Genomic DNA, 253,661 nt, shown 5'->3' on the forward strand with positions numbered 1-253,661 from the left:
GATTAGGAGGATCAAAGTCCAAGGCCAGCCTAAACAAAAAACATAAGACAAAAGGGGGCTAGTGGCATGGCTCAAGTAGTAGAGTACCTGCCTAGAAAGTATGAGGCTTTGAGTTCAAACTTTAGTACTGTGAAAGAAGAAAGAAAAAGAGAGAAAAATGTAAGATCCAGAGACCTGGGACAAGAGCACAGTACGAAACAAAATAGCCCAGCATCTGCCACCCTGGCTCCAGACCCTGGGGAGGAGTCCCTTCTCTGGTGGGGTAACAGTACAAGAGAGCATCCCAGCAAACTCCCAAAGAGATGCTGGCAATCTACCAGAGAGCATTACAGTCCTCACAGGCTCACAGCACACATGGACAAGTAACCTGAAATCTACACATACCCCAGCTTTAGAAAAAGGATCTCACATCTCCTAGTGAACCCCAGGGTGCTGGAGCCAGGAACCAGCTTGAGAACTGAGCGTGGACAGTTCTAGGGGCCAGAAACCCTCACATGTTTCCATCTCTGCAGCTCCACAGACACTTGACTGCACTGGCTTAGGGGCAGCTACCTTGAGGACCTAACTTGGTAGAGCAGAGTGACTGTGACCTAAGCCCAGTGGGTGCCCTGTACTGTAATGGAAGAGAGGGCACTGCCCTTGAGAACCAGGAGGTCAGTTTACTTGCCCTCTAAGATCAGGGAATGGCTATCTATGTTCCATCTCACGGGTATGCCAGGACTGAAGGCAGGCTCCCACGTAATCCCTGCTATCTATCCCCTCTATCACTCATGTGTCTGTTACTTGCAGAGCAGGGAAGAGTCTTGCTGCTACACTGCCTACAGAGGTATGCTGAGGGAGACCTTGACCAACTGAGACTATGGCTGTCTACTGGCCCAGTATGCACTATAGCTGAAGGAGTGGGTTGGGGAGAGCCTCAGCTCCAGCCATCACCCCATCTCTGTGTGCATATGGCCAAAGAAGGCCCATTGTTAGCTTCAGTCCTACTTCTTGGCATGCATGGCCACCAGCAGAGACATTGACCTTTGTAGTTCCTCCCACCACTGCACCTTGTCTGACCACGCACTGCTATCAGGACTGGATGTGAGCACCACAGAGGGGCTGCTACAGCTCCTGCCACCACCTGTCCCATGCAGTGTCGGGGCCCACAGGACAAGTGGTCAGAGGACAAGTGCTTGAGGTCCCTCACAACTTTCGGGACAGAAGACCTTGCTAGTTGCACAGCTGGCATCAGTAGTCCCTGAAGAAACATCTATTACCCAGTAAAGGCCACCACACCCACTGCTGTTTGTATCACAAGTGCCTGAACTGCTAGAGTGTCCCCAATATTTCATGGCCATAGAGACTGTGGGTCTCTGACTTTACCATGGTATACATTGCCCAAAGTCATTAATCACAGCCAAAGAAGCTATGTGGAAACTACACTGTGGTGCCCAGCTGGAAACAAATATGACATTGTGTAACACATCATTCCCCCAAGACATGTCTTCAGGAGAAATTTGCTTACTAAAGAGGCCATCCCCATAAAAGTGGTAGAGATATATGATCCACCAAATAAAGAAATATCTTCACTTTAGGAATACCCAAACACAAGGAGAAAAAAGTTAATGGCATAGGAAACCTATTCAATGAAATAATTGAAATAATACCAGAAAACTTCCCTAATCTGTGGATCTCCATATATAAAAGTCTTACAGAACCCCAAATAGACATTGACTGTGGCATCATACAGTCAAACTGTCAAATGCAAAATAAAAAATTCTAAAATCTACAAAAGAAAAATGTCCGGAGAATACATTAAAGTGTATCCTCATTACACTAACAGCAGATTGCTTAATAGAAACACTATAGGCCAAGAGGGAATGGAATGGCATATTCCAAGTCCTGAAGCAAAATAACTGCCAACCAAGAATATGACACCCAGGAAGACTATCCCTCAGAAAAGGAGGAGAAATAAGGACCTTCCAAGAAAAGCAAAAACTAAGGGACTTCGTGACTACCAGACCAGCATTACAAAAGATGCTTAAGGGAGTCCTACTTCCATAAGTGAAAGATTGCCAGCATGAAAGCACATGAAAGTATAAATCCCACCAGAAGAGTATATGTACAAAAAAAAAAAAATCATGCACTATCAATTCAGTAAATCATCAAACCATAAAAGTAAATGAGATGAATATTCAAAACTAGAGAAAGTCACAAAATGACAGGAGAAAGTACTTACCTATTAATAACTCTGAATGTAAATGGACTAAATTTTCCAATTAAAAGATACAGACTGGCTAAATGGATTCTTTAAAAATATGCTGTCTACAAGAAACTCATCTCAACAGTGAAGACACACACAGACTGAAAGTGAAAGAAAATGATAGTCCAAGCAAGAGAAAATATAAAGAGAGCAGAAGTACACACACACACACACACACACACACATGACAAAATAAACTAAGACAAAAACTGTAAGAAGAAACAAAGCAGGTCATTATATAATGATCAAAGGATCAATTCAATAAGAAGTTTAATGATTGGCAATCTATATACACCTAATGTTAGAGCCCCCAATTTTATAAAACACACTATTAGACCTAAAAGAGAGATGGGCTCCAATACAATAGTGGGGCATTTCAACACCCCACTTTCATCAATGGACATGTCATTCAGACAAAAAAGTCAAAAATAGTTAAACTGTAGTATAGATCAAATGTACTTAAGATAAATATATAAAATATAGCACTCAACAACTACAGAACCAACCTCCTTTTCATCAGTGCATGGAACTTTCTAAGTAGAATAGACTATTAAGTCACTAAACAAATCTTTTTGTTTTTTAAGATGGGTTTCACTACTGTCCAGACCCACTTCAAACTTTTGATCCTCCTGCCTCAGCCTCCTAAGTAGCGAGATTATAGGTGTGTACCACCATACCTGGTTATAAAACAAGCCTTTTAAAAATTTAAGAAATTGAAATCAGAAATCTTTTCTGATCACAAATGACATGAAGCTGGAAGTCAACAATAAAAGAAAATTTAAAAATTAGAAAAATACATGGAGATGGGGCATGTTTTTGAACAAACAATGAGACATTGAAGAAGTTAAAAGGAAAAAATTTTAAATATCTCAAAACAAAAGAAAATGGAAACATACCAAAACTTATGGGATATGCAGGAAAAACAATCCTACCAGGGAAATTTATGGCAATAAGTACCTACATCAAAAATAGAAACATTTCAAACAAACTAATTATGCATATCGGGTTTAGAAAAGCAACAAGAAACAAAGCCCAAAATTAGAAAAATAAGTAACAGAAGAAATATATGAAATAGTGACTGAAGAAATACAAAGATAAAACAAAGAATTGGCTTTTGATAAGATAAAATTGACAAGCTTGTAACTAGACTAACCAAGAAGAAAAGAGAAGACCCAAATAAATCAGTGTTTTGTGTGTTTGTTTTTTTGGGGGAGTTGTTTTTGTTTTGTTGTTTTTGATGGTGGCACTGATGTTTGAACTCAGGGCTTCCCGCTTGCTAGTTAGGTGCTGTACCATTTAAGCCACGCCATCAGCCCAATAAATCAGAGTCGAAAAAGGAGACATTACAACTAAATACAACAGAAGTACAAAGGCTCATTAGGGATTATAATGAAAAACAATATGCTGAAAAATTGAAAAACTTAGAAGAAATGGACAAATTTCTGGGCATATATGAACTATTAAAATTGAACCCTGACAACATGAAAAGTTTGAATAGACCAATAACAAGTAATGAGATTGAATCAGTAACAAAATTCCCCAACAACAGAAAGTCCAGGACCAATGACTTCATTGTTGATTTTATGAAACTTTTAAAGAACAAATGCCAGTTTTCTTAAAATATTTGAAAGAACTACAAGGGAGAAAAACCAAACTCATCCTATGAGGCCAGCATTACCCTGTTACCAAAACCAGAGATGGACACCACAAAAAATAGGTCAGTGTCATGATAAACAGAGGCACAAATTCTCAATAAAACACTAGCAGGTCAATTTACACAGCACATTGTGATCAAGTTGATTTCATCCCCGGCATGCAAGGATGGTTGAATACATGCAAATCAATAAACATACCTCATCCACAGAAAGAAGGATTAAAATCATGATCATCTCAATAGATGCAGAAAAAGCATTTGATAAAATTCAATGTGCCTTCATGATAAATTAGGTAGAGAAGGATCATACCTCAACACAATAAAGGCTGTATGTGACATACTCACAGGCTACATCATACTGAATTGAGCAAAGCTGAAAAGGAACAAGACAAGGGTTCCACTCTCACTTCACTTCAATATAGTACTAGCAGTTCTAGCCAGAACAATTAGAGAAAGAAAGAAAAGGCATACAAATAGAAAGGACAAAAGTCAAAGTATATCTGTTTGCAAATGACATGATTCTATACGTAGGAACTAAAGACTCTACCAAAAGGATATTAGAACCAATAAACAAATATAGTACAGTATCAGGATACAGAATAAACATACAAAAAATTAGTAGCTTTTCTATATACTAATAAGGAATTTGTAGCCAGGCATGGTGGTACATCCCTGTAATCCCAGGTAGGTCAGAGTCAGAGACTTAAGCAGCCCAGGCAAAAAGGGTAGGATTAGGGGCTTGACACAGAGGGTAGAGAAATTGCCTACCATGTGCAGGCGGGAAAAAAATGAATCAGTTTTTCTGTATAGCAATAAGGAATTTGTAGCCAGGCATGGTGGCTCTGTAATCCCAGCACTTGGGATCTTGAATTTGAGGCTAGCATGAGTTACCTAACAAGAATGTCTCAGGAGAAGAAAGTTTACAGAGGAAGCACACCAAAAACCATTTCTGATAGGATGGTCTATTATGAAAATTTCAGATCAGGATTTTTTTTCATATTTCCCTTGGATTATGAAAAATAGGAAATCATGGGGTGATTCAGGCAGTTGACAGAAGTGGTAAAAGCCACAAGGAGGCATCATGGGGGTCCAGACGGTAAGGGGGTGCTAATAAGGAGATGAGTCACATGCATGCAAAAGTGACAGTGTGAAGTCACACACAAAAGCCCAGTGTGACCAAGAGTTCCACATCTCCCTCTACTTCTACAGTTGATAACACATAATTGTTGGTTTTTTCTCAGGTAAAATACACACTTTGTCCACGTCTACAATTTATTATATCTGCTGCCTTAGGAAAATAGTGGCTCAAAGAAACAGAAATCTCCTCTGCCTAGTTTAGAAGTAAAGGGTGATTTCCTGTATCATATTCACTTCATGGAGCCAAAAGACAGAAAATGCAGATTTCACAAGGAATTAGAGCCAGGACCTCTGGTGCTCTCCATGCCCTCATCCCCACCCCCAATCTCTATTATCGCAGGAGTTCTTGTGTCTGCTTTTATTTCTGCACCTGTTTCTTAGGCAATTTTTGTTGCTTTTTCTTACTTTGTATCAATTGCATGTTCAAATAGCAAAGAGGATCTAACAATTACTTTCAAACTTTAATTCTAAATTCTTTCAGACTGGGGTCAACTAGGCAGGGTCTTTAACAATCCAATTGACTGAGGCCAGCCAGGGCCGGTCCTGGGGCTCAAACTGTAGGAGACCCCATTTAGCAGAATGTTCTCACAGGCAAGGGATTAGGGATTAGTGAAGGAGCTAGGGCTTAATCCCCTAGATGTGTAGACAGCAGATAAAAATGGTTTTTGTTCTTGTTTTTAGAAGTACTGGGATTTGAACTCAGGGCCTCATGTTTTTTAGGCAGACAGGCTACTGCTTTAGCCATGCCTCCAGCCCTTTTTGCTCTGGTGATTTTAGAGATAGGGTCCTGCTTTTTGCCCTGACCAGCCTGGATCTGGATCCTATTTTATACTGCCTGCCATAGCCTACCCCAAAAAAAAAAAGACTTTAAGTAGATATTCCTCATTTTTCTGAAAGTGTAATGCCTATTTTATTTTTTGGCAGCACTGGGGGTTGAATTCAGGGGCTCACACTTGGTAGGCAAGCAGTCTACCACTTGTCACTCTGCCAGCATTTCTTGCACTGATTATTTTTGAACTAGGGTATCACTTTATGCCTGGGCTGGCCTGGACCACGGTCCTGCTAATGTGTGTTTCCTAACATACCCAAGATGACAAGTACTGTGCCACTGTGCCCAGCCATTTGTTGAGATGGGGTCTTGTGAAGTTTTTGCCCAGGCTGGCCTCAAATTACAATCCTCATAAACTCTGTCTCCCAAGTAGCTAGGATTACAGGTATGAGCCATGGTGCCCAATACACCTATTTTTAATGACGTCTAGTGACAGATGTCGTCACCTACGATATACCATTGTTTCTCATGTTACCCCTTCTGTGTCTCTGCTTGCCTTTCCCCTTTCCTGCAATTCCCACCTATTCTTCAGACATCACATATAAAACTTCATCAGTGTCCTCCAAGTCACAATGAGTATGATAAACTCTACCCACCATATTCTACTGAAGCAATACATTCCAGTAGCAACTTATTTAAAATATTGCAAATGAAGACAAAGTTCCAGGTCTTTTGAAACAATACAAGAAGATTTAAAATTTGTATTAGCACCATGTATAAGTCAAAGAAATTCTATAGAGCCTTTTTGAGATATCTTCCATTACCCTTGAAGTCTGATGTCAGAGCCCCTACTTTGTGCTCATGTAAGCACCCTGGGCATTCCCAGGTGAAGCAGGCACCTCTCCTATTACCCACTTACATCCAACCTCACGTAAATGCTAAGATCTTTCAAGGCAAGAGTTAGTATCTCATTCACCATAATATTACTTCCCAGGTCCCAACTCAATGCCTGGAACAAAATTGGTGCCCAGTTCATTTGGAAGACTGTCCAATTGTGTTTTGAGTTTGTTGTCCTATAATGGCACTCATAGGGGAATATGGATGCTAACTTTATGCAAATCTAATGGTGTTCTTCTCAGTCTTCTTTTCTTCTTTATTGATGGGTCAAAGTCTTCAAAATATTTTAGCAAAGAATTCAGGAAGTGTCCTAAATAATTTGAGGAAAAATCATCTTTCAGTATGATAAAAATCAAGTGCTATATTCCAGCAGTTGAAAGAGGACATTTCCTTCTCAGGCCCATAAATCACAATTTAGTAACTAACGATAAACACTACAAACTCATGACACTTACTCAGAATGGTTTGTATAGACAGTGTAATAAGTTAGCCACTTTTTTTCAAAGCAAAATGATGAAATTCTAGTGTGTGTGTGTGTGTGTGTGTGTGTGTGTGTGTGCAGCTTTGTCAGTGTACAAAACAATTGTACACTTTTATATACAATAAATTAAACAAGTTTTTGCTATTCAACAAAATACAACATTCTCATTTTTTCTGGTAAAAGCAAGAACTTAAAAGCTTGTTCATGTTCTGATTGCTTGTAACGGGACAGGCCTCTGCCACCAAGGTTATGCCTGGGCATAATTTCAATGTCTTTTTATAATACATTTTCACCTACCTGCTTGAACCTAATGATACAAAGCCCTCTCACTCTGTATCTGTTCTTCTGCTCATTAGACATGCCATTTGAAATGGAGGTAATATCCAGGGCTGTTCCAAAAAGAATCCATTAAAATTTTCTCCTAAAATGAAAAAAAAATCTTTGTATATTCCTGAATTCAAAGATGATACAGTCAAGTTTTAAAAATCAAAAACCACACACTAAAAAGAAAGTAAAGATCACCCCAAATCCTACCACCTTGCAGTAACTACTGCTAACATTTTAGTGAACTCTCTTCTAGATGTAATTTTGTACTTGCAAATGTACACATATAAATATTCACACAAATTTATGTAAACAGCAGCATACACGTGTGTGTGTGTGTGTGCGCGTGCGTGTGTGTGTGGTTTTCACCATAACTTTTGTATGAGAAATAATCTTTTTTTTTCTCCAGTACTGGGGACTGAATTCTGGGCCTTGCACACTTGCTAGGCAAACATCTACCACTTGAGCCACGTCCCAGTGCTTTAGCTTTTCATTTGTTTTTCTTGAGCTGACTTTGCCTGGCTGGCATTGGGCTGCAATCCTCCTACCTTCATCTCCTAAGTAGCTGGGACCATAGGTGTACACCACCACGCTTCACTTGTTTTTGAGAGAGGCTCTCATTAACTTTTTCCAGGCTGACCCCAAACTGTAATTCTCTGATGAATTCATGTAAGGTCTAAATTAATACCTATGAACTTCTTTCCATGAAAAGAATAAACTTGTAGTTTGTTCAAGCCATTGTTATTGTGGATTTTCTTCTCATACTCGGCCAGGCCTAATCCTCATTGAGAAGAGGAGTTAGTTGGATGGTGGAGATGGGGTGTGGATGGTGAAGTGCTCTAGACCATCCATCTTGAACCTAGAGAAGACACAGGGTGCATGCCACTCTGGAAAAGATGGGGAAAGCCAAAAGACATAGAGTTTAGGTCTATAGTTGGTTTCCTAGGGGAGAAAAGGGCAACTTTTATATTTAAAGGTGATATAGGTGACTAAGGACATGGTTCAAGTGGTAGAGCACCTGCCTAACAAGGATGAAGCCCTGAGTTCAAACTCCAGTACTGCCCAAAAAATAAATAAAGGCAATATATCCAGCTGGGGAAAGAAAGAAGAGGGAGGGCCTTGTGAGGGTGTGGACAGCACCATGCAGCACTAACACCTCATTAATGCAGCAGTTTTATGTTTGTTGGCATCCAATGCTCCAGCTCCACAGGATTCCACTTTGCAACAGTCTCTAACTGGCTGAACTTTGAGCCTGAAATAAGAGTCACCCTGAATAATAAAGAGAACTGGACAATGGGCATGTGATGGTAGGGAGATGACCATGACCTTCTGCCTTCTGACATTATTGCTCCTAAGAAGTGCAGTGGGTGTCTGAAAAAGAGGATTTTTTGGGGGGGCGGGTACTGGGGCTTGAACTCTAAGCCTCAAGCTTGCTAGGCAGGCCCTCTAGAAAAGAGTCTCTTTAGAAGAGAAGCCATGATGTTTTTGCCCAAAGAAACAGTACGATCAGGACCAAGGCACAGAACCTACACACTGGACAGTTTTCTGCAGATTTTAATATTTGTCTCCTACTTAGGAACAGTCATTCACAATGAGACTTACAACCAAGAGGACTCACCAAAAAAGGGTAGTGTACATTAAAAAAACATCTTTGAGGGCTAGACTCAGTGGCTCATGCATGTATTCCCAGCTACTTGGGAAGCAGAAATCAGGAGGATCACGGTTCAAGGCCATCTCAGGCAAAAAGTTAGCAAAGCCCTATCTCAAAGAACAAGTGGGCATGGTGGTACACACCTGTAAATCCCAGCTACATGGGAGGCATGGTAGGAAGACTGTAGTCCAGGTCAGTCCCGGGCAAAAAGGGCAAAACTCTGAAAAATAACTAAAGCAAAAGGACTAGGAGGTGGGGTGGGGGTGGGAAATGGCTCAAGCTGTAGAGCACCTGCTAGCAAGTGTGAGGCCTTGAGTCCAACACCAGTGCCACCCAAAAAAATCTTTAAAGATTTACTTTGAAGAGACTTCTTAAGCTTCTTCCCAAATTCTGTGAGTACAAAGTTGGTGAAAAATAACTAATGGGTTTTTTTATTCTGTTCACTCCCCCAGTTCAGCATGTCTTTTTTGCCCCACCTACCAGGATGATCACTTCATTGGCTCAGAAATCATCCACAGAAACCTCTAAGTGAGCTAGGAATGCTCTGTGTGTTTTTGCTTCGGCTACTCATCTCCTGGCTATGACACCACAAACCTCAGCCTCACCACGACTAATTGCCCAAGGGACTGAACCCAAGCAGGAGGCTCCAATGAGAGCAGCCTAACTACTCATTGTGGCTGGCATCTACCTACTTCCTGGCCATACACCACTGATCACTGATGATCTCAAACTTGTGTCACTTCTCTCACTACTATTTCTAATGCTTTCAGTGTACCATACAACTGATACTCCGTATCATGTGGACTATCTTTTCCTCCATCTTACCTTGTCCTCAATAAGCTCACCATCTCTGGAGTCTACTTCAAACATCCAGGTCTTTGATCATCTATCTTCCCTCTTCTCCACTTCTAAATTTCCTTTTTCCATCCATTGATTCTACTGCTTTTTTTTTTTACTCTCCATCACTAATCCTCACAACTATTTCATATCTCTTACATGTTTATCAGTTTATAGTCCATGATCCATCACCAGAAAACATGAAATGCCATGAAAATACAACTTGCTCGCCCCTTCCCAGGCCTGATTGAACTCAATTTTCAAGTATACCTGAACAAGTGGAAATGGCTAGAGAAAAAACAAACAACTATTCTGACTGGCTCATTTTGGTTTTTGTTTTGTTTTGTTTTGTTTATTCATATGTGCATACAATGTTTGGGTCATTTCTCCTCCCTTCCCCCCCACCCCTTCCCTTTCCCCCGCCCCCTCCCTCCCCCCATCCCCTCCCTCTCCCCCCTCACCCCCTCAGTTCCAGGCAGAAACTGTTCTGCTCTTATCTCTAATTTTGTTGAAGAGAGCATATAAACAATAATAAGAAAGACAAAGAATTTTTGCTAGTTGAGATAAGGATAGTTATACAGAGAGCTTCCTAGCATTGCTTCCATGTACATATGTGTTACATCCTAAGTTGATTCTTCTTTAACTGACCTTTTCTCTAGTTCCTGGTCCCCTTCTCCTATTGGTCTCTGTCACTTTAAAGTTTCTGCATTAGTTCCTTTGCATTGAGGATATCAAATGCAATCTTGTTTTTTGGGTTTCTTACCTATCCTCATACCTCACTTGTGTGCTCTCGCTTTATCATGTGACCAAAGTCCAATCCCCTTGCTGTATTTGCCCTTGATCTAATGTCCGCATGTGAGGGAGAACATAGGATTATTGGTCTTCTGAGCCTGGCTAACCTCGCTCAGGATGATGTTCTCCAGTTCTATCCATTTACTTGCGAATGATAATATTTCATTCTTCTTCATGTCTGAGTAGAATTCCATTGTGTATAAATACCACATTTTCTTAATCCATTCATGAGTAGTGGGGCATCTTGGCTGTTTCCATAACTTGGCTATTGTAAATAGCACTGCAATAAACATGGGTGTGCAGGTGCCTCTGGAGTAACCTGAGTCACATTCCTTTGGGTATATCCCCAAGAGTGGTATTGCTGGATCATATGGCAGATCTATGTTTAGATTTTTAAGAAGCCTCCAAATTTTTTTTCCAGAGTGTTTGTACTAGTTTACATTCCCACCAGCAGTGTACAAGGGTTCCTTTTTCCCCACATCCTCGCCAATACCTGTTGTTAGAGGTGTTTCTAATGATGGCAGGTATAGGCAAGGACTTTCCTTGCTTTTGGAACACTGTTCCAAAGTGTTTCCTGCTCTTTCCTGTACCAACTTTACAGTTTGGGGTCTGATATTAAGATTCTTGATCCACTTTGAGTTGATACTAGTACAGGGTGATAAACATGGATCTAGTTTCAGGTTTTTGCAGATGGATAACCACTTTTCCCAACAACTTTTGTTGAAGAGGCTACCTTTTCTCCATGGTATATTTTTAGTGCCTTTCTCAAAAATAAGTTGGGTATAGTTGTGTGGAGTCATAACCAGATCCTCTATTCTGTTCCACTGGTCTTCATGTCTGTTTCTGTGTGAACGATTCACTTTAAATTTACAAACACATATCAAGCAGACCTTCAACATTGTGTAAGTGTTCCATTGCATTTAGAAAGATTGATTTCTCATTATCCAAGACAATGCTTCCATATATTAATATATTCAAAGCTCCAATTTCTGTTATTTACTGTCAATATATGATCCCTTTTGATTTCTTAGAATTAACTACCTTATTCAACCATCAATACATCATTAACTCTACTCTACCTACTCCCTCCCTACCATATCTCACCGTAACGTATAAGCAGTAAACTATCCGTGCTCACTAGACTAACACCTTTGTAAACTGGATCCTGTCCTTTTCGCAATTCTCAAAGGTGTTCTATTGAGATTATTACTAGCTATTCTTTTCCAACTGTTCCCAACAGTATTTCTTTATCCATGATTCCTCAAAAGTCCCTGGTAGGGGCTAGAGATGTGGCTCAAGTGGTAGAGTGACCACCTAGCATATGTGAGGCCCTGAGTTCAAACCCCAGTACCAAAAGTCCCTGGCAGAAGTTGAGCAATTTCTCCACTCCCCCAGGGGTGCTGGGGTTTGAACTCAGGGCATCACACTTGCTAAGCAGGTGCTCTACCTCTTGAGCCATGTGCCCAGCCCTTTTGCTTTTAGTTATTTTTCAAGCTAAGGTCTTGTATTTTTGCCTGGGGTGAGCCTCAGACTGACATCTTACTACCGACAACCTCCTGTATAGCTGGGATCACAGGCATACAACACCACACCCTGCTTATTGAGATGGGGCTGCCCTCAAACTGCATTCCTCCCCATCTTGGATTTCTGAGGAGGTGGGATTATAGTCACAAGCCATCATGCTTGGCCTGAAATTGAGCAATTTCATTCACAAATTCCTTTACTATGAAACTTATTTTGTCTTGGACAGGACAGGAATAGATATCTTAGAATATCTTCATATATTTTAGGATCTCATACAATTCTACTCCCCTCATTACAAATACCTCTTTTTTTATACTGCAAAATGTAATTTTAATGTTTTATTAGTGTGTGTTAATTGTCCAAAATAGTGGGTTTCAGCATGACATTGTCACACATGTATATAAGGTACTTTGATAGTATTTATCTCCCCATTACCCACACTTATTCCTTCCCCACTACCACTGGTCCCCTTCCTGTTTCCCAATAGCCCCCTTCTTATTTTTATTTTATATTCCACATGGGAGAATACATGTTTTTTCCGAGTCTGGTTTATTTTGCTTAACATAATGATCTCTAGTACAGCATGATTTCATTCTTCTTTATGGATAATAGTCCATTATATACATGCCACGTTTTCTTGACCCATTCATCTATTGATGGGTATCTAGGCTGAATCCATGACTGGGCTATTAAAGACCTCTGTCTGATCTGTTTCTCTCTCTCTTTCGTCTCTTTCATTCCTGGGGTTTGAACTCAGGACCTCATGCTTGTTTAGCAAGCACTCTACTACTTGAACCATGGCCCCAACCCTTTTTATTTTAGTTATTTTTGGATAGGGTCTCATGTTTTTGCCTTGTCTAGCATGGGTTGTCATCTTCCCATTTACACTTCCCATACAGCTGGGATGCCAGGCATGTGCCATCATAACCAGCTTATCATTGAGATGGGATCTTTTTCCCATGCTAGCCTTGAACCACAATTCTCCCAGTCTCTGCCTCCTGAGTAATTAGGATTACAGGCATGAGCCACCATGCCTAGACCTTTCTTTTTGACTGAAAAGACAGAAGCAACTTAAAACCAGAGACTTTTTCTCATCTGCAAATATAATATAATCTACAGTGGATCTATTTCTCCTTCTTCAGGTAACTGAATATTTAAAAAAGTCCTTTTGCCTGTCCTTGGCATATTTGCAAGTCTGAGTTCATTTTTCTCATATTTGTTGATATACTTCTTCCAAGCCTGAGCCACATTCATATATTTTCCTGTCTTGTCATCATTTTTACAAGTTCTTTTAACACCTGAGCTTGATGAAGAGCTCTGTGTTTAACAGCACAGACTCCATTCCTCTCACTTTCCTTTGAAAGCATTTGGACATTCAGATTCTGAGTTTATTATTTCTTTTGATTCATCCTTCCCTCCAAGGTCTCATGCCATATAATTCTGTCTTTTTTTTTTTAAATCTGTCTCTTCCTTGAATTTTGTGAAGTATATTTCTTACAGTCTTGTAATCCATTTGACAATGTGCATTTTTTTCTCTTCCTTACTATTAGAACTCTAACTCTGGTCAGTATCCCAAGATTTCCATCACTGACTTTTGCCAGCAACTCCTCTCTTTTGTAATTAAATAAAGTTGTGGTTCCCTTAGTTCTTGCTCCTGTCTTTTGGAATATTAAATTATCAACAAGGTAATATTTTAGCTGGGCATGGGGTGCACACTTATAATTCTACCATTTAGGAGGCCAAAGCTGGAGGATTGTGAGTTTGAGACCAGCCTGGGCTACATAATGAGATCCTGACTCATAAAAACTTTTTTGAACACTTGAATATTTGATCATCTAATATGAACCAAGCATTACCAATGTTAAAGTTTTCAGAGAACTTTGTGGCATAAATTTCATATGAATAAATGGAGATTCAATGAGATGAAATGTCTTTAAATAATACTAGTTCACTATTTATTCAATTATCTTGTACTATACAGGTGATCTACTAGAAGATGAGATTCAAAGTCTTTATTTCAACAAGATCTCAACACTATAGGAATAGTGGAACACTGCAGAACATAAGTTCACCAGAGCTAATGTACTGACAGTTGTAGATGGTGGTGGTCCCCAAAATATTAGGATACATTAATCATATGAATGTTAGCTGATAACAGAGGCTTCCTATAATTTTAATAATTATAAGGAACACAGAGTAAAGGCACATTGGTAGAGGAACACAGAGATCAAAGGGAAAGCACCAGAAAGGTTCACTGTAAAGACCAAGTCAAGAGCCTGTTAGATACTCAGATGAATAGCTTGTGAGAACATGCTATTACTTATGTGTTCAATGTACAATTAATTGTAGCACTGTATTCATGAGTGTAGTCAAATATTTATAGAAGAAAACAATTTTTGAATCCACACACTCAGTGTGTGTAGGTGGTAGAGAAAACTCTCACTTAAGAATTTCCTTGATGCTTGATGATGCAGTAAAAATTATTCATTTAATGCAATCTTGACATTCCCTTACACATCTTTTTAATACTCTATACAGTGAAATAGAAAGGACACATGAAGCATTTTTGCTCCTATCCAAGTCTGATCATCTCAAGGAGTGCACTTACATGGTTCTGCAAGTGTGCTAAGCTAGCTGCATTTCTCTCAGGGAACACATTTTTACTGAGAGTGATGGAAGGATAAATTGGTTATTCAAAATTCAGTATCTGGATACATTTCCTTGAAAGCGAGCAAAGCAAGCTTATAATTTCAAGAACTAGTTACACGTGTTGTCAGTGACCAAATTTACGTTTTCAAGATTAAATTTTTGAAAACCTGTATTTGCCACAGTAACCTTGACAGCTGCCCAATATTTAAAGAATTTGGGTTAAACTGGTGGTAATATTTATGAATGTGATTTTAAATATCCTCCAATGGTATATATCAGCAATTAGACGATCACAGCAAATCATTTTCAAATGACTAATGAATGATGTTACAAAATCATACATGGAGAAAAGTTCCATTCAAAGTTCAAGATAGGACTGGTGGAATGGCTCAAGGGAGGGGTGCCTGCCTAGCAAGCACAAGGCACCGAGTTCAAACCTCCATACCACCAAAACCAAAAGAGAAACAAAGTTCAAGATAGACCAGTAGATATTAATGTAAGAAGCACAAACGATTCTGTGGTGTGGCTACAGACTTCACGCTACGATCGGCCTTTAAGAAATTACTACTTGTTGGATTTGGTCTAGTATCATGAAGAATATACACAATTAACTGAAAAAGATATTAAAATAGTCTTCCCTTTTCCATGTATTTGCCTGTATGAAGCCAGGTTTTTTTGGGGTTTTTTTTTCATGTACTTGAACCAAAACAGTACATGAAAACAGAGTGAATACAGAAACAGATGGGATCATTTGACTAGTCTCTGTTAAGCCAACTATTAGAGAGATTTCTTTACAGCTTTTCTTAAAAATTTTTTTTTGGGGGAAAATATGATTATTTTTCACAAAATATATTATTGTGTTAACATCTACAAGGCTTGTTTTTGCTATTTTAAGATAAATATTTTTTAAATTTCTCAGTTTTAACTACCAATATGGTTAATATTGATAGCTATAATATACATCTCTTTGATATAGAGCAAAAATCTCTTTGAGACCTTCAGTAACTTGTAAGAGAGCAAAGTGGTCCTGAGACCAAGAAGTCTGAGAACCATTTTTATATATTGCATATAGTTAGCCTACAAACAGATCTAGCTTTGTCAACCTAATGTTATTCAATCCATCCCCCCTAAATAAAATCACATTTTTGTGGTATCTTTTTAAAATTTTTAAAGAATATCATATTGTTGTATTGGGGGGGGGTCTACTGTGACATTTACAGAAGTGCTTATAATATATCTTAGCTAAATTTACCCCTTCCATCATTCTCCTTTATCCCCCGCCTTCCCAGGGGCATCTTAAACAATGGTTTGAAGTATAAATCCCACCTCTCTTGGGTCCTGCTTCCAAGAAGACAAAAACAAGTGGGGGGAGGAGAAGAAAAGAAAATGAGGAGGAAAAGAAGGAGAAGAAGAAGAGGAAACAATAATTGTGCCAAAATGTTCAGCCTATTTACTGCAGGAACTCTTCCCAATGTGTGCCAAAGACAAGGTCCCTGGATGTACTTCCTATACAAGAATGAATATAAAATTTTTAAACCTGCTGAAGTCGCCATAAGAAGGGGACTAAGATAGAAAGGAGAAAAACAGAAGAGATGAACCAATTTGGGTTATAATACATATATACATGGAAATGTCACAATGAAACTCCCTGTATATCTAAAAACGTCTTTTTTCAAAAATGGAGACCAGGAAGGTAAAACAGGTCCTACCTGAAGGTTGGCACCAGAGGGGGCAGAGGTAAGGAAAGGGTGCAGGAGGTGAATATGGTGGAAACATGCACTCATGTATGAAAATGGAAAAACAAGACTGTCGAAAGTATTCCAGGAATGAGGGCAGAGGGATAAAGGAGAATGATGGAGGGGGTGAGTTCAACTGTGATATATTGTAAGCACTTTTGTAAATGTCACAATGTACTCTCAGAACAACAATAATGAGAAAAAGATGTTCTCATTCAAAATATAATAGATGTCATAGTCATCAGGGACATTTCTAAAGCAAGTGAGTGATGCCTGTGTGCTTCCCAAGCTGTATGTGGTGCTACATTACTGCAGAGAGCTGTGCCATTCACAGCAATGTAACTCAGAAATCACCCCAGTAAAGCTTGGGAGGACCCAACCTCCACTCCAATGTAGAGTTACACACACCTCCACCAAAGCTTATGAAATGAAATGGAGCTGGCTGGGTTTTTGTTTTTGTTTTTGGTGGAACTGGGGGTTGAACTCAGGGCTTCCCATTTGCAAAGCAGGTGCTTTACTGCTTGAGCTACACCTCTAGTTGGAAATGGAAACCATACCTTAAAAACTCTAAATCTTACTCATTTTTTCAGTAGCTAGAGAAAAAGACACATTACCTACAGATAAAAAAGATAAAGATGACAGATTTTTTTCATTACAAAGAATTCAAGCAAGAAGATATTGAAGTGCCATTTGTGAAGTTCTAAAGGAAAACACTGCTAGCCTAGAATTCTTCACCAATGAACATGTATTAAAAAACCAAGGTGAAAAAAGGACTTTTCAGACATAAACTAGCCAAAATATTGCCTCACTATAAAAAGTGTAACAGGAATTTTTTTAATACCCAGGAGGAAAATGGCAGAAATTCAAAAATTACATCTAATTAAAAAAATAAAGCACACTAGAAATGCTAATTACACAGACAAACATATAAGTTCTCCTTTGTTTTTATCAAATTACCACAAACTTAGTGCTCTAAACAACAGAAATTTATTATCTTGCAGTTCTGTAGATGAGAAACTTAGCACAGGTGTCAATGGACTAAGAGTAAGATTTCAGCAGGGCTGCTGGCATTTGCTTTAGGGCAGTCTCCAGGAGAGACTATTTCTTTTCCAACTTCTAGAGGTCACCTCTCTTCCTTGGTTTGAGCCCCCATCTTCCATTTAACATGCCAGAAACACTGAATTTCTCTAATGCTTCCCTAGTCACATGTCCCTCTGATTAAACCTGGGAACGATTCTTTGATAATAAGGACTCATGTGATTAGATTGGACGCATTTGGACAGTCCACAATACGTCTCCATCTCAATATTCTTGACCTTAATCATGTCTGCACAGCCATTTTACCATGTAAAGGAACATATTTATGAGTTCTGGGGATTGGGACACGGGATTGTTGGAAGGATGGTTACTGTGCTTACCAGGGGAGAATAAGCCTCGGATACAATCAATAAACTACAGTCAAAATTTATAGAACACACACCAATTTCAACAGAAAACATTATTTTCAAGTGCACATGAAACATTTAACAAAATAGATTGTTTAGAACTGTAGAATAATTCTCAATACATTTGAAAGGATTCACGTCACACAAAGCATACTTTCTGACCACAAAAAAAAAATTAGTAACAGGAAGATAGCTAAAAAATATTCCTAAATATTTAGAAACTAGGCACTTTTGAAAAGCTCATAAATCAAAGAAAAAACCCAAAAAGGGAATTAGAAGTATCTTGAATTGAGTCAAAATAAAAACATTTCAAAATTCAGGACTAGAGGTGTGGCTCAAGTAGTAGAGTTCCTGTTTTGCAAGTGCAAAACCAGAGTTCAAATTCTAATCCCACCAAAAAAAAAAGTGGGGGCTGGCAGAGTGGCTCAAGGCAAATAGTTCTGTAAGACCCCCAGTACTGAAAAAAAATTTTAAAAAGAAATAGTATTCACTCTATACAAATTCTACTAAGAAGAGAGAATGTTTACCAACTCAATCTATGTGGCCAAATTAGCCCTGATACCAGTATCAGACAAAGTCATCAAAGAGAACTACAGATTAATATCCCTTATAAATATAGATACAAGAGTTCATAACAAAATTATAATTAAACAACTACAGCAATCTACTAAAGGATTATACATCAAAAGTGGGTTATTTTAAAAACGCAATGTTGGCTAAACATCTTTGAATCAACCAATGTAATGTGCCATGTTAGCAGTCTAAAAAGAATATATGATTAAAGCAATATTTAAAGAATTTTACCTAATTTAACATCATGCCTGATAAAAATTCTGAGAAAACTTGGAATAGAAGTTCCCCAACCTGATAAAGAGAATCTATTAAAAAAATTACAGTTACCATATTTAATGGTGGAATACTAAATGTTTCCCCTCAAAAGCAACAAGACAAGGATGTGTACTCTTGGAACTTCTATACAAAGCTAAACTGGAGGCTCCTGCCAGTAAAACAAAGCAAAAGAAACAAAAGGCACCCAGACTGGAAAGGAATAATTTTATTTATAGACTACATATTCATTTACATAGGGAAAAAATCTATGCAAAGTACAAAAAGATAGTAGTGCTAGTAAAAGATAACAGAACTTGTCTTGAGTTTGACAAGGTTGAAATACAAATCAATTTACAAAATCAACTGCACTTCTAGATCAGTGAACAATCAGAAACTGAAATAAAAATACTCCATTTACAATGGCATAAAAATATGATTCTTAGGGAATCTCACAGATGTATTGTGTGAGATAAGAAAAGCCAGGTTTTTTCCTACTCAAACCACTCACTGCTCAACATACACCAAAGTTTGTGAGTGGAGGGCTTCCCCACCAATAACCAATTCTCCAGTGGACACCAACTGGGTGTCCTATAATTTAACTCAATTGTAACTCTAGTCAGTGTTAGTGTAGGACACAGTAGATTAAGAGCTCAGTCCTGTAAGACTGCCACCCACCATTTCAGATCCAGTTATGAGTCTCAGGTTATAACCTGTACTTCTGATCAACTGGCAAACTGGAAATTGGGGATTTCCTTGTACCACTACTTGGGATTTAATTGGCCAGAGTAGCTCACAGAACTCAGGCAAACACTTTATTTACTACTGCTGATAAGGATACAAATAAGCACCAGATGAAAGAGATACATAGGGAAGGTACATGAGAAGGGCACAGAGCTTCCATGCCCTCTCTGGGCATGCCAGCCTCTAGGAACGTCCCCATGTTCAGCAATTAGAAGCTCTCTGAACACTGTCATTTTGGGTTTTTATCCAAACTTCATGACATTGTCATGGTTGACTACATCATAGGCCATCAGTTATCAATGCTACTTTTAGCCCCTCTCCTCAGATCCTGAAGGCCAAGCATGAGACTGAAACTTCTAACCTCCTAATTACAGGTTGGTTCTCCTGGCAACTAGCCTCCATCCTGACATTATCTAGGAGCCTCCAAGAGTCACCTCATTGGAACAAAAATGCTCTATCTAACACTATGAGTTTCCAAGGAATTTAGGAGCTCTGTGTCAGATTCTCCTGCCACTTAGGCACTTATGAAGATCTCAGGAGCGCTGTGTCAAGAATGATGGCCAAACTGGGCACTGGTGGCTCACACCTACAATCCTAGCTACCTGAGAGGCAGAGATCAGAAGGATTGCAGTTTGAAGCCAAGCTGGGGAAATAGTTTGAAAGATCCTATCTCCTAAAATACCCAACCAAAACAGGGCTGGAGGAGTGGCTCCACTGGTAGAGTGCCTGCCTAGCTAGCAAGTGTGAGGCCCTGAGTTCAAACCACAAAAAAGAAAAAAAAAAAAAAAGATGGTCAAGACCTAAATACTGGTTCAGTACTCTTTTCTGAAAAGTGGCTATCATAAAACAACCAAGCCATAAAGCTCTGGAGTAGTAACTGGAACTCTCCACACCTACAGGTGGTAAAGATAGTAAAATGATATAATCACTTTGGAAAATCTACCCATCACATCACCCAGTCATGGCACTTGTTGGTATTTAACCAAGAGGAGTGAAAGCCCATGTCCAGACAAGGACAAATAATCATAGTTTGCTTTATTTATAATGGTCAAAACTTGAAACACCCCAAATGTCCACCAATAAATGAATAAATCATGGCATGTCAAAAAAAAGAACTACTATTCCAATGAAAAGGAATGAGCTACTATACACACAACATGAATGAATCCCAAAATAACTATTCTGAAAAAGCCAGAAAATAATGATAAAATACAGCATTTTCATTTACACCTGCAAGCTGGCATATAGTGATGTGAAGCACACAGGAATGGGGGGGGTTGTGGGAAGAAGAAGAAGAAATGGGGAAATAATAATAAAGGTGGGGACAATTTTGGGATGATGGCTCTGTTCTTGATCTTGATTGTAGTGATGGTTTCGCAGCTTTTACACATATGTTAAAATTGAGCCCATTGACATTAGATCAAGGGCAAACACAACAAGGGGATTGGACTATGAGCACATGATAAAAGCGAGAGCACACAAGGGAGGGGTGAGGATAGGTAAGACACCTAAAAAACTAGCTAGCATTTGTTGCCCTTAACGCAGAGAAACTAAAGCAGATACCTTAAAGCAACTGAGGCCAATAGGAAAAGGGGACCAGGAACTAGAGAAAAGGTTAGATCAAAAAGAATTAACCTAGAAGGTAACACCCACGCACAGGAAATCAATGTGAGTCAATGCCCTGTATAGCTATCCTTATCTCAACCAGCAAAACCCCTTGTTCCTTCCTATTATTGCTTATACTCTCTCTACAACAAAATTAGAGATAAGGGCAAAATAGTTTCTGCTGGGTATTGAGGGGGGGAGCGGGAGGGGGTGGAGTGGGTGGTAAGGGAGGGGGTGGGGGCAGGGGGGAGAAATGAACCAAGCCTTGTATGCACATATGAATAATAAAAGAAAAATGAAAAAAAAAAAAATTGAGCCCATTGTATTTTTAAACATGTGTTTCATTGTTTATCAGTTATACCTCAATTAATCCATTAAGAAAAAAATTAGAGAAATCTGAGAGAAAAGCATGTGTTAGAACAACATTGGAGGAAAGAGTGAAGAATGCACAATTTATAGGTGGTGAATCATAATCTGTGCTCAGATTTCTTCAAATTCATCTGTGTCATATGCTAGCTCCATTTCTTTCCTATATATTGTTTTGCAAATGGCTTTTCTCATTTGGTAACAAAACGGCATAGCAGGTCAGCTAAGCTTACCCTTGGCATGAAGTATAAAGAGATTCCTGATATCTTTACAATTACTACTATTTTGGAGGGAGATACTGGGGTTTGAACTCAGGGCTTCCTGCTTGCTAGGCAGGTACTCTACCATTTGAGCCAGTCCTCCACCCTGTTTTTGTGTTGGGTGTTTTCAAGATAGGATCTCAAGAACTATCTCCCTGGGCAGGCTTTGAACGGCAATCCTCCTGATCTCTGCCTCCTGTGTAGCTAGGATTACAGGTAGGAGCCACTTGCGCCTGCCTTTTTTATTTTTTTTTTAAGATGGGGTCTTACCATGTAGCCCAGGCTGGCTTGGAAGTCAGGAGCTTCCTGATTCCACCTCCTGAATGCTGAGATATAGGCGTTCACCAGGCCTGGCTGAACTTAGGCATTTTTAAAAATTTTAAAGTCAAGTTTTCTTCCTTCTTACGCTATGAACTTTGTTAATAAATACTTTTGTGAATCTATCAAGTTCAAGATGCTTATTTGAGCTGAAAAAGAGAGGTAGTGGACATACTCTATACCCTAGAAAGCTTACAGAGATGCCCATAAAGAAATCAAGATTAAAGAGCGAGATCCACATGCTCTGCTGGTGGGAAATATGGCAATCGAAGCCTTGACTATGTGCAAAGACTTTGTACTACTTTCCTATTGCTACTGTAACAAGTTACTGCAAACGTAGTGATAGAACAAAAAACACTCATTATCTTGCCACTCTGGAGATTTAGACGCAGGTCCAAAATCAGAGTGATGGGACAGAGTGAGGGCCGGTTCCTTCTGGAGGCTCTGTCTGGAGACAATCATTTCCTGGACTTTTCCAATCTCTGGAGGCAGATGGCATTCTTTGGCCCATGCTTCCTTCCTCTCATCATATCAACCTCTTGCTTCCACAGTCATGTCTTCTAATGTGGTCATCCCACCTCGTTCTTATGAGGACCTTGTGATTACATTGGGCCCACCTGGATAATCCACACCAATTCTCCCCATGTCAAGATCCTTAATTCTTTTTAACTATGTTAGCATACTCAAGGTTCTGGGGACTAGGATCAGGACATCTTTGAGTGACTGTTATTTAGCCCACTAAACTCTTAGGCCCAGAAGTTCTGCTACTAAGATTTTATTCCAGAGGAAATGTGCACAGGCATTCAACTGTATGGATATTCATGTTAAGGTCATGAGTCACTGATGTGATCCTGCAAGAAGGACAATTTCCAATATCCATTAAAACGCTAGAGTATTCACCCTTTGTCAGGACTGGTCCAATTATGGATCCTCAAATAACACTCAGTAGTGTCAGCAGTTCAAATATTAATTATTCATATTAGGATCTAATAAATTTTGGGATTTGGGTGGAAACAGTTTTTATGTGAAAGATGATATGTGTGTTACAGGGCTAGGGAAATGGAAACAGTAAAGGAAGTAGGTTGAAATTCCTCCTTCCCCCTCCATAGTTTTAGTCAATGGAATTCAGAATGATCACTGAACTTGTCGCTGAAAAGATGAATGATACTGGAGTTAAGAAAACTGCCTTTCTTGGGGATATACACAAAAGAATGTGACTCAGGTTACTCCAGAGGCACCTGCACACCCATGTTTATTGCAGCACTATTCACAATAGCCAAGTTATGGAAACAGCCAAGATGCCCCACTACTGACGAATGGATTAAGAAAATGTGGTATCTATACACAATGGAATTTCATGCAGCCATGAAGAAGAACGAAAATGTTATCATTCGCTGGTAAATGGATGGAACTGGAGAACATCATTCTGGCCCAAAAGACCAAAAATTATATGTTCTCCCTCATATGCGGACATTAGATCAAGGGTAAACACAAGGGGACAGGACTCTGATCACACGATAAAGTGAGAGCACACAAGGGAGGGGTGAGGATAGGTAAGACACCCAAAAAACTAGATAGCATTTGCCCTCAACGCAGAGAAACTAAAGCAGATACTTTAAAGCGACAGAGGCCGATAAGAGAAGGGTACCAGGAACTAGAGAAAAGGTTAGTTCGAGAAGAACTAATTTAGAAGGTAACACACATGCACAGGAAATCAATGTGAGTCAACTCCCTGTATAGCTATCCTTATCTCAACCAGCAAAAGCCCTTGTTCCTTCCTATTATGGCTTATACTCTCTCTTCAACAAAATTAGAAATAAGGACAAAATAGTTTCTGCCTGGTAGCGAGGGAGGGGGTGGGAGGGGAAGGGAGAGGGCTGGGGGAGGGGGGGAGAAATGACCCAAACATTGTATGCACATATGAATAAAAGAAGAAAAAAAAAAAAGAAACTGCCTTCATTGCCAGATGTGATCATTCAGGTCTATTAGCTAATGAATGATGCTCGAGATAATCAGCTCTAAATTCAGAGGAGACGGTTGTGAGAGTTCTCAGCATCATTTGGCCTGGAGGCCTTAGGCTCTGGATAGCTCTGAATTTAACAGTAAAGCCCATCCGTGAAATACGGGTATTTAAAGGTTACTACTAAGAATTTGGAGTTCTCAATAGTTATTCTAGGAATTCAGAGTCCTCTGAGTAAGACATAAACCATCAGGAAGGAATCTGTTATTTTTGTGCCTTTTTATTTACATTATTCTTTCCCCTTCCTTCTCTAATAATTTCCAAGGCATTTCCTTCATCATCTCTCAGTGGCTCACAGTTTTTGCCAAGTTCCAGGTCTCCTAGCAGGCTACCTTCACATTCCTTTAACTTTCTCAATTTCTGTACTTTTACTCCAGCTACCAGCTAGTTTGGTCATACCTGATAATTGCTATCATTTAAAACTGAAATCCAGCCAGGCACAGGTGGCTCACACCTGTAATTCCTAGCTACTCAGGAGGCAGAGATCAGGAAGATCTCGATTTGAAGCTAGCCGGGCAAATAGTTTGCAAGACCCTATTCTGAAAATACCAAACACAAAACAGGGCCAGTGGAGTGGTACAAGTAGTAAAGCACCTGGCTAGCTAGCGTGAGGCCCTCAGTTCAAACCCCAGTGCTACCAAAAAACAAAAACAAAAAAACCTGAAATTCCCCTCTGACCACAATCTGGAGTTCCTGCCCTCCTTGTTCTTCACTCCACTGAATCTACTCTTTGTCTACATTGCTAATTCTTGTTCCTCAGACCTCAGCAGCAAGAGATAAACAGCATGGCCAGCCAAAAGCAAAGGATCTTGATATTTACTGTCCTGTTCAGACCTGCCTTGACAAAATGCCTGATTTGGATTACATTTTTAAAGATACTAAGCTCTTTAAAGTAAAAACTTTGAAGATGTATGACCTGGAAACACTCAAAGCAAAGAGTGGTTTCTTTAAAAACGCATTTTCCCACCACTGTTTAGAATTTTTATATTTAGATATATTCAATGCTTACCCTAGTCCATTTTCAACTGCTTATTGAATCCTGAGTTGTTTCATTTTTCTTGTGGTACTGAGGATCAAAATCAGGGCGTTATGCCTGCTGGACAAGCAGTGGGCCATTGATCTTGCCCCAATCCCTCCAAGCTTGAATTTAAACTTTAATCTCTTGATTTGTGGGTTTCCTCAGTAGGGCACTATGCTGTATTTCCCCTAAGTTTTCTTCTTTCATTACCTTTTTTCCTAGAACCTTTTTGCTTTTATCATCTTAATTTGTCCCAGATTGTATATATTTTTTAATTCCATCTTTTTGTAGGTACCTTCTTTCCAGAGTCCTCTAAAGTTCACTTCCACTCTGGATGGACTGGATTACAGATTTGCTGTACAGATGTGATACTCAGACTTTAATTCCTTGTTTACCTGAGGTAGAGTCACTGTTTCTTAAATTTTCAGTCTTCTGGTTGTGTTTTATTCCTTGTGTGTGTGAGAGCAGAATTTTGTTAGAATTTATCTTCCAGTGACTTTCTAGGATGGAATGAGTGGGAAGTTTACTTTCTGAGGCCTGTCATGCTCCCTAATGCCTTTACTTTTGGTTGACATTTTGGATGGAAATGGGAATTGTAAACTGAAACTCATTTCAGTCATTTCTGTGAAGGGATGGCTCCATTGTCTTCCAGCAATCCTATGGCTGATGAAAATGCCACAGGAATCTGACTCTCCTCCTCTACAATGGCCTTTTGTTTTCACTGCAAGCTTTTGAAATCTTTCCTTGATTCTTGAGGTTCTGAAGTTTCATAATGACTTGGGATGTCCTTTCAATTGGGAAATTCCTCCTAGTTCTAGAAAAACATCTTGTACTGATTTTTGATGATATCACTTCTATCCTCTCTGGAACTCTTCCTTATTGGGCTGCTTGTAAAAAACAAAACAAAACAAAAACCTATTTCTCTTATGTTTTCCCTCATGTATCTCTCATTTCAGTATTTTGTTCTTTTTGCTGTTGCTGTTGTTGTTTGGTTAGGTTTTTTGAAGTACTGGGGTCTCATTTCAGTATTTTGTTCTTTTTGCTGTTGCTGTTGTTGTTTGGTTTGGTTTTTTGAAGTACTGGGGTTTGATCTTAGGAGCTTGCACTAGCTAAGCAGGCACTCTCACTTGAACCATACCCTAGCCCTTTTAAATTTTTTTTAATTTATTTTTGCTTTCAGTTATTTTTTTGGACAGGGTCTCACATTTTGCCAAGGCTTGGTCAGCAATCTTCCCACCTATTCCCCTTGTAGCTGGGATTACTGACTAGAACCACCACACCTGCCTTGTTGGTTGAGATGAGAGTCTCCCTAACTTTTTTTTTGCCAAGGCTGGCCTTGAACAGTGATCAGCTCAATCTCCACATTCTGAGTAGCTGAGTTTATAGGCATGAGCCCTTAGGCTCAGCCCCTTTTGTCCTGTTTTCGGTGAGGTTTATTCTGCTTTATCTTCTTAACCTTATTCTGAATTTTATCTTTAATGTCTAAGAGCTCTTTATTGTTTGCTGAACGTTTTTCACAGCATCAGGTTATTTTATTGATGCAATGTCTTCTTCCAAGTCTCTCTGTTGATGGCAGTAAGCATCGTTGCTTAAAGTACTTGTCTATACTCTGAATTTGTTGTTTTCTTTGGGGTCTGTTTTTCTATTTGTTTATCTTGTTAACACTTGTGTTGCAAATTTTCCTAAATTTCCCAGATTCCTTGTGTTATCAGCAATTGTTGTTCTCAGAAGATCTTGGTCTTTGTGCTCCAAATGGAAGAATCCAAGCAGAGCACGTGGATGGGGTGAGGTAGGATAGCTTTATTGAAGGAAGAGAGTCACCCATCCTGCCAGGTGTAGAACTAGTGCAGGTGGGAAAAGGGAAGAAGAAGGGGGCATGGTGGGTGCAGGTAGAGTCCGCCGGCAGAGAGAGAGAGCTTTTCTTTTTCAGGTGCCTTTAAAACCTACACTGCTCCATGGGAGGGCAGGCCCAGGAGGTTCCCACCCAATGATGAACTGAGTGGGGAGAGGCATGGACAGTTCCCAGCCAGGTGAGGGTGGTCTGGTCCATCCCCAGGCAACCTATATGAGTCCCAAACTTTCCTACTTCTAGCTTTCCTCACTTGGTTGCATGTTTATATTTCAGAATGACATATTGAACAAACAAACACACATGTACATACTTGGAAGTGCTGGTGGAGGGATCAGGGCCTATTGCCTGGATTAGCTCTTTTGTTGCAGGAGGTATAAATGTCAATGTGAAGACCTTGGCTATAGGGGATTGGATTTCTACAGAAAAGACCATGAAGATCTCTTTTTCTTCACGATAGGTGCTCAGCTACCTGAGTTTCTAGGGACAGGGGTTAGAGCTTTGACTTTCAGCTAAAGCCCATTGTCAGCTCCACATGACTCTCCTGTCTTCCTCAATTAAACCAGACATTGTGAGTCCTGAGCCTCTCCTAAACCTTCGGCAATGTGTGCCTTCCCAAGTATTTTAGGCTGAGGCCTGCTCAGCTGTCTCGTCCTCATTGCCCCATATTTCCCCATGACTCTTTGTCTTTCACACTGCTGATGGCCCAGCTTACGTTCTCACAGTAATTATGAGCTTATTCCTTCTGTATTATCTCACTGTCAATTAAGTGTGGTTCTGGGAGGGAGAGGGGATGCAGTTATGTGACCTTGTCTCCTCATGAAACAGGACATTTATTTGTCTCAATTCTTGCACTTTGGTTCTACTAAAGGAATACTACAATTTATGGGGGGGGCGGGGCTGGGGTTTGAACTCAAGGCTTCATGCTTGCAAAGCAGGTGCTTTACTGCTTGAACCACACCTTCAGTCCATTTTACTCTGATTATTTTGGAGATGGGGTCTAACGAAGTATTTGCCCAGGCTGGCCTTGAACTGTAATCTTCCAGATCTCAGCTTCCAAGCAGGAGTATAGGCCTAAGCCACTGGGGCCTGGCTAAGTTGCTTTGTTGAAAACATTTCAAGCACACATATTTTTAAATCCCTCCTTCCCTATAAATCATGCTCGCTTTAAAGCTTAACTCAGGTTAAAGTTTATTGCCCCAGTGAAAAGGATCAGGAGAAGCTTCAACAAAGCAACAGAGCAAGGAGATGATACTGACAAAGTATCATCATCAGACCCAAAATGGAGGCAGAACTTTTTTTTTGGCAGGGAGAAGAAAAACAGAGAAAAGAGCACAGATCCTGCCCTGGAGTAAGATAGTAGTGTTAAAAGGCTAGTGAAATGCCCAACTGGTCTTGAAGACAGGGAAATGCTTTGTGTCCCCTCCCATTTAGTACTCTTGGAGGTCGTCTTTATAGGGAGTGGCCACAGCAAAAGAAAAACAGTGGTGTGGCTCACTTAGGCAGATGGGATTGCAACCTGTTTCTGAATATTGCTTGGCTCCCATGAGGTATAAAACTAGTGCAGGTATTTGCACATACAGCCTACAATGACAGACCTGGGTACATTTCTACCAAGTTCTCAAAATATCTATTTTACTATGACACAGGAAAAAAATGGAGAATTGCAAAGAATAAAAAATAAAATTGATGGTGATTGAGGTAAGCTCCAATTTTGAATTGAGAAACATTAATGTTTGTAGGCCCAGAGAAGCCAAGAAACAGAAAGACAAGTACAGATACCTAAGTCATAAGTAAAGATTGTCCAGCACTAATAATCATTCTAGTTAGCTGTCATGGTTTCAGAGGGCCTCTAAGTCCAGGTAATCAGCCTTTTTTTTAGGTGGCACTGGGGTTTGAACTCAGAGCCTCACACTTGCTAGGCCAGTGATCTTACTTCTAAGCCACTCCACCAGGCTTACTAATCAGCTTTGCATTGCTATAATGAAATATCTGACTAACTTATAAAGAGAAAAGTTTCCTTTGACTCACAGTTTTGCAGGTTCAAAGACATGGCACCTGCATCAGTTCATTTCTGTTTATGGCAACTGATGATGGCTCATCTTGGCAGGACGCCAGCACTCACATCTTTAGCCAGGTAGCAGAGAAAGAGAAAATGGGCAGGGTCCCACAATTCCTTTTTACAGGCATTCCTTAAGGACCAAAGGACCTCCCTCCAGGTTCACCTCATAAAGATTCCATTACCTCAAAATAGCACCACTCTGTGGACCAAGTCTTCAATCATGGACCTGTGTAGGACACTCAGACTAATATCTAAACCTTAGCAAGTATATGGAATACCTAATCTCTGCATTTGACTCCTTTGGATCAGAATTGTGATACTTACTCTCTGTTATTTAGGGAATGATTATCAGACATGAGAGGAGTTTGGGAACCCACAACTTAGCTGCTAATATTAAGCAGCAAACTTTGAGAGCTTTGTAGATATTCCACTTCCTCATCTTCATTAGAAAGAACTGAAGTCATGACATAAAAGGGTCTCGGGAATTTACACTCCTAGATTTTAAGAGCAAAATTTAGAGGCTGAATGAACAGACAAAAGTTCTCTCTCTCTCATTTTTAAAAAATTTATTTATTTATTTATATTTTTAAAAATATTTTTCTTAACATATAATAGTTGTATGGGGGGGATACATCATGACATTTACACAAGTGCTTACAATATATCTTAAATTCACCCCCCTTCATCATTCTCCCTCATCGACCCTCCCCGCTTCTTAGAACAATTTCAACAAGTTTCATTCTTCTATTTTCATATATGAATACAGAACACACTCACCATATTCACCCTCATTCACCTTCTCTTTATGATCTCCTCTCTCCCACAGGTCCCCACCCCAGACTAACAACTATTAAAAATAGTTGTTAATACCAGCTCTTTAACTGCCAATTTTCCCCACTGAGAATGAATTCTATTATGTAATACAGTTATTAGCATTATCAGAGGCAATGTCTGGAGAAGCATAGCTGCAAAACATGGATGCTTTAATGAAATTCCCAGAAGTCTAGAAATCCTTAGAAAACATGTCAGTTCAAAGCCTCTGGATTTTAGGATTTGCTTTCCTGTCCTTCATTTTTTAAGTGTATATTGATAGTCCAAAGAGGGTTTTGCCTTGGTATTTTAGACATGCATATATCATACTTTAATCAGATTAACCTCACTATTACTTAGTCTTTATCTATTGGCCTGCTCCCCTATCAGTCAACAGTTTACAGTGAGTACATTTCGTTGTTATTCTATCTTTATACACAGATGTAATGTGTTTCGGTATTTTTCACTCTAACATTTTCTTGCCCTCTCCTGCCTCCTCATAGTCCCCTCAGACAGATCCACTAATATAATCATGTGCTCTCTCTCTCTCTCTCCATATATATAATACATATGAATATATATATATACTCACAATAGCTTCAAAAAATTAAAATACCTAGAAATAGATTTAATGAAAGAGGTGAAAGACTTACACAATAAAAATTACGAATCACTAAGGAAAGAAATCAATGAAGGCATTAGAAGATGCAAGGACATCCCATGCTCACAGTCAATACTGTGAAAATGTCTAAACTGCAGAAAGCAATCTGTATGCTCAATGCAATCCCTATCAAAACTCCAATGACATTCTTCACAGAGATAGAAAAGCCAATCCTAAAATTCATTTGGAACCACGAAAGACCTGAATAACCAAAGCAATCCTGAGCCATGCTGGAGGGATCACGATCCTGATTTCAAACTACACTGCAGAGCCATGGTAATAAAAACACCATGGTATGGGCACAAAAACAGACATGGGGACTAATGACATAGAACAGAAGACCCAGATACAAGCCCAGGCATCTAAAGCCATTTGATTTTTGACAAAGGATCCCAAAAATGCATTGGAGAAAAAAATAGTATCTTCAACAATTGATGCTGGGAAAACCAGATATCCACCTGCAGAAGACTCTAGATCCCAGTCTCTCACCTTGTACTAGTATCAATTCAAAGTGGATCAAAGAACTTTTTTTTTTATTTTAAAAAAAGACTCCATATTTATGGCTTAGTCCCATTTTGTTTCTTTCTTTATTGGATAATTCACCCCTTTAAATTTTACATGTTTCTTGCAAGAGGAAATGAGAATAGTATAAAGAAATTGGGTCTTTGAAAGTACCAATTTGGCATGAAAGTTTGTTTTTATACTAATGATCTTATATAATGCTAATGTTTTAATACTTTAATAATTTTAAATGAACAATAAAAACTTTTTGAAAGAAAGGAAATCAGTTATATGTTTATTCTACTAGGACAAATTGTTCTTATTTTTTCTTATTTCCTTCTGCATGTGGCACAAAACTTCAGGGCTGAGAGACACTTAAAATCAAGTGGTCCAATTTATTCATTTTCACATGAGAAAGCTATGGGGTTAGCCCAGGGTCATACCTTATTGTCTCCTTTGTGAGAAATTTTAATACTAAATTAATTAAAAATAGTTGCTAACACCAACTAATTGCCAATTTTCCCCCACTGAGAATGCAATTGCAAGGGGGGAAAATATTTCTATTATGTAATACAGTTATTAGCATTATCAGAGGCAATGTCTGGAGAAGCATAGCTGCAAAATATGGAATTCCCAGAAGTCTAGAAATCTTTAGAGAACATGTCAATTCAAAGCCTCTGGATTTTAGGATTTGGATTCAAAGTTCATACATTTGCTGTACATTGCTCCTGCTGATTGTTGATTCTGGAATGGATCCCCTTGATAAAAAGGCAAATTATAGGTCTTTAAGAGAGCACCTAATTGAGCCTTTTCTTTGCTGTAATTGAAAGAACTGAAATAGCATTGAGGGGGGAGTACTTTATAGAGACTATGGGTGGCTTTCAAAATAACTGTGTTAGACACAGTCTGGACTCACATTAGTGAGATTCTTAATGTGCTATAGCAAAAAAAAAAAGACCCAAAATGTGAAACAAAAGCTTGAGTTCTGACATTGGTCTGTCACTAATCAGGAAGGTGATCTGAGGCAAAACATTTTATTTTTCTGAGGTTACCATAGGTGACCTCAGAATTCTTATCCAGCTATAAAATCTTATGATTCTTTTCTCCATGAATGTGAAAGGCATCTTGTATTTCAGCCCCTGGGAAAGCCCCAGGTGTGAAGAGCTGTCTAATACCCTCCATTTGAGGGGTGAGGATAGGTAAGACACCTAAAAAACTAGCTAGCATTTGTTACCCTTAGTGCAGAGAAACTAAAGCAGATACCTTAAAAGCAACTGAGGCCAATAGGAAAAGGGGATCAGGAACTAGAGAAAAGGTTAGATAAAAAAGAATTAACCTAGAAGGTAACACACAGGCACAGGAAATTAATGTGAGTCAACTCCCTGTATAGCCATTCTTATCTCAACCAGCAAAAACACTTGTTCCTTCCTATTATTGCTTATACTCTCTCTTCAACAAAATTAGAGATAAGAGCAAAATAGTTTCTGCTGGGTATTGAGGTGGGGGGGAGAGGGAAAGGGCGGAGTGGGTGGTAAGGGAGGGGGTGGGGGCAGGGGGGAGAAATGACCCAAGCCTTGTATGCACATATGAATAACAAAACAATAATAAAAAAAGAAGTTATTGCCATTTGGAGATATTTAAAAAAAAAAAATACCCTCCATTTGTTCCCTTCTGAGGTCAGCCTTGGGCAGAAAACTGGCAATTCTGTGGCACCCCTTCCCTCTACCTCCTGCCTTCATACCCAACTGTAACAAAACCCACTGTCTCTTCACTTGTGTTTCCTCACTGTTTCTTCTCCATCCACACTACCAACACTTTAGTACCACTTGGTTTATCTCAACCACAGGAACATACAACTATTTTCCTGATGGTCCTCTTAGAGTACATTTTCCTGATGGTCCTCTTAGAGTACAATCTATTTCTATTGAGCTCCATTTTATTAAGACTCACACAAAGGGTGATCCTTGATTTCTCTTACTCTCACACTCCATGACCAATCTGTCAGCAAATCCTATTGGCTCTCTCTTTAAAATATGTTCCAACTATGACACTTATCATCATCTCCAGTGCTTTTACCCAAGCTGATGCCAGCAACAGCTTCCGACTGACCCTGTTTTTTTGTTGGCAATAATGGCACCGATAGGTTTCGGTTCTTACTGCACCCTTAAGCTTCTGTTTCCCAGGGTCAGGGTCCTGCCTCAAGTTTAGCTTGAATCCTCCTTCTGCCCCAACCTCCAATCAGCATGAACCATAAGATCCTAACCAATCAGATCATGCTGAGTCTCACTGAGGGTATTTAAACACCTGCCCTTCTGTCTCTCTCTCTCTCCCCTCTCTCTCCCCTCCCCCCTTTCTTTCTCCTGTCTCTCTCCTCTCTCTCTCTCTTGGCCAGATCACTCCTCTCTGGTGGTCACTTTGGGGCCTACACTTTTACCCTATCCCACTCAGTCTCTTCTCAAACAGCATTGAAAGTGACTGCATTGAAATATTAAATTAAATATATCACTCCTCTATGCAAAGTGAAATGCCTTACAATGCCCTACAAAGCCCAAGGCATGTCTGTCATTTTCCATTCTTCTCCCCCTCTGCTCCACCAACACAGCCACTCTTACCATTCCTCTAACCTGCCAGAAACAGGACTACTTGCAGTGACTTTGCATTTAATGTTCTTTCTGCTTGGAATGATCCAGTTTTCTCACTTTTCACTTGAAGTTCTATGTCACCTTCTTATGAGCCTTCTCTGGCCATCCTATACCTTTTCAAAAATAGTCAGGCCTGTGACTCAGCCCTGTAATCCTAGCTACTCAGGAGGCAAAGATCAGAAGGATCATGGTTTGAATCCAGCCCGAGGCAAATAGTTCATGAGGCCCTATCTCACAAAATACCAAACATAAAACAGAGCTGGTAGAGTGGCTGAAGTGGTAGAGAGCCTGTGAGGCTCTGATTCAAACCCCAGTACCGCCCCACTCCCCTTCCCCAAATTGTGGGCCCTTTTCTTTTAGGTTCGCCTCAGCACTCATTACTGTGGAACATAGTATTTTTTTTTTTTTTTTTAGTCTCTTGTGCCCGTGACAGTAGGGACTTGGTTATTGTCATATCCCAAGCACCTTGCATAGTGGGTGCTCAATAATAGTGTTAGTGAATTAATTGTGGGAGACCCGCAGCAAGGGAGTATTACTTTCTGTAAAGACAGAGACAGACAACAGATAAAATGTCTTCTTCATGGCAGAACAAAATTCGATCATCTTCCTAATCTTGTCTTATAAAAAACTCCATGCTTTTATTAATGTGACATATGTTTTTGCCTCTCTGTGAGCTTTAGAGTCAGGAAAGATTCTTCATTATTAAAGCCTTAATCACTTAGGGCTTGAATCTCATTTTCCAACTGTTACTCTGTGCACTTGACTAAGTTATAGAGAACAAAGTAGGGTCTGCTGTTCTAGCTGGAAAATTCCAGGTCCTAACTGTTGGTGTTCAAAAAAAAATCCTCAAAATTCTATAGACTGTAACATATAACATCAAGAGCAAGTATGTAGCTACGTAGCTACTGAACATACAAATGAAAGCGATGGTGAAATAAATACAGCAACATAAATCGTGCTCGCTTTTCCTTTATCAGAAAGATGCACTCGGTAATACACGGGAGAGGATCAATTTGCAGTTTAATTAGTACCGACGGGATTACTGAATGTCACCAGAAGAGGCCATTTAGATGATGTAGTGCGTCCTAGCCGGGGGTGGGTGGGGGAGTCATGGTCCTTCCGCTCTATTTGCCTTCGGCGTTATTAGGGACCTGCGCTAGTCACCAAAGGACACTCGGAGGGGGACGCCCTCACTCCACCATGTCGTCCCCGCCTTCCGTAAAGGGAAAAATCTGGGAAGGAAGTGGGCTGCCCAGCGTGAGGTCGGGCGGGCTTCGACCCCCGCTCCCCCGCTTCTCCGTGGAGACCCGGCCGGCGGGTTAGCAGCGAGGCGGCGCGCGGGTCCCGCCCGGGAGCGGGGCGGGGGGAGGGGCGGCGCTGGCGCTGCGTCGGGTTTCCCAGAATTCCCAGCGGCGCGGGGAAAGTTTACAGGACGTAGGTGGCGGCGGCGACTGTAGCGGATACTCCGCGGCCCGCGGCGGACCATGGCCCTGGCCGAGTGTCCTCAGCCTCTCCTGTCGGCCTCCCTGGGCAGCGTCGCGGAGCGGGCAGACTTCCGGGAAGGAACTGCCATGCGGCTGAGCGGCGGCCGGCGCGCTTAGCGCCTCGAACATGCGGCAGTCCCTGCGGGCGACCCCGGGCTGCGGAGAGGCGGCGGCAGCGGCGGCTCGGGAGCGAAGGAGGCGCCGGCGGAGGTGGTGGCCGCGGGGACGGCCGGCGCCTGGCGTGGAGCCCTAGAAGGGAGGCTTCTTGGCGCGGCCTCGGGCCTCGTCGAGAAGGATGCTGTCCCGAAAGAAAACCAAAAACGAAGTGTCCAAGCCGGCCGAGGTGCAGGGGAAGTACGTGAAGAAGGAGACGTCGCCTCTGCTGCGGAGTGAGTGTCGCGCGGCCGGGGACGCGCCACACCTGGCCCCGGCGATCGCGGGGAGCTTCCGCGGCTGCTGCTTACCCCCGGGTCTCGGGGAAGTTGATTTTTCTAGTGTCCCCAGTGGTGTTTATGCATTGAAAGTGGATCAAGAGTAGGAAAAGGATTAAATCCCCTTTCCTCCTCCCATCACCTCCAAACCACAGACTTCCTGGCCCCCGTGCCAGTGTGTTGGAGTGCGGGAAGAAAGACTCCAGGAGCGAGATGGCGGGTCCCCGGTGCTTAGTCCGGGATTCTGTTTCCCCTTCTTGTTACCCCGCGGCGTGCCCTGTGCTTTCCAGCCGCGCGGGTGTCCCTCGCCCAGGCCCTGAGTAATCCAAAGTGGGCACAGATCCCGGGTCTTGCGGCCCCGCAGGCGTGAGAGGTGCAAAGTGCCCGCCGCACCCGTGGCCGCCACCGCCACCCAAAGCCTCCTCTCCAGATCTCAGATGTCAGAGCCCAGGGACCAAAGTCTTTTGGATTGGGCTTCATTGAAGAGGTTCCCACAAGGCATGGCTCTCAAAATGATTCCCGTCATGTCATCTTTGGCCCCCTCCTTCCCCAGCTTTTCTCCTCCGTGCAGATACTCCACTCCGATTTTGGACCAGGATTTCTTGACTTTTTCACTCTTAAGTGTTAAGGATATTTGGAAAGTGAGGGGCTAATCTTTTGGTCCCCAGGGTTTGGCGGGTCCTTTGTGTAAGTTTCCTTCTTGGAAGCTGGTGGTAACTTTGTGACTTAACCATTGCTTCACATCGTAATTGGGAAGGCTGTTCCTAGAGGTTCCCAGTATTTGCCGACGATCGTACAGAAAGGGGTGGAGAGCATGTTTTCCCCTGATAGCCAGCCACATCATCAGCCTTCCAGACTTAGGGTAGTAGCTTTGCTTTCAACAGAATGTGTCAGATGGGTACACCAGTAACTTGAAACTTTATTTTCTAAACTTTTTAACAGCTTGGTTTGCTGTCATACATGGACTTATGTTCATAGGTGTTTTTAAGTGATAGTTTACTTTTTGCTGCAAATAAAGTGTACTAAACATTACTTGAAATGTGACATGGAATCTGTCACATCTTTAAGCAAATAACGATGTAGTATTCTGTTTTTGTCATTGTTGAGCAATATTTATTGCGGTATTTGTTTTAATCCTAGCTTCTGAAGTTCATGAGTGCCCTTTATATTATTTAATTAATGAAATGGGCTTCATATCCAGTTTTCTTCACGTTTTAACGGTATTTATTTGCATTCTCACCAAGAATGGCTAAGCTCTTTTCACACTGTGTTCAGTAACACTATATGCAGAAAGTCATTACTTTCTGTTTTGAATTATAATTATTTGTACTTAAAGGAGCCATAGTTTCAGGTTTGGTATTTTTGATGACATTCAACATTTGTATGCCTCTTTGAAATGAAATATTTTTATTTTAAATTTCACACCTAAATTTTTGGCTTTCCAATTTTGGTTATTGTACTAGCTAGTGCTAGGTTATTCTAACTGTAGAAAGGCTAGTTTTAAAATCTTTTTAAAGATGTATGTGTTTGGGAGAAGCAAGAAACTGTGTTTGTCTAAAGAAGGATTTTTTTATAGTCATAAATTATGCTGGTAACTGTATTGATTTGTAGGTTATTGTCTATTCTACACGTTTGTCCATGTAGTTCATAGGTGAGCTGTTGACATTTCATATTATCTACATTCATTATATTATCTACCTACTAAATTACATTTAATTCTGGCTGAACTTACACATAGCACATTCATGCAAATTGTAAATTCATTTGAGTGAGAAAATAGTCTTCCTCAATTGTAATATCCAAGTACTCTCTTAAATGAAAATTTTAAAATTTAATTTCCTTAAATCTATTGGTATCTTGATTTTGAGGTGGTAGACATAAACGACCAACTTTTAAAAAAGCATATTTAGTACTTACTGAAATGGTCATTTTACTCTGTTTTATTATAGATCTCATGCCTTCATTCATTCGGCACGGTCCAACAATTCCAAGACGAACTGATATTTGTCTTCCAGATTCAAGCTCTAATGCTTTTTCAGCTTCTGGAGATGGAGTGGTTTCAAGAAACCAGAGTTTTCTAAGAACTCCAATTCAAAGAACACCTCATGAAATAATGAGAAGAGAAAGCAACAGACTATCTGCACCTTCTTATCTTGTCCGGAGTCTAGCAGATGTCCCTCAGGAGTATGGTTCCTCTCAGTCATTTTTAACAGAAGTTAATTTTGCTGTTGAAAATGGAGACTCTGGTTCCCGATATTATTATTCAGATAATTTTTTTGATGGTCAGAGAAGGCGACCACTTGGAGAGCGTGTGCACGAAGATTACAGATATTATGAATACAATCATGATCTCTTCCAAAGAATGCCACAGAATCAGGGAAGGCATCCTTCAGGTAACTCACATTATAGATTAGTTTATATTGACATTTCAGTGAAAAAGATGCTTTTTTTCTGGATTTTCCTGGGAAGCCAACATATTGTGAAATTTTTTCTATTTTCCATTTGCCAATCTTGGTTGAGCCTTCTTATAAGGGGCTGGTTAACCTATACTGAATGACAGAACGCTTGTGTCTGTTATTGACTCATGTTATAGAACACGTGTATTTATCTCAAGGCCATCTAGCCTGAAACCGTGGAGAATTTAATGTCTCCACTTGGACTGAATGTAGACTTAGGTTTGTTAGAGTGGGAAGGTTGGGTCTTTAGAGAAACTGGACTTAAGTCTGGGAAAGGAAAAGAAGACAGGAAGACTTGGGTACGGTAGATATACCATGGGCACCTACATTACTTAGTGATTTTTTACTTTTCTCTGAACATAGCTTTTCATAGTGAATAATAGTTCCCAATCTGGTCAAAAAGACAGTATCAGATGGCTAATTTTGTGTTGAACATGTCTTTTTGTCATGTAAAAAAAAAATCATGTAATTAAGGGAAAAAACATCTGCTTTCTTTATCTCCTGCCTTGTAGATACTGCTACAAGGAGCAGAAGTGATTGGAGAAATGTTACAGTTCTACTTTATTCCTAAAGTATTGGATTATATTAGATAACTAATGTAAGCTGAAATTTAAACTTCCTTGTCTGATTATTTTTTTCCTCCCTAGTAACTTGTTTCCTTCCTAGTAACTTGTATTCATTTAGTATTAATCTTTTGTGTGTCTAGCATTTTCTTGACCCTCTTGGAGTGCCTTCTCTAGGAAATGAAACCAACATAAACACAATTAACATAGAATCATTAATGATGGTTATACTTTGAGGTACTAACTGTAAATGTCAGAGGGAATCAGAAGAGTGATTGGTGTAGGCTAAATACTTAAAGGAATGATTCATGGAGGAGATAAGACTTAAACTGGCCTTTGAGCTTGCACTTTGATTAACAGGGTAGAAGAAAGACATTTTAGGTAGAAAATAGGGAGTAGTTCGGTGAAAACAAGAGGAGGCAAGGTTTAAATGTAAGGGACTGTATAGGTCTGCCTAGTTTGAAGAAATAAGATGCAAGGTGAAATGGAGATCTGTGGTCCAACAAGAAGCTTAGACTTGACTAAAGCAGAAACCATTGTGCATTTCAAAAAGGCAAGTGATTTTATGAAAGTAGCAATCAAGGATTAGTTATATAGCAATATTTATGAGAGACTCCCTAGAGAAAAGATAATTGCAGGCACCAGTGATAAGTGGAGAGAAAAATGGAGATCTAGAATGCCTTTTAAAGGAAAAATGAAGTTTTAGGCTTAAAAAAAAGTAAATCACTAAATTTTGGAAACTGAAGAGTAGTGTAGAGGAGTAGCTTATTTTGTAAAAGCTGGCATCATAATCTCATTGGGACCTTGAGGAGGAAAGGTTTTCTGGGCATGTAGAAATAGTGCAGTGAGCTTAGATGACTGCCTTTTTTGGTTTTAAAGAACTCAGTTAAAGGATTAAGACTGTTGCCTACTTGAGAATTTATTTGTTATTTATAATATCATAGGTTCTAAGTGTCAAATAATTTGTTATCCAACTAAAAGAGCAAATTTAAAAAATAAAGTTCATTTATATATTTTTTTAGAATAATAACTGCTTATTATAGGATATTTCCAAAATGCTAATAAGTAAAGTACTTATCTACTAGAGGTTTTCTTAGAGTGTTAGTATTTTCTTCATCTTCATGCCACATTCTTTTTAAATAATGTTGTGATTATACTTTATAGTTTTGTGTCCTTGGTTTTTACTTGAATGAATTTCTGTTACACATTTTTTATGAGTAATTTTTTTTGTGCTGGGGTTTGAATTCAGAGCTTTGTGCTTGCTATGCAAACGCTCTACCACTTGAGCTATGCCCCCCAACCCTTTTTGCTTTAGTTATTTCTCAGATAGGGTCTTAATGCTTTTTGCTTAAGCCAGTCTTGGGCCTTGTTCCTCCTACTTCTTCATCCTGTGTAGCTGAAATTATGGGCTTGAACCACCATACCTGGCTTGTTCTTTGAGATAGGGTCTTACTAACTTTTGTTTTTTATTTGTGCTGTGGTTGGCCTTGAACCAGAGATCCTTCTATAGCCGCCTCCCAAGTAGCTGGGATTTCAGGTGTGAGCCAATTGCATTTGTCCCAAGTAATTTTAATAATTGCATGATTTTCCACTTTGGTTCATTGGTTAATATTTTAAACAAATTAATGAGGATCTGTTTTGGATGTTTGGAAAGGGGAGAAGTGAAGTCCAGATTCATGGGATTTGTCTACTAATGAGGTTTGAGACACAAGGGGGAAGGAAGAGTCATATAGTTAGCATGGTACTTGGCTACATGGGAGATGCTCAAAATAATAAATGAGTGACTGAATGAATGATCCAGAGGTTTCAAAATCTGAGACTTACTTGTTAGCTGAGGAGGAGTAGGAAAAACAGCTGTGTTTATTGTTAATACAGGTTACTTGTTCTTTGTGCTCACCTTTCCCATCTGTATATTGCTGACATCACTGATAGCTTATTCAGGTTGAGCATCCCTTATCTGAAAAGCTGAACTCTGAAACTGTTCCAATATCCAAAAGTTTGAGCACCAACATGATGCCACAAATGTCAAATTCATATTTGACTTCATATGATATATTGCAATCAAAATGCAGCCGCACTAAAATTAACTTCAGGCTATGTGTATAAGGTATATATAAAACATACATGAATTTCATGTTTAGACTTGAATCCCATGATATCACATTGTGTATATCCAAATATTCAAAAAAATCCGAAATACAAAACACTCTTCAAAATGCTTCCCAAGCATTTTGGGTAAGGAATATTCAGTCTATAAAACTTTTCTGCCTGAGCCTTCAGTATGTAAGTATGAAGAAAAAAATGCAAAAAATCTTGTTTTACAATTCTGGTTTGCAAAATATCATTGAGGAAACTTAACTGTAAACTAAATCTCTACCAATCTTCTTCTAAAAGCAATCTGACATGTTTTTTGTAAGCTTGAGACAGACTTTAAAATGACTTTCCAATTACAACATAGGAATAAATTACAAGTCAATTGGGTATTTTTTCAAATTAAATAATGTCATTTTAAAAAATAAAATTTTATCTTATGAAATAGCCAAGATCTACTTTTAATGTCAGGAGACATCTGTGTTCCATATCCTACTCCAGGCTCTTTTTATATCAGATTATACCAGGTTTACAGAAGGTTACAGTTATTTGAAGAATCTTTTTTTTTTTGGTGATGCTGGAGTTTGAACTCAGGGCCTCACACTCGCTAGGCACATGCTCTACCACTTGAGCTACTTCGCCAGCCCGATTTTATGTTGGTTTTTTTTTCAGAATAGGGTCTTGTGAACTATTTGCCTGGACTGGCTTCAAACTGTAATTGGTCCTCCTGATCTCTGCCTCCAGAGTAGCTAGGATTACAGTCGTGAGTCACTGCTGCCTGGCCTTGAAGAATCTTTTGTAATATAAAAAGATACACATTTATTACAACAGGGATGCGCTGCTTGAGATGCTTCTCTTAACGACATTAATTTATGTCAGGCAATATAGATTTAATGTTTTACCTTCTAGAAGAGAAAAATGTTTACTCTTCTAGGAGAAAAGATGCATGGAAAGATTAACAGTGACTTATTAACCACACAAAAACCTAATAACCCTTTTCCAAAAAAGAAAAAGCTGAATATGAAACAATAGCAGAAAGTTTCTTGAGAAGTCTTGAATCTTATATTTTCAGGATTTATTCTGGGTAGGGCTCAAGGAATTTGAGTGAATCGAAAGGAGCAAATGAGTTTGTGGGAGGGTAGGGGTGAACTATAGACAGATTTATTTTCACAAGCATTGAATTGTTGTTACTAATATAATAAGCATAAACAGTATGGAAAAATTGTTTTGTAATGATTTAATAACGTAGCAGATCTTGCCAATTAGTTATTAGACTGTCAGGAAATACCTTCTCTCAAAGAGTAAACTTCATTTTATTGTATTTAACAGAAGCACAAAACAACTTGTTTAATATCTTAAAGAGTTTTAGGGCCTAGGAAGTTCTAGGGTTTGCTATGAAATTTGACCTTTAGCATTCTTGCCAACTTGCCAGTCAGGCACTTACTGTATGTGCCAAAGGAAGAAATCCTGCTGCTAACAGGAAGTCTTTAGTTGGAATACTAAACGCAGATTGAATTCCTTTGTTTTGCACTTGAATACTTTAGTTCTATGCGATTTTAAATAACAAAAATATTTTTTATGGTTTTAAAGATTACTAAAGAAATCAAATTATAAAAATCAAACTGAAAAGTGTCGGACTTAAAAGAAAATTACTGGCTTTGCGTTTACTCCAGTAAATGTATAGCTATTTAGTTAACCAGAATCATCTTTTGAGGAGAGGTTGGTAATCTTTAGAGACACGACTTTATTTGTAATTATTGTGCGGAGGAAGAGAGAAGGCAGTGGCTGTGTTCAACACTTGGATCTCTTTACCACCATCCTGATCATAGCACAGGCCTGTGTTTGGTAGCTATTACTGTGGTCCTGTGGAGCTCCATTAGAGTCCAGATTCCTCTTTATTCTGTGGAGGCATATTATTTGGATTTAACAAAATTTGGAAACCAGAATTTTTGAGCTTTATTTACAAATTTAGATCTCATAAGTACTTGTCTGGGTGTATGAGGTTAAGTTCTTTGAAGGCATATCTAGTGAAAGCTTGGTAGAAACAAAATATACTTTATCTGTCTTTGGGAAATCATGTAATTAGCTTGTGAATGTTTTGTGTTAATGGAACATATATACACAGTTAATTTGTACAAATGGAAGTTGTTTGAGGATTATTTATGAATATCACTCAGAAAAAGTTTTTTTCTGAGATTAATTGAAATTATTAATGTCAGTTTTTTAATTTACTGATTTTTTAAGTTATAGCTCAGAAATTAAAGTTCTCATTTTTTCCATACTGAGTTCAGAATTGTTAGCTTGCTTTCTATTAGTGGCAGTCATATTTTCTTTGAAGAGTTAAAACTGATGTTTTTGTTGCTAATATTACATGATTGGTAATAAATTTGTCATTTCCTCTCATACTATCTGTGTGGCCTTGGGTAAAATAACCTGCTTGAACCTTTGTTTCTTTATCTGTGAATTGGTAGTGATAATAGTGCCTCATAGAGCCTTTTTTGCTGAAGTGCTGGAGAGGTGGTTTGTGCATTCTGTTGTATCAGTTCTGGAGACAAACCGTGACTGATTTCTCCTTCTGCGATGTTAAGATTGATCATGCAATCAGATGTCAGCCCAATTCATCTATTAAGAAGTTCTTGCTGAGTGAGTGAGCACTGTGGTTTAAGTCTGTAATCACAGCTACCCAGAAGGTGGAGATCAGGAGAATCTTGTTTTCAGACCATGGGAGGGCAGGTGTGTGTGTGCTAGAACTCATCTCAGCCAGTGGCTGGGTGTGGTATTGTGTATTTGTCATTCCAGGAAGCATAAATAAGGATTGCTTTCCAGGCTGGCCCAGGCATAAAACGAAATTCTGTCTCAAAAATAACCAGCAGAAAGAAGGCTGGTGGAGTGGCTCATGTGCCTAAGCAAGTGTAAGATCTTAAGTTCAACCCCCAGTACTGGGAAAAAAAGAAAAAAGTTCTCCATCAGCCTTTTATTTATTAGTTTTGGCAGCCACTAATCGGTCATTGACTAGATCCAGATTTCATTAGGTGTTGAAAATTATGATATTTGAATTCTGTCGTTTTTTTCTTTATTAGTTGCAATTATTTTATAAAGAACTTTCTGACAGGCACTGTTGGCTCATGCCTGTAGTCCTAGCTACTTAGGAGGCAGAGTTCAAAGCCAGCTGGGGCAAACAGTTCGAGAGACCCTATCTCAAAAATACCCAATACAAAAAAAGGGTGGTGGAGTGGCTCAAGTAGAACACCTGCCTAGCAAATGTGAAGCCCCAAGTATAAACCCCAGAACTGCAAAAACAAAACAAAACAATTATTTGGTTGCTGTTCATATAGGAAATGTGGGATAACAGTAGATTTTTCCCTCTATCTACTATTTTTTTCAGAATAATGAAGTGGTACCATAGCCACTTCCAAAGGTAAGTACTAAGTTTTATTTGGAATATCTTTATGGACTCAAGGATTTTTTTTTTTTAACTTAAAGCTTTATTTGGAACCCATTTTCTGTTTTAGGATCCAGTCTAGAGTACTGTATTTCATTTAATTGTCATGTCTCCATAGTGTTCTTTTCTCTAGGTCAGTTTCTCATTTTTTTCTTATTTTTTTTATGACCATGACAGTTTTGATGAGTGCATGTAAGGGATTTTATAGAATGTCCCTTGATTTGGATTTTGTCTTATCTATTTATTTCCTTTTTTCTCATGAACCAGGCTTGTTGGTTTTTGGAAAGAGCACTCATCTCTTATGTGAAGAGGGACATGATATTCATATGACATTGTTGATGTTAACTTTCATCACTTAGTTAAAGATTGGCAGGTTTTTCCACTGTAACATTACTATTTCCCTTTTCCGTACTCTACTCTTTGAAAGGGAGTCGCTCACTGTAACTCACTCTAAAGAGTGCAGGTGGGTTTAGCTCTACCTGTGGGCATGGGGAATATATGTTGGGATTCTTCAGTGAATCTCTACATATGTGGAATTTTTCACTGACAATGTTTTGTCTTGTCTCTCCCATTCTGTGGTTTCTGAGCAGTATCAACTCATAAATGGTTACTTAATACTTTGGGTTATAATCTAATATTAAGTCATTTATTTTATTCGTCAAATTGTTCAAACTGTGGATATTAGGAACTCTGTCAGGATGACTCTCCACTTTCCATCCTTTTTTTTTTTTTTTTTAATTTTTTTTTGAGTAGTTCCTTACTCTACTACTAAAAGATGTCACAGCTCTTCTTATATTTTCTCTGCCCCAAAGCTAGGATCCATCATTTTTCCAAGGTAAACTTGTAGATCTTAAAAATTTCGTTTTAATTAATTGGTATATAGTTCCATTTTTGATGTTTAAATTGTTCCTTCTTTGGACACTGGAACCCCTTTAAGACTGGTTCCCTTTGATTGCTTTTTACCTTTAAATGTGTCTAGATGGTTTGATGTCCCGGACTCCTTTTATACATTTGCTGGAATCAACCATTTATCCAAGGATCCTGGTTCCTTTTAATAGAGAAGTAGTATTTGAGGATCACATACATGTACTCATTGCTACCAGGTGGATCATTGCTTCCAGATTTTTACATTGGCTTAAATTTACATTGTAAATTTAAGATTTACAGGTTATTACTTTGTGCTTTTGAAAAAAAGTTGTTAAGGGGTGTTTGTGTAACACCCACAATCTTAATTGTAAAATATACATAAGATTTGCCATCTTCAGCATTTTTAAGTGTACAGTTGGGTAGCATTAAGTATATTCATGTTGTGCTACCACACTTTTTGCTGTTTTTTTTTTAAATACTGAATATCATGGTTTCTATTGACAGTTACAAAACTATTCATTTGGTTTGGCTATATTGAACAGCTGGTTTTAAAAATCGTATCAGTAGGGTTAACAGTATGATTACAGAGTAAAACAGAAGACTTCTTTTAACTGTTTTTAATCTCTAGCATATTTACAAGTCAGGATTTACAATTTATTGTGCTTAAAATTCACTTTTAGTAATTTTTCCTAAGTATGGTTAAGCCAGTTGATACACTCTTAGATTTATTTATTTGATTTTATTTTCATGCTTTAACTTTGATTGGTAGTTACATAGGACATTTAAAAGGTTCCAAAATCAAACTTTAAGACAAAGTACTATAAAACAAGCCATTTCATTATTTTTTGTTGAATCCTTGCATTGTACATTTTATGAAATGAGGAATAAATACCTATATATATATATACATACTCATTCTCCTTTTCTATTGTTTTAGTTCTCTGTTGCTGTGTAACATATTACTCCTATACTCAGTGGCATTAGCAATAAACATACTTCAGTTTATGTGGTTCAGGATGTTGAAAGCAGCTTAGCTGGGTGCTTCTGACTCAGTTCGACCATGAAGTTACAGTTCAGATGTCAACTGGGGTTGCATTTATCTGATGGCTTCACCAGGGCTGTAACATCCATTTTCTTAGAAGCACAATCCTGACATCACACACAGTTGGCTTCAGTTCTGGAGCTGGAGGCCTCAGATCCTCAATATGTAGCTTCTCCTGACATTGCAGCTGGCTTCCCTGAGAGAGCAAGTGAGCATGACTAAGACAGCAGCTACAGGATTTCTTACATCTACTATCAGAAATCACATACCATTCTTTATACCATAAACTATTGCTCACATAGACAAGGAGCGAATACCAGGAGGGCAGAGATTACTGGAGTCCAGGGCCACTTTATGGTCTGGCTATCATACACATATCACGTATCATTTATCCAGATTTTTTTCTGTCTCTTTTTGTATTTAATCTATTCTGAATATTACTCCAGAACAGCAGTATCATCCTCATTTTTTATAGCTGCATAGTACAATACTCTGATCTGTGCATGTAATAGCTTAATCATCTACTATCCCAGTAGTGGTCATTTGGCTTATTTCCAGTTTTTCATTACTCTAGATGATGCTGTAATGATCAGTCTTGTGTATTTACCACTTTTAGTATTTTGTATTTCAGTGAATACACATTTTAAAAACATATACAAATATTTCTTTTGCCATTCCTAAAGTTAAACATTTTGCTTTAGTTTATAGCCCAGTATAAGTTAAAAACTCTTCAGAGTCAGCTGAAACTTTTGACAAACAGACTTTTTGCCCTTGAATGGTAATCTTTCACACCTAAATGATAATCCAGTTTTTCTTATTTTGAAAATTTGATTGTATTCTAAATTTGACAGTTTGGACCATGTGGTTGATTTAGTCTTACACTGACTAACTTTTCATTTGAATGCTGTCTTTGTATATTTAAGGAACAGGGACATGAATTTATCTTAAAATTCTGTCTGGGACATAACCATTATGAGTAACTAGTTGTAAGAATTGGATACTGTCTTTGGACTGTGTTTGAACATGCATTTGAAGTGATAGGAACCTCTGTAGCTGCTGCCTAGTGGCTAACAAATGTATTTCTTTTCTTGATTGTAAGAAACATCTTAATCTGAGAACTGGTAAAACACAGGAGGGAGAGAGGCAAAGTAAGACCAAGGATCAAGGAGAACATTTTAATACAGTTTTTTGATACATTGCTTCTGGACTTTCAGGTCATCCATTTTAACCACTTAAACTCCACTTCCCACCCCAGTATACTGTACTCTTCAGTTCTTTTGCCAGTTCTCTATTAGGTGTTCAGTATTAATTTTATATTGGGTCAAGTTTGCAGCCCTGGGGATTGAACACAGGGCCTTGTGCTTGCTAAGCAAATGTTCTACCACTTGAGCCATGCCCCCCATGTTTGTTTGTTTTTGACATAGAGTCTTACTAACTTTGGCCACACTGGCTTCAAACTTGTGATTCTCCTCCCAAGTAGCTGAAATTACAGGTGTACACCACTATGCACACGTTGGGTCAAGTTTTTTTAAAGTGTTATTACAAATACATGATTATGAAAAACTGAGCCTTTGTAAAAATCATGTAAAAGGTTCTCCATATTCTTCTTGTTCCCCAGATTATTAATATGTGTATAGTAAGTAATTGTATGTTTTAAAGAAGTATGGTGTTATTTAATAGATCCTGGCCTGAAAATTTCTTTTTTTGTTTTTAATTTTTATTTTATTCATATGTGCATACATTGTTTGGGTCATTTCTCCCCCCTTCCCCCCACCCCTTCCCTTACCCCCCCACTCCCTTCCTTAACCCCTTTACCTCTTGCTACCAGACAGAAACTATTCTGCCCTTATCTCTAATTTTGTTGAAGAGAGAGTATAAGCAATAATAGGAAGGAACAAGGGTTTTTGCTAGTTGAGATAAGAATAGCTATACAGGGAGTTGCCTCTCATTGCTCTCCTATGCATGTGTGTTACCTCCTAGGTTAATTCTTCTTGATCTAACCTTTTGTCTAGTTCCTGGTCCCCTTCTCCTATTGGCCTCAGTTGCTTTAAAGTCTCCGCTTTAGTTTCTCTGTGTTGAGGGCAACAGATGCTATCTAGTTTTTTGGATGTCTTACCTATCCTCATACCTTCCTTGTGTGTTCTCACTTTGTCATGTGATCAAAGTCCAATTCCCTTGTTGTGTTTGCCCTTGATCTAATGTCTGCATATGAGGGAGAACATACGATTTTTGGTCTTTTGGGCCAGGCTAACCTCACTCAGAATGATGTTCTCCAGTTCCATCCATTTACCTGCAAATGATAACATTTCGTTCTTCTTCATGGCTGCATAAAATTCCATTGTGTATAAATTCCACGTTTTCTTAATCCATTCGTCAATAGTGGGGCTGAAAATTTCTTTATTCTCTTAATATATCCTACATTTCTTTTACCTATAGAATTATCTCAGATTTTTCTCTTTAAAAAAAATCATCCTTTTTAATGGCTGTGTGGAAATTCATTTTGTGGACTTCTCAAGCAGTTTTTAATCATTGTTCCAATGGATCATTAGATGGGTCCTAGGTTGAGTATCAGGCAGATGGTATAGATTTTTTTTGTTGTTGTGTTTGTGTTTAAAAGCAGGTGGCTATATTTGCTTGGTCTATTTCTAGGTTCTCTAGTCACTGATCTATGCATCTTTCCTCCGCTAGTAGCTTGCTGTCTTCATATTGTAACGTATTCATTGAACACTGACATGCACTCTGATCCAGTGACACACTGTTCTAGGGGATTGAGAATTTCCTATCCTGTGGACCTTTCTTTTGGAATAAGAAAAATGAGAATCCTTGTGGAATTTTTGTAGGATAAGAAAGTAGATAAATAAAAATTATATGATAAGTCTAAAGGTTAAGGTGATACAAAAAAAGGTAAAACAAAGTAAGTGCAGTTTGGGGAGTTGTAGATTGACATAGGTAATAAGAATGAGTTTCAAGGGAAGAATGTTCTAGGGAGGCTGAAAAACTGGGACCTGCCATGTTTGAGATCTTGATCAGGGTGAACTAGAGGTAGAAAAATAGCTTAGGTCAGAGAATAAATGAAGTTTGATCAACAATGAAGCCTCATATAGGAAGTTTTGCCATACAAGAAGTAATGATAACAATAAACATACAGAAAGTAACAGGGAGAAACTTACTGAACACAGACTGTGTAATAAATTTATGAACTCGTTGCTTTTTTTAAGCCACTGAGTTTAGAGGGGATTCATTATACATATACTGTTAATATTCTTGTGTGAGAATAACACTACACAGCCAGGTTGCTTTTATTTAAGTAAAATATAGTAAGCTTAACATTCTTAAAAGAAGCACAGTTCCTAACATACATAATAGATTCTTGTAATGCCAGATAGTCAATATTTGAACATTTCTGTGGATGCCAGAAAGTTCCCTTATGCTGTGTGTGATCAGTGTCTACCTGTACTCTAGCTCCTAGCAACCATGGTCTTCTGTCCTAGACATAGTTTTATCTTCTTGTGAAGGTAAAAACTTCACAAGAAGGTAAAACTATATGGAAGAAATTAATTGGAATCTAGAGCCACTTGAGACCATCTTTTTTCTTAATGTCTTTGAGATTCATACCAATAGTTAGTTCCTGTCTCCCCCAACCCCCAGTAGATTCTACTGTGTGGTTGTACTACACCTTATTTACCATTCTGCTGAAGGGCATGTGGGTTGTTTCCACTTTGGGACAGTTATGTTGTCATTGTAAACATCCATATACATTTTTTTATGTGAAGATGAATTTTCATTTCTCTATGGTAAATATTTAGGAATGGGATTGCTGTACTGTATGAGAAGCTTTAACTTTATAAAAAGGTCAAGTTTATTAAAAAACAACAACAACAACAAAACCCTGATAACCTGTTTTCTGGAATGACTGCAGCATTTTGCATTACCACCAGAGTATGAGCGTTGTCAGTTGCGCCTCAGAATTTACATTGTCAGGTGTTGTTGGCCATTCTTATGGATATATATTGTTATCTCATTGTGATTTTCATCTTCTTGATGGCTAATGTGATATTGAGCACTTTCATGTGTTCATTTATTATCTATACGTCTTCTCTGATGAAGTGCCTGTTACTTAAGATTGTGCTTTTTTCATGTTGAGTCTTGAGAGTTCTTTATGTATTCTGGATTAAAGTCCTTTATTTGACATGTGGTTTGAAAATATCTCCTGCCAGTTTATAGCTTTTCTTTTTCTCAATGTCTTTCACAGGGCAAATGTTTTTAACTTTGTTGAAGTCCAAATTTTCAGTATTTTTCTCTTAGGTATATTGAACTTTTAGCATGATTGCCTGCTTGGGAGACTGAGACAAGGAGGATCATGAGTTCAAGGCCAGTCTGAGATATATAGTGAGACCTTGTCTCAAAAACAAAGAAAAAAATCCTCATTGCCTACTTTAAGATCATAAAATTTTGTCCTATTTTTAGCTTCTATACCTTTTATAGTTTTACTTTTAGATATAGAATTATTTTGAGTTGCTTCATATAAGGTGAGAAATACAGGTTGTAAATTGATTTTTGCATGTGGATGTCCAATTTTTCCAGCATCATTTGTTGAAAATATTAAATTTTTTCACCTTTGTCAGAAATCAGTTGAATTTGAATATGTGAGTTTTTCTGGTTTTCTGTTCTGTGCCTTAGATCTATTTATCTATTCTGTTGTTAATACCACACTGCCCCGATTACTGTATCTTTATAGGAAGTCTTAAAACCAAAATCAATTTATTGTTTTTAAAAGATAAAACAATATATCTTTCCTCACTTTTCCTTTAGCAGTATACATGCTTAAGAAGCTTCACTGCCTAATAAATGTTTGTATGGCCTGGTGATGTGAGCTTCAAACAACCTACGTACCACACTAATCTCAGAGAACTAGACAGTTCTTTCCTCTTTTTGTAATTAAATGTAATACTGGCTAGTTTTATGAAAAATTTTATAATGACATGACAGATTTTAACAAAAGAGACAATTGAATAACAGTTCTATATCTTCTCTCTTTTTCCTCTGAGGTATTGGGAGAGTTGCTGCTACATCTTTAGGAAATTTAACTAACCATGGGTCTGAAGATTTACCCCTTCCTCCTGGCTGGTCTGTGGACTGGACAATGAGAGGGAGAAAATATTACATAGATCATAACACGAATACGACTCATTGGAGCCATCCTCTTGAACGAGAAGGACTTCCTCCTGGCTGGGAACGAGTTGAGTCATCAGAATTTGGAACTTACTATGTTGATCATACCAATAAAAAGGCTCAATACAGGCACCCCTGTGCTCCTAGGTAGAGTATCAACTTTATTTTCAACTGTTTGAGTTTGTCTTGTGTTAAAGTTTGGACTCATTGAAATTTTTGAATCCTTAAATTTCTCAAAATGTATGACACTTTTGTCTGGACTTATTTTTAGTAATAAATGACTTTAATAACCAAAAAGGTTTTTTTTTTTAAAGTATTTTGTATTGGATATAATTATATCTTGTGCCTGAAAAAAAAAAAAAGTATTTTGTTCTGGGTGATGGTGGCTCACATCTGTAACCCTTGCTACTTAGGAGGCAGAGATCAGGAGGATTGTGGTTTGAAGCCAGCCAGGGGAAATAGTTCCATGAGACGCTATCTCAAAAAAACCCTTCACAAAAATGGGCTCGTGGAGTAGCTCAAGATGTAGTCCCTGAGTTCAAGCCCCAGTACTGCAAAAAAGACAAGGATTTTGTCTTTTAATGACCTGTAAAACAAGATCATTGTAATTATGATCAGATTTTACTTTGATATGCTAGAATGTTTTTGTTGTAGATACCCAGAAATTTAAGTAAGGAAAACATCTGTCTCTTTATATTAACTTCCTATAATTCAGACCCACCTCCTCCTAAGTCAAAATACACTTTTGAATTATAGTATCTTGCTGTTATTATTCAAGTTTAGACATGATTTTATGTTCTGTTACTTATTGTACCAGAAAAGAAAGTGAAAATTGGACAAAAGATTCCAGATGTGTTTATGCAGCCAGCAATTCTTTGGGTTATTTTGATTTTCACTGGGCTTGCCAGTAGATTTGGTTTGTTGCCAGTTTTAGACTTGTGCTAGTATTGTAGCCAACTGTCACGTGTGGGTATTGAGTGCTTGAAATGTGGTTTATCCAATTGAGATGTGCTGGATTTCAAAGTACATATAAAACTAGTATTAACATAATGATGAAGTAACATATATGTCACATTAGCTATAGTGAGCTTTAAGAACTGAGCTATCAGATGAAAAATGTCATCAGCATGTTGATGTTGCCTAGTATCATGTGGAAATACACATTTTTGGTTACAGTGGATATTTAGAAATTTTTAGAATCATGAAAATACATTTTAGAATTATCACCTGTATCATTAAGCTTTATCATTGGTTTATATGTTTGTGTTTATTGTCCCAACTTTGAAAATCTGATTTTTCTAATGATTCCATTTAGTGGCACTCAGTTAATGCCTGTTGAATGACTGAGGTTGTTTTGCCTTCAAAAGAACCAAACCTGCAGTTATGGTTTATGGCAGAGATCTTATAAGTGGTCCTTATAACCAGATTTGAGAGTTTACTTTTCTATTTATCATCAACCTTACATGATCATAGAATTTTTATGGTTTATAAAGCACTTTCACAATTAATTTGCTTCTCTTAGCAAGTCTTGTGGGAGTTACACAAGGAGAATAAACACTGTCCTTCAGTTCACATGGTGGTAGCAGTAGCTATTTGATTGTGTGTATTATGCAGTCCTTATTCAGAACTCTGGACTTTCATTAGCTCATTTAATTCTCAGAACCACTATCTGTGATGAATGTATCATTCCAGTTTTATAAATAAGGAGCTCAGGCTTAGGGAAGTGAAGCAGTTTCACCCACATTCAGAACCTCCTATCTTTCCTACCCCTCAGTTGTGGAATCAGTGACTGTTTCTCTTTGAACCTCATTATGAAAGAAAAGTTGAAGATGCAGTTCAGTACCATTTGCTCATTATCTTTAAATTGTTAATCACAGTGCAATCTTTTTATTTTAATCACACATTAGAAAGCAGGGACCTTTTCTGATGCACACACAAATCTTTTATGTTTAGCAGACTCCTTTCAGTTTTGTCTTAAAGTCTGAAATAGATCGTTTTGGTCTACCAGGATTCAATCCTTAACCTGGAGGTGGCTCAATGCTTTCCTTAGCACTTTGCCATATAATAATCCCTCCCTATTTAGCTATTCTCTACCTCCTCTCAGCATACACTGCTGTGAGAACTAGGTAGAGCATGGTTTTTGTTTAAAGCCTCTGTGCTTTAAAATAGGTTTTAATCAACTGTAACTCCCATTCATTCTTAAGCTGGTATGGTATTTACTCCTGCAGTGCTTTATCACGTTTTCATCTGGAGAGAACTATCACCTTTCCAATAAAAATTTTACAGCTAATTACTAGTTATTGCAGAAATTCATACTTTTACCTCTGTGTAAAGGTTACAATTTGGTTTCAACATTTGACAATGTCCTTGAAAAGAATAAATACCAGCCAGAAGAAATGTCTTTAAAATATGAGAAGGTTTAACATGGGTTTATGTCTACCACTAACAACACACCAGTTTCCAAGAGAAGGTAAATTTTATTTCCATATAGTATTTTTAAAAAACCCAGACCTTTATCATAGAAAGTTGTCTTTTAGGTGTAGAAGGTGGTCAATTTGGGCAAGAAGGACATTGAGAGATGACTAAATGTTACTTGTATTTTATAGTTTCTTGCCTAGATTCAGGACTTTTTATCTTAATGTCAATTCTTTCTTTGTAGTGTACCTCGGTATGATCAGCCTCCTCCTGTCACCTATCAGCCACAGCAAACTGAAAGAAATCAGTCCCTTCTGGTCCCTGCAAATCCTTACCACACTACAGAAATTCCTGACTGGCTTCAGGTTTATGCTCGAGCCCCTGTGAAGTAAGTGAGCATATAGCATACATAGCTTTGAAGGGGATCTCTGAGCTATATAAGTAGTGCCATGTTTTTCTTGTAATAATATTGGACTTCTAAGTAATATTTTATTTGAAGAAAGGAGATCAGAGCTTTTGAAGTTTGAAAATCATTCATTAGAAATACTAGTTTTTCAGACTTTTCTTGAACTTTCACTTCTTTATGTGTATACCTCTGCTATTAGGGATATAAGAAACTAAGATTAAATTGTAAAGTAGTACAGTACTTGTCATAAAACGAAGAATCTAGGTAAGTGCCAGAAACTTGGGTGAAACAAAGCAGGACACTCTGGAAGATGAAGATTTCTTTTTGTTAGGAAATATGAGTTTATTTCAAATAAATAAAAACTTTAGCTACATGAATGGCAGAAGTTCTGGGAAATACTGCAGGTGTAATAACTGTTTCTTCGTGCAGGCTCTTTGAGTATTTCTTGTGGTATCTCTCCAATTTCTATTCACAAGTAATTGGAGTTTCCCATAAAAGAGAACACACATCTTTATACAAAGAAATCAGTAACTTGCAATTCTCAAGTAATTGAATAAATTTGAAATCCAGTGAAATATGTTTATCGTGTGGTTTTGAGTATTGCACTTCTCATATTCCTGGTACACACACCCAAGTTTGACTGGATGTAGTTCATACTTACTGCACAGTGTATGTTTGCTGTTTTCTTTTTTCAAAAACATTATGTATCTTTTACATTACATAGACAATTCTTTTGGAATAAAATGGTAAATGAGTGATGAAAAAAAGAAACCATTATGTAGGATATAATATAACTTTTTAAAATAGATTTACTAGAATTTGTCATCAAAGCTTTGTTAGGTCTGCTGTGTAATGATTTGAGAGCTGTGACTTCAGTTTAGGTACATGACTTGCTCTAGTTCAAGTTGTGTGTCTACTTTTAATGTACATTAGCAAAGAAAAACTACTATTCTAAAGCTTATTGGTCTATAGTTCTCTGCCTCTGTGAATTTTTAGACACTTTTACAAGAGACGAATAGCCTCTAGGTTTCAGGGGGTTTCTTTGTGTGATTGTGTGGTACTAGAGAGCAAGTCCAGGGCTTTACGCATACTAGGCCAGTGTTCTACCACCGAGTTACCACCTCAACCCAGTTTTTTTCATCTTTAAATGAGAAAATTAATTAGAGTGCTATCTCCAGATCTCTTTCATTTCAAAATATAAGGTACTACACTTTAGTAGTTGGTTGCATAGTTCGATCTGAGCATATGATCCACTTAACCATGAAGGAGGACTGGGAAGGCCATCCATGACTTCGGTAAATATAATCTTACATGAGTCCTTTGCCACACTGAAGCCTTCTACAGTCTACATATTCTCTCATCTTGAAAACACTTTTTTCTCCTTGAGTTCTATCTTTTTTTTAATACTAGTACTCATTCTTGGGAATACTTTGTCTACAAATGCTGGTCCCTCTTTATTCCTCCTCCCTTTAGTTTCCCTGTTTGCTAGAGTGAGTAATGTTCCTCAAGTAGATCAACACTAGTGACACAAGTGACTGCGCATTTTTATGTGGGCACACAAAAGCACAGTGTGGTCTAAAGTATTGTCAAGTTGCTAACAGTTAACTTTGTGTGAACTTAGGAATAGTACAGAATGTGTTTTTCAGAAATTAGGAACCACTATAGTTTGAAATTGGTGTTCCTGGTTGTCTAGCACATTAGACTAACTGATACTTAAAATAAATGGGTAATCTTTAACTTAAAATGAAGATTCTCCCTTCCCTAAATATAGGTGGTTAAGCTGGGTACATTTGCTTATTCCTGTAATTCTAGCTACTTCAGAGGTGGAGAGGATCTCATTTCAAAGCCAGTCCAAGCAAAAAGTTCCCAAGACCCCATCTCAACAAACTCTGTGTTGAAGCACATGCCTGTCATTCCAGGGGGAAGCAGAAATGGGATTGTGGGTCAGGCCAGCCTGAACATAAATCCAAAGCCCTATTCAAAAATTAATTAAAGCAAAAAGGGCTGGGGACTTGGTTCAAGTGGTAGGAAGTGCAAGGTGTTTAGAGCTGGGTGTGATGGGATGTACCTGTAGTTCCAGCTACTCAGAAGAATGAGGCAGGAGGATCACTTGAGCCCAGGTGTTTAAGAACGGCCTGGCAACATGGAGGAAGCCCTCTCAAAAAAAACAAAGATATTTAAATAGCAAGTGAATAAGAAATATCTTTAAGTAAAGCCTAGTGGTTTATTTATAAATGTATAATATGTATTATATAATATATAATAAAATTGATACATTTATAAAAGTAACTAGTTTATTGCTAGAAATCTATATTTATATGTGTTATGAAATTGTATTTTAAAACAGATATGACCACATTCTGAAGTGGGAGCTCTTCCAGCTGGCTGACCTGGATAAATACCAGGGACTACTGAAGTTGCTCTTCATGAAAGAACTGGAACAAATTGTTAAAATGTATGAAGCCTATAGACAGGCTCTGCTTACCGAGTTGGAAAACCGCAAGCAGAGACAGCAGTGGTATGCCCAGCAACATGGCAAGAATTTTTAAGTTAACTTTTAAAAATAAACTGCAGCTTTTTAAGAGCTTTAAAATATTTTCACAGATAAAGACTGCAAACAAGTACTTTGGGTCAATAAAGGCAGCTTACTTTTTGGAAATTAAAAATTCTTAAATTTTACATGTATTTTGTTATTAGAAATTCTTTTATTGGACAAAAAATGAGTTTATCATTTTAAAAACCAACATGGCATACATACACTTTCAAATGGTGTGTATTAGGAAACTGCTTTGAATATTGATAGAGAAAAATGTAGTAAGGAAGTGTCGTTGTAACCTGATGTTAAATAGGAAATGGATCCTTGGTACAACTTACAGCAGTGGTATGTTTCTTCATATATATCATATAAAATCTATGCAGTATTTAAAAAGTTGTCTACTGCTTTAGTGTGGAATGTTTTCTAGAATTGGATGGTTTAAATACCACTTTTACCATGGTGTAGTTCAGATTACAAAATGGAAACCTTTGTGATAAATTTCTGAATGGTGTATGTGGTTGTCCATGTCTCACCCCCCACCCCTAATGTAAGGAATCCCTTTTGAACCATGTTGAGAAAAATCTTTGAGAAATGAACTTGAACATAAGGCCTCTGCCTGTGAGGGAAGGTGTGTTGCTAACATCACTTCCTTTCAGCCAGGTCTCACTGCATGCAGCATGCCTCTGGTGAGGCAGTGCAGGCTTCCCAATAATAGCACACTGCCTTCTGACAGACTGGGTTAAGACGCCAAAAATGACAATCATGTATTCAGTGAGAAATCTTTTATATTGCCTTTTTATCTTAGGGAAGTGTTTGTCACAAAACTTTAAACCATGTATTTCCCTCCCATTTTTCCCTACTTGGTTAAGCCAGATTTATGATACTTCTAGCCTGTAAATCTCAAGAATTCTGTGAACTTCATAGCTCTTCAGTTATACTTACTGTGTTGTAAATATGTAAATATATTTTTAGTTTAGACATAGTCTTCCATAATACAAAGCACTCCCAGTTAGGTATAAGTGAGTCTGGATTATTGATAAAGTTTTAAGTGTTTGATTTTATATAACAAGCTTATTAAATATATTTTTGTGGAAATTAAATGTGTGGTGTTTGAGTCCATGTTTTAGACATAGACAACATTTGATTTTTCTGTTCAGAAGGCTCATAGGCCAAGAAAGCAATATAATGAAAGGGATATGAAAGTAGGGCTAGTGGAATTTTATAAGTGGGAAAGATAATTTAGTGAGCTTGTAATCAGACTTTCCTAAGATGAAAGCTAATATCTGTCATGCACTTACTACACACATTGTTCTATCTTAATTATTCTTTCCTGTTAGCCATTTCTGAGACAGTTAGAAATGTCTGCTTTGGACTTCCCAGATAAGAGGCATTACTTTTTTCATTACCACACCACCTAGGAGTTCTGCTTAATGAAACTCCACTAGACACTAGTCCTTAGAAATGCATTATTGAACCCTGCCGGGCATGGCAGGGCACTACAGAGGCAAGAGGATCACGAGTCTGAGCTAGCCTGAAACAGACTGAATTTCAGGCCAGAAAGACCCTGTCTCAAAAAAACCAAAAAAACAAAAAAGGACTGGAAGATACCTAAAGTGGTTAATTAGCATATGAAACTTAAACGTGTCATGGTGTCAACAATAAAGAAAATGCATCTTGAATTTTTTAAAAAGAGACAAATTCTATATCAACACCTTCCAGACAGCTTCAAATTCAGTAAGCATTTGTTTTAATGTTAGGAACCAGAGTAAACTTCAATAATTAAATGTTAAAAGAATAAACCTATGAAGAATACATTTCTTGTGTACGAAATGAAAAAATATACAATGCAGTGAAACTCAAATACATATACAAAGTGATTTTCTTGTGCATTTTTGATCAAGAAGTTTACATTCTATATTAAGCCATAATATAAAAGAAACACTATAGTTTTTGGTAAAGCAACTGAAAAGTTCTTAAATGTGTTTAAAAATAAGAGCTTGTGGTATGTGTAAGATTATACTGATTAAATCAAGCCTGCTGAGTTATGATGCTGTGCTGTAACAGATAGCTATGCGAAATAATTTTTTTCTGTAGAAATTAAGTGAGCATATCAAACATGGAGTAATATCACTACATGGCTTAATTTTAACCCAGTAGTAGAATTTAGCAAATTCAAGCAGAACACATGTACCGGCATCATAAATACACAGATATCTTAAATTATAACAGTATATTTAAAGACAAAAATCAGGAAACTGTACAAGTTAACAAAATGACATAACCATGCATTCAAACATCTGCTTATTAATCACTGAAATAAAAGAACTAAACCATTCTGCAGTCTTCAGAAGTGTTTGGTATTTTTCTCTGTTCTGATGGAAGCACTTTGAATGTTTGCATGGAAACAAAAAACTGAATATTTAACTGACAATGGTCATGCACCTGTAGTTTTTAAATTTGAATTAAAATTTCTTCTTTTCTGATTGTTCAGTAGGTTCTGCTTTTGGTGCAGGAAAAGCTTGATGATACAGATGTCTGTGGGTTGCTGCTGCACTGTACAGCTTGTATAAAGCCTAGAATGTAAGAATCAGGGTTATAAAACACTTCATTAGCACACAGATGAAAATATTCCCTTTTTGTTCAGTTAGTTTATGGTACTATATGAAACTCAGTGTGCTGAACTGGAATCTTTACATCATTGCTCCATATTAAGACATAAATTAATAGCTAATATCTTAAAATGCAGAAATATTTTCAGCTCTTCAGCATGTGTTACACTTGTGTGGATGACCTTCACGGTGACTGTTTTGTTCTCAGGCTGCATTTCCTTTTACCCTGCATACCTCTTGGAGCATAGCTTTCCCGTCACCATGTGCTAGGACTGTGTGGACAGACTGTGAATGTTACCTTTCAGATGAATAATAAAAGCTTGTGACTTCTGACTGCCAATGTGTTTTTAGGAAGGAGACCAGTTACATCCCCCATTCTTACCTAATGCACTTACTTGGTTTTCCAGCTAAGCACAGGGTTCCTCTCCCACTTCCACACTGGGTCCCTCATTTCACATGTTCTCTTGCCTTATTTCCATTACTTAGTTCAGATCTTAGAAAACCTTATTCAGAAAATCCACCTCAGAAAGTCTTTCCTCACTAAAATTAGTTCTAATTATTTATATTCTTTTGTGCGTGTTTTACTGCGTTTGAACTCAGAGCCTCACACTTGCTAGGCAGGTGCTCTACCACTTGACCCACACTCCTAGCCCTTTTTTGCCTTAGTTATTTTTCAGATGTGATTATACATTTTTCCCTGGGGCCAGCTGTGACCACAATCCTTCATTTATGCCTCCTGTGTAGCTGGGATGATAGGTTTGTGCCACCATGCCCAGCTTTTCAGTTGAGATGATATCTTGCAAACTTTGCCTGGGCTGGCTTCAAACCACAATCCTCCCAATCTCTGCCTCCCAAGTAGGTAGGATTACAGGCATCAGCCACCATGCCCAGCCTGGTATCATTTTAACAGTGTTTGAATCACAGGAATTTTTACATCCTGCATATTAACTGTCCATAAATACCTTTTTGTTTTTCCCCTCAGCTAGTGGGACTTTGCTCCTCTGACTTTCACATACTAGACACTCAGTTATGACTTAGTTGTTCTGGAGTCTGTAAAAAGTCTGAATATTTTTAAGAGCTGAGTAGTTTAAACCCCAGTCCCATTTAAAAAAAGAAAAAGATTAAGAACTGGGTAAAATCTTGATGTCCCTCAAATAGTACTGTATTCCCAGGAAATTTTCATTTGTGAGTCTGTAGCTGTTTTCTTACAATTTTCTTAATGCTGTAAGTACAGTGATACCGTTTTCAGTTCCATGAATGCATATTAGTGCAGCATGGTATTGTCTTCTGTTATATTCTAATTTTAATACATTTAGTCCTAGTTCTTTAAAAAAGTTAGATTTTTTTTTTCTTAAGGTCTGCTTTGCAAATTTGAAATCTGCTTTTACTTTTCTTTTTTTTTTTTTTTGGGCAATAGTAGGGGTTGAACTCTTGAACCACACCCCAGCCCTTCTTGTTTATTTATTTTTTCAGATAGGGTCTGTCTGGGCTGGCCTCAGACCACAGTCCTCTTACCTACATCTCTCATGAAGCTGGGATTACAGATCCCATCATGATGTGTACCATCATGCCAAGCTTGTTTGCTGAGATGGGGGTCAGGCTGGCCTCAGACCACTGTCCTCCCAAGCTCTGCCTCCCAAGTAGCAGGGGCAATAGTTGTAAGCCACTGTGCCCAGCCCTGGTTTTACTTTTTCAATGAATTTGTTTTACATAAAAGAATTCCTTTCTGACTTGTAAATATTCACCATATTATTGGTGTTTAATTAGAGGGAATAATGCAGTTACATACTCCAGGAGAAACTGAGGAAAGAATTATGGGCTATCTCTATATCGCTCAAGATTAGCTTTGTTCCCTGCAGACAATGACCTATGTGAGTCCACAGAGAATTTTGCTGAGTGTGAAAAGCTATTTCTTCCTGGAAGCTCAGCTTTCCCCCTCATGTATAGTTTTGTACATACCATATAGTGCTGTAGGGGAAATGGTGCCAATTTATAGGTCTGAGGTATGTCAAGGAAATTAAGAGTACACACTGGTGTGGAACCTGCTTAACGTGGTATGGGTAACTGTCACTCAAAGGCCAAAGTTAAAAACAGCTTGTAAAGGTTGTAGCTACATTTAAATACCCTCTGAAAGTACACTTACTCAAATTTCATAACCACTGGCTTCATGCTGAAGTAGAGCAGAAGGTACTAACAGAGCTTAAGAATTTTGAAATTTTCTATATATTCAGAAAGTAAATCAAATACTCTTTATGATCAACTATTTTTCCCACCTAATGTTTGGATATGTTAAAATTTATAATTAAGAATTTCAGTGCCAAATAGGACACCATTGGTTACTAAAGATTTTTAAATCTACATTAAGATATCCTTAATTCCTAGTCAGTTTATAAAATAATATATTTACAAATATATAGCTCTTAATTTTGAAAAATTTAACTTACCTCATTTGTACTTCCCTGTGGCAGAGGCAAGTTAAAAAGGAGAAAAGAAAAGTATATATCTTGTTTCATTAATAGCATTATGACATTCAACTTTGTTTACAGTGTTAAGAACAAAAAAAAAAAAAAGAACAAATACTCTTGCAGATTTTCCCATTTAGAGTACATCAGAATCAGAATCTTTGAAGAACCCAATTCTGAATTTCTGATAGGATTCTGCATTATTTTCCTCAACCTTTTGTGTGAAGGACTGTTGAGATAATGCGTGGCTCAGAGGCTCTAGTTTTTACTTCATTCATTTCCCATTGTGCTCACTTTAGTTATGTAAACCATATTCTTCAAAGGTACATACAAGTAAGCTCTTAACGCTGCGAAAACTGTTAGCTATTCTTGCTAACTATAGACCGCAACTACTCAGAAGTCTTAGATTCAAAATTTTATGGAGAATCTCAACTTTAATTTCCTAAATTTTCATGAAGTAACTGAAGACACCTTCAGAATAGTGAGTTAGAGAGCTGATTATTGTCCTAGGTATATTATAATTGTTTCTTCTGTCACTGACTATTTGGACAATATACCGTGGTGGGCCTGGCTCCTAGGGTAGAGCTAATTGGACCAGAAATGATCAGGCAACTGACCCATGAACAGCCAGTCCACAAGTTGACTACTGGTTCATGTTACAGCTTGGTGCAAAAGTCTAGCTCAAATAAAGAAAATTTGAAGTAGTTTGATACTGCTTTTGGAGGGAATAGTAAAAAAAGAGTAATAGGATGACTCAATGATAGTAGTTCATCTATGTTCCTCACAAAGCCAATGCTAGTAAAAGGTAGTGTTAAGTGTCTTAGCACATATAGAGTCACAATCAGCTAAATAACTGTTTTCTCATACTTATTTTAACAGCAGTAACATTTTTAGAATAAGGAAAAGTAGAAACACTATTTAATCCATGTTTCTTCTTTCAACATTTAAGCGTTAACTAGAAAACAGTTGTGTAGGACTTCACATGCTGTATCATTACTAGTTGTGTGTCTCTTGCTGTCCTGACAGATTGTAAAGTTTTGAAGACTGGGGCCCAAGTCATGTTCACCAATATTGTTCCAATATCCAATGCAGTGCTTATTACACAGATGACATCTAAATGTGTGCTGATTTAACAGAAGAAAATGAAAAGTTCCTACCTGGTCCCACAGCGCTGCAGCCACCTGGTCTATGACGGCGCCCAGCTCCCGGTACTCTCCCGAGTAGCGGATATATGCCCAGGTGCACAGGGTGATTAGAGTCAGTCCCATGATCATATTGCACAGGCTAGCTATGATGTCCAAACCAATGAATCCGGTCACCCCAGCGACCACATACGTGATAAAGATGACTACAAACAGTGTGGCTGGGGTGCGAGCTGCATGGAAGATATTCTTACTATCATTGTGCTTGATGTACTGGATGTAAAGTTCATCTATTTCACTCTCCAACTGCTGCAGGTAACGCCGGCTAAATTCTTCCCCACCCATTTTCTTCACCCCACGGAACAGCTTCACTGATTCTTCTTTGAGCTGCAGATGCTTGGTCTGCAGGTCATTAGGGGCTAGAAATGGTTTATCACCACCACAAATCTGTATCAGATAAAGAAGTTCTTGTTTATACAATGCAGTGTAAATTATCAACTGTATCCAAAATTTTCACTTAGCTAGTTGATTTTTTTTTTTTTTTGACACAAGGTCTCACCATGTAGAGCCCAGGTTGGCCTCCCAACTGGTGATCTTTCTCCCTCAGCCTCCCAAAAGCTGGGATTGTAGGTGTGCATCACCATGCTAGGACAGCTAGTTGAGTTTATTAGAAGAGGTTAACAGTCTTGTCACAGTAGGATGTTTAACTCAATCACAGCCTGGCTGCATTTCTATCACCTAGCAACATTGTGGCCATCATGTCTGTAGTGCAACCCCTCACTCACTACTTGAGTGTTTGGGTGATGTTTGTATATACAAATCTACTGCACTGCCAGTTGTTTAAAAGTATAGCACATACAATTATGTATAGCACATGATGACTGTTACTCATTTGCATATTTACCATGGTATGTTTTCATCATTATTTTAGAGTGCATTTCTACTTGTGGAAAAAGTTTATGCCATGTTGCACAGGCAGCAGCCTCATCCATCTTGTGTTTATCACATTTCTTGAATACGTTGAGAAGCCACGTTGAGTGACTGACCTACACCATTTAGGTCTATGTAAGTACACTCTGTTACTTAGTAATGATGGGTTTCTCAGTGACACAAGACTCATCGGCACAGGAGCCTGCATATGCTTTGTTAACTCACACCTACATGAAGTCCAAACAGTTCATTCACAGAATGAATCCAAATCCAAGAAAACTGCTTACAATCCAGCTCCTCTAGGAAATCTAGCTACACTGAAGTAATTTTGACCAACCAAACTTAATTTAAAACAACAAGCAGTGCTATAAAGCTTGTAAAGTGGAATTATGAGGTATATTTTTGGCATTTTCATTGACTTTTTTTGAATGGAGCCTCTTAAGTATTCTTTCCCAGAGACTAAATAGATGCATATTAAAATTCTTGTACTGGACTTTTTGAAACATTACAAGGGAATTCTTAGTTAACCTTGGTTTTCTGAGCTTCAGTTATATGGAGAATACTATCTGATTATCCTTTACTTATGTCATGCATACCATTCCATATACTATATTTCTCTTCCTTTTGAGACACAATCAATTTTGGATATAACTTTGATTCTATAACATTTTTACAGGAAAACAAAATCTATCATGTAACACACAAACAAAAATTAGGGAAACAAAACACAGAAATAATTGGTCCTTGAGGTTTGATTTCTTTTATTCCTGTAAGGTTTTCTCTTCAAGAGAAATAATGAATTACAGAACTCAAGGAGGCATGGTGGAGATTGTGCATATTATTTTGGACACTAGATCTTTTAATAGTGGGAATCTGGTCAAAATAATATGTGAATAATGATATAGGATAGAGACAAATACCTTTAAAATTACACATATATAATGTTCTTAAAATATTTTAGGAATACAAAAATATACATGTGATAAACACAGACTGAGAAAAAAGTAAGTCAAAGACATCTGTTTGGATGTGCACACTGTGATGGAGAAAATAAGGATGAATTCAATAAAGAAATACTGGCTTTATGTACAACGTCACTTATAATACTATTTGAGTCTTACCTCTTCCATCTTTTTGTTGTATGTGTCCTTGGCAGTTGCAACGGCTGCTAAATTGTTAGCTTCTGCTGTGGCCTTTGGACAAAGTACAAATTGTAATGTCAGATGGCGTTCTATTTATTAAAGTTCCACAGGCAGCTCATATTTCACAGCATCATGTGCAAGAAATGTGCAAGAAACCAAAGTCATCAAGTAATTTGAAACTGCTGAACTGTTTCCACTACATTTTTTAAATTAGTAAAATTAAAACTTCAAGATGCATAAAACCTAGATTTTTACTCAATAAACCATAATTCTTTTTTAAATAAATCATAATTTTAAAAATGAATTTTCACTTAGAACAGCTTCCCTCTCAAAAATATTTTTAGCCTCATTATGTGTGTGTGTATCTCTAAACTGGAACACATGGGAAGCACAATGCAGTCCACTTAAAATACAATACATTTAATATAAAGGTATGTCTGAGGACTGCTGCTGACCGAACCAAGTGTATCAATGAAGGCAAAAAGGAACTAAAGTATTTAAGTATGTAAGGAAGACTAATTTCTCCTTTTTAAAAACAGTGTTTGTGAGGACTCCCTTATTAAAACTTGGACCTGATTTTCCATTTCTTGTTACACATGTGAATTCCAAACATAGTATGACTCTTTTTTAAGCAAGTTCAGTACAAAGAGAATGAAAACCCTTTGATACAAAGTGTTTGTATCTCAACATAAATACAGCTGCTACATGTGTGTGTGCAAAATGTTTGAATGAACACATATATAGGTAAATTTACGAGGCAAATCATCTTCCAATAAATCATTCTAATATTTTAACTTAGCAATTTATGGTGGCCAGATCGGCACATATGTGAACACACACAGGAAAACTTTGCTTTAGTGACAAGTATGTTTTCTTTCTTGTTTGTTTTGATGGTACTGGGGTTTGAACTCAGGCCTTGTGCTTGCTATGTAGGTGCTCTACCACTTAAGCCACGCCCCAGCCCTTTTTGCTATAGTTATTTTTTGAATAGGGTCTTGTTTTTATGCCTAGGCCAACCTGCCCATGATCCACCAATTTAGTCTTCTGGTGTAGCTGAGATGACAGGTGGGTGGGGATATACAGCTATTTGTTGAGATGGGGTCTACTGAACTTTTTTTTGCCTGGGCTGACCTCAAACTGAGATCCTCCGACTCTGCCGCCCAACTAGCTAGGATGACAGGCATGAGCCACTACATCTGGCTTAGTGACAAGTATGTTCTAAAACATCGTACTTCCTGATTAATAAATTTACCTGTAACATTGACTTGGGATGTGGTAATTCTTCACCTTGATAGATCTTTATGTAAGCCTGAAAAAAAAAAAGAGACTCACAGTCAACAATTCCATTCAACATTTCTCTAATTACGTTAAGTTGTATTTTAAGGTCTCGACAGTTAAAAACTGTTTTCAGTAACTTCTAACTGTTGTCTCTCTCACACTTTGCCTTTTTTAGTTCATACAATTCCCTCTTCCTGAAGTGCTCTTTTTACACATCTCCATGCTAATCCTACCCTTCTCAAGAAAGGTTCAGTTCATTTCCTTAAAACTCTCAGATGTTGGCTTCTGCTTCAAGTTCTCTTTCTCAGTTACTCACAGGAATTTGTGCCCTGCTGATGTCATAAGCTTTACGGAACAGATTTGTGTAAGGATCATGAATCTCCAACTTTTAACACTCTAGTGTTAAAAAGTAAAAATTCAAATTTTAGATAAATAATATTTTTTTCTGAGAGTGGTGAAGGTAAGTAGATAACACAGAAGGTATATGACAGTATTTTAAATGATAAAATATGAATTTTAAAAACTGATATTTTAGTCTTGGAGCATCAATGCACAAATGAGGTTGAAATTCTCAGCTAAATACATGTGTTAGTAAAAAGTATTCAGTGTTAACTAAAGTTAACAGGTAAATGCAACTTTAAAATAATTCCACTGCAAATTGGCCTTTGGTACATAAAGTAAGAAATATGGAGGAATTTCTTCAGTAAGAAGGTACAGTTCCTAGGCCAGGTGTGGTGGCTCATGCCTGTAATCCCAGCATTTTGGAAGATGGAGATAAGAGGATCGCTGTCCAAGGCAGACCCAGGCAAAAGTGCAAGACCCTATCTGAAAAACAAGCTTAAGGCAAAAGGGTCTAAGAGTGTGGCTTAGGTGATAGGGTGCTTGTCTAGCAAATGCAAGGCACTGAGTTCAATACCCCCATTATTGCCAAAAGGAAGAAGAAGAAAGAAGAAAGAAGAAGAAAGAAGAGGAGGGAGTAGAATGAGGAGGAGGAGAAGAAGGAGGACGAGGAAGGAAAAAGAAGAAGAAATAGTCCATTTGAAGAAAATCTTAAGAATGAAGATAAAATTATAGGTCACAGACTCTGGAAAACACTCCACCCAAAAAATACTTTTCCAACTCTTAGACACATTTAGTATTTCAAAATGTATTTTCCTCAAGTTAAAATGGGACAGTAAAGTTACCTCTAAGGAGTTTCCTTTTAAAAGACTTTTTTTCAGAAAACATGCTTTGGTTGGGTGTTTCATTTTTAAGATCCTTTAAAAATTTTTAAATCTTACCCCCATATTAGAGACTGTAATTTTTGCGGTGGGAAGTGTATCCTGATACATGTTAGATCCAAGTACTCACAAATGCTCTAGAAATGAGAGTGATACCTTGAAGTACTCCACCAGACCTCGGCAGGTGATTTTATTCCCATTGATCTCCTTAATATCTAGGCTCTCAGGACTAAGCAGCCAAGGAATCAGCACTTTCAAGTTTTTGATGAATTCATCGTCTATTTCTACAAGTAAAAGCAAATCCGTCATTATTTTCAGAATGCTTTCTAGTCTTCTATGCCACAGAGTGAGCATCCTTTGATTTCCTCCATTTCTTCCCCAATGATAACGCCGTCACTCACTTTCCATAATTTAAACAACTCCTGAAACCTACTCTTTTCTGGGGGAGTGATTGATTCTCCTTTCCAAACATCTACTGCTATCTCTTATCTGTACGCCAATTACATATTTATTTTGTCCTCACCTATAAAGTAGCTTTCTTGATAATAAATATTAAACATCTATTTTACAGCCCATTCATATAAACATTTCATGCATTCTGATGTCTTTAGGTTTTGTTTGTCATTACACAGAGTCACAAAAATGGGAAGCCCACTGTAGTGGCATGTGCCTATAGTATCAGCTACAGTGGGAGGCAGAAGCAGGAAGATCCTTGAGCCCAGGAGTTCAGGACCAGCCACAGTGAGACCCTATCTCAAAAATAAAAGAGGAGACAGATATTTACTGCCTTACAATGCATTCCCTCTAGAAAATTTATCAAAAATTGCTTATGTTTAGTGTGCTTCCTTATGAGGAGAAAACAGATCTGGGTAACCAGTGGTAACAGGATTCCGGAGTTAAAAAGGATGATGATGATGATGCTTCCTCTAGTGGTGGAACTAACTCAGCAACATGAAATAACAGCAAGAAAACGCCAAAGAGGCCTTATAACAAATCAGAGGTAGTCTGAGATATTTATCAGTCATTAACAATAGCTTCAAGTTTAGGATTACAGATTAGTAAAATGACAGAAAATAGATTATGAGTGAAGTCTTCAGCACTGTGGTAATTTCTTAAGACACTATATAAAATATATGAGAAAATGTACATAATATGTACAAAAAGCAATATATATCTAATGACTTGGTTTCTAAGTAACTTTTGTGCAGTTTCTTCATGAAATAAAAAAAAATAGGTTTCAGCAGAATTACTGAGTTTTTAGGCTTTGGGGATGGTGATTTTCAAGGACTTATGGATAAAGATTCAAACTTTAGGATTGTGTTGGCATTTTCCCTGTTATAGCCCTGATGTACACTGGCATACCATTTTCCATCAGAATTTATATTTCCTTTACTTACTCTTTTATGACATGCATGGACATTCTGTGAACTTACTGTGTTTATGTTGGTATAAGTCTGAAGCTTAGTGGACATGACGTATGGGTATTTGGGAGTTTATTCAAATTTATTTAGCTATTTGTATTGTACCAACTTTCACTGATAATTTGCTTTGTACTGCATGTAGATTTATTCAAATGTTCTTATTATCATGGCTTGCTTTTTAGTCACCAGTATTTGCTAAAATGCAATATTGATAATTATATTTATATTACCACATTCCTGTTTTGTGCTTTATTGCCTGTTATGTATATGTATTTACTAATACTAGTAGTTTCTTTTTTGCTATGATTGTACATCTTTTCAGTTAGTAGATGATTAGTATATATTTAACATGTAAGAATTCTTCCTGGATTTGTGTATAAAAGTTTTATTCTCATGAAAAGACTTTAAAATAACTTTCAAAGCGTATGAATTTCTCCCCTAAAGTTTCCTTATAAAATTGAAATGGAGTAAGATATACTTGTTCATCTTGTGGACCAGCAAGAAAGGTAATTATTATTAAAGTAACCAGCATATAGCCACACATTTAGATTTTAAATGTGTTCTGAAGATTGTACTACCCATCTTTGTTCTCACAGGGACCAATGCTTAGGTATTGTAACTCTGGATTCAGAAGATAAAAACAACAGATTAATAATGTACATTAGTGGTGCCTCTTGCAAATAATTAGTTGCCCAAAGTGAATTCATCTGCAGACAAGTTCAAATCAATTTCCAGAGGTGTACTAATAACCTTTGGCCTGCAAGTGTTCTATAAATATGGGTGGGTGGATAATGATTCAGGATGATGTTATATTTTCTTCATTTCTTTGGTAATTCTTGTTTCAAGACTGAAAACTTGCTAGGAATTCAAGGGCTAGGCCAAAGTAGTAATTATCTGTTATAGTGACTGACATACTTTATAAATAACTCCACATAGCAGGTAGACCAGTGTAGCATTTGTGTAAATTAACCAAGGAAGATAATTTCTCAGGATTACCTGACTCTCACAAGTCATAAAAATATCTGCACAGCATTTAACTACTGTATCTGAATATAATAGAGCTGCTAAAGAAGGAACTCCACAACTTGTGATGTGGTTCCCTGGCTGTTCTACTGTAGACAATTCCTTGTTAATTAAAAGATTCTATTTGATGGAGTGGCTCAAGTGGCAGAGTCTCTGCCTAGCAAGTGTGAGGCCCTGAGTTCAAACCCCAGTACCACCAAAAAAGAAAAGACTGTATTTGCTATGTTGGGGTTGTTCAGTAGGCACTCCGTAAGTGCTGGCTGACAGTAACATGAATGAATGTGATTCAGCACTTTTGATCCTCTTGATTTCCAGCATGGGAAGCTCCTACTCAGTTGCAATTAAATGTAATTATAGTATTACAAGTTTTTAATAACACTGGACATTAGTAAGCTAATACTAATTTCAGTACTATGAGGGAGCATGGACAAATTATTACTTTTGATAATGAGCTAGAAAGTTATTTCTGTGTGTGAAACAGTGTGTAAGAACCTATCATTAAAGGGAGATTTTTGCACAATTGTTTGTATTCAAAGACATCTTTCCTAGAGACAACTACTCAGGAGTCAGTCCTCTGGAGATCAGCATGGCCATCTGAGAAGACATTCTGGGTAGAAATTACCCCAAATTATAAGATGCAGGGTGGGATGGAAAAATACCATAGATATAGACTTTCAAAATTGCCCAGAGAAACATTGAAGCAACGTGTACCATTTCTGTACACCAGACAGATTTAGCAACAATGCTATTAAGTATAAAAGTCTCATTAAAATGGAACGTCTCAGGTATCTGAAGCCAGCTTTCATTTTTCTTTCTCCCAGGTTAGTTACTTTGGCAAATTCAAAACTTGCAAGTAGCTGTAGTGAATTGTGCAGTCAATGTATTTGTAGACATGTTGGTAAAATTAGATGGAGAACAAATTATTTAAAAGTAGGATTCTGTGTTTGCATGATTTGCCCTAACCATTCTCCCTGAGCTCATTTATTGCAAAATGCATCAGTTAATTTAAGAACTGTAGCTGTACACTACAGTAATGAAGCAAGTCAAGAACACTGCTGCCCCAATAAAGAACTGTTGTTCAGGCCAGCTCCTCCTCTGCCTGTTTATGACTCCCAAGTCCAGAGAAGAAAGAAAGGCTTTATGGAAGTCCTCTCTTTATATAATTCGTTCAAAATGCATTGAAGCCATTAGATAATTGCATGATATCAAGAGGTCTGTGTATTCACTAGTGGATTAGAATTCATGAGTGACAGATTATAGGATCCTGGCATTCATGTGTTTATATGTGCTTATCTGTTCTGTTTTAAAAGGTAAGAATTTTAAATATGTAAAGAAACAATGTTGGTGATTGAGAAATTTGGGATTCTATTTTTGTTACTAACTGCTAGAATTAAATATAAAGGTATCTGAGAGTCAATGCCATGGATGCCAGGAAAAATACATTTGTTTTTTCATGTCTGTTTTTAAAAACTGGATACATGTTATGGTGTCCTTTTTAAAAAGTAATTTTAAGTCTCTTTGACAACAATTGTGCTGAAAAACTTGGAATGTCACTGTCTCCCTCCTGACACATTGCAAAAAGGCCATGGTAAATTAAGCAAATGCCTGAATTCAATGGTATACTGCTCACAATTTAAACAGTCAAGAGATGTCTTTGTACTACCTCAAAATAACTATAAAGCATGTATCTAAACACCGGTACCTATGTCTTAGAAAAGACTAACTTTTGTTTCTGCAGACCCCTACCTCCAACTCCACCCTTTTTTAAAACTAGTTGAGCTGCTTTATAATCATAAGACAGTTAACCTCTGTGAAAGAGATACTTATACACTATAAGAGAATACTTTTTGAAAAACACTCCAGTGTAGTTCTTTTGTTTTGCTGTATTTTAAAAAACTGGTCCTCATCCAGAGACAATTTCATTTTTTATGAAGTTTTTAATCATTTATAATTACATTCTTCAGTAGAGTTTTAAAGATCCTAAATTCAGTACTATGCAATGTTTCTTTCAATCCCTAACTATATAATTCAATAGATACAATATTCCAATAATATAGACCTGTATTTTTCCTCATTAATATAAATAAATAAAATCAATCATACAGACATGGAGAAGCATTTCTCAATACACAGAGGCAAGTGGTGAGGATTATGGTCTGCCAGGTGGACACAGGACTTGGTCTTTGCAAATCCAGGCTGTGTATATATTCAGAGCCATAGGATCCTGCAGTTGACTGAGGAAGAGTGAGTGCTCTTGCCAGCCCAGGATTCCCAATTTTCCTGGCATTTTCAAATCATCCTCACATCAATGGACTCACTAAACTAACAGCCATAAGCCCAGAAGACAAGAAGGCATTTTTATAATCAGATAAGTGATGCAAACATATTCATTAAAAGGCAGACAAACCTTTTAGTTTTCCATCAAAGTTTGGATTGGTAGCTACTTTTAAGCCAGGATGAGGTAGCAGAAAACAGGAAATGTTGGTGAAACAGGAATGGATGTGCTTTCTAACATTCTGTAGTTCTTCATGCTGGTTCCCTGAGACCTGTAGTAAATCATTCTGAAGTTTAAACTTACTTGCAATATAAATTCAACAAAGGAATTCTGTAGCATCTTATATTTGCTATGCCTCTCTGATCCATAATGATTAAACAATGACATGATGGGCAGATACTAAAGAAAGGAAAAAAGTCTTGGATACATTTGTCTAAGTATAGTAAGCACATGGCACAGTAATTAAAACAGTGTCTGCTCTGACACTAACTCAGATGGGACTTCCCATTTTTTAGTATAAATTAGTGGGACTAATTTAAATTTAAATTTTGATTCTAAGCACTCATAGAAGACACAAATAGAAAATAAGATACACCTACTTCTTTTCAGAAGATACTCAAGATAGCTTCCTGTCACCTGGTAGTTACACAGTTTGAATTCTAGAAAGGCATCTGAATAGTTGGGTGTTACAAGCCAAAATACCCTCCACTCTCTTTCAGACATGCATTTTACAGCATAGACTAGACAAAATGTCTAAAAGGTGAGTTTAGAGAGCCCAATAGTCACAGAATTTTTTTACTTCAATTTTCACCCTGATTTCTCAATAGATATTCTTTGTGATATCACCTCAATGTAAACAATTCACATTGAACTATCATGACACTGAAAGTATAAGGCCTAATGTCACATTCTGTGAATTCTTAGCAAAATGTTCGAAGTCTAACTTTGGGGCTTTCAAAAATAAGTTATTTCTTTATACCTCTTCTAAAAATATGAATCTAAATTTTGCACTGTCAGTCTTGAACTGATTTAATTCTTCAAAGTAAAAGTTTTATCTTTAGGATAAATAATTGTTTTATATATATAAATATATGTATGTATTTATATAAACATATAAATATATATATAAAAGAATCCTTTATCTGTACCAAAATTATTGATAGTATTTTAAATTGTGCCTCTGAAAGTAATTTGTTAAATATCAATCTCAGTTTGTTTATAGAGATACTATGAGGGGCTAATGAAATTGTGGCTACTGAGTATTCAGCAACTCACTCAACAAAAATCATTCTGGATCAGTACCCATGAAATTTCATGTACCTAGATATCTAACAAACCTTGAGGCGTTTTTCCAAGAATTTGGCACCACCATCAGCTCCATATGAAAATTCATATGGGAAACTCCAGTCTCGAACAAGAAATATCAGACTCTAAAAAAAACAGGAAGGAAAGAAGGATTGGTAAGGTTATTAAGGTGCCTCCCTCTGCTGTTTATCGAAACTGATTATAATATCATTGTATCATGATATCTGAGTATCACTGTTTTGTACAATATTGTTGTTTCTGAATGTGTTCTTTACTACATTGTGGAATTAAAAAGCAAACATAAGAGCTTTGAAAGTTTCTGAGCAGTCTCTCCCCTGGGATCATCCTACATTTCCAGTAAGTGTGAACAGAAAGCTGTGTACCAACTGCCAAGATGAACCACCTGCTGCAGAAATGAATCTGAAGCTGGCTGACTGGAGCTATGTAATTATAATCAGATTTGGGGGAGTATATTCCTATGGGTCTTTCTTTTTGACAGATATGGCTGATCTAAGATACAAGATCAGCTTTTCTTTCATAAATCATTTTAATATTTTACAGAAATGATACATATACATTCTTATCATAAAAATTCAAACTATATAGCAAAGTCCAGAGAAGAAATTTTGAAATGCAGCCCAACTCTCATTTGGATGCAACCATAATTAACACTTGGTGAACAGTATGTGCACAGTGGAGTAGGACTAGAGTTTTTTTTTAAAAAAGGGGAAAACATTTTATAAAGATGAGATTGTTTTGTGTGCTGCATTTTAAATAAAAATGATTACATTAAAATATACTTGAAATCAACTGACTAAAAGAAAATTGGGATGGTGTTTAAGATATTTCTGAGTTTCAAGTAAGTAATTTTTCACCAATAGAGGTTCTAATAGTTCTCATTTGAAGTTAAGAAAAAAAAAGATTTTGGAAAACATCAAGCTGGGAGTCATGTGTTTATTTTTTAAATCTTTGGTTGAAATAGTCTACACACAGAAAATTCCACAAATAATTACATGGCTTAACAAATTTTCCCAAACTGAACGCACAGTGTAACCAGCACCTAGCTCAAGAAACACAAGGTTCATCAATCCACAAGCTTTCTCCAGCTCATTACCCCTTGCTCATGGTAACTTCTCTCCTGACTTCTAAGAGCATGCATTAGTTTTTATTTCTTTTATTCAACATATTTGTGAGATTCTTCATATTAAGTGACTGCTTATCATTCATAGGCACCACTGCATAATATTCCATTATAATATTAATTAATCACAAAGTTACTGGTTAGTTTGTCTTTCCTTATTGGCTTGGAGTCATTTTTTAAAAATATATATTTGACCTTTAACTCCCTGCCATGAGAAAATTAGCATTCTTCCTCTGTCACTGTTTTCTTCCATCTGCTATTTATTTGTATGTCATAAATTTGTAATGACACCAATATAATGCATATAAATTTTAAAATACAAGAAACATTGAAAGGTATGACAAATGCATGTGTAAATTACAAGATAGAGTAGTTTATGCTTGTGCTATAATGCTATGTGTTCTATATTATTTGTACTTCCCTCAGTATAATACCATACTAGAATTTGATGGACTTCTTTCAGTTGCAAATGATGAAATCCAATTCCGATAAACTTAAGAGAATTTATTACTGGTTCCAAAAGTGGAGAGTACTCTCTCTCTCTGATCAGTACTTTCTATATCATGGTCAAAATGATCACTAAGATCCAGATGTACAGCCTACTAGCCTACCAAGACCAGGGCAAATCCTTCTTTTGGTGGGGCTGGGGTTTGAACTCCAGGCTTATGTGCTTGCAAAGCAGGCACTCGTAAAGCCAGCACTCTACCACTTGAGCCATATCTCCTGTCCATTTTGTTCTGGTTATTTTTGGAGATGTGACTTACAAACTGTTGGCCTGGGCTGACCTCAAACCTCTATCCTCCAAATCTCAACTTTCCAAGTAGCCAGGATTACAGGTGTGAGCAACAGGTACCAGCTTGACTCAGTTTTTTATGATAGTGATTTCATGAAATTTTCAGGGATTGGCCTATCTTTGGTCATATGATGACCAAGTCCTAAAATAATTCCTGTGGTCAGAGGATGAGAGAGTCTGAATTAAAGGGGTGGAGAGTATCTCCTTCACCTGAACTACAGATTTCCTATTGGGAAGAGGAGTTCTGCTTATAACTAGAAAAAGAGGAAGATTTGGAACTAGACACAAAATACAGATATCCACTCCAGTTACTACAGTATTATAGCTTATTAATTATAGATTATAACTCTCTCAAGGCAAAACTGAATCTCTTTCTTAAGATTCTCAGTTGATTTAAGGTATCTGCTTTAGCTTCTCTGCGTTAAGGGCAACAAATGCTAGCTAATTTTTTAGGTGTCTTACCTATCCTCACCCCTCCCTTGTGTGCTCTCGCTTTTATCATGCAATACAGGGATTTTAATTTAGGGGTCTGCAGATATCACACAACCCCATCCCTTCTCTGTTAGCCAAACAACCTAAACTCTGCTGGCACTCCCCATCTATCTCAAGGTTCCAGGCTCAGAGAGGTCCAGGATCTACTGGATATAGTCAGGGCTCTGGCTTAAAGGGACCAGAGTTCAGGTATACTGTGGCCATTATTTAAGTTTACTGTAGATTACATAGGCTTTTGTAGACTGGCCTATAAACATATGCGTCACGTAGAAATGCCACTGAGAAATGGGTAGCATTGACTTGAGTGAATTTTGAGACTATAATACTTTAGAAACAGGGGAATGTTTCTATTTCTTTGTGACCTATCTAATGAGAGGCTTTGAATTGGTTAAGTAGTAAACTTCTGAGCTGCTATAGTGAAAGGAAGCATTTATTGGTACAACACATATGGATCTTTCTTCTAGCCTAACTGGAATCTATGTTCAGCTGAGCACACACACACACACACACACACACACACACACACACACACATATCTGAAGCATGGCCTCAGATGTCACTTTTACTATTTAAAAGCTTCTTATTTCAATTTCAGATTTAGAAGCCCACACCTGTTTAAGTAATCAGTGTCGACTTACTCAGTCAAAACTTTCTTTTCATAGACATTTCATAATGCCAACAGTTTACTAACAAGAAGTGAGCTGTTAAAGTATTTTTCTGTTACTAGTTGGCATTTTTACCCAAAGGCAGTATCTTTCTATCATCTATTTTATCTGAGCACTGATTCTTTGGTTTTGGTTATCTGGCAATGTGTAAGAAGCAGCGACCCCTGCTGGTAAGAACTAAAGTTTCTTTCTAGAATTTACAATGGAGTCCCAATTTATATATGACAATGGTCCTGAAAATAACAAGTTCAGAGAAATGTCAAAGCAATAATCCAATTGCCACACAACATTTCAACTATAAGCCTAACAAATTATTTAAAAAGAAAAACCCTTAAACCTACTGATATCTTGCCTGCATGTCTTTCTGTGGCTCTGTTCTACAAATAAATATTAAGTATTAACATTCGTGATAAATAAAAATTCTCTGCATGTTTCAGAAAAAAAAAAGGGGGGTTGCGGAGTGGCTCAAGTGGTAGAGCACCTACCTAGCAAGCTTGCTAGGTATTATGAACCTAGCAAATATCTTCTAGGTATAGAAGATTGTAAACCAGGTCCGTTTTTATTCTACTTTGCCTCACCTCCTGCTCTCTTTCTTGGACCAGAGGGGAGAGATTCATGCTATGAAGTCCCCTTTCTTGCTTTATCTTATATTTTTCCCATGTCTCCACTCTTATTCTTCAACCCTACCTACCCTTATTTAGAGCATTTTAAATAATCATAATTAGTACCATACTATATCTCATACTTTTTCTGCTTAATTCAGTATGAATTTTAACACTCTATTCATATTACTCTATGCACTTTGGTTCATTGCCTTTGGATGTGCAGTATTCCACAATATTTTATATATCTGTTTTTCTAGTAATGGATACCTAGCTTGCCTTCAGCTTTCTATTACTGCTTAGAAATTATTGTTTACTATATGACAATGTTTGTTTATGTTTGATACATATTCATCAATTTATTTACTCACCACTTATTCTTGTATTGTTTAGAAATACCTATTTCTCTCAAATAATGCTTTTTTACTTAAAGTTTATTTCACTTAATGTTAATGTAAGCATTATTGTCATTGTTTTCCCTTCCTGAGCCTGTATCTTCCCTCAGATCTCAACAATTTTTTTACTGTCTTATTAATACTTTTATGTATCCAACAAAATTTTAATTTTCTCTGGAGGTTTTCTAATTGTTGTAAGAAAATTAACCCAATTTACTTAATTTTCTATTACAGGAAGCATAAGACATCTATTATCTTTTTTTTTTTTTTTGTGGTGGTACTGGAGTTTGAACTCATGACCTTACACTTGATAGGCAGGCATTCTACCACTTAAGCCACTCCACCAGCCCTGTTTTTTGTGTTGAGCATTGTTGATACAGGGTCATGCAAACTATTTGCCTGGGCTGGCTTTGAACCATGAACCTTCTGATCTCTGCCTCCTGAGTAGCTAGGATTATAGGCTTGAACCACCAGTGCCTGGCTCTTCCTCATTTCTTTAAAAATAATTAATATGTGCATATGGTAGCCAGGCTGAAAGACTGTCCCCAAGTGTTCACACCTTTGTTTAGTGCCCTTTCACATTATGCCAGGGTTGGTCTATATGACTGACCAACAAAATATATCAGAACTATTGGTGTTTTATTTCCAAGATTAGGAGTTCAAGGATCTCACTGACAGACTAAGCTTGGAAATGGGTCCTCCAGTTAAGTTTTCAGGGAATGTCTCCCTGGACAACCTCTTGAGTGCAACCTCATGAGCTGAAACCACACACACTAAATTCACTCCAGATTCCAGACTCTCAAAAACCCTGTGAGTTTGTGGCTTGAGGATGATTCATTATACAGTAATAGAAAACTAACACTGTTTAATTTTTAAAATTAGCCTCTACTTCTGCATTGTCTTGTAGCAATCACTTAGTTTCTCTGTGCTTGTATTGCTCTCAGGTAATGGTCCATCTTGGCTGGTGCAGGGAGAAGCTAAATTCTAGAGCTTAGCTTGGGCTTTCTCTGGTACACTTGAGCTGAAGATGTCATGCTTTAGATAGACAGATAGTGGTGTGTAAGTCTGTACTTCCTCCAGGTACTATTTTCAAAGGCTGTCTGACACAGTTATAACATCCTTGTTGGTATGTAAAGGATAGGATTAGAAGGGAATGCAAAAGGAAACCCACCCTACTCAATCCACGTTTGAATTGTCCTGATGTTATCCTGATTACCCCAGCAGGGCCTGATCTGGTTGCTGTTAGACTTAATGGCAATTGAACAAGGTAATGTGCAAAAAAGAAAGGGGCACCTCCAACCTGCTACCCTAACCTCCCCATATCTTCTGGTGCTCAGTCAGCTTTTCTTGTTTATAACGTACTTTTATTGTCCCAGGAGTCTTTTTTGTTTGTAAGTTTTATGTCTGACACATTTACCAATTTTCTTCTGACTTCTGTGACATCTCTAGGGATGAGTTCAGAAAAGAAAAGCTGATGCTCTTGCAGGAAAACAGAATATCTAATGCATTTTTTACTTCCCCATTTCTATTTTCTTTTCGCATTAAATAGCATTAACAGGTATTCAGAAATGCTTCTTGAATGAAATAAAGCAAGAAAGAAACATGACCATAACTAATTAATATCCTAGTTATAGCCTTTGAAAACTTAATAAGAACTTACCATCATTCTACCCTCACTCACCTGAAATGGCTTCAGAAATGTTTCCTCCATTGCCAGCCTGCCATACTCAGTGAACAGCTGGAATGAAAGTCACACCCACACACCCACACACACACGAGAGAGAGAGAGAGAGAGAGAGAGAGAGAGAGAGAGAGAGAGAGCGAGAGAGAGAGAGAGAGAGAGAGACAGAGAGAGAGAGAGAGACAGAGAGAGAAAGAGAGAGAAGAAGGAGGAGGAGGAGGAAGGGGGGGAGAGGAGAGAGAAAGAAAGAGAGAGAGAGAGAGAGAGAAAGGAGAGAGAGACAGAGAGAGAGAGAGAGAGAGAGAACTTTAGTATTTGCAAAGTTAGTTGAACTTCTTGACTTTACTCCTCCATTCATTTTCCCCCTACCTGTAACAGAATACTACATTATTTACAATAATAATTTTCAGGATCTAAATACTGGCTAGGTAATTCAAGCAATAGCTACAGTAATTAGATATTTAAAAAAGAAAGACATCAAGTATATTTTTAAATAACCTTCTATTTTAAAATTAATACCTCTTTCTTTTTCTTCTTTTCAGTAAGGAAGAAGGGAGGGAAGGAGATATATTTTAAATGGCCTTTCAAAGCTCAACTTGTACAAGATGAAAGCCATAACCACCCAGGATTCATTTACAAAAGTTGTAAATGAAATTTACAAAGGAAATTTAAAGGCACAATAGCCTGGATTATTACATAAGCATTTCGTTTAAAAAGCAGAAAATCAAATATACTGCCTTCTCTTGTGTTTTATTACTTCCAGTTAGGATCATGAAGCACCATGAGTTTTGTTTGCTAGAAATGTAAGATTTTGAAGAACACAGACCTGAGGAGGTGACTATGATGGGGTCTCTCATTATATGAGCTTCCCCATATGAACACAGGAAATGCAACCTCACACACGACTAACCTGCCACACAGCTCCTTAGAGCTGGGGAAGGATGCTGAACACAGGATTCCCATCCCCCATCCCTTTAGAAGAGCACCCCCAGCACCATACCGCCCTTCCTGGGGAGCAATGGGAATCTAGAAAGCAAAGGCCAATTACTCAGCACCTGATTAGAGCGATGAAATGACAGTCTGGGATGTGTCTAAAAGGCAGCTGGTCCAGAGATTAGACACTCATTAGAACTGTGTGCTAACATAATTTGAATTCACAATCACTTCTGAGGAAGGCTCAGGTACTATCATTTACAGGAAAATTTTTAAATGACTTAAAAAAGCAAAAATTTCTATAAGATATATAGAAAGAGAACAATCAGAGGAACAATGGTTTTGCTATCTATCAAAGAATAACATGAACTGAAAGAGTGCAGAGAATGTCACAGAGATGGAAAACATCTAATCTGTTACTTATTTGAGATGCAAGTTCTGCTTGGAGTGTGGAAGGAGCACTGAGCCCAGTCAGAATACCTTATTTTTATTCCCATGCTACCATTAATTAGCCATGTTAATTTCAGCAAGTCATTTATTTATTTCAGCCTCGTTTTTCTCATCTACAAAACATGAAGGACAAATTGGGTATCACTAAGGTCTCTTTCATATCTAAAGTACAATTTTAGGAGTTATCATCAGATAGCTTCTAATAGTTCTTATCTATAAAAAAATCTGGAAAAAATCTGGCATATAACGGACATACCAATGATGATTAAATGTCTGATCTTAAGACTTCAAAATCACACTTTGGAGAATCTTTAAACCAAGGTTCTTTTTCCACTTTGATTTGCCAAATATTTTCACATGTATAGGACTGGTAAGCAAGTAGCTTTATGGAAACAAGGGAATTTGAAAATTGAATTAGAAAGAATCCATACAAGACTGGAGCAAGAAACCTCAAATTAAGATAATCCTCATTTGGTTATGCTTTTTCAACCATTCTTCAAAGTTCTGCTATGCATGTTCAAAAGACTACCAGAAAAACAAAAAAGTGTGAATACTATTACCTGGAGGTGCTGAAGATCATCCTCCTGGACATTCTGGGATAAGTTATATACCTTGATTAGGAATAAAAGGCAAAATGGAAAGATAAACAGCATCATCCTAAGCACTTATTTTGTCATTCTCTATTTTTACAAATATTAATTATTACATAAATGAACTCTCTTACATACATATTTATATGATAATATTTCTAAGATCTTGAGAGAGGAATAAAGAAAGCTTGAGAGATAATAAACAATGAACAATGATAATAAAATTATTCCAGAAATACAAAAGCCACCTTCTCTGGAGTCAGAATGTTAAAATTAGTTTATGAACATAACTTAAAAATTAGTCAGTAATATAGTCACTCTTCAAAACATACCAAAATGGTACTAATCTAAATCTGAACAATCCTTCTGGAAAACTGGTTGTTTTTTATTTTGTTTGTTTGCAGTACAAGGGATACAACCCAGAGCATGCATATGTAGGGCAAGCACTCTTCCACTGAGATACATCCTTTTTAAACTAACTTTAATTTTTTTTTATTTTGGGACAGTATCTAAGTGGATCAGGCTGGCTTTGAACTTGTGATCCTCCTGCTTCAGCATCATGAGAAGCTGGAATATAGAACTGCATCACCATGCCCAAATGGAAAATTGTGTTTTGAAAAATTATTGACTTCTTCAAAACTTATTATTTTATTTATGTCTACAGAAAGTCCCACTACATGGAAGTTAGGTTCTGAAGATCATGCTTACATTCTTATACATCTGCATTATTAGTTCATGAACAGATTTTAAGATGACATTCTTTTTTTTCTTTGAAAGGGCCAAAATCAGTAGCTTCAAAGAAAAGTTAAGGATGTTCTATGCTAACGTACTGATACAAACAGTATACTTTATGTACTTATCTCAATAAATGATCATTTCTCAGATAATAAAATCATTCTAAGGATTTAGCAGATTTTTTTTCTATGAAAAGATCCAATGTATCTAGGTCAAATATATTTTTCCTTTTTTTTTGTGCTGGGGACCAAACTCAGGGCGTTGCACTTGCCAGGCAAGCGTTCTTCCACTGAGCTAAATCCCCAACCCCTAGGTCAAATATAAATAGTATATAATAAATATTTAAAAATCAAAGCCAATCTGGTCTTAATTGTCTTGTGTAAATGGTTTCTGCTGTCGATCATAAGGAAAATAGATATGAAGGTTGCATTTTGAAGGTTTATTAAAGAAGTAGATTTTTAAAACCATCAATCATAGGTTAAAATCATGACTTTTATTTTAAAGTCCTTTACTTAAAAATAGTTTATCCATCCTCCTTCTATTTACTCTCTCCTAGTTGTTTTAACCAGACCATGCCCTTGTTGCCAGCTCAGGCTCCATTCTCCCTATACATATAACCTCAACTGACCAATTAATCCCAGCTGATTTGCCTTTCCTGCCTTTTCAACTACCTTACATTTAAAAAACTGATCAGCTTTAGTTCTTCACCACCTTCTCTTTCTGCTCTCTCTGAATAGAAAATATCTAAAAACAGTCTTTGAAATCTTTTCTATTACCTGTTTGCTGTATTGTTATAGTAATATTCTCCAAGGACTTTCAGAACAATTTAGAAAATCTGTAACAACCCCCAAAACAACAGCTTTTAAAAGAGAAAGAAAAAAAGGAAGTTTTTATTTTCCATTATTATGATATAAAATTTTATTTAAGGACATTTACTTTTCTTTTTTATGATATATTAATATTTTAACAAGAATTTATGTCACTGTCCTAAATCTTCTAGAAATATTTTCTCATTTATTAATCATAGAATAAAATATTTAAGATGTTTAGTTTTCTAAATGTGTATTAAGTTTTTAAAACTCTGAACACATTATTTTTACAATTAAAAATATTTCCACTGACTGTGTAAGATGAAATTTTATACTCATAAATCTTATTTCACAAAACATACCTTACAATAGGTAGTCCAAATATCTACTATAAGATTTAATATCACTGAATTTATTTTAGGCTTTAAACTGGAAAAATATCAATAATAAAATCTTTTCTGACTAAAGTATTCAGTTTGAAAACTGATTAGACTACAGTAACAAAAATAATTCTATTCTTGTAGAAACCACAAGAATTGAACCAAATGACATATATATATATATTCTGCCATTTCTGTTGTTTGTCTCACTACATGTATATAGAAACACATATATTTATAAATTTTAAAGAAATATCCATCAAAGTGGATTTATTTTATTCCATACCTGTATTGAGCTGATCATTGTGCTAAGGGCAAATACTGTCGCTGAATCTCTCAAAGTTGACTGACTATCAAAGGTTCCCTGAGTATCCATCAATAACACTGCAACCTATAGGCAAATAGAGAACATTACTGGTATTGTATAGAACATTCAGGGGATTAGAGTTACCACAATGTTAACACCATAAGAACTAAAGAAAAGTATTATCAATGAATATTTAATAAGTAATTTCATATCCATGCCATGAATGTCACAGAAAATAAAAATATTAATTAGCTACTAATTACAATAATGATTTTCACTGGTAATCCAACAAAAAAAAATATGCACTGAAACAGTAAAAATGCTAGCTTGCTATCTGCTATTCTGTCTTCCTTATGACTCTGCTTGCTTTGATCACTAAAAAGGTAAGCAGGGATCATGCAATAGGATGCTACCCTTCCCCTTTATGCTTCATGGCAAATGACAAAATTAGTTTTCAAAAAAGCATTTTCAAGGTAACTGTTGCAAGCGAAAACTCAATTTTACTTAAAGAGTGAGTGTCCTACCTTTTTACCATCAAGTTTATTTATAAGGAAGACTTCACTCCATATCTGGATTCCCGTCGTCTCTCGTTCAGACCCACCTCTCCATGAAAATCCAGTCAATGGTTCATTGTAATCTCCAACCCAATCAACTGATTCCTATGAATTTAACAGAATCTATGATATGGAACTGGATATGGGTGTATAATTTTTTCCATTCATCTCTTCCACTTCTTATCTCTAACTCTAACCAAATGAAGCAATACATGCACATCTACTGCAAATAACTTTATTCATAAAAATACAGAAGAGCAACCATTCGCTAAGTCTTATGCCAAGTTCTGGGAATACAAAGATGAAAAGACATCATTCCTAACTAGAAGAAGTTCACAGCCTGAGAGGAAAATAGATACGCTAACACATTATTATGATGTAATATATGTGTCTCAAAATGGAAGTGTATATAAATGAAAGCACAGGAAATGGTATAACTAACTCTTCATCAGGTAAGATTTCATGAAAGGTGATATTTGAAGACTATTTAGGAATTTTCCAGGTTAGCAAACTTGGAGAAGGCATTCAAGGAAAGGAAGGAAGGAAAGAAAGAAAGAGTGAAGAAGGAGAGTATATAACATCAGAATTTACACAAATACTTTAGTGTGGGGGGTTGAGGAGATCAATTAACAGAGCAAAGCTAGACAGATGGCCAGATTCTGAAAAGTACCTAAGGTAGTTAAAATTTTATCCTATAGACAATGGGGAGTTAACAAGAAGCAGAGATGACTTATCAATACAGTTGTGAATAGAAAGATTATTCAAGAAGCACAGAAGGGCTAGTTAGTACAGAAAATAAATTATAGCTAGGATGAACAAAAGAGGGGTTATTATAAAAGTAAAAAAATGACTGAGGGCCTGAACTGGGGCTAGGACAGTAGGGAAGAAAAGAAAGTACAGATATAAGTGGGATTTGAGAAGCCAAAGTAAGAAAGAATAGAAGACTAGGTAAGATAAGTATCCCTTAGGTTCAGTAATTATGTCATTGGTGTCACTGGTTAATAGCAGTTACACTCATTTTAATATCTGGTACAAAGACTAAATTATTAGTCTTTGGAAGACCTATTAGATAATCTTCAATATAAAACCTCATATTAGCTAAATCATAAAACTTTACTAATGCAGAGGAATTTGGAAGTAGACCACTTAATAAAATAAGCAGTCTATGTAAACTAGTATAGAAGAAAATTTTATTTTGTGATACATTGTCTTATTCTATTAAGTAATTTTAGACCCTTATAAAGAGCTCAGTTTTGATTCTTCCATGAATTAGTTCCATTATCTGGTTTATTCAATCTTATTTTGTTCCTCTCCAGTAATTTTTTCATCTTTTCATAATTTCCACTCTATAGAAGAAGGTGTACCTTTCGTTTAATGCAAATATCATACTCATTCCTCTTTTCTAGAATGTCTTCTCTCTCTTTGCCGCTCTCTCTCTCTGGCGTTACTGGGGTTTAAACTCAGCCTCACACTTCCTGGGCCCTGCCACTTGACCCATGGCCCCTTCCTTTTTGCCTTCTAGGTATTCTTTGAATAAGGTCTCTCATTTATGCTGAGACCAGCCTGGACTGTAATTCTATTTATGCCTTTTGCATAGCTAGGGTGACAGGTGCACACCACTATGCTTGGATTTTTATTTATTGGTTGAGATAGGGTCTTGCTAACTCCACTGCCCTCCTCTCCCTTCCCAGCGATTTCCATCTCCCAAGTAGACAGGATTACAGGTGTGAGTCACCATGCCTGGCTTCTTCCCCCTTCTTGACCCAGAACTTTCACATTTTCAAAGCCTAGCCCATGTCCCAATATCTCTAGGAAGTTTTCCCTGATAACTCCTGACTATATAGACATGTTTCTTCTCTGAACTACACTGAGAAATAGAAAAATTAGCATTTTAAATTACTCTAAATAATTCACATATCTTAATTCTGCCTCCTCAGTCAAATTGTGTGATGCCTAAGTGCACAATCTATGTCTTCTTTGGTTTCCTCCATAGCACCTAGCACAATGCAGAGCATAGAGCTAGTAGTCGATAAATAGTAACTAACTGATGTAGAAATTTAAAATAGTCTAGTAAAATTTGCCTAAGCAAAGATCTTGGTAAAGGTCATGTGTTTTCTCTCACATGTGGAAGACAGACCCAAAAGATACATGTGTGTGTATCCACACACACACACACATGTATATGTATAACTGTAACAGTGGGACTGTTTGAGGGGATTAAGGAGAGGAAGTAGAGGAAAAGAGAATGATAATAATAAATAATGTTGACATACACTGCATCTGTGAAGGAAGTAGCATAACAAAACATGCTAAAGCTGTTTAGTAATAGGAGGGGGAAGGTTAGGTAAGTAATAGAGGGGGTTAATCTGATTAATCTGATTAAAGTACAATATACTCATGGGTGAAATGCCATGGTGAAACCCCTTTGAACATGAATACACACTTAAAAAATGAAAGACAGGAATGTAAAACAGGTCCTGTTAGGGGTAGATACTAGTGGGAGGGGGAGGGGGAATGGAGAGGGTGAATATGGTCAATGTACTTTAAATAAGTGCATGAAAATGGAGCAATGAATGAAACCTGCTAAGATTGTTTTAAGTAGGAGGGAGGAGGTTGAAGGAGAATTATGGAGGGGATGAATCTAACTAAGGTACATTATAAGCGTACATGGAAATATCACAATGAACCCTCCCCTGTACAACTAACATACGCTAATAAAATGTTTTTAAAAGTCTTGGGATACATACTTTAATGAATAAATTGTGATGATACGAATTAGCATGATGATAACATTATTGTATCATTAACTCAGGTCAACAATCTACCTAAGATTTTTATTAAAATTTTTGAAAGACAAGGAAAGCACCGATAAAACAGTTACTTTGGCAGATCTAAAATTCAGCTTGTTTCATTCATGCTTGTTAAGGGACCTCCTACTTACCTGGTTGTACATATATCGCAGCATGAAGTCCATCAGGAATGATTTCCCTTTTCTAAAGGCTCCAGCAACAGATACGGCAACTACTTCCTTGTCTCTGACAGCCTCAGAGAGAAGGATCCGATTCAGTGCAGTTTCATCTAACTCAAAGGAATGGTCATCTTTGACAATAAGGACTTGGACAGGTCCTGCCTTTTTCACTGGCTCTTCCTCTTCTGAGCTCCATTCACTTGTCTTTTCTGAAAATCCACCTGGTGAATAAGGCAACAATTGGTTCAGCTAATCATCTCCAAATACCCAGAAATAGGTATCTCTCAACTCTCAAATACATGACACACAGTGGAATTGGAAACGCTCATTATAATCACATATTTTATTGTCATTTATACCATATTCTAGAAAGACTTCAATTATCTTTCTGATCATGTGACTGAATTAAAAAGAATTTTCTTTTCAAGAATGCTGTCAGTACAAAGTTCGCTCTTTGCTAACTGAGAAAGACAATCAAAGCAAAGAGCTCTACTTTTGAATCAGATGAATAGCAAAGTATTAGTTCACACTTTCTCCATCCCTTTGAAATAAGCTTAGTTATTTACATAAAAGATTCTTGCAATGCTTCCTTCTTATTGATGGATATTAAATTGTACATAGTAAGTTTCTACCTTTACATAATAGGGGTGGGTGAGACAGGTAACTCTGAGCTTTGTGTTTTCTTTTTGTAGGTCTGGGGATTGAGTCTAGGACCTCTCCACATGGTAGGCAAATGCTCTACCACTGAGCTACATCCCTAGCCTTGAATTCTTAGTGTATGTTCAAGGCCCTTGTACACATGGACTTAATGAAGAGGAAAAAGACTTTTTTAAATTGTGACAAGTATATTGTAAAAAAAAAATCTGAATTGTGACTAAAATACCGAGATGGTTGATGGGAAGAAATATCATTATAATGCAGGCAAATACCATATTAAATGTACCTTTTTTTGGTAAAGAGACATTCAGAAATGCAGAAATAGTTAGTTATTATTAAAGAATGAATAGTAAAATACAATTAATTTGTGGAATATCTGTTTATGAATATATTAGTTTGTGTCTTAAAGTTAAGAAAGGTTTCCTATCTGAGACCTATCACTACTATCAACCTATACCTATATTTATGATAATCGACATTTACGTATACTATTTAGAAAAGCTGTAACTCAAGTGTCTCTCAATTATAAATGGATAAATGAAATGTGGTATATCCATACAATGAAATAGTATTCAAGAGTAAAAACAAATACGGTATCTCAATAGAAGCTACAACATGGATGACCCCTGAAAACACTATGTTAAGAAGCCAGCCATAAAGGACTACATATTGTATGACTCCATATATATTTAAATGTCCATAACAGGAAAATATATAGAGACAGAAAGTAGATTAGTGTGTGTGGTTGTCTAGGGCTGGGGTATAGGTGTGAACTGAGGGCTGGGAGTGGTGGCTAAGTGATGCAAGGTTTCTTTGGGGGACTAATGAAAATGTCTTAAAATTGTGATATGGGTACATAACTAAAGACATTAAAAGTCATTTAACTGTATACTTTAAGTGGGTAAATGGCATGGAATAAGAATTATGTTAGCAAACTTAAAAACTATTTAGAAAAATTTTAGTTTCTATAAAGATCAAAACTGAAAACAAGGACTAAAAATATTTAGAGAGCTCATACTATCTAACTTGCATTTCTTGAAAATTTATCAAGCTCACACACAGTACATATCCAGTAAATGTTTATTTACACAATTTTGTTTAAAAGATTTTATAAGGTAAAGGTATTATAAAGAACAAATGTTGTAAATCTGACATCATTCATTCATAATTACATACTACCTGGGTAATAAATATTATCTTATTAATCTAAAATAATAAAAAAATCTTTTGGAATACATACCTAGTTTTCTTAGTACCAGACCTCCGCCTTCTTAAATATATTTTGCTAAACTATACTTAGTTTCACTTTCCTAAACACTATTCAAATCCTAAAAAGAAGAAAGGGGAAGGAAATAGGTGAGAAGCAAGACAGATGGGAACTGGCATTTTACTATGGATGACCCGGATTATGAGGTTCACAAGGAGAGAGAACCAACTTGCTATGGTTTGAATATGCTTTGTTTCCTCTGAAACTCATATTCAAATTTGGTCCTCAATGCAATAATATTGAGTGGTTGTGAGACATTTAAGTGCTGATTCATCACTCTGTACAATTAGTATATGCTAAAAATAACAAAATAAAAAGAAGCTTTGTCCTTCTGAATGTATTAATGCCTTTCTGGAAGGACTGAGTTAACTACTGGGGGTGTGAACTAAGTTCTTGCTCTCTCAGGACTAGATGAGTCACTACAAGAGCAGATTGTTATAAAGCAAAGCTGCCCTAATGTACTCTCCCTTTAACAAAAGTTCCAGTGCCCTTCAGCTTTTCTGACATGTTATGATATACCAGGCCCCTGCCAGATGTGATCACGTGATCTTGGATTTCTAGCCTCAAGAACTATGAGCCAAAATAACCTCTACTCTTCATAAATTATTCAGATGAAGGCATAACTCTCATTTTACCTCTAAGCATACTAAATCTTGTATTCAAAAACAGGGGTTTGGGGACTTTTCCATTTTGTGCTGTATTCTACATCACTAGAAGCTGGTACTCAGTTACTGAATTTAGATATGTAGAAAGGGAATTTTTAAAAAATTTATACCATACAGAAAAATTGTTTTATATACTGGAAATACCGTTGAAGTACATTACTAATTTTTTATTTGTAAACTTTTATTTTAAAAAGTTATACTCCAACTTTTTAGTAAAAACTAAACCAAGAGAGATAAACTCTGAGTATATTACAGCCATTTTAAAGAAAATGCTGGAGTTAGTAGGTATAGGTAAGAACTTTCTCAACGAACCCCCAGCAGCACAGCAACTAAGAGATAGCATAGAAATATGGGACCTCATAAAACTAAAAAGCTTCTGTTCATCAAAAGAAATGGTCTCTAAACTGAAGAGAACACCCACAGAATGGGAGAAAAATATTTGCCAGCTACACATCAGACAAAGGACTGATAACCAGAATATACAGGGAACTTAAAAAACTAAATTCTCCTAAAACTAATGAACCAATAAAGAAATGGGCAAGTGAACTAAACAGAACTTTCTCAAAAGAAGAAATTCAAATGGCCAAAAATCACATGAAAAAATGCTCACCATCTCTAGCAATAAAGGAAATGCAAATTAAAACCACGCTAAGATTCCGCCTCACCCCTGTTAGAATAGCCATCATCAGCAACACCACCACCAACAGGTGTTGGCGAGGATGCGGGGAAAAAGGAACCCTCTTACACTGTTGGTGGGAATGTAAACTAGCACAACCACTCTGGAAATAATTTGGAGGCTACTTAAAAAGCTACACATTGATCTACCATTTGATCCACTCTTGGGGATATACCCAAAAGACTGTGACACAGGTTACTCCAGAGGCACCTGCACACTCATGTTTATTGCGGCACTATTCACAATAGCCAAGCTATGGAAACAGCCAAGATGCCCCACCACTGACGAATGGATTAAGAAAATGTGGTATCCATACACAATGGAATTTTATGCAGCCATGAAGAAGAACGAAATGTTATCATTCGCTGGTAAATAGATGGAATTGGAGAACATCATTCTGAGTGAGGTTAGTCTGGTCCAAAAGACCAAAAATCGTATGGTCTCCCTCATATGTGGACATTAGATCAAGGGCAAACACACAAGGGGATTGGACTTTGAGCACATGATAAAAGCGAGAGCACACAAGGGAGGGGTGAGGATAGGTAAGACACCTAAAAAATTAGTTAGCATTTGTTGCCCTTAACGCAGAGAAACTAAAGCAGATACCTTAAAAACAACTGAGGCCAATAGGAATAGGGGACCAGGAACTAGAGAAAAAGTTAGATCAAAAAGAATTAACCTAGAAGGTAATACCCATGCACAGGAAATTAATGTGAGTCAACTCTCTATATAGCTATCCTTATCTCAACCAGCAAAAACCCTTGTTCCTTCCTATTATTGCTTATAGTCTCTCCTCAACAAAATTAGAGATAAGGGCAAAATAGTTTCTGCTGGGTATTGAGGGGGGGGAGAGGGAAGGGGCAGAGTGGGTGGTAAGGGAGGGGGTGGGGGGCAGGGGGGAGAAATGACCCAAGCCTTGTATGCACATATGAATAATAAAACAATTAAAAAAAAGAAAATGCATAGCACTTAAGAAATTCTCCTGGCAGCTAAAATTAAAAGGAATTATTATTTCTTCTTGAACTATTACATCTCATTTTAACAGCAGAATTTGAAGAGGACAGATAGAACCTGTCTGAATGGGCAGCTGAAATGCCTTCCAAAGTAACAATAAGAAAGAATTTACACAGAAAGAGATAGACAGACACGGGGAAACACAATAAAATATTAACTCACAAAGATGAATCTTAAGTATTTTACAGCAAGAATAGAGCTATGAGTACACGAGATGACTAGATATAACAGAGGTCAAAACATTAGCATGCAGAGTCTTACATAATTCTGCTGATAATACTCTTGAGGGAAGGGCAGTTACATCAGAACCTTGAAGAAACAAGTAAATCACTTAACAGGATGTTTATTTATTTAAAAGCAAAAGAATATTATAAATCATCCATTTGGTGTCAGTTTCTATAAATGTACCTGTGTTTTCTTATGCCATCATGATGACAGCACTGTGTAGATGTGTATGTATTTTTCAATAGAAAAAATGAGAAACTAAAAAGGAAATATAAATGACTAATAGGAATAGGGGAGTTCAGTCTTCCTAGTAAAGATACATTAATTAAAAAGAGACACTGGAAACAATGAAAAATTTAAAAATATGCATACCTTTTAAACAATTCCATTTCCTATAATATATCCTAAGGAAACTATCAGAACTGTGCACATGTATTTATCCAAATAGAGGTTCATAACAGCACTATTTATATAGTGACAAATTAGATAAAATCTAAATGCTTAACAGTATTTAAATAATTATGTCACAGCTATATTATGCAAAAATATGCACCCATTTGAAGTCATGTTATAGAAAATGTCCTAATCTTAAGAAAATATGCTCACATATTTTAAGAAAACAAGAAGATGGAAAATATAATTCCCACTAAGAAAAACAAACAAATACATATATATTCATAGTCATTGAAAAAAGTCAGTTTCACAAGTACTTGATTTCTAAAGAGTTAGCTGGTCCTTTGATCATCTCTGAGTCAACTAGTCTGAAAATGGATGGTTACTCTGTCTTGAATACTGTCTGTGTCACGCTCAGGTCTACCCCTACCACTCTAAGCTCTTCTCTGCATTACAGACACTGAAACATTGCAGAGACTCTGCAAAGTACAGCACTGTAATTCTTACAATTTTCTTTTAAGAGTTCTGGTTTAGTTTTTGCCAAAGAAAAGCACTTAGGACATTTGGAAGCCAGAGGGAGGGAAAAATCATTATTGTTTTCCTAAAGAAAGAATAATACGTGAACATATAGCAGCCATTGCAGGACATACCAAAGTTACAGAACTACACCAATTCATGAACAATAGCTAGCCCTCAGCCAGATGGCCAGGTATTTGTAAGATATTTGTGGAAGGACTTTTGACAGGGGCACAGAGTATAAGGATATTTGGTCTCACTGCTGAGAAGGAGAACAAAATGACTCATTTTTGTAGGAAGCACTCAGCCTCTTGCCCAATCACCCCTATTCAATAGATCCACAAACTAAAAGAAGCAAAAGAAATATGGCATGTATGTTAGTATCATAACATCATAAATATCAGATAAAACAGACTTTGGTGGCAAAAGTATTACTTTTTGCCTTAAAAATAAAAGGCTGAGTTCATCAGGAACATGTGACAATTGTGTGCAGTTAATATAACTCAAAGGTCTATAAGCAAAACTTGACAAAACAGAAGGGAAATTGACAAATGAACCAGCATTTAAAAAACATATTTGAGTACTTTAAAATATTGACAAAATATCAGCATCTGACAGATCAAAAGGTCTAAAATCATCTAGAATACATAATCTACATTGAGTAAATCTGAGCTAATGGACATATATAACACATTTATAAAAATCAGAAAGCATAAAATGCCTGTTGAGCACCTGTACACTATTTATAAAAATTAAGAACATACCAGAACATAAGACAAATTTCAACACTGTTTTAGCACAGGTATTCTATAAACATGAACTTCCCAATACTGTAGCAAGTAGTTATATATGACTAGTTAACTTTTTAAAATTTTATTTTATTGTTTTTACATTTACTTGCATGTGTATATATTATTTGAACCACTTCCTCCCCCCACACATCTTAAATAAAATATTTGGTTCCTTATTTCATATGCTCAATGCCACATATGGCTAGCAGCTACTATAATGGAGATGTAGACAATGAACATTTACATTACCAAAGAAAGTTGTGCTGCTATACAGCATATATTCTGCAAAATAATAAAATTAATAACAAAGATTAATTTAGAAAAAAATCCAAGCTGGGTGTGGTGGTACATGACTGTAATCCCAGCTACTCAGGAGGCAGAGGCAAGAAGATAGCAAATTGAAAGCCAGCCTAGGCAAAGGTAGAAGGGTAACCATGTCTGAAAAACATAAAAAAAAGAGGGGGTGGTAGTTCAACTGGTAGAGCCTGCCTAGCATGTGCAAGACCCTGGGTTCAGTCCCCACCAGCATTGCAAACAACAACAACAACAAAAAACAAACAAACAAAAACATAGCTTCTTTATATTTATGGGTAAAATAACAAACCACCATGGATATTTAAAGTAATTAAAACTGAATGAGAATAAATATGTCAACATATATAGCCTACAGAAAAACTGATATTTAGAGAAAGACTATAGTCTTAAATGCATGTAGTAGAAAAAGAAAAACTGAAAACTTATGAGTGTAGTATCCAATTTTTTAAGTTAAAAAAATAAAAGCATAGAATAAACCTGAAGAAAATAATACAGATGCACAAGAAATTAAGTAAATAGAGAAGAAAAAGAGATTAAACAATAAAAGGAAGAGAGTAAACAATGTAAGAAAGACACAAAAATCTTGAAGTATAGAAAATAACAGGAAACCAAGAATAATCTTGCCAAGTTGATGAAATTCCAAGAAAGCTGTAAATTATTAAAACTGACTCTACAAGAAATAGAAAGTTTAAATCGCTTTATAACCAATTCAGAAACTGAATCAATAGTTTAATAGACTAGTTTTTCTCATTACCATGTACAAACTTATACAGAGAACAGAAAAATGAGGAAACATTCCCTACTCATTTTATAGGGTTAATATAATCTTGATACTTTGATACCAAAGTCAGATAAAGAAAGTGCAAAAACAAATGTACTTGTAAATCTGTTTGCAAAGATCTTAATCAAAATGTTAGTAAACCCAGCAATGTACTGAAAAAGGTAGCACAGCCTAACCAGCCTGAGTTTATTCTAGGAATGAAGATCACTTCAACACAGAAGGCCTATTAATGTAATTAAACGTATTATCAAAGTAAAGGAAAAAGATATGATTCCAATAAATGTAAAATTAAGTGTTAAAAATCAATAAATTCATTAAAATTCAATATCCAGTGATTTAAAAGAAACTATTATTAGGAATACAGGAGAATGGTCTTAACCTGATGAAGAAAAATAAAACACTGGGGACAATTCTGTAACAGCCCTCCAGTCTATTGAAGGCTTGCAACTTACAGGGAAAAGCTGGGCAGTAACTGCAGTTAATTTCAGCTCCTAATTCAGTAGCAGCTATCCATTCTCTGCCTCCAGCCTCATGACAAGCAGCCATGCGTGTGTTCCTAGAGCAGGGCACTTCCCGGTTAGGAGAATCAGCATGGGCGTAAGGACCCAAGTCTCTAAAATTTGAGGCTCTGTATTCTCACTGCCAATTGCTACTTTGATCATGGAGGTGCTACACAAGCAAGCAGCCATCGCTACAAGGCTTCCTTCCATGGTTTAAAACCCCTTCTACCCTCCCTCAAGTGCCTTCCAGGGGACTTAAAGGACCAACACCTCTCCCTGCTTCATCTCTCTCATTTTCCTGCTTTAGGAAATCAAATACTAAGGACTAGGCTATTCAAAAGCAGCCAAATATATAGAGGAAGTTAATCACTGCACATTCTTAGGGAAAGGCATAGGCTCAGAAAAGATCTGAGAAGTCCCTAAATTAACACCTCAGGCTGATCTACATATGGAGACACCATACAACAATTAAAACAAAAAGAAAAAAATAGCAAACTCCAGGGAAGGGAAGACAATGACATTAACAGAATGGTCACATTATTAGATTCAAATATCCAATTTTCACCAAATCCCAAAGCATACAAAAAACCAGGGAAGAATGGCCCATTTAAAGGAAAAATAAGTAAAACGTAAATTGTCCTAAAGAGAGATAAGATGGCAAACCTACTGAACAATGACTTTAAAACAATTGTCATATAGCACTCAAAGAACCAGCAGAAGATACATAAAAAGACAAGAAAATGAAGTAGGAATGAAGGAAACTTCGATGAAGAGATAGGAGACTAAGGTTGGTTGTGGTGGCTCACGCCTATAATCCTAGCTACTTGGGAGGTAAAGATTAGGAGGATCATGGCTCCAGGCCAGCTGGGGAAAAAAGTTCAAGAGATCCCCAACTCCATCAATGACTAGGCTTGGTGGAGTGAGCCTGACATCCTAGCTACACAGGAATGCACAAACAGGAGGAACATGGTCAAAGCCTGGGCATAAAGTGAGAGCCTACCTCAAAAATGACCAATGTAAAAGGGCTGGTGGGGTGGCTCAAGTGTTGCAGTGCCTGCCTAGGAAACACTACGCTCTCTGAAGATGGAAGAGGAGGAGGGAGAGGGGGAAGAAAGAAGAAAGAAAGAAAAAAATAAAAACCTGTCAATCAAGAATCCTAAATGTAGAACAATGTTGTACAAAAAGGAGAAATTAAGACATTCCTAGATAAACAAAAGCTGAGTTTGTCACATTACACCTTCCTATAAGAAATGTTAAAATAGTGCTGCATGTTGAAATGAAAGGGTACTACACAATAATTCAAAGCCACATGAAGAAATAAAGATCTCAGCAAAGATAAATACATGGGCAATTATAAAAAGCTAGTATTGCTTTAACAACAGTTTGGAACTTCAATTTTTGTTCTTCACATGTTTTAAGAGACTAGCATGCATGTGTGAGAACCTGAGTTCAATCCCCAGTACCACACACACATTAAAAAAAAAGACTAATACATTAAAAAGCAGTTATCAGTCTAAAGGCTAATATTATTGTAACTTTAGTTTGAAACTTCACATTTTGTTTTCAGAAACAAAATGCACTTTCAGAAACTATGATAGCTTATGATTTTGAACATACAATGTACTGTAAAGATGTGATTTTGTGATAATAACTGAAAGGGGTGAGACAGATGTAAAGAAGCAGAATTTTTGTGTATTAATGAAGTTAAACTGGTATAAATTCAAATTAGAATGTTATAACTTTAGGAGGCTGAATATAATTCCCTTGGTCACCACAAAGAAAATAGCTTTAAAATTTCCCCAAAGGAAGTAAGATAATTAAAATATTATACTACAAAAAACATCAACTAATCGCAAAATACAGTAATCCCGGAAATGAGGGACAAAAATAGCAGTAAGGAATGCAGAAAACAAATGACAAAATGAAGAAGTATGTCTTCCTCATCAGTAATTATTTTAAATGTAAGTAGTTCAAACTCTTGAGTCAAAAGTCAGAAATAGATAGAACGGATAAAAAAAAGTTCAACTTCATGCTGTCTTACTTCCTGCTGAGACTTACTTTAGACACAAAGACACAAACAAATTGAAAGCAAAAGAATGGAAAAAGATATTGCATGCAAATGGTAACCAAAAGAGAGTCTAATATACTATATCAGACAAAATATTATTAAGTCTAAAGGATCACAAGAGATAAAGGAGGACAAATTTAATAAAATGTTTTATATTAATAAAATGTTCTTGCTCAACACAGCAAGAATACAAAATACAAACATTTTTACACCTAATAGCAGAACATGAAAACACATGAGCAAAAATTGACAGAATTGAAAGAAAAAACAGACAATTCTACAGTAATGTTGGAGATCTGAATACTCTCTTCTCAATAATGGAAAGAACAAGACAAAAGATAAGCAGAGAAATAAAGGACTTGAACAACACATAACTAGAGCTAGCAAACATACTCAGACACTATACCCAACAACAATATAATTTACATTCTTCTCAAGAGCACATGAAATAGTCTCAGGATAGACCAAATATTAGGCCACAAATTAAATCCCAATACATTTTAAAAGACAGAAATACTACCAAGTATCTTCTTCAACCATAAAAGGATAAAATTAGAAACTGTTAACAGAAAAAAAACTACAAATTTACAAATTTGTGACAATTAAAACAATGCCCTTAAATAACCAATCGATCAAAGAAGAAATCACAAGGGAAATTAGAAAGTTAAATGCAAATCAAAGCCACAATGAGATACAAAGGGATCTCTAAGCAATATAGATCATCATACCCACTAGGACAGCTTAAACATGTCAGTATGAATGTTGAACAAGTGGAGAAAGAAAGGAAGGGAGCAAGGGAGAGAGGGAGGGTTGCCTGAAATACTGGAACCTGAGTGTGCTGTTGGTGAGAATGTAAAACAGTATAGCTGCTATGGCAAATAATATGGCAATTCCTCAAAAGCTAAAAACAGAATTCCCAAATTATCCAAAAATTCTACTGCTATACTCAAAAGAATTGAAAGTGAGATTTCAAAGAGATGTTTGTTCACCCATGTTCACAAAAACATTTACAATAGCTAAAATGTAGAAGCAACACAAGTGTCCATTGATGCATAAATGGATAAGCAAAATGTAATATATACATACAATGGAATGCTATTTGGCCTTTATAAGGAAGGAAATTCTGACACATGCCGTAACATGTGTAAGTCTTGTGGCCAATACACCAAGTGAATAAGCCAATCGCAAAAAGGCAAACACTGTGTCATTCTACTTAGAAAGTACCTAGAGTAGCCAAAATCATAGAGAAAGAAAATGGTGGTTACTAGAAGTTGAGGAGAAGAGGGATGGGGAGGTACTGTTTAATGGCACACAGTGGCAGCGCTGTACAGTGAAGAATCCCAGGTTGGACAGTGGTGGCAGATGCATGATAACATGAATGCACTTAATATCACTGAACTGGACACTTAAAATGGTTAAGATGGTAAATTTTGTGTTATGTAAATTTCACCACAACAGAAAAATTGAAAAAAAAATAAGTGCAAAAATTTAAAACCAGATTAAGAGAATAGTTTACAGCCTTGATATAGGAGATTTCTTAAAATATAGAAAGCACAAACCATAATGAAAAACACTGACTAAACTGACTATATTTAAACATGAGATGAGTTTATTAAAATATTACACAAAGACAGCAATGTATGTCACAAAATGGCAAAAATCAACAAAGCACTTATATCCAAAATATATAAGGAATTCCTAAAAGCAAAAATAAAAGACCTAATAAAATGGGCAAATGGTAAGGAGGCACAGAATAAGAAATATGAATGGCCAAAAAAATATATGAACATGTGCTCACTCCTCACTAGTAATCAGCAAAACCCCAATTGAAACAACGGTGAGGTATCATTTCATATATATTTCAACACCAAGTGTGGGTAAGGACATAGATTGAACAACATATGTTTTGGAAAAAAAATTCATCCTCTAGATTCCATTTATATTAGGTTTTAAAAATTAAGGCCAGGAGTGCTGGGCCAGACCTGTAATCCTGGCTGCTTAGGAGGTAGAGATAGGAGGGTAACAGTTTGAGGTCAGCCCTGGTAAAAAGTTAACAAGACCCTATCTCAAAACAGGCATGGTGGTATGTCTATAATTCCAGCTACTCAGGATGTAGACGTAGGAGATCATGGTCCTGCTGACCTGCCCCAATAAAAGTGTAAGACTCTATCTGGAAAACTAAAGTAAAAGGTGGGGTGTGGCTCAAGTGGAGAGTGCTCACCTAGCAAGTGTAAGGTGGTTAGTTTAAACCTCAGTACTGCCAAAAAAAGAAAGAAAGAAAGAAAGAAAGAAAGAGTGTCAAACTAAATGATATATTACTTATGGATATATACTTATTTGTAATAAAATTTTAAAAATGACCAAGAAATTTAGGAAAGCTTTTACCTTTGAAGGGAAAAAAGCAGGTTAAAGTTAAGGAGGGACCCACAGGAGTGATAAAATATTGATAAAGTTCTATTTCTTCATTTGGAGAGTGGAGACACAGGTGCCCATTATCACTCCTTTTTAAACTAAGCACACACGTTCTTTTGTATTTATGTATATTTCATAAGAACTTTTATTCAAAGAAAAGCTTTCAAACCCAAAATCTTTTTATGAGAGGAGTGTCTTACAGTGGATCATTTCCCAATGATCACAGGCTCTGGCTTACAGTCTAGTCTGTTCTAAAGATAATAAAAGCTGCAGAGTCTGAGAAAGGGGCAAAGGTGTAACCCAGCACTCATCAAGAGAAGGCACAAGCAGAGGCTAAGAGTGTGTGTGCGCATGTGTATGTGTGCGTGTGTGCATGCGTACATGTGCGTGTACATATATGAAAATGTATTTGCAAAAAGATGTAGGGAAGGCAGATTAAATGAAAAAATGGGGGAAGGAAATCTGTAATATGTCACACATATCATATGTGTAGGACCCAGTGAAATTTTATTTTGTTTTCGGAGGATGAAGTATGTAGAAAATAAGGCAGCAAAAAGGGACAAATAATCTCATTTTAAGAAAAATAGAGACTGGGGAAGTAACTCAGTGGTATAGTGCTTACCAAGCATATGAAAGGCCCTGGTTTGATCCCCAACACAGGAAGGAAGGAAGGAAGGAAGGAAGGAAGGGAGGAAAGAAAATAGAACTGGAGGCATGGCTCAAGTGGTAGAGCACCTGCTTTGCAAGCATGAAGCCCTGAGTTCAAATTCTAGTCCCACCAAAAAAAAAAATTTCCTCAAAAACAAAACCAGAAACCTAGAACTTCCCAACCTAAAATTTCCACAAAATACTTTTCAACAAATGGACATTTCCTGGCAAAGCTGACACTTTAATGTAATCATTTTTCTAAAGCATTATTGTGCTGTCAGTTTTTATTAAATTGTAGAACACTCAAAAATTCCCACATAATAGCTCTAGCTCCAAGTTTTTAAGCAACTTTAATTAACAGAAACAAACGAGCAGAAAAAAAAAAAAAAACTGTTCACTTCTGTTTTGTTTCTGGTTGTAGGTAACTCCAGCCCAGCACAGAAAGACTGCTTTCTGGGTACCATTTCTGATACTTATCTGTCGTCTTTATTTTCCACGTTAGCACATTCCTTTGCCTACTTTTCTAGTCCAAGGTGATCACATTTATAGAGAATTGATTTCTTACACACTTAATCTTAGATACACTTGTTGAGACACTTTTTGGCATGCTATTCTAGTTTCTTGTCCTCATCACCACATGAACTATGAAAGCAGCCAGTCCTGAATTTAAATCCTAGATATATAATTTATAGATTACCGTATCTCTGGCAAGCTCTTTATGCTTTCTGAATTTGAGCTTCCTTATTCATTAAAATAAGAGTAATCATGCCTGCCTTTGAAGAGTTGACTATTAAGTGCTTAAATACTCAGTTTTTATTTTGTTTTTTATTTTTGTTGTTGTTTGACACAGGATCTCTCTATGTAGCACAGGCTGGCCTCAAATTCACAATGTAGCCCAGGTGGGGCTTGAACTCAATGATCCTCTTGCCTCAGCTTTCCAAGTACTGGAATTACAGAACTGCACCACCACATCTGCCTAAAGCAGTTCATTTCTTTGAAATGAAGTGGGGACCTCTTGCAGCTGAAGTCAAACTTCTTAAGTGCAGATTTAGGTACAGGTGGTGGGATCCTCACTTCTATTCACAGACCTGCCTCTGAGAATGATCCTCAAACACCAATCCCAACTCTGGTGGACAGCATGTGCTTTTCTGCTTTCTAGCTCCCACGGGCTATGTAAGACCTAACAGGTAAAAAGAATACTTGCTTCATGGCCTGATGAGGTCTTTACCAAAATTTTAACACTTTTGTATAGATTTTGAAAATATTTTTGTTGTTCTTTTCCTGGGAATCACTGTATTTTCCAATTCTGGATTAGCTACCTTTACTCTTAGCCTTTTTATTTCTGACACATCTGAAAAGTATTTACTTAGCTAGACTCCAGTCCGTTCACTGTTTTTTTTTAAACCTTCATCAGACTGTTTTTCATCAGAGACCTCTGGTTCTATGAGGGCTTATATTCCCTATTATTCTCCACTCCAGACCACTGCTTTATAAAGAACATTCCAGAGTATCATGTTATAGAAAGCATATTAGAAAAAACCCTAGGTCCTAACCTTAATCCTCTGACTAAATACATGAATTTAACCAACTCATTTAACCTATATGAAATTTAGTTTTCTTTATATGCAAAATGGGGAATAATACATCTAAAACATGTAATTACTTAAGAGGCTAAAAACCAAAGGCAATAATGCAGATGAATTGCCTTGAAAATTGTAGTTCTGTGCAATGTAGAATATACTGTCCATTCAAAAAGGCAGTATAAAAGAGTGATGAAGATAAAAGAATCTAAAAACTATCCAATGAAATCCTGACTCTATCATTTACTAGCTCTACCTTTTAATGGTAAAATGAAAATTAAAGTACCTACTCCATATGATACAGGCTCAAAGATGTTAGCTTCTACTGCTATGATTAAACAAACACGTACTGTGTGTTAAGCACTGGACTAGGTACTGGTAATAAAAATGGAAGTAAGACAGACCTATATCTGTCTATACTTATTTAACATCTTTGTTAAAACCTCTATCTCCTACTCCAGATGCTATGTTTTTCTAAGTCATTTATGTTTATATACTTCACAACAAACAAAAACCTGAGTACTAAAGTATTTCCATAGAACACTGAGACTTATTCCAGTATTTCTTCTCTGTGAAAATTTCCAGCAAACACTCAGTAATTCTGGCATTCCTTCTCAAAATCTATCACTTGAGTTGAAATTGATGAGTTGAATTGATGACTTCCAAGTAAACTATTTGTAATATGATTCTATCAAATATAAATGAGTTAACATAGTGTTTCTCAAAGTAACATTCAAGACCATCTGCTTGTCAATCACCTACAATGCTAACTAAAAGGCAGGTTGCTAGACCCTGTTTCAGATCTACTGATTAAAAACCTCTGGCTGGAAGATGCAGAAATCTTCCTTTTTAATAAGTTCCCAAAGCAATTTTATGCAAATCCCATTTGAAAACCACATTCTCATGAGAAAAACAAACAACCAACCTTCCACTTCTTAAAGAAACCAAATACTGAAGAATAATGATGCAAAGTGTCATAATTATTTTTTTAGCTAGGCACAGTGTCTCATGCCTGTAATCCTAGCTACTTGGAGGCAGAGATCAGGATTGTGGTTCAACACCAGCTCAGGCAAAAAGCTCATGGGACCCCATCTCAATAAAAGCTGGGCATGGTGGTGTGCACTGTCATCCAGCTATGTGGGAAGCTCAAACAGGAGGCTTTCAGTCTAGACCTGTTGGGCATAAATGCAAGACCCTATTTGAAGAATACCTAAAGCAAAAAGGGTAGAAGTATGTACCACACCTGTCTGGCAAGCAAAAGGCCCTGAGTTCAAACCCTAATGCAGAAAAACAAGTTTGTTTAATCATCAGAATAAATTTTCACATGCTTAGCTCTTAATAGGGTAGAGCTGACACTTACAGAGAGCAAGACCAAAAAAGGAATTCCTATTCCAGAGGTCAAGGAAAAGGGTGGAAAGGGACACTCTGAAACCATTTATCCAGATTTCAAAAGAAGCAAAGAAAACTGTGTTACTGCAACAGTCACACCTACTAAAACTGGGGTTGGTAATCTCAGAAAACATAAGTGCTTTCTCTTAAACTCTGCCAACTAATGAAAGACCTGCTCCAACTCTCCACATCTAACCAAAGACTTTGGATAATCTGTCAAATGTAAACCTTGCCTACTGGGGGCCAAGATGATTGTGAACTGCTGTTAGAATAAAAGGCAGGGAGATATACCATCTTTTACTTACAAAAGTAAACTGAAATAATCAACTAAAGTCTACGTTTATGCCTTGTGGTTAAATGGACAATTATAGAAGAGATCTTGCTGAGACAGAAGAGAGCCAAGCAGCTCTGAACTCACAGTAGGTGTGAATCTTCAAAATAATAATTCAAAACTAATGAGTAAAATATTTCTCTTATCCCTCAAGCCACAATGGCTTGAGATCTGCACTGGTTTGGTAATATAATGTGGAGGGCTTTAGTTCCTAAAATACTGGTGGATTACGTGCTGTGACTGCCAGAAACCCACATCCCAAGGCGAAAAGGACGCCCAACCTTCCCACAATCATTTACCGTGGTCTGGAGCAGCAGCGCGGGCGGGGCCGCGATTTCTCCCGCAACGCCTCGCTGCCACTGTGCTCGCTCTTCTCCGCACGAACGCGAGCACCGCCCACCCACTCGCGTTTTGAATCCACTGGGCCTAGCCTCTCCTTTCCCCTCCCCTCGGCCTGGTGCTGAATCATGAGCCCAGTATCTCCAAAAGGTAAAATCAGAGAACAAAGCCACCCTTGGGCCGGTCTGAATGGAGTAGCAGGGTCGGGTGGGCAGAAGGCTGGAAACCCAACTTTGCCCTCTTCTCCCCAAATTCTCCCATCGAATCCCCAAATTAAAACAAGTACTGCAGCGCTCTGGAGCTCCCAAGAGGGTGTCCCTTCCTCCAGGTTGCTCGGGTCTGCAAGGCTCAGTCCAGGACCGGGGCGCCCCGCCTCATTGTTCCAGCGTCCCCGGCACACCCGCCCCGGAGCCAGCGCTGTGGCGAGCTCGCAGCTGCGGGGAACGGGGTTGGGGTTTCGCCTGCTCCAGATCGGGCCCCTCACTCCTCTCGGATCCGCACAACAGCCCCTGCCCACCCTCACCGCCATCCTCCCAGCCTATGGCTAAAGCGGAACCCAGAGTCCCTGGAGGCGCAGGGTGGGTGCTGTCCAAATGCTGGGAGGAGGCGGTGCGAGGTGGGGTGGGGATAGGAGTGGGAGAAGCTGGAGGCCGGGCCTGCACCAGGCGGCAGCCCAGGTCCCCACAGAGCGATTCTGTTGCACGGGTACCGCTTGGCCATGGGGACTCCGGCCCAGCAGGGAGCAGCTCAGCAGCCACCGACTCCCTTCCGTGGACGCTGGCGCCAAGCCGCCCTTGGCCTCCTTGTCTGCAGAAGCAGAAACCAAGATCCTGTGCCCGCTGCGGAAACTACCGCTTGCTACTTACCCCAACTGTTCCTGTCCCTGCGGCTCTTGGCCATGGCGGTCTAGGGACTGGTGGCAGCGAGGCGTCCTCACTGTCACTGCGCTCTGTCCTCTCCAGGGCCGCAGGTTGCTGGCAGCGGGAGGCTCCGTGCCCGCACAGGGCGCAGTTCGCTCAGACTCTAAGGATGTTGCTGTGGCGCTGGTGGGAAGGAGTGGGGAGGAAAGGGAGGAGAAGGCGGAGGAACCCAGCTCAGCATCACAAGCCTGAGTTCACAAACACCAGCGTCACACCCTCCTACCTCAGCCCACCCCCCACATGAAGTCAGTGACAGACGATGTGCTGCAACATTTCTGTGGAAACCGCACACAAACAAGCAGCACCCTCCGCACACTCTGCAAGAATTGAGCAGCAAAGATAATGACAGAAATACACAAGCCAATAAACAGCACTGCATTATTCTGGGTGTTCAAATATCCTTGTCTTAGGATAGTTACGTGTTAGTACAGACTTACTGGCAACATTTAGACAGCTAAAGTAGTTTAAATGATCTGTATTTATCCGCCAGGCATTTTGGATTTTTTTTTTTTTAGCAAAGTCATGTTAGTAAAGAAGGTATATTTTTGCATATGTATACTGAGCAGATGTGTATTTTAAAATTGGGTTAGCAAAATTTAGATCAAGATAAACTGGAGACTCATCATAATCTGTAACTAGCTCAATGTCTAGAGAGAAACATTTCCCCAGAGATTTGCAAAGATAGTCTGGAGTTAGACACAAAAAGCAAATACCTGAGGAAACACATACTACATGAGGAAACTCTCACTGCTGCTGCCAAATCTTACATGTTCCATATTTCAGCTGGCAGCTCTGGTGACTTCAGAGCTTGTAAGCACTGTAAACTAAGTTTGCATTATGGTTTCAAAGGAGGCTGTGTTAACAGAATTGCATTCCCCGAACACTAAATGAAACAACATAGGAAGCCAGAAATTATCTCACCTCTGTACCTTCAACCAAATTCACCAAAAAGAGTATAGTATATTCTAAAAAGAGAGAGAGAGAATTATATAATTCAGTATTTATTTCTAATTGAAAAATTTTAGTTTTAAAATTCTCTTTTCTTTGTAATTAATAGGTACTCTGGTTAGTACTCTGAGTTTATCACTTACAAAAAAATGCTTCAGTGAACAACTCTGTATATATGGTGTTTTTTTTGTACTACTGGCCAAGAACTTTTTATCTAATGTTCTTAACATTCTCTGATACTCTTATCTGAGTCAATAACTGTTATTTTTAGTTATGATTCTATACCTTCTTTTACATTTTACAGTTAGTAGCTGTCATTCTCTTTCTCACTTTTATTGTTTAATACCACTATGGGTTCATGAAACCTCAAAGAAAATGGCTGTGTTATTTTTCATTACCATCCTTATTCTTTTTAATACTCTAACCACCCTAAATTTAGCTAATACTATTCCCATAGCATCAGCTCTTGTATCCTTTTAATGTCTGCCTAATTTGTCTCTTGAGTATTTCCTTTTTTTCTTGCACAGAGAAATGTTTCAAGTTTCCCTTATATTTTCCCTGCATCAGAACTAGAATTAGCCATTTCTCCAAGAAGCTCTGGCTCCGGATGAGAAACAGTATTTAGAAACCAAGAACTACATACTGGGTGTGCTCACTGCTGCCCAAAGTGTTACTGTTTCCAGATTCTTTTAATGGACCTTGCTGGAACACATTTAACTCAATTAATTTAATTAGTTAGTTAGTTTTGAAGCAGGATATTACTATGTAGTTTAGGTTGGCCTCAAACTCAGGCTCTTCCTGCCCCTGCCTCTTGAGTGCTGGTATTACAGCTGTGTATTGCCACACCAGGCTTTTTTTTAAGTCATGAATTTTAGCAACTATGAGGAAATACTTTCAACTGAATGAAAATACAAATATGCAGGATTATTTATTGCAGAATTTTTTGTATTTGTAAAATACTGGCAACAAGCTATATGTCCATACATAGAAGAGTGGTTGAATATATTACAATACACCTACACAATGGAATACCATGTAGAAGATCTTTATGAACTGATAAGAGTAGTTTTAATTTATATTCTGTCATATGGGGAAAATCATAAGGTTAATAATATATCCTTCCTATAAGAAGAAAAAGACACAAAAACTGATGTTTCTGTTCATTTGTGCAAAATAAATGCAGCAAGAATAAACTAGAGCCAATGAGATTAGGTACCTGTGAGAGATAGATGGGAACAGGCTGGAAACAGTGGGATAATGGGACAATGGGAATAGGACAGTAGGGATTGGGGGCACTGACACTTCTCTAAATGTAATCTTTTTTGTATAACTCTGAGAACCCATGGTTATTGTCTCACATTCTCCAAAATAAACAAATAATTAAAATTAACCAGGATATGGGGAGAATTAAAAGTCAAACAGTTTACAATAAAAGTGAACTGAGCTGCATTATAGGTGAATAAATAACTACAGTGAAGGGCATAGAAGAACTAACCTGAGGGGCTTTAGAAAACAGCATTCTTATTGTGTAAGACTAAAAACAGCTGGGCTGTAATCCTAGCTTCTTAGGAGGCTGACATTGGGGGGATTGCAGTTCAAAGCCAGCTCAGGCAAACAGTTCACAAGACCCCATCTCAAAAATAACCAGAGCAAAATGGAATGGAGGTGTGGCTCAAGCAGTAGAGTGCCTGCCTTGTAAGCATGAAGCACTGAGTTCAAACCTGATCAAAAACCTAAAGACAAAAACTTACAAGACAAAAATAATACAATGATTATACTCTAGTTTGTTATTTTTTTGTCCCAGAATACATGGATTAGAAATTCTGAAATTATTTGGTATGCACTAAGATTGAACCGATATATGGTACATACTGAGAGCCAGCATTCTCACTGTTGAAAATAAAGTCGCAATAAAGAAAGGAGGAAAGGGGGAGAATAGAATGAAATCTGTGGTATTGATATTGGAATCTAAGGTATAATACAATAAAAATACAAATAACCCAATTCTTTAAGGGGACAAAAGATCTAAGGAGGCATTTCCCCACAGAAAACATACAAATGGTCCCTAAGGACATGAAAAGATGTTCAACATCTTTAATCAATAAGGAAATCAAAATCAAAATCATAGTAAGTTCCACTTCATGCCTACTAGTATGACTCAAATCAGAAAAACAACATCAGCCTGGTGAGCATGTGGTGAAATTTACATCCCCAGACACTGCTGGTGGGAATATAAAATGGTACAGCCACTTTGGAAAACAGTGGCAATTCCTCAAAAAGTTAAATGGAAGATTAGCAAATGATTAGCAATTCCCTTCCTATATACCCAAAAGAAATTACAACATATGTATCTACACAAAAACTTACACTGGGATGTTCATAACAGCATTTTTAATAGTCAAAAGGTAGAAACAACCCAAACACCAACTAATGAATGGATAAACAAAATGGTATATCCATATAATGGAGAATTATGTGGTCTCAAAAGGGAATGAAGTACCGATATATTTTCTAATGTGGATAGATTTTGAAAACATATAAAGTGAAAGCAAGCCACAAAGACTACAAATTCTATTGTTCCACTTGAAATTCCTACAAAAGGCTACTATGCAGAGACAGAAATTAACTTTGGCTAGGCGCTTGTGGAGAGGGGTGGGAGTTTAGGGAGAAGTTAGAGAATGACTGCCAATGAGGATGGGGTTTCTTTTTAGGGTGATAAAATGCTTTGAACTTGACTGTGAAATAAACCCTGTACAACTCTGTGAATATACTAAAACCCACTGAATTGTATAATTTAAATTGGTGGATTGTATGGTATGTGAATTACATCTTGTTAGGATTTTTAAAAGACAAAGATCAAGTTTAAGTAAAAAAGAAGAAAAGGAATTCCTCCATTTGTACTTTACTGCTCTAGATCCTCTCTTCCTACCTTCTCTAAAATATTACTCCATAAGTCATTCTCCCTCGTCATCCTCAATTAGTTTTTTCTTCTATTGGTTTCTTCATTATACTCATTTTACCTCATCATGAGGGGCTTCCTCAATCAGGAGTTTCTTCATAGTTGATCGCCAACTTGCTCCTTCTCTCCATAACTAGCAATGTTGGAAAAAAGTACTTATGTGAATTAGAATGCTTTTGAATCTATCTCAAATTGGCTTAAGCAAAACAGGATATTTACTCTCACATAACAATTTGTTGGAAGATAGGTTGGTTCTATGGTGGCTAATTCATCAGCTCAACATCATCATGGATTATATTGGTTAGGAACCAAATTTGGCTGCTGTTAAAAATACAATAGTTTAAATAAGAAAAATATTTCTTTCTCTCTCATGAAATAGTATAAGTCTTCCAAAGCTAATATGGTAGTTTTAAAACAAGGAAACCATTATACTTTCTTTCACCTTTTACTTGGGGCTTCCAATATATGATTCAAGATGACTGGTCTAGGCTGAGCATTGAAAGTTCACGCCTATAAATCTAGCTACTAGGAGGCAGAGATCAGGAGAATCACAGTTCGAAGCAATCCCAGGTAAACAGTTCACAAGACCCTATCTCAAAAAACCCATCACAAAAATAGGGCTGGTAGAGTGACTCAAGTCACTCAAGGCCCTGAGTTCAAAAAACCCCAGCACTGAAAAAAAATAATGACTACTCTAGCTGGACATTAACATTTTCATTCTAGCCAGATAGAGAAGGAAAAAATGAAGAAGAGAATATAACCATGTTCTCTCATGGTACAATCCAGAAGGTGCACATATCATCTTTACTCACTACCATATTCCACCTAGTTCACGAGTATACCATGTATGCAACTAAAATTTAGGAGTTCTAATACTAAAGAAAGAAGGAAGATGGGCATTGGAAAGTAACCAGAAGATTTTTCCACAAGGTTGCTGTCTGTCATCCTCAGTGTATTGGCTCCTTTCTAATACTGCTCCTTCTCATGGTTTCAAAATGGCATTTGCCATCTCCGTCATCAGAAGTTAGCAGCCATGCTTAGACATAGGAAAAGGCAAGGTTGCGTCTGTCCTGTGTACCTTGTTAAAAGTAAGGAGAGCCTTCTTGGAAGTACTCCAGCAGATTTTCCCTTGTGTTATTGTCTAGGCCAATCAAGATTTATCCCCCAAGATGAGGGAGTGTCTCAGTCTCCGCTAATGGATATGGCCACTGCAAAAAGGCCAAAAAAATTGCGGTTCTAACTGGTTGGTCACTCCAACCAGTATAATGATCCCCTTTCTCTTGGTTCAGTGGTCTGAAGACCCCAAAATGGCCAGGTAGTAGCTTCTGCTTCCTATTTAATAGAACTGTGACTTAGTTAATCTAGAGAAAGTATCCATCCCTTGAGTATCAGGCCTTTAAGCTCACCAAGTTTAATGTTGTAAGACAAAATTATAGAGAAAAAGTTTTAAGAACAAAAATTCTCTAAGAGAGTTCTTAGGAATAACAGAAGAGCCACTCCTACCTCTCTCCTTTGGTTCTCAGGCCCATGCATTCTGAATATGGGGTCAATGGCAACAAACAGTAGCTACTGGGTTAAGTCACACTACATATCCTCACAAGGGTTATCTATCTCTTGAAAGCACCAAGGAAATCCTGCAGCAGACCTTTCCTCCATTCTATCAAACTAGCCACTCCTGAGCGCCATGTTTGGCATAAGATCACTTAATTTCATGGTTGTGACTATGCTGCCACAGCTCTCATAGGAAAATCAGTGTCTTGTTCAAAGATAATGTTGTTCATAGTACATGGTGATGATACAAAGCATTCTATATGTCCTTGACCTGTAGTACTAGTAGGAGTTTTATAGGCAGTGAAGACAAACCTGTATATGGAAATATGTGTCTATTCCAGTGAAGACACATTGCTTTTCCCTCCATAATAGAAGGGATCTAGTACAATTAAATCGCCACCAGATGCTGACGGGTTTGTCTAGGGAACAGTACCATACTGGGGTCTCTGCAATGGCCTCTGCTATAAGCAGGTTAAACACTCCACAGTGTTAGTAACTGAATTATTCTTGACAAGTAGAAACCCTTGCTGTTGAGTCTACTCTGCCTAAATTCCTATTGTCACATATACCCACTGAGCAAGCACTAGTGTGCTTGGTATGAGTAGAGGCTGGCTGACTGACATCCATAGGCAGATTGTCATGTAGAACTGCTTATCAGGATAGATGCCCCCTAGTGGGGAATTATGTGGTTCACAGGTATTTTCACATTCTGGGCAATTTTGAGAATCCATTCAATCTCTCCCATTGACTTCCTTCTCTCAAACCTTCTTTCTAAGTCATGGACCAACCTACTAACTATTATACATAAATCAATATAGATTCATGCCTCAGGCCAACTCTCCTTCCTAACAAAGAGGGAAATTAATTGTACTATTCAAAGTTATGCCCACTGGGAGAATTTGTCTTCATCACTATCTTCCAGGACCATCCCATTATGGAATGGGGCCATAATTCAGTGGCTGGCTGCTTCAAATTGGTGCTAGAATATCATTCAAGCTATTAACAAACCAGGCCTGAATATTTTTTCTCTTTTAAATGGCCATGAGCTATACACAGGTTGGAAAAAAATTTAAAAGGTGGCAAAGAAATAAAGGCACCTGCAGTGGAAGGTTTTCATGTAATGTATTTTATGCTTTCCAGATTATCTCAAGCTACCACAATACATCCTCCTTCATTCACATGGAATTATACTGCTCTTGTTCAACTTATGATCCAGTATATTAGATAACATTTAGTTCCTAAAAAGCAGTTCATGGTCACATAGTCACTTAGTACCTCATGGTCTAGTGTTGAGTCTCAAGGCTAGGTAGAAAGCCAAGAGTGGCCTTTCAAGTGGAGAATTAGCTGTCAACATTTAAGGGCATGTTCAGGTTCCATAACCCTAGGTAGAATCCATAGCATTGTGATTCTCCTACTGGGCTTGCAAGAGACTCCATACAGTATCTTTATTTACAGTTGGGTCTGCTGAGTGCTAAAGCCCATGTCAGGGCAATCTGCACCATAGCACGGGTCATCAGTAGGGCATTATGTTCTTCCAAGTCTCAACCAAAGAGTAGCAAATGTACTATGTTGTCTTCAAAATTAAAACAGGACAACCAAGGATGGTGCATCCTTCTTTGCAATGGATAATGCAAGGTAGAACACTAAAACTCCACTGTGTTATTAGACATTTCACTAATACGGCAGTTCCCTGAACTGGGTTTATATCTCATCCTCTGGAAAAGGGTCTTTCATTTTTAAGTGATGGGTTCTCTCAGTACAGCCCAGGCTGTCCACAATTTCCTAGCTCAGGATTAGTGGAATTCTGGTGATGCCTTGAGACTGTAGGGATTACTGGTCAGCCTCAAGAAGATATGAGAATTTTACATTCCTCAATTCACAATCATCCCAGTAAAAGGTCACAGGCCCTTCTGGGAATGGCTTCAGGGAAGGCTCAATGTTTATATGTGACTGCAATGTAGTATCCTTCTTCAAAGAAACATGGTCTGTTTCCCCTTTAATTAAGAGATTCCAGGTTTAGTAACTGGTTTAAAACTAAGGATTGGATAATACGTCTTGAATTTCTACTATAGTGGCTTCAGGCAAGTTTCTGAGGTTTCCTATCAGTCCTAGAATTTTTCCTAATTACTTATGCCAAGTAGCACTTAAGTAGGCTGATGGTTTCATTCATTCTAACGACTTGGGGATCAACAGGCCACCATCCTATATCCTTGCAGGCAAAACACTTTGATTATCCTTTTTTCCTGAGGGTTATCATAGTAATTGTACTGAACATGTCATTGACAGTTATGTCACTTGGTCTGTCCCAGAATCTCAATATTTCACGGGGCGCCATCACCTCTAATCTATAGAGGACAGTAACCAAAGAGGTTTTCAAAGATATCTGTACCCCCCTCACTCCATACCTTTATGAAGGTAAATTCTGTGGGCCTTCCTGGAAGTGGTATGGATACAGCATGACTAGGCAGGATGCACATAATAAAGTATGTGTTGGTCAACTTTTCATTGCTGTAACAAAATACCTCACAAAAACAACTTAAAGTAGGGAAGAATTTATTTTGGATCATGGTTTCAGAGGTTACAGTCTATGGTTGGCTGGCTCCATTGTTTTTGTGTCCATGGTGAGGCAGGGCACCATTGTAGAAGAACATGGTAGAGCAGAGCAGCTCACTTCATGGTAGCCAGGAAGGAGAGAAACACAGAGGAGAAGTCCCAGCACAAGATATACCCTTCAGAAGCATGCCCTCAATGACCTGTTTCCTCCAACTCAGCTCCACTTGCCAGTTTCCACCATTTCCCAATAGATTAATCCATTGACTCGATCAGAGCCCTCATGAGCCAATCACATCCACCGGCTGGGGATCCAACACTTGAGCCTTTTGGGGGACACTCCAAACCATAACAAAGTCCAACATTCCCATCTGCCTAAACATGCATACTGTCCTCTACAGTGTATCGGGGAAATTCTGGCATCTCAGCATGTAGACTGTAAGTTGTTTTTGAGTGCGACCTCAGTTAACCCGCTTAGAAGCACTCCAGATGCTGAACTCAACACACCAATTCTGAATCCCATGAAAGTGCCTGACAAGATCCTGTAACATCTTCAGTGTGTAAGTTCTCTCCTCCAAGAGAGCCAAGAGAGAGTTCTATATCTGGGGTATGAATGCTGAAATTCTAACTCTCATTCAGAGTTTCAATCTTCATTCATATCTGCTCAAACGCCCCATCTTATATCACAGGGTTCCAGACCTTCTCCACTAGTGTCCTTGCCTTAGCATACTAGAATTAGATCTCACATTTAATTGACACTGCAACTCTGTAGTTTTTATAGTCAGGCCCTGGACTTGATCCTTAGCCATTTCTGGCTGGCAATGGGTTTCATCAAAGCTGCCAAAGAAACTTTCTGATTTTTTAATCAACACCTTAAGTATAGAACTCAAAGCTCTCTATTTTTCTGTGTGTCTGTGCGTGTGTGTGTGTGTGTGTGTGTTGTGTGTTCTCACAGAAGCAGTCAGAGCAGCCAAATGATACTACAATTTTAATAATTATCACTATAATAGCAGCTAAGTGCTAGAGATACTTTTGTTTTTCAGTACTGGGGATTGAACTCAGGGCATCGTGCATACTAGGCAAACGTGATTCTACCTGAACTATGTCTCCAACCCTTTTGTTTTTCATTTTGTTTCTGAGACAGGATCTAGCTTACTTTGCCTGGACTGGCCACAAACTCATAATCCTCCTGTCTCCACCTACCAAGTAGCTGTAAAAGTGCTAGAGATTAATCTTCCAAGGCTGTGCCCTCTATTCTACCTTAAGCCAAGATGATGGCTGAGTAACTGTAATAGCACTCCACACTACGGAATATTACTGTTCCATTTCTCTCTGCAAAGAGTTTATATACATAATCATCAGGTGTGTAATACCATCCCTGAAAGCCATATTAAGAGTCTCTTTCCTGAGATTACTTCCAATTCATATAACTGTATCAGTTGTGGTTCTGGGAAGAAAGAGATAGTACAGAAAGACAAATTAATGAGAAGACTATTTATAAAAATGAGGACAGGGTTAAGGGAATCAACAAGAGAGAGTGAGGCACCCTGAGACTAGAAACAGTGGGAAGTCATCATCCTCCCTATCTCTAAAAGGACAGCTTGTTGGAATCCTGTAAGAGGTTTATAGTTGTACGACATGGTCACAAACACCCATTATGGTCTCTTCTGCCCATTACACTAGTCTATGAGAGGTACAGGCAAACTTTAGCTAGCTCTTCTGACTGTTTTACCTATTATAATGTGAGGAAGTCAAGAAGGAACAGTATAAAATTATTTATAACTTGCTATCTTTTCTTAGGTATTGAATTTGCAGACACAGCCAGTGGGTAAGTTGCATGTAGAAATCCTTCTATCGATTCTCATAAAAACCTTAAAACTGCCTTGAGGATAAAGGTTAATAGAAACAGCTTCTTAACAGATCTAAAGATTTAGTTCAAGTTGTATTAAAAAAAGGACTTGCACTGCTTCTTTCCTTACCTCTTCCTAAAACTCATCATAATAACCTGATCCTCATTCTGAATAAGATCCATATTCTATTGCCACCAAGGATGAAATATAAGAATTATTCTGCTGGGTGGCAGTGACTCATGCTTGTAATCCTAGCTACATGGAAGGCTGAGATCTGGAGGATCATGATTCAAGGCCAGCTTAGGCAAATAGTTAGCGAGACCTCATCTCTAAAATAAACAGAGCAAAATGGACTGGAGCTATGGCTCAAGCAGTAGAGTACCTGTTTTGCTAGTGCAAAGTCCTGAGTTCAAACCCCTGTCTCACCAAAAAAACAACAAAAAAAAGAAGAATTGTTCTGTACTTCGAAAACATGGTTTTTCCCTCAACAGACAAGGGGTCTTAATCAATAACAGAAAGAATAGTTAATACCATCTACCTGAAAATTTAAACCATATTTATGGCAATGTTTTCCAACAATTAATTGGTTTATATTTAACAAATCTCTGGAGTAGTCAATTCAATCACATAAAGTTATACTATACAACTAGTTTATGTTGGAAGAGTCACCATCAAGAGGTCATATTGTTTAAATCTATGTGTTCCACAGGCTAAAATTATTGTCCTTATACTCCACACTGTCACACTTCATGATCTGAATCAGTATTTTTCTCATGGATAATAAATTTTGAAACTTAGTTATGCAGAAAAAAAAAACTATGACCTTAATAATTTTTGTTGTTTAGCCTTAGCTAAAATTAAGAGTGGAAACTACAGGCCCCAGATTATAATTAGCATTTTATTAAAGAACTTTCAAAGCAGGGAACAATAACACAAATCATAGAGCAAATCACTATAGTTTGTTATATGGAAAGAGTAAAAACTGGAAAATATTTATGTCAGATATTATGAAGTGCTAAAAATACACAACAATCAGTTTGGGATAAAAGACCTAGTAAGTCATATTTATTCTTATTCTATACCTTGTCATTATAAACTTGGGTAGCTTGTAAAAGTTTCTTACAATGGTTCAAACATGAAATTATGTGCTTAATTGTTTAAGATGTAAATTAAGTTAACTTACTGTATGTTTTTTATAAGGAAATTGAATTTCTTCACCAAACTACATCACTGATCTTGTTGAAATTTAACTCAGCCAGTACTTTAAAAAAAGTCTTTAAAATTCTTTTGGAGTTAGTCTAAAGCAAATGTTTTCCTTTTTGCATCATTTGTGGTACAAGTAAAATAATGATTATAGCAGACACATTTTTTAAACCACCACACAGAATCCTGACTTTTTCCATGCTATCTACTTCTGGGCTGATGGTCAAAGCAGATGGATCTGCCATTATTGGCAACATAAAATATCTGCACTCCAGGATTTTGTTGAAGCCTATGATCTCAAAAATTTTTTGTCAAATTCATTTTAAATGTTGTATTTCAAGAATAACATACTTAAAGAATTGTCAGAAGTTGTCCCAAACTGGGCATTCAGAATTTCCACTTTGTGACGGCTCACGAGGCAAATTTTTCTGAAGTATTAGCACCAGGAAAAGCTATGCCTCTTTCTTGATCAATTGGTTCATCTTTATCTCAAAAAACACTGCAAAATCCTCTGCTTTGGCCAGTCTGTTCCATTGTTCTGGCTTCCTGTTTTCCCTCTCCTTTAACTTCATGCTAGCTTCCTTGCTTACCTATTTTCATTGTGCATAAAAATAAGTATGTATTTTTTTTTGTGCATGCTGACTCAAACTCTCTGTGGAATAATACAAGTATAAATAAGAATAAATACATTTCAGACTAGAGGAAGGATCAATGCCTTCAGAACCAGAAGGGAGCGGGAAACCAAAATGAATCTGTGACAGTAAACAAGTACTAAGATACCAATAGAACATTTGAAGAGATTTTGAGTCATCGAAGCCAAAAGTATGTGCCCACCAAAACAAGTGCCAAGAAGCTCTGAAAGAAGGAACTGTTCTTCAACAATTTTTTTTCAATGCACCAAACACATAAGCTTTGTCCATGGAGCATGTAAGTCTAGGCTTACTTATGTTCCCAAAATAAGTGCTCTTTGTACATGGAGCACAAGAAAATACATATATTCCCTGTCTTGTTAAGGTGTGAATTTAATTTCTTCATTATGCAGTTGATTGTAATTACCAACAATAAGGAGTATACTTCCTATGAACAGAATTGAATTATATGTTCAACATCTGCAACTTGTTCTTTTGTGATTTTTCAATCACTAAATGTAGTGGCTGAGTGTAATACGGCTTTTTCTCTTGAAAATCTAGATTGGACGTTAGAAGTTAACTTTACCAGTATACATAAAGCTGGTAACTTCATTTCTACCTTCAGAACAAAACAGCTTGTCAAATAGGAACAAAATTACTTCCCTTAACTCCTGTTCAATACTCTGTGCACTGTTAAGTATTTTAAAACAACTCTTACTTGATGATCCTCTTTACAGTACTGTAAAATGCTTTATAAACACTCGAGAATGGGCCCTTTGCATTTATGTATGTATGCATGTGTTTATGTATTGATTTATGCATTATGTGTTTTGTACGTATTTATTTATTTTTAAGCTTCTACAGAACACCTGATCTCATTAAAGTTGCAATACCTTAGTCATCCCAGCAGGGTCAAAGGCCACTGAAACTTACTAGGAATTGGGAGTTTCAGAGATGTCTCAGAAAATCAAGGCAAAAGACAGGTTGCACAGGTGTGCAGCGTAACCTCAAACTGGTCCCGCTGGGCAGAGTTTGCAGAACAGGAAGGTGCAGTAGGCAGGGTGTGCCTGCCGCGGCTTAGTTAACCTGGCACGGCCCCATCACCTTCCCCGGCGCCCCACTGCCAAGTTCCCGTGGGTCCGCTGCTCTGCACGTACCTTTCCTCCCCAACCCTCCCCACCTTGAACTTGGAGAGGTGCGCGCCCCGCGCCCGCGCGCCCATCCTCCTTCCAGCTCCCTACCCGTCACCCTCCAGGTTTACCTGACGAGTGTGGTGGGTGGGGGCGGCTGGAGGAGGCCCGCGGACCTACGAATGTCCCTAAAGTCGCGGAGGGGCTAGGAGAGCTAGGCCCCGACAGCCAGGACGCGTGGCGAGGAGGGCGAGCGGGGCGCAGGGTGTCGTGCCCTCCTCTGGCCTCAGGGCGGCACTCTGGTCCCGCGGCCGACGCGCTCTGGCGGGCCGCCGGGCGCCGACCCACGCCGGCCGGGAACGTGTCTCCCTCCGGGTGACGCAGCCCGGGTGGGGAACGTGGTGCGGCGGCAGCGGCGGCGACCGTACGCGCCTCCGCCGTCTGTGAGAGGACGCACGGTGTAGCCGGCGGGCGGGCGAGAGACCCCGAGCGGCCGCGCGGCGCGGGGAAGCGGACGCAGCGCCGTCGAGGAAGTAGTCCCGGCCGCGGCGCTTCCCACCGAGCGGGGCCGCCCCCTCAGGTACCCGGGCGGCCCTGGGCCCGGCGGTCGTTCGCGGAGGCCGCGCCAGGCGTTCTCGGGCGTCCGGGGAGGGGAGGAGGGAGGGGGGAAGGGCCGCGGCGCTCGGGGTCGGAGCCCGCCACGCCGACCCGCCTTTGCGCGTCCCTCGTGCAGGCGGAGCCGCGGCCAGAGGCTCCATGTTGGGAAGAGGCGCTGCTCGCCCTCGTTAGCGGGAATCGGGGCGCCGCGTACCGAGCCGGCGGGGGCCGGGCTCTGAGTGAAGATGGAGGCCCCGCTGCGGCCTGCCGCGGACATCCTGAGGCGGAACCCGCAGCAGGACTACGAGCTCGTTCAGAGGGTCGGCAGCGGCACCTACGGGGACGTCTACAAGGTGAGGCCCGGGGAGGCGGAGGGTAGCTCCCGCCGCGACAGTCGCCACATTGTTGCAAACCGCGGCCCGACTTTGTTGTGGTTTTAAGACTTATTTATGGTGATGAAGCTTCGCGGGAGGATGTGCCAGAGAGCGCGTGGAAAAAAATGCTTCGTGGAAGGCAGGAGACAGGGAAGACTATTGACAGTCAAACATTTGCTTTTTTATTTTTTTCTCTTGTGTTGATGGACGGGGTTGACTTCTAAAAAGCCGCATGAAACCGTGTCTCGTCGAGTTTTGGCTGTAAGCAGTCTGATACCGAATCAGAATAACGTGTGTGTAAACATGACCCCATGTAGGAAGATGCTATTGCTTGGCAAAAGTTTGATCAGGGGATATTAACTTGCTGCTTCAGCAGTTCCTCTCTGTGGAATTTATAACATTCCGTAGACACGAGTGGATGGATAAGAGCCGCTGTCCTTTTTTTTTTGGGGGGGGGGTCTTGTGTTAAAACGAGTGATGGTGAGTTACTCTTAATTTAAGATTTAAAGAAACATTGTAGAGAAGCAATAGGAGGAGAGATTGAGATTATCCTCTGCCTTTTGTTCTCTGTGCCAGAAAGGGAGCATTAATACAACTCATTTCCTTGCTTTTTTGCATCAGCTTTATATTTTGGATCTTTAGAAACGGCCTTGTGTCAGAGTAATTAGCCTGGAAACTCCGGGGTATGTTGCGTTTTGCACAAGTGGTAATAATGAAATTTGCTTTTAATTTCCCCCCATCAATAGTAACAATTCAAGGTGGTAGTATGATAGCTCTAGTACTGTTTGACTGCTGAAGTGAACTCTACTGGATAGATAGGCTTTTCTGTTACTTCAAAAGACATTTGAATCTTTATACTAGGCACTGCCCTGACTACTTAGTTGTTGAATTGTGAGCAGGTTCCAGTTCTTACTTTTGACTTCAAAATGCATACTTATATCAGAATCCTCTTCTTTATATAAAGTTAGAGGTAGTTAGCTCTCAGTGTTTTCTGTGGATTAGCCATTTTGTGGAATGCTTCTCCAAAATTGAAATTCCTGTTTGCTTTCTCAGTCTTATTTTTTAGTCATCTTTGTCTATGATTCATTGTATATTAGACCACTCCAGTTCAATTCATGTTAATTATATAGTAGTGTAAATTCCATTCTTGCATACTTTTTCCTACTACATGAAAATTTAAAGAGATTGTTTTCCCCACAAAGATCCCAAGATCTCCACCTTTTTTCTTTATGGATGTGGCAACTACAGCAGCTATCGGGAGCAGGATTTTATTCTTGCCAGGCAAAGCAAAGATTTTATTAAAGGAGCAGTTCATGCCTCTTAACCCTGCTGCCTCCCTGTCCTGTGCTCCTCTTCTGTAACTCTTAAAGAGAAAATAAAAAACCAAATATTTATCACAGCCCACCTTCACCTTTCCTGCCACCTCCCTACTGTAACAATCATGCTCATACTTATATATGTAGTCACTGCACACCAGGCCTGCCTCTAATTCCTAATCATTCTTAAGACATTCTCTTCTCCCTGTCTTTTGTTTTTCTTTGTTCTAATGACCTGGGATCACTTCCCACCTCCCCATTTCCACCTGTCACTGTCATTTCTTTGAAAGCCTTACTCAAATTCTTCTCCAGCAAGCTCCAGCCCCTCACCTTTGTCTCTAACCTGTCCTTTACCTGGCACTCTGTCCTTTACCCAAACTGGCCGCCTTGCTGTTCCTTAAGGGCAGTGAGCATCTTCCCACTTTGGAGCCTTTGTTCTTGTATTTCCTCTGCTCAGAGTCTTCCCAGACAGCAACAGGGCTTGCTTCCTTCCTCCTTTCTTTTACAACCTATCTTTTTTCCCTTACTTTTTGGTTTTCCTTTATATTTAATTGCCATCTAGTATTTATTTTCTTTCTTTTTTCTTATCTATCTTGGTCCACTAAAATACTCTGTGAGAGTAGGGATTTCAGTCTATTGTCACTGCTTAGCACCTAGAATTACACCTGGTACAGAGTAAGAGTTTTCTAAAAAGTTGATGAATAAATGACTATCAGTGAGTCTATCATATATTTCTCTGAGCATTGACTTTTGACCTCACAACTGGTAAGTTAGTATTTAATACTCTGTGTAGTCCTGTAGTGCCTTTTATGATACCCTGCGTATGTAGAGGGTTTTTATTGTTGTCTTTGGCAGTGCTGAGGTTTAAATTCAGTGCTCTACCACTTGAACCCCATTCCCAGCCCTTTTTTGCTGTAGTTATTTTTCAGATAGGGTCTATCTTTTTTTCTCAGGCCATCCTGGGACCATCACTCTCCTACCTACCACTTTTAACATAGCTGGGATTACAGATACAAACCACTACACCTGGCTTGTTTGTTGAGATGGGGTCTTGGTAAACCTTTGGAGTACCTGGGATTACAGGTGTGAGATACCACTTTGGACTGCATCAGTCTACATATATATTTTTATCTCAAATTTCAATAATTTGAGTTTTCATATCATATCCATTATTGGTAATCTAAGTCCTATAAAAATTTGTCCATTTGTATGTACTACTAAATAAGCTCTAGGCAACTGGGGTGATTCATGATAAGCTGAAGATCCTAGGAAGTTTTAAAAGTATTTTCAGACTACAATACAATTAGTAAAATACAGTGAAGAGCTGGAAGAGTGGATCAAGTCATAGAGCACTTGCTTAGCAAGCACAAGACCCTGAGTTCAAATTCCATACTGCCCCCAAATAATACAGTGAAGAATAATGAAGCCATATTAATCCTTGTTCTGCTTATTATTCCTTCTTTTTCTAACATCTGAGATATATTATGAAGCAAAAACTTTAAAAGGACTGTAGCTTTGAGATCTTTCTGAGTTACATTTACACTCTTCAGAACCACAAGTCTCATCTGAAGCTCTCTGTCTTTGCACAGTCTTAAACTGGCTGTTCCCTGGTTAAAAGAAATGGTGGAGGGGAAAGAAACACAAAAGAGAAAAAGAGTAGTGGATGATGGATAGAGGACTAAATTTTAACTGAGCAAATTTTATTTGTAATTACTGTAAAATTTACAAATCTGTTAACAGAAAGGGGAACTCTGGAGGCACAGTATCTCTACTATCATCTGTCCACAGCAGATTTGTACACACAGATCAATTACAGTGTGATGATAACAGTTCACAACCACCAGTGTACACTATTTGGACAGTCTTAACCCAGTTTTGTACCAAAATTGTTTCCATCCTAAATTCTAGAGAAATTCTAAGAATTTCTCTTCTTTTTTTCTTTTAACCTTTCATGGCATATAAAGTTAGACAATCCCATGAATTATTTTTTAACTTTTATTGCTTTTTCTGATTGATAATGCAAGTGTGACATGTTTAGTTCCAGGAGGGCAGTAATGTCCCTGTGTAGTACTGGATTACATCAAACAATAGATGCTTAGTAAATGTTTGTTGACTGACCTTAGTGGTAGAAACTTGCCCAGAGATAAACACCATTAACAACTTAATATATTTTATTTTGGGCTTTTTTCCTAAAGGTTTTATTTAAATCAATATGTTTCCAGAAGAGCTTATATAGGTAGCAACTTTTTCTATTTAATTGGAATGACCATTTTTCCTACTCATTAAATTTCTTCAAAAATACTGTTTTTAAAGGATCCACTGAATGAGCCTTCATTTAGTTTATTATTCTGTTTCATATTCCTAATTTTAAAGTTTTTTTTTTTTTACAATTACAAATGACATTGTAATTTGTATAGAAATCCTTGCCATATAGTCTTACCACTTTTGTGGGTTCCTCTGGATGCTAGATGAGCTCAGCCTATGAATCCCTCCTTTACTTGTGCTCTCCCCTTGTCTCTCCCAAGCCAGTGGTCACAATTCTGGAGTGACTTTAGACACTTTGAAACATACCCCATTGTAAGAAACAAAACAATACATCACAACACTTTAGTAAGCATCCATTTATTTAAGAAATATGAATTGAGTGCTGACTGCATGTTAGGGTACGGAGATGCAGACATGAGAAAAAGAAAGTACACTATCAACAAGGAACATATAATTTAGTGTCAGAGAAAGAGACATGTAAACAGTCATAATTTTGTTAAGTGCCATAGTAAAGGGGAAGAAATGGTCAACTCTATCCTCACTAGGGATAAGGCAAGGGCAGAGAAGAAAGTGAACCAGGGAAAATTAACTGGATTTTTAAATGCAGGTTGCTTTCTAGGTGGGCAAGCTGAAAAAGATATTCCAGTCTATGGGAATAGTATGTGCAGGTACCCAGAGGCTAGAGAAACTGTGATGAGTTTTGAGAGCTATACATCTTCATTCCAGGTTCCATAAGCCTGGTGGAGATACCATAAATGGAGAACATAGGCTATGTCTTGGCAGGAAAGGACCACATGAAGGACCTTGTATGTCATGTCAAGGAATTTGGACTTTTTTGTGTGGACTGAAGAAGTACTTTAAGAGAAAAAGTCTCTTTGTGTAAGAGGATGGATTATACACAGTGGCTAGAGGTATAGAGACCAGCTGCTGAATAATCCAGATGAGAGTTGTAAACCTAAACTTAGATAGTGTCTGGGAGACGAAAGAAAGGGATGGATTTGAATCATTTAGAAGATAAGCAAAAACTCCTGGTGATTGGTGGGGAGCAGGTAATTGATGGCATTTATAATTTCTGGCTTGGGTGACTGATTCATGCCATCAGCAGAGTTAGGAAATACTGAATTTGTGAGGTCTGGATATTGTATTTGGCTTTGGACATAGGCATTGCATAAGTAGATGTGTCTGATGGGTAGTAGGACATGTAATTGCCCTTGAAAGCTATGGACTGGACATATAGCTTTAGGAATCATCACTTTACCGGCTAAAGTAAAGTAAACCTTTAACCTATAAAGGTTCACCTGTGAAATATAGGTCACATTACCCAGGAGATTTTTTAAGGAAAGGTAGTAATCTTAGAGGGGTGGCAGAAGAAAATAATATACTGAGGATGTCTAAGAAAGAGAGAGGTGTGAGGAAGTTCTTTCTATAGGAACCAAACGTTTTCAAACCTTTGTCTTCTTCATTTTTGTTCCCATTTGCTCTGACTGTAATAAGTGACATTAATTGATCTTCCACAGCTATAAACTGAGGTTCTGTGTCATTCTTTTTCCTTTAGAATAACGTGCCTTTTAAGACCTTACCATCCAACACTAGCCATAGTGAAGTTCTTCCAGTCCCCGATAGGCACTGTACTCTCTGTCCTTAAGGGTTTTACAGATACTGTTGCCATTTCCTTGAACACCCTTCCTTTCCATCTTCTCTTTAGGTTTCTGTTCAGCATTGCATTTTTAGGGAGGCCTTTTTTGTTCCATGGAATAGGTCCTATCTGCTGTATATTTTCATAGCTCTTACCATACTTACTCATCACTCATCATTTTGCTTGTCAGTCTTCCTGCTAGATTCAAACTACATGAGAACAAAGACCTTAAGTTTACCACTGAATCAGTTAGCCTAGCATACTGCTAGCACATAATATGTGCTCAATAAATCAGTCTTGGAGGACTGAACAACATAATGGCCATGAAAGGAAGGAGTTGAAAGAGTTTGTTAAGAGTTGAGGTATGAATGGTGAGAAAGTAGAGGAAAGTTGTAGACTGCTCCTTAAAGCAGCTTAACTATGCAGAGAAAAAGAAATGAGACAACAAATGTTTCTTCTGCTGTTTTTTTTTTCCTTTCACTGAAACTGAGTGATTACAGCATTCAGTTATCATTCCAAGTGACCAAGAGGAGTGCTGAGTTCAGAGATGGAATTCCAAAGAAAGAGTCAAGAAAAAGAATTTGGAGGAATTAGGAATTTAGAAAGGAAGTAAAAGGCAAAAGTTTAGGGTAAGATTGTTAGGGACCACTATAGGGGATAAATGTAAAATGTCCCTCTCTCTCTGTGAAGTAGAACCTTCATTGATTCTCAGTCCATCCCAGTTTTCCCCTATGAACATGGTTAGGGTGAGGTATACTGAACAGGGAGCAGGGATGAAGGACTGGGATGACGGGATACAAAAGGTACTTAACATCTGTAGCATTTTCAGAGGGCCTCTTATGTGACAAACACTGTCCTGGGGCACTGGAATACATCAAGTAAACAAAGTGTACAGAGATTACTGTCATCATGGAATTGACATTATGATAAAAAACATAGTAGATTAAGTGTGTAATATGTTAGAAGGAGATTAAAGATGAAGAAGGAAGAAAAGGTTGAACAGGTTTGGGGATGGGGATGGGGTCAGGAATGCCTAGGTAGAATGAGGGAGACAAGTTGGGGAATGAGTAAGGAGGATCAGCCTCATTGAGAAGGTTAGATTTGAGCAAAGACTTGAAAGAGGTGAGAAAGTTAGCCAAATACATATCTGAGTAATCAGAGGAAGTATGAAATTACTGTCATTATGAGTCACCTGAGCCTGGTTCTACAGTTAAATTGTAAGCTTAGAGGCAGGCATCAGGATAAAAAAAGAAGATTACTATCATTACATCTCTTTGGTAAAGGACCACACATTGTGATTTTTAATTAAATTAATTTTGTCAGTTGCATTTGGTTTACCCAGTCCTATGTCACTTTTAAAAGCATGATTTTGTAGGCTAAGAATATGTAGCTCTTTATACTTTATCAGCATTCTCTAATCTTTAACTTCTAATAAAGTCTGCAAGATATAATATAGTCCTAAATCTGAACTTGATGGATTCAATATTTATTTCTCTGACATTTGATATCAAAACATTACCTGCTTTCTTGTTTGTTTTTTTTAATACTTTAACTGTGTGTTCTTTCTGTGTCCTGGGAGTCTGACATTCTTAGACACTGTATTGGTTTCATATTGGAATGAGAGAATGGATAACTTGGAAATGTAGGTTGACAGTAGAATAAGAGATGAAGGATCAGCTTCAGAAATTCTTATATTGGCATAGTGTAGTGACTTGTGTCTGTAATCACAGCTACTCAGGAGGTGGAGATCAGGAGGATCATGGTTGGCAAGACCCCATCCCATCCAGGAAGCCAGGCATCATGGTGCATGCCTGTCTTCCCAGCTGTGTGGGAGGCTGTAGATAAGAGAATCACCATCTGAGGGCTGGGGCCAGGCAAAAACATGAGACCCTACCTGAACAATAGCTAGGGCAAAGAAAGGGCTGAGGGCGTGGCTCAAGTGGTGGAGTACCTGCCTGGTTAGCACAAGGCCCTGAGTTCAAACGCCAGGATCTCTAAAAGCAAAACATATTTTGCAACAGATATGTTGTGGTTTATTTGGATTTAGAAAAACTGCTTTGCTGAAATCTTTAAAAATACTTTTAGTTGTTTTAAAAGCGACATAGCCAAACTTAAATCTGTTTGATTTTTTTGTTGTTAATTTTTGGTAATATTATTAGTAACAACAAATAGTTCATATCAAATACCTGTAGGTAGTATGAGTTCCAAATTAATTTTCCTCCCCAGAACTGACTCATGAAAAACCCTTATTTTAAATGATGTTTTTAAAAAGCTACTGGATGTCTAATGAAAGTTATTCAAATAAAGGTTGTTTAAGTTTTATATAAGATTACTATGAAAATGTTATACTAGGATGAAGTGTTACTGTTACATCTTTTGACTATTTTTATAAGTCATCTGGTAAAGTCTTATTTAGTATTTTTTTTTCTTACAGTTCAGAAGTAAGCTTAAAAGAGAACAGGTTCTGATGGTATAGATGAAGCTTTAAACCATAGCTGGGAGCACATTGTTTTAAAACTCCTTTATTCTGTCACAGAAATGTGAAAATTATAAAAGAAGTCTTTAAAATGTTTTCAACTTGGTGAAGATAGATATAAAATAGTGCCGTCACTAGTGTAGGTGTACAAATTCTAGTTAGAAAATTGCCTGTGGTGCAGCTGCAGCCTTACACTTCTATTTCTTTTTTACATAGATTCAGCATTTCCAGTGTTTGATGAAGATAAACTGGATGGAATGCATGTTGACTTTGATTTTTTTTCAGTTTTGCTTTCAAAATTTTAAAAAGTTTAACTTCTAAACTTTAAATTGTGGTTTTAGATCAAGAACACAGGAAGAGAACATGAAACCTATTAACAAGTGATAGTTGTGTTTTCAGGACTTTGTTGTCAATTTGAAAGCTTAGTCCAGGATCAGATAAATTAGAGCGGCACTTTCCTTGGCAGTATTGTATTATTCTGATATTTCTGCACGTTAGAGTATTATTAGAAGGCTATTGCTTTCCAGTGATGTGAAGTACTAGATAAGTTAGGGTAGATGAAACTCTGAAAAGGGCAAGATGAAGCTAGGCCTAATCTCACGCTATCCTGTTAAATATCATAATCTCCCACTGAGATTTTGAGATGATGTAGAAAGCTGGCTGATAGCCAGATATGTCCTTGTAGGTGTTTGGGCCCATGAGTCATGCTGGCTCCTACCTTCCAACATTTTTATAAAAAATAAAATCAGATTAAAATGACGAAGAGTGAGTAATATTTGCATAGCCCTCTCATGATCAGTATATTCTTTGTTTCTCATATTAATCCTATGAGGTAGGTGGAACAGATGCTTTATCATCCCTATTTTACCCAAGAAGAAACCTATTATTGCCCTGGTTCTTACTGTTAGTAGGTGGCACTATGAGGACTTGAATCCATATCTTGTGACGTCATAGTTTCTGCTTTTTCCATTATCCCAAGCTGCCTTGAGACTCTATCTTTAAACTCTCAGTTTAACACTTACATTCACAGCCCTGAACACATGCCTAGCAATTATTACTCCACACAAATTATGGTCAGAGGAGATTTGGCAGCTTTATCCCTCTGCAGAGAGATGAGGGGCTTTATGGACTAATGTTTGGATGTGCATATAAACTTCAGGACTCAGCACCAATCCTCGGAGGCACTTCTTACTGGTTCTTCCCTGTTTATTTCTTTTACCCTCATGTTTCCCAATCTGGACCCTGGCTAGAATTTGATTTGCTTTTACTATTAACATGACTTTGCTGATAGCCATCCTGCAATGTAAATACCTAAAAGCAGAAACTGTCCCTTGTCTTGGTCCCTTCTTCCTGTGCCTTCTCTTGCCCTCTTTTTGTTGGAATTTTGAATTTATGATTATTGTTACTTAGACTAACTGAGGCTTATGGACTAGGTTCTGCACTGCTGTTATAAGCTAAACAAAAAGCTAATTATTTCTGGCAGACAGAATAACCTGCCTTCTGCAGCATTAGCTACTTACTTTTATTTTCCTCCAAAGAGAGCAGGCCAGCCAAAGGAGGATTGTGACTTTCAGCTTTTTCTTATGAACCAGTGTGTTACTTCTCACACTTATGCATCCTCAGCTTTAGATTCCCTATGCTTTCTCCCCACTTCATTCCACCTGTCATCAAAATAATTCAGGGTGAACATGATTTAATATATTTTTAAAAACATATAGTAGTGAATTATTAGCAACTTTTGCATTTTGAAGGTTTTAGCTCATAATTTTAGTATGTGGTAGAGATGTTTGGTTATTTTTCCAGAAATAATTTATTATTCTTTGTACAGTAATGTAGGTTCATGTGTGGGACTCACCTTATGTTTTGCCTTTCCTTCCTTGCCTGGGTATAGATGACTTTCTTTTTCCTACTGTTTTATTTTTAAAATACATTTTAGGTGATATATGCTCATTTTAGAAAACTGTGATATAAGACTCAATGAGAGATTATATCTCCTTTAGGGATATAGGCATAAATCATAGTATAGATATTATGTGCAGCCACATAAAAGATGAATTATGAAGGTATATTTGATAATATGCTTCTTAAGCATATATCACAACTTTTCATGTCAGTAAATGTACATATTTCAGGTTTTCTCTCTTTTTTTTTTGAGACAGGGTCTCACTACATAGCCCAGATTGGTCTCGAATTTGCAGTCTTCTTGTCTCATCCTCCCAAGGTTTGGGATTACAGGCATATACCAGCATGTCTGGCTAGTTTTTTTCTTTTTCTTTTTCTTTTTTTTTTTTTTGCGGCACCGGCGTTTGAACTATAGACCTCATGCTTGCTAGGCAGGCACTTACCACTTGAACCCCTGGGCTAGCTCTCTTTTTGTTATGAGTGTTTTCTAGATAGGGTCTCACAAACTGTTTGCTCAGGGCTGACTTTGAACCCCAATCCTCCTGATCTTTGCTTCCAGAGTGGCTAGGATTATGGGCGTGATCACCTGGTACCTGGCTTCTGGCTAGTTTTTAATCTAGTGATCGGTATCCTTGAGCAAATTCTTTTCATTCGTTATATTTCTAGAATTAAATTTTCTAAGTTGATTTAAAGAATTTTGAAAATTATTTCTCCAAAAAAGTTGAACCCATCAGCAGTGACTAAAAGTTCTCATCTCCCACCCCTCCCCCCACTTTAAATTTCCTTTCCTTTCGTTTAAGACCTCCAGATAATTAGCTCAATTTAAGTAATGCTCTGGAGGAATTCTTTTAATAACACCAGGCTGTGTTAGGAAAGGGTTGAGAAAAGTCTTCTCAGAGACAAATGGGTATTTTAACAGACTGGGCAGGAGGCTTGAGTATGACTTGGGATAAAAATCTTGTGCACAGACTTTGACTGAAAGCTCTGAATTTGCTTGGTAGAGAAACCCTGCACTATAGACTCCTTCCCTGGAAAAGGGAGCACCCATCCAGACCTATATGACTGTGTAGAAGTCAGCTTGGAAATAACCTGCTCCACAAAGATTAAGGAACTTGGATGTGGAGGTGGACAAGTTCCTGGAATGGGAGAACTAGAATAAGTGAGCTGAAAAGTAGGAGGAAATGATCAGCAAGTACAGACTGTGAAATCAAGACCTCATAGGTAGGAATGAGAATCAGAGAGTGGAGGATCTGAATGTTGAAGTTACCAAGAATGGTGGCTGAAGAAGGGGTAGAGAGGAAATTGTGAGCGAGGGGTTGGTGCCCCCAGCCCTGCTTGTTTTAAAAGAAGGAAGGGTGCCTAAGCGGTTAGTATCTAATAGCTATAGGAAAATGAGCAGCCATACATTCTGTCCTGAACTTCAAAGGATTCTTGTCTCTCACTGTTTCCTCTCCACTGTCTTTTGTTTCTTTAATGCCAAATAATGTTACTTCTTTGACTTATCCATGTTTTCTCCTGTCTTTACACTGTTTGATGGAATTATTCCATCAGTACCTCCTTCCCTGAAGTCTTCATGAGTATATATTTTAGATTTACTTTTTTCTGGAACCTTTTTCTGCACTCAACTTTGACAGGGCTGAGAACCCTCCTGTGTGTGTCACTTTTGAGAGCATTTCTCACACTATCATGTATTTACTATTCCCTTCTGTATTTACCCAAACAATCAGAGCTCCCAGAAGACAGGAACTGGTTTTGTTTCATTTTATCCAACAACACCACCAAACACATAATAAGTGTTCAGTAATATTTGTTGTATGAATAAACTAATTAAAAGTACTGTTTCCTATGCATCAGATAAAGATATTTTTATAGCCTGGAACATAATTGACTGTTTACTGCTTTTGTGACTGAACCAGCTACTTTGCACACCTTTTAGATGCTATGTAACTATTTTTGTACTATAGTTCCATTTCTTAAGGGATGCATTAATTCTGACCCTGAAGAGCAGTTACTGGCCACTAGAGATAGCTTGCTAAATATTGAGACTTCTAACTACTAAGTTAAAGAATATTTTTGGAAGAAGGGGGCATATATAAAATTGGATCCCCTAGTTAGCTTCATGAAAAGTGTTATAACCCTAAAATATGTAGGAAGAAAGTTACCTAGAAGTAGGATGATGGCCTAATGTGAAGAATAATAAATTGGAGTATAAATCTTTTATTTATCTTTATGGTGACCGTCTTTTAGATGGCTGTCTTTACTTGGTAGTGTCTCAGTTTTAAAAATTCTCTTCCACTTCATGGCTACTGTGATATATTGAATCTTATCTTCCAATTTGGTGTCAAAACTGTAGGTAAATTGTTTAGACTTGTCTTTTAATAAACTTTTTAATTACATAAATATTTTTACAGCAGGTGGGAGAAGTTCACAGGTCACAAAATTGGCAGCTGCATAATATCGAGATAGAAATAGCTTAATTAGGAAGATCTGTGTCTTAAATTTTTTCATGGTGCAAGTGAAAATCCATGGATAACTTTATATTCATTAAACATCAAAGACAGAAGGGTTTGAGTTAAAAATACGTCTAGAAGTACATTGATTTGGAAATATGAATTGGGAAATACATTGGCAAAACTTAATTTAACTAGAATGATTCCTTTGTGGATTTTATAATGACATCAATCCCATTTGTTACAAATTTATCTTTTCCTATTTAATAATTTTAGTTCTGATTGATAAGAGCTAATTAAGATTTTAATTGTACAATATTTTGTTGAATTTTGAAGTATTTAGTTTACCCTTAAGTGTGACCATTAATGTCTTCCAGTAATCCACTAAAATGAATAGGAATTGGTGATATATTTAGATCCTTTTTGTAGAGATGCGTGGTACTTGCGAAAGATCATCAAGTTCTTATATGTTAAAGTTAAAAAGCATATAACTTGTTGGAGAAAATGTTGGATTTCAAAAAACAGTATTTCAAAATCCAAAACTCCTTTGGATTATATTGTGAAATTATGTAGTTAAATTTCTGAAAGATCTCTTGAATCTGTAAAGTCTCTGTTTAGAAGATCTTTTTTTTTTTTTTTTTTCTGAATGCCTCTTTGCCTGTCATTATAAAAGAGCCTGGTACTGCTTTCTGTTTTAAAAATTCAGCTGGAAAATTACAGAGTGCAAACATTTGCCCATCAGTTCTTCATTTGGAGAAAGCGATGGAGACTGACATTTAAGTATTTATTCCTATCAGTGGGAATTATAGTTGGTATTCTTTACTTTTTTACTTCTGTACTATATATACTTTGGTTTCTACATGTGTAGCTGAATTTTAATAAGATACCATCTTTATTTTATATTCTATGATTGTTCACATCCTCCAATTATCTGGGGCTTTTTTTTTTTTTCCCTGAGCCCTCTGGAAAAAAAAACCAGGTGTCCTCCATCCTTGTGTCTTGTGTCTTCACTTTGATTCTATTAAGTTGAAACACAGTATATTTGTGTTGACTCAGAAATTTGTCGTAAAACATGTGTATTCTTTTAAAGTAATTTTGGATGTGTTTTCATTAATAGACTTAATTTTTAGTGCAGTTTTAGATTTACATAATAAGTGAGCAGATAATGTATAGTTAAGTTTATCCACCTCCAGCCTGCATACCATTGTGCCTTTGATTAACATCTTGACATTAGTATGGTGCATTTCTTGCAGTTATTGAACCAATATTAATATTATTTACTGTATACTTCATATTTGCATTAAGGTTCATTCTTTGTGTTGTGTGTGGATTTTGACAAATACATAATGACATATTATTATGCAGCTTCTTACAGAATAGTTTCAGTGCCATAAAAATCCTCTACACTTACCTATTCATTCTTCTCCCTAACTCCTTGGCAATCATTGATTTTTTTTTTCCCTCCCCTTTTCCTACTGTCTCTACCTCTTCCATGATGTCATGTAGGTAGAATCATATAGTACATAGCCTTTTTGGACTGCTTTCACTTTGCACTATGAATTTAAGGTTTCTCTGGTTTTTTGTGGCTTGGTGGATCATTTCTTTTTATCACTGAATGATAATATTCCAGTTACAGATCTACCACAGTTTATCCATTCATCTATTGAAGGACATCATGACTGCTTCCAGTTTTTAGAAATTATGAGTAGACTGCTCTAACATTTGTGTGCAGGTTTTTGTGAAGACATAAGGTTTGACCTCATTTGGGCACATGCCTAGGAGTAGGGGTTGCTGAATCAGATGGTAAGACTGTTTAGCTATGTAAGAGACTAACAAACTGTCAGCATTCTGTGTTCTGTACATACATCCTTTTCAAAATCAACCTAATTAAAAGTCTGAAAGATGTTCTCTAAACTGTCAAGAGTAGTTACCCCAGAGAGATGAGATTGGGAGAAAGGAGGACTATCATAGTTAAGATTTACATTATTTTCATTTTTACTCAAAATCTGATTTCTATAACTTTTTATCTAGGTTCTATTTAATTGATAGTAATAAAAATAACAATGAGTCAACGTAAGTAAAAAGTAAGCCAGGTCTGGTGGAGTGATTTAAGTGGTAGAGCACCTGCCTAGCAAACATGAGGCCCTGAGTTCAAACCTCAGTACCACAAAAAAAAAGGCCATTTTAAAGTCTAGCATTCCTTGTTATAACTTTAGTATTTTATTTATTTTAATATTTTATTCCTGTTTTTTAAGAGAGTAAAAATCTTCATATAATCATAATTGTGTATTCAACAAATTTGTAGAGCATCTAACAAGTAACACAGCCTTTCAAAGGATTATGCCTAGAGCTAAGAAGACGATACACTTAATCCATCCTTGAGATTCTAGGCAGGACTTCTGGAGGACAAGTGCAGGCTTACAACAGAGGAGTTTAAGAGAGGAGAAGGAGAATGTACCAGAATGAGGGCAGTGGTTTCTTGTTTTTTGTTTTTTGGAAGTACTGGAAGAGGGAAGTGTTTTTAAACTAGAGACTTAAGTTATTTGCTCCGATAGTTTTAAAACCAGAATTAGTTGCTCTACACTCTGAGAAATGTATTAGATCTTTTCATGGTGTTGGCACTTGTTTGATCATCTGTAATTGGGAAGCATGCACTTGTGCTTTCTTTTGGTTTCCAGTGACTGGCAGAATGCATTGCTCTATCGTCCATTTGCTTAGAAAATTGGAACAATAATTAGCCTGAAGATACTTTGTTGTTGGAAATGTATTAGCATAATTATTGTATGAATTAAACATTGTATTAATTACCTGACATTTTGAACCTGGAATGGTTGACTGTCACTCTTTGTGTGTGTATGTACTTTATATTCTAGTGGTGTCTGTAGCCTGTATACTTAAATCTCTCTTCCCAGCAAATGAACTGACATTAAGGCACAGAAGTGGCCAGTTTGTTACATTTGCTAGATTAGGATATAGGAGTGTTAAAAGAAGAATTGAGTCTTATTTTATCACAGTCCTTAAGGTGAATTTTAAACATGTTGGAAGGTTACTGGCTTTACATTTTAAATGTGTAATAGTTCATGTTCTCTTGTATTGACATCACCACAGGAGACTGGGGGTATAGTTTGCCTAGAGTGAGCAAGGCTCTGGGTTCCATTCCTGGCACCATAGGAGGGAAAATCATCAGAGGAACTGTTAATTTAATGTGAAAGATGATTAATATATTACTTCATCAATTTTTTTTCATAAAAGTGACCACAGAAATCCATTAGGTATTATACAGTTAATACTTTTATAAAGTACCTGTTACTTTTTGGAGGGGATGGGCAGTACTGGGGTTTAAATTCAGGGTTTCACTTGCTAGGAATGCTCTCTGCCACTTGAGCCACATCACTAGCCCTTTTGCTTTGGGTTACCTTTGAAGTAGGGTCTTGCATTTTTTCACTGGACCAACCTCAGGCTTTGATCGTCCTACCTGTGAACGCCCTCAAAGCTGGGATTATAGGCATGTACCATCACATCTGGATTGTTTATTGAGATGTGGGTCTCACTAACTTGTTGCCCAGGCTGGCTTCAAACCACGATTCTTTCAATCTTCACCTCCCAAGTAGGTGGGATTACGGGTATGAGGTGCTATGCCCAGCTTTTTCAAATTTAACTTTACTTTCTTGAGACAGAGTCTTGCTGTGTATCTAAGCTGATCTTGAACTCTTAATTCTCCTGCCTTATTCCTCGAGTGATGGGAATACAGTGTGCTACTACCTGATTCAAGTACATGTTAACATTTAAAGGAAAAAGGAAATTCTCATACCAGAAAAGAAGTAGTAAAGTTTCTTCATCAGAATATGGTTCTTAGCATACTAGGTATTATGGTGCATGCCTCTAATTTCAATTCCTTGGAAGGTGGAGAGTGGGAGGATCATGGTTCAAGGCCAGTCAAGGGCAAAAGTTAGCAAGACCCCATCTCAGCAAACAAGGCTGGGGTGGCAGCAATGCCTGTGTTCCCAGCTAAGTGAGGTGTAGATAGGAGGATCGCAGTCTTAGGCCAACCCCAGGCAAAAAGTGGGAGACCCTATCTGAAAAACAGCCAGAGCAAAGAGGACTGGGAGTGAGGCTCAAGTGGTAGAGCATCTGTCTAGTAAGTGTGAAGCCCTGAATTCAAAGCCCAGTACTACCACCACCACCAAAAACAAAACACCAAGAGAAATACAGTTGTGGGTTCCAAATCTTACTCTTGTCCTTGCCAGCTGGATGGCTTTGGACAAATCATTTGATTTTACTGAGCCAAATCTTTCTGTGATTAAATAAGTTGAATTAGATAATGCATATGAAGAATCCTGGAAACTATAAAGCATTCCAGATATAATTGCCACCATTATTATGGAATTTGTCTTCTAACACATTTTATAATCCACTGAATGAGATTCCTAGCAGGTCATGTATAACTGCCTGTTCTACAACCTCTGGCCATGTTTTGCAGTCTCACTGGCATGTGAATTGTTGAGCATGGATGGCCTAACCCTATACATATGTATCATTTTTATAATCCAGGAGAGAGTAAAATGCTCAAAGACCTTAAGAACTGGGACAAGACCTGATGATAACACACAATTCTGTTGTTCAATGGCAAGAAAGAGGAGAGTATAAGAATGATAGGAGACTCAGGTTGATCTTTGTTCCTATTTTTTATAAATGAGTTTATGGTTGGGGGAGTGGTGGTAATGGGCGGAGATAATTAAAATGAATATTCTCTGTTTTTGAGACCTCTCCTTATCCTGTTCACCACAGTAGATGAGGAAAATGTGAACTTGTTGCAACTTCCGCTGTAAAAGATTCTGGTCTTCCTTTCTGTTTGTACCTCCTTTGTGTTCTAGGAATTTAACTGAAGGAAATAATTAAGGCTACAGATAGATATAAAACTAAGTTGTATTTATCCCTCTATTTATAATTATGAAGTAATATTAAAGTCCTAGATGTCTAACAGTAGTGAATTGGTTAAACTATATATCCTGTCAGTAGAAAATGAGGCAGCATTGTAAATCATGTTGTAGAAATAGTAAGGGGCTTGTCCCCTCCCAACGCTGCACACACTTGGGCTCACTTTCACACAGGCACATGCACATGTTGGGGGCATATGTGCTGAAAGGCTGTTTATCTCTGGATACTTAGATGCAAATGATTTAGATTTTATTCCTTTGATGACCTATGATTAGGTTTTTGATATAAATTAAAGCCATGAGGTCTCTGGTTTTGTGTTTGTATGGAAATTTTATTTATTTACTCATTCATTAAAGTGGGGTCTTGCTATGTTGCCCAGGCTGGTCTCAAACTCATGGGCTGAAGTGACCCTCCCACCTCAGATCCCCAAGTAGCTGGGACTACAGGTTTGTGCCACCACGTTCAGTTAATTTATTTTTAATTGACAGATAATTGTTCATATTTATCAGATAATGTGATATTTTGATACATGTGTATGTTGTGTAATGTTCAAGTCAGGGTAAGCATATCTCAAATGTTTGTCATTTCTTTGTGAAAAGAATATCTAGCTTTCTGTGAAACATACAATACATAATTATCTATATTCACTCTATGATCCAATAAAACACCAGAGCTTAGCTTATTTCTTCTGTCTAGTATAAGTTTTTTCTTTTTTTAATTGAGAAAATTAACCCGAATATAAAAAAAAGACATGTAGGAAATATGCCCAATTTATGGAAAATAGCTGTTTTTGAGTGGTGGAACTTTTGTGTTTCATATATTTTTCTTCAGTGGGAAAGTGAGTATACTCATTTCATCAGAAATAAAAGTTTTTAATTTTGTTTTTTTAAAAGCAGGGTTGATAAATAATTAACATATTGCAAGTAGTAGTTATGTAATTAACAAACTTAATTTTTTTTCCATTTTTAGGCCAGAAATGTGCATACAGGAGAATTAGCTGCAGTAAAAATCATCAAGTTGGAGCCTGGTATGTTATGTTGTTTTGTTTTGTTTTGTTTTGTTTGTGGTGCTAGGGATCAAACCTAGCCTGGTATGCATTAAAATCCATAAGACAATTTTGAACAGTGTTCTTGTATACTAAATATAGGATTTAAAAATATATTCCATATTTACTTCCTTATTTCTGTTCTTCCAATAAGAAGTCTTTATTACATGTTCTGTCAGGACAGTAGAATTTTTTCAGTATAGTCCATTGGAAGTAGTCAAAGGCAAATATGCTATGAAGGACAGTTTTGTTACTAAATACAATTTGAAATGTACATGTTCAAAAATTGGAAACAATGTTAAAGTAAATTTCTTTTATGTTTATAGGGACTGTTTTAACTACTATTTTAGGTATTATGAAAATTTGATTAGAAAAGTAATGAACAATTTTTTAAAGGATATTCAGATAATATTCAACATAATGATAGTTTGTATGTTACCTGTTCCCTATCTGATTTAGTTTTAATAATTCTGATCTTAGCTTAGTGCTTATTTTATTAACACTTTTATATCAGAAAGCTTTAAAAACACACTGAGTAACTTGCCTTGAAAACAAAATTGTATAAAATCTGAAATAATTGGATGACTTTTTCTAATAAGAACAGTAGTAATTTTTGAATAGGTAGGTGAATATATGGGCATCTGTTCATTTGCTGGTTCATAAACTAAGACATTTTGAGTAATTGTCTTTCTCAGTTTGAGCAGTTAAAATGGTTGGTATTTCAAATACAAAGTTTGGACCATTATATGTATGATTCATGAAAGAGATGATATCACCAAGGTAGTATATACAGGAACACTTTAAAATCAAGCTTTCAAATATGACACAATACCCTTTTTTTCCTGAGACAAATTGTTATAATACTGCTTTAAATTCTTTTGCTAAGTATATAATATATCTTAAAATTCCACAAGTCTGACTTCTCAATGAACCATATATTAGAACTAACATAGGAAGGCAATTCAATAAGAAAAAAGCAAAACAAGGGCTGGGGGTATGGCTCAGGTGGTTGAGCACCTACCTATCAAGAACTAGGCCCTGAGTTCAAATCCAATTACTGCCCCCCAAAAAAGAAGGAAATATATATCATGTATGATGTTATTACTTAACATATGAGGATTAAATTCTTATATCATAGATTATGACCCTTTGAAAGGCTTTAATTTCTCACTTTCTTGTTTTGTAAGATCTACTGATTTCATATAAGCATTCATTCATATATATAGACTGAGTAATATTTAAACTCTTTCCCCCAAAAGAAAACTTACAAGTTCAGTAAATGTTGATTACTATTTGGCCATTTTATATTGTTTTGATTGCCTGTCTTCTACTTGCCCAATTCTGTAAGGTTGTTTGTGTGTGTGGTTGTTTGTTTAGATACTGCTTGCGCTTTGAAAACAGTGACTCTTATGTTTAACACTTCCCCACTTTGTCATCTGTCTTTACACTCTGCTAATGATATTTGTCTTGTCTGTGTGGAAGCATTTAGATAAATTTTCCTTTCTCTGTTCTCTTCTTTCCCATACTTAGCCTTTTCTACTAAATAATTATAAAAACATATTTTAAGCATAATTTCTTCATGTTGTTACCTCCTAATCCTAAATGTTTCCTCCATCAAGAATGGTTTGTTCTAGTGGCTCCAGTGGCGCAATCGGTTAGCGCACGGTGCTTAAACAAGAATGGTTTGTTTTAAGGAGTAAGGATTCTATTCTTTTTCAAATAACTAGACAGTTTCTCAAAGCCATTACTACAAATTCTGTCTTATCGGTGTGAAATAATCTTGGTTGTCATAAACTGAATTTCCATGGAAGTATGAGTTTTGTGTCCTGTTCTAATGATTATTTTTCCCCTCCCAATTCCTAGTTCAATATTATCCTGTCTATGATTAATGTAACTTTTCATTGCATATACTTTTCTGATGTTTCTGTCTTTTCCAGTAAAATATTAAATCATTTTTTATCAAGGAGAAAAAAAAAGATGCTTATGAGATTAATTTAGATGATTTTTTTTTTTAGATAGAATCTGTGTTGCCTGGAATGGCCCCAAACTCCTGGGTTCAAGCCAGTTTTCTTGCTCAGCCTCGTGGTAGATGGAACAGCAGTGGTGCACCACCATGCCTGGCCTAAAATGAGATCTTTTCAATCTCTGGCACTTTCTAGTTGATTACTGTTAAAATGTATGTAAATCATTGATTTTGCCAGGTATATTTTATCTCTGGCAGTCTTACAGAGTTCATAATGTTTCTGATAGTTTTCAAATCTTATTTTTTTAAATAACTGCAATCATACGTGTGTATTTCTAAAAATGATGATTTTGGTCCTAAGCTTTCAAATTTTAATACAGTGTTTCCAGTGTTTGCACATTAATCATTAAAAACTGAAGTACCGATCATCTTCTACTGTAGTGGTTCTGTTGTGTTTCTTCTGTTTGTGGCACTTCTTGCTTAATGTATTTCATGTTTTGTCAATTGACTCATAAAAGTTGAAGGTTATATCTTCATTTATTCATTAACAAATACTGATTGAGTACTTAAGATTTTCAGGCTCTGTTCTAGAGGGTAGGAATGGAGAAGAGAACAGCAAGGCACGAAGACTTTGTTCTCATGGGGCTTGAATTCCACTGGGTGAGACAGAGTAAAGGAATAACTGTAATGTGCTAGCCTCAGGTACTGGCCACTGGCCTCAGTCTCTCTCTCTTTGTGACTTGTATCCTTCATTCTTATTTATTTATTTATTTATTTATTTATTTATTTATTTTTGCAGTACTGGGGCTTGAACTCAGGGTCTTCACCTTGAGCCACTCTACCAGCCCTTTTGGGGATGGGTATTTTCAAGATAGGGTCTCGCGAACTGTTTGCCCAGGTTGGCTTCAGACTGTGATCCTCCTAATCTCTGCCTCCTAGGATAACAGGCATGAGCCACTTGTGCCGGGCTCGAACACAGTTTCTTAATTTAAAAATAATAAACACTTGAGTCGTTCAACCTTGCTCATAAAATACTATGCAGTTTGGCTGCCACTTTTCTGAGCTCATCTTCCAGCTCTGCCTTTGCTTTCTTTCTGTTTAAACAATTTGAGATTAAATTTAGGCTGAGAATAGAGAGCTAGTTTATTCTTTAATCTGCCTGAAGTGCTTTTGGTTTTTTTTTTTTGCTAAGAAGGCTCCTGGTCATTCACATCTCATTTTAAATGTCATGTCTGCAAACAGGCCAATTTAAAGTAGCTACCTAAACCTTGTTATTTGGGTTTTTGCATAAGACATGACTACTTGCTGCTTTTGTCTTTCTTTGACTCTCTGTATCCCTCCCCGCAGAAAGTAAGATCCATGACAGCAGTGCCCTTCTGTCTTCACTGCTTTATTTCAGCACCTGGGACAATATAGGCACATTTCAGATTTGTTTCTTTTGCCTCTGAATAAGAAGGACCATTTTGATTGTGCCAGACATTCTCCTCTCCATAGAAAACCTACAGACATTTATTTTCTCCCTTGAATATTGCTGGAGAGAACCGAAAAGCCTGCCTGGTGTGCTCCCCTCATAGGTGACGTTTGCTGTACCAGAAGCTGGCAGTTCTTTTCTTGTCTGTTATTTCAGCGGAATATATCTTGAGCTTGATTATTTTCTGCAGATCTTTGCCCCTGAAACACAGTGAGCCTTTTTCATCTGCAATTTTGGTTCTCTCTCTATTTCAAGAAAGTTTCTTTTATCATAATTTTTTCATTTCATTACTTTTAGAACACCAATTACTTACATTACTCTCCTTTATCAATACTTCCTGTTTTCTCTCCACTCATGTTTATCTGTAGATATGTTCTCTCTATATTAAGCGTGATTTCTTTTTTAAAGTTTATCTTCACGTCAGTGGCTTACTTATCTCCATTATCACTTCTACTGCTTGTTATTTTTAATGCTATTATTAGTCCTATACAAGTACAATTTTTCTCAGCTTCTTCTCTGTAACTCTACACTCATTCCTTTTATTATATTTTGTTTCCTTAACTTACCTGTATTCTCCGTTTTTCCTTTCGTTTCCCTAAAAGTTGATGAACTGTTGTCTAAAACTTTAAGTTCTTGTCTTCTGCATCTTGTATTTCTTCCTTTTTTTTTTCCCCATAGATTTTTTTTTTTTTTTCCTGTACTGGGGTTTGAACTCAGGCCTACACCTTGAGACACTCCACCAACCCTTTTTGTGATTTTTTTTTAAGATAGAGGGTCTGTCAGAATATTTGCCTGGAGCTTTGAATTGCAGTCCTTCTGATGTCTGCCTCCTGAGTAGCTAGGATTACAGGCGTGAGCCTCCAGCACCTGGCAATTCCCATAGAATTCTTAAGAGAGATTTTTTTTTTTTTTTAAAGCATTGTTAGGAAAGCCAAAGTAGATGGCATTTTTCACATTCTTTGGAACGGACTTTAAGAATGTTTAAGTTAAAAATACAGTGGTATGCTAATGAATTTTTTTTTAAACATTCAGTTCAGATGCCTGAAAAAGTTCTGGAGATAACTGTTTCAAAAGTGAATTCTTAACTGTATTTAGCAGCTTTTAAAAATAGCACTGAAGCCAGATAACACAAAGGTGTTTCCTTGTATTGATTTAACAGATAACTAGTTTAGAGTTGTATTTAGACCTGAAAAGATAATTACTTGCCAATATGACTTGGGAAAAGCCCTGTCTGGTGAAGCATAAACATGACTTTTTTTTTTAAGTAAATGAAATTCCAGCTATAAACTTAATAGTGCTTTCCCCTTAATAGTTACAGATCTACTGATTTGCCCTTGGCAGTTCATTTTCATATTATATTATTGTCAAAATTTTATTGAAATAGAATGCTTTTGAGCTCTTTCTAATAGTTATAAAATGCCTTACAGATAAGAAATAAAAATAGATTAATGCAGAGAACTGGGTTTTTTTTAACTAGCCACAAAAATGTAAAAGAAAATGAAATCAGTCTTTCTGAGTCCATATGTTCTTACTGTCCTTTTTATACACTGGCAAATTCAATTTTTCAGGAATGATTTAACTATCTCTATCTCATTCTTAAATACTTATTAAATATGGTTACCAACTTGGTAACATTAAACAGAATTTGACTTACCGGTGAGGGACATTGAAGTTATTATCAGTAATGCTACTGTTGTGTTTACATACATTTTCCATTCCTTTGATTAGGCCTTCAGAATGCCCTAGAAAAACAGGCAGATGTGATGATACATGATGCCACCATGATTTCCTGTCTCGAGTTTGAATTTTAGCTTAACATCTAACTGATTTTAAAGGTGCTTATTTAGCTCTGCAGGTGTGTAGCTACTGGTGGCTGGGAGCCAGAGCAGAAACAAAATTCCTGGATGGCTGACGTCAGAATCTCACTTTCTTATTTCCTCCCTCCTCTCATCCCCCTGACCTCTTTTATGGTGAAAGTACACAACATTATTTTAAACTTAGGCAAGTTACAGTTTCTTTAATGTTGTAAGGTTTGTTTACAAGGGTTGTAATTTAAGAAAATCAACACCCTGGGTGATTAGTGCAGTGTACTTCTGTTTGTTCACTTGCTTGTTTTTTTTGTAAATGCTAAATTGGAACTATTCATGAAATAGTCCACTATTTTTAAATAAAATAACAAGTTAAATGTATTTCCTTAACTTAGACAGTTTTCAAAGTAAGTAGGACTCTTCAAATATCTTTGAATAGATTTTTTAAAGTTTTCTTACACTACCAGGAAATCCTGTTTCCTGGAGCTATAAGCAGAGAAAATAGAGTATATGGGGAAAAGTCTAGAAGTATATAAAGATTTAACCAGCCATGAGTTTGCCTTGTGTGGCCACTTGGCCAAGACAAGTGTCAGCTATTCTAGTTAGGTGGTATGTTCTTGCTTTTCAGAAACTTTATTTAAAATGTAACAATCTTGGTTTATAAAGATAATCTGCAAAGTAAAATAATTGTACCCTATCTTCATTGTTTAGATGTTTCAAGTCTGAATTGGGGGAAAATGTTGAGGGCACAAATGTACATCAAGAATTTTATTTTATTGGTTTTAGATAATAGATACAGAAAACTAATAAAGGTTAAATGGATGTTTCGTGCCATTTAAAAAATAGGTAGAAATCACTTTTAATGTAAGATACTCCATTTCCCAGTTTGATTTTGGACACAAGATAAAACTGAAAAGAAGATACTTTTTTATTACTTCATAGTAAAAATTGATAATTTTGGATGTCAGTTTTTAAATTAGTGTTCAAGTTCAGATTCTAGATTAGTAAATTTAAAACTGACAGGTGTTTCTCTCTGAGTTTTCAGAATCTAAGATGGGTATCCCAAAGAAAATGTGTTATTAGAAATTCTTTCATTTTTAGATATATAACTTATATACATACCATAAATTATATAACCATATAGTTCACTCACCTAAAATATTCAATTTAATGTTTTTTTCTTAATTGCATCTTTTAAATTTTTAATTTTTTATTAGCATCCATTAATACTACACGGGGATTTCATTGTGGTAATTCCATAGACGCATACAGTGAACTTTGAAAAAAGGTCTTCTGTTATATTTCCATAAACCTTTTTCAAGCAGTATTTGGTAGGTTTTTTTATGTTATCTTCATATATACATTTATGTATATGCAATGTACTTTGATCCTCTTCACCCCCTAGTACCCTCTATTTCCCAACCTCCTTGCCTTGCCCGTCCCAGACAGTCCCCCTTTTACACTCATGGCCCATTATTATTATTTTAGGTCTAGATTCTGCCCACATATGAGTGAAAAAATGGGATACTTGTCTTTCTGAGCTGGGTTTATCTCAATTAACGTGATGATCTCCAGTTCCATTTTTTTCTTGTAAACAACATAATATCATTCTTCTTTATGGCTGAATAGAAATGGTATCTTACATTCATTTTGCTCAATGGGAAAAAAAATTTTTTTTTTTTGTCTTTAGTGGTACTAGGAATTGAACCCATGACCTCACATTTGTTAGGCAGTCTCTTCAACCACTTGACCTGTGCCCCTAGCCCTTTTAAGATGGGGGTCTCCTAGCTTTTTATCCTCTCCCCTTGGTATCTGGGATTACAGACATGTGCTATCATCCCCAGCTAATTCAAAACAATCAGATTCACAGGGTTGCCACCAGTGTGTCCTGTGTATGTGTGAAACTTAGCTGATGGAATAGTTAGCATTCAACTACTTAGCTTTCTTGAAATATTGCTGCTAATTTATTAGCTGTGTAGTGAGCTACTACTAAATCAGTTTTCCCTTAGATGTCTAGAACTCATTTCATTGACTTACAAATGCTCTTACTAGTGCAGAAAGCTTTTGTTATTGCTTGATATATTGCACAAGCTAATTTAAAGATCTAATTTTTGCATTGCAATTTTCCTATAAATGATATAAAAATTTTAGATTACTTTTATTTTTTATTTGATTTTTTAAAATTTAGATATGCACAAATAGGATTTTAGTTTCATGACTGTGGAGGAAATGAAGCAAACCATTTACATTTTCTACATTTTTATGAACATTTTGTATACAATCTTAGGAGCTACATATTCACTCAAATATATATTCACTTGAATAACATGCGAATAACATGCCCTAAGTTATTGTGAATAGCTTTGGAAATGAGAACACAGAATATAGTTTTCCCACAGGAAAGGCTCTCATCATAATCATTTGTTATGAAATATTGTTTCTGTTAATTTTTCAATAATTTTTAAATATAAAATTATTCTTAGTTTAAAAGCTTTATAAAAAACAGTTAGCAAGCTGAATCTGGGGCCATAATTTGCTGACTCCTAGTTTGTATGATGTTTATAGAAATAAGCCCTAACAAAAGAAAGTAATGTTTTGCTATTCAAGATAGAAATTTAATGCATAGGGTAAGAGAGATTCTAGAATTGGAGGTTTATTTATTTTTAAAATACATGTTTAATCATATGTTTTTAACTTGAACATCTAGCCATAGTAAAGTAATTAAATTGGACTATATTCACATAATTTTTTTTTGTTGTGCTGGGGATCCATTGTGGCATTTACAAAAGTTCCTATATCAAATGTATCATACTTGAATTCACCCCCTCACATAATTTTTGATAGTAAAAAACACATGCAGAATTTACTGTCTTGACCATTTTTTAAGTATGTAGGTCAGCTGTGAAGTATATTTACATTGCTATACAACAATTCCAGAATGTTTTCATGCTGCAAATTCAAAACTATATCCTTTAAACTACTTTTTAACACCTCCCTAAGGCCAATAGTAACTGCCACTCTACTTTCAGTATCTATGAATTACACTATTTTAGATACTTCATAAAAGTAGAATTTTACATTTATTATTTTCTGACTAGATTCTTCCACTTGGCATAATGTCTTTAAGAACCATCCATTTTGTAGCATGGAACAGGATTTTCTTCCTTCTTCAAGCTTGGTAGTGTCTGTTGTATTGTATTTACCACACTTTGTGTCCATCCATCTCTCAGTGGATATTTGGTTGCTTTTATCTCTTGGCTGTTGTGAACAGCTTTGCTATGAAATGGACATGCAGATTTCTCTGAAACCCCAGATGTCTGTTCTTGGGATGTATACCTAGAAGTGTGATTATTAGATCTCCACCTAAAAGTAGGACTGCTAGATCATATGATAGTTCTATTTTTAATTTTTAAAATATGTAAGGGACCACCATACTGTTTTCCATAGTAGCTACATCATTTTACAATCTTAACAACAGTGTACAGGGTTCCAGCTTCTCCATATCCCTGCCCAGTTTTATCATTCTCTTTTCTTTTTTTTTTTTTTTAATAGTAGGGGATCCTAATAGATGTAAGGTAATATCTCATTATAATTTTGATTTGCATTTCTCTGATTAGTGTTGTTGAGCATCTTTCACATTCTTATTGGCCATTTATATGTCATTTTTGGCAAAATGTCTATATAAATCCTTTGCTTATTTTTAGTATTTTTTTGTTTTGGCTTATTTGTTTTGGTTTTTGTTGTACTAGGGATTGAATTCTGGGTTCTGGGTCTCCTATCAGGCTCTCTGTCACTTGAGCCAGGCCCCCATTCCTCTTTGAATATTTTTTAAATCAAGTTACTTGATTTTTAGTTGTTGAGTTGTAGTTCTTTATTTTGGCACACTTATTGTAGATAACCAGCTGTTGCTGCACTGGCCTTGGTTAAGTATTCAAAACTAGAAAACTGGGAGCAAAGACCCACCCCTAATGTTACCCCGAATACTAAGGCTGCATCTTTATAGGACAACATGTTTGCCCAGTTTAGTTAAATCTATAGTTGTTTGTTTGCTTGTTTGTTTTGAGATGTTCTTGCTGACTCACTACATAGTGCAGACTAGCCTTTAGCTTATGGTCTTCAAGCTTCAGCCTCCTGAGTGCCAGGATTATAGGTATGTTCCACCATGACCAGCTTGCAGTATGCTGCTAGGCAGAAGATGACATAGGAAATTAGGGTCTTTGTAGAGTTTGTTCATCACAAAATATGGCCTTCAGGATCTTGCAGTACTCGCTAGCTACCCTTATTACCAAATCTGTCTCTGAATGTCAGTCTTGAAACAGTGTGGTGAAAGTTGTGCTCACTGCTATAGTGGTCACAACATGCTGAACTTGAACACTACAATGGTTTTTCAAACAAAGAAAATTAAAACACAAATCTCAGTGCCAATGTAGAACCCACTGTGCTATAACTAGTACATGCACTTCCTATTTCATCTTTACAGCTACCTCCTAGCACTGTGCTTTTAATTTAATTATTTTAATTGCAGCTGGTTCTACTGTCTACTGTCACAAATACAAAGCTACCATCCCTCTTAGCACTCAATAGATTCCCTTTCTGGCTGAAGTGGATCACTCTTTTTTTTCCTGGGAGTTTCAGGCTGAGTCTTCTAACCCATAAACTAACACACACCCCCTACATTGCTTAAAGAACCTGAGATTATAAGCACTTGGCCTTGGTAGTTCCAGCTGTCAACACCTATGTTTTGGTGCAACCAACAGCTGCCCTTATCACAAAGGAGGGAAGAAAAAATTAGCCAAACACTCCATCTCCTTTCCTGTATAAGGATATACTCAGTATCCAGGTTTTCAGTAGAACATCTGTAAGACCTTAGCCACAAGTATTTATAGCCTTTTATCCTAAGTTGACATTTTTTGCCTTGTTTTTTTTGGCGTGGTACTAGGGTTTGAACTAGGGCCTCACACTTGCTAGGCAGGTGCTATACCACTTCAGCCACTCCACCAACCTCAGAGTTTACCTTTTCAAGTGAATTTTTGGAGTCACACAGTACTAGTCTTTTAACTCTTGTTTTATAAAGTAATTAATAACTATTATGCAAATCTTTGCTCTAAATATTCATCCTTTTTAAACTTACTGAGAAAATCATTTTTGAAGTTGACATTTTTTGCCTTGAAGTGTGATATTCTGGGGGAGAGGGAGGGGGCGGAGTGGGTGGTAAGGGAGGGGGTGGGGGCAGGGGGGAGAAATGACCCAAGCCTTATATGCACATATGAATAATAAAACAATAAAAAAATAAAAAAAATAAAAAAGTTTAAAAAAAAGTGTGATATTCTTCCTCTCTTAGTTTGGACCAAGCAGCACATTAGAAAGAAAGTGTGTGTGTGTGTGTGTGTGTGTGTGTGTGTGTTTCTTTGCTTTATTTTAATTTACTCATCAACCACTAGTCTTAGTCACATTGGCCAAGAGAACTTGTAGTCCAGTGATTAATTGGTGACAAAAGTAGCTGACCAGAATAATTCACACCAAGCATGGTGATGCACACCTGTGGTCTTGGCTGTTTAAGAGACTGATACCAACTCTGGCAAAGTTAGCACATGAAAACCCTATTTGAAAAAATCAAACTAAAAGCAAAACAAGGATTAGGGTTAGAGCTCAAGTGGTAGAGCAATCCCCAGTACCAAAAGAAACAAAAAAAAGGCATATCTGTGATATAGGTAACTATGTTTGGCTTATCTACCTTTGAGGACAGACTACAAAAATACTCTTTTTTGTCAGTGTGTTTCGTGGTACAATTTCAGTTCACAGAGATTCTACTTCCTTTACATTAAACCTTAACACCATAGTGAAACAGATACATGAAGAAAATACTCAGAACTGGGGTTTAGTGACTACGTTGTGTGTATTGTAAAAGGCACAGTCCCAAGTATCTGCATTAGTGACTTGTGCTTGTGAATTCTTGCTTCCAGCTACAGCTGTGGAAAGCCGTTGCTCACTCTCACTAAGACCCCTCCTTTCCTGGTAGAAACCCCACATAGCTGCTGCTAGGGGCAAAGTCATGGTGGAGGAACTCAGAGCTAATTTCCCCAAGAAGTGGTTTCATACTGGTAGTACTAATTCATCCATATTACTGACTTTTTCAGTCAGTTTAAGGATTTAGGCACCATTGAGAAGCAGGTAGGCACCATATGTAAAGTTACTCCATGAGAAAATCTGTTCTAAATCCTAGACTTAACTGAAGAATTTTTCAGCACAGCTCAGATACAAGACTTCTGTGCACATTTAAAAGTGAGTAAGTAGGAATCCAAAGATGAGTCAGTCCATCATAGTCAATGTCTTGATCTTAGATGCAGACATAGTAGCTATAAGACCAATCTTGTAATCATCCATGACGGGGGGAAAAAAAGTTTCAACTATATAGCCAAACCAAGATTTTAAAATGTTGACAAATATACAAGACAACTGTAAGACTAATGATAGAACTTCTAAGAAGACACTAACAGTATCTAAAACAAAATTTAGAAATCCAAATAGACATCGTGAGGGTTGTTTGTATGTTACTCGTATGAAGCCTGCATTCCTTTTATGAGTTCTTTATAGATCCATTAGTCTCCATGAGATATATAACCAAATTGTTCATCTATTTGTGCACAAGAGCTGATTCGCTCTGTCACACCCTATGGGTAATAAGACTCCATAAAAAGAATTGTTGAGGTAGGTATTCATTAGAAATCACCAAATGAATTCCTTGCCTAGATGCCTACAAAATATACTTAAAATTATTTTGGCTGTTTTTTAAACTTTTTAAAAAGCATATATTAGTTGTAGAAGGGGATTTCATTGTCACATTTGCATACATGCTTATAGTGTATCTTAATTAAGGGGTATGAGAAAGAAACATACCCCTTTTCCCCTTGTTAGAACAACTTCAACAGGTTTCATTGTTCTATTTTTAATGCATGTTCATCCTCCTTCATTTTCTCCATTTACCCTCCCCCCTTCCATTAGTAACCTCCTCCAGACCTTTCCTATTCTTCTTTTTTTTTTTTAATGTGTGTGTTGATTGTTCAAGGGAGTTTCGAGTTAGTATTTCACACATGTATATATTGTTCTTCTCTGTTACGTACTCTGTCTCTATCACCCTGCACCATATGTAAAGTTACTCCATGAGAAAATCTGTTCTAAATCCTAGACTTAACTGAAGAATTTTTCAGCACAGCTCAGATACAAGACTTCTGTGCACATTTATAAGTGAGTAAGTGGGAATCCAAAGAACACCACATATCAACAAAGTTAGATGGCTTTTTAATTCATCTTTCCTTTATGAATCAGTGTTTGTTTTTATTTTATCTTTATTTATTTATTTATTTGAAGCAAGTTTTACTATATTGCCCAGGTTACCCTCAAACTTCTTGTCTCAAGCAGTGCTCCTGCCTCAACCTCCCAAGTGCTAGAACTACTGTTGGGTGCCACCAGGCCTGGCTTAAGGGCCTCTTGCCAAAACGAATAGGCTAGAATACAGCCAGTTTGTTGGACATTAGCATGTGTGAAGAATATGTATTAGCACTATAATGAAAAGGGCTCAGATGAAAAAATGAGATAAAAGGAGAAGCAATATTCTGGTGTTCATGGGTGAACAGAAGAAGCAGTACTTTTCCTCTCCACCTCAGTGGACAGACTTACCATATCCTTCAGGCCTTACTCAGTCTCTGCCTCTGCCAGTGGTGAGGAACATGACATTTTCCATTTCAGATCATGTCCATTGATCCCCTTTCATTGATAAACCATTAAAAAATAAGTGTCCAGTTGTATAAAGGTACCAACTGTATTTAAGTGCATTTATGTAATACATGTTTTCCAGTTTACAAATTAATGTTGAGTTACCTTTAAAGAGTTTGCTCAGACTTTTATTCAGTTACAAAATTGAATTCTCATTTGTCTTGCCTAATCCTGTGAAATTGTTAAAACCGAATCCAGTAGCTGAATTATCAGTTAATCTTTACATACAATGACTGTTAAAAGAGTTCCTTGATGACTATAAATAAATTTGGTGAATAATAGCTAATCTAAATATGTGTTTACACTACATCAGCAGTGGTTGATTTAAAAACAATCATGGTATAGCAAAGGTATTTAAAAGCTTTGTTTGGGCTCTTAACTGAAAGTTGGAGATAAAAAAGGGAAACATCTCTGGCTTAATATTTTTTTCATTTATTTATCTAAAGCCTAATTCCAGAGTTTTTCTTTCTTGACCCTGAATGGTTTTCTTTTCTTTCTTTCTTTCTTTTTTTTAGCATATGTAAATTGTACAAAATGATGAGTTCCACTGTAACATTTTCATACATACATGTGTTGGAATTGATAACCCTCTAGTGCCGAAAACAGACACACAAGAGACAGAAAATCTTGACAAGGCAATTTTCTTTTGATCAAAAGGGTGCATGCATGTGCTCACTCCTGCTAAGCAAACATGCAAGCACAAAATGGCCAACAGTGGCTCCTCCTTATATCCCTGATGCAGCTGTACCTGCCCCTCACCTGGAATTTGTCCAGGTCAGAGGCTCACAGTCTTTCCCGATTTGCTAAAAGGCTTGGGGGATGGGTTAGAGCATGCAGTTTGGTGGGCAGTAGAGTTGTACAAGAATCCGGAAGAAGCAGCAAGGACCGTTTAAACATGCAAGTCACCTAAGATGGTGACCTGAGGAATTTTTAAGTACAAATACTTTGATAGAAAAGATCATTTTTCTTACACATACATGTAAAGTACTTTGATCATTTTTAATGTCATTCTGCAGATGAGAGAAAAGATGCTATTTGTCTTTCTGAGTGATCTGTTTTGCTTGACATGATGAATTCAATTTCATCTGTTTTCTTGCAAACAGCACATCATTCATCTTTATGGCGCCATTCAGCATACATACCACATGTTCTTTATCCTCCATCCATTGGTGGGTTGAACTCAGGGCCTTCCGCTTGCCAGACAGGCACTCTTCCGCTTGAGCCGTACTGTCAAGTTGTTTAGCTTTATTTTTAGAATAGGGTCTTGTCTTTTTGCCCTGGCTGGCCTGGACCCCTATTTGTGTTTCCCACATAGCTGAGATGACAGGCATGCACCACCATGCCCAATTATTGGTCAAGATGGAATCTTGCTAACTTTTTACCTTGGCCTCAAACCACAGTCCTCCTGATCTCTACCTCCTCAGTCACTAGAATTACAGGTGTGAGCCACTATGCCCACCTTTTTGCTTTTTACTTTTTTTCAGATTTTTTTTCGAGATAGGGTCTCGAGAACTATTTGCCCGTGCTGGCTTCAAACTGAAATTCTCCTGATCTCTGCCTCTTGAGTAGCTAGGAATACAGGCATGAGCCACCGGACCTTTATTCTTGATAATAGCTATTCTGAATGCAGTGAGATGGAATCTCAAGTGTTTTGATTTTATTTCTCTGATGCCTAATGATACTGAACATTTTTTTATGTATTCATTAGCCATTTGTACTACTTCTTTGTGAACTGTCTGCTTAGTTTATTCACCTATTAATTGATTGGCTTATGGATTTTTTTTTGTTTTGTTTTGTTTGTTTTTTTTAATTTATTTTTTTTTTCGTGGCACTGAGGTTTGAACTCAGAGCCTTATACTTGCTATTCAGGCACTCTACCACTTGAGCTGTGCCCCCAGTCCTTTTTTGCCTTAGTGTTCTTTCAGATAGAGATTTGTATTTTTGCTTAGTCCCATCTTAGATCACAATTCTTTTACCTATGTCTCTTGTGTAGCTGGAATTACAAGTGTGAGCCACCATACCTGGCCCTAGGTGTTTAATTTTTTAAGTTCTTTATGTATTCTAGTTTCTGATCTCCTGTCAGATGAATATCTGGCAAATATTTAATTCCCATTTGATTGACTCTGTCTTCACATTATTGCTTCCTTTGCTGTGCAGAACCTTTTTAATTTGATGGAATTCAGGGAACCCTATTAAGAAAGTTGCTTCCTGTGTCTATATCTTCAGATGTTTTCCCATAGTAATTTCCAAGTTTCTGAATTTTGAATTGAGATCTTTGAATTGATTGATTTATAGGGTTTTAGACTTTCATATGTAGATACCCAGTTTTACCAACACCATTTGTTGAAGTGGTGTCTTTTCTCCTATGTATGATTTTTGCACCATTTTAAGAATTGAATGGATGACTATAGCTGCACAGGTTTATATCTGGGTCCTCTATTCCATTGGTCTACATTCTGTTTTTGTGTCAGTACAGTACTATTCCTTAATATAATTTGAAAACAGGTATTGTGATATCTGTAACATTACTCTTTGTCCAGTATTGCTTAGACCATTTGGGGTCTTTTGTGCATCTGTGTGAATGTTACCAGGTTCTTTTCTAGTTCTCTGTAATTAAATTGGGATTTTGAATGGGATTGCATTGAATCTGTAGATGATTTTGATAATATGGGCATCTTAATATTCTCTGATTCATAAACATGGCTCTTTCCGTTTTCGACTGTATTCTTCAGTTTCTTCATTGTTTTGTTGTTTTCATTGTAGAAGTCTTTGCTTAGGTTTATTTCTAGAATTTTATTTGTGGGGGTTTTTGTTGTTTTGATGCTCTTGTGAGTGGGATTTCTTTTGTCAGCATGTTATGTTATTGATGTACAGTAAAGCTACTGGGTTTTGTATATTAATTTTGTATCCTGCTAGTTTGCTGAAAGTATTTATCAGATCTAAGAGTTTTCTGGTGGAATCTTTAGGGTCTTTTAAGTATAGGATCATACCATCCGCAAATGGGGATAATTTGACTTCTTTCCTGTTTGTATACCTTTTATATCTTTTTTCTTGCCTTATTCAAGTACTATATTGAATGTAAGTGGAGAGAATGGACATCCTTGTCTCATTCCTGACTCTGCAGGAAATGCTTTCAGTTTTTCCTCATTCAGTATAATGTTGGGTATAGGTTGTCATATATATGTTTAAGTATTAGGTAAGTTCCTCTATTCTGGGTCTCTTCAGAGCTTTTATGATGAAAGGATGTTGAATTTTTTCAAAGACTTTTTCTGCATCTATTGAGGGAATCATGTCATTTTTGTCCTTGATTATACTTATGTGCTGTATTATGTTTATCAATTTGTGTGTATTGAACCATACTTGTATCCCTGGAATGAAACCAACTTGATCATGACATATGATCTTCTTAATGTCAACTTCAGTTTGCAAGTATTTTTATTGAGAATTTTTACATCTTTGTTCATTAAGGAAATTGGTATATAACTCTTTTTTTGTTGTGTCCTTATCTGGTTTTGGTATCAAGGTAATATTGGCAACCTAGAATAAGTTTGATAGCATTCTTTCTCTTTCTATTTTGTGGAATAATTTGAGGAACATTGGTAGTAGTTCTTCTTTGAAGGCCTGATAGAATTCAGCAGTGAATCTGTCTAATCCTGAGCTTTTCTTTGTTGGAAGACTTTTTATTGCTACTTCAACTTCATTGTTGGTAAATGATGTGTTTATGTTGTTTATATGCTCTTGGTTCAATTTTGGTAAGTTCTGTGTATATCCATTTTTTTCCTAGACTTTCCAATTTATTGGAATATAAGTTTTTCAAAACATTCCCTAATAATCCTCTGGATTTCAGTGGTGTCTGTGCTAATATCCCCTTTTTTGCCTCTAATTTTATTAATTTGAGTCTTTTTTCTCTTTTTTTTTGGTTAGTTTGGGCAAGGATTTGTCAGTATTGTTTATCTTTTCAAAGGACCAACACTTTTATTGATCCTTTGTATTGTTCATTTAGTCTGCATTTCATTAATTTCTGCCCTGCTATTGTTTCTTTCCACCTAAGAATTTGGGGCTTGACTTGGTTTTGGTTTTTTGAGAGCTAGAGGTACATTATTAGGTTATTATTTGAGATCGCTCTGATTTTTTTTAAATGTAGGCATTCAGAGCTATAAACTTTCTGTTAAAATTGCCTTTGCTGTATCCCAAAGTTTCTTATAAGCCATATTTTCATTTGATTTTAGGAATTTTTATAATTTCCCCTCTTGATTTCTTCAATGACCCAGTGATTGTTGAAAAGTATATTGTTCAATTTTCATGTGTTTATATGGTTTCTGATGTTTCTCCTGCTATTGATCGCTAGATTTATTCTGTTATGATCTGATAAGATACAGAAATTATTTCAGTTTTTTTCCTATTTGTTAAGACTTCCTAATGGCCTTTTAAACACAATCTATTTTAGATAAAGTTTCATGGACTGCTGATAAGATGTGTGTTCCACAGCTATTGGATAGAATATTCTTTAGATGTCAGTTATAAGTCCATTTGTTCTGTGGCAGTTTAACTCTGAAGATTTTTTGTTGATTTTTTTTTTCTCTAATGATATATTTATGAGAGTGAGTTATCAAAGTCACACACTGTTATTGTGGTTGTTACAGACATATCTGTCATTTCATGTCCAGTATTGTTTGTTTTATGAAATTGGGTGCACCTATGTGCAGTGCATATATATTTACAATCATTGTATCTTCTTGATGGATTGTTCCTTTTATTAATATACAGTAACCTTTTTAAATACCTTCTAACTAACTTTGATTCGAAGCCTGCTTGCTTTAGATTCCATTTGCTTGGAATATTGCTCCATCTTTTTACTTTGTGTGTGTGTGTGTGTGTGTGTGTGTGTGTGTGTGTGTGTGTGTGTGTGTGTGTATGTGTGTGTGTGTGTGAGACTTTGTCAGTGAAATAAGTTTCTTGCAAACAGAATAAAATTGGCCATGTTTTGTAATCCATTCAGCCAGTCTATATCTTTTAATTGGAGCGTTAATATCATTTACCTCAGGGTAATTATTGAAAGATATGTAGTGATTTTTCCTTTTCATCTTAAAGGTTTGCTCATTTACTGAGTTCATATATTTGATTCTTTCTTGGTTCTCATCTGCTTATTCTTCTAGTGAGTTTTATTCTTTCTTGAGCTCTGGTGATTTTATATATTTTTCTTCCTCTTTTGTGTGTAATATTTCTTTAAGTACCTTTTACAATGCTGACTTCATAGTCACGAATTGCTTTAGTTATGCTTATCATAAGGTATTCTTCAGTTTTAAAGGATAACTTTGCTGGGTATAGTAATCTTGGTTGATAGCATTTTATTGTTGTTACTGTTTTTTGTTTGCCTTTTTTTAGGACCTGAAATACATAAGTCCATGTCCTGTTGGCCTTTAGGGTTTCTGCTGAGAGGTCTCCTGTTATTCTGATAGGTAGCTTGGCACTTCTTTCTTGCAGCTTTCAGTATTCCTTGTTTTGTACTGTTAGCATTTTAACTATAACATGTGGAGAGGTTCTTTTCTGGCCATGTCTGTTTGGGTTCTAATGCCTCCTATAGTTGAATGTCCATTTATTTCACTCAGTTTTGGAAATTTTCTGTTATAATTTCATTGAACAAGTTTTCTGTGCCTTTAGTGTGTATTTTAGATCCCCTTCCACACCACAGATTGGTCTCTCAGTTGTGTCCCAGAGTTTTTGAATGTTGTGGTCATGTTGCTTTTTTTCTTTATTGCTATCTGAGCATAATAATTCCTCAAGTTTTTCTTCAATCCTTGATATTCTTTCTTCTGCCTGGTCTAGTCTATCAGTAATGCTTTCCTTTGAGTTTTTTATTTGATATATTGTTTCATATCCAAGATTTCTGTTTAGGCTTTTTTTTTTTTTTTAAGATTTTCCATCTGTTTGGTGAATTTTTCTTACAAGTTGCTGAATTTCTTGTCCAAGTCTTGAGTTAGCTTCTTTACTCATCTGTTTATTTTAATCTTCTTTGAAGTCACTGATCATTTTAAAAACTAGACTTTTCTATCCATTGGCATTTTATCCATTTCAATGTCTTTGGATTCTGTCATTGAACAGTAATAAACTTTTAGAGAAGTCATGTGACCTTGCTTTTTCGTGTTTTGTTTGTGTTGTGCTTCACACATCTGTTGGAATGAATATCTCTTCTGGTTTTATCTGAGGGTCTTACCTGCCTTCCCTGAAGGCCCTAGCAAGGAGAAAACAAACCACCATAACTGGAACAACACCAAAGCAATACAGATATAGAAAAGCAATGAAAACCAAGTAAGGACAACTACTGCACCACTAATGACCATAGAAATGAAGGGGCAAAAATACTGTAGAAATAAACATGAAGTTAAAAATCAAGTAAGGTAATAAAAGAATAAAATAAAGGAGAGAGCAGGGAAAGGGAAAAAGAAGAAGCAAAGTTAAGGAAAAGATAAAAAATGAAGAAATGTGAGAAAGAAAAAAGTAAGAGATAAAAAATTTGATTACAAAATAATGAAAAAATACATAAATATAATTAAGTAAAATAAGAGGAATAAATATCAAAAACATAAAATATTTTTAAGTAAAAACAGTACTAAAAATAATAGTAAAAAAACTTTAAAAAAGAAAGAGCCAGGCATGTTGGCTTACACCTGTAAGTCCTATCTACTCAGAAGGTGGAGACTGGGAAGACCAAAGTTCAAGGCTAGCCCAGGCAAAAAAATTGAGAAACTTCCCTCTCCACCAATAAAAAGCTGGGTATGTTGATTGAGCATCTGCCTAGGAAGCTCAAAGCACTTGAGTTCAAACCTCAGCACCATCAGAAAGAAAGAGGGAGGGAGGGAAGGAAATGAAATTAAAAGGCAAAGAATTGAGAAACCTTTTTTTCTGTATCATCTAACATTGGAATCTGCCAGGTCTGGAGGTGGTAGTGTGTCTTGGCTGAGATCTGTTATAATTCTAATCTCTCCCTGAACTCTGCGGTGCTTTATGCAGGCCAGTCAAAGGTCACCTGTCAGCTTTAAGGCTATCACTTTAGGAGTTTCCCTTCTTTGCTCCTAGCCCAAGGAGCTTTTGCAGTCTGTGGAGTGATTTTCACCCAGATACAGTTTATGTACCCAGGGGTAGCAAACATCCAAGATATGAGGGGTATCCCCTGAGTGTGTTGAAGACTGGGGTAAACAAACAGTACTTGAGATGGAAAACAGGTTACAGCAAGTCTGCCAACTTCACGCAGCAGCAAACCAAGTGCCTCTGATAGCTGTGAAGGCTTAATGATCCTGGCTGCAGGCTCAGAGCTCTCATTCTCCACAGTAATGCACAGGCTCTAAGGCTCACTCCTCACCACAGAGATAGAGTCCGCTGATCACTGTTGCCTCCACAGCCTGAGCTTGCAGCTTGTGCACTTTCTTAATGGGTCAGCACCTGACCCTCCCTGTCTCCTTAACTGGCTCTCGTGGCCATCTCCCACCCAGATATTGTGGCAGGGTGTCTGTCCCCAGGCTCCCTGAGTTGGAATTGTTCCTGGTTTTCAGATCCCCTGAGTAGCTGTTTTAGACCCTCTCTCAAGATGGAGCCTATGGTACACTCCAAAATATGGAGAGCAAGGCACAGGATTTCTTCTCCATTTCTAGCCTGACACACAGGAGGAGTCACTGTCAAACCAAGTCCCCTGCATTGGATTTACAGCTTGCGAGAACTATGGGTTTTTCCTGTTTCCAGTCTGTTGCCACCAGGGCTTCCTGCACTTTTATCATATGTGCTAAGTGCATTGTGTACAATACCTTTTTCTCGGAACATTCCTGAGGGAATTGCATAATCAGAAACGGGAATATAAGAATCTGTGAACAAAATGGCCAGCAACTTGATATTGCTGAAATATGGAAAATGTTTGAAAAAGTGGCAGATAACAAACTAAATAGTAGAATGAATCCAGATGCTATTTAACAGCTTAAACTAGTTTAGATGGTTAAATTGCTGAAATTCTAGTGAGTATCCAAGGAGGATTTGAATCCAGCTGTGTCTAAGCCAAAACTCAAGCTCTTAATGGCTATCTTATAATTACACTGCCTTTACATAATACACAGGTAGTCATTTTGTCTATTAATAAACTCCTTTTACTGAAATAAGCACAATTTTTATATAAAATAGTTTGATAGCAACAGTACTACTCTAGACACTGTTCTTGTAATTATCACAAACTTCCCAAAAATAAAATATTTTAATAAAATTTTTTCTAGTTATATAAGTTCATGATAGACCATTCGGAAAATATAGATTAAAAAAAGAGAATAAAGCAAAATTATTTTACCACCCAGACATAATTATTGCTTTTTTTTTTTTTGGTATTTTGAACTCAGGACCTCAGGCACTCTGTCACTTCAGCCACAACCCCAACCCTCTTCACTTTAGATAGGGTCTCATGCTTTTTACCTGGGCCAGCTTCAGGGCACAATTACTCTACTTGTGCCTTCTGCATAGCTGGAATTTCAGGAGTGTATTACCATGCCTGGCTTTTTCTTTTGAGATAGGTTCTTGCTAGTTTTTTGTCTGGGCTGGCCTCTAACTACAGTTTTCCTATTTATGCGTCCCAAACAGCTGGACGTACAGCCACAAGCCACCACTCCTGGCTACCATTTACTTATGAAATTTCTATTTACTTTTGAAATCAAATAATATGCTCAAAACCTCTTTTTCACCTAATAATATCATGAATATATTTTTATATCAAACACATTTAGAACTAGCTTAGAGTATCAGTAACTGTACCATAACTTATTTAAGCACTTTTATTATTAAATCATACTGTAGTAAAAGTCTGTTTCTATGCATAGCTCCTTAAAATTTTGGAGCTAATTTATGGATTCCAAGATTTGTGCATTTTTAAGTCTTCATGTTTTAATAGAAAGAGTATGCTATTTTATACTCATATCAAAGTATTGAGAATGCTCAATTCCTCATCTGTATGTAATATTTATTACAAAGTATTCCTTCCTTTTCATATACACATAGAAATTGTGTAAAACATGAAAACCAACATTTTGTTTTTCAGGTGATGATTTTTCTTTGATTCAACAAGAAATATTTATGGTGAAAGAATGTAAACACTGCAACATTGTTGCCTATTTTGGGAGCTATCTCAGGTAACAAACAAAAAACCCAAAGCATCCAATGTTTCTTTGCTACCATTCTTCTTCCCTTTATTGTAAGTGCTGTTATGTGTTCATTTTTAAAATTACATTGTCCCAAGTCCTAAAAATCTGTAGGGTTTTGTTATTGTCTCCCATGTAGGGTTGTCTTATTGTCCTCCTTATTGTTACTTTAATGAAACATGAATGATCATAAGCAAGTGTTTTAACTTACATAACTTTTAAATCATTTAAGAAGGAACATAACTGGTACTAATGCGCTTTCGTGTGTATTGAGTAAGGATTGCTGTGGCAGTTTCCTGTTGCATTCTGCAGCACATCCTCAACTTGGTGCATTAAAGAGTGAGAGCCTTAGAGTACTCGTTGCAGTAATTGAGAATTATCAACTAATATAATTTCCTTTCTCTTTCTTACTAGTCGGGAAAAACTGTGGATTTGTATGGAATACTGTGGTGGTGGATCACTTCAAGATATTTACCATGGTACTGTTAATTTCACTTTATATTTTAAAACCTTTGACTTTAATGATTGTTGTTTGATATTTCCAGTTAACTGGGGAAGTTAATAGGTAGATTTGTTCTTGTACATTTTTTTCTGTTACCCGAATATTACGTAAAAGAAATCCAAGAGGATTTTAATGGTGATAGTGGTTATTCAATTAAATTTGTCTGAGCTTGAACTGAGAAATCCATAAGTATTTGCACAATCTAAAGCCAGAAAAGCAATCTACTCCTTGATTTAATAATTTATACTAAAATATATCATTTTTTAAAATGAAATTGGAGTATTTTACTTAGCATTCAGTTAATTTAGTCAGTTTTCTGAGTTGAATTTGATTTTTCTTCATATTATTTAGAAATAGTTTTAGTTTTGGTTGTATAGTTTACCTTCCAGTTTGTTGTTTTGTTGGTAATGCACTGAGTGTATGGTTGGCAGAGAGCTGTCAGCTGACTGCAGGGAACCGCTGCCAGGTAGTGTTTGAGACTGAGCTACCCTGAAGACTTGAAAGTGAGTAACAATCACAATTTAGGGAGTTTTGGGACATCCAGCCAAAGTATCTGGGAGAGAGACTGCCACAGTGATGGTTGTGGACAGGGAGAGGGTCTGATATGTACCCACAGAGAAGTTTAAGCAAGTGGAAGCTCAGGCAGTGAAATGTCTGGTGGTCTGTAGCCCTGCCCTCTTTGGTGAGAGCAAGTACTACTACCTGAGGATCAGTGTCGAAACTGAGCATGGAGCCCACAGCTGGCACAGTGTTGTAGCTCCAGGAGCTGCCTGCTGACTACAGGAGGGTTTGCCACCATGTGTGGTTTGAGACTGAGCTATTCTGGGGACAGAATGCAGCCTAGGGAGTCTTGGGATACCAGGCCACAGTGCCTTTGAGGGACATGGCCACAAGAGGTAGTTGTGGAGAAACAGGTCTGGCATGAACCCTCAAAGAAATTTAAGTAGCAGCAAAGGACGTGGTGATCAATGCCCCTGCCTTCTCTGGTGAGAGTAAGTGCCATTACCAGAGGATCGCTGCAAAAATAGCACCAAGATCATGACTGGCAGAGTGTTCAGCATCCAGGAACTAGCTGCTAACTATGGGTGCTTGCTGATAGCCAGGTTGAGAGCTTGGAGCACAGGTCCTGGATATCATAAAATATGCCCAGTCTCCTCCCTCCCACAGGGTGATGAATTGCTGGATAGAGTCTGAAAGAACTGAAACCTGCAGGCAGAGCACCTGAGTCCCTCAGCACTCTACCACCTGTGTAGTGCTCTGTTCCCCCCGCCACACACTATTAGAAGCATTGTGGGGCACCCCTAAAGTTGTATGTGTGCTACCCCTGGGGGAGGACAAACTAGGGGCCTGTGCAGCAAGTAGGAACCTGCCTGGCCCATAGACTGAAGCTCTGTGGAAGCAGCACAGAAGAGTACACAGACCCTTGACCAGCCCTTACCCTCAAATGTATAACACTAACCCAGACACAAAGAACTGCATACAACAGAGAACTATAAGAGACTCCAGCCAGTTTTGCTCTGAGTGGTGATACAAATCAGGCCTGAGTACACAGGCAAAAGTTGAACTACTGAGCTATCCCCCAGTCCAGTGATAAACTGTGCCACAGCTCGGCCACTACACAGTTCTGCCTGAGCATTGAGAACACTTCAATTGCAAGACTACAGGTGATAAAAATTAAAACTTCCAATCAACAAGTTGGGCTCAGATGTAAAATTTCAACTGAGAAATAGAAGAAACAGAGGAACAAAAATGATACCTCTGAATGTCAGCAACCCCACAGTAACAATCACTAAGTACAGTGAAGAGAAAGAAAGCTGCAAGAACTTAATAGCATGATTATAAGAATGATCAACAAAATTAAAGAGCACATGTGTAAACACTTGAATGAATTCAGAGAGAATACAACAGCTGAATGAAATAAGAAAGACATTGCAGGATATAAAAGAGGACTTTAATAAATATAGAGAAATCCTGAAAACAAAAATCAAAGTGACATTCTGGAATTGAAAGGAGTAGCTATATTCATATCTGACAAAGCAGACTTCAAAACAAAATTAGAAGAGAAAAAGGAGATAACAATTTTAAACCTATACCCACCAAACATCAGTGTACCAACACTACTGGACATAAAAGTGCAAATAAACTCCAACACAGCAATAGTGGGAGACTTCAGTACCCTACTTACATAAATAGATAGGCCATACAGACCAAAAAATCAGTAAAGAAACTTCAGCATTGAGACCTTAGATCAAATGCACTTAACACAGCTACAAAATATTTCACCCAACAGCTACAGAATATATATTATTCTCAGCAGCTCATGGAATTTCCCTCAAAATAGATCATATTTTAGGACATAAAACAAATCTTGACAAATTTAAGAAAACAGAAATAATTTCCTGTATTTTATCATATCACAATGGAATAAAACTAGAAATCAACAGCAAAAAAGAAAAAAAAAATCACAGAAGCAGGCACAGTGGATCATGCCTCTAGCCCTAATTACTTGGGAGGCGGAGATTGGGATGATCATGGTTAGAGGCCATTCCAAAAAAAAAAAAAACGCTCATAAGACCCACCCATTTCAACCAATAAAAGCTGAAAGTGGTGGTGCACTTTCATCCCAGCTAATCGGGAAGTATAAATAGGAGGAACACTGTCTAAGCCAACCTGGGCATAAATGCAAGACCCTATTCAAAAAATATATAAAAGCAAAAAAGGCTGGAGGTGTGGTTCATGTGGTAGAGTGCCAAGGTCCTGAGCTCAACCCCAGTCCTGCCAAAACAAGAAATTCACAGAAAATATTCAACACATGGAGACTGAACTATACACTGCTAAATGATCAATGGCTAATTGAGGAAATAGGGGGGAAATAAAAATATTCCTAGAATCAAATTTAAATGAAAATACAACTTACCAGAACCTTTGGGACATAGCAAAGAGGAAAGTTTATACCTATCAGCACCTACATTAAAAAATCAGAGCAATCTCAAATAATAACCTAATTATGTACTTCAAGCTCTTAGAAATACAAGAAGCCAAACCCCAAATCAAGAGGGGGAAAGAAATAATAAAGATCAAGACAGAAATTAATGAAATAGGGACTAAAAAAACATACAAAAGATCAATGAAACCAAAAGTTGGTCCTTTGACAAGATAAACAAGATTGACAAACTCTTAGCCATGCTAACCAAAAGAAGGAGTGAGAAGGTACAAATTAATATTAGGGTTGAAAAAGGGGATATCACAAATACCAATAAAATTCAAAGGATCATTAGGGAATTCTTCAAAAATTTATATTCTAATAAACTGGAAAATCTAAAAAGAAGAAATGAATAAATTTCTAGATGCATATAATCTGCTTAAACTGATCCAAAACTATATCAGCACTTTAGCATCTATAATGAACAGAAGATTGAAGCAGTACTACAGTCTCTTAACAAAGAAAATTCCAGGATCAGATGGAGTCACTGCCAGATTCCTTAAGACATTTAAAGAAGAGCTAATACCAATACTTTCCAAACAATTCCTTAAAATAGAAAAGGAAGACACTCTTAACAACTCATTCTATAAAAATGGTATTACCCTGATACCCAAGCCAGATAAGCACACAAACATACACAAAAAAATATATACTGATTTCCTTGATGGACATAGATGTAAAATTCTCAAAAAATATTTGTAAACTATATTCGACAACACATGAAAAAGATTTTATACCATAATCAAGTTGGTTTCATGTCATGCAAGAATGGCTCAGCATACAGATCATTAAATGTAATTTAACAGATAAACACAATAAAGAACACACATAAACACAATAAACGACAAAAATTACATGAGTAACTCAATAGCTGCAGGAGACATCTTTGACAAAATTCAACATCCCTTCACGATGAAAGCCTGGAAGAAACAAAGAATAGAAGGAACTTACTTGCCTTAATATAATAAAGGCTATGTATGAGAAACCTATAGCCCACATTACACTGAATGGAGAAAAACTGATTCCATTTCCTCTAAAGACAAGAAAGAAACAAAGGTGTCCACTTTAGTCTTATTCAGTATAGTACTTGAATTCTTATCTATAACAGTAAGGCAAGAGAAAGAAATAAAAGTGATGCAAATAGGAAAGGAATAAGCCAAAATTACCCCTATTTGCAAATGATATGATCCTATACTTAAAAGATCCTGAAGACTCTACCAAAAATTTTTTGAATCTGATCAACATTTTCGGCAAAGTAGCAGGATACAAAATCAACATACAGAAAATCAGCGCCATTTTCTATATACCAACAACAAACAGAAAAAAATCAGGAAAACGATCCCATTTGCAGTAACATCAGAAAAAATTAAATACCTAGGGATAAATTTAACTAAGGATGTGAAAGACCACTACAATTATAAAACATTGAAAAGGGGGGGAGGGAGTTAAAAAATGTTAAAGGAAGAAAACACGAGTAGATGGGAAGGACTTCCATGGTCATGGGTTGAAAGAATTACTATTGTTAAAATGGCTATACTACCAAAAGCAATCTACATATACAGTACATTCCCCATCAAAATTCCAGTATCCCTAGCTACGTGGGAGGCAGAAATTGGGAGGATCACAGTTGAGAAGAGCCTTGGCAAGACCCCATCTCAACCAATAGCTGGACATGGTTGTGTTCAGCTGTCATTTCAACTGTCTAGGAAGCATAAATAGGATTACAGTCTAGGCTGGGCCAGGTAAAAAGTGAAACCCTATCCTAAAAATAAATAAAGCAATAAGGGTGTGTGTGTTGGGGGGCGGGCTATGACTCAAGTGGTGGAGCACATGCCTAGCAAGTGCAAGGTTCTGAGTTCAAACCCCACAAATACAAAAATCAACAAAAAAATTTATATAGATGATGAGCAGTCAAAGTAACACTGATCAAAAGCATTCAGTGCTAGAGGTATCCCAATACCTGACTTAAGATTATACACTGAGTCATAATAACAAAAACATCATGGTACTGGCACAAAAACAGACACTTAGACAAAATGAATAGATTAGAAAATCCAGAAACAAACCCACTCAACCATAGCCATCTGATTTTTGACAAAGGAGTCAAAAACACACACTGAAGAACAGTCTCTTCAATAAGTGGTACTGGGAAAACTGCTTTTCCACATGTAGAAAACTGAAACTAGATCCTTGCCTCTCAATGAACAAGCTGTGGAATCAATGTGATGCTCAGCAACCAATGATTGGATAAAGAAGATTATATATGTACATATACACATATATATACACACACATATATGTATGTATATATACACACACACACAAAATCAGGTATATTCAATAAAGAAGCAATAAAGAAGAGTGAAATTATGTCATTCACAGGAAAATGGGTGGACCTGGAGATCATCATGTTAAGTGAGATAAGCCAAGCTCAGAGAGACCAAAATCACATGCTTTTGGTTATACGTGGAATCTATACTTAAAAACAATGAAATCACCTTTGTATAATTAATTTATGCTAATAAATTTAAAAATACAAGCAAAAATGTAGGAAGACAAAGTAAAAATTATATTCTTATGAGCATACATATGAATGTAAACACATAGCAAAATAATTATATACTAAGTTGATAGCTCTACCTCTAGGGGAAGAAGAGCTGGGCTCAGATGTAAAATTCTGAGTTATGACTAAATGTATTCATGTATTACTCAATTGTAAATTTTTTTTAAATCTCATTTAGTTACAACAAATAACAAAAAAAAGTCCTGCTTAATCACCTCTGCTTTATTTTTTTTTTAAAAGTTTGCCTCAAATATTGCAAATACAGGGGTCAAGTGTAGTGACACACCTGCAATCCCAGCTACTTAAGAGGCAAGGATTGGGAGGATATAGTTCAAGGCCAGCTGGGGCAGAAAGTTAGACCCCCCACCTCAATAAACCAGGCCTGGTGGTACACACTGTAATCCCAGCTAAACAGGAGGCAGTGGTACTGTAATCCCAGCTAAACAGGAGGCAGTGGTAGGAGGATTGCAGTCAGAGGCTGGCCCTGAGCAAAAACTCAAGATCACATCTAAAAAATAGCTAAAACAAAAAAAGAGGGTTGGGGTATTCCTCAGTTGGTCGAGTGCCTGCCTTGCAAACAGAAGGCTCAATGTTCAAACCTTAGTACTGCCAAAATAAAATTAATATTACAAGTACATTAAGTATTATGACTTAGACTGTCTCTTAAGAGTTTTACTAAGAACTCACCCTTTTTTACAAAAGCACTTTTTATTATTTTAGGTCTTTCATTCTCTTGTATATTGTAGTGTACTGGAATGCCTTTTCTTTTATTCTGTTGCTGATTTTAAATTAACATTTGTAGAAAAACTCGATGTCACTGATTTAAAATTATTTTCTATGATTTAATAATTATAATTTATGTGAGAAGTTTTCATTCAATTGAAATTTTTACCCATTCACAGAACTCTTTAAGAATATAGAAATAATTAAACTTTGTAGTGGCAGGTTTTTTACTACTTTCCATTATTAAAATCTGATTTGTTTTTAGTTAGCTTGAATCTAAGAAGTATCTACTCCTGTAAGTAGTAAATTCAGAAGCAGAGCAATCACACAGAGCTACACATGTAAAGGGTGCTGTTAATAAAGTGGCTTCACTTCTTTATTGTTACTCCATCAATTTACTGAGAATCAGAAGCTTTGTGTCTCTGAGCAGGGTGTAGACAGCCACTGATTATAATATGCTATAAAATGTTTCTTTGGACAAAGATTACATGTAGGTTTCTGACTGGATTTCACTGTCCACAAATACCACCCCAGAGTTTGTCTCTAGAGTATTGAAAGGCACAGTTCCAAAGCCTCTGGTTGAGTAGATGTGTTAAAAGGGATTTTATATTCCAAGTCAGGGAGAGATGTACTTGCCAGAAATAATCTGGTTGCTTTTAAATTCTTAGGTATGATCCTGAATCAAGCCTTCCTATCTTGATAGGTGCGGTAAAGAACTAAACTAACAAGAGAATATCTTGACTTTCAAGAAAGTGTATGCTGCTTTTCAGTGTTTCAAAAACAATCTCTTTATGGTTCTCTGTATCTCTACATAACTGTTATTATTTATGTTTATTGAGTTTCTTGGCTTTATTTCAGGTACATTGTTTTCTTTTTTTAAAATCACTTTTATTATCATATTATTGTTGCACTGTGGGTACATTGTGACATTTACCAAAGTTCTTACAATATATCATAGTTGAATTCACTCCTCCATCATTCTGCTTTGTCCCCTTTCCCCCATTCCTGAAATAGTTTCAACAGGTCTCATTTTTCCATAGAATGTCCTGTGATACTTAGTATTAAGCCTTACATAAAATGAGTGTTTTATATTTTCACTGCCTAAAGTTGTTATGAAATAAATTTATTATTTTTAAAGTACAGTTTTTTTTTATTTTAAAGTTTTAACAACTTTAAAATTCTCCATGTTCCTTTTTTTGTTTGTTCTTTGATTTTTGTCATACTGAATTGAACCCAGGGCCTGGGCATGCTAGGCAAGTGCTCTATTTTACTGCCTGAGCCATGCTCCCATGCTTCTGGTCAGAAGGGAAGTCCTCCAATGAAATATATGTATGTATGTTTTATAATAGTTTGTCATTTAAGATATAGATTGTTTTTTTCATCTGTTTGGTTCAAACTTATAACAGTGTGGTCTCTTTTTCTTTCTAGTTACTGGACCCTTATCAGAATTACAAATAGCCTATGTATGCAGAGAAACCCTACAGGTATTACATTTGCTCAGGAGATAAAAAGTCAATTCCAATTAGAAAGACAATTTCATAGTTGTTAACTAGAAAATGGTGATTTGACCCAAGGAGAAAGAGTAAAACCAAATAATTTTTTGGTTAAGCTCTTACATTTTAATTCTGTAATTAAATTTTAATTTTAATTCTGTAAAGCTAGTTATTTTTTCATGAATGAGTCACAAGAATTTACTTAAGCAGATACTGACACACAATGATCACATCTGATAGTTAACTTTATAGCACTTGACTCTCAGTTGCTGCAAAACTAAGGAAAGCTAAAGCTATAAATTATTTTTTGTGAATGAATCTCCAGATCACTCTGTTGAAACAACTTATCTAAGCTTTCCCTTCAAGTTTTGTGGCAATAAAAGGAATTTCTTCCACAGGACAAAAGGGCATTTACCATTTTTCCTAAAACAAAACAAAATTACACAGCAATAACCCAGAGTATTATCTGGAATCCTAATTCCTAGTTCTATGTAATATCAGTACATTTCATTGATAGCAGAACCCCCTTGTTTACTTAATACTTTATTAAACAGAGTCCTTGCTTGTCTACTTCAGGGACTGGGAGGGTTTTTAGTATGCAAAAGTGAGTCTTTTTAGGGTGTGAGGCATTTTTCCCAATTTATAAATGTTTTAATTCTCTCAGAGATTGCTCATTGAGAAAATTAGGTGTTAACAATTTTGTTCATACACTTTATGGCATTTAAATGAGGAGAGATTACATAATAGTTAGAGAAGGGGATTTTTTTTAAATTTATTTATTTATTTTTGGTAATTTGTAGCTTATATTTGTTAACTGATGCTTTTATCCATATACTTCCAAAATTTAAATAGAAATTTTAGGGGTCAAGTTTACAGTTTTGGTAATGCATACTTTTTTTTTTTGAAATTTCAGGGTCTTGCCTATTTGCATACTAAAGGCAAAATGCATAGGGATATCAAAGTAAGTTCATTTAATATGTTTAAATTGCTAATTCTTTTGGAAGAAATTTTGTGATGCTAATTTAATAGTATTTGTATTTTGTTTTAGGGTGCAAATATTTTATTGACAGACCATGGTGATGTAAAACTAGGTATGTTATTCCAAGTTCCTAAAATTTTTTTCCAAAAAGCTTTTACAAAAGGTTAAATGAGAATTAACATTATACAGGCTTAATATTCATATTGAATCATAATAATCCTTACCCTTTGACAGAATAATTTTACTTCTCAGATTAAACTTAAGGAAATTAATCTGAACAATGGAAAAATCCATATTCACAGAAGTATTAATCATTATTTATAGTAGAAAGTTGCAAACATGTCTATCATTAGAAAAACTGCTAAACTATAAATAATTTATTACTTATGAAATACTATTCAATCATTAATATCAATGAAGAACATGAGAGTAAAATCTGGTGTGTTAAATGACAAAAATGAACTATGTATGTTTTTAATTTTTTGTAACCATGTTTAACAACAATGTAAAAGTTTGGGCATAGAAAATAAAAACCTTTTTAAAAAAAAAAAACACCAAAATGCACTAATCTTATGTGTTAGGATTAAAGAAATTCAGGTTTATGTTTTCCCCTTGATTTTCATTTTTTCCCCCAAATTAACTTCAGTGTGCTTGTAATAAAAATATTTTTATTAACCTTGTTCTTGATAAAGTATACTTCATTCTAATTAAATTCTAATAAATTATTTTCCTTTGATAAGTATGTTATAAACCAAGCAAGAAGAGATTTATATATTCAATTATGTATATTTCCTTGACATTACTATCTGAATTATAAATAATGATATGTCTAAGGATGAAACTTAGAAATACTGATTATATTGAAAAGAACTAAATTTTCTGTCCTATTTTATCCTCACCAGCTGATTTTGGTGTGGCTGCAAAAATAACAGCTACCATTGCAAAGAGAAAGTCTTTTATTGGCACTCCTTATTGGTAAGACTTTGTCCATTTTCATTTCTGCAAGATTAGTGATCAGTGTTGGTACTTGGTAACACAAGTGATCATTAAAGCCAAGAGACATACACGCTCCTTAATACTGTGCTAGTTCTAACTGGATTAGAGAGTTCAGATGTTCTTTTCTTCATTATCTGTCTTTCCCCATGTTAAAGTGTTATTGATAATTTCTACTATCCTAGGTATCTCTTACTTTGAAAGTACCCATAGGTATGAAATTTTCAAAAGGAAGACTTTTGGCCAGGTGTGGTAGTGCATACTTACAATGCCAGCACTTGGGCTGAGACAGAAAGATCGTAAATTTAAGGCCAGCCTCTGTTTTATAGTGAAACTCTGTCACAAAATATTTAAAAATCTGTTACTTACTGTAATTTTCTTTTTTCTTTGGGAAGTACTCAAGGCTTCATGCTTGCTAGGGCAGGTACTCTACCTCTTGAGTCATATGTCTAGCCCACTGTTGTAATTTTCTTGCCCTTTCTTCTGGTGTTACTTCTATTTTAATCTAAGACTACACATTCTGTTTGTTAAAATTCATGCAACCTACATCCACCGCACTCATAATACAGTCTACCAATTACTGACAAAATAATCTTTCTAAAACACTGTTTGCATTATTGACAGATGATTAAAATACAACAGAAGACTTCCTATTAAACCTTAATATGTAAGATACTTTGGCGATTGTTATAAAAGATTGCATTTAAAATTGTTGTGAAAGGTTGGATTCTTTAATATGTAGTGTTTGGATAATTTATTATTTAAAAAGTAATTTAAAGTATCTCCATCCGTACCTTATAACAAATGTCAAAATAGATTGTATATGGAAAGAGTTAAATATAAAAGTGAAACTAATCAAGTTATCAGTTAATTAAGAATTGAGGAAGCTGAGTGTGGTGATGTAACTGTAACTTCAGCACTCTGAATGCTGAAGCAGACAGATTGCAAGTTTGAGGCCAGCCTGCACTACACAGTGAGGCCCTATCTCAAAAAGCAAAACAAAACAAACAAACAAAAGAATTGAGGAAGCTCTTGTTGGCACATAACCTTAAAGGGAAAGTGTGATGGATTTAACTGCATGAAAATTTGAAACTTACATATGTCCACAAAATTAAACAGACAAACAACAGCAACAACAAACCAATAAATACTTAAGTTACCAAAAAAAAAAAAAAAAAAAAAAATACTGGCTAAATAGGCCAAAGTGTGGTATCTTTAATATGTAAATTCTTGTAAGTCAATTAAAAAAATGCATCATTAGACACACATATAAGAAGTCATAAAATATGAAAAGTATTTCCCTTGATGAATGAAAATACAAATAAAAATGACATTCTTTTCTATCAGATTGGAAAATATTTGGAATCACTAAGCACTTGACAGTGAAAGTGAATGTTGGTAGAGCAATTTTGAAAAACATTTGGGCAGTGATGTTTTTAAGAACTTTAAGCAGATAAAGTTCTTTAGTCTTAATACTTCTACTTTTAATTTATTAACGGCATATACTGATTTACATATAAGGAGCTTTTACCATATTTTTTTGGTATGTGTGGTACTGGAGTTTGAACCCAGCCCTTTTTTACTTTAGTAACTTTTTAGAAAGGGTCTTGAGTGTTTGCCTAGGCTAACCTCAGACCACGATCCTCCTACCTATGGCCTCCCATAAGCATGCACCACCATCAGCTTATTGATTGAGATGAGGTCTCAAGGACATTTTTCCTGGGGTCAGGGGAGCCTCAAACAGCAGTCCTCCTAATGAGGATCTCTACTAGCTGAGATTACAGGTGTGAGCCACTACAACCAACCTATCATAGTATTTTAATATGAAAAACTGAAGGAAAATAATATGCAGCTGAAATAAGTTGAGGAAATTATGTGCATCCATTCAAATGAATAATATATGAGGTCTTAAATATTATGTTGAGGGCCATGGGTGTGGCTCAAGCAGTAGAATGCCTGCCTAGCAAATGCAAGGCCCTTAGTTGAACCCAGTACTGCAAAAAAAAATTTTTAAAGATGAATACTCAGCAGATAAGCTCATAGTAGACTTAACAAAACATGAAGATTAAAAGTAACATATGCAGTATAATACCATTTTATAAAAGACATGGTCAAGATCATGCTGATTTCTTCCATATTTTTTCCTGTATTCCAAATTCTCTTTGGTCAACACATAGAACTTATAATAACAGAAAAAGCCCCAACTGATATCATTTAAATAAAAGTTAAATGAAAACACAGATTGCTAATAGAATTTCCTTCAACTCTATTCCCATTTCCCTCCTAATTCTCTTTCTGTGACTATCCTCTATTGTAAATACTACTCCTGAGTCAAAATTACCTGGTTTTGGTACCCTGATTATAACACATGAAATGCTACTATATAAGCTACGTTTATTGTACTTACCTAAGGTAGCTCTTTCCTGGGTTTATCTTAAGTTCTACCCATTCTTAAGAGTGATGTACCCTCTGCCATCATCTATGGCAGACTGACTGATCACAGCTCAGTACCCCACAGAGCCAGGAATTGCAACAGTTTTAATCAGCTTCACCTTCCACTTGTCTGCCTACTTCATTCCAGTAGGCAGAAGAGATGAGATTAATTTGCTTTTCGTAGACTCCAGCTCACCTTCTTTCCTCTCTGAAAATTGTCTTTAGTCATTTGGCTCCTTGGTAATTATTTTATTCCTATACCCAGTATTATTTGTCTAGCATTTTTAATATACTTATTTTATATCCTCAATCACTGTGAAGTTGAGAGACAATGTATTAAGTTTTTGTAAACTTAAGTGAAACTTGTACTTTGTATATATTCAATATAAATGTAATTAATTTTAAAATAGTAAATATTTTTAAATTTTTTTCCCTGAATAATATCATCTACACCTTATAACTTCAGATGCCATCATTTTAGTCCATTGACTCCCAAATCAATAACTCCAGCCTAGCTGCTCAGTTCCCCTCAGACTGTATACATTCAATACTTGTTTGATATCTCTACTTCAGTACCCATGAGTATTTCATACTCAGATCTTAAGTAAGTTAACATCTTTCATTCTGTACACTCTGCCTACAGCCTTTGACAAGTCTTTTATCCTTTTTCTCCGTAGATTTTTTTAAATTTGTTTTTCTTTGCTTTTTTAGTTTTGGAGGTTTTTTGACACATAGTTTTGCTGTGTAGCCCAGGCTGGCCTGAAACGCACTGTAATGCTCCTTTTTCTTATCTTTCTAGCGCTGGGATGATAAGCATGTGCTTCCACATTTTGTGTTCTTGAAATAGTCTTCTAACTCATCTACCTACCTTGTTACCTCTCCTCACACTATCTTTCATGTTGCCATGTATTTTAGATTATTTGCCACCATAATTAAATCTTTATAATGAGTTTGTATTATTTTCACCAAAGAGTCTAAACTTGTTCCTATAATTCAGTAGGCCATTCATAGTCTAGCCTCTGTTTCAGAGGTTCATTTTTTATACACTTCCCCAGCCCTCTAAACCTCTAAATTATACTTTTATAAAATAAAATGAATTGCTAAAAAATTGATCATGCATTTGTACAAGAGAACATGCTTACTCTGTTTCTGTGCTTACTACAGTCTGGTACCCACAGTGTATGTCCCCACCTTGATTCTTAGGTCACACATCGAGTAGCATTGTTACTCAGCTCTCCGGGTGTTCTCTGTGCTCTCGTTGTTTCCCTGCATTTGTACTGGTTTCCTCTAACTGAAATGTGTATATTCTTTACCCCCTCCCTCTTAGTTCCTGCTGGTTCATTCTTTTAAGTCTTCACTTTTAGGAACTTTTGTTTGAACTTTCCAGGGTTTGTCTTGTATATTACATAACAAGATTCACCCAACATAAACTAAAGTAAGACAAGATTTTTCTCAGAGGATTAGTATTTAGAGGAGGGAATTCAGGGTGGTTTTTTGGCAGCACTGGGGTTTGAACTATGGCCCTCATGCTTATTAGACAGGTGCTCTTACCAATGAGCCACTAGCCAGTCCAGGAATTCAGAATTTTTAAGTAATGAATTTTAAAAGAATGATGTGTGTGTGTGTGTGTGTGTGTGTGTGTGTGTGTGTGTTCAAATTTAAGTCTTTCTTAGTAAGGTTTTGTTTCCTAGTGAACACTTCTCAGCCTCTTTCCCTCTAGGTATAATGGTTATTATAATAAGAAGTAGCAGATTTCATATTACTTTCTAAGAATAAAAGTGTTGTGTTCATTGATTCCTTCTAGGATGGCTCCAGAAGTTGCAGCAGTGGAGAAAAATGGTGGCTACAACCAACTCTGTGATATCTGGGCAGTAGGAATAACAGCAATTGAACTTGGAGAACTTCAACCACCTATGTTTGATCTTCATCCAATGAGGTGTTCTCGTAATTCATAATTTTTTAGTTACTAATAAACTCTGTGGGATTATAACTCATTTTTAAGTAAATCAAAATAGTAAAACTATTATAAGGGACTTGGAGGTAATCTCATCTAAAACCTGCTCCTTAGAAGAAACAGAGTGAGTTATCTGTACTGTTTGAAGCTTTTCCATAAAACAAATTTCCTTTCACAGACTAGGATATACTGATTATTATTAAACAAGTGTTTTGAGTCTTTATATTAATTCTTCATCCATTGATCTTGCTACGTTTTGGTCCTCTTAAGAAATTATAAGGAAATAGTAGAACACAATGAGACTCTTGTTTTTATGTTCTCATTTTATTTTCTTTCTTTAGGGATAATGAAGAAGTATACCTGGAAGTATATACTGTCTTCCAGAAAAATCATTTGAGGGCTATTGAAAGGTTTTTAATATTTTGAAGGAAAAGATACATTGGGATAAAATTTACATTTTAAATGATATAAAATTAAAAAGAAAATCAGCAGAATGGAGAAAGAGTTTTCCTAATATATGAATGACCGCAGAATAATACATGCTAAGTAAGGAACTATTCAGAGACTGTAGGCAAATGATAGGTTGTTTATGAATAGGTGTAGAAGTAAAGATATCTACTGTTAGCTGGAATGCTAGTAGGTAGACCTTTAAGAAAATAATTTTGTCTTATTTGTTAAGGGTAACACAAATGTGTCAATAATTCATATACTTAGGAAATAATCTAGAATTAAAAACATAAGAATTATCCATTTGACAATAACAGAGGGAAAGAAATACCTAATACTGAGTTGTTAAATTATTTGGCAGGAAAGCTGTTACATATGCATAAACCAGAGAAACTTGAAAATTGATTAGTAATGAAAAAAAGCAGAATACAGTATTACTTAATACAATATTATAGTAGTCGGTAAGCATTTAGATAAATGCTAAAGGAAACAGAAATTTTTATTCATTATCTTGAGATGGTGAGAATATATATTTTTCTTTTCTTTCAATATTCCTTTGAATCATTTTATTTTTAAAAATAGAAAGTATCTTTGGTATATTAAAGATAAGGATTTTGTAACAAATACTGAAATAGAGCATTTTAGAAATTCTTAAGTCCTCCATTTTTCTACCCCGTAGTCCATAGAAAAATGGGTCAGTGGTGAATTCATAGACAGTGTCCTCTTGTAGATAGACTCATGAGTAATGAGAGAATATGAGAGAATTATGTCTAAATAAATGAAACAGTTCAGGAAATGGATACTATTTGCCTATACACCCAAAATACTTGTAGAGGCCAGTCTTTGGTTAACATACAGCCTAACATTAGAGTAACATTGCATCTCTATGTTATAAATATACTTAAGATATAATACTAGTTATATACAATCATATGATAATACAACTCTTTAATATTTTATAGCTTTGTTTTGTAAATATGGACTTGTTTGAAATTTTAAAATCTTTGTAGCTAGAAGAAATTTTCCATAGGCTATCCGAAATATAAAAAATATAATTTCCATATCCCAAAACAGTTTTTTTCAGTGCTTATACATATAGTAGTCTTACATAAATTCATTACAAAATATTCATCCTAGGAGAAGGGTGGAGGGGGTGAATTCAAGTATGATATATTTGATATATTGTAAGAACATTTATAAATGCCACAGTGTACTTACACCCAGCACAACAATTTAAAAAAAAAAGAATATTCATAAGATATAGTAAAAAATGTATTTTGAAATAGTCCTTTAACTGAAATTTTTGTTTCAGGGCTCTCTTCTTAATGTCAAAAAGTAATTTTCAACCTCCAAAACTAAAGGACAAAACAAAATGGTGAGTTAAAGAATATATACTTTTGTAGAATTTTACTGTTCAAAGGGGCATCGGTTCAGTTCCCTTAAAACCAAAGCCCAGAGGCATTAAGCAGTTTGCCCAGTTTCACATAACTAATTTATTTGCAGAGATAGAACACAGATCCAGGTTTGATTTTTAGTCAATATTCTTTTATAATCTGCTCCTTTTCTAAAACTCAACTATTTTCTTAACTTGGCATCTTGAGTAAAGAGATGTAATGAGGAAAGGATTTGAAATGAATAGCTGAAGGTTTTGGAAATTCATCTTTTGTTTTTGCTCTGTATTCCTCAATGACATTGACTTTTATGGAAGATGATATTTGAAAAGGTTTTCCAGATACTGTGGTAGTTAAAAATTAATCTCTGGGCTAAGGGCTTGGCTCAAGTTGTAGAGCTCCTTCCTAGCAAGTGCAGGGCTCTGAGTTTAAACTCCAGTACTGTAATAAATAAATAAATAAATAAATCTGTCTGTCTCTACTTTTCTTCTCTATCTTCTTTTCGTAATACTCAAAGGGGATACTACTTATTTTCATTCTAATCTCTTCTTTCTCGTATGTCTGTCATATAGTCCATAAGGATGTCATCAGTTTGATGGTGAAAATTGAGAAGTATTTTATGGTGATATCTTCTCCACACATTTTATAAAATAAACCAGGCAAATCTAAATTATATGGATCTCTTGAGAATCCATGAGCCTCACACTGTTTCTTCATACTTCCTGTTGCCCTAAGTTTCTGGCCATCTGGAAATGGAGGCATGGCAGACATAGCTGAATATTCATTCAGGAGCAAACGACAATTAGGTACCAATACTAAATTTGCAGTCATATTCCAGAGTAGTCATTACCATCAGAAAATCTTTTCTAGTCTGTGTTGCTGTCTGACTCCATATTGTGTCTGTTATAAACCAGTGATTTAATTTCTCTGCTGAAAACTGCTATGTGGTATTATCATTGCTAATCCGTGAAGTTATGTATGTTTATTAGGTTCTTCTCCAATATCTCCTCCCATGGAATCATGGTCACAGTAGAAATACCCCATTTTATCATTAGTAACAAAAACATGATTCTTTTTGATTTATATCTTCTCCTTTTTCCTACTTCATTAATGCAAGTAGCTGTAAAATCATTCTGATTGTTAAAATCACTCCCTCTTCTTTGCCCCTTTTCCTAAGAAATAGCCCTTTTAGGATTTGAGCTCTCTTAAATTACCCACACTACCTTCAGTGTCAACTCTCTTGGTATAGCAAAACACAAAAATACTATATAAATTTGACAATAAGAAAAGATGTTTTGGCCAGGCATGGTGGCATGCACTTGTAATCCCAGCTGCATAGGAAGTATAGTAGGAAGATTGTAGTTCAAGTCCAGATCCCAGCAAAATTCATGAGACCCGATCTGAAATATAACTAAAGCAAAAAGGGCTGGGGATGTGGCTTAATTGATAGAGGCCTGCCTAGCAAGTGCAGGGCCCTAAGTTCAAACCACAGTCCTGACAAGAAAAAAAAGAAAGGGAGGGAAAGGGAAAGGGGAAGAAAGGAAAGGACATCTTGTCTCCTAAATAGTACCTAGAAAAGAAGTTCATAAACCGTATGTTTGACATAGTATACCCATTCCTAATCTTTTCAGTGTAATTTTTAAGATTGTAGATTATTGTTCTGTTACCTAATTATGTTTTACTTAAGAGGTGAAACTAACACAGGCTTTTCCAAGCACTATACCATGCTTCCATTTAGGTTTTTGCTTACATAGAATAAGAAGCCTAAGGAAAAAAAAAATGTTTCAGACTTTCTAACTGACCCTAAATTAATTTTATTTAGTAACACCAAAAATATAATATTAGTGAAATGTTTCTGTACTTGTCTTTTTTTATTTGAAGGTCATCAACATTCCATAATTTTGTCAAAATAGCACTAACCAAAAACCCCAAAAAAAGACCAACTGCTGAAAGACTTCTGACTGTAAGTCGTTGGAATTGTAAAAGCAATTTCCTGTAACCATGCAGTACTTAAGATATATCACTGAAACAAAAGTTCAGATTTTTTTCTATAAAAATGTTAGTAATCTCTTATGGCAGGGTTCAGCAAACTTTCTGTAATGTCCAGAGAATAAATATTTCTGTCTTTGTAGACTATATAGTCTCTGTCACAGCTACTCAGTTCCACCACTGTAGCACAAAAGTAGTCATAGATAGCATACATACTATACATGGTTGTAGTTTTGGTACCCAATAAAAACTATTTACAAGAAGAGGCAGTACACCAGATTTTATCCCAGGGCTGTAGTTTGCTTACCCCTGCATGAGAGAAAACTCTTTAAAATGTTGCTTTATCTAAAATTGTTTTTTTACCTTATTATATAAATTTATAGTGTGCTTTATTTATATATGTATGCATAAAATATTTCTGTATGGGAAAAAGTTGCTGATTGTAACAAACTAAGAAAACTTCACAATTTAACTGAATTAAATGATTGCAAATGTAGAATATCCATGTTTTTTTCTTGTAATTATGGACCATACCACATATTCATTTGTATAACAGTGTAATGACAATAGTAACGTGCATTACTGATATAGCCAAAGTTATAATTTTATAACAATATAGATTGGATAACTTTATTCAGTTTAGGAAATTATTCATGTCCTACAATTACACAAGTTTGTTGGTTATATCATATATAATTACGGACTGACTAATATTTTTACTAATATAGTCTCAATTTATTTGTATTAGTAGACTCCCATCTTGTCTCTGCTAGTCACTGACAGAAAAAGTACAATTAACATTTTCTATAAGTCATAGGTGTAAGGGCATATTCATGAAATTTTATTTTGTTTCATTTTTACTTAGCATACTTTTGTTGGGCAGCCAGGTCTCTCTAGGGCCTTAGCAGTTGAGCTATTGGACAAAGTGAACAACCCAGACAACCATGCACATTACACTGAGGGAGATGACGATGACTTTGAGGTAAGGGAGTGTTTGCAGCCTAACATTTGAAAACAAATGCTTAATACAGCTTTAGAGTTTATTTTCTGATTTACTCTTTCAATTTAATTAAAATAGGTGTAACTAGATGTGTCCTGCATATAATTACCAGTTTGCTTTTTTTAAATTATGACATAGTGTATATAACCTGGTGATACTTTTCTTAATTCTAGTTTTATCTAGGATTACTTTTTAACATAATCTCTTTTATTTTTCTAGTTTGGTTTGCCTGAAGTTTTTAAGAGATGCCTGAGGCAAAAATCAGATCTGTACATCCTGTCCCATTCACCTAAAACACACACACACAAATCCAGAAGTTGTCTTCTAGAGCTATGTCTTCCTATAGACATATATAAAGGACATCTGGTTCCTAAGAAGTAAAGGTTTAGCCACAGCACATATGCATATTATTTTCACAAAGGGGATCCTTAGAAATCCAGTTGCTCATTTTTATAGTTTCTCCATTTATATATGTGTCAACAGAACACAAATAATTTTAAAGAACTAAGTTGAAATCACCATTGTAAAATTTATCCTCCCCAGTACTTCTTCAAAAGTATTATTTCTTCATAAGTACACATAGGGCCATTCCATAAGTATGCTTATCTTCTCTGAAAATATTGTAAGTGCTATTTTGAGTGCATTATATATAACAACAAAACTTGTAAATCAGGTACCTCTTTATGCCTTTATATCATTCAGTTGCATGTTTTTACCAATTTCTTTCTCCCCTATGTCTCTTCTGTTCCCTTTATAATTCCTTTTTATTTCTGTGTCTCTGTGAATCAGTCCCTTCATTTCTCTTTTTGCCTTTTTCTTTGTATCTCTATCTTCAGTTTGGGCAACAATACATAACTAAAGATTACATACCAATTGTTTATTAAAAGAAATTTTATATTTAATGGTCTTAAGTGTTATACTTTGTTTACGTATCATGCTAACTACTAACACTCATTTGGTACATACTGTGTGCCAGATACTTTCCATGCTAACTCATGTAATACTAAAAACTGTCCTTTGTAGTAGGTACAGTTATTAATGTACTTATTTTACAAATGAGGAAATAAGGGACAAAGAATAGAAGTTATTTTCCCAAAATCATTTGCCTAGAAGGTAACAGAAGCAGGGTTTAGATGAAAGCATTGAAATATGGGAGAGTATTTTAAATCCAGAACTATGGATCCACTTTAGCTTTTGAAGACCCTTGTTGTAATAGTGGGCCTTGAAGTAGAGGGGAAAAAAGTGCAAGTCACTTTCAGAGCCATCAGTGAATGAGAATAGGTTTTCAGAAATTTGGTAGATGGGTTGAGCCAGCAGCATAGCTTCATAGGAGCAGGAGCTTATGCAAGAAGGTGGAAATGATGGGCTTCTCATTTGGCTTACCGTATTTCTAATTTCCCTGTATCCAGTATTTCTGCCCTCGATACTTAGCACATTATCCTTAAAAGCTGACTCTGGCGATGCCACTCCCTTGCTGTAAAATCTCCAGAAAATTTCTTTTGCTAAGAAAATAAAGTTGATAGCCCTCATGTTCTGGCTCACCCCTAGTCTGTCTTTCTGTTATCTCTTCACCTAACCCTCTCTGCATCCAAATAATAACCTACTCCCTGAAAACACTCCCAGTTTCTTTTTCTTTCTTGTATCACTTTGTTCATAGTCTTTCTGTGGTTTCATGCTTCTCACACACTGCTTGCATATCCAATGCCTACTGTACTTCAAAGCCCCAGATAGACTACAGCTCTTTCATGCAGAACTTCAGTATAGGAGGAATGTCTCTCTCCTCTGGTCTTCAGTAGTAACCCATTCACCTTCCTAGTAAATGGCACTGATCATTTTCTAATTTTGTAAATATTTGTATGTCTTCTTCTTACACTATAAACTCTTTAAGAACAAGATTTGTGTCTTACCTTCTCTGAATCACTTTTGAATTTTACATAATATAAACGTGGAAAAAGTTAATAAACATTTAAAGTATCTTAGTGTTCATTGTATTTATTTTATTTTTCCTGTGATTTAGTTCTTAGTAGATAATCATATTTTTCCATAAGTGATCACTTAATTTAAAAGAGAAAGTTTGGCCTTTTAACTTTATCACTGAAATTTTTAAGTGTGTATATTATGCTTATATTCACAGCCCCATGCAATCATTCGTCATACCATTAGATCTACAAACAGGAATGCCAGAGCTGAACGGACAGCTTCAGAAATAAATTGTATGTGTTTGGTATACATTTTCCACTGGTGGTTTTGGAGGGTTGAGCTGGGTATTCTTATATTTTTTATGGAATTATATAATCTCAGACTAATTGAGGCTATATACTTTAACCAATCAGAATACCTCTAAACTATGAGTTGCTTTTCTAGTTTTATTGGAGTTCCCTTGATTTATAATTTTTAAATAATTTTATTTTCTAATTATAAAAATAATCATATCTACTCCAGGAAATTGTACTAAGAAAAAAATAGAAACTTGGGTATCATTACATAACCCAGAGCAGAGCCATACATGGTTAATATTTTGTTGAATTTCCTTCCTGTTTTTCCATGAATATTTTTACATGGCTAAATTTATACTGTAAAATTCTACTTAATATAGAGGTATTTCCATATATTAGCATAGCCTTTATAACAACTATGTTAATGGTTGCATAATATTTCATTTAGTTGACATAGATAGTTCCCTGTTGTTGAATATTTGGATTGGTTTCAAGTTTTTTTACTCAGATTGGCATGAAGATCAATCTTTTCTAAGACATTACAAGGGAAGATTGATTTTTTATTAGTGTGTATTGTACAAAGGGGTTTCATTGTGATATTTCCTTACCCACATTCATGTATTTGATTGAATTCACCCCTCCTATTGCTTTTTCTCATCCCTCTCCCACCCTTCTTAAACCAGTTTTAACAGGTTTCATTATTCATTATTCTGTTTTCATGCATATATATATATAAAGTATTTCAGTGATAGTCATCCCCCTATTTTTTATTTACTAAGTTAATCATTGATAGATAAAACTTTTCTATCATTGTTGGTTTAGCTGCATTAATTTTAAAGCAACATATTGGCAAGGTATTAGGTATGGGTTTATTACTTAAATGTACACTTACTTCAAGAGATTTAAGGTAGTTCACAGTAAAAGGTACATGACTAATAAAATACAAATAGAATTGTAAATCCTAATGGGGGGAAGATGATTCATTAAATATTTGAGCCAATTAGAATTTTTGTAGATGAGCTCTTTAGATAACAGCCATAGAAACCGAGGTCACTGGATTATTAGAATGTTCTTCCCATATCAGTTGTTTTAATTATGAGTTGTCATAGTTAAACCAGCTCAAGATTCAGTGTCTTTGTGCCTCAGTTACTATCTTCTTATGTACAGTGTGTCATAAATAAACCCTGTGGGCCCCAGATAGCAGGTAGAAGAGTGGCCAAGTTGATGTTCTTTTATAGAACTGAGTTCTTTATTTTATGCAGCTGTATAGTGTTCCATTAATAAAATCTAATTTATCTTCTGTTTCATAGCCTCAGAGTTTTGTGTTATAGTTAGCCATGCTTTCTTGATTACAAAAGAATTTCTTGATTACCAAGGTTACAAAAGAATTTTCCTATGGTTTCTTCTCATATTTTTATAGTTTTGTGTTTTAAATATTCAAATCTTGGTAGAAATTATAAAAGTGTAGATTCAGCTTTATTCTCTCTAAATGACTACCCATTTTTCTCAATGCTATTTATTAAAAACTTTAACCTTTCTACTTAAGGATTCTATATATGTGAACTTGGTAAATTTCCATATACCGTTAGAAGTTTTTCTGGAGGTTCTGTTTTATTGCATTAATATGTCTATTCAGGTGCCAGTAACATACTTTTGATTATTATATCTGGTAAAACCTATTAGGACTATTCCTCTTTCTGCTCCCTTCGCATCTTCATCACACACACACACGCACGCACGTGCTTGCCTTTGTGCTATACTTTTTCATTATGATAGTTGGCTATTTTCCTCACATATATTTAAGAATCAGCTTGTCTAGTTAAAAAATTTAATAGTATTCTTGATATCTCATTAAGTGTGTATATTAACTTTGAGAAACTGCCCTCTTTATGACACTCAGTCTTAAAAGGCCTAAAATAAGGTCTGGGCGTGGTGGTGCAGACCTGTAATCCCAGGTACTTAGAGAAAAGTTCACGATTTAGTTTTTTCATGGTATAAGCTCTGTGTGCTTCTAGTACCAGATAGAAAGTAGAGTTAAGGTCATTTTATCGATGATTTGTCTGTCTGTAAATTTTCCTAGATGTCCTTATGTCTCTATCAGGAGTGTTTTACAGCTTTGTTCTTGCTTGTTTAATAGATTTTTGTTTGTTTTTTATTTATTTATTTATTTATTTAGTGGTACTGGTACTGGAGATCAAATCCCAGGCCTCACGCATGCTGTGCAAGCTCTCACCACTTGAGCCATGCCCCCAACCCAGTTTAACAGATTTTAGACACACCTAGTTCATTCTACTCTGGTTTGTTTTTCTCATTTCGGTTTTTTTTAATTGAGGTGGTAACTTACAGTAAAATGGTCAAATCTCAAGTATTACTGTGCAGTAAAATTTTAAATATATATTCACGCACATAGCTACCCCGTGGCTCGGTGTGGAGCGTCATCTGAATCTCAGAGGCTCTTACGCACCTGTACAATTAGGACTCTTCTATCCTGTACTCCCCTGCCCTCCCTCTGCCCAGGCTAACCGCTGTTCTCATCTGTGTCACCATAGCTCACTTTTTACCTGAGCTTGACTTTCAGACAAAATGAGATCACACAACCAGATGCCGTGGCACAGGCCTAGTATCTGCACTTTCAGGGGCTGAGGCAGGAGGATGGCAAGTGAAGAGGCCAGCCTGAGCAGCATAGTGAGACCCTATCTCAAAAAAAAGAGGAGATGGAGAGGATTATACAATATGTACCCTTTTGTGTCTGGTTTCTTCTGTTCAGCATATGTTTGTGAGAGTCATTCATGTCATGTGTAGCAGAAGTTGCTTATTTTTACTACAGCGTAATATTCTACTGTATGATTATACCATAATTTTATCCATTCTTCTGTGGATGGGCATTTGATCTATTTCCAGTTTTAGGCTATTATGACTGCTGAAAGCATCTTTGTTATATATTTTTAGAGGACATAAGTAATTGTTAGGAAGCTGGCATATATTAGCTTTCTGTCACTGACAAAATAACTGAGATAAACAAGTTAAAGTAGGAAAGATTTGGTTTTGGCTTGTTGTTTCAGAGGTTTCAGTCCATAGACACTTGACTCCATTGTTTCTGGGCCTGGGATGAGGCAGAACAGCATGGCAGGGAGGATATGGTAGTAGAAAGCTGCTTACTTCATGGGGCAAGGAAGCAGAAAGAGAGGAAGGAGTCTGGAGCAAGGTACATTCCTCCAGGTCATAGTTCCAAGGACCTTCTCCCTTCAACTGGGTCTCACCCCTTAAATTTCTGTCACTTCCCAATAGTCCTTCAAACTATGAATTCATCATTGGATTAATCTACCCATGAGGTCAGAGCCTTCATGATCCAGTCACTTCCCAAAAACCAAACAACTGGCAACCAAGGCTTTACCACATGGCTTTTGATGGGCATTTCAAATCCAAACCATAATATTGCCAGTCAATCCTAAGACCACCAAGGACAAATACATAGTCCAGCAAAGTCAGGTTTATTGATTCATTGGAGTGACTGCATATACTAGAGGAACCATATAGCATTTCATCAAACAAAGGAAAAAACAAGGTATAGGATTTTAGAAAGAGTAGTGTTCAAGTAAAATTTTAAGTGATGACTTAAACAACATAGGAATGTTTATGAAAGGGCAGACGTAAGTCTGTGCTGTCAGAGTTGACTCAGAACTGGACTGGAGCATGGCTCAAATGATAGAGCACCTGCCGAGCAAGCAGGAGACCCTGAGTTCAAACCTCAGTACTGCCAAAGGAAAAAAAAAAAAAAGTAGACCCAAGAAGTGTGATTCCTTAGAACCTTGAAGTATTGGATTCAGAAATGCCTTCGTTTGAATCTTAGCATCTGGGTTGGAAATTAAGTCAGCTGCTTTCTTTTTCTTTTTAAGTCTTCCTCACATAACAAATCTGAGCTGGCCTGTAACTTTTTTTTTAATTGGCACAAATTAATTGTACAAAGGAGTTTCATTATGATGCCATATGTGCATATAATGTTCTTCAATCATTTGAATCTGCTTTTCTGTGTCAGTGACTGAGAGTGATAAAGCCAGTGGAGATTTTGAGTGAGATGTTTTACAAATCTTCTGAGTAACAGTTCTAGGGAAGGAAGTGCTACCATGTCTAGAGAGATAATTATAGATTTACCAGGTAGGAAGCACAAATTCAGGCTATTTTTTAAATTTTGCTCTTGTCATTATTGAAGATGAGGCTTTTTAAAAAGCTTCATCCATCCTAAAATAGAATATAATTGCTAAATAAAAGCTTTTATTGACTGAAAAACTATGTTTTGAAAATTGTCTGAAGTATAACATACCTATACATTCCTCTAGATCAGTATGATTTTGTTTTGATTTGGTTTTTAGTGTTACTGTCTTGAACTCAGGGCCTTGTGCTTGCTAGGCAGGCCCTCTACCACTTGAACCACACCCTAGTATGTTTTTATGCTGCAGAATACGACCTAAACCATGGCATCATTCAGATTATTTTTTGTGAAGAAGTTTTTTTTTTTCCTAGTGTTAAGAGTTGAACTCAAGGCCTCACACATACTAGACAAACACAAATGCACTTTCATTTCTTTACCCTTGAGGGGTAAAACATCACATGGATTCTGTGTCCAAAGGCCTTAGCAGGAAGGTTGATCATAGTCTGGCATGAACCATGCCACTGTTTCCATGGACATGAGTTACCTTCCCCCCAGTTACTCTTGTTTTGTTTTGTTTGCTGCCAGGAGTCACTGTGTTATTTTTGGCTTCGTACACATAAACACATCTCTTGCCCAAGTAGAATTTGGATTTTTCTTGGGTATAAACATCTTCAGTTTTAAGGAAAGCTGTGTGCTCCCTTTGGTTCTGGAGATCCTGCTTATAACCAGTAAAAATGACCCTGCACTACAGCTTTCCAGACATTTTTGTCTTTTAGAAGTCCCATTCCCAGTAGGCCCCCACAAACACAAGATAGTGCCAAGAACCAGGTTTGAAAAATAGGGATGGATGGATGGATGGATGGATGGATGGATGGATAGATAGATGATAGACAGACAGACAGAGAGATAGATAAGGTAATGCAATTGAAACTGTGATTTTTGTTTAATTTTTTAGCAATTTTACTATGATATGTCTAGATGCATTTTTCTTTCTTTGTGTTCTTTCTGGGGTTCATTAAGCTTTGGATCTGTGGATTGATACTTTTTATCAAGTTTGAAAAATACTTGTCTACTATAATTTCTTCAAAATTTCTGCTCCAGTCTCTCTTCTTTGCTTCTGGGACTCTAGTTGCCTATTGTTGTTGTTTATTTTTTGGTAATACTGGGGGTTTGAACTCTCTGCATGTGCTTGCTAGGCGGGTGTTCTACCACTTGAGCCACACTTCCAGACTCTAGTTGCATGTAAACTCAGTTACTTTACAGATCACTGAAGCTCTGTTCTACCTCCTTGTCCTTCATATGTAGACATAGACTTTTTTATTTTCCGTACTCCAGTTTCATTTCTGTTGCCCTGATTTTAGTTCAGGGTCACTGATGTTTTTACTCTACAATGTTCAGTCTGTTATTAAGCCTCTCCTATGAGTTTTATTTCAGATATGGTATTTTTCACATCTAAACTTTTTTCATATGTGTGTGTGTGTATGTGTGTGTATATATATATATACACATATACATATACATAGACACATACAATTTCTGTTTCTTTACTGAAATTATCTGTTACTCCCTTATTGCATCCATCTTTTCTCTTAAATCCTTGAACATATTTATAATAACTTGTTTAAAGTTCTTATCTTCTGATTTCAAGTATATCATTTCTGGATCTGTTTCTGTTTTTTTCAACTTTGTAGCTCCTATTTTCTACCTTCACATGTCTAGCTTTTTTATTGAATCTTGAACGACATAATACAGTTTGTACATCTGAATTCTGTCCTCGTTTGTTAAGGAATAAATTACCTAGTAGATGAGCTTGATTCTTTCAAGGCTTGTGTCCTGTTTTTCTATAGCATTCGGCAAGGTCTTCCCTTCTGGTCTTGTGGGATCTCCAGATACTCACAGTGCTCTTGTAGCTGTTTTCTGACATACTTTGCATATCTTGCTTTCTTCTTAATACTCAGCCAGAGATTTAAGGAGAACCCTTTGCATATTTCTGTATCTCTTTTTTTTTTCCTACAACTTTCTTATTTTTGGTACTCTGCCTTTCAAATTTCCACTGCTTAAGCAGCCCCAAGATCCAATCTTTGTTTCTTCCTTCCTTCACTTTTCTGAGGTCTAGTTTGAGAAGTGTCCCTAGGCAAAAAGCCAGGATTAATGTGGGTCTTCTGCAACATACATACCTCCTCTCAAGAGTCACAGCTGTGGTGTCTGTTGTCCATTGCTCCAACACAGCTGTCTTAGACAGTTTGTATATACACATGCACACAGTGGCTTACAGCATAAAGCCAGGTCTAATTCCTTTTACTTCATTATGGCTAGAACAGGATCATCTTTTGGAGATTAATGAGGATGTATAATAAAAAGAATGCCTCCTCACCTTTGTCAAAAGCCAAAGACACATCCAAAGGTACTAGCAGGATTTTCATTATAATCCCTTTTCTTATGTGTTAAAACAACTTAAATGTTTATCCTGTTTAAATTAAATCTCATTTTGTTTTCAATAACTGACACTGGTATATTGAGATGTAGTTGGTATTTTACTGTATCTTTAAGTTTACTAAATATAAAATTCCGATTATTAAAAAGTGATTTTTCCATATTTATGCCTTTTACTTGTATCTCCTTACCTGCTTGGAGTATTCTAGACATGACCAAAACACCTTAACTCATCTTTGTGTCACAAGACAAAGTGGCTCCTTATGAATTAAAATAGTAGTTCTTGAATTAAAATGTTTTTAAGTTACAATTCTTTTTTAAAGTAGATACTATATTTTATGAAATGTTTTCCAGTTTTTTATTGAAAATTTTATGATTTACTATTTTTGCTTAATGTAACTATATCAGTATTTTGCATTGCTTTTTACACATTTTGTTTTTACAGATAAGAACAAATAGATCTTATTTGAAAGTGCCTTTTAAGTACAATTTGCTTGCTAAGATTCTACTTAAGAATCTTGCATCTCTGTGGCACAGGTGAAAGTATTGAAAAGAACAATTCTGGTCTATTAGTTACATTTGATTATAGAGTTTGAAAATTATTTACTTTATGAGTAGGTAATATACTATCCTTTTCTCTGTTTTAGGATATTTCATATCAAAGAAGTTACTCTTGAATATTTGGAACAATCCTGAAATCAATCTGACTAGCCAAATACACAATAGAATATATTAGGTTGTTGAACACCATCATAACTTTTAATTTGACAAAAATCATTTGTTCTTTTTAGACAACTTAGAAATAATTTTTGTAGGTTCTTCTCTCCTCTTAGCTGTAGCCTATAAATTAGTTTCAAAACAGAATTTGTCTTGAGACACAACCCTGAAGGTTTTATTTTGTCATCTACTTCCAATGATTATTTTTTAAATTCATTTACACGGACAGTACTTTTTGATTTTCTTATTTCAATCAAGAAAATCACATGTTAGGAATATCCCAGATTATTAACTTTCTTTTGGTAAGCAAAAAGAAAGGGGTCTTCTTGGAGTTAAAAAACATAGTAATAATGCATCCATACACACACACACACACACACACACACACACACATACATTTTGAAGGGTTGGAGAGGTACTGGGGTTTGATCTCAGGGCTTCATGATTGCAAAGAAGGTGCTCTACCACTTGAGCCACACCTGTAGTCTGTTTTGCTGTAGTTATTTTGGAGATGGGGTCTCTCATACTATTTACCAAGACTGGCTTCAGACTGCAGTCCTCCAGATCTCAGCCTCCCAAGTAGCTAGAATTACAGGCATGAGCCACCAGTGCCCTATACAAAATAAAATATTTCTATCTTTTGTCTACTCTTTTTTTTCTTTCCCTTCCTTCCGCCAATATACAAATTTCTCTTTACATATCTGAGATTAAACATTTAAGACACTGAGTTTATAAATATTTGTTATATTTTGCAGTTGACAAATTACAATTTGAACCTCCTCTGAGAAAAGAAACAGAAGCACGAGATGAAATGGTAAGAACTGCAACTTTCAAAATATTTTCACATTAAAATTTGAGATAACTTATAATGAAGTATACTTTAAGAAACAAATAATATACTTGTTATATTACTTAATTTTGACAGTATTTCACCTACTAAAGTTTGAAAAAGTTGATAATTATGTGTATTTTGACTGTGATACATAATACACAGTTTCAGTCATTCATACTGACTCTTCTAAGTCTTTAAAGGACTTACAGCTTTAAACTCTCAGGATCTTTTTTCTTAACAATTAGGTTTGTGGCAAATATATTTTGCATTGCCTTACTATTTTTACTATTTTAAAATACTATTAAAGTATGACTACATTAGTTCAGTGGTAAAGTTGTAGAGGGTTGTTGTTCAGTAGTAGAGTGCTTCCCTAAAATTCACAAGGCCCTGGGTTCTTTCCCCAGCACTGCCAAGACAAAAAGAAAAATGTATAGTTTTTAAATTTGTTAACTATTGCTATAGCTCTTTTTTTAAGTTAGTGCTCTTATTTTGAGATAATTATTTAGTTAATCAAGAAAGACTAAATCAAGATATAACTGTTTTCTGTTAATGGATTTCTTCATTCTTAACATTAAGAAGTAGTGGTCTTCTTGCTGTATATGTTTCTGTATAATGAATCCTCAATTGCCATGCTAATTGGAAAAAGTAGTACCAATAAATAAATGATAATCTAATAATATGTTATTTAGTTCTCCATGATAATGGAGTAGTGGTGCAAATAATTCGTAGATTTGTTTTGTTTTGTTTTTGTTTTTGAATATACAACCATATTAGTAAAGAGAGCTATTAACATTTAAAACTATATTTAGTGTATTTGTGTAACTTCTTAAGTTCTTGTTAACTGATAATGAGTCATTGACTTAAATATGTCAAATGATAAAACAAATCTAACTGGAGATTTAAAACTCAAATTGGGTGCAAAGATAATTAACAGTCATGAAGCTAGTGTTTTTCTTAAATCAAATAAGATATTTAACATTTGTACTTAATAAATAAAATGGTTAATATTAACATGGTTAGTATCTGTGAAAATCACATTTGAAACTATATTATTAATCTTCACAGGGAATATCATCAGACCCAAACTTTATATTTCAGTGGAATCCTTTTGTTGATGGTGCAAATACTGGAAAGTAAGTTATTTTCCAATTAATAAATTTATTTTACTTGATTATGTAGAACAGTATTTGTTGGAGGAGGCTGTTTCTCTTGATAAGCCTTGATTTTCACTCTTAAAAAGTTCTTATCAGTGTAAAGCTTCTGGCTTTTTTTTAATTGCCACCAGTCATCTTGTATTCATCATTAAGGTTTTTGGATTTTGTTTTAATCAGAATATCCTATGTCTAATAGTACAGTTAAAGATGAGTCACCTGATATTATGGGGGAAAATACTGTAGTAGAAATGAGAAAGCCCCAGTCCCTTCTCTCCAGTGTTACTTTACTTTCTAGACCTTTCTTTCTTCAACAGTTAAGTGAGGGGCTAGCCTCAGGAGTTGTTACTTCCATGGTTGCGCATTGCACTTACTAGAGAAACCTGGGTCCCCACATTAGGTCTCTAGATGGGGAGCCTGTGGGCCAAATCTGACCCACTGCCTTTTTTGTACAGTCCATGCAATGACATTTACATTTTTTAATGGCTGAAAAAAGAACATGAAAATTAAATGAAATTCAACTTTCAGTGTCCATGAATAAAGGTTTATTGGAACACAACTGTGTTTATTAGTTTATGTATTGTCTATAACTGTTTTCACATTACATCAGAGTTGTGACAACTGCATGATGTGCAATACCTACAATATTTGCTGTCTGGCCCTTTACGAAAAAAATTTGTCAATGCTTGCTGTAGAATTGCTCCCTTGAGAATCCAAAAATCCCAGAAACTTCTATTGGTTTCAGTGACTCTGGTTAAGTGTGTATGAACAGTGGCCTAGATCATTGCTTCTCGAACTTTGATATGCCCATTATCAAGAGTTCTTGGTTGTAGAGCTCCTGTTAAAGCACAGATTCTGAGTCAGCAGGTCTAAAGGGTTTATCCACAGAAGTTCTCAAGGGATGGTATTCGCTCATCTGAAGACCTTACTTTGAGTACAAAGGATTTGACGATACAGCCACTTAAATCTGTGGGTTCCAGAGTTCTGAATTTTCTTGTTGGTTGCTTTTTTTATTTTGTTTTTTGGGTTTTTTTTTTTTTACAGGAACATAAATATACTTTCATCAATTTACTTTTCATTACTGTAAGTCCTTAAGGTTGCTTGGAATCCAGCATGAACTATGCCACTGTTTCCACAGACATGAATTTCCTCTCCCCAGGGTACTCTCATTTTGCTCAGTTTGCTGCCAAGAGTCTCTGTGTTGTTTGGTTTTGTACACATAAGCACATCTCTTGCCCAAGTAGAATTTGGCTGTATCCCAGGCATAAACATGTTCAATTTTAAGGAGAGTTGTGAGCTTGCACAACAGCTTTCTACATACACTTGTCTCTCTCTTTTTTTTTTTTGGGTGGTACTAGGGTTTGAACTCAGAACCTCATGATAGCTAGGCAAGTGCTGTACTACTTTTTTTGCTTTACTTACTTTTTCAGGTAGGGTCTCCTGCTTTTTTTCCCAAGCTCAATCTTGGAATGCCATCCTCCTATCTATTGCCTCCAAATAACTGGAATTACAAATATGTACCATCACTCCCAGCTTATTTGTTGAGATGGGGTCCTGCAAACTTTTTGCCCAGACTGATCTTGAACCACAATCCTTACAATGTCTTTCTCCCAAGTAGATAGAATGACAGGCATAAACCATCATGTACAGCCTGACATATTTCTCTTTTAGAAATCCTGTTCTCGGGTGGCTTCTATAGACTCCAAGATGGAAGAATGTTTTCCTTTTTTTGTTTTGGTGCTGGGAATTAAACCCAAGGCCTTGTGCTTGCTAACCATGTACTCTATCACTGAGCTACTCCCCAGCCTGAATTTATTTTTATTAGTAAATTTAATTTGGTTTGCATTATAAATGTAGCAAAGAGTAACTATAAAGACTTTATATCCACTTTATAAAATCTCTACTTTATTGGTTTATACTAATGCAGCCTGATAATTTGAGGTCTGAGGTCTTCCTAAAAGTTCATAGTCTGCATCATGGTTTGTCTGTTATATCCTTTGCACATAAACAGACTTTAGTGCATTTTTAATAGCATCTTTGTTTTATGGTCACCATCTCAATTGCATTTTTCTTTTTGTATTAGATCAACCTCAAAACGTGCAATACCACCTCCCCTACCTCCTAAGGTGAGCTGCTTAAGGATTTTTTAGCAATAAATCCTTGTTTAAATAATTAAATAATTTTATTTTTAAGTTACTTATTTCAAAATAATTGCTTGAAATTTTCTTAAATTTATTTTAGATGAATGCAGTTTTCTTTAGGAGGGAAATATGAAAATGCAAAACATAATGAAAAAGATTTCATAAGAAATAGTGTATTTTAATAGATATTAGAGAAAGAAAAAATAGGATATTACTCATTTGAGAAAATATTTGACTACATGGAGGGAAGATACAGAGTTCATCGTTCATTTACATCTTTATTATCACAATGTGACATTTCAGCAATGTCACTTTTTTTATTTATTTATTTTTTTGGTGGTATTATTGTTTGAACTCAGGGCCTTGAAGTTGCTAGGCAGGCATTCGACCACTTGAGCTACACCCTCAACCCTAGAGTCATTCTTCATTAAGTCATTGCCCGTGTTTGTTTCTAGTTATTATATATTTTGTGGACTACTGAGATAATTTTATTGGTTATAAAATTTTTTTATCAATTTAGGGTTATGACTGATTAAAAACTCACATGTTAAGTTCATAGCTGTGTTGGGACAGTAACTCAGCTCTTGCCTATTTTGCTTACTTAGTACAGTAAATTAAACTATATAGCAGAAAGAAAAAAGGCCCTAAAGACTTTGATGCCTAATGATAACTGTTAGTGATTTTTATCCCAATGCCTTAAAGTACTTTCTTATCTTCTGTTAGCCAAGGATAAATAGTTACCCTGAAGACAACCTCCTAGATGACGAAAAATCATCAACTATAAAACGTTGCCCTGACTCAGAGAACAGAGGTCCCCAAGTTCTCAGAAGACAGAGTAGCCCAAGTTGTGGTCCTGTAGCAGAGACGACCTCTATGGGTATGGCTAGCAGCATCAGCAGCCTTGGAGTCCATACAACTAGATACTGTGATCTGGGTAAATCAATCAAATTGAAAAGAAAGCCATTTTGTTCCTGTGTTAAAGAATTTTTTTCTTTAGTCAGTCCTATATTGGCTTAAAACTTTGTAAATATTCTTTAATTGCTGGTAGATGGGCTACAAATAGATTCAGTACACTTCAACCCTAATTTGATCCTTTAGTAGGTACTATAGGATCTAGAAGGTTAATGTGTTCCTGCCCTCCAGAATTCTAGAGGCTGTGACAGAAGTTATACCTATATACACACATAATATTAGAAAGCACAGCTGGGCTGGGAAGGGTAATTCACTCTCAGTGATTGGGAGGCTAAGGCAGGAGGACTGTAAGTTCAAGGCCACTGTGGGCTATACAGCAAGTTAGAGACCAGCCTGAGCTACATGGTGCAATCCTCTCAAAAAAAAAAAAACAAAACAAAAACAAAGGGCTGGCAGAGTGGCTCAAGTGGTAGAGTGTCTGCCTAGCAAGTGTGAGGCCCTGAATTCAAGCCCTAGCACTGCCCAGAAAAAAAAGTTTGAAAAAAGAAAAGATGGCTGGTATGAGTGTCTCCTAAAACAGTAACTATTTAGTAGGAGACCTGAGCTTTCTGAAAGAGTAAGGATGGAGAACAGGAGGGTGACAGTAAACCACTTGATGAGCCTCCTGGCAGAGCAGCCACTGCTGCAGAGAAGACAGAATGAGTAAGTGGGCAGCAGAAAATCTGAATTATGTTTGAAGTACAGTAGTATAGTGTAAGAGAGGTAGTTAAAGGATAGGTAAGACTGAAAATGTAGATTGAAGTTCAGTAATGAAAGGCCTGGAATATCAGTGTTAAGAGGTTAAATTTAATTTTTCTGTACAGTATGGGGAGATAGCACTGCAAAGAACGCAGTGCAGCCTCTATAGAATCTAGAGAAAGACACCGAAGATAGATTAACCCATCTGACCATAGAAAACACCCTCCTATAAATAGTCACCCAAGAGGAAGAGAAGTAATGGGGGCAAAGGAAAGTTCTTTTTCAAAGGATGTGCTTTCTTATGTGATCATTCAGCTTTTAACCATGATTCTCTTTAGGAAATGGTGATGGTATTTCCAAACTACTTAGTGAAAATATAGAAGGAGCAGCACAAGCACCACAGTTGCCACGAAAAAAGGACAAGCGAGACTTCCCTGTAGGTACAACAGACAGTCAGCAGTTAGTTGCACCCACTGCTGTGTTTATCGTAGGAGGGGAGTAGTCTGTTTAATTGAATAATTCATGTAACTGGAGCTGCATGACATGTGCCTATTGTCCCAGCTACTTTAGAGGCTGAGGCAAGAGGATCGCTTCAGTATAAGAAATGGGGGTGGAGGCAGCCTGGGCAAAAAAAAAACACAAAAATTGAATTCAAATAACTGAATTTCTAAATGCCTTTTTCCTTTAAGGTTAAGTGATCTTACAGTATTAAAAATTATTTTTTTTTCATAGAAACCAGCCATCAATGGCCTTCCACCCACCCCAAAAGTGCTGGTAAGGAATATTTTTATGTGACCTATTTTAAGTGAAAAAAGTGTATTTGCTATTAAGTATGTAGAGCCACTAAAAAGAAGGATGTTATAAAATATAAAGGTATTAGATGCATTTGGATGTACTATAGATGAAATCATGTACTTTGATTTGAGGTAACTGCTTAGAATTTAGAGAGAGCAAGCCAGATACGGTAGCACATGCCTGAAATCCCAGCTCTGTAGGCTAAGACAGGAAGATGGTGAGACCCTGTCTCAAAAAAAAAAAAGAATTTAGACAGCATTTCACTTTTTATAAATACCAGCAGTTCTCAAACTAGTTTATAAAGGCCAATTTAATTTTTATGTGATGGTGTCAATAATACTGGGACCTCTTCCTTATGTGGATTAAACATCTTTCTAACTAACTCTGAAACCATTTTCACATTGGCCTCTATACAATGAAAAGGAAAAAGAAAAGGAATGTTACTGCTTATTCTCTAGCCCTCAGGGAGCCTATCTGTGAGGTGGTTCATCCAGTCATGTAAATGGGATGCTTTATAAAGTACTCTTTTATTCAGCAAAAGTCTAAGATGTACTATAAATACTATTTTGTCTGTTATGACTCCTAGAGTTACACTGCAGTTATAACTACTTCAGTGTTACTAAATAAAATCACCCATTATTTCACACTAATAATGTTAGTCCTAATTGTGCGTAGTGTTAAAGAGTTTCTGTTCGCGAAATATATATATACATTAAAAAAAATTTTTCAGAAACCAATAACAATAATGTTCTAAAGAAAAGTAATAACTTAAATTTTCTGGAATTTATCATTGAATATGTAGATGTTTGGTAAACTATGTTTTTGCCCGAAAATAGTAGAGTGTAAAAGGAAAGAATATGAGTCTTAGTAGAAAGGGTGAAACTAAGTTAAAATAGTATTTTGTTTTGAGGTGAAACCACAAATATATGCAAATAAGAGTAAGTTTGGCATTTCATGGTTCTCTAAGAATATTTTAAATTGTCTAATCAAGTAACTCAGTATTTCTTTCTTTAAAAATAAGATGGGAGCATGTTTTTCAAAAGTTTTTGATGGCTGCCCATTGAAAATTAATTGTGCAACATCCTGGATACATCCTGATACAAAAGGTAAAATTTCTGAATTTCTATACATCTCCTATAAAATATTTATTATGGGAAAGGATCTTTATGATCAATGAACTGAGGTTGTTGACACAGATACCAGATGGCATGGGGACTGCTAACAATTTCAAAGGTAAAGGGCCATTGTGTTTGGCATTAAAATTTGAGTATGATGCTGGGCATTGGCGGCTCAGGCCTGTAACCCTATACTCAGGAGGCCGAGATTGGGGATTACAGTTCAAAGCCAGCTTGGGAAAATTGTTCACAAGACCCTGTCTTGAAAAACCCTTCACAAAAAGGGCTGGTAGAGTGGATCAAGGTGATGGCCCTGAGTTCAAGCCCGACTACCACAAAAAAAATAAATAAATAAAATTTGAAGGAGACTAAAGAGGCATCACAACTGATTACATCCTGGATTAGGAGTATTCTTTCTATAAAAGAACATTACTGGGACAATTTATAATCTCAATCCTTAAGGTCTACAGATTAAACTTTTTAAAAGATGAATACAGACTGAAATATTTAGGCGTGCAGGGGCTTCATGCTTATAACTTACCCTAAATAGTTCAGAAACAAAATGTAGGTAGGGGAAGAGAAAAAGAGGACCAAGCAGAAGTAGTAAATGTTTGGCACAAGTGGAATCTGTGTTAAAGGTATCCAGTAATCCTTCATACTGTTATAACTTTTCCATAAATCTGAAACAGGATACCAAAATAATTATCTTTTTAATTTAGACTGTATTTTTTATTTTTTCAGTGCTGGGGATCAGACCCAGGGCCTCAAGAATACTAGGCAAGCACTTTCCCACTGAGCTATATCCCCAGCCCTAGACTAGATTTTTAAATTGAGGATGCATAATATAAAAAGACAAAAATTTAAATTTCTGCTCTATCATTAACATGTGACTTGTCAAACAAACTTGATACCTCTAATTCTCAGTGTGATTATTTATAATATGGTACTCTTAATGTTGCAAGAAAGCAAAGCCTACCTGTCTGTCTGGCTCTGAGCAGAGATGGGCAACAGATTCAAGAAATGTTTGTCTCTGCTTCAGCACAGTAATAAATACAGGCCATCAAATGACCTGCTTCCAGTGCCACTATTAGAAAATACAACTGAAAAAAATATTTTTCACAGTAAGGAAATATTTGGGGCAAGGGAGTTGGAACTTTTTATTTGGTATAATTTCAGACTTAAAGTTACAAAAATAGTGCAAGAAACTCAGAATCATCATGTATTTCTATTTTGCCCCATTTGTTTTACCATTTTGTATCTGTATATGCATTTCTTCCTGAATATTTGAGAAAAAGTTGGAGACCTTATGCTTCCCTACTTTGAGTTCTCTACCACTGATTTATATCCCCCAGTGTATATTTCCTAGTATCAGGAATCATAACTTCAGGGGTGTATAGTATTGCCTAGCATGTGAGAGGCCCCAGGTTCAGTACCTAGCACCACAGGTTAAAAAGAACCATCACATATCATAGTATAATTATAAAGATCTGAGCCAGGTGTGGTAGTACATACCTATAATCCCTTCCTGAGAGATAGAGGCAGGAAAATTGAGAGTTCAAGTTAATTTGGGCTACCATAGCAAGGCTGTCCTAAAAAAAAAAATACTGTCCCAATAATGTTCGTTCTAGTCTCCACTCCAGTTTTATTTATCCAGTCCAACATTCAGCTCAAGATTACATGTTGCATTTAATCAATCTGAACTTATGAATTCTTATTTTATTCAGTGATATGTGATCTGTCACTATTACTTGTTTCCGTGCTTACATTGTCCTATAATTTTTGAGCAGTGGGAGCTCCTAGTCCTTTTATTTGCAGTGTCCAGATCATTTTCTTTGAGTACTTACTTAACTTTCTGACACAGCAGAATTTCTAGGCTTATTTTATACTTTTCTTTCCCCAAAATTAGAACCAGTCTTTTCACCAAGAAGTTCTGATTCTTTTTAGTAGAAAATAGTATTTAGAAACCAACATCTGAATACAGATGTGTTAATTATGGTGTGTCATGATTTATAACTTATATTTACTGTATAATTTCCTTGTTTCAGTATTTGAGATATCTTGAAAATACTTGTTACTATAATAAAAAATACTAAAATACAAAAATTATGTTAAAGGGGACCGTATAGTAAGGTCAGAGTAAGATATGTAACATGGAATTTATCTTCTTTAAAAATATATATGTAAGTGAGGAGAAGCATTTTGGGTGCTGAATGCAAAAGCAACATGGGATTACTGTTTTTAATCATTTTTTTTAGGTTGTCTGGTTTTGATACTTATATGCTGCAAGAAATAAATTGTGAAAACCAAAAAAAAATGTGTGTGTGTGTGTGTATGAGTAGGTGTGGTAGCTCATGCCTGAATCCTAGCTACTCAGGAAGCAGAGATCAGGAGGATTGTGGTTCATGCACCTGTCATACCAGCCACATGGAAGGTGTAAATAGGAGGATCCTGGTCCAGGCCAGCCTAGGCATAAGCAAGAGGACCTACTTGAAAAATACCCAAAGCAGAATGGGCTGGAGATGCGGCTCAAGTGATACAGTACCTGCTTAGTAAGCATGAGGCTATGAGTTCAAACCCCAGTAAGAGAAGGGGGTGGGAGGCAAGAGAGCAGGCAAGGAAAAAATACGAAAAGTATTAGGGAAAGAGGTAAGGTAGCATGAATTTTAGGAAACTATTTTACTTTGGATGGGTGGGTGACTTTTAGTATCATTATAATATAAAGATACATATTTTGATTTCAGAAAACAATAGTAAATTCTTTTCGTTTATGAACTATTTTAGATCAGTACATTATTTTTGGAACTGAAGATGGTATTTACACGTTGAATCTCAATGAACTACATGAGGCAACTATGGAACAGGTAAAGAGGCATTTTAACTCAAAAAATTAGCTTGAATAAACTGATAAAAGAAATCTTAATTTGAATTTGAATTTTTATGATTTTAAATATTTAAAGGGGTGACATTGTGTTGTTGAAAGATTTTTTTCCCTAAGGTCTTAGAATTTACTGTAATACAGAAAATAGTTATTTTTATAGTATTTTTGTTTTGTCTTGTTTTGTGTTATGCAGTACTGAGGCTCAAACCCAGGGTATAATAGGCAGGTGTTCTGTCACTAAGCAGTACTATTTCAGAATGTTGGAATTTGTCAGTTAAGGGGTAAGAGAAGATGATGAAAATTATACAATTTAATTACCTTCTTTTTTTCTTTAGTTATTTCCACGGAAATGTACTTGGCTGTATGTTATCAATAATACTTTAATGTCATTATCAGGTATGTGTTTCATGATGCACAGATAAACAGAGAAATATAATTTTAGTATTCTGTTAAAATGTTATTTGTAATTCTGAGTATCTCTAGTGTAGTAACTTTGGGACTTAGAAATCTTGTCTACCCACTTGGAATAGGTATAGGCTTTGAGAAAGGATCCTGTCTTTTGTGAGGACAGTATTTCTCAGACCCCTAGCCCCAGCATCTAAACCCCTGAGTGGGTAGCACAGTAATTAACACCTGAGCCCATCCCCTTCCTCCCAGCCTTCTCCACCATGGCTCTCATCATTCCTGCCTTCCATTGAATATTAGTAGAAACAAGATCAAGCCACTTCCTTTCTCTGATCTTAAGCAAGTCACATACCCTCTCTTGGCTTCAGTTTTCTTAATTGTCAAATCCAAAATGCTAAGTAAACTGTGAAGTCTCACAAATGTTTGGTAGAGGGATTCATGTTGTTCTGAACCATGTATGAATTGCTGTGGGCTGATGCTGTGAACAGGGTGATTCCAGAGCATCCTATGCTAATTTTGTTTATTGGGATTTTACTTTTTGGTGATGGTTTTGGCAGTGAATTGGTACTTACCCAAAATCATTTTTAATTTGGTTCAACAATTTTGTTTTTTGACAGTTACCAGGGAATGAACTCGGACAGAGCCTTTCGCTTGCTAGGCAGGTGCTCTACCCCTTGAGCCGTGCTCCCTGCTCTTTTGCTTTTATTTTTCAGATCGGATCTCAGTGTTTGCCCAGAGCCAGCCTGAATTACTGGTGCATACCACCATGCCCATTTTATTTGTTGAGATGGGTCTTGCTAAGGTTTTGCTTACGCTGACCTTGACCTTTAATCCTCCCAGTCTTCACCTCTCAAGTAGCTGGGTTTATAGGCATGTACCACCATGTCCAGCCCCCCAAAATATTAATATATTACTTTGTGAAAAGAAACTTAAACCCAATTCTGTTTGACCTAACAATTCTGAATTTTACACATAAAAAAATTACTTTTCTCTAACTATCTTGCTACTTTTATCCCTAACCATAGTTCCCTTCAGATATAAGCCTAAATACTACACGGGGGACACCATATACATTTATAAATTAACTATGGCAAAGGAAGAAATAGCCTATAAGTTAGTTCTTTTGGTACTCTAGTTAAAACAACTCTTAAAACTGAAAGGGCTAGGCTGGTGGAGTGGCTTAAGTGGTAGAGCATCTGCCTAGCAAACATGAGGCCCTGAATTTAAACCTAAGTACTACCCCAAAAAAAAAAAAAAAAAAAAAGGGCTGGGATATAGCTTAGTGGTACAGCGCTTGCCTAGCATGTGTGAGGCCCTGGGTTCGATCCCAGCACCAAAAAACAAAAGACAAAAAAAAAAAACCTCTCCCCAAAAAAAAAGTAGTAGGTAGCAGAGCTTAACAGAAGAAAATGTTCCATCATACATACATATTTAATTGCCTAGCTAGCCAAGTAGCTAGCTACACATATAGAGGAAATGGAAAGAGAAGAAAGGTATAGTAGTAACCAGAATATTTTTGAATTTTTTTGTTTGTGTTTTGGCATTTCTGGGGTTGAACTCAGGGCCTTGTGCTTGCTTAGGCAGGCACTCTACCACTTCATGCATGCCTCTATCCCTTTTTGCTTTGGTTATTTTGAGATCGGGTCTTGCTTTATGCCAAGAGCAGCCTGGACCACAATTCTCCTGGTTATGCTTCCCACGTAACTGGAATGACAGCCGCACATATCATGTGTAACATGACCAGCTGTTGGTTGAAATGAGGTCTCACTAATTTTTTGCCTGGACTGCCCTAGAACTGATACAGTTTCTGCCTCCCAAGTAGCTAGGACATGTTCAAGCCACTGTACCTGACCAAAATGTTTCTATTCTGAGAAGGTATAGAAAATTTTTTCATGATAAGACTGTGTATATATTTATATATATTATATATATGTATATAATATGTTATGTTACCAGACCATATATAATGAGGACTCAGAAGACGGTGTTTACCTTAACACAGTTATGTTTTGATTATATGGAATTGTATCCTCATTTACTATTTTGGTTTGGTTTGGTTTTTGCAGGGTTTTAAATAAATTTTTATTAGGATATATTCATTATATAGGGAGGGACTCATAGTAACAATTCCAATTAGACTTATATTGTACATTATTTACATTGACCCCATCATCTCTCCCCCAAACCCCCTCCCCACCCACTTAAAGCAGTTGCGAGAGGTTTCTTAGTTATTTTATGGTTATAATCTTGGTTTGCTTTTCTTTTCTTAGTATTACAATCTGTTTTATGTAAGACTTTTTTCAGTCAGCTTTTTTTATTATTATTGTTGTTCTGAGGGTACATTGTGACATTTACAAAAGTTCTTACAATGTATCACAGTTGAATTCACCCCCTCCATCATTGTCCTTCCTCCCCCCATTCCTAGAATAGTCTCATCAGGTCTCATTTTCCCATTTACATACATATGTACATAATATTTCCACCATATTTATATTCCTATACCGTTTCCTTAACTCCTCCCCCCTCCCACAGGGTGTTTCATTGTGACAGTTCTATGTATGTATGTATTATAACCCAAATTGGTTCATCCCCTCTATTTTTCTCCTTTCTACCTTGGTACCCTTCTTATGGTGGTTTGAACAGGTTTGAAAATTCTATATTCTTGCTTCACAATTAGTTTTAATCCAAGGTAATTTGAGAAGTTAGGTCCAGAGAGATAATATAATTTTATAGAATTTTCCATTTTGTTCTAAGATTATCACATTGTGCATTATTGTAACAGTCTATAACATAAGATTTTGTACATCATTGATTAACAGTTTCTTCTATGCTGACATCATGAAGGTTTATGTATGTTCTGTCCAAATCACCTGGTTTTTAGAATATACTTGATTTGTGTGTTCTGAAACAGAATTATCTACTCATGTTAACAAAGTTATTTTACCTATTTTTTTGAAAATAGTATTAACTGAATTTTTTGTTTTGTTTTTTGCATGTCTTTCTGTTTTGCTTGGTCTTTGAACATTGCTGGACTACATTTTAGAAGGTAACTGTTTTCTTTTACTTGAAAATTGTATTTCTTTGCTGTAAATGATTCTAATAAAAGTAACATGTTTCTCTTTTACAGGAAAAACCTTTCAACTCTACTCTCATAATCTTATTGCTTTGTTTGAACAAGCCAAAAAACCAGGACTAGCTGCCCATATTCAAACTCATAGGTTCCCAGACCGCATATTGCCAAGGTACAAAATACTGTTTTGATTCTAATATGAGTGAGTGTCTATTTTTAAAACACCTAGGGAGAAACTTCCTTTTTCTTAATTTTCAAAGATAGTTTAAAATACATGTCATCCAGAATGCAGTGTTTCCTAAATTTGACTATTCTTGAAAATCATCTGTGGAAGTTTTATTATGCAGTATAGAGGTCTTCTACCTCAGTCCTCTTAAAATCAGATAGTTTGGATTCAGAGTCTAAGACATGTGTTTTAATGCTCTCTCCTGTCTGATTCTGCTCATAAATCACTGGGTGCCAACCCAGTAGAATTGAGTACATTTACAGTACAGTACAGTACAGTAGAGTACATTTGTGTTGTCTTATGTTTTCAGAAAGTTCGCTTTAACAACAAAGATTCCTGATACAAAAGGTTGCCACAAATGTTGCATAGGTGAGTAAATGCTATTTCTCAAACTGGATGGTTAGAGCTTCTGGCAAAGATGCCAGAAAAAGATAAAATTATTTGAAGGTCAGTTTTTTAAATAAGAGTTAAGGTACTACTGAAGCACAAGAATGTCTAAAGAAACATGATACAGAAATGCTTAGCGATAACAGCCTTATGTTTTCTCAGAGCCTAGTGTTCCTAGAGTTTTTAACCATAGGCTCTGAAACCATGGTTCTGATAATGTCCTAGCTCCTAGCTTTTTGGTTTTTCTTTTGGCCATACTGATGCTGAGGTTTGGACTCAGCCTCATGCTTGCCAAGCAGGTGCTGTACCACTTGAGCCTCTCCCAACCCTTTCTTTCATTCAACTCTTACCATTTACTAGTTACTACTAACTTCTTATAAAAATTATAGGAGTTTAGCCAACTATGGAACAGAACAGTCCACCCAAGATCATCCTTACTTCTAATACCAATTGCAAGTTTAGGGATTTCCCAAAACTACCCTCAGGCCAGGCACCAGTGGCTCATGCCTAGAGTCCTAGCTACTCAGGAGGCAGAGATCAGGAGGATCGAAGCCAGCCCGGGCAAACAGTTCCATGAGACCCTATCTCAAAAAACCCTTCACAAAAATAGGGCTGTTGGAGTGGCTCAAAGCGAAGGCCCTAAGTTCCAAAAAAGCCCCAGTACCAAAAAACAAAAAAAAACCTACCCTCAGGTGCAAAAATTTGCTAGAAGTTTTCACAGTACTTAACCGACTTCAGTTATACTCATGCTTATGATGAATTCAAATCTGCCAAGGGAAGAAGAAAATTGGGGGTAGGGGGGACAGAGTACAGAAAAAGTACCAAATATAGAGCTTGTGTTGTCCTCTCCTTATGCTACTCCTTTCGTAGCATTGCAATGTGGCACTACACACAAGCATTGCTAGTAAGGAAGCTAATCTAATCCCCAGTGTCCAGAGTATTTACTGGGACTCCATCATGAAAGTGTGATAATTGTCCACATGGCTGATCTCGGTATCAGCCACTTTAGGGGTCAGCTGATATTGCATGACTCAAAGTCCCCAGCCAAAGTCACAGTGTGGGTCTTTGTGGCATGACCAGTGCTCACTAAGACTTACCTGTTGTTGCCAGCCCCACCCTAAATAATTTTGTTAGCTTCTGTAGTGACCTGAGGCTCCCAGACAAAGATGTTCCCATCAAGTATGACATTCCAAAGGCAGGGGAGGAATAATAGAGGAAGCAAGGTTAAATTCTTTACTAGATAATTATCACTTAACCCTTAAACAATTCTTCACACCAGTTGTGTCACGAAAAAGTAACAGAACCTGGAGTCAGATACGGATCCATATCATTAGCACTTGGACTCATAACTTCCTGCCTATTCTTTTGTTTGATCAGTGTGCTTATATGTTGATCTTCATACTACAAAAAAGTTCAAAAGTGAAGTCCATACTATGTAGAACAAAAACATTTAACCACAATTGTGTTATAGTTACAGTCATGTGTCACTCAATGATGGAAATATGTTTTGAGAAGTACATCATTAAATGATTTTTCATCATTATACTTACACAAATTAAGACAGCTATGATGTTACGCGGAGATATAATCTTACGGAACCACTGTAGTACATGCAGGCCATTGACTGAAACGTTACTCAGCATGTGACTGTGTCCACACAGTGTATCTTTCTAGGGAGAATCATGTATCTTTGTGTCATCAGATTCCCAGGATCTATGACTCCCAAGAGCTAAAATGTACTTTATAATCTCAGATATAAACTCATACATAATACTGCTCTTATAATCAGTACGTGTTATTGTTGAAGAAAGAAGAAAAGACCATTTGAATTTCTACATTTTGAGTCAGGGAAGTTCCAGCGAGATGAATTAATACATACATGCTGAGTTATTTTCATCTTGTCTTAAGTAGATAACTAAAAATTACTATGCCAAAATGAAATTATGCATTTGAGTTGTCCATTGACCTTTTTGTGAGATTTATTTTTAGACAATTTACTTAGAAGCAGCTCTTTAGGTTGTATTTAGTTAGCTTAAATGTTTTAGTGCTAAAAATACTATTCTTGTTTTTTAAAATTCCATATGTTTAAAAGCCTAGCATATTCATTTGTTGCCCTCAACGCAAAGAAATTAAAGCAGATACTAACAACTGAGGCCAATAGGAGAAGGGGACCAGGAACTAGAAAAAAGGTTAGTTCAAGAAGAATTAACTTAGAAGGTAACACACATGTACAGGAAAGCAATGCGAGTCAACTCCCTGTATAGCTATCCTTATCTCAACTACCAAAAACCCTTGGTCCTTCCTATTATTGCTTATACTCTCTCTTCAACAAAATTAGAGACAAGGGAAAAATAGTTTGTCTGGCAGCGAGGGGTTGGGGGGCTGAGGGAGGGAGTGGGGGGGTAAGCGAGGGGGCAGGGGTAAGGGGGGAGAAATGACCCAAACATTGTATGCACATATGAATATAAGAAAAAAAGAAAAACCCATTATTTCTAGGGAAAAAAAAAACCTAGCATATTAAAGGTATTTAGATGCAAACATATGTCATTTGCAATTAACATAAGAAAGTGAAAAGGAAAGGGTAACAAAACCAAAGGAAAAAACATCTTTTCTTACTTTCTGCCCATTTTTGTCACCCTAGTTAACAGAAATGTTAACTTTGTGAGCTAAATAATCACTTCAAATAGTTCTTCCATTCATATTTTGGTATATCAGATCACATTCCATTAGTTTTTCTTCATATCAGCACTGCCTTTTTTGGGGGGTGGGGGAGGACTGGGGTTGACCTAGGGCCTCACTCTTGCTAAGAAGGCACTCCACTTCTTGAGAACACTCCTCCAGCCCTGTTTTGTGTTGGATATGTTTGAGATATGGTCTGTTTGCCTGGGCTGGCTTCCAACTCTGATCCTCCTGATCTCTGCCTCCTGAGCAGCTAGGAGTACAGGCGTGAGCCACTGACACTTGGCTTCAGCACTGTCTTTTTAAAGAAAGCAGAATTATTTGAGATTTGTCTGTTTGTTTCTCTCCAGTCAGAAATCCTTATACAGGACATAAATACCTCTGCGGAGCTTTACAGTCTGGAATTGTTTTACTTCAATGGTATGAGCCAATGCAGAAATTCATGTTGATAAAGGTACATTTTACTTCTTTACATCTTCTTCCTTAGAAAACACTAGTGTATATCTGAAGTAAAATTGTAAAATCTCATTACTACTATTTAGGGTGAGCACATTTAAATAGTTAGTAGTAGTTATATATTTGATTTAGTGGTATTTGTGTTCTTGTTAAGATTTTCTCTTAAACTTATTGTTACTTAATAAACTTCTAGAACCATCACTTTTTTGTGCAACATTCATCCTTAGAAGCAGGCCTTTATAAAATTAAATAGATCCTTTGACTTTATTCAACAACAGTATGAATGGGGAAATTGTTTCTATGTAGTTCTCGTTTATTTTTTGCAGCACTTTGATTTTCCTTTACCAAATCCTTTGAATGTTTTTGAAATGCTGGTGATACCAGAACAAGAATACCCCATGGTCTGTGTAGCTATCAGTAAAGGCACCGAAATGAATCAAGTAGTTCAGTTTGAGACAATCAATTTGAATTCAGCATCTTCATGGTTTACAGAAATTGGTGCAGGTAAGTGTTTTTTCCCTTACGTTAGAATATTGATGTTTTTTGCACATAAAAGAAGCAGAAGACTTTAATTCAACCACTGTGGTCTCTTTTTAAAAAAGATTCAGAACATAGTTTCCCAAGTAAGCCTAAAAGGAACCATGTACATATAATAGTTTGTGATCTTTTATCAGCTTCTCAAGCATAATTACCTTTTTTCACTCTCCTACTTTTTCCTTTTTTTTCCACCTCCTCACCTCTTAGACTTGAGTACAGTTTGACCTTCAAGCTTTTCCATTTAAATAGCTGTTTTACTTTCTACCAATAGTTGGTTAGCCTAGGAGTTTATCAAACTTATCTCAGTGAAGGCTTTGAAAAGATAGTGAAGTTTATTCTCAAACTCTAAATTTGAGAAAATCAATCAAGAATGTATTTTTTAAAATGAAAATGCTTAACATCACTAATCATCAGGGAAATGCAAATCAGTACTACAATGAAATATCATCTCTCTCTAGTTAAAATAACTATTATCAACAAGACAAAAAAAAAAACTTCTGGCAAGGATTCAGAGAAAGGGGAACTATTAAACACTGTTGATAGTAATGTAAACTCTTGGGTATATATCCAAAAAGAAATGAAATGAGAATATTGAAGAGATCTCTGTGCTCACATCTTTATCACAGTATTATCCACAATGGCTAAGATACGGAATCAACCTAGGAATACATCAAAGGATGAGTAGGTAAAGTGATACATATATACAATGGAGTATTATAACTATGCCAGGCATGGTGGCAAATACCTATAATCTCATTACTTGGGAGGCGTAGGAGGCCAGTCTGAGCTAAATATTGAATTCAAGGCCACCCTTGAGGCCTTGTCTCAAAAAAAAAGGAATGAAACTATCATTTACAGCTACATAGATGAAACTGAAGCACATTATGTTAAGTGAAATAAGTCAGGCACATAGCACATGTTCTCACTCTTAGAAGCTTTAAAAGCTGGTTTTATAGAAGTCAAATTGTAGTTATCAGAGACTAGGAAAGGTTTAGAGGTAGGGGTAGGGGATAAAGAGAAGATAGTTAATGTTACCGGGGGGTTACAGTTAGGTAAGAGGAATAATTTCTAATGTTCTGTAGCCCAATATGATAACTATGGTTGACAGCAATTAAATATTTCAAAATAGCCACTAGAGAGTATTTAGAAGAATTTATTTTTTTAGTTTATGGAATATGTGAGATGAAGTGTCTTTATTTTCCTGTTGCACTGGTATATTATTTTATGATTTGTAATCCATGGTTTAATAGATGATTTTTTATATAGGAATCAAACAAAGTTTAGTTATGGCCATTTTGTTACTGTTAATGTTATGTTCTTTACCACTTTTGAAGAAATCTGTTACAAGTATTAGAAGTTTGATGTTCCTTATTAAATATCTTAGCTTTTGATCACTTACAGGCTAATAACTCATTATGCATGCATACCAGTTATTAAAGCTAATACAAAACCCATATTAATGTCACTTTCATGAAAAGAATCAGTATGGAGGCTTGGGATATAGCTCAGCTCAGTGGAAAGGCACATGCTTAGCATGCACAAGGAGCTGGGTTTGATCCCAGTATCACATTTAAAAACAAAAATATTTAGTATGGACAATTGATGTCCTAATTTCACAACAGTGTCTTTGGGAGCAACCACCTGTTGTGGTTACACCTGTTTCTGTGGTATAAATACTATCCCCACAGCCAATTTCAAACTAGCAACCTGAATCACACAGCTAGCAAAATTCCTGAAAATTTAACAACTCAGTCCAAGCCAGCACCATGTGCTGGACTATGACTCTCTTTATTAACCAATAGATAGTTTCCAGTAGAATAAAATAGGAACATATTCTCTACTCTGCCACCTGCACCTGCACTCTTTTTTTTTTAATTTATTTATTTTTTACTATTCATATGTGCATACAATGCTTGGGTCATTTCTCCTCCTTGCCCCCACCCCCTCCCTTACAACCCACCCCACCCCCTCCCTCTCCCCCCTACCCCCTCGATAGCCGGCAGAAACTATTTTGCCCTTATCTCTAATTTTGTTGTAGAGAGAGTATAAGCAATAATAGGAAGGAACAAGGATTTTTGCTAGTTGAGATAAGGATAGCTATACAGGGAGTTGACTCACATTAATTTCCTGTGCATGTGTGATACCTTCTAGGTTAATTCTTCTTGATCTAACCTTTTCTCTAGTTCCTGGTCCCCTTCTATTGGCCTCAGTTGCTTTTAAGATACCTGCTTTAGTTTCTCTGCATTGAGGGCAACAAATGCTAACTAATTTTTTAGGTGTCTTACCTATCCTATCTCCCTTGTGTGCTCTCACTTTTTTTTTTTATTGTTTTATTATTCATATGTACATACAAGGCTTGGGTCATTTCTCCCCCCTGCCCCCACCCCCTCCCTTACCACCCACTCCACTCCTTCCCTCTCTCCCCCACCCCCTCAATACCCAGCATAAACTATTTTGCCCTTATCTCTAATTTTGTTGAAGAGAGAGTATAGGCAATAATAGGAAGGAACAAGTGTTCCTGGTTGAGATAAGGATAGCTATACAGGGAGTTCACTCACATTAATTTCCTGTACGTGTGTGTTGCCCTCTAAGTTAATTCTTTTGGATCTAACCTTTTCTCTAGTTCCTGCTCCCCTTTTCCTGTTGGCCTCAGTTGCTTTTAAGGTATCTGCTTTAGTTTCTCTGCGTTAAGGGCAACAAATGCTAGCTAATTTTTAGGTGTCTTACCTATCCTCACCCCTCCCTTGTGTGCTCTCGCTTTTATCATGTGCTCAAAGTCCAATCCCCTTGTTGTGTTTGCCCTTGATCTAATGACCACATATGAGGGAGACCATACGATTTTTGGTCTTTTGGGCCAGACTAACCTCACTCAGAATGATGTTCTCCAATTCCATCCATTTACCAGCGAATGATAACATTTCGTTCTTTTTCATGGCTGCATAAAATTCCATTGTGTGTAGATACCACATTTTCTTGATCCATTCATTAGTGGTGGGGCATCTTGGCTGTTTCCATAACTTGGCTATTGTGAATAGAGCTGCAATAAACACGGGTGTGCAGGTACATCTGGAGTAACCTGTGTCACAGTCTTTTGGGTATATCCCCAAGAGTGGTATTGCTGGATAAAATGGTAGATCAATGTTTAGTGTTTTAAGTAGCCTCCAAATTTTTTTCCAGAGTGGTTGTACTAGTTACATTCCCACCAGCAGTGTAAGAGGGTTCCTTTTTCCCCGCATCCTCGCCAACACCTGTTGTTCGTGGTGTTGCTAATGATGGCTATTCTAACAGGAGTGAGGTGGAATCTTAGTGTGGTTTTAATTTGCATTTCCTTTATTGCCAGAGATGGTGAACATTTTTTCATGTGTTTTTTGGCCATCTGAATTTCTTCTTTTGAGAAAGTTCTGTTTAGTTCACTTGCCGATTTCATTATTGGTTCATTAGTTTTGGGAGAATTTAGTTTTTTAAGTTCCCTATATATTCTGGTTATCAGTCCTTTGTCTGATGTATAGCTGGAAAATATTTTCTCCTGCTCTGTGGGTGTTCTCAGTTTAGAGACCACTTCTTTTGATGAACAGAAGCTTTTTAGTTTTATGAGGTCCCATATTTCTATGCTATCTCTTAGTTGCTGTGCTGCTGGGGTTTCGTTGAGAAAGTTCTTGCCTATACCTAATAACTCCAGAGTATTTCCTACTCTTTCCTATATCAACTTTAGAGTTTGTGGTCTGATATTAAGATCCTTGATCCATTTTGAGTTAATATTGGTATAGGGTGATATACATGGATCTAGTTTCAGTTTTTTGCAGACTGCTAACCAGTTTTCCCAGCAGTTTTTGTTGAAGAGGCTGCTATTTCTCCATCGTATATTTTTAGCTCCTTTGTCAAAGACAAGTTGGTTATAGTTGTTTGGCTTCATATCTGGGTCCTCTATTCTGTTCCACTGGTCTTCATGTCTGTTTTTGTGCCAGTACCATGCTGTTTTTATTGTTATTGCTTTGTAATATAGTTTGAAGTCAGGTATTGTGATACCTCCTGCATTGTTCTTTTGACTGAGTATTGCCTTGCCTATTCGTGGCCTCTTGTGTTTCCATATAAATTTCACAGTAGATTTTTCAATCTCTTTAATGAATGTCATTGGAATTTTGATGGGAATTGAATTAAACATGTAGATTACTTTTGGGAGTATAGACATTTTTACTATGTTGATTCTACCAATCCATGAGCATGGGAGATCTCTCCACTTCCTATAGTCTTCCTCAATCTCTTTTTTCAGAGGTCTTCCTTGTAGAGGTCTTTCACATCTTTTGTTAGGTTTACACCTAGGTATTTGATTTTTTTTGAGGCTATTGTAAATGGAATTGTTTTCATACATTCTTTTTCAGTTTGCTCATTGTTAGTGTATAGAAATACTAATGATTTTTCTATGTTGATTTTATATCCTGCTACCTTGCTGTAGCTATTGATAATGTCTAGGAGCTTCTGAGTAGAGTTTTTTGGGTCTTTAAGGTATAGGATCATGTCGTCTGCAAATAGGGATATTTTGACAGTTTCTTTACCTATTTGTATTCCTTTTATTCCTTCTTGCCTAATTGCTCTGGCTAGGAATTCCAGTACTATGTTGAATAGGAGTGGAGATAGTGGGCATCCTTGTCTGGTTCCTGATTTTAGAGGGAATGGTTTCAGTTTTTCTCCATTAAGTATAATGCTGGCTGTAGGTTTGTCTTATATAGCTTTTATAATGTTGAGGTACTTTCCTTCTATTCCTAGTTTTCTTAGAGCTTTTATCATGTTGGATCTTATCAAAGGCTTTTTCTGCATCTATTGAGATGATCAAGTGGTTTTTGTCTTTGCTTCTGTTAATGTGGTTTATTACGTTTATTGATTTTCGTATGTTGAACCATCCCTGCATCCCTGGGTTGAAGCCTACTTGGTCGTGGTGAATAATCTTTTTGATGTGTTGCTGAATTCGGTTTGCCATTATTTTGTTGAGGATTTTTGCGTCAATGTTCATTAAGGAGATTGGCCTATAGTTCTCCTTTTTGGAGGTGTCTTTGCCTGGTTTTGGGATAAGTGTAATACTGGCTTCATAAAATGTGTTTTGCAGTTTTCCTTCCCTTTCTATTTCGTGGAACAGTTTAAGGAGGGTTGGTATCAGTTCTTCTTTAAAAGTCTGATAGAATTCAGCAGAGAATCCATCAGGTCCTGGACTTTTCTTTTTGGGGATACTCTTGATTGCTGCTTCAGTTTCATTTTGTGTTATAGATCTATTCAGGTGATTTAATTTCCTCTTGGTTCAGTTTTGGATGATCATATGTATCTAGAAATCTGTCCATTTCTTCAAGATTTTCAAATTTATTTGAATATAGGTTCTGAAAGTAGTCTCTGATGATTTCCTGGACTTCCATGGTGTTTGTTGTCATCTCCCCTTTTGCATTCCTGATTCTACTAACTTGGGTTTTTTCTCTCCTCATTTTACTCAGGTTTGCCAGGGATCTATCGATCTTGTTTATTTTTTCAAAGAACCAACTTTTTGTTTCATTAATTCTTTGTATGGTTTTTTTGGTTTCTATTTCGTTGATTTCAGCTCTTATTTTTATTATTTCTCTCCTTCTATTTGTTTTGGGATTTGCTTGTTCTTGTTTTTCTAGGAGTTTGAGATGTATCATTAGGTCATTGATTTGGGATCTTTCAGTCTTTTTAATCTATGCACTCATGGCTATAAACTTTCCTCTCAGGACTGCCTTAGCTGTGTCCCATAGGTTCTGGTAGGTTGTGTTTTCATTTTCATTGACTTCCAGGAACTTTTTAATTTCCTCTTTTATTTCATCGATGATCCATTGTTCATTAAGTAATGAGTTACTTAGTTTCCAGCCGTTTGCATGTTTTTTGTCTTTACTTTTCTTGTTGAGTTCTACTTTTACTGCATTGTGATCAGATAGTATGCACGGTATAATTTCTATTTTCTTATATTTGCTGAGACTTGCTTTGTGACCTAGGATATGATCTGTTTTGGAGAAGGTTCCATGGGCTGGCTGTTGAGAAGAATGTGTATTGTGTAGAAGTTGTATGAAATGTTCTGTAGACATCAACTAGGTGCATTTGATCTATTGTATATTTTCAATCTAGGATTTCTTTATTGATTTTTTGTTTGGATGACCTATTTATTGATGATAATGGGGTGTTAAAGTCTCCCACAACCACTGTGTTGGTGTTAATATATGCTTTTAGGTCTTTCAGGGTATGTTTGTTGAAATTGGGTGTGTTGACATTGGGTGCATACAGGTTGATAATTATTATTTCCTTTTGGTCTATTTCTCCTTTTATTAGTATGAAATGTCCTTCTTTATCTCGTTTGATCAATGTAGGTTTGAAGTCTACTTTGTCAGAGATAAGTATTGCTACTCCTGCCTGTTTTTGGGGGCCATTGGCTTGGTAAATCTTCTTCCAGCCTTTCATCCTAAGCCTGTGCTTATTTCTGTTTGTGAGATGGGTCTCCTGTAAGTAACAAATTGTTGGATCTTCCCTTTTAATCCATTTCGTCAAGCGGTGCCTTTTGATGGGTGAATTAAATCCGTTAACATTGTTTGTACTGATAGGTGTGTGGTGATTCCTGTCATTTAGTTGTCTTAGATGTTTGAAGGTTTGATTGTGTATACCTAAGTTGAGGTTACTCTCTACTGTCTTGCTTTTTCTTTTCCTGTGGTTTGGTGCTGCCTGTCTTTTCATGGTTAAGTTGGGTTTCACTTTCTGTGTGCAGAATCCCTTGCAGAATCTTTTGTAGTGGTGGCTTTGTGGTCACATATTGTTTTAGTTTCTGCTTATCATGGAAGACTTTTATTGCTCCATCTATTTTGAATGATACTTGTGCTGGGTAGAGTATCCTGGGGTTGAAGTTATTTTCTTTCAGTGCCCCCATGCTCTTCTTGCTTTTAATGTGTCTGCTGTGATTTTGATGGGTTTACCATTGTATGTTACTTGTTTTTTCTCTCTTACAGACTTCAATATCTTTCCCTAGTTTCTGAACTTGTTGTTTTAATGATGATATGTCGTGGGTAGTTCTATTTTGATCTGGTCTCTTTGGTGTCCTGGAGGCCTCTTGCATCTGTATGGGAATATCTTTCTCTAGATTTGGAAAGTTTTCCGTTATTATTTTGTTAAATATATTATGCATTCCCTTTGCTTGTACCTCTTCTCCTTCTTAGATGCCCATGATTCTCAAGTTTGGTCTTTTGGTGGAGTCAGTGAGTTCTTGCATTTTCTTTTCACAGGTCTTGAGTTGTTTAATTAATAGTTCTTCAGTTTTTCCTTTAGTTACCATTTCATCTTCAAGTTCTGAGATTCTGTCTTCTGTTTGTTCTATTCTGCTGGATTGGCCTTCCGTTTTGTTTTGCAGTTCTGTTTTGTTCTTTTTTCTGAGGTTTTCCATATCCTGGCTGGTTTCCCCTTTAATGTTGTCTATTTTTGTCCTGAGTTCATTTATCTGTTTATTCATCGTGTTGTCTTTTCACTTTGGTGTTTATACAGTGCTTCTATGGTTTCCTTTATTTCTTCTTTTGCTTTTTCAAATTCTCTATTTTCGTTGTCTTAGAATTTCTTGAGTGTCTCCTGTACATTTTGGTTGACCCTATCCAGTATCATCTCTATAAAATTCTCATTGAGTACCTATAGTATGTCTTCTTTTAAATTATTCTTGTGGGCTTCATTGGGTCCTTTGGCATAGTTTATCTTCATTTTGTTGGAGTCTGGATCTGAGTATCTGTTTTCTTCACTCCCCTCTGGTTCCTGTACTAATTTTTTGCTATGGGGAAACTGGTTTCCCTGTTTTTTCTGTCTTCCTGTCATTGTCTTTGGTGTTGTTACTGTCCCTGTACTGTGTGCAATTAAGTATTTTCTAGCTTGTAATAATATCAATGGTGATATTTAGAATGGAAGGGTGAGCTGAGATGGAAAGCAAGAAGTTAAAGAAATGGGAAAAACAAATACACAGACTGGAGGGAGAAAACAGACCAAGGTATCAGACAAGAAAGTTTCAAAGGTATAAACAGGGAGCTTTAGTGTACTAATCAGACAGTAAGCTGAACAGACATTAGAGAGAGAGAGGATTGATTATCAAAAATAAAATAAAGATAAGAATAAAAATAAATAAGTAAATGAAAGTAAAATCTATATATAAAAATGTATTAAAATAAAATGAAAAAATAGAAAATTTTAAAAAACCAAAAAACCTCCAAGTTCAAATGTAGTGAAATTTCAGTCTTAATAATTTGGGTGTCCGTCTCAGTCTCCAGTCCTGGAGATGGTGCCTCAGATGTTATTCTGTAGTTTCTCATCAAAGGGGACGCATAAAGTAGAACAAAACTACACACACACGCACAATAAAAAACCCCACCAAGTGTCCCAAGGGAGAAAACAGAACAGGGTGTCAGACAAGAAAGTTTCAAAGGTATAAACAGGGAGCGTTAATGTACTAATCGACAGTAAGCTGAACAGGCATTAGAGAGATAGAGGATTGAAAATAAAAAATAAAAAAAATAAAGATAAGAATAAAAATAAAAAATAAGTAAATGAAAGAAATATATATATATATATAAATAAAATAAAATGAAATGAAAAATAGAGAATTTTTTAAAAAACCAAAAAACCTCCAAGTTCAAATGCAATGAAGTTTCAGTCGTAATAATTTGGGTGTCCGTCTCAGTCTCCGTCTCAGTCTCCAATCCTGAAGATGGTGCCTCAGATGTTGTTCTGTAGTTGTCTCATCAAAGGGGACGCATAAAGTAGAACAAAACTACACACACACACACACACACACACACACAAAAACCCACCAAGTGTCCCAAGTTCAAATGCAATACAGTTTCAGTAAGTTTTTCAGCATGCAGGTGTAATTCGGTTGTTCTCTCATCAAAGGTAGGGAGGAAAAAAAAAAAAAAAAAGAGTCTGGAGACAGTTCTGTGAGTTGCTATCTGCGGCTGTGTCTTGCCTGCCCGCTGCTGTCAGCCTGCTGTTGCCGGCTGCGTTATTTATGCAGATCTCAGGGGTGAGCTTAGCACTCACCTGGCCCTTCAGGCTTTGTTTACTCAGAGTTCTCCTGTGGAGGAGCCTCTGCTACAAGCTTTCCCCTTTCCAAGCACACTGGGAAAGGTGACACTGCACCTGCATGTTTATTTACAGTTCATGTGGGAGGTGGGTCTTCCCTCCTCTCCTGTGCAGTTTTCCTCCCTCCTTCACTCTCACAAGCTTTCCTGCTCCTGGTTGCTGGGTGCGCGCCCTGCCCCCAGTCCTGCCAGAGCCTCTCCCCCGCCCGGCTTGTTTATTTACAGTTCCGGGAAGGATTCCCTTCCCCCAATCTTCAGCGCTCAGTGCACCCCACCCTCTTTCCCATATGTCTTTATTGTTCTTATTGCTTATTAGTCAGTTTCTCTTTTTTCCCTGGGTGGAGGTCGGTCTGTCCAGGGGACTATGCTGCTCTGGCCCAGGCTTGTCTGTGGGAGTACCGCGGTACCGTGAAGCTCACCTTGTACGAATCTTCCCAAGCCGTCTGGGCGCGGGAGACTGGCAGCCAGGGTGCCCTCCTCGTTTCTCCCTTTAACGTGAAGTGGAGATTCTCTGCACTGGGTGAAGGTGTGGAGGGGTCAAAGTTTTGCCTCTTCTTGGTGATTTTGCCTGCAAAGTGTATCTCCAGTGTCTCTCCAAGATTTCACTATAGGAGGCTCGCTTTCTGCTTCCTCCCTCTAGCTGCCATCTTGGAATCACTCTGTGCTCTCACTTTTATCATGTGATCAAAGTCCAATCTCCTTGTTGTGTTTGCCCTTGATCTAACGTCTGCATATGAGGGAGAACATACGATTTTTGGTCTTTTGGGCCAGGCTAACCTCACTCAGAATGATGTTCTCCAATTCCATCCAATTACCAGCGAATGATAACATTTCATTCTTCTTCATGACTGCATAAAATTCCATTGTGTATAGATACCACATTTTCTTGATCCATTCGTCAGTAGTGGGCATCTTGGCTGCACTCTTTGTTGTATAATGGCTTTGGTTGATTTGTATGCATGCCCTCCAGTCTAGCTAACAGAGAGGTATAAAGTGTCATTGCTTTATTATCACAAGAAATAAGAGGTCTAAATAGAAATATCTCCCTGTTATGTAATTATTACTCAAAAATGTTACAGATTAGTTTATTTTTTAAAAAAAGATTATTTTTTAAAAAAAACAAAAACTTAAAAGCCAAATCATTTTTAGCAACTTTTTTTTTTTGTCTGATTACTATAGCATAGGGCAGGCCATTTCATACAATTGTCTAGTGTATAGTTGCAGCTACTTTCTTTTTATGATGTTTCATTGGGTTACATTTCTTAAGGCTAGATACTTGTTGAGTCCTCTTGAATTTTGGAGTTTGGGTTGATTTTTTGTTGTTTTGGTTTTTTGAGGTTTGTCATTTGTTTTTTAATGCCTAAAGTGCCCTATTATGCCCACTTTTAATATTGTCCAGGATAAAATTAAAACCACAAATTACTTCATGAGGAGGACCAGGACTCTGCCCAAGGGCATGATTCAAATTACCCTCAAGCAGAGGTGAGGCAGCCTTTCTAGTCCAGCATTAAGTCCTTGCTAGATGCTTCCATTTTCACAGCTGGTTATTATTTCTACTCCCAGCTATATTGAACCAAGAGGCTGTACCTTCAAGTGACAAATTTGTAGCCTTAAAATGAACTCTAGGATCCTTTTAGTTTGTCTGATTCATTATTACACTATCCTTAACTCCAGTATGGTGCTTAGCATATGGTCAGGACTCAGTAAATATTTGTTGAATCAATGTATGAGCATAGATTAGCTGAGAAAAATTACTTTTGGTGTATTGCCAGAGATAGGTCATTGACTGGTAGAGGTATCACATTTGGAAAGTTCATAACCCCCCCCCCCAAAATATTACATAAAATTTTGTGTTTATGTTTGAATGTACAATTTTTAAGGGAGAAGATCCATGGGTTCCACAGACAGAAATAATTAAGAATGACTAATTTAAATTATTTTCTTAAATTCACCTGAAACATTGAGGCAGTCTTGGTACTAAAGATTGTTTTACCAAAGATACTTTGCAAAAATGTCATCACATGGATTACCAGATGTTAGAAAGACATGGCCCTTGAATATCAGCAAAATAGAGGTACAGTCTGCAAAGATGTTATTGACAGTATTGTCTACTCTGCCTCTCTATAAAGTGTCCTCTCTATAAAGGACCTCTCACATACCTGTAAACACGCCAGTGCTGGAAATTTATCCCTGGTCATGGTTTAATTAATCCTTGTGAATCATTGTTTTATTTTTATTTCAAGGATGCTATGATTCACCTTGCTAATCTTGTTTCCATTTCCCATTGGCTGTGTGCAGTATAGAACACAATCTAGTCATTTCATGACATGCATCTTTCCCACATTTACCCTTTGCTTTATATTTTTTGGTAACTCTTTCTAGAACTGGTTGAGATATTAATTAAAAGTAATACTGATTTTTTTTAAACTCAGTTCTCCTAGACAGATTCATATCCAGTTTTTTAAAATAACATACCAAGTATAATTTGTGTTACATTTCAAAGACGAAATCACAGCAGGATTCAGACTTTATTTTTTGAGCTCTAGTTTGTTAAAGCACATTATATAACTATATAACTATAACCTTTTCCCCCACTTTAAGGAAGCCAACAGTTGGATTCCATTCACGTGACACAGTTGGAGAGAGATACCGTTTTAGTGTGTTTAGACAGTAAGTACTATTTTAAAGTTTATTTTGAGTATACTACTTGATAAAACAATTCAGTGGAATTGAATCTATGAAACTATAATTCAATCTTTTTCTTCTCTTCTTTAAGTTGCCTAGTTTTATTGAAGATGAAACTCAATTGGCTATAGATAATTAACTGATCAGTTATTAGTGCATCTCATCACCTTTTACTATATTGGAACTGTTGGTCATACCTTGGGGTAAAAGTCTGAATAAATGATTACTATAATCAATGAAAATAGGACATTATAGTAATAGTCACTATAAAGTTATATAACATGAACTTTTGGAGTATGTCAGAGTGCAATTCTGTTGTATCTATGTATCTAATGTATGTAATGTATCTGCTGCCTGCTAACTGTGATTCTTTTGATGCAGGGAAAGATGTTTTGGTACAAGTGTGTTGTACTGTGAGCAGCAGAGAGGCAGAAAAATCTTTAGCAGCAGGTGTTTTGATTTTGCATATGAAGCATTGTGGTTCTTAATGCCCACCATATCTTTATGCAGTGAATCCTACAAGACAGAATCCACCAGATTTAAGATTATATTTGAAACTTGACAATATTTGCTATAATTGGTCCACTCCAAGCCAGGTGTGGTGGTACATGTCTGTAATCCCAGCTATGTGGGAAGGCATAGGTAGAAGGATCATGGTTGGAGGCTGGCCCCTAGCACTTGCCTGTTTTTCTGTTCTAATCTCTATACCTTGAAGGGTTCCCTAGTGGATTTCTTAGAATAATACAGATAATCTAATACTGTAGACAAGTAAACTAAAACCCACAGTGTTTTAATCACAATCATCCCTTTGTTAAGAACATGATCTCTGAATGCTGGTAAGATTGGAGTGCTATTATGTTACCCTTAAATGATTTGATCAATTCTTTTTTATCCAAGCAAATGTAAAGTTTGATACTAACCAAATAATCAGATAACCACAGTTTAATGGTGCTAAACCCTTAATGTTAAATCTTTAAGGTACCTTGTGAGTCATGAAGATAAATTGTGTTAATTTAATTTGGGTGGTGTATATTTTGCTAGAATTTTTTTTTAATTGATTAACAAGACCCTATATTTCCTAATTAATCAACATAGCTAGAAAGTAACCTTGATATTTCTGGTTTTGAAAGAGGCAGAAGATTTTGAAAATTTGTTGTCTGCTCTGTGATTTATAAATTGATTTTAGTGGACAGTGGTGAAGATAGGCCTGTAATCCCAAATCATGATGGAAGACATTTGAGAATATAATATTAAAAAAAATTACTTTCCAAGTCAAAGCTAAGATGATGAAATTTTAAAACAGTGAACAAAAGGGAAATATTTTCATATGTTCCCCATCTCAGAGTTTACTGCCTCAAGAGTACTATTTCTTACCCCTGAGTATCTTTGTAGAATAGAATTCATACAGTAGCAGTATGAATTACTATAAATGTCACTTACTATATTTTATGTAATTTCTAAGGGAAAAAAAATCAACTCATTGCTAAATATTTGAGCCCCAAATCAGCCACTTATAAAGAAATTTACTTTAAAAAAATGAAAATGTTAGTGATTAATATATACTGTGTAAAAAAAGAAAATAATAGCAGCAAAATTGCCATCTGCCAAAGGAAGGAACTCTTACAGCACATCTTCTAAAACATGCAATGACGTCTTCCCCTGGGCATACTGAGTCAAGATAAATCATTAAATGTTATTAAGAACATTATTTGTTGCCCAAATAAAATCCATAGATTGTTACATTTATTTTAGAAAATTTTCATTTCCAGTCTTGACCGTTTTTATTTTTTTTTTTTAAGAATTTGTAAAAATTGTAAATCTACAAGGAAAACTAAAATCGAGTAAGAAACTAGCCTCTGAGCTAAGTTTTGATTTTCGCATTGAATCTGTAGGTAAGTCCCCTTTATTACTGAGCTTGGCCTACATGGGGGTTTGTTTATTCTATAGATCTCTTAAGTATACCTAGAGTTCTCTAGACCAACACTGTCTTCGTAGAAGTTTCTATGATGATAAGTGTTCTCTATGTTCTTAAATACAGTAATCATTAAACACATGTGGCTGGTAAGCACCAGAAACATAGCTAGTGCTACAAATTACTTTTTAAATTTTTAATTAATGTAAGTTTTAATGCAAATAGCAACATGTGGCTGGTGGGTACCATATTAGATATGCAAGCTTAGTGCTTATTCTTGCTTCCTGAATATTTAAAACTTGCAATTATTTTTGAAGTTTCTATTCATTATTACCATTGCTGCATCAAGTGAATTATACTTTTCCTGATTCTTTCTAAATCATAAAAGCATTTGTGTGATGTGATAATAGCGTTAGATAAACTTAATCCTTTACCATGTAAAATTCTACTGGTATGTGATGGCAGTTATTGCTTTTACATCTGATTATACACGAATAACAAGTTTCCTACAGGATTTAGAAAGTAATGTGCCATTTTAATTTGTTTCCTCATCAGTGAGCATTTTACTCTATAATACTCATTGATTTTTATAATGAAAAGCATTACAGTTTATCATTACTTGCATCCTCCTTGGTGATATGTCAGTATTTTCCCTAGGAATGATTGAACTTGCTAGGAAAATATTGGGCCTACAAACATTTTGGATAACCATTGATGATTCTGCCATAAATCAAAGAAAGAAGTTAAAACAGGGCTAGACTAGTGGTTCAGGTAGTAGAGCACCTGTCTAGCAGGTGTGAAGCCTTACGTTCAAACCCAGTACCACCAAAAAAAACAAAGACAAAAGAAGTTAGTCACTTTACTTGGACCATAAGAAAATTATGTATTTTATAACTACATGTATATACTTTTAAAAGCATGTTTCTCTCTAGTTAGAAAGTATTTATGAATATTCCAATATGAATTTCCCATATTAAAATGGAATTTTTCCCTGTCATAAAATATAAGGGGTTAGGGGTATGGCTTAGTGATAGAGCACATGAGGCCCTGGGTTCATTTTCTAGCACCAAAAATCAAATATGTTTGTGTTCTTTGTCACATCTGACAGAACAATATTTTGCTTATGCTTGGGAAATTTAACTTGTTGAAACAGAAAGCCTGAACTTTCTGTAGATGCAGGATGGAAGGAATTTAGGAAACTAGTTTCTTCATTTACTCCTTTATGTACTGGAAATTTTATGTCATTTTCTATAATTTAATATTTTTGAGAGTCTGACATAAAGATCCTCTTCATTTTAATTGATGTATACTTGGTATCTTAGTGTTTGTATATGTGCCAAATTAGTTAGGGAATTTTAATTGTTACACAAAAGTTTGTTCCCCCTTGGCTACCATCTCTTCTTGCTAGTTTGTTAGTCTTGGAATAGTTACAATAATTCTCTTGGAGAGAGTCCATTTAAATTATCTCTCAAGGGCAGGGGGAATGGGGGAGAAATGGCCCAAACAATATATGCACATATGAATAAATAAATTTTTAAAAATGAAAAAGAAAAATAAATTATCCCTCAAAAATAGAACCAGTAGATAGATTTTTCATTAGATACAATTAGTGAAACACATGTGCTCTGTCATCTTCAAATGCTTTCATTTCTGTTGAGCTTCAATTATGTTCCCAAAACATTCTTACACTAACCTTGTGCTTACTATCCTAATAATATACTAATAATTTTCAATCACTTTTTCCCGTCATCTTTATTTATGCTTATGTTTTTCTAATTCTTTTTAAATTATCTCTAATACTTGCATTATAGTACTTGAATTTTAAGACTTTTGAATAGAATTGACTCAAATCTTAAATATTACTGAGAGATTAAATTTTGGATAATGGGGCAAATTTATTTTTTAAAAATAGGGAAAAATGTGACTATAAAAGATGCTTGCTTAATAGCTACTAAACCTTTTTAAGCCAAAACTCTAATTGCGTATATTTTTTAAATTTTATTCATTTAGAACAAAAGATAAACTATATAATAGGGTAATTAATATGCCAGTATGTAGCTTACCAAATGTTAGCCCATCTGTTTTTTGTTTGTTTGCTTGTTTGTTTTTTGGGGGGTGTTGGAGGTTTTTGATTTTTGGTGGGGGGCAGTTTGCAATACTGGAGGTTGAACTCGGGGCTTTGAGCTTGCTAGGAAAGCACTCTACCACTTGAGCCATGTTTAAATGAATGCTTATTACACATAGCGTTGAAAACTTGCATAACCCTGCCTCAATAAATTACTTGAGCTTAGACATGTCTTCGCCACAAAAAATGTTGAGAACTAATTGTCTAGACAGTGGAATTTTGCCCTGAGCACTGGAATAGCATTACATTATGATTCATTAAAGACAGTTAAGGAAAATTTATAGTGCAGTGCTATGTGCTTCACTTTGGTTTCAGTTCTCCCTTACCTTTTTTAGTATGCCTTCAAGACAGTGTGTTGGCTTTTTGGAAACATGGGATGCAGGGTAAAAGCTTCAAGTCAGATGAGGTAAGTTTTCTCACATTGCATCCACCAGCTGCCACTAAAGATTTTAGATGTTGAAGTGTTCATTTTAGGCATTTCCTCTCTGTATCTGCATTGCCATGTTTAATGCCTTTAATGCTATGAATTAGGAGCACAAAGAAACCAGTATTTTCTCTTCAAATATGTTCAATTTTGTATTGTATTTTTAAATGCTCAGTAACCACAAGGAATTACAAAATACATTTACACAGTTTGATTCCTCTAATTTGTAAGCATGGTTACTGACCTTACTAAACTTCTAAATTTAATGAGCATATACCATAATCTATAAAATATGTACCTGCTTTTACAATATTGTATTTTAAATGATAAATTGATGTGTATAGATCACAGGACTAAAAATCTTAAGGAAATTAATTTTTAGTAAATATCAAGTACCAACTGCATTGATGATGTACTATTTTGTAAATAATTTATCATACCTATTATATTTCAGGCACTTTATAAAGATTAGCTCATTTATGGGTCAGAATAGTCCAATGGGATACATACTGTTCATATTCCATTTTTTATAAGTACAAAGTGATTAAGTGACCAGTTATGTGTCTAGTTATGTGGCAGAGCCTGGATTTAAAAGTTCTCCAAAAATCATTTCTAGCTGAGATAATCAGGATACATTTCATGCAGAGATGAGATTTGGCTCCCACTTTGAGGAATGAAGCCTGCTCTAACAGAGACATTTGTGTAATTTTTCTATACCATGGATTCTCAAATTTGTGGACTTACATTGACATTCAGAACCTTCTATTCAAATTTACCTTTAGTTTTATCCTCACTCTTATTCATATATGAATCAATATCTCTACCTCCAGGAGAAATGTTTGTTTGACAGTTTATCTAGTTACTGATCCATATCACCATGTCCATGCATTTGATGAAGCCTACAGTACAGTCCTACGTACTGCCATAAGGTTAATTGTCCTTAAATGCTGTTTTCATTATGTCATTCCTATGATCAGAAATCTGTAGAAGATAGCCTGTTTCTCACCATACCAAATAGAAAATCCTATTTTTATGGTGTTGGGGATGGAAGCTAGGGCCTCACACACGCTAGTCAAGTGCTCTACTCCTGACCCTCACCTCCAACTGTCTACCTACTTACTTTAACACATCTTGCTTACATCTGTCTCTCTGCCTGTGTTCTCATCATTTGACTTAGTTCTAACTCAAATCTTAATCTCTTTCCTAAAGTAATATTCAGCCACTGCAGTCCACATGATTGGAAAAATCTCTGAAATTAATATTGTGAACATTAAGTCTATATAATATAAACCTAACTTGTTTTCTGATTCACATTTATTAATTCTGTCTTCCTAGCTAAAATGCAAACTCTTTGTTAACAGACTACGTTTATACTTATTTTATAAAATCCACACTGTCTTAGTTTGGGTATCTCAAAAGCTGCCCTAAGATAAGAACCCAACTGTAGGTAGTATATTTGGGAATAAATTCCACAAAACAAATGATAGGATGAGGAATGTAAAATGGAGCGGTACCAAAAAAAAGAATGAAAAACACATTAATAAGCTGACTCCCATGTTTACAACCAGGCCTTTATCAACTAGGGAACCACTAAGGAAAAATATAGAATGTACCAACTGCTATTCCATTTCCATTAAGGGTTGCTTCCAGTCTCACACTTTAGGCCCCACATGACCTTAAGCAGGTTACTTATATGAGCCTTAGATTCTTTTTCAATAATATGAGGATTATAATGTGTGGCACACAGGGTTCCTCTGAGGAAAGTATCCGACCCATACCTGATATTCCATAAATATTGGTCCATTTCTCTAATAGGAAGTCAAAAAAAAAATTTACTGAAATTTATTTCATTTGAGGAGTGTCAAAAATTATTCATTCTGTCTAAGAATTGCTCTAGCTAAATGATTTTTAAATTGTTATTTAGGAAATATGGAGCTAAGGTGTTACTGATAGGTATTTTCTTTCATAGGTTACCCAGGAGATTTCAGACGAAACAAGAGTTTTCCGCTTATTGGGCTCAGACAGGTAATAGTTTATATTAATTTAATTATGCAAAGATTATACTCTTAATTACACCATCAGCCTATGATTGTATTTCAACAAGTTCTTAGAGGACTCATCAACTTAAGAGAAATTTCTCTGTATCTTTATCGAGAGAGTGAATAATATTTTAATCAGTTTATAGTCTTTTTTTTTTTAGTGTTAGAATCATTATTTCAGAGATAGTTATACTCAGGCAAGACAAAAGCTGTAAATATAGGTGTTTGTGTTCCTGGAAACTTGACAGATATTTCAACCCTTTTATTTTCATCATGTTTTCCTGGTGTATTGTTTTCTGTCAGTTACTATGAATATGTACCTCCTGATACTTGCCTTTATGTCAGAAAATGTTCAACTCAGTTTCTGAGCTCAATCGAATTACAAGGAATTATGTAGACTTTTGGGGAACAAAATTTTATAAGTCCCAAAACTGTGTTATCTTATGAGAAAAAAAACTTGATAACTTTTGTTCTCCAAAGTCTATATTGTTTACCTCTATAACAAATAAAATACCCATTTCTATTTTCTCACCAAAAGTTGTTACTGCAACAAAATTGGCTATTGTAGTATTGTTGAAGCATAGATTAAGGACAGCTGGTTCAGGTTCACACTATCATTGCTTAAATATTGCTTGGAGAAGGGGAAGCAGGACAGCGGTGGTGTGCTTCCATAAATGTTTTGAAAGAGAGTTTTGTAAAAGATTATTGGGGACAGCAGTGAGTACCTTAGTGAATACAAAAGGTAAGCCCACAAAGCATGGCAACCTAGTAAGCAGTCCAGCAAAAAAATAAAAAAATCTAAACAGAAAAACAAGAACGAATTTGAGGACCATCTGGTAAATGACTCTCAAACTGGAATGGGAGGCTCTTTATTTACACAGGAAGGGCTGGCAATTATGGATTATCCAGTGGTCCTGGTGCAAGCAGCACTGTAATGAGATACAGCACAAGAGAATTCTGCTTGATAGAGGTTGGTATTAGACACTAATCTACCAGTTTACTTGTTTGACTCTGTCTACTTCACCCAGAGTCTGTGTCATGACCATTCCCTTCATTGTCTGTATTGTCTCACTACTCTGTTTACTCTAGACTGCTTCTTTCAGACCATTCCCTTATTCTGCTTATCTTGTAACTTGGGCATCTTCTTGATATCAAGATATATAGCTTAACCAACATTTTATTGTTTAAATACACATATTTTTGTCTAGGAGAAAAAAGCCCTAAGTATGTCAAAATATTAATAGTGATTAACTCTAGGCTGTTACATTATAGGTATATTCCCCCTCTACTTTTCTGTAAAGCATAGTTTATAAAGTGTATTTTATTTCTTTCATTATAAAAGAGATAACATGCTAATTGTAGGAAATTCATGCACTAGAAAAATACATGTGTGCAATATCTCCTCCCATCCCCTCTTTATACTCTCTTCTCTGTGTGAGCTTACTATTTTTTTATATTGTTATTGAGCCCCTCCTCCCTACAATTCACATGTTATGGTATGGCACCTCACTGATTTTTTTCTTTGCATCAGTCCTTTTATTGACTTCCCTATTTTGTTCCATGGAAAAAGAAGATGAAAGATCCCATTTCATACCTTTTAAACTATTAATGTTCAAATACCTTGAAGAACAACTTGGAAGAGTATCTCATAGGGTTCTGTTTTATTGTCTCAGCCCTTCTTCCACCCTCATCTTGTTAATGTAAATCCTTTTTTTTTTTTTCTTTTAAGGTTGTTAGATTTATTTCTTTTTTTTTTTTAATTCATATGTGCATACAAGGCTTGGGTCATTTCTCCCCCCTGTCCCCACCACTCCCTTACCACCCACTCCACCACCTCCCTCTCCCCCCTACCCCCTCAATACCCAGCAGAAACTATTTTGCCCTTATTTCTAATTTTGTTGTAGAGAGAGTATAAGCAATAATAGGAAGGAACAAGGGTTTTTGCTGGTTGAGATAAGGATAGCTATACAGGGAGTTGACTCGCATTGATTTCCTGTGCATGGGTGTTACCTTCTAGGTTAATTCTTTTTGATCTAACCTTTTCTCTAGTTCCTGCTCCCCTTTTCCTATTGGCCTTAGTTGCTTTTAAGGTATCTGTTTTAGTTTCTCTGCATTAAGGGCAACAAATGCTAACTAATTTTTTAGGTGTCTTACCTATCCTCACCCCTCCCTTGTGTGCTCTTGCTTTTATCATGTGCTCATAGTCCAATCCCCTTGTTGTGTTTGCCCTTGATCTAATGACCACATATGAGGGAGAACATATGATTTTTGGTCTTTTGGGCCAGGCTAACCTCACTCAGAATGATGTTCTCCAATTCCATCCAATTACCAGCGAATGATAACATTTCGTTCTTCTTCATGGCTGCATAAAATTCCATTGTGTATAGATAGCACATTTTCTTAATCCATTCGTCAGTGGTGGGGCATCTTGGCTGTTTCCATAACTTGGCTATTGTGAATAGTGCTGCAATAAACATGGATGTGCAGGTGCCTCTGGAGTAACCTGTGTCACAGTCTTTTGGGTATATCCCCAAGAGTGGTATTGCTGGATCAAATGTTAGATTAATGTCTAGCTTTTTAAGTAGCCTCCAAATTTTTTTCCAGAGTGGTTGTACTAGTTTACATTCCCACCAACAGTGTAAGAGGGTTCCTTTTTCCCCGCATCCTCGCCAACACCTGTTGTTTGTGGTGTTGCTACTGATGGCTATTCTAACACGGGTGAGGTGAAATCTTAGTGTGGTTTTAATTTGCATTTCCTTTATTGCTAGAGATGGTGGGCATTTTTTCATGTGTTTTTTGGCCATTTGAATTTCTTCTTTTGAGAAAGTTCTGTTTAGTTCACTTGCCCATTTCTTTATTGGTTCATTAGTTTTGGGAGAATTTAGTTTTTTAAGTTCCCTATATATTCTGGTTCTCAGTCCTTTGTCTGATGTATAGCTGGAAAACATTTTCTCCCACTCTGTGGGTGTTCTCTTCAGTTTAGAGACCATTTCTTTTGATGAACAGAAGCTTTTTAGTTTTGTGAGGTCCCATTTATCTATGCTATCTCTTAGTTGCTGTGCTGATGGGGTTTCATTGAGAAAGTTCTTGCCTATACCTAATAACTCCAGGGTATTTCCTACTCTTTCCTGTATCAACTTTAGAGTTTGTGGTCTGATATTAAGATCCTTGATCCATTTTGAGTTAGTATTGGTATAGGGTGATATACATGGATCTAGTTTCAGTTTTTTGCAGACTGCTAACCAGTTTTCCCAGCAGTTTTTGTTGAAGAGGCTGCTATTTCTCCATCATATATTTTTAGCTCCTTTGTCAAAGACAAGTTGGTTATAGTTGTGTGGCTTCATATCTGGGTCCTCTATTCTGTTCCACTGGTCTTCATGTCTGTTTTTGTGCCAGTACCATGCTGTTTTTATTGTTATTGCTTTGTAATATAATTTGAAGTCAGGTATTGTGATACCTCCTGCATTGTTCTTTTGACTGAGTATTGCCTTGGCTATTCGTGGCTTCCTGTGTTTCCATATAAATTTCACGGTAGACTCTTGGGGATATACCCAAAAGACTGTGACACAGGTTACTCCAGAGGCACCTGCACACCCATGTTTATTGCGGCACTATTCACAATAGCCAAGTTATGGAAACAGCCAAGATGCCCCACCACTGACGAATGGATTAAGAAAATGTGGTATCTATACACAATGGAATTTTATACAGCCATGAAGAAGAACGAAATGTTATCATTCGCTGGTAAATGGATGGAATTGGAGAACATCATTCTGAGTGAGGTTAGCCTGGCCCAAAAGACCAAAAATCATATGTTCTCCCTCATATGTGGACATTGGATCAAGGGCAAACACAACAATGGGATTAGACTATGAGCACATGATAAAAGCGAGAGCACACAAGGGAGGGGTGAGGATAGGTAAGACACCTAAAAAATTAGCTAGCATTTGTTGCCCTTAACACAGAGAAACTAAAGCAGATACCTTAAATGCAACTGAGGCCAATAGGAAAAGGGGAACAGGTACTAGAGAAAAGGTTAGATCAAAAAGAATTAACCTAGAAGGTAACACCCATGCACAGGAAATCAATGCGAGTCAATACCCTGTATAGCTATCCTTAGCTCAACCAGCAAAAACCCTTGTCCCTTCCTGTTATTGCTTATACTCTCTCTACAACAAAATTAGAAATAAGGGCAAAATAGTTTCTGCTGGGTATTGAGGGGGTGGGGGGGAGAGGGAGAGGGTGGAGTGGGTGGTAAGGTAGGTGTGGGGGCAGGGGGGAGAAATGAATCAAGCCTTGTATGCACATATGAATAATAAAATAAATAAATAAATAAATAAATTTCACGGTAGATTTTTCGATCTCTTTAATGAATGTCATTGGAATTTTGATGGGAATTGCATTAAAGATGTAGATTACTTTTGGGAGTATCGACATTTTTACTATGTTGATTCTACCAATCCATGAGCATGGGATATCTCTCCACTTTCTACAGTCTTCCTCAATCTCTTTTTTCAGAGGTCTTCCTTGTAGAGGTCTTTCACATCTTTTGTTAGGTTTACACCTAGGTATTTGAGTTTTTTTGAGGCTATTGTAAATGGAATTGTTTTCATACATTCTTTTTCCGTTTGCTCATTGTTAGTGTATAGAAATGCTAATGATTTTTCTATGTTGATTTTATATCCTGCTACCTTGCTGTAGCTATGGATGATGTCTAGAAACTTCTGAGTAGAGTTTTTTGGGTCTTTAAGGTATAGGATCATGTCGTCTGCAAATAGGGATATTTTGACAGTTTCTTTACCTATTTGTATTCCTTTTATTCCTTCTTCTTGCCTAATTGCTCTGGCTAGGAATTCCAGTACTATGTTGAATAGGAGTGGAGATAGTGGGCATCCTTGTCTGGTTCCTGATTTTAGAGGGAATGGTTTCAGTTTTCTCCATTAAGTATAATGCTGGCTGTAGGTTTGTCTTATATAGCTTTTATAATGTTGAGGTACTTTCCTTCTATTCCTAGTTTTCTTAGAGCTTTTATCATGAAATGGTGTTGGATCTTATCAAAGGCTTTTTCTGCATCTATTGAGATGATCAAGTGGTTTTTGTCTTTGCTTCTGTTAATGTGGTTTATTACGTTTATTGATTTTCGTATGTTGAACCATCCCTGCATCCCTGGGTTGAAGCCTACTTGGTCGTGGTGAATAATCTTTTTGATGTGTTGTTGAATTCGGTTTGCCATTATTTTGTTGAGGATTTTTGCGTCAATGTTCATTAAGGAGATTGGCCTATAGTTCTCCTTTTTGGAGGTGTCTTTGCCTGGTTTTGGGATAAGTGTAATACTGGCTTCATAAAATGTGTTTTGCAGTTTTCCTTCCCTTTCTATTTCGTGGAACAGTTTAAGGAGGGTTGGTATCAGTTCTTCTTTAAAAGTCTGATAGAATTCAGCAGAGAATCCATCAGGTCCTGGACTTTTCTTTTTGGGGATACTCTTGATTGCTGCTTCAGTTTCATTTTGTGTTATAGATCTATTCAGGTGATTTAATTTCCTCTTGGTTCAGTTTTGGATGATCATATGTATCTAGAAATTTGTCCATTTCTTCAAGATTTTCAAATTTATTTGAATATAGGTTCTGAAAGTAGTCTCTGATGATTTCCTGGACTTCCATGGTGTTTGTTGTCATCTCCCCTTTTGCATTCCTGATTCTACTAACTTGGGTTTTTTCTCTCCTCATTTTACTCAGGTTTGCCAGGGATCTATCGATCTTGTTTATTTTTTCAAAGAACCAACTTTTTGTTTCATTAATTCTTTGTATGGTTTTTTTGGTTTCTATTTCGTTGATTTCAGCTCTTATTTTTATTATTTCTCTCCTTCTATTTGTTTTGGGATTTGCTTGTTCTTGTTTTTCTAGGAGTTTGAGATGTATCATTAGGTCATTGATTTGGGATCTTTCAGTCTTTTTAATCTATGCACTCATGGCTATAAACTTTCCTCTCAGGACTGCCTTAGCTGTGTCCCATAGGTTCCGGTAGGTTGTTTTCATTTTCATTGACCTCCAGGAACCTTTTAATTTCCTCTTTTATTTCATCGATGATCCATTGTTCATTAAGTAATGAGTTACTTAGTTTCCAGCCGTTTGCATGTTTTTTGTCCTTACTTTTGTTGTTGAGTTCTACTTTTACTGCATTGTGATCAGATAGTATGCACGGTATAATTTCTGTTTTCTTGTATTTTCTGAGACTTGTTTTGTGCCCTAGGATATGATCTATTTTGGAGAAGATTGCATGGGCTGCTGAGAAGAATGTATATTGTGTAGAAGTTGTATGAAATGTTCTGTAGATATCAACTAGGTGCATTTGATCTATTGCATATTTTCAATCTAGGATTTCTTTATTGATTTTTTGTTTGGATGACCTATCTATTGATGATAATGGGGTGTTAAAGTCTCCCACAACCACTGTGTTGGCATTTATATATGCTTTTAGGTCTTCCAGGTATGTTTGAAATTGGGTGCCTTGACATTGGGTGCATAGAGGTTGATAATTATTATTTCCTTTTGGTCTATTTCCCCTTTTATTAGTATGGAATATCCTTCTTTATCTCGTTTGATCAATGTAGGTTTGAAGTCTACTTTGTCAGAGATAAGTATTGCTACTCCTGCCTGTTTTTGGGGGCCATTGGCTTGATAAATCTTCTTCCAGCCTTTCATCCTAAGCCTATGCTTATTTCTGTCAGTGAGATGGGTCTCCTGTAAGCAACAAATTGTTGGATCTTCCTTTTTAATCCATTTCGTCAAGCGGTGCCTTTTGATGGGTGAATTAAGTCCATTAACATTAAGCGTTAGTACTGATAGGTATGTGATGATTCCTGTCATTTACTTGTCTTAGATGTTTGAAGGTTTGATTGTGTATACCTAAGTTGAGGTTACTCTCTACTGTCTTGCTTTTTCTTTTCCTGTGGTTTGGTGCTGCCTGTCTTTTCATGGTTAAGTTGGGTTTCACTTTCTGTGTGCAGAATCCCTTGCAGAATCTTTTGTAGTGGTGGCTTTGTGGTCACATATTGTTTTAGTTTCTGCTTATCATGGAAGACTTTTATTGCTCCATCTATTTTGAATGATACTTGTGCTGGGTAGAGTATCCTAGGGTTGAAGTTATTTTCATTCAGTGCCCGGAAGATCTCACCCCATGCTCTTCTTGCTTTTAATGTTTCTGTTGAGAAGTCTGCTGTGATTTTGATGGGTTTACCTTTGTATGTTACTTGTTTTTTCTCTCTTACAGCCTTTAATATTCTTTCCTGAGTTTCTGAACTTATTGTTTTAATGATGATATGTCGTGGGGTAGTTCTGTTTTGATTTGGTCTGTTTGGTGTCCTGGAGGCCTCTTGCATCTGTATGGGAATATCTTTGTCTAGATTTGGGAAATTTTCTGTTATTATTTTGTTAAATATATTACGCATTCCTTTTGCTTGCACCTCTTCTCCTTCTTCGATGCCCATGATTCTCAAGTTTGGTCTATTGATGAAGTCAGTGAGTTCTTGCATTTTCTTTTCACAGGTCTTGAGTTGTTTAATTAATAGTTCTTCAGTTTTTCCTTTAGTTACCATTTCATCTTCAAGTTCTGAGATTCTGTCTTCTGTTTGTTCTATTCTGCTGGATTGGCCTTCCATTTGGTTTTGCAGTTTGGTTTTGTTCTTTTTTCTGAGGTTTTCCATATCCTGGATGGTTTCCTCTTTAATGTTGTCTATTTTTGTCCTGAGTTCATTTATCTGTTTATTCATCGTGTTCTCTCTTTCACTTTGGTGTTTATACAGTGCTTCTATGGTTTCCTTTATTTCTTCTTTTGCTTTTTCAAATTCTCTATTTTTGTTGTCTTGGAATTTCTTGAGTGTCTCCTGTACATTTTGGTTGACCCTATCCAGTATCATCTCTATAAAATTCTCATTGAGTACCTGTAGTATGTCTTCTTTTAAATTATTCTTGTGGGCTTCATTGGGTCCTTTGGCATAGTTTATCTTCATTTTGTTGGAGTCTGGATCTGAGTATCCATTTTCTTCATTCCCCTCTGGTTCCTGTACTAATTTTTTGCTATGGGGAAACTGGTTTCCCTGTTTTTTTCTGTCTTCCCGTCATTGTCTTTGGTGTTGTTACTGTCCCTGTACTGTGTGCAATTAAGTATTTTCTAGCTTGTAATAATATCAATGGTGATATTTAGAATGGAAGGGTGAGCTGAGATGGAAAGCAAGAAGTTAAAGAAATGGGAAAAACAAATACACAGACTGGAGGGAGAAAACAGACCAAGGTATCAGACAAGAAAGTTTCAAAGGTATAAACAGGGAGCTTTAGTGTACTAATCAGACAGTAAGCTGAACAGACATTAGAGAGAGAGAGGATTGATTATCAAAAATAAAATAAAGATAAGAATAAAAATAAATAAGTAAATGAAAGTAAAATCTATATATAAAAATGTATTAAAATAAAATGAAAAAATAGAAAATTTTAAAAAACCAAAAAACCTCCAAGTTCAAATGCAGTGAAATTTCAGTCTTAATAATTTGGGTGTCCGTCTCAGTCTCCAGTCCTGGAGATGGTGCCTCAGATGTTATTCTGTAGTTTCTCATCAAAGGGGACGCATAAAGTAGAACAAAACTACACACACACGCACAAAAAAAAACCCCACCAAGTGTCCCAAGTTCAAATGCAATACTGTTTCAGTAAGTTTTTCAGCATGCAGGTGTAATTCAGTTGTTCTCTCATCAAAGGTAGGGAGACAAAGAAAAAGAAAAAGAATCTGGAGACAGTTCTGAGAATGGTATCTGTGGCTGTGGCTTGCCTGCCCGCTGCTGTCAGCCTGCTGTTGCTGGAGGCGTTATTTATGCAGATCTCAGGGGTGAGCTTAGCACTCACCTGGCCCTGCAGGCTTTGTTTGCTCAGATTTCTCCTGTACATGAGCCTCTGCTACAAGCTTTCCCCTTTGGAAGCACACTGGGAAAGGTGACACTGCACCCGTGTTCTCAGGCCTGCGTGTTTATTTACAGTTCATGTGGGAGGTGGGTCTTCCCCCCTCTCCTGTGCAGTTTTCCTCCCACCGCCACTTTCACAAGCTTTCCTGCTCCTGATTACTGGACCATGCTGCTGCTCCTGCCAGCCGCCATGTTTGTTTACAGTTCACGTGGGAAGTGGGTCTTCCTTCCTCTCCTGTGGAGTTTTCCTCCCTCCGCCACTCTCACAAGCTTTCCTGCTCCTGGTTGCTGGGTGCACGCCCCTGCTCCTGCTAGAGCCTCTCTGGGCAGACCGGCTTTTTTATTTACAGTCCCAGGAAGGATTTCCTTCCCCCAATCTTCAGCGCTCAGGGCGCCCCACCCTCTTTCCCAGATGTCTTTATCGTTCTTATTGCTTATTACTCAGTTTCTCTTTTTTCCCGGGTGGATGTCAGTCTGTCTAGGGGGCTATGCTGCTCTGGCCCAGGCTTGTCTGTGGGAGTACCGGTACTGTGAAGCTCACCTGGTCTGCGTCTTCCCAAGCCATCTGGGCGCCTGAGACTGGTGGCCCGGGGCCCTCCTTGTTTCTCCGTTTAACGTGAAGTGGAGATTCTCTGCGCCGGCTGGAGGTGTGGAGGGGTCAAAGTTATGCCTCTTCTCAGTGATTATGCCTGCAAAGTGTGTCTCCGGCATCTCTCCAAGATTTCACTATAGGAGGCTCGCTTTCTGCTTCCTCCCTCTAGCCACCATCTTGGAATCAGTGTAAATTCTTGAAGCATTATTATATCTATATATGCATAAGGAAATTTGTTTTTAGTTGAAGTATAATGAAGAGACTATCCCAAAACATTTCAGTAGTTTACATTCGTCAATTATTCAGTTGTGCTGTTAAGTTATAAAATATAATAATAAATTTGTGTGTCTGTGATCTTTATTTGATTTTATAAGACTGTAAACAGAGATACTCTATTGGTTTTAATGTTGGCATTTGAATCATGAAACCTGTTTTTACTCTTAAACAAGTCTTTGTTTTGGTTTCTTTGCAGGGTCGTCGTTTTGGAAAGTAGGCCAACAGAAAATCCAACTGCACACAGCAATCTCTACATCTTGGCTGGACACGAAAATAGTTACTAAGCAACAGAAACTGATGTCAGATGACAGGAAAATGAATATATTCCATTGAAAGCAAAAATGTTTTAAGGAAATTCAATACAGACTGCAGTATAATTTGCTTTAACCATCACGGGTTATATCTCAAATGGTCTGTGCATTAGGGTAGATTCAATATTTTCTGTAGCTGGAAACAGCTAGTCTATCTCTTGCCACTGTGTGGTGGTTTTATCAAGTTTGCTTAATAAAAGCTATGAGACGAATAGTCTTCTAGTTCCAGGAAACACAGTCTTTTTTTTTTAAAATAATGTTTGTAACAAGGGTGCCATGGTATTTTTAGATGACTCGTGATTATCTTCAGATAAATATAGTGGCCATTCTATCATTTTATACTACATCTTATTCCTTCTTAATGAACATAATTTGATAAAGAAATTATCAGACAAGCCTTTCCCTTTTCATTGGCCATTCTGTATGTTTTTGTAATATAGAATATTTAATCCTTATTTATTAATCTCTTGCTGGAGTGGTATAATGTATCTAACTTTTAGAAAAGGAAGGTTGCAGAGCAGCTTAAATTTTTTTATAATGTATAAAAATTTTGTTTACCTTTTCAGAGTAGTACTTGGAGGAGGGTTAAAAGCAGTTTGTGTGAGAATTCAACAGATAGGCAATTTCATTTAACAAAAGTATTTTATAACAGAATTTCATGCAGGATTGCCTTAGAAGGGAGTTTTGTGTTTTCAATTATAAATAGTTGTAAGGGGTCATGCAAAAGATACTGATGACAGCTGAAGTATTCTTAGAAGAGGTGTGTGTGTATGTAGGTGTGACTACCATGTGTATGTGTTCTTGACAAGCAGTATAATGTACCTGTGATTTTTTTGCATTAGGGGTAATACATAAGAAATTAATCTTCATATATATTGTCATCCCTAATGTAAGGGTGAAAAGTGTTTAACTGCTCGTGTTATGTATTTTACATATACTATGCCAGAGGAAAACTGTAAGACAATTATACATGTAATCTTGGGGTCTTCACATATATAGGTATTCATTTGAGTAGGTTTAAGAAAAAAAATCTTTAAATGAAATTGATTTCCTGATGGGATAATATAAAGAAGTATTGTTAAAACCAGTATTCTGCAAATAAGAAAGGATAGGGCCATTTTTTTTAGTTTTTCTTTTTTTAGTTTTATTTTTGAATATAATAATTATAGTATTCAAATTTAAAGTGTTACATTGGTACCTATCATCTTAATGCTTTTATTAAGAACAGTTCGCATTAAGATGATGAACAAGGAGCTAGCAGTAGCAAATTGTAGAATTATTCTGACTAGCTACTTGAGAGGCAAACCATGTAGCTATCTCATTCAGTCTTTAGCAGTTCTGTAAAGCAAGTATTATCATCTCCATTTTCCAGATGAGGAAATAAGGGTTTAGGAAAGTTAAGCAACTTACTCAATTCACGCAGGTTTGTGGTTGAGGCAGACCATGAGTCTTCTGACTCTATTCTTTTCACTATGCAATTTGCAAACAATAAAATATTACATAAGTGAACTATAAAGTATTTTTTCCTTCAAAAATGCACATATGCTAGCTATATTTGATATCAGTAAGTATGTCACTGTTTTTGTGGGTTATCTTAAATGGGTCTTCTGGACTGAGGGATACTAGGGACAACATGTGGCAACATGAGGATAGGGACTATCCTAAAAACAGGGAAAATACACATGCTGGATACGGAGACCAATGTCCCTTCTTTTCTCACTGAATCCTGGCAGCCATCCTAACAGAATACTGGAAGAGTCTTCTCTGTGAAATCTGGCCAGTGCAGGTGAAAAGACCTAAATAAGATCCTGGTGTCAGAGACCTCCTGGGTAAATTGCCCAGCTGGATAACACTCCAGTGAGGGGAAAAAATAGTTGATATCATGCATCCAGAGCTTGCAAAATTAGTCTTTTAATACTATGCTATTAAAAGTGAGAAAACAAAATTGATTTATAAGAAATCAAAGGAAAGTCTCTACATGAGAGAAAAGTCGGGTTGGAGATTTCTTAGAGGAAACAGAATGGCAATGGAAAAAATAATGTCAGACATGCTGCAATTATTAATCTGACCTTTTAGAAGACAGAAAGGTCTTGGAAGATAATATGAGTAATTCAGTTAAAAGGATTAGAATATGAAGCTGAGGACATTTCTCAGAAAATAAAATGAGAAATAAATGGAAATACTGGAAAATAAAAGTTAGGGAAACTAATGGCCCAGGAACTCTAACATCCAAATTCCCAACATTCCAAAAAGAAAGAGTAGAGAAATAGCCTATTTCAAGAAAATTTTCCAGTACTGAAGAACATCATATAGTAGACTGAAAGAACACAGTGAATGAAAAAGACAGCAAAACATCACTATGAAAATTCAAGAACACCAGGGTCAAAGAGACCAGGAAAAAGGGGAGGTCACACACCAAGGAATAAGAATCAGGATAGCTTCAGATGCCAACAGAAGCAACGCTTTTAAACTAATAAAAGAAATTTCTAACCGGAATCTGTGTCTGACTGAAGGTAAGGGTAAAATGAAGACAGTTTTAGTCGTATAATGTCTTTAAAAATCTACTATATACCATTTCTTAAAAAGCTGTGAGAGGATGTGCTTCATAAAAATAAAGATAAAAAACAAACAATGTAGACATAAGATGCAGAAAAATGGGCTTCAGCACAGGATAGAGATGAAGGGAAATCCCCAAATGAGGGTGATGGGACATCTGCAGATTACCACCAATCCAGGTAGAATATATTGACGCATATCAGAATATCCTGGAGACAGTTTTTTAGAAAGATTAATAATTGCCTTTAAGCATTAAACAGCCAGCAATGAGAAGTGCTAAACAAAGCCTGAGCTAAGAACATGAATAAGAAAGTTTATTTTAGAGATTCCAAAAGGTAGGAGTTAGGGACATGTGATACTAAAATGGAAAAGGGAGAGAAATCAACATAATTGTACATTCTCTGTTTTATTTGTGGTGGAACTGGGGTTTGAATTCAGGGCCTCACGCTTGCTAGGCAGGTGCGTTACCACTTGAGCCACTCCACTAGCCTTTTCTTATGTTGGGTATTTTCAAGATAGCCCAGGGTGACTTTGAACTATGATCTTCCTGATCTCTGCCTCTTGAGTAGCCAGGATTACAGGCATGAGCCACCAGTGCCCAACAGTGTGAATTCTTCAGGTCATTGCTATATAAACAGTGGGAACTTAGTCCCACTAGGTCCTCTCAAGAAGCTATTTGATAGCTCCTCAAACTGTCTCCTGAAAGACAAGTGTCAGAGAAGGCTCTGAAACAGACAGCTGAGAATATGAGCTAAGTTTGAGCTCCCATGGAATTATCCTTTGTAGCTGAAATGTAAAATTCACAGAAAAGAAAAAGTAAACTACAGTCAGTAGTTGAATGTCATAATAATATGTACAATGAATTTATTTTCATCAAAATTGCAACAGTTATGTTGGGAGGGGACATGGTGTCCATATGAGTAGGAAAGTTACCTGAATCCTTATTTTCTACAGTGGAAAATCAATGGGTAATACTTAAAAATTAAGATTACATCAAACTAAAAAGCTTCTGCACAACAGAGGAAATAAATCAATAGTAAAGGGATAACTTTCAGAATGGATGAAAACATTTGCTAACCATACATTGAAATTATGTAAGGAGGGCCAGGCACAGTGGCTCACACCTGTAATCCCCACTACTAATGAGCCAGAGAGCAGGAGGATCACAGTCCAGGTCCCGCCCTGGTAAAAAGTTAGCAACCAACAAGCCAGGTGTGCTGGTGCTCACCTATTTTCCCAGTACATAGGAGGATCACACTCCAGGCCAGCCCTAGGCAAAAATACAGACCCTCTCTGAAAAAGTAACTACAGCAAAAAAGGTGCTGGGGACATGGCTCAAGTGGTAGTGTGCCTGTCTAGCAAGCGCAAAGCTCTGAGTTCAAACTCAAATACTGCCAGAAAAATTAGAAGACAGCTGGGCATGTGGCTTAGTGGTAGGATGCTTGCCTAGCATGTGTGAGACCCTAGGTTCAATCCCCAGCAACACACAGAACATATACACATATACCTATATGTGTGTGTACTGTTTTTTTAATCCTGTCATTTCTAACATGCATGTACCTGAGGGGTGTAAATAAGATAAGGCACCGAAAGATAACAGCCACATGATCTCACATGTGGGATCTAAAAAAGGGCTCAAAATAGTAAGGTAAAATGGTGGTTACCAGAAGCTAGGGGTGAGGTCCAGGAAATACTGGTCAAAAGATACAAAGTTTCAGTTACAAGAACCTTTTTAAATAGAAAACTTAAAGTGACTTGGAGACAAAATAATCTGCTAAAATGAAAAGTTTTTAAGAAGGAAGGGATGAAGTGCCTTTTTTGGTAACAAACGTTCACAGGATTATTTGATTCTTTTTTCTTTTTTTATTGATACATTCATTGATAGTACAAGGAGGTTTCATTGTGATAATTCCATGGATGTATGCAATGTTTGAACAAATCCCTTCCCGAATTACATTCCCTTAATTCCCTCCTCCCCCCTTTTTCAACAGTATTTATTAGGTTTCATTCTGATAGATAGATAGATAGATGATTGAAAGATGATGATTGATAGACAGATAATGTACTTAGATCCTCTTTATCCCCCAGGACACTCTTTCTCCCTCCTACCACCAATTCCCAAGACAGTCCCCCTATTACACTCATGTCTCATTGTTAGTCTCATCGTCACCATTTTGATTCTAGATTTCACATGTGAGCAAAAACATGCAATATTTGGCTTTTTGAGCTTGGTTTACCTCACTTAATATGATCTTCAGTTCCATCCATTTTCCTGCAAATGACATAATTTCATTGTTTATGACTAATACTCCATTGTGTGTATATGTCACATTTTCTTTATCCATTCATTGATTGGTGGATGTCTAGCTTTTTTCACACTTTTTTTCACTATGATTCTTTATGTGCATGCATGCATTTAATAAAAGATGCAAGATCTCCTCAAAACATCACTGAAAGAAATTAAAATACACTGGAATGAATGGTGAGTGTGCCCTGCTAATGAATTACAAAATTAGGTACAGTAAATATGTCAATGGATTTTGTATGACTGCAGGAGATATTTTGTGGACAAGTAGATTCTCAAATTAAGGACAAAGGGTGAAGAATAGTCAAGGCAATCTTGAAGTCTTCAGCTACCAGATTTCAAGAATTAGCATAAACTGTAATCATAGTTAAGATAGTATGATACTGATACATAGACAAAAGAGTGAAATAATTGCAGTCCAAAGACAGACCGACAGCCACCTCATCTATGACTGGTATGCCGAGGTGGAGCAAAGGAAAAGCTGGCATTTTAATACTGTATTGAAAACATGAAAAATCAGATGACTCTTGATTGTTACATCACATCACACAATAATAACAGGTGGATTATATATCTTAAATATAAAAATGTAATGCTTTTAAAAGAAAAAAAAGCTACAGTGGTTCAGGCCTAAAATTCCAATTACTTAGGAGGTGGAGATAGGATTATGGTCTGAGGCCACCTGGGCAAAAGAACTGAGGTCATAGCTCAAGGGGTAAATTTCTTGCCTAGTGAGAGTGAGGCCCTGGATTCAATCCCTAATAGCAAAAAAAAAAAAAATTCATGAACTAAGGATACACAAAGATTTCTTAGAACATCAACTATAAAAGAAAAAGTTGGTAAAAAAAGCCCCTTTAAGATCCTCTGTTCACCCAAGACACCTTTACAAGAATTAAAAGACTAGCCACTACATGGAAAAAGAAACTTGTATTACATTGATGCACAAAAACCTGCCAAGAAGACAAAAGAACTATAAATCAATCAGATAAAGGTGGACAGCCCAATAGAAAAATGGGCAAAGGTTTTGAACAGGAGCTCCATAAATGATAATGTTGAAGTAATAAGTATCTGGAAATATACTCAAGTGGTTACCAAGAAATGCAAACTAAAACAATACCACTACAAAATAAAACCACACTGCAATGCTTTATCACTCACCAAATTAACTAGAGTGAAGAAGACAAAAAAAAAAAATGGTGAGATAGCAGAAATGAGTCTTTGCACATTGGTAATGGGAACATGAAATGTTATACCTACTTTGGAAAAAAAATTGACAGTTTCTTTAAAATGTTCAACATACAATTACCATGTGACTCAACAGTTCAACTCAGCCCAAGAAAAAACATGTCCATGTGAAGACTTGTATGCAAATGTCCATAGCATAATTCATAATAGCCAAAAAGTGCATGGATACAAACCAAATATTCACCAGCTGGTAAATTGATAAATATGGTATATCCATGCAGTGGAATAGTACTTAGCAATAAAAATGAACAAAACATGGACCTTAAATGTGTATAAACCTCAAAAACATACTAAGTGAAAGAAACCAGTCACAAAAGAGAGAAAGTAGTTAGTGGTTGAATAGGGCAGGAGTTGGAAATGGGGACTAACCGCAAATGGCCTTGAGAGTTCTCTCTGTTATACTAGAGATGTTCTAAAGTTATATTGTGATGACAGTAGCACTACTGTTTACTAAAAAATCATTGATTTGTAGACTTAAAGTGACTGAATTTTGTGAAGCATTAACTGTACTTCACTAAAGCTTCTTAAGAACATTTGAAAAGGTATTCAACCAGGGAAATACAAACAATGCCGGTACAAAATGAAAACACAGTACAACACAATTGACCAGAAGGACAAAAAAGTGACAGTGTGAAATGATAGGGATATGGAATTCTTAGACACTGTTGTGAATTGATACAGTCATTTTGAAAAACTAAAGCTGAACATAGCACATATCTTGACCCAGCAATTCTAATCAGAGGTCTACACCCAAAAGACGTGTGTACTAAAAGTTGTGTACAAGACTATTCATACTTGCCAGAAATTGAGAACAACTCAAGCATCGATCAGCTCTAGAAAGGGCAAATTATGGTATGTCCACAGCTCTACTGCAAGCCAGTCAAAGTGGTGAACTTTTACCCACAACAGATTTCAGTCCCCATAACTTAATGTTCCATGAGAGTCCAGACATGAGTGTCCTATATAATTTGATTTATATGAAATTCAAAAGCAAACTATAGTGATAGAAATCAGGATAGTCAAAGGAAGGCAGGTGGATTAGAAACATTCATCTTAATTCTGTAAATGAGAAGAGTCATAACAAAGGAGAGACTATATTCTGGAGAGAGGAAAGGCAACCAGGAATCACAAAAGAGGAACAGGATAGTAGAAAAACAGAAACAGGCAACAGAGAAAAGCAGAATAATTCCAAGCTCCATCCCTGGCTCCCCAAGACAGACAGGGGAATCCAAAGACAATCGCAAAATAAGCCAGATGGCCCTGGTGACAGATGGACGTTTCTAGCTGCAGGAAAAACCCCCATCTCAGGCAAGCCTTAAATCCAGTGTGGAGATTTGATGAGACAGTTTCTGCTCCAATGTGGAGCAGAAACTCATCTCTGAGGGCTATAGTAAGATGCTATTTTGAAAGCTGATTGAGACTGAGCTTCTCAAGGGGCTTGAAAACAAGGAACAATTGGCTAAGGGAGTCTTGGAACATCCTGCCACAGTGTCTAGGTAGGAGATGATTATGAGAGGTGGCTGTGGTGAGGGAGAGGGTCTAATGTCCTGCAGAGAAGACAAGCAGCAGACAGCTCCAGCAGCAAAGGATGTAGCAGTCAGAAGCCCCACCCTTCCTGGCAAGGAGCAAGTCCCATCACTTGAGAGTTGTGGTAGAAACAGCACCAAGGCCATGCTGGCATAATATTCAGACTCCAGAACCTGCCTTCCCCCCGCCCCACATGTGTTAACTCTCAGATGAGACTGAGTCCTGAACCCAGGTCCTCTGAATCACATGATTTCCACCGATTCCTCCATACCACCACCACCCCCTACACACACACACACACACACACACACACACGGGCTGATGGACTAGTTCAAGTGGTAGAATGCCTGCCTAGCAAGTGCAAGGCCCTGAGTTCAAACCTCAGTACTACCAAAAAAAATCAAACCTACAAAATCACGGGCATAGAAGAGGTGTAAGCTAAAAGCATAAAAACATTCAATAAAGTGATAGCATAAAACTTCCCAAATCTTAAGGAAGAGATGATAATCCAGGTACAGGGAGCTTGTAGGACTCCAAACAAGACAAGAAAAGCACCTCTCCAAGGCATATTATAATTAAGACATCAGGCATACAGAGAAAGGAAAGAATATTGAAAGCTGCAAGAGAGAAGCACCAAGTCACCTATAACAGCAAACCTATCAGAATAACAGCTGATTTCTCAACAGAAACTTTACATGGAAGGATGTATTTCAAACCTTAAAAGAAAATAACTGCCTACTTAGATTACTGTACCAAGAAAAGCTATCCTTCATAATTGAAAGGAAAATAAAAACTTTCCATTATAAATAAAAATTAAAGCAAGCTACAAACACCAGCCAGCACTACCGAAGATATTTAGAGGAATCCTACACATAGAAGATGAAGATAAATGTAACCATGAAAATATAGAAAAGAATAAATCTCACTAAGCAGGTATGTAAGCAAATGAGAAGGAAGACTCAAACATTACAGAAACAAAATGGCAGGAATTATTATATACCTTTGTATATTGACTCTGAGTGTTAATAGTCTCAGTTCTCCAATCAAAAGACAAAAACTGGTGGATTGAATTAAAAATCAAGACCCAACTGTTTGTTGCCTACAAGAAATGCACCTCACTATGACAGACAAACACAGGCTGAAAGTGAAAGGATGGAAAAAGATTTTCCAAGCAAATGGAGTATGAAAAGCAGGAGAAGCTATATTCATATCTGGCAAAGCAGACTTCACAATTATTCAGAAGAGACAAAGATGATCATTTCATATTGATAGAAAAATTCATCAGGAGGATATAACACCTGTAAACATCTATGTACCAAAATGTCAGCAATTTCATAAAGCAAACACTAGTGGGCATAAGAGCAGATAAACCCCAACACAATAATAGTGGGTGACTTTAATACTCTACTCTCACTAGCAGATAAATCATCCAGGCAAAAAAAAAACAAGGAAGCTTCAGAACTAAACAATACTATAGGTCTAGTGAATTTAACAGATATCTCTACACAATATTCCACCTAATAGCTGCAAAGTATACATTCTTCTCAGAAGCCCAAAGAACTTTCTCCAAAATAGATTATATTTTAAGACATAAAGCAAGACTTAACAAATACAAGAAAATTGAAATAACTTACTGTATTTTATCAGACCACAAGGGAATAAAAGTAGAAATCAATAGCAAGAGATACTACAGAAAATATTCAAGCACATGGAGACGAAACAGCTCGCTTTTGAATGATCAGTAGGGTCATCAAAGAATTAGGTGGGATATCAAAAAATTTCCAGGATCAAATAAAAATGAAAATACAACTTACTGTACCTTTGGGACACAGCAAAGTCAGTGCCAAGAGGGAAGTTTATGCCTATGTGTGCCTAAATTTTAAAAAATAAGAGTGTTTTCAAATAAATTATCTAACAGTTCACTTCAAACTTAGAAAAACAAGAACAAGCTAAATCCAAAAGCAGTACACAGAAAGAAATAATAAAGATCAGGGACAATATTAATAAAATGAAGACCAAAAGAACAATACAAAGAATAAATGAGATGAAAAGAAGGCCCTTTGAAAAGATAAGATTGGCAAACCCTTAGCCAAACTAACCATAAGAAAGAGGGAGAAGACCCAAATTAATTAAAAAAGAAAAAACAAGTGGACAATATTTTGGGGGGTATTGGCATTTGAACTTAGGACCTTGCACTTGCTAGGCAGGCACTCTACCACTTGAGCCACATCCCCAGTCCACAAATGCATAAATAAAATATGGTATACATACACAGCAGAGTCTTATTCAGTCATAAAGTAGAATAAAATTATGACATTTGCAGGAAAATTAATGGAACTGAAGATCATGTTAAGTGTACTGAGAAAGACAAATACTATGTGTTCTTTCTCATATGTGGAATCTAGACTTTAAGTAAAAAATAAATGACATAAGTATAAACCAGGAACTGTTTGGCCATGGGAATCAATGGGAGAGGGTATAGGTAGGATGAATAAGGAAAGGGAAGGGGAGGACCCTGCAGGAATCCATGGATGAGAACTCTCAGACGTCCATACTCCAAAAATTTCTACACTGTCCTTCTGTGCAAGATTCAGATTCCTAGGGAAGAGAATCTGCTTGGCCTAGCTTTGCTTATCCCTTGGCCATGGAGGGTGACATATGTTGGAATGGGTACACAGCTCAGAAGAAGGAATGGATGTTGGCTTTTAATAGCAGGAGAAACAGATGCTGGGCTGGTAAAAGCGACAGATATCCTATATAGCTGTAATCCACCACTTGGTGGGCTTTAAAACCAAAACCATTCACCACATGTGAGTGAACTGGTTCCTTAAATCATTCTGATAGTCAACCACGCATTCTTTCCTCCATAATTTTGGTAAGTGTAAAGTCTAACACAACCGAAATATGACACTTAATTTGGGGTACATGACTTCATCCTGGTCATGTTTCTCAAATCTAAGTCTTCCTGGATCTGCCGTTGCACTGTGATTATCTTGTGATGACAAATACATGAGCAAGTCCCAAGATTCATGTGGGTCACTGAGCACCTGCCAGGGCATCCCAGCCACTTGACATGCAAATGTTCTACATAAAGCACGACGCTGTGTCAAGCTGTTAAGTATATAATTATTTCTCAGTTTGTGGTTCTGAAAACCCACACTGGATAGCAGTATCCACTTAAGAGTCCCAAGCCCAGGTCCAAAGCCTCCTTCCCCATCATCCCACTTCTTGTGCATCCTTTTTAAAAGCTGTTATTATCTGCACATTAGTTACTTCTTTTATCTCCTGAGAATAAGGAGTATTGACACATTTGCATGCCGAGTATCTAAGAGTTCCTGACACATAGAATGTTTAGTAAATATTCATTGTATCAAATTACAGTAGATACTGTGAGTCAATCATGGGTATAACTAAAAAAAAATTAGGCTCTCTGGAGCTTATCTTCTATAACATGTAGATAAATTGCAAATACCTGCCAACTTTCTGATGATGAGGAGAGGAGTGTGGAGCACACTTTCTAAGCATATTGAGTTAAATATCAGAGTCTAGGCGAGAAAACAAACCACATTAGGTATTTTAATAGAGGAAAGTTAATACAGAGAGTTGTTATGCAATGGGAGGAGAACTAAAGAAAACAAAACTAGGTCACTAAGACAACTCAGGTATGACCACTGCAGGAAGCAGTTACCACCAATTGGGTTGGAGGAGTAAAAAGGGAAAGATTGCCAGAACCTGAATGGGATCCGAGCACAGACCCCAATCTCTGAGGAGGAGCTGCTGCCTGGCTGCTGCAGATACTCATGAAAGTGGGCAGTCAAACTAGTTCTGGAGGGCCAGAAAGAAGCTGGGGCTAGAGGGAACTTCCATAACTAAGAAAGAACAAAAAATGAGAAAGTTTTTTCTACTACCTGTTCTCCTACAGTCTCCAAGTGATGAAAACTAGTGGGAATGGATTATAGAAATACAACAGTTTGCAGAATTCCAGCCCCAGCATAAGAACAGAATGTGGAAGGGTTAATTTGGAGCTGCACGACATTCACCAGACAAGTAATATTTTTACAGTGTCTAACCTAGATTGTTATTCAGGGATCACTTTAAAAATGATTCCAAAAGAAGGGCTAACATGCCATCTAACACAACGTAAATGGCACAAACATCATCTTTAAATAATAGCCATGTCACTTAAGTGTGGCAACTTACTTTCAAATATATGCGAGGGTGGAATTTTGTAGGTACTAAGTGGAAGAATAAATGCTTTACATTCTTTTACTCTTCCTCTTTACCTTTAAATAGTGCTTTTTAGGAAGACTCAGGAAGGGAGGACTCATGATATTTATTGGCAACTAGTGTCTTTAAAAACTTCTCTGTAGGTTCCTTTTCTTTGTACTTCTATATGAGTCGCTGTTCTTCCAGTACTACTAAGTTTTAGCAAGAGCAACTCAGAAATTCTCAGTATCTAGCATAAGAAGTAAATTGATGTTCCTGGGCTGGCAGAGTGGCTCAAGTGGTAGAGCACCTGCCTAACAAGCATGAGGCTCTGAGTTCAAACCCTAGTACTGCCCCCCAAAAATTGATATTCTTCACATGTATCTTAAAATTAATAAAGTTATTTAATCAACTGTGATTAGTCAAAACATACTCAGTCTTCCTTTTCATTGTGGTATACCATAAAGACAACTGGTGTGCTTACATTGCTCTCAAACTTTTAAAAAGCACCTAAAGAGCCAGGCACAGGTGTGTGTACCTGTAGTCCCAGCTACTGAGAAGGCTTAGTGAGAGGATTGCTGAGTCCAGGAGTTCAAGCTCAGCCTGAGCAACATATCAAGACCTTGTCCATAACACACCTAGGATCTAATGTTTACCAAATAGAGTATCTCTCATTGCGAGAGCATTCTACCATTCAGCTTAATTCAACACTTTCATTTCAACCACCTGCTATGTCAAGGCTGCACACTAGAGACCAAGGACACAAAATGAGTGACAATGAAGCCAAAGTTCCCAATGAGCACAGAATTAATTTCAGTTGGACATGGGAAAATATCTCTCCTACCAGGCAGACTGACATCATGGCAGAGAGGTGGGTTTCATCAGGTAAGATTTTTTTCCTATGACTTGGCATTTGACCTGTGTCTTAAAGGAGATTCCACTTTCCTTTTCCAGATAATTTAAAGAGGCCCTTGCTAATGTTCTCTTACTATTTATTCTCTTAATATTTATTAAAATACTCAACATTAAAAGCTAAATCTCATTTCCCCACTTGAAATAATTAATGTGTATATACACATGCATGCTCGGGTATATACGGTAGATCTATGCAAACACCACTTTCATCAAACTCTCTACCCTTTTTTTTCTTGGTGGGACTGGGGTTTGAACACAGGCCTTCATGCTTGCAAAGCAGGTACTCTACTGCAGGAGCCACGTGTCCAGTCCATTTTGCTCTGGTTATTTTGGACATGGGGTGGGGGTGTCTCATGATCTATTTGCCTGGGCTGACCTCAAACCATGATCCTTCTAATTCCAGGCTCCCAAATAGTTAGGATTATTGGTGTGAGCCACCATGCCTGGCTGAAATTTCTGAATAATCTTCTTTGGACTATTCAGAAATGAATTAAAGTGAGTGAACAATATGCTACCACACTCTCCCAGTACAAGAACCATTTTTATTTAGAAAAAACACTTTGTCTTGTTATGCAGCACAGGCTGGCCTTGAACTGGTGATCCTCCAGTCTCTGCCCCTCGAGTACTGAGATCACAGATGTATACCACTATACCTGGCAAAAAATTTTAATTAGGTGCCTACTGTGTTCCAGCAGTACATTTTTAGACTGTTCCTGTCACACCTAGCAAAGTGAGACTGTGCCACTCCTGGCAAATCAAAGATAAGAATAATCAGCTGGGGTGTGGTGGTACCAGCCTACAGTCCCAATGCTCCGGAGGCTGAGGCAGAATTGCTTGAGTCCAGGAGTTCAAAACCAGACTGGGAAACGTGGTGAGATCCTCCTCTCTAAAAAAAAATTAATAAATACATACTCGCACACATACATAAATGCAAAGTCAATTACAAAACTAAAGGATGGAAAGAAACTGGAGTTCAGTGTGAGTGATCTCATTTCACAGCGGCCATGGAGGTACAGTTCAGAGCATGGCTTCCCCATCATTCTGCCGCAGGTGCAGCCCAGGCTGCGGGTGTCCCCTCCTTTCCTGAGAGTTCTTTTCATTCCCTCCATACCCAGGGCATTCCTGGTTTGTCCTGCCTGTCTTACTGCAAAACCTTGCCTCAAGCCCTCAGTTCCAGCCACAAGACACGGAAGAGGGAGGCGGGGGTTCTCAGAAGGTGAGAGAAGCCACAGGAGGGTAACCAGTTGCTCAAGATCTTACAGTAGAGGGAATTTAACTCAGATCTCTTCCTGTCCAAAGGTGTGCCCTTTGTAGCATGTGATACTGCTTTGCATTTGTAGGTAATTTACAGCCTAAAATACCTCTTCTTCTTTTTAGATATTTGCATTTTATCAAGATCGACCTTAGCTAAAGCAATAACGTGGAGCTTTGTTAAACATGGTATTAGGAGGTCGTGGGGCTCTTCTGATGCTTCCCCTCAGTGAGAGAAAGGACAGGGATAAAAACATGACTGACAGCTGCTCTGTGCCAGGCACTGTGCTAGTCATTTTACATGAGAGATCTCATTTCAGCTTCAAAATAAGTTGAATAGCAATTATTATCCCTACTGTAACAGGTGGAAAAATACAGCTGATTCTCATGCTTTGTGCCTGTTTTCCCAAACACTTCCTGTCTTGAGTAACTTCCCACATTGTGAGTCTGGACTCTCCAAGGCAGAGGCTCAAGCCTCCTTGCCCAACTCCCTGGCAGCTACGGCATAGGTTCTCCCAGCCAGACTCGGTCCCACTGCCTCAGTAGGAGAGACAGCACTGTGGGAAGCAGGTGCTATCCTGACCCATTTTTCTGGCGTGGATGGTGGAGAGGAAGCTCAGCGATGGTGAGATGCAGGAATGGCATGTCGTATCCACCATTAGTAGAATCACCTGTAGAGCTGGCAGCAGTGGTAGCGATAGCTCTGAAGTCTGGCAGAGACCATCCTCAGGGCTGTCAGTATTGTTTCTGGCTGTATAATCTCCAGGTCTGGCTCTCTGACCCTCCTGGAGATTTCGAAAGCAATTTACTATCCCTTGCTGCATCTCTCTCTGCTTACACAAGCCAAAGTGACCTTCAGACTTAGCAAATAAGATCCCAGACCACAAATCAAAGCCACAATAAGATACCACCATTCATTAGGATGGCTATTAGCAAAAGAAAAAAGTGAACAGACAGAAAGTACAGCGAAGATGTGGGGAGACTGGAATTCTTTGTATGCTGTTGGTGGGATATAGAACAGTGCAGGTGCTGTGCAGAATGGTATGGCTGTTTCTTAAAAAAAACTAAAAATGCATTTATCATATGGTCCAGCAATTCCACTTTTGGATATATAACCTAAAGAACTCAAAGCAGGGTTTCAAAGCAATTATTTGTACATCTATGTTTATAGAAGCATCGATCCTAATAGCTAAGAGGGGGGAGAAACTCAAGTGTCCACTGGTAAATGAGTGGAGAGGCAGAATGTGGACAATGGAATATTATGCAGCATCAAAAAGGAAGGGAGAGCTGACATATGCTGCATGTGTCTACCTGGAGTGATCATGCTTAAACTTAGAAGACATTATGCTAAGTGAAATGAGGCATTCACAAAAGGGCAAATACTGTATGATTTCCCTTCTTTGAGGTACCTAGAATACTAGAACTCAAAGGCAGAAAGTAAAATGCTGGTTGCCAGAGACTGGGAATGAGGAAAAGGGAGAATTATTCCTTAATGTGTATGAAGTTTCAGTTTTGCAAGATGGTAAGAGATGTGGAGCTGGGTGGTGGTGATGGTTGCACAAAAATGTGAAAACAATACCACTGAACCATACATTTAAAAATGGTCAGGAGCGTACATTTTATGTTCTGTGTATTTGCCACTGAGAAACCACGTTGACAGTGTCAAGTGATAAACAACAAGAATTCTCATGTCACTCAAAGGAAGGCAAAGTAATAGAGCCATTTTGTAAAAACATCTGGAAGTACCTTAGACAGTTAAGCATGCATTCACCATATCATCCAGCCATTCCAATACTTGGTGTTCACCCAAGAGACATGAACACACGTTCCCACAGAAAGATTTATTCACAGCCCAGGGTCAGGGATGGAGGACAGGGCAACGTGAGGCATACTTGTGATGTATTAACTTTATCAATGGGAACACCGAGTTGTGATAGTGTACTATAGGTTTGCAAAATATTGTCACAGGGCAAGACTGGGTAAACAGTATATGAGATCTCTATGTGTTATTTCTTACAACTGGATGTCTACAATTATCTCAAAATAAAATTTATTGGAAAAAGAAAACCTTCAAGAAAAAAAAAATCCCAACCAATACATGAAGTGCTCCTCCTCGTTTCACACAGCCAAAACAGGGCAGAATGCAGATATGAGTCACTGTCTGTGGGCTCTTGGCCTTCATTCCTCTTTCATTGCATGAGATTGTCTCACGAACAGCAGCCTGCTGTGGTGGGAAGAACTGCTCCAGCAGTATCGGGTTCCTCAACAACACACCCCAGGAATGGTGACTAGAACTCCCATGATTTGTAGGCCTTATGTAAACCCACGAATTTGCATATGTTTTCAGTAAACATATACAGAACTCGTTTTAGTAGTAATTAAATTCTTACTAGAGCAGAAAATAATATACAGGGATTATTTCTGACATAATGGTATTAACAGTAAAAGCTAATCTGGACATAATACTCAATTCTCACAGTAACTGCAAGAGGTAGCAAATTTCTGAATTGCAGATGACACAAACGAAGCGGGAAGAGGTTAAGTAGCTCACTCACCTAAGTTCTCCCAGACAAGAGCAGTCTGGTGCCTCAGACCAAATCCAGCTTTCATGCTCTCACTGGAAAAACCAGTTCAGACATGACCATAAAAAAACACCTAGTTGTTATTTAAGGTGAAGGCTTTTTTATTTTTTAGGGAGACCTTGTTTAAATGCATTTTTTACAAGGACCTTCATGTGGATTCATTGTACATGTCTCAGAATAAACAGCTCACTACTAAATTTGATAACGAGCCATTCCTGTGAAAGGTGTTTATTATAAGACTTCCGCATGTATTTATAACCATGATCTTCACTCCATCTTTGGCATGCATTGCAGCCTAAAAACAGTCCTGTGAAGCTTCTAGGGCTCTTCAGTCATTAGCTGTCTAATCATTGAGTGGTTAACTTTGGGACTATGTCTTGGGTGGTTTGTAAAGCAGTCATTGAGACACCAGTGTATAAGCATCACAAAGTTTCTGAAAGGGAGGGGAAAATAGTAGGACTTATAGTATTAACTCTGTTTAAGAAATGGACGCATTTTGGGGGGAAAAAAATCATCCCAAATTCACACGGACTACCAAGATATGCTAAGTAGCCAAAACAACCTTAAAAAAGAACAAAGTTGGAGGCCTCTTGCTTTCTGATTTCATAACATGTTATAAAACAACAGTAATTAAGAAGGTGTGGTGCTGACATAAAGATAGATATGTAGACCTACAGACAGACTGAAATACATACTTGTATTTATGGCCAAGTGGTTTTTGACAAGGTGCCAATAATACAAAAGCGGAAAAGAGCACTTTATTCAACAAATGGTGTTGGAAACACTGACTATCCACATGGCCAAGGAACAAAGCCAGATCCTTACCTTACACCATACACAAAAAATAACTCAAAAGTGGACCAAAACCCTAAATATAAGATCAAAAACTATTGAACTCCTAGAAGAAAAGCTTCAGGACATTGGATTTGGCAATGTCTTCTTGCATATGACACCAAAGGCATAGGCAACAAAAGAAAAAATAGACAAATGGGATTATATCCAAGACAACTTAGAAACTATGAGTCAAAAGAAACTATCAATAGAATAACAGAGCACCTACAGAACAGGAGAAAGGAACAGCAAGTCATGTATCTGGTAAGAGGTAAATATGGGGTGGGTATGGGGTCATGCATAGGGACTTCCTCATGGCTGGCCCAACTGTGCCTGTGCACTGTATGGGGTACAGGGCAGAGCAGGTGTACTTGTGTGTCTCATTGTCCAAGTCACAAAAATGTACATAGATTGCTTTGTGATGAATTATGGTTAGCAAAAAGCTGTTCCAGGTGACAAATAAATGGACACCTACAGGTTTGGGGTCTCTTTCTTGAAGAAGGATCTGTACATTGACTTGTGCACTAGAGCCCAGGGCTGGCCACAGAAGGCCTCCAGGATTTTCAGGTTAGTATTGCCGAGCCCTCTGAACCTTTAGGGTCATTGATGAAAGCACTAGGTGGTTGTTTCAAAACCTGGAAATATGAGAAGGAAAAAGAAAAAAAAAATAAAAACAAGAAACGCGCTGAGACTGTTAAGGGAAACTCAGAAACAGAGAGGTCTAGGAGTAGAGGTGCTTTAGAAGTACTGCTGCCATGTCTAAAGCATTTAAAGGGGAAAAATTAAAGTATTTAAAGGGAAAAAAACACAAAAGACTTAAGGTCATGTTCAGTAGGGAGATGAAACACTTATTTGATTGTTGGCTGGGCCTACATGTAAAGTAGAGATGACAGGCTCTTTTATTTTAATTGTCTTTCCACCACCTTGGTGAGAATAACTAAGACAAGGGCTGGCGGAGTGGCTCAAGTGGTAGAACACCTGCCTAACAAGCGTGAAGCCCTGAGTTCAAACCCCAGTGCCAACCAAAAAAAGAATAAGACAGACCATTGTTCTAGGCCTGGTGCCACAAGGTTTTGGCAGTTTGTATAAATTTAGAGGCCAGGAAGACCTTGGCTGGTACCTGGCTTCTCTTTGGATTGCTGCATATTGGGATTGGTCTGCCCCACTGTCAGCTTCCCTGGATGCCAAGGACAAGAACCTTCCTCAAAGTGTTCTTAGCTCTTCTGACTCCATTGAAACCTGTCTTCATCCCCTGGTACCAGGGTGGCCTTGTCCACACCAATCAACCCCTAGGGTCTCAGCTTCTTCTGTTAGAAAAGGAGGCAGTTAGTACTTCCAATGAACTAATAAATAGGAACTTAGAGGGCAGGACTGGCGTTAGGGTCCCGAGAATGTGGAGACTGACCCTGAAACATCAGTAGTTAGTAACTAGTGTCCGCATGTACACTGGGAACAACTGCCTTTCAAATCCACTGAGAGCCCAGGAAATCAACTCAAGCATTTTCTCAAGCCGTCAGGTAGTGTCATTTTCCCATGTCTGTCACTCAACTCCCTCTTCCTCACAGGACCACGACTGGGGGAAATACTTCACGTGTTGCTCCTGGTATCAGCACTCAAACCAGGTGTCACCATCCTGTCCAACTGTGCATGGTCACTCTCCGGAGCGGCACATGGATGAAGTTCCTAAGCCACCATGACAAGGTAGTGTCATGACAAGAGTCACCTCAAGGCATCTTAAAAAAAAAAGAAGAAAAAAAGAAAGGAGGGCTGGGGAAGTGGCTCAAGTGGTGGAGCGCCTGCCTAGCAAGCATGAGGCCCTGAGTTCCAACCCCAGTGCTGCAAAACCAGAAAAGTCTGTTAAAAAAAAAAAAAGGAGGCCCGCTATGTTGTTCTTTGAGCCAACTTCTTTTTTTTCAACACTATTTTTACTTGCTTACTTAATATCACAAACAAAATGGCATCACATTTCACACTACTGCTTTTACTTAAAACTCAACTGATTTATCCAAAGAAGACAAAAAACTTGAGT

General features: G+C 36.8%; 3 protein-coding genes and 1 pseudogene across 8 annotated transcripts; 2 read left to right on the forward strand and 2 right to left on the reverse strand.

Moving 5' to 3' along the window:
* The first annotated feature begins 35,214 nt into the window (after nt 1-35,214).
* Sav1 (salvador family WW domain containing protein 1) lies at nt 35,215-56,870 on the forward strand. 2 transcript variants are annotated; one of them, XM_020165036.2, is made up of 5 exons: nt 35,215-35,695; nt 37,753-38,130; nt 51,247-51,517; nt 54,030-54,173; nt 56,539-56,870. In XM_020165036.2, the coding sequence occupies exons 1-5, from the start codon at nt 35,602-35,604 to the stop codon at nt 56,738-56,740; spliced, it is 1,089 nt and encodes a 362-aa protein (XP_020020625.1). In that variant the 5' UTR covers nt 35,215-35,601; the 3' UTR covers nt 56,741-56,870. The 2 variants fall into 2 exon arrangements, with proteins under 2 accessions (XP_020020625.1, XP_020020624.1); XM_020165035.2 differs by having other exon boundaries at nt 35,216-35,695; nt 37,687-38,130.
* A 1,587-nt stretch (nt 56,871-58,457) lies between these two features.
* Atl1 (atlastin GTPase 1) lies at nt 58,458-105,459 on the reverse strand. 2 transcript variants are annotated; one of them, XM_020165033.2, is made up of 15 exons: nt 105,438-105,459; nt 104,463-104,639; nt 87,003-87,250; nt 84,032-84,166; nt 83,487-83,591; nt 81,247-81,297; nt 79,304-79,360; nt 73,567-73,659; nt 72,362-72,500; nt 67,667-67,794; nt 66,265-66,321; nt 64,992-65,063; nt 62,956-63,387; nt 61,781-61,795; nt 58,458-59,300 (listed from the first exon to the last, which is right to left on the reverse strand). In XM_020165033.2, the coding sequence occupies exons 2-15, from the start codon at nt 104,494-104,496 to the stop codon at nt 59,190-59,192; spliced, it is 1,677 nt and encodes a 558-aa protein (XP_020020622.1). In that variant the 5' UTR covers nt 104,497-104,639; nt 105,438-105,459; the 3' UTR covers nt 58,458-59,189. The 2 variants fall into 2 exon arrangements, with proteins under 2 accessions (XP_020020622.1, XP_020020623.1); XM_020165034.2 differs by lacking the exons at nt 61,781-61,795; nt 105,438-105,459 and having other exon boundaries at nt 104,463-104,768.
* Nucleotides 105,460-117,737: 12,278 nt separating this feature from the next.
* Nucleotides 117,738-235,723, forward strand: Map4k5 (mitogen-activated protein kinase kinase kinase kinase 5). 4 transcript variants are annotated; one of them, XM_074068009.1, is made up of 32 exons: nt 117,749-117,916; nt 118,070-118,286; nt 136,260-136,317; nt 158,418-158,508; nt 158,932-158,996; nt 166,717-166,772; nt 167,695-167,742; nt 167,830-167,872; nt 168,663-168,735; nt 172,991-173,122; nt 174,900-174,962; nt 176,860-176,941; nt 177,833-177,949; nt 180,102-180,180; nt 188,239-188,297; nt 189,381-189,448; nt 191,550-191,592; nt 192,331-192,484; nt 193,596-193,693; nt 193,990-194,031; nt 195,074-195,158; nt 197,949-198,028; nt 198,381-198,441; nt 201,578-201,692; nt 202,057-202,115; nt 205,163-205,266; nt 205,595-205,772; nt 217,502-217,570; nt 219,385-219,477; nt 221,958-222,028; nt 224,016-224,071; nt 234,100-235,723. In XM_074068009.1, the coding sequence occupies exons 2-32, from the start codon at nt 118,179-118,181 to the stop codon at nt 234,185-234,187; spliced, it is 2,538 nt and encodes an 845-aa protein (XP_073924110.1). In that variant the 5' UTR covers nt 117,749-117,916; nt 118,070-118,178; the 3' UTR covers nt 234,188-235,723. The 4 variants fall into 4 exon arrangements, with proteins under 4 accessions (XP_073924112.1, XP_073924111.1, XP_073924110.1 ...); XM_074068008.1 differs by having other exon boundaries at nt 117,752-117,916; nt 192,331-192,541; XM_074068011.1 differs by lacking the exon at nt 221,958-222,028 and having other exon boundaries at nt 117,738-117,916; nt 192,331-192,541.
* On the reverse strand, nt 184,759-185,096 carry LOC109687211 (large ribosomal subunit protein eL33-like; annotated as a pseudogene).
* Nucleotides 235,724-253,661: the final 17,938 nt, after the last annotated feature.

Source organism: Castor canadensis, chromosome 3 (assembly GCF_047511655.1).
Source record: "Castor canadensis chromosome 3, mCasCan1.hap1v2, whole genome shotgun sequence".
Classification (NCBI taxonomy): Eukaryota; Metazoa; Chordata; class Mammalia; order Rodentia; family Castoridae; genus Castor; species Castor canadensis.

What these genes read in the sequence shown, in the direction of transcription:
- Sav1 (XM_020165035.2), top strand. Translation starts at nt 35,602, where the DNA reads ATGCTGTCCCGAAAGAAAACCAAAAACGAAGTGTCCAAGCCGGCCGAG. An exon ending in AGGCACCCCTGTGCTCCTAG is followed by an intron (nt 51,518 to 54,029) that starts GTAGAGTATCAA and finishes CTTTCTTTGTAG; the next exon opens with TGTACCTCGGTATGATCAGC. An exon ending in TATGCTCGAGCCCCTGTGAA is followed by an intron (nt 54,174 to 56,538) that starts GTAAGTGAGCAT and finishes ATTTTAAAACAG; the next exon opens with ATATGACCACATTCTGAAGT.
- Map4k5 (XM_074068008.1), top strand. Translation starts at nt 118,179, where the DNA reads ATGGAGGCCCCGCTGCGGCCTGCCGCGGACATCCTGAGGCGGAACCCG. An exon ending in CTGCTGAAAGACTTCTGACT is followed by an intron (nt 176,942 to 177,832) that starts GTAAGTCGTTGG and finishes ATTTTTACTTAG; the next exon opens with CATACTTTTGTTGGGCAGCC. An exon ending in ATGAGGCAACTATGGAACAG is followed by an intron (nt 198,029 to 198,380) that starts GTAAAGAGGCAT and finishes TTTTTTCTTTAG; the next exon opens with TTATTTCCACGGAAATGTAC.
- Atl1 (XM_020165033.2), bottom strand. Translation starts at nt 104,496, where the DNA reads ATGGCCAAGAGCCGCAGGGACAGGAACAGTTGGG. An exon ending in ATAAACTTGATGGTAAAAAG is followed by an intron (nt 83,592 to 84,031) that starts GTAGGACACTCA and finishes ATTTGCCTATAG; the next exon opens with GTTGCAGTGTTATTGATGGA. An exon ending in ATCCCAAGTCAATGTTACAG is followed by an intron (nt 65,064 to 66,264) that starts GTAAATTTATTA and finishes CTTTGTCCAAAG; the next exon opens with GCCACAGCAGAAGCTAACAA.